Source organism: Acomys minous (assembly GCF_964271855.1).
Source record: "Acomys minous genome assembly, chromosome: 20".
NCBI lineage: Eukaryota > Metazoa > Chordata > Mammalia > Rodentia > Muridae > Acomys > Acomys minous.
Window position 1 is genome coordinate 11094938 of NC_140502.1, and position 268826 is coordinate 11363763.

Below are 268826 nucleotides of genomic sequence, written 5' to 3' on the forward strand. Positions count from 1 at the left end.
GATAAATGGATTGAGGTAGAAATGATCATAATGAGTGAGTTAACCCAGAAGCAGAAAGACTCAAATGGTATATACTCACTTATATCTGCATATTAGCCCAAGGGGCATGTCCCATGAAAGCATTCACTTACCAGTTTGATTTTCTTTTTGAGGCTATTGTTACAACTGGTTGGAATAATCATTTTCTCAAGATTGGGCTGGATATTGAATCAGGTCCTCTACAACAGTAAGACATACTATTAACTAGTAAGTCATCAATCCATCTTGTATAACTTTTTTATTTGGTAATTAAATTACTCTCTCTTTTAGGTTATATTCCTTTAGCTCATATAAGACTAATAGGAGCATTTTACCTTCCCCCTGAAAGGGGAACATCGTTTCAACTTCATCTGTAAACAAAAGTTCACTCTGTAAATCTCCTTGTATATTCTTCTCACCATTGAACTGTCATAAAAGTATTTCATTCATCCAAGTTTAAAGGTTACTTTGAATTTACTGAGAACATTTTCTATGTTAGATCAGAATAAAATATTTTCACACTCTACACATGCCAAAAAGCTCAGTTTCATAAAAAGAGGTTTATCACATGATTATATGAAAAAAGTAGATAACATTAGTAAATTTTATACTGACTAGCATCACCATTAGAAAGAAGTGTGAGAGTCATTCTAAAAACGTATAGATACAGCACTGCCAAATCTATTTGGTTGTTGTGCCGTGCCATTGTTTGTCAGTTGTAGTTTGTATGAATTTAGGACTAGGATTTCTTCCTAATTTTTTGGATAGAATTTCTTTCTGATCTTAACAAAATTATGTAGAATTTAGGAACAAAGATGCATCCAAGCATCCCTGCACTGGAAGCCAAGATGGAGAAGATCTCCACAGCAACCATGACCTTGCCCTTGGTGCTATGATATACAGGGATGAAGCTGACCCAGACACTGCAGAACACCAGCATGCTGAATGTCAGGTACTTGGCTTCATTGAAGGTGTCAGGCAGGTTTCTTGCCAGGAAAGCCACAGTGAAGCTTCCCATGGCCAGGCAGGCCAAGTATCCCAGTACAGAGTAGAATGCAGTCACTGAGCCCTTGTTGCACACAATAATTATATGGCCATGCTCAGAGTGTGCATCCATATCAACAAAAGGAGGAGAAGATCCTAGCCAAATTGCACACAGAATTACTTGGAATAGGGAGCAGATGGGAATGATGTAGTTAGGTACCCCCGATATTAGAATATACTTCATCCTTCTTCTGGGGCCTGTGAGATTGAAAGCCAGAACTACAGTGATTGTTTTGGCCAGAACTGTGGAAACAGCCACAGTGAATACAATTCCAAATGTGATCTGCTGCAGGATGCAGGTGGCTGTGTTTGGACGCCCAAGGAAGAGCAAGGAGCAGAGGAAACAGGACATGAGAGATATAAGTAAGAGGTAGCTGAGGGTTTTGTTATTGGCCTTTACAATAAGAGTGTCATGGTGCTTCATGAAGACCCCAAGACCCAGAGCAGTGAATGCAGTGAAGAACAGGGCTATTAAGGCAAGAGCCATACCCAATGGATCTTCATAGCTCAGAAAGACCACCGCTTTGTCTTTACAGTGGTTCTGCTCTGGGTTGGCATACTGCTCCTTTGGACACATCACACATTGATCCACATCTGATGGAGAAAGGGAGACTTTATTAGTGCTGCTTCAGCATTTTATTGATAGCATATTAGAGAAGCATGGCGATATGCACATTTTAATACTGATTATGCAATTTAAGGTCATCGTTGCACCACAATGATTTTAATTGCCATACTCACTCTCTTTAAATTAAAACCAATCATATTTGTGTTTATTGAATTTTGTTGATGATATATCATATAAAATGTTGTCTTTACATACAATTTCATTACATCAATTTTAGTGACAAACTAAAATGACTTAGACTCTTGAGTTCAGGAAAGGGAAATTCATTAATGATGGTATACTTGAGTGTGTTTTGAAATCCTTAATTCTGTACTTTCATTGCCTCTTGAGGTCATCGACTGTTTTATCACTGTTGCCTTTCTGACAGAATGGGAATCTGCCTTCTATTGGGACCAAAACTGTTGCATATTTTTGAGTTTCAATTCACTAGCCCAAGAACACTAACCTGAATGGAATGAGAAGCTTGTGTGTGTGGTTTATAGTTTTGTGTAGGAATGTAGAAGTCATAACAAAGCTTATGAATCTGAGTTTATTGGAGTTATAAAGAGGATGTAGTAGAGTGTGAGTGTTGAATGACATATGAATATAAAAGTAGTGATTGAAAACTGCAAAAACCTTAAATAACCATTTTTTCAGTTGTATGAGTATATAGCCCTGATACTTCTTAATGGGAAACACCTACATTAAACTGAAAGTAGAAAACTCTGTACTTACTGAGCACTAAAACCTTTCATCTTGATTTTGTGTGGGATCATTCACCCATTCCTCCTCCCTTATTTTCACCTCTGTGAGACCCAGACTCTGTGAGTGGACCAAAGGGTGAAATAAACATGAGTAAACAACATGAGCAAGATGACACAAGGATTCCAATAGTGGTACCCAAGATAGTGTATACTTTACTATAGTACTCCATTCATAAGTTGCAAGATCCAGAATGGCAACTGTAATATATGTGTGTGAAATTCCACCCAGTCATTGGATAATTGCAGAGAGTGATGATGTGCTTCTAGCTATTTCATTATTTTTATCTAGAAGAATGCATTTATGTATAGATATAATTAGTTAATGTTTTTGTACACCTTGGCTAGTTGGCCCAACTGTAAAGAGAATATAAATGTTTCTCAGAAAACCAGAGTTCAATTCCAGTGCTTTTGTCAGCTGTCTCAAAACTGCATGTAACTCAGTCTACATGTTTTAGTAGCCCCTCACCTGCATCTGCATTTGTTACATGTATCCACCTTCCCTCAAAACGTAACCCTAATTAAAGTAATAAAAATAATTTTTGTAACTTTGTGGTATTTGTTAATATTAATAGCCTCTATTATTACTTGCTTTTACATTTAAAACAATTTCATTATGCTTACTTTATTTGTGAGAATGTTGTATGTTGGAATGCATGTATGTAAGATGCCATCTTCTAGGAGTTAGTTGCCTATGCCTTCTACATGGATCCTGGGCATGAATTCAGTTCGTCACCCTCAGTGTCAAGAGATTCAGATTCTGGGTCATCTCTATTGCCACTACTGTCTTTTAAGAACTTTCATTTAATTATATAGGATGACAGGTGAAATACTTGAAAAATTTTCCATTGTTTATTTACATTTAGTCATCTCTAAATAAATAATCATGTGGCTAATACGTTCTGTGAAGGTGGCAATAATATTTTAATTCTTGAACTGAATTCTTTCTGTATAAATTATTCTAAGCTACAACAGTATTATATTATTACATTATTAATTGGACATTATATATAATATATTGATTACAAGTATCCTCATATTTCCTCCATCATGTCTGAAGACTCAGGCCCACCATACGTAGCATTATGTAACATCAGACATTTGAAAATTGGTCTTTGGATATTACAAAATATCTTCCATCTCATACTAGATCAATAATAAGAGAAATATTTTCCCTCTATATTAATATAACAGAGAACTTGTATTTGGTACCCAGCAGTGACTTGGCAGGATCTAGCATGTCTCATGCCCTAATCTGTACTGCACAGACATATGTGGTGTGCACAAATCATGTAGGGGCACATATATACTTGCAAAGAGAATAAATAAAAAATTTTAATGATCTAATCTACATAGAGTTTTAGAAGAGACAAACCATTAAGAAAATCTATAAAATTCATGAAAACTGAGGCTTCATTATCAAAATCTTTCTTTGAGAAAATGTGACCCTCTGTTAATTGAAAATGAGTCACAGTGTCTATAATGACAGGAGGGTTAATTGTTTGCTGTTATTCAGGAAATTGTTAATATTTGTAGTTCTCCAAAGACCTACTTAGGACAGTTATATGTATTATTTATTCAGTTGTTATTGTTGTTGTTGTTGTTTGACAAGTTAAGTATCTCAAAGTGGTTAGGAGATGATGATAAATGTGAAGGTTTCTGCACAGCACCAACACTCACTTGTCTCATTAGAAATTTCATTTCCTGGGCATGGGCTGCATTCAAAACAACAGGAGGCCATTCCCTCTTTCCAGAATTTTCTGAATCCAGGACCACAGTCAGCACTACACACAGAGGGCAATATCTAAGAAAAATTAGACACATGCTGATATCAGATTTTTTTTACCTACTTCTTCTGTATATATTATATTAGCTTGTTGAGTTATGAATGACCTTATTCTATAAACATGAACTGATGGAGCACATGTCCCTTAGCACATTGTATAGTGTCAAGCATAGAAATGTATGGAAAGAAATTGATGAAAAATTGAGTTGCTTCCCAACTCCTAGAAATGTAGGAACAAGAATTGATGGTGTGCTGTATGCAAGCACTATAGAACTTCAGCTGCAGTTTTCTAGTTAATGAATGTTAACTTGACCCCAAGTACAGTAAGAAGACCGAGAAGAATTACTTGAGAAATTATACCTATTAGACTGGACTTTTCCTATATTTGTGAGGCATTTCATTCCATGTTAATTCCGTTTGAGTGACCATCCCACTATGGGAGGTGCTCTTGCCAGGCAGGAATCTATGAGAAATGTAGCAGAACAAGCCAGTATGCAGAGCTTTTTCAGGGTCTAAATTTAGTTCCAATCCACAGATTTCTGTCTTGTCTTCCCTTGACTGTCATGGGTGAGCCCAATCAACTTTCCTCACTTTGCTTCTGGTCAGTATTTAATCACAGCAACAGATTAGCAATGTAAGACTAAAAGACTCATGCACCCAGGGAAATTTCTCCAGAAACTCAGATACCAGACATGCCTACCAATAAATTGACTGTATACTTTGACAAACTGAATGTAAAGAGAAAATAGGTGAGTGGACAAATCCTGGTTTATTTGTTTTGAGAAAGTACTTAATTTCTTTGTATTGAGCTGGAGGGAAGAGTGTTTCCTGAGGGGAACAGGCTCCACAAGGGCTGGAAATGTTGGGAACACTCATATAAAGATTGTTTAATTTAAATCGAAAAGATTTTAAGTTAAAATAAAATATTGAACGTGAAGGTCATTTGCATGACAATAAACATCGAAATTGCGGACTGCATGGACAATTGATCCATTCCTGCCTTCCCAGTTTGAATCCTTTGTTCATTATTGTAGATAAAATTGTGATTCTATAATTGGGTTGAATTATGTGATGGATCAATGCTAACTGATACATGTATGTTGAGCTGTGCTTTCATATCGGGAATCAAGTCATGTTCTGCTAAGAGAGTGATCTTTCTCTTTTGTTGTTGAGTTCTCTTGGTAGGTGTTTAGTCAAGAATTATTCCATACATATCCACCTTAGAGATAATTGTCTAATATTTTCTATTACACCTCAGTACAATGCATTTCCACTATTCTCATAGAACAGCTCTCTTCATGTATGTGTTGAGTTTCTGACTTTCCCATGGAGGCATCAAACCTGTCTTTCTCATAAGCAGTTCTTATTGCCTTTGTCTTTCAATTAGAAAATGTGACTACTACAATTCTGTTATCATTTATAATTATTATTTAATTATTTCTGCATGTTGTTACTGCAATATTGATTCCTTTCTAATAGATGATTTTCTTTCTGTTGTTCTACTGTTGTCTTTATGTAGCAATGGCAACTTTTGTTCAACTTACTTATAATTATGAAAGAATTCTTAAAGTATCATTTGTAGTGCTGTCTCAGTGCACATGAATTTCTATAATTGTGTTCATTATTGAACTTTGGTCTATTTGCTTCTATTATGAGATATCAATATACTGTGTATAGTAGCTAGCCTTGACAGTTATGTTTCTAAATGTTTGACACACATAACAGTTACGCTCTACCTTTAAGAGCCTTCGTATTGGAATCTGCTATTCTTCATGTGCTGCTAGTCTATGAACGGGATTTTTATACAGAAGCATTCTATATCCTCTTCGTGGTACAAAGCAAATTTAAATAATGTATATCAAGGTCTGGCTCATTTTTTGTGATGATGTGTGCCTTTAATCCTAGCACTCAGGGAGGTAGATGCAGGGCAATTGCTGTGATTCTGAGACCAGGGTGCTCTACTAAGTGATCCCTGGATTGCCATGGCTACACCAAGAAACCCTATCTAGAAAAAGAAAACGAAGCAAAACAAAACAAAGAATCAAGCAAACAACATCTCAAAACAAAGTTGGATCATTTCTGATGTTGAGAGTTTAGTACATAATTAAGTGCTCTCTCTGTATCACCACTGATCATATTTTATTTAAGAAATTTAAAGCTACATTTTACTGGATATAATGTAGGTGCCTTCAGTCTGTCCTTTTTATCCTATTGTTCCCATGGTTTGTAAATTTGTTCTGTTCATCGTATGCCCTTTGTATCCTCCGTATTGCATTCTTCTTTATTGTTTTTTTGTTCATCACACTTTGAGCATTCTAACTCATATGTCTTGTCTTCAAGTCTTTGCATCCAGTCTTCAACTTGAAATGTTCTCTTGATGAGAATACTGATGTTTTTATTTGATTTATTATGTTGTTCCCTTACATTTTAGTTGATTATTTAACAATATTTTGTATCTTCATTACATTCTTGTTTCAACTCTTCACTCAGTGTCTTATTGTATACAAATATTCAAGGTGTCACTGTATACTCACAAAGGTGATTTGTGCTCTTGATTCTTTGGGAACTCTCTTATAATTTTTATTATTTCCATTGCATCATTTAAATTTTATTTCATGGTTATCGTAAAAGGACTCAATATAGCATGTTGTCTTGCCCAAAAACTAAGTAAAAATAAACTGATGCCCAAGGAATTCATGATTTAAAGACATATATCTTTCCAGTGGTACAGATGTAGTTAAAATATATCTCAGTGTAGGATGAAGCTCAGTTATGAGCACTCATGCAATTAGGTGTGTCGTTAATGCCAGCTGTAAAATAATTATGCTTTTTTTTCAAATTTGACATCATTAATTTAGATCACATGCTGAATTTTACTACTTACTTGTATCTTCATGTTCCCATGCTTTCATCCAGGTTCCTTCTTCTCCTTCCTCTGTGTGCCCAAGGGCCTCCCAAGGGGAAGTGATCGAATATGGGTAAGTATAGTTCATGTCAGAGGCAGAGTCTGCTGTACACAACTGTGGAGAATGAGCTGTCCACTCTCCCCATTCTTCCATACCACTCTCTGCACTTCACCAGGTGTCCAGCAGCTAGTCCCAGCATCTGTGCTAATCTACTGCTTGGTGAAGCCTCACATAGGACAACAATTTTGAGCTGATATATTCTTGTAAGTGAATATATCCCATGCATGAATTTCTGGGTCTCTGTAGCCTCACTTTGGATGATCATTTTAGTTTCATACATTTGTCTGCAAATTTCAAGATTTAATTGTTTTTAAAACCTGAGTGGGATTCCAGTGTGTAAATGTACCTCAGTTTCTTTATCCATTCTTTGGTTGAGGGGCATCTAGGTTGTTTCCAGATTCGGGTTGTGGTGAACATAACTGAGCAAATTTATTTGTTGTATGGTTGACTGTCTTTTCTGTATATGCCCAGGAGTGGTATAGCTGTGTATTTAAGTATCATTATTCCTAATTTTCTGAAAAAATACCAGATTGATTTCTGTAGTGGTTGTACAAGTTTACACATCCACCAGAAATGGAAGAGTGTTCACCATTCCCCACATCCTTGGCAGCATTTTCTGCCACTTGAGTTTTTTATTTTGGGATCATGATGGGTGTAGGATGGAATGTCAGATGTGATTTCATTTACCTCTCCCTAATGACCAGGAACATTGAGCATTTTAAAGTGTTTCTCAGTTTTTCCCATGGAAAAACAAAAAACCCAGAATACCTAAAACACTCCTATACAATAAAAGATCTTCTGGATCAATCTCCATACCTGATCTCAAACTGTACTATAGAACAACAATAATTAAAACACCATGGTATCAGCATAGCAATGGGATGGTTGATCAATGGAATCAAATTGAAGACCCAGAAATAAATCTATGCACATATGGACACTTGATATTTGACAAAGAAGCCAAATTTATTCAATGGAAAAAGGATAGCATCTTCAATAAATGGTGCCAGTCTAACTGGATGTCTAGATGTAGAAACATGTAGTAGACCCATAGTTATCATTATGCAAAACCTCAAGTCCAAGTACATAAAAGAGTTCAACATAAAACCAGAGTCAGTAAATCTGTTAGAAGAAAATGTAGGAAAGAGCCTGGGACTCATTGGCACAAGAGACACTTCCTGAACAGAATTCTAACTGCCCAGGCCTTAAGGTCAACAATTAATAAATGTGATCTGAAGAGGCTGAGAAGCTTCTTTAAGCAGAAGACAATGTCAACAGAACAAAGTGACATCCTACAGACATCTGACAATGGCTTAATATCCAAAATTTATAAAGAGCACAAGAAATTAAACACCACCAAACCAAATAACCAAATTAAGAAATGGGTCTCAGAATTCAATATAGAATTCTCAACTCGAATTGCTGAGAAACACTTAAAGAAATATTCAACATCCTTAGTCATCAGAGAAACGCAAATCAAAAATACCCTGCGATTTCATCTTACACCCGTCTATATGGCCAAGATCAAAAACTCAAATGACCACACATGCTGGCGAGGATGTGGAGAAAGGGGAACACTCCTTCATTGCTGGTAGGAGTGGAAACTTGTACAACCACTTTGGAAATCAATCTGTCACTTTCTAAGAATACTGGGAATAGTGCAACCTCAAAATCCAGGTATTCCCCTCTTGGAATATACCCAGAAAATGCTCCACCACACAACATGGACACATGCTCAACCATGTTCATAGCAGCCTTATTCATAATAGCGAGAACCTGGAAACATCCTAAATGTCCCTCAGTCAAAGAATGGGTAAAGAAACTGAGGTACATTTACACTACGGAATACTACTCAGCTATTAAAAACAAGGAAATCTTGAAGTTTGCAGACAAATGGATGGAAATAGAAATGATCTTATTGAGTATGTTGACCCAGACCCAACAAGACACACATGACATATATTCACTAATAATTATGCAGTGGCCCAACAGTGATGTCCCATGAAAGTCTTCAAATACCAGGAGTTTGGGTTAGATGTGGGGACCTCTTATTTGGACTCTAGGTGAGAGAAGTATGGGAGAATCGAGAAATAGAAGGATCCAGAAGGTCCTAGAAACCTACAAGAAGAACATCATGATTGGTAGATCTGGAGCCAGGGGGCTCTGCTCAAGCTACTGTACCAACCAAAGACAACACATGCAGTAAATATTGAACCCCTATTCAGATCTAGCCAAGGGACTGGGCATTATCCACAGTCATGTGAAGACTGGGGATTGACTCTGACATGAACTCTGGAGCCCCATATTTGACCACTTCCCCTTGGTGGGGAGGCCTGGTATCACTCAGAGAAAGAATAGAAAGGCTGCCAAGATGAGACTTGATGGGCTGTGACCATATGGTGAAGGAGGAGGGTCTCCTTCTGTCACAATCCTAGGGGATGGGAATAGGGTGAAAGAGGGAGGGAGAGTGGAATGGGAGGAGACAAACAAGGGAACAAAAATTGAGAAGTAATCTGAACAAAATAATAATAATAATAATAATTAATAATAATAATAATAATAAAATAATAATAATAATAATAATAATAATAATAATAATAATGATAATAATAATAAAGATTTTCATGACCAGTGATTGTTAGGCCATTTTCTTTGTTTCAGTTGTCTTAGAGGTTTCAGGGCTTATTGCTTTTGGATAACTGGGTTTTGGAGATGCCATATTATTTTGATGCTTATCATTTGTTTTGGCCCGTTGGCCTTTAGTCATCTTGCTGTCTCTGATGCGTGGTGGTAGTTTCTATTGTCCTTTTCTGACCATCGAGAGCAGGTCATAGGTGAGTGGCTTTATTTGGAGACCTCTCACTAGTAGGTATCAGGGAACCATTTCCTGAGTCATGCAGGTGACCTAGGTTCAGATCTGGGAACTCTCCATGGATTGGCAGGTGCAACTTTGAAAAGATCCACTTGTGTCCACAATGTGAGTTTTCCTTTGGTTACGAAGGCCCAACAACTGGTACCTTGCATCCCACTGCTTGACCAAACACAGAGAGCTAGGGTGCTGTCCACTTATAGCCATGTGGCTAATGTTTAGGGACCCTTCCTTTGTTTGTGCCTGCTTTGACCTGGGAACTCTCCTTGCATTAGGCTGTTGAATTGAGGACAGATCAACTGGTGGTACACACCTTCATGTCTCTCCTCAGCTATCAGACCTAGACTCTGGTACCTATAGCCCACTGTTCAGTTTGAGATTGTGTGGCTATGCAGAGTCCAGGCCTAAGTGTAGGTGGGCTCCCCCATATACATATCTCAATGAAGAAAAATAAACATAAAAATGAAGACCTGTGGCACACCTGTGCCTGGGATATTTCTTTGTATTAGTCAGGGAATGTGAGGTCAGATCTTCCTGCGCTCCAAATCCTGCAGTTTCACTTGAACCTCAATAAACAGACTCTGGTGCCCTCCAGCTCATTGTTCACTCCCAGATACAAAGTCTGAGATGTAAAGTGCAGATGCAGATCTCAGGCAGACATCCAGACCTTGGGTCCTAAGGTTATGCCCACAGTTAAACAGTCATGTCTCTGTGGACCAGTTTATATGGTCTGGTGCCAGACCCACCCATGTTCCAGACACTGTGGACCCCTCTCACTCAGGGTACTCCAGCTCTGGTGTTCTGAATCTCTCAGCCCAGTCCCATTGACTCAGTCTCTCTGATTAGACAGCCATCTGTCTGTGCTGCTATCCTGAATTCTCTTACAATTATTATTAATTTTTAGCTTAATATGTCATTGAACATTTTTTTATTTAATTCTATAACATTGGAGTCATGTTCTTTCTTTCCATATCTTCATATTTATGTTTATTTTTTCTGCCTTTGGATATGTATATGGGGGCAGTGCATTGTTTATATTATTTTGCATTCTGTATACACTTCCAGTGGTTGTTCATGTAATATTCTCCTTAGATGTGGTTATAACAAACATGAGTTTTCATTTCTTACTGTAGAATTCACATGTATTTCAGTAGCTACACGTTTAGCTCACATTTTCTTTTCTTAGATAGACATTTCTCATCGCACTGAAGAGAATATTTACTATCAGTTTTATATATTCTGAGCAATATGACATATAACTCTATATGAAAATTGAAGACATTCTTGGAGTTGAATCATTTAAAATTCAATGAACTTTGAAACTGGGTAATGTGAGGTAAATACCTTAACATCATCCACATCAGAACTCATACCTATACTATTCAGAGATATACCATGTGAAATTTCTTTTCTTAAAGTCAAATTTGTATTACTAACAATCCACATAATACAGGGAATTGAAAATGAAATCCCATTATTGATTAGAATTCACTATACCATAATTGAGGGAGTTAAACAAGATTCTTCTGGTGAAAAATTTCATCTCTAGGGCCGGAGAGACTGTACATTGTCACTAATAATTCTTGCTCATGAAGAGGACCCAAGTTTGACTTTGAAAACCCATTTCCTGTCAAAAGTCCATCTTAAGTTCCCAAGAATATGAATCACTTCTTGGAATCCATACACATTACATGTGCCAGTATTGCATGGACACATAAACAGATAAACAATTCATAAACATGTTAAAGAAATAATTAATAAATAAAAACCTAGGTTATAAATCTTATAAAGCCTAACATGGTTCATGAAAATTTAAACTTATATATAGAAGCCTTTAGAATTTAGAAGCTCAATGTAAAAATAATTGAACAGTATTACATAATAAAATGAACGATTTATATATTTTCCCTTACTCCATCCTTACAATAATCTCAATATCTTAGACATCTGTGCCAGATGTCCAACAGAAATGTAAAAATCACTGTGTTGTAATAAGACTGGAGTCAAGAACCTATTGCTCACTTTAGAGCAAGTAATATAACACAGTAATAAAAGACAGTATTATAGTTATATTAAAAGCCAGAAACAGCACTGATATTAGAAATGTAACTGTATGGAATTATATAATGTTCAAAGAGTTAATAAATATATCACATCAAAAGCAAAAATAACAAACATAGTATAAGAGGACACTTTTTGATCCCTTATCTGACAATCTATTTTATTTCACTAATTTAGAATGTACACACATGACAGTGTTTACTGGCCAGTCAGATAAATCAGTACAATCAGTTCAAACCTACCTTTGTACTTCCTGTGGCCCACTCCATCATCTTTGCAGATATACGGAGCTGTTGATCATGTGGAAAATAGGGGCTGAAACTTCCAATCTTCACCTTAATTTCAAGACCTTGTTGCAAATTGGAAATATAGAAAATGTCAAATTCCTCCTGCAATTTTTCTCTTTGGTTCATATTCACTCTGTCACCAACTGGATTTGTGAAGTGGATATTCCTCAGAATGTCATAAAGCTGAAATAGAAATAGCATACTGTAGTGCATAATTCTTTTCTTGAAGCCAGACAGTGTAATCTGACTTTATCCTAATGAGAAATTTAATGAACGTATCCAGGAGCAAAATATCAATTAAAGCAACTGGATGAATAAAATTAACATCTCTGTGACCATCTGGAGAACTAAGACATGGTAGGCTTCTGGGAGGGTATAGGAGTGAGTCTATGTGAGACTCCAAGTAGCAATGGTCATGTAGACTGGACAGGACACTTTGTGGAGGGAGAGGAACATCAGGTCACCCAACTACATTTCAGCCCAAAATTTACCCTGCCTACGGAGAATGCAAGGATAAAGATAGCAGTGAGATTGATGGGATATCCAACAATGCCTGGACCAACAGCCGAACATGCTTTGGGGAAAAGCCAGACTCTGACACTACTAATGACAATCTTCTATGCTTGCACATGGGAGCCTAGCAAAGCTGTTCTCTGAGACCCTACACCAAGAAGTGATGGAAACAGATTCTGAGATTCACAGCCAAACACAGGGTGAAGGGTATGAAATTTAGTGGACAAGTTGGGAGGAAAGGAAGAAGTATCTGGGAGTAACAGAGCTCTACAAGTAGGCCAAAACAGCTAACTAACCAGGGCCCAGAGGGGCTTGTGGAGATTGAAATACACACTAATGATCATGCATAGATTGGGTCTAGGACCCCTACACATATAACGCCAATGGGCACCTCAGGCTTCATGTGTGCCCAATAATTATGAGAGAGCAGGAGTCAGATTAGGATTCAGTTGACATCTCTATGATCACTACAACCTGATGGAGATGCCTCGCATAGCCATGTGGAAGAAGAAATGCTCAGCCCTGATGCCACTTGAAGAGCTTGGGTGAGTGAGGAATTCACTTTTTGAGGAGTAGGTAGTGGGGATGGATGTAAAGTGTGACTCGGAGTATCTGATAAAAGAGCTTACCCTCAGGATATAAAGGGAATAAATAATTTAGTTTAATTTTTAAAATACCATATTGTTCCTAGAATTTTGTAGCTCATACTTGCAGAACAAAACCAGATGTACAGTACGACACACACACAGACACACTGGCACACACACACATTATCACACACACACACACATTCCTACACATAGGGAGGTTCCTTAATCATACAGAATGTACGTACAATACAGGAACACAATTATTTACACAAGAAATATGTATACATGCCCCCATACTTAAAAAATACAAGCGCACACAGGTACAGAAACATACAGATGTAGAAGAGTACAAAACACATTCATAGGCACTCACACACATTCCCTGACAGGTACTCAGGAGAAAAAGAGATTAAAACAACCATATAGCGTGACACTGACAGAAAGATAAATTTATGGTCCCATCCAACATACACCGAGAGGCAGGTATAAAGCCATACATACATAAAGTCAGACACACACACACACACACACACACACACACAGAGACACACACACACAGAGACACACACCACATATACAAAACAACACAGATATACCTACATGCATGCACATTGACCAAAACATAAAAAATACACACCCAGTAACCTCACAACATGTTCACTGACAAATCCTCATGGAAAGATACAGACAGACAGCAACACACATACTAAAGACAGTGCTACCTACAAAAATTTATTTTAACTTCCAGAGATAATTGGAAAGATAGGCAGGTGGAATAGAAACATCTATACACAGCAACAGCAACACAAATATGTAAAGCAATGCAAAACAACAGGAAGAACATAAACATATAGAAAATGATAATTATAAATTTTCACTTATGAACAGACATGTATGTAGTGAATTGAATTCCAGCACTATTTCTTATGTACTTACTCTCACAAACCCAAGTAATCATCCTAATACCTACACTGGGTGTTGAATCAGTTGAAAAAACTTGAGAAAACAATCCATAAAGTCATGACCACATATTTGACAATTTATGAACAAGGGCTTATCCTGTCATCATGGAGAGGATTAACTGGCAAACACTGATTATACTTCCAGTTTTGACCAGTGTGATGATATTAAGGTTGTTTGTATCAAAGTCAGTAGGCATCATAAACAAAATTCCCTACCACACTAATACCTTTGTATTTTGCATTTATACTGGTATTTCTTTTCTTTTTTCTTTAAATAATTTATTAATATTAATTCCAATTGCTATCCCCTCACTTGTATATTCCCATTACCCCCTCTCTCCCTCTTTTACCCTATCAAGCTTTATATTTCTTTTCTAATAAAATCTAATAAACTCAGATTGTGTCTGTGAGAGCCTTGTAAAAGTATGTCTTTCATGACATTAAACATTTTCCAATATAATAAACAGTACCTTCAAACAGATAAGATTGATGTTCCTCAGTGTGCCTATTTCCTGATGAACTAGATATTGAAATGTCCACTCATGAATGGCATGGGCTGAGGCATACACAGCATTGTATATGGCATAACTGCTATCACTAAAGGCCATGTCAAAAGTCTGTTCCATTAGCCATTCCAATATGGCATTGGTTGAACAGTTCTTCAGTGAATTAAATTTAGATGCCAAGGCTTCACAGTTAAAGTTCATCCACTCCTGGCTTGCAAGATATTTGTTAGAGTATTTGATAGCATCCAACGCTTGGACAAACTTTTTGAAACCTGAAATATCTGGACGATGGTGTTCAAAGGTAAGAGTCCCATGAAATGAGTGCAGTGTGTAGTCCCTCTTACTTATAGTGTCATCCCACTGGGAGGTTGTGATCCATATTCTCTTTATACCTAGAGATGCCCATTTCCTTAAGCTCAAAGCTAGTGTATACTCTATGTCACCATAAATGATGACAACATTTGTGGAAGATGTCATGATTTGGTTGTAATACACTTCTGCTTTTGACATGTATAACTGCATGTTGACTGGGATCATGTTCACAAAGGCAAAGCAGACTGTGTTTTTTTCCATCTCTCTCCTCAAATAAGAGAGAAATTGGATGCCCTGATGATTGTCTGAGATGACTAGCCCGACCCAATTCCATCTGAAATAAAGTATGAAGGAGACCATGGCATGGGCTAAAGATATGTCCTTAGGGCCGATCTGATATAGATGGGGAAACTGTTCATGATAACTTAGGACAGGATGGAAAGGCCCAAATGAAAGCTGAAATACCTAGGACACAGGTAGCAGCATGAGGCAGCAGGAATATTTAAGAACTTGTAAACACATTTCTCTTCAGAGAGTTCTAGAAAAATCAATTAGCTGTTACATCTTCCCTCATCTCTATTTCAAAGAAGGACATGTAGAAGACCTATCATGTCTCTAATTACTAAGGCCCTTGAACAAATAGATCGATATAATTATGAGGTCATTATCCTTCTTAAACTCTTCTTGGAATCTCTGAATGGTACCAAAAGAGACATGATATCAAAATTCCCACTCCAAAAACTCTCACCTTATGAGTCGTGAAGAATTCCAATAATATCTGCATAGTTGCAGTTGTTTCCCAGTTTGGTCCTGTAAGTGACACTGCACACTTTGGATGTCCTGAACAGTCATAATTAAGGATAACATTGTTTATGATCATATGATTATGGGTTGTGAATTGCGACAGTGTTTTACAACCAAACATCATGTTGTCAAACAGAGAGATATTTGGTAAAAGAACAGGGTTCCTGTTGACTTCATCCATGGAAAAAGCCAATGCAAAAGCAAATCGCTGGCTCTTTGGTGTTGTGCTGTAAAAAGATACAGTGTTTATTATGGACAGTGATATACAGGTAATCATTTGTCATAAATAAAAGAAATATCCTTTATCAAACAGTATATCCTCCCACCTCCAAATCGACACAGATGTCCTGTGTGGCGAGATTATATTGACATAAGAAGCTAGAAATTACAAAAATTTTAAACACTCCTGAGAGTGTGTCTCCCATATACAATATGTGATACTGACATCTTCCACAGAGAGTGTTTCTATGTCTTGTTTTTGAATTCTGTCTCAGATGGTAAAGACATGATTCACTCAGAATTAAATACAATCAGTTTCCATTTAGAAATTGTATCTCTGTGGTGTTTTTATTTATAAAAGTAGGCTCTATTAGAATATTCTTTACCTATGCACAGGACATTTATAATTGAGAATTTCATTAATAGAAAAAGCATTTCATATTCAGGCCTGTGCTTTCAATAATTATATCTTACAAGAAATGTTGGGAACCATCAATTATTTATGATGTACCAGTGGCCTAGTTGTCCAATGTTCTGTGTTTGAAAACATCTCTGAGAAATTTAGAAACTTTGTATGATTCCCATAATTCTAAGACATTCAGCTATGCAAAGCAAAATTACTGAAAAAGAAATGAAAGTGATAAATATGACTTAAGTCTCAGTAAATAAATATTTCAGACATAAAGGGAGAAGATGTATGGCTATTAAATAATGGCAAAATTGAATTAGTAAGTAGCTTCTCTGTCTGTTCTCAAGTGTTGCCACCTATCATATGACACAACTACCACTCAGGCAACCAAAAAAGGGATATAAGCTGTCACCAGGATGGGTGAAAGCCTCACTTTTCAAATAATCCAAACATATCCTTTACAGTCCAAGAGTGTGAAGAACTTGCCTTGGTTGTATATAAAAACTAGTATTCGTACAACTATACAAGTAAAGTATGGAGCAACAGGAACATAGTTCCCATTAACCTGATGTCTTCCTTCCAGTCTCAATCCATCTTCAGAAACCACAGTGTGACCAAATGCCATGCATTAGAATGAGTGTCTTTGTATCTATGTGTAAGCTCTCAAGAGCTATGTGTACCACAAACACTACTAACACAAACACTACAAACACTACATGCACCAGGAGATACAGTAGAGTGTATAACCATTTACTGTAATATACATAGTATAAAACTTTTTGAAACATACGGGATTGCTTTCAGTCAAACATCACTGGGTTTGGTAAAATGGAAACTATGATTAGGAGGGCTATATATGTTGGGTCACTGTGAGGGATGTTTTTAATCATCCTAAAGCATTAAATGATGTTCCTAACAGAAATGAAACCAGAACACCCATGAAAAGAATTAAAAGTAGAAAAAGCCAGGTGTCTGTAAAGAAGTAGTGGTTCACTCTTGGTATGTGAGAACAGGACAGAAGACTCAAAGTATTGCTATGATCCTCATCAAATACCTCATAAAATATGTGTCATGGTATTTACATGGAAGATTTTAAAAGCACTTACTATGTATTCAGATATTTCTCCCAGTGCTCTCTTTTTATTATCTCAAAGGTTGGTTTAATGAAGAAGATACAATTTGTCTCCAAGTCCAATTCTTTATCTTCCTTCAACTTCATTCTCCAATAGCACCTAGGATGAGTTAAACTGTCCAGGAGAAGGGGGATGTTCAATAGCAAGAAATGGAAAATCCAAGCACACATACTTGTCCTGCCTTAAACCTGGGCAATGTGGTATCTGAACTGCCATCAGCATATCTCAAATGAGCACCTATGGTTTTTGACCTGCTTTTATTTCTCTGGCCAAAGAGACTCTAGCTGTATGTTCTTGTTCACTTGTTTTTCACACTGATTCCGATTACTGGATGAATGTTTAACACCCTCTTCCCTGGGGTTATGCACCTGATGTCCACAGTCCATAGGAAAAGCATGGGTAGGTAAATAAATATGTGAATAGTTCAGTCCCAGGGTCCGTGAGTGAAATCACTCATGTTTTAAAATTTAAAGCCCCTTGGAGAAAAGTCTTTTGTTCAGAATTGTTCTTGGAATGTCCTAACAAAATTACTGTGTGAGTAAAATTATAAATGATCTCAGTGTATTGTGTCAAATGATCAACAGTGAGACGTGCAGACATGGTTAAGGAAGGACTCACTACACTCCAATATGGGGACACAGTGGGAATTGTATTGTAAAATCTAATTCAGAGAGAGACTGTACACATTTAGAGCAATTGAGACTCAAACAGCAATCATACTGGGGACAATGCTACATTTTGCACTGGTACAGATTATCCAAACAAATTCTTTGCTTCCATTGCCTTGAAAATCATTATACATGTCAAATATAGAGATCTATTCAGTACTACTGTATCCAAAAATATCTATCTTGTTTACCAACTAAAGGTTGATATTTAAAGGTTCAGCAAGATCTATAGAGAATATCAGCTTTGTGTACCTTTTTTCAAATCCTAATAAATACCAATCAGTCCTACACCCAACCTATCCCTGTTCATGAGAATGTAAGCTGAATATTTGACTTTTAAATCATTATCTCCCTCCCACATACTCCATTTTGAAATTCAATACTGCGTGCTACCCATTTCTTTTACTTTTTTTGATTTACTAAATTGCTTTTTCTCATTTTACATTCCAGTCATGGCTGTGAAAAGTATTGTCTTGAGTATCTCAGAAGCAAATAACAACTGGAAAGCAGTACATTGTTTAATCTGTAAACACTTACGTGATTTTTCTATTCATCTACTGATGAATTCATGCTCATGAGCTTCTTGAAGTGCACATGGACTGCAAGAAAAGCAGCACAAGTGCAGAAAATTGTCGGGTTTGTGTGCTGATATAGAATATTTAGCATTTGAGATGAGAGTACAAGGTCTGTATTTTCCTCTGTGTCTTGTTGTATAGTTAAGAAACATCATTTAACTTATACATGACCTATTGTTCTGTGATGAGCTCTCCTGGAGTGCTAAGACATGGATAGAAAGGAAAGTCATCAGGGAAGGCTTTCCTAGGCAGACAGAAAAAAATAATCTTTAAGCTGGCAAGTGAATTTTCCACTATGTAACGTGGAGCATGGTATACAGTTTGAGTGTGTAACAATTATTATTTATTTAAAAATTTATACAATGTACTGGGGTTCCTTATAGAACAGTTACTCACACATGTCAGGTACCTAAGAAACATTTGTCTCTCTGTCATCCATATCTGGTACTAATCTTCCTACTGATTTCATTCCTCAGTTCAAAATCCTCCTTTTGATTCTATGTCAATTTTGAGTTTGTGCTTGCTCAATTTGTGAATTAACTGTGGTATTTTCTTCTGTAGTTTTTCAAATACTGGCTTCACCTGTCACCCACATTTCAATATCTTCAGCCATTTTCAGGCATAAGTACAGTCCATACATGGCCCCTGGTTGATGTTTCACTTTCATCAAGCACCGTTTGGCACATATTTTTGGCCGTTTTGGTCTTGTGGAGGTAGTGTTCCCTCCAATGCTTCCTTTGCTTCCAGTTTTCCACAAATTGTGTGCTCTGCCACATGTTTCAATGTGAGTCTCAGCATTGATTTCAATTGATTTCTTGGTTGAGCCTCTTGACGGAGGGCTATGGTAGGCTCCTGTCCATGAGTATAGCAGAGCATTGTTAATAGTGTCAGAGGTTGGCTCTCTTGCATGGTGTTGCTATGAATTACTTTGACATTCCCTCAATTTCTGCTCACTCTTTATCCCCTCACATCTTGCAGGCAGGGAAAATTTCGGTTCAAAGTATTTTTGGGTTTGTTTCTGTTCCCCTCTCAGTACTAAGAATGCAGTCTAAATAGAGGTTGGCCTCTTCACTCTACATGTGCCCTGCTGGTAGGTTGTCTTAGCTAACGTCACCATGATACCATTTTCCTCTGACTTGGTATTGAGCTGATGATTGAAGAAGAAACTTCTTAATTATACTCACCTCTCCTCTGCACTTCTCTGTGTCTCTGGACTGCAGCTGAATTCCAGGGTGCTAGGCATCTGCACAGCATCACTTATTGGTGATGCCCCTTCGTATGTAAATACTCCCTGTTTCTTCTGAATCTAATCAGGTTTTTCTTAAAGATTTATTTATTTATTTTATTTATTTATTTTTTACACTGGCTTTTTTCTTTTTTTATTATTAATTTATTCATATTACATCTCAATTGTTAGCCCATCCCTTGTATCCTCCCATTCCTCCCTCCCTCCCGGTTCCCCCATACTCTCCTCACCTATGCCTGTGACTGAGGTGGACCTCCACCCCCTATATATGCTCTTAGGGTATCTAATCTTTTCTTGGTAACTTGCTATCCTTCCTCTGAGTTCCACCAGGCTTCCCCATCCAGGGGACGTGGTCAGAGATGGGGCAACAGAGTTTGTATGAAAGTCAGATCTCCTTCTCCACCCAACGGTGGAGAATGTCCTGTCCATTGGCTAGTCTCGGTAGGGGTTCAAAGTTTACTGCCTATATTTTCCTTGGTTGGTGCCCTAATTTCAGGAGGCCCCCAAAACCCTGATCTGCCTGTCATAAAGTTCTTCTTGTAGGTTTCCAGGACCCTCTGGGTCCTTCTATTTCCTCATTCTTCCAGGCTTCTCTCAGTTAAAGTCTCAATAGGATGTCCTCCCCTCTGACCCACTTTCCTGGTAAGTAAAGTTTTTCATGGGACATGCCCCTTGTACTAGTGTCCCGATATAAGTGAGTATATACCATTTAACTCTTTTTTGCTTCTGGGTGACTGAATTGAAATTTTGATCCATATTTGCCTGCGTGTTTTAAATTCTTTTTTCTTTACTCAATCTCTTATGTATGGGCTCATCCCATAGTCTCCACGAATACACTTAACCACAACCTATCATTTGTTGTTTTTGTCTGTGACACATGTTACACAGTGTAGTGTAGGTAGCCTTAAAATTTGTAATTTAGACTAGGGCACTTTTACCCTTATTTTTGGCATAATGCTTTAAAATTTTTATCTTTAAACTTGGTGAGAATTTAAGATCTATTTTGAAGAAGAGTGTAGTAAATGCACAATGTTTTCCAATCCATGATCATTTCTTTAAGGCAGTGTATCCACATGAGCCCTGACTGGCTTAGAATCAATATGTAGCACAGACTGGTGCATAAGAAAGGAGACTTTCTTTATTTTAATGTAGCCACCCTCCTTTATACTTTCCCTCTTTCTCCCTTCCTCCCTTCATAATCCTCAGAAAGGACAGCACTTGTCCCCCAACATCTGCTCTCAGGGTATGAAGTCTCACCTGGCCTACCAGTATCCTATTCCTGGCAATGTCATGAAGCCAGGGGGAAGTGATCAATGTGTGTGGCCACAGTCCATGTCACTAGCATGGCAGCATGTCAAATTATGGAATGCACAAGGAGACTGTGCTGCTTATCTACTACATCTCAGAAGACTGTCTTAGTCCTCACCATTATGGTCTTTGTTTGATGCATCAGTCTCTTCAGCACCCTTTTCCTCCACTCAGATTTGTGTGCTCCATTGGGCTCCTTGTGGTGTTTCTGACCCCTCCAGGCCCTTGTATTCCATAACTCTTCTATAAGATTCTTTGTGCTCCAACAAAATATTTGATTGTGTGCCTCAGCTTCTGCAATCATTCAAAGGACCTCTATTAGGATACCTATCATTTTCTTCACTTGCTTTATGTGTCTATTCTATTTGTCTTTCTGAATTAGAGTTAAACATTCTTCCTAGGGCCCTCTTTGTCATTTAGTTTCTTTAGGTATCTGCATTGTTGTGTGGTTATAATCTATTAATTGGCTAATATACACTTATAAGTGGGTACATGCCACATGTATCTTTCTGGGTCTGGGTTACATCACTCATGATGATTGTTTCTAGTTTCATCCATTTGCCTGCAAATATCAAGAAGTCCTTGTTTTTAAAATCTGACTGAAATGTACAACAGTTTCTCTTTCCATTCTTCAGTTGAGGGAAAGGTAGGTTGTTTCATGATTCTGGTTATTACAAATAAAAACTGCTGTGAACGTACTTGAGCAAAATGTACTTGTATAGTGGAGCATCTTTCAGGTATATGTCCAGGAACTGGGACATGTAGTAGCTATATTCCCAGTTGTCTGTGAAATCAACAGATTGAATTCCAAAGTGGTTGTACAAGTTTGCATTCTTGCCAGCAATTCAGGAGTGTTCCTCTTTCTCCTCATCCTTTCCAGCAGGTGCTATCACTCGATATTTTTACCTTAGCCATTCTGAGAGGTGTAAGATTGAATCTCAGAGTGGTTCTGATTTGAATTTTCCTGATAACTAGGGACTTTAAGGAATTGTTTAAATGTTTCTTAGCCACTCAATATTCCTCATTTGAGAATTCTTTATTTATTTCGGCACCTCATTTTTCGCTATCCTTTTTGTTTTGGTGGCACTTGATTTATTGATTTACTTACGCATTTTGGAAATTAGCCCTTGATCATATGTAGGTTTTGTGAAAATGTTTTCTTCATCTGTATACTGTCATTTTGCTCTATTAAAAGTGTCCCTTGTCTTACAGAAGTTGTCAGTTACGTGATGCCCCATTTATCAATGGCTGAACTTGCAGCATTCTATTGGCATTCTCTTCAGGAAGTTATCTCCTGTGTCAATGAGTTCAAGACTCTTCCAGAATTTTTTCTAACATATTTAGAGTGTCTGGTTTTATGTTGAAGTCTTGAATCCACGTGTGAAGGAGAGATAAGGACATTTTTCTTTAGATCACAAGTCGGGGATGAGAAAAGACTTGTGAGAGAGCAGGTGATGTTTATCCCCTTAGAAGTTGAACAACCATGTGGGGGAGATTGGTTACTAACCACCTGGAAAACATCCTTGAACAAATTCTGAGAGGAGATATAAAAATGAGCCAAAAACAAAAGGTGAGGCCTTAAGAGATTTGGGATAGTTTTGGCTGTTTATCATTCAACTTCAAGATGATCCTAGAGAGAACCACTTGTGGGAAGGCTTTGGGGCTCCAGGCTCCGTGTTCTGGGTTCTGATGGCTCCAGGATCCAGCAGAAGCAGTCCTGCTGTTTATGTGAGGAGAATTTTTCAGCAGAACTGAAATCTTTATGGTTTCGTTATTGTAGTCTTTAATCTTCTTTTTTTATTGTTTACGTTTGTCGGGTTATAAGTGAGGTACTCTCAGTTAATAAGTTTGCAATAAAATATATTTGTGATGAAAATTGAGTCTACACACTTGCACTTTAGTTTTTTACAGTGTGAAAATTTGGATCTAGTTCCATTTTTATACATGTAGACATCCACTTAGAAGAACACGATGCATTGAAGATGATGTCTTTTTTCCATTGTATGGTTTTGGTTTTATTGTCAAATATGAAATGGTCATAGGTGTGTTCATTTATTTCATAGCCTTTAATTTGGTTTTATTGATCAACTGGTACATGCAGTTTTTATTAGTGTTGCTCCATAGTACAGCCTGAGATCAGGAATGGAGTTAACTTCAGAAGATCTTTAATGTCTAGGATGGTTTTTTGCTATTTGGGTTTTTTTCTGTGTTTCCAAATGAATTTGAGAATTGTTCTTTCAAGTTCTAAAAAGAATTGTGTTTGTATTTTGATGGGAATTTCAGTGAAAGTGTATATTGCTTTTGGTTAGATGTCCATTTTTTATTAAGTTAATCCTACCAATCCATGAACATTGGGGATCTTACCATCTTTTGATAACTTCTTCAATTTCTTTCTTCACAGACTTGAAATTTTATTCATACAGGCATTTCACTTGCTTGGCTAGAGTTATTTTATGTATTTTTGTGGCTATTGTGAAAGGTGTTGTTTCCCTAATTTCTTTCTCAGCTTGTTAGCCTTTTACATAAAGAATGGATACTGGGTTTTAAATTGATTTTGTATCTAGCCACTCTGCTGAAGGTGTTTTTCAGCTAAAAGAGTTCCTTGGTAGAATGTTTGGGATCACTTATGTTTACTCTCGCATTATGTACCAATAGTGATACTTGGAATACTCCATTAATAAATGAGAATACTTTCTTCTTTTGTGGTCTTATTGCTCCAGCTAGGAATTCAAGCACTATTTTCAAGAGATACAGAGAGTAGATAGCCCTTTCTTGTCCCTGATTTCAGTGGAATTGATTTAATTTCTCTCTATTTAGTTTGATGTTGACTATTGGCTTGCTTTATATTGCCTTTGCTATATCTAGGTATTTGCTTGTATTTCTGATCTTTCCAAGATGTGTATGTAAAAAAGAAATATAACTTTAAAATTAAAAACTGAAAAACAAATCTTAGTGAAGATTTTTAAATATATTACTACTTTTAAAAAATGATGCGTTTTGAATTGTGTGCATGTGTGTACATGTATGTGTTTAATTGTGTGTCTTAGAATAGTTTTGTGTACATCTATGAGTTCATATAACCATGGTGTCCAAAAGAAGGCATCAGTTGCATTTTCTATTTGAAGCTATTGTACAGGTGGTTGGAATAATCATTTTCTCAAGACTGGACTGGATATTGAATCAGGTCCTCTACAAGAGAAAGGCAAACTATTAACTAGTAAGTTATCAAACCATCTTTTGTAACTTTTTTATTTGTTACTTAAGACATTACTCTCTATTTTAGGTAATATTCCTTTAACTCACATAATACCATTAGAATATTTTTAAATGCCCCTGTAAGAGGGACATTGTTTCAATTTCATCTGTAAACAACTGTTCACTCTCTGAAATCTCCTTGTATTTTACTCTCACTATTGAACTGTCAAAAAGTCATTCATTCATCTAAGTGTTAAAGAATACTTTGAGTTTATTTTGAAGTTTTTTATATTAGAGCAGAAAAGAACATTTCCACACTGTATACATGCCAAAAAGATAAGTCTCATGAGAAGAAAGGTTTAGCACAAGATTATATGGAAAAGGTAGATAACATTAGTAGATATGATACTGACTAGCATCACCATTAGAAAAAAGTGTGAGAGTCATTCTAAAAACAAATAGATACTGTACTGCAACCTTATATTTGGTGGCTGTGTAGACCCATTATTTGTAAGTTACAGTTCATATAATATGATTTTAGGACTAAGATTTCCTCCTGATCTTTTGGATAGAATTTCTTTCTGGTCTTAACAAAATTATGCAGAACTTAGGAACAAAGATGCATCCAAGCATGCTGGCAGTGGAAGCCAAGATGGAGAAGATCTCCACAGCAACCATGACCATGCCCTTGGTGCTATGATATACAGGGATGAAGCTGACCCAGACACTGCAGAACACAAGCATGCTGAATGTCAGATACTTGGCTTCGTTGAAGGTGTCAGGCAGGTTTCTCACCAGAAAAGCCATTGTGAAGCTTCCCATGGCCAGGCAGGCCAAATATCCCAGGACACAGTAGAATGCAGTAACTGAGCCCTTGTTGCACACAATGATAATATGGCCATGCTCAGAGTGTGCATCAATATCCACAAATGGAGGAGAAGATCCTAGCCAGATTGCACATAGAATTACTTGGAATAGGGAGCAGATGGGAATGATGTAGTTAGGTACCCCTGATATTAGGATATACTTCATCCTTCTTCTGGGGCCTGTGAGATTGAAAGCCAGAACTACAGTGATTGTTTTTGCCAGAACTGTGGAAATAGCGACAGTGAATACAATTCCAAATGTGATCTGCTGCAGGATGCAGGTGGCTGTGTTTGGACGCCCAAGGAAGAGCAAAGAGCAGAGGAAACAGGACATGAGAGATATAAGTAAGAGGTAGCTGAGGGTTTTGTTATTGGCTTTTACAATAGGAGTGTCATGGTGCTTCATGAAGACCCCAAGAACCACAGCAGTGAATGCAGTGAAGAAGAGGGCTATTAAGGCAAGAGCCATACCTAATGGATCTTCATAGCTCAGAAAGACCACAGCTTTGTCTATACAGTGGTTCTGCTCTGGGTTGGCATACTGCTCCTCTGGACACATCACACATTGATCCACATCTGATGGAGAAAGGGGTGTTTTTATTAGTGCTGCTTCAGCAGTTTATTGATCGGACATTAGAGAAGGATGGCAGTATGCACCTTTTCATACTGATTATTTAATTTCATGTCATTTTGCACAGCAATGATTTTATTTGGTCATACTCACTCTCTTTAAAGAAAAAGCAATCATTTTCACATTTATTCAATTTTGTTTATAATGTTGTCTGTAAGTACAGTTTTTTTTTTACATCATTCTTCATGTTTTACTGAAATTACTTAGACTCCTGAGTTCAGGAGAGGTAAATTCATTAATGATGTTGCATCTGAGTGTATTTGAAAATCACTAATTTTTTTCATTGATTGTCTCCTGAGGATGTTGTCTGTTTTATCACTGTTGCCTCTGTGACAGAGGGAGACTCTGTCTTCTATTAGGACAAGACCTGTTGTAAATATTTGAGTTTCAATTCACTAGCCCAAACACATTCACATAAATGGAATGAGCAGGCTATGTGTGTGGTTTGTGTGTGTGTGTGTGTGTGTGTGTGTGTGTGTGTGTGTGTGTGTGTGTGTGAATGTAGAAGTAACAAGAAATCTCATGAATCTGAATTTTCTTGTACTTATAAAGAGGATGTAGTATGTGAGAGTGAGATTTGAATGACATATGAATATAATGTTAATGACTGAAAACTGCAAAAGTATTAAATAACACTATTCTCATTTGCATGTGTATCTATCCATAGAGACCAGGACTCCTGATAACTGTTAATGGGAAGCACCAACATTAACAGTGAAAGTAGAAAACTCTGAACTTCCTGAGCATTAAAACGTTCGTTTTGATTCCATTTTGTTTGGAATCATTCAGCCCATTCCTCCTCCCTTCTTTTAAACTCTATTAGACCCAGACTCTGTGAGTGGACTCAAGGACGTATGCAAAAACAACATGAGCAAGATAACAAAAGGATTCCAATAGTGGTAACCAAGATTGTTTACATTATATTTATTGTACCCCATTCATAAATTGCAAGATTCAGATGGCAACTGTAATATATGTGTGGGAAATTCCACCCAATCATTGGATAATTGCAGAGAGTGATGATGTGCTTCTAGCTATTTCTTTATTTTTATCTAGAAGAATGCATTTATGGATAGATATAATTAGTGAATGTTTTTATATACCTTGGCTAGTTGGCTAAACTGTAAAGGGAATACAAATATTTCTCAGAAAACCAGAGTTCCAATTCCAGTACTTATGTCCGGTGTTTCAAAACTGCATGTAACTCTATCTGCATGTGTTTTGTAGCCTCTCACCTGCATCTGCACTTGTGACATGCATCCACCATCCCCTAAAACATAAACCTTATTAAAGTGATGAAAATAATTTTCTGTAAATTTTGTGATATTTGTTAATAAATATGTAAAAAGCCTCTATTATTACTTGCTTTCATTTAAAACAATTTTATTTTATGTAGTTTATTATAGACAATGTTGTATGTTGGAGTGAAGAGCCATCTTGTAGGAGTTAGTTACCTACTCCTTCTACATGGATCCTGGCCATGAATTCAGTTTTTCAGCCTTAGTGTCAAAAGATTTATATTCTGGGTCATCTCAATTGCCACTAGTGCCTTTGGTACACACCTTTAGTCTCAGAATTCAGGAGGCAGATGAAGGTGGATCATTGTGTATTCGAAGTGAGCCTGGTCTACAAAGTGAGTCCAAGATGGCCTAGGTAATAGAGAAACCCAGTCTCAAAACAACAACTACAACTACAACAACTACAACAAGAACAAAACACACACAAAAAGCAAAAGAAAAAGAACTTTCATTTAATTATATAGGATGACAGGCAAAATATTGAAAAATTGTCCATTGGCTATTTGCATTTAGTCAGCTCTAAATAAACAATCATTTGACTAATACATTCTGTGTAGGTGGGACTAACATTTTAAGATTTTGAACTAAATTCTTTCCATAAAAATTATTCTAAGCTACAATATTATTTCATTATTAATCGGATACTGTATATAAAATATTGATTACAAGAATCCTCATATTTCCTCCATCATGTCTGAAGACACATTCCATGCATACCTAGAATCATATAACCTCAGACATTTAAAAATTGGTCTTTGGATATTACAAAGTATCTTCCCTCTCATTCTTAGATTCTCACAATCAGAAGAGAAATATTTTCCCTCCATATTAAAATAACAGAAAACCTATAATCAGTATGCAACAGTGACATGACAGGATCTAGTTTGTCTGAGGCCCTGTTTTGTTCTGCATGGAATCCTGTACTTATGCAATGTGCACAAATCATGTAGGGACACACATATATATGCTAAGAGAATACATAAATATTTTTAAAATTCTGAGACAAGAATCTAATCTATATAGAGTTTTAAAAGAGATAAATCATTATGAAAGTCTATAAAATGCATGCAAATTAAGGTTTGATTATCAAAATCTTTCTTTGAGAAAATGTGATTTTCTGTCAATTGAAAATGAGTCACAGCATCCATAAACACATGAGGGCTTATTGTTTGCTGTTGTTCAGGAAATTGTTAATATTTGCATTTTACAAAGACCTTATTAGAACAGTTATATGTAATATTTGTTCAGTTTTTTTTGACAACTTGAGTATCTCAAAGTGGGTAGGAGATGATGATAAATGTGAAGGTTTCTATACAGCAGCAACACTCACTTGTCGCATTAGAAATTTCATTTTCTGGGCATGGGCTGCATTCAAAACAACAGGTGGCTGCTCCGTCTTTCCAGAATTTTCTGAATCCAGGACCACAGTCAGCACTACACACAGAGGGCAAGATCTGAGAAAAATTAGACACATGCTGATATCAGATTTTTACCTACTTCTTTCATATATATTATATTAGTTTGTTGAGTTATGAATAACTTTATTCAATAAACATGAACTGATGGAGAACATGTCATTTAGTACATAGTATAGTGTCAGGCACATAAATATATGGAAATAAATTGATGAAAAATTGAGTTGCTTCCCAACTCCTAGAAATATAGGAACAAGAATTTATAGTGTGCTGTATGCAAACACTATAGAGACTTCAGCTGGATTTTTCTAGTTAATGATTGTCAAGTTGACACTAAGCACAGTAAAAATACAGAGAAAAATTACTTGAGAAATTATGTCCATCACTCTAGGCATTGCCTACATTTGTGAGGCATTTCATTCAGTGGTAATTTATGTATGAGTGACCATCCCATTGTGGGAGGTGCTCTTGTTAGGCAGGGATCTATGTGAAATCTAACAGAACAAGACAGTAGCAGAGCTTTTTGAGGGTCTAGATTTAGTTCCAAATGCAGAGGTTCCTGCCTTGTCTTCCCTTGACTGTATTTTCTCTGACCCACATCAACTTTTCCTTATTTTGCTTAGGGTCAGTATTTAAACACAGCAACAGATTAGGAATATAAGACTACAAGGCTCTTGCATCAGGGAAATTTGTCCTAGAATCTCAGATACCAAACATGACTTCCAATAAATTGGCAGTTTAAACTTTGACAAGTGTGTGTAAAGAGAAACAAAGGTGAGTGGGTAAATCCTGGTTTATTATTAGCATAAGTACTGAATTTCTGTGTATTGAGCTGAAGGGTGGAGTATTTCCTGAGGTGAACAGGCTCAATAGGGGCTGAGAAATACAGGGAACTCTTGAATAAAGATTGTTTAATTTAAATTGAAAAAATTTTTTTTGGTTTTTTGAGACAGGATTTCTCTGTGTAGCCTTGACTCTCCTGGATTCATTTGTAGACAAGGCTGGCATGGAACTCACGAAAAGTTTTTCAGTTAAAATAAAATATTGAACTTGAAGATCATTTGTATGACAATGAACATTGAAATTGGGGACTGCATGGAAAATTGATCTGTTTCTGCCTTCCCAGTTTGAATCGTTTGTTCTTTGTTGTGGATAAAAATGTGATTCTATAATTGAATTGAATTATGTGATGGATCAACCCTAATTGATTTATGGATGTTGAGCCATGCTTTCATTCTGGGAGTGAAATCATGTTATGCTAAGACAGTCATCTTTCTCTTTTGCTGCTGTGTTTTTTTAGTACATATTTAGTCAAGAATTATTCCATACATATCCAAATTATAGATTACTTTCCAATATTTTCTATTACACTTCATTACAATGCATATCTCCTTTACTTTAGAACAGCTCTCTTCATGTATGTGAATGAGCTTTGACTTTTCGATGGAGGCAACAAACGTGTCTTTCTCATAAGCAATTCTCATTTCCTTTGTGTTTCAATTAGAAAATGTGACTACTACAATTCAGTCATTTAGAATTATTTGTTTTACTTTCTGCATGTTGTTACTGCAATATTGATTCCTTTCTAACTGATGTTCTTCTTTCTGCCATCCTAGTGTTGTCTTTACATAGCTTTGGAAACCTGTTCATTTTACTTATAATTATGAAAGAATTCTTAAAGTATCATTTGTAGTGTTGTTTCAGCGCATATGAATTTCTGTAATTGTGTTCATTATTGAACCTTGTTCCGTTTCCTTCTATTATGAGATATCAATACACTGTGTATAGTAACTAGCCTTGGATGTTATGTGTCTAATTTTTTGACACACATCATTGTTACTCTCCACCTTTAAAGGCCTCCATGGTAAAATCTGCAATTCTCCATGTGTTGCTATTTTATGAATGGGGCTTCTATTTAGTGGCATTCCAAAGCTTCTTCTTGGTACAAAGCAAATTTGAGTAATATATATCAAGTCTTGGCTTATTTTTGTGGTGGTGTATGCCTTTATTCCTAGCACTAAGGGAGGCAATTGCTGTGATTCTGAGACAAGCCTGATTTACTAAATGAGCCCTGGGTATCAAGGCTGCACAGAGAAACCCTATCTAGAGAAACCAAAAAAAGAAACAAGCAAACAGCAACTAAAACAAAGTTAGATAATTTCTGTTGTGGAGAGTTTAGGTAGTACTTAAATAAATGCTCTCTCTGTATAGCCACAGATCATGTTTTATTTAAGAAATTTAAAGTTAAATTTTACTGAATATAATGTATATACCTTTAGTTTCTCCTTTTTCTCCTATTGTGTCCCTGGTTTGTCAATTTGTTCTGTTCGTCACATGCCCTTTGTATCCTCTGTATTTCATTCTTCTTTATTGTTTATCTTCATCTTTGAGCATTCTAACTCATCTGTCTTGTTTTCAAGTCTTTACATCCTGTCTTCAACTTGAAATATTCTCTTGGTAAGAATACTGATGTTTTTATTTGATTTATTTTGTAGTTTCCTTACATATTTTAGTTTGATTATTTAACATTTTTTGCATCTTCCTTGCATTCTTGTTTCAACTCTTCACTCAGTGCCTTATAGTATCCAAGTTTTCAAGATCTCATTGTATGTTCGCAGAGGTGATTTGTCTTCTTGATTAGTTGGAAACTCTCTTAAAATTATTATTTTTTTCCATTACATAATTTAAAATTTATCTCACGGTTATCTTAGAAGGAGTCAATATAGCATGTTATCTTGCCCAAATCTAATTAAAAATAAACTGATGCCCAAGGAATTAATGATTCAAATACATATATCTCACCAGTGGTACTGATGGAGTTAAAAAATATATATATTAATGTAAGATAAAGGTCAGTTATGAGCACTCAGGCAATTAGGAGTTGTCTTTAATGCCCGGTTACAAAACATTAAATATTGTTTTTTCAAATTTGACATTATTTATTCAAATTACATCCTGAATGTTACTACTCACTTGTATCTTCATCTTCTCATGCTCTTTAACCCACCATTTTAATCTCCCCTAGACCTCTGACAATAGGGGACTTTCTACCCCACTATATGGCCACAGCATACCAGGTCTCATCCTGATACCTTCTTCTCCCTTTCTGTGTGTCCAAGGGCCTCCTACCAAGGAGAAGTGATCAGACATAGGGAAATATAGTTCATATCAGAGGCAGAGTGTGCTGTACACACAACTCTGGAGAATGAGCTGTCTAATCTCTCATTCTTCAATACCATCTCTGCACTCCATCAGATGTCCAGTGGCAAGTGCCAGCATTTGTGCTAATCCACCGCTGAGGAAAGCCTCTCATAGGACATCAATTTTGAGTTGATATCTTATTAGTGAATGTATACCATCCATGAATTTCTAGGTCTCTGTTACCTCACATTGGATGAACATTTTTAGTTCCATACATTTGCATGAAATTTTGAAGATGTCCTTGTTCTGAAAATCTGAGTAGGATTCCAGGGAGCAAATGTACCCTAGTTTCTTTATACATTCTTTGGTTGAGAGGCCTCTAGATTGTTTCCAGATTCTGGTTGTTTTGCAAATAGTTGAGCAAATGTATTTGTTGTATGGTTGAGCATCTCTTTTGTATATTCCCAGGAGTGGTATATCAGGGTCCTTAATTATCAGTATTCTCAATTTTCTAAGAAAGCACCAGATTGATTTCTTTAGTGGATGTACAAGTTTACACTTCCCTCACTAATGGAAGAGTGTTTCCTTTTCCCCAAATTCTTGACAGCATTTATTGTCACATGAGTCTTTTTTTTAATTTTAGCCATGGTGATGGGTGTAAGATGGAGTGACAGATGTGGTTTCATTAATTCTCCCTAATGATGTAGAACGTTGAACAGTTTTCAGTGTGTCTCACTGTTTCATGTGGAAACACAAAAAACCAGAGTACCTAAAAGAATCCTGTACAATGAAAGATCCTCCAGAGGAATCTCCATACCTGATCTCAAGCTGTACTATACAGTAACAGGAATTAAACAGCATAGTCATGGCATAGCAATAGGGTAGTTGATCTATGGAATCAAATCAAAGACTCCAAAAAAACTCCAGACACATATGGAAACTTGATTTTTTAAAAAGAAGCCAAATTTATTCAACGGCAAAAAGAAAGCATCTTCAACGAGTGGTGCTGGTCTCACTGGATGTAGAAAAAATACAGTAGACCCATATTTTTACCATGCACAAAAATCAAGTCCCAGTGCATTAAAGACCTCAACATAAAACAGAGTCACTAAATCTGTTAGAAGAAAAGGCAGGAAAGAGCCTGGAACTCATTTGCACAGGAGACACTTCCTGACAGAACTCCAACAGCTCAGGCCTAAAGGTCAACGACTAACAAATTGGACCTCATGAGGCTGAGAAGTATCTTTAAGGCAACAGACACTGTCATCAGAACAAAGTGATAGCATACAGACTGGGAACATCTTCACCCATCCTACATCCGACAAAGGTCCAATATCCAAAATACATAAAGAGATCAAGAAAATAAACACCATCAAACCAAATAACCCAATTAAGAAATGGGGCTTAGAATTAAACAGTATTCTCAGCAGAGGAATATTGAACGGTTAAAAAACACTTAAAGAAATGCTCAACATCCATAGTCATAAGGAAAATTCAAATCAAAATTACCGTTAGATTCCATTTTACACCCATCTGAGTGGCCAAGTTAAAAATTAAAGTGACATCACAAGCTGGTGAGGATGTGGAGAAAGGGGGACACTCCTTCATTGCTGGTGAGAGTGCAAACTTGTACAACGACTTTGGAAATCAATCTGGTGTTTTTTCAGAAGACTTAGAATAGGCCTACCTCAAGATTCAGCTATTCCACTCTTTGGAAAACACTCACAGTGTGCTCCTCCATAAAACAAGGTCATACTCTCAGCCATGTTCATAGCAGCCTTATTCGTAATAGCCAGCATGTTGAAACAATCTAAATGTCCCTCAGTCAAAGAATGGATAAAGAAACTGTGATACATTTACACTATAAAATAGTACTCAACTTTTAAAAGAAAAGAAATCCTGGTATTTGTGGACAAATGGATGGAACTATAAATGATCATATTGAGTGAGTTAATGCAGACTCAGAAAGACTCACATGGTATATACTCACATATAATTGAACACTATCCCTACAGGGATGTCCCCTGAATATTTTCACTTACTAAGAGATTTGCATAGATGCGGGACCCCCTGTTAGGACTCTAGGTCAGTGAAGTACATGAAAATAGAGAAATAGAATTTTTCAGAGGGTCCTAGAAACCTACAAAAAGAACATCATGATGGGCAGATCTGGACCTAGGAGGTCTTTTCAAGCTACTGCACTAACCAAAGACAATTACAGTAAATATTGAATCCATACTCTGATCTAGCCAAGGGACAGGACGTTATCCACAGTCATATGAAGTGCAGGGACTGAATCTGACATGAACTCTGGTGCCCCATATTTGCCAAATACCCCTTGATGGGAAGGCCCTGTAGCACTCAGAGAAAGAATAGGAAGGCTACGAAGATGAGACCTGATAGACTGTGACCATATGTTAGTGGCAGATTTCCTTTTTTGTAGCAGAGATATGGCATGGGAGTAGGGTGAAAGAGGGCAGAAAGGTGGAGCAGGAAGGAACAAGAAAGAGGGTAAACATTTAGATGTAATCTGAATAAATTAATAATAATAAAAAGAAAAATATTTTCATGACCGGTGGACGTTAGGTTCTATTATTTTGATGTTGTTTGTGGTAGTGTGTTCATCTGATTTTGTTTTGCTAAAGTGAAGTAATCTAATTCCAGTGTTTTTTTGGTTTAGGTAGGCTCTTTGGTTTGGAGTTTTCCTCTTATCATCTTCTATAGGCCTGGATTTTTAAACATTTTTAAAATTAATTTATTCTTGTTATATCTCAATGGTTATCCCATCTCTTGTATCCTCCCATTCTTCCCTCCCTCCCATTTTCCCCTTATTCCCCACCCCTATGATTGTTCCTGAGGGGGATTTCTTCTCCCAGTATATGCTCATAGGGTATCAAGTCTCTTTTGGTAACCTGTTGTCCTTCCTCTGAGTGCCACCTGGTCTCCCCTTTCAGGGCTGAATTTTTTGATAGGTACTGTTTTAATTTAGTTTTTCATGGAATATCTAATTTTCTTCATCTATGGTTAGTGAACTTTTTATTGGGTATAGTAATATAGATTATCATCTCAAGACTATTAGGATTGTAATACCTCTGCCCAGGCCCCTCTGGCTTTCTTGGCTTCTGCTGAAAACTCAAATGTGATTCTGGTATGTTTGGAATTGTAAGTTACTTGGCCATTTTCTTTTGATGCTTTTAATGCTTTTTCTTTGTTCTGTGCATTTTGTGTTTTGGTTATTATGTGGCAACATGACTTTCTTTTATAGTCTACTCTACATGGTGGACTGTAGGTCTCGTATATGCCTATAAGCATCTCTTTGTTCAAATTGCAGAAGTTTTCTTCTATTATTTTGTTGCAAATATTATCCTGGGTTTGGATCCTGGCATCTTCTCTTTCCTCAAATCCTATTATTCTTAGGTCTCATCTTTCAGTGCTCTCCTTGATTCCTTGGAAGTTTTATGTCAGGAAATTTTAAACATTTTCTTTGATGGTTTCATCAAATTATTCCATTGTATCTTCTCCACCTGAGATTCTTACTTCCCTTTCCTGTATTTTGTGGGGCTGCTTCTCTCTACAGGTTCTGTTTTCATTTCTAAAATATCTTTGTAGGTCCTATAACCCACAATTCAGTTTGAGATTGTGTGGCAATGCACAGGGCTGCGTTGAGTGTGTGTGTGTGGCTTTGGAGACCAGGCCAGTGCATTCCTGTGCCTGGGATATTTCTGTGGATTAGCAAGGGGTCTGAGGTCAGATTTTCCTGTGCTCCAAAGCCTGGAATTTGAGTTGACCCTGAAGAACCAGACTCTCGTGCCCTGCAGCTCACTGTTTACTCCCTGACACGGAGTCTGAGATGTAAAGTGTAGATCCAGCTCTTATACAGACATCCAGTCTCTGGGGCCTGGGCACATGCCCACAGGGAAACACTAATGTCTTTGTGGACCCATTTATGTGGCTTGAGGTCAGACCCATCTTTCAGACGGTGTGGACTGCTCTAACCCAGAGTGTTCCAGTTCTTGCTATGAATTTTTCAACCCAGTCCCTTGGTTCAGACAGAGTACATTATCTTTGCTGCCATCTTGGATCCTCTTATAATTATTATTAATTGGTTGTTTAATATGTCATTGAACATTCTTTCAGTTAAGTCTAAAATATTGGAGTTATGTTCGATCTTTCCATATCTTCATATTGATGCTTATTTTTTCTGTATTTTGATATGTACATGGGGGATCAGAGCATTGTTTATATTGTTTGACTTCTGTGTACTCACCCAGTGTTTGCTTATGTAATATTCTACTTAGATGTGGTTATAACAAATATGAGTTTTCATTTCTTACTACAGAATTGATATGTATTTCAGTAGCTACACCTGAAATTCACATGTTTTCCCCTTAGATCATATTTTCTCACCACACTGAAGAGAATAAACATTTATAAAAAAGTGAAAGAAAAATTAATTTGATAAAAACTAAGTTTACAAATCTTAGAAAATCTAACATGGTTCATGAAAGTTTTATATATATACATATATAAACATTTAAACTTTAGAAGCTCAATGTAAAAATAATTAAGCAGTATTACATAGTAAAATGAATGATTTATATATTTTTCCTTACTCCATGCTGAAACAACCTCAATATCTTTGACATTTGTGCCGGAGGCCCAACAGAAATGGAAAAATCACTGTTTTGTAATAAAACTGGAACCAAGAAATTATTGCTCATTTTAGAGCAAGTAATATTGAACAGTAGTAATAGACAATGTTATAGTCCTACTAAAAACCAGAAAGACCTCTGATATGATAAATGTAACTGTATGGAAATAGAATGTTCAAAGGAGGAATAAATATATCACATCAAAAAGCGAAAATAAGAAACATAATATAATAGGACAACTTTTGATTCCATACATGACTATCTATTTTATATCACTAATTTAGAATGTGCACACATGTGAGTGTTTACTGGTGAGTCAGGTAAATCAGTACAATAAATCAAGACTTACCTTTGTACTTCCTGTGGCCCATTCCATCATCTCTGCAGATAAATGGAGCTGTTGACTGTGTGGAAAATATGGGCTGATACTTCCAATCTTCACCTTAATTTCAAGACCTTGTTGCCAATTGGATAAGTAGAAAATGTCATATTCCTCCTGCAGTTGGTTTATATTTACTCTGTCACCAACTGGATTTGTGAAGTGGATATTCCTCAGAATGTCATAAAGCTGAAATAAATATAGCATACTGTAGTGCACAATCCCTTTCTTGAATCCAGACAGTGAAATCTGACTTTATCCCAAAGGCAAATTTAATGAACCTATCCAGGAGCAAAAATTCAATTAAAGCAACTGGATAAATAAAATTAACATCTCTGTGATGATCTGGATACCTAAGACACGGTGGGCTTCTATGAGGCTATGGGAGTGAGTGTAGGTGAGACTCCAAGTAGCAAGGGTCATGGAGACTACACAGGACACTTTGGGGAGGGAGAGGAACACCAAGCAACCCAACAAAACTTCAGCCCAAAATTTACCCTGCCTATGGGAAATGCAAGGATATAGATAGCGGTGAGATTGAGGAGATGTTCAAACAATGCCTGCATCAACAGGAGACCCCACCCCATGGAAGAATGGTGGATGCTGACACTATTAACGACATTCTGCTATTCCTTAACATGGGAGCCTAGCAAAGCTGTTCTCTGAGAACCTACACCCAGAAGTAGATGGAAGCAGATGCTGAGATTCACAGCCAAATACACAGTAAAATGTATGAAGTCTAGATAAAAAGTTGGGAGGAAAGGAAGAAGAATCTGGGAGTAACAGATCTCCACAAGTAGGCCAGAATTTCTAGCTAACCATGGCCCAGAGCACCTTGTGTAGTTTGAAACACACTCTAAGAATCATGCATAGACTGGACCTAGGACCCCTAAACATATAAAGCACCTCAGGCTTCATGTGTGCCCTATAATGAGGATCAATCAGGATGTCTCAGATTAAGACACATTTGCAATCTGTATGATCACTACAACCTGGTAGAGATTCCTCCCCTGGCCACAGGGAAGAGGAAATGCTCAGCCTTGACTCACTTGATGAGATTCGGTGAGTTATTAAGAGGGATCCTCTTTTCTGAGGAGTAGGGTAGTGGGGATGGATGTAAAGTGCAACCAGGAGAATCTGAGAGAAGAGCCGACCATCAGGATATAAGAGAATAGATAAATTAACTAAAATTAAAAATTACCATAATGTCCCTGGGATTTTATAGATTTCAAAATTATACTGCCAAAACCAGAAACATATTTGCAGAACCAAATGAGATATGCAGTATGAACACACATACACACACACTGACACACACATAGACACTAACAGACACACATACACATGTTACTACACATAGAAAGGTTCCTTAATCATACAGAAGATACACACAATACAGGAACACAATTATTTACACACAAATACACACACATGTCGCCAAACTTATACGCATACAAGCACTCCCAGGTAGAGAAACATACAGATGTAGAAGAATAAAAAGCATATTCACACACATAGCCTGACAAGTACTCAGGAGAAAAACAGATAAAAACAACCATGTAGAATGACACAGACAGATAAATTGGTGGTCACATCCAACATATACAGATAGGCAGGAATAAAGCCAGGCATACATAAAGTCACACACACACACACACACACACACACACACACACACACACACACCCAGCAATGCAGATATACCTATATGCAAGCACATTGACCAAAACATAAAAAATACAGACTTATTCACCTCACAACAAGTTCAATGACAAATATACACAAAAAGATATAGACAGGCGCAAACACACATACAGAAAGACATTGCTACATACAAAAATGTATGTTCACATCCACAGATAAATGGGAAGATAGGCAGATAGAATAGAAACATCTATACACAGCAACAGCAACAAATATATGCAAAGAGATGCAAAACAACAGGAAAAACATACAGAGATACAAAGTGATAAGTATAATTTCTCACATATGAACAAACATTTATATATGTAATTGAATTCCAGCACATAGGAAACTATGTAGTTACTTTCACCAACTGAAGTAAGGATCCTCATACTTACAGTGGGTGCTGAATCAGTTTAAAAACCTTGGGAAAACCGTCCATACAAGTATTACAACTTATTTGACAATTAATGAACAAGGGCTTATCCTTATATTATGGAGAGGATTAATTTGCAAACACTGATTATGCTTCCAGTTTTGAACAGGTGTGTGGATATTAAGGTTCTGTGTATCAAAGTCAATAACCACTATAAATAAAATTCCCTACCACACTAGAACCTTTATATATTGCATTTTTACTTGTATTTCTTTTCTTTTTCCCTTAAATAATTCATTCAGATTACATCCCAATTGTTATCCCCTCACTTGGATCTTCCCATTAACCCCTCTCTCTCTCACTTTCACCCTATAAAGCTTTATATTTCATTTTTACTACACTGAGATGACACCTGTGAGAGCCTTATAAAAGTATGTCTTTGATGACACCAAATATTATACAACAGAAGAAACAGTACCTTAAAGCACTGATGATTGTAGTTGTTCCATGTGCTTATTTCTTGTTGAAGTATGTAGTGAAATAACCACTCATGCTTGGCATGGGCAAAGGAATATACAGCATTGTATATGTCATAACTGCTACCACTAAAGGCCATGTCAAAAGTGTGTTCCATTAGCCACTGTAATGTGGCATTGGATGAGCAGTTCTTCATTGTGTTACAGTTAGATGCCAAGTAATCACAGCTAAAGTCCATCCACTCCAGGCTTGCCAGATATTTGTCAGAGTATTTGATAGGATTCAATGTCTGGACAAAATTTTTGAAACCTGAAATGTCTGGATGATGGTGTGTAAAAGTAAGAGTCCCATGAAATGAGTCCAGTGTGTAGTCCCTCTTACTTATAGCATCACCCCACTGAGAGGTTGTGATCCATATTCTCTTTATACCTAGAGATTCCCACCTTCTTACACTCAAAGCTAGTGTATACTCTATGTCACCATAAACGATGACAACATTTGTGGAAGATGTCATGATTTGGTTGTAATACACTTCTGCTCTTGACATGTATAGCTCCATGTTGACTGGGATCATGTTCACAAAGGCAAAGCAGACTGTGTTTATTTCCATCTCTCTCCTCAAATATGAGAGAAATTGTATGCCCTGATCATTGTCTGAGATGACTAGCCCAACCCAGTTCCATCTGAAATAAATTATGAAGGAGACCATGGCCAGGGCCAGAGATATGTCCTTAGGGCCCATCTGATATAGAAAAGGATATTGTTCATGATCACTTAGGACAGGTTGGAAAGGTCCAAATGTAAGCAGAACGACCTAGGACACAGGTAGCAGCATGAGGCAGCATGAATATGTAAGAACTTGTAAACACATTTCTCTTCAGAGATTTCTAGAGAAACCAATTAGCTCTTATGTCTTCCCTCATCTGTATTTCAAAGAAGGACATGTGGGTGGAAGACCTATCATGTCTCTAAATAGTAAGGCCCTTGAACATAGATTGATATGATCATGAGGTCACTCTCCTCCTTAAACTTATCTTAGAATCTCAGAACCATACCAAAAGAGACATAATATCAAAAGTCCCACTCCATAAACTCTCACCTTGTAACTTACGAACAGGTTCATGAATGTCTGTATTGTTGCAGTTGTTTTCCAGCTTGTTCCTGTAAGTAACACTCCACATAGTGGCTTTCTTATACAGTCATAATTAGGTAGAACATCGTTTATGGCCATACGCATATGACTGGTCAATTGTGACTGTGTCTTACAACCAAATCCAATGTAGTCAAGCACAGAGATATTTGGTAAAAGAACAAGGTTCCTGCTGACTTTATCCATGGAAAAAGCCAATGCAAAAGCAAATCGCTGGCTTTTTGGTGTTGTGCTGCAAAAGGGTACAGTGTTTATTATGGGCAGAGATATACAGCTAATCATTTGGGGGTTTTTTTGGCATTTCTCTGTATTTATTAAACAGTACAGAAAGCGTCACATGGAGAAAGAATAAGGGATACTTTACAAAAATACTTAAGAGTTTTACAAGGAATTAATCACTAACTCCAACTAACCCCAATGGCCTCAGATAATAAACATTATTACAAGTATCATCAGCTAATCATTTGTAATGAATACAAGAAATATCCTTTATTCAACAGTATTTCCTCCCACCTCCAAAGACTGAAAGAGCTGTCCTGTGTTGTGGGATTATAATGACATGAGAAGCTGGAAATTACAAAAGCTTTAAACACTCCTGAGAGTGTGTCTCCCACATGTTCTATGTGATATTGACATCTTCCACAGAGACTGTTTTTATGTCTTATTTTGGATGCTGTCTCAGAAGGTAAGGACATGAGCATAGGATTGACGAAAGAGAATTTCTAAAGAAATCTTAAATTTGAAAATTTTGAGCAATATAAAATATATGTGATTGTGAGATGCCTTAGGTTTTAATCATGAAATGGATGAAATTAGCTAAGGCAGTTAAAGGAAGAATTATGAGTGCACAGTTGCCCTTATAATGGGCTAGATTTGGCTCCTGTACTTAAATTTATTTATAATTAGAGGCAATATATTTAACAAATCACCTCATATCCATCTCTATCTCCTGTGTTTTTTCTTCCAGTTTGACTACTAGAGAAATAAAATCCTTTTGTAAATTTTGTTGTTATCCAAATTCTTATATCTAAAAAATAATTGATAAAAATATGTATGCACATGTTTGTGTGGACAATAATTTTTTAGTCCACAATATGATAATAAAATCCACGGCTTTTAAAATTCTGGCTCAAATGTACAGACACACACCTGCTTCTTTTCCTGAGATCAGAGATTAAGGTCACAAACCACCACCCAATTATGATTCATCTATTTTTGTTTACACACACATGTGATGTACTCACACTGTGCATATCCTGGTAACATATTTTTTCTTAGAGAAGACATCCTTAGCTAGATGTGGTGGTACATGCCTTGAAATGCCAGCACTCAGGAAGGCAGATGCAGTCAGATTACTGTTAGATTGGAGACATCATTTTCTATCAAATGAGTCCATAATAACCAAGACATTACAAAAAAAGTCTCAAAAACATTATTTTGCCTAACTTTCTGGTAACACTAACATAACTGTAGCTCTCTACTGAGAACAAGAAACATACAGAACTTCCAGTAGCTTTGTAAATGCCATAATTTATGTTTATAAAATAGAATACAAAGATGTGTGAGAATGTCAGTTTTTAAATAAAAACAATCAACGCATCAATTGGCATAAAACCATAGCATATTGTAGTTTTGTTTATGAGAAAAATAATTCATCTCTCTTCCATGTCAAGTGTTATCTGTCCAATGTACATCAAACATATTACATGATTCTGAATGATTCACTCAGAATTATGTAGTTTCCATTTAAAAATTGTATCTCTGTGGTGTTTTTATTTTTAAAAATAGTCTCTATTAGAATATTCTTTACCTATACAGAACATGTATCATTGAGAATTTCAGGAACAGAAAAAGGAATTCAGATTTGGGACTTGTGCTTTCAATAACTATATCCTACAACAAATGTTGGGAAACATCAATTATTTAAGTTGTATGCGTAGCCTAGTTGTCCAATGTTCTGTTTTTGAAACAACTGGGAAAGTCAGAAAATTTGTATGAATCCTATATTCCTAAAACATTCAGCTATATATAGAAAAATTACTGAAAGAGAAATGAAAGAGGTAATTATGTCTAAAGTCTCAGAAAATAAAGAATTCATACATAAAGGGAGAAGATGTATGGCTGTTAAATAATGGCAAAATTTAGTTAGTAAGTAACTCCTCTGTTCTCAAGTGTTGCCACCTATCACATAATACAACGGCCACTCAGGCAAGCAAAAAAGGGATCTAAAATGTAAACAGTGTGAGTGATAACCTCACTTTTAAAAAAATCCAAACATATTCATTACAGTCCAAGAGTGTGAAGAACTCACCTTGGTTGTATATAAAAGCTAGTCTTTGTACACCTATACAAGTAATTATGGAACAACAGGAACATAGTTCCCAGTAACCTGATCTCTTACTTCCATTCTCAGTGGAGCCTCAGAAACCATAGTGTGACCACACACAAGGAATTGGAGAGAGTGTTTTGTATCTATGTGGAAGCTCTAAAGAGCCACGTGTAGCACAAACACTACTAACACAAACAGAACAAACACTACATGCACAAGGAGATACAGCAGACTGTACAGTCATTTACTGTAATGTACTTAGGATAAAACTTGTTGAAATACATGGGATTGCTTTCAGTCACACATCACTGGCTATGGTATAATGGAAACTATGATTAGGAGGACTATATATGTTGGGTCACTGTGAGAGATGTATTTTTCAGTCAGCCTACTGCTTTCAATGAGGTGCCTAACAGAGATAAAATCAGAAAATTCCTGAAGATTATTATAAGTAGAAAAAAGCAATGTGTCTGTAAAGAAGTAATAGTTCACTCTTGTTATACAGGCGGTGGGAACAGGGCAACAGACTCAAAGTATTGCTATGATCCTCATCAAATACCCCACGAAATATGTGTCAGGATATTTACATGGAAGATATTTAAAAGCACTTACAATTTATTCAGATATTTGTTCCAATGCTCTCTGCCTAGTTTCTCAGGGTCTATTCCAAGGAAGAAGACACAATTTGGCCCCAAGTCCAGTTCTTTATCTTCCTTCAACTTCATTCTCCAATAGCACCGGGGATGAATGAAACTGGCCAGGAGAAGGGGGACGTTCAGTAGCAAGAAATGGAAAATCCAAGCACACATACTTGTCCTGCCTTAAACCTGGGCAATGTGGAATCTGAACTGCCATCCACACATGAAATGAGCACCTATGTTTTTTGACCTGCTTTTATTTCTCTCGTCAAAGAGACTCTAGCTGTATGTCCTTGTTTCATTGTTTTCCACATTGATGCTGATTGCTGGAGGAATTTTTAACACTCTCTTCCCTGGGGTGCAACCGATATCCAGAGTCGAGGAAAAGCATGGGTAGGTAAATAAATATGTGAATAGTTCAGGTAAATGTTCAATGAACTCACATATGTTTTAAAATTTAAAGCCCCTGGGAGAAAATTCTTTTGTTCAAATTTGTTCCTTTGAATGTCCAAACAAAATGATTATGTGAGGAAAATAAAAATGATCTCAGTGTATTCTCTCAGATGATCAACATGGAAACATACAGAAATGGTTAAGGAAGGACTCACAACACTCCAATTTATGGGGACACATTGGGAATTGCATTGTAAAACCCAAGGCAGAGAGAGATTTACACATTTAAAGCAATTGAGACTCGAAAAGCAAGCATATGGGGACCATTCTAAACTTTTTACTGATACAGATTATCCAAACAAAGCTTTTGCTTCCATTGACTTGAAAATCAATAAACAGGTCCAATACAGAAATCTACTTAGTATTGCTATATCCAAAATCATCTATCTTGTTTACAAATTAAAGGTTGATATTTAAAGGTTCAGCAAGATCTAGAGAGAACATCAGATCTGTGTACCTTGTTTTAAATCCTAATAAATAGCAAGCAGTCCTACACCCAACCAATCCTTCTTCATGAGAATGTAAGCCAAATATTTGAGTTTAAATCACTGTCTCCCTCCCAGATTCTCCATTTTCTAATTCAATACTGTGGGCTGAACCATTTCTTCTACTTTTTTTTGATTCCCTAAACTCCATTTTTCATTTTACATGTCATGGCAGTGAAGAAGTATTGTCTTGAGTGTCTCAGAGCAAATAACAATTAGGAAGCAACATTTTATTTAATCTGTCAACTCTTCTGTAATTTTTCTATTCATCTACTGATGAATTTATGCTCATGGGCTTCTTGAAATGCATATGGAGTTCAAGAAAAGCAGGACTCATGCAGAAAATTGTCAGGTTTGTCTGTTGATATAGATTATTTAGCATTCAAGATGAGAAGACAAGGTTTGTTTTTTTTTCTGTGTCTTGTATAGTTAAGAAACATCATTTAACTTATACAAGACCTGTGGTTCTGTGATAAGCTCTCCTGGAGTGCTAGAACACGAATAGAAAGGAAAGTCACCAGAGAAGGCTTTCCTAGACAGACAGAAAAAATCATCTTTAAGCAGGCAAGTGAAATCTCCACTACGTGATGTGGAGCATGGTATCTAGTTTTAGTGTGTAAGACTAATTATTTATTTAAAAATTCTTACAATGTAGTCGGATACCTTACAGTCACTCACACATGTCAGGTACCTAACAAGCATTTATCTGTCTGTCATCCATATCTAGTTTTAATCTTACTACTGATTTCATTCCTCAGTTCAAAATCTTCGTTTTGAATCTATGTCATTTGTTAGTGTGTGTTTGCTCAATTTGTGAAATAACTGTGGTATTTTCTTCTGTATTATTCTAAATAGTGGCCTTTTAAAAGTTTTTTTTTGGAGACATAATTTGTCTATGTGTATCCCTTGATGTCCTTTGTAGACCAGGCTGGCCTCGAAATCACTGAGATCTGCATGGATCTGCCTCCCAATTGCTGGGATTAAAGGCGTGTGCCACCACAACCTGGCTATCACCCATATCCCAATACCTTCAGGCATTTTCAAGCTTAAACTCAGTCCCTACATGGCCTCTGGTTGATATTTCAGTCTCATCAAACCCACTTTGGCACATACCATTTGGCGTTGTTGGTCTTCTTCTGGAGCTAGTGTTCCCTCCAAGGCCTTCTCTCCTTCCACTTTTCCACAAACTGTGTGCTCTGCCACATTTCAATGTATTCTCAACATTCATTTCAATTCATTTTTTTCGTTGAGCCTCTAAAAACACAACTATTGATAATAGTGTCAGAGGTTGGCTCTCTTGCATGGTGTTGATATGAATTACTTGGACATTCCCTCAATTTCTGTTCACTCTGTAACACCTCACATCTTGAAGCCAGGGTAAATTTTGGTTCAAAGTATTTTGGGGTTTGTTTCTGTTCCCCACTCACTACTAAGAATCTAGTCTATACAGAGGTTTTCCTCTTCTGTCAACATGTCCCCTGTTGGTAGGTTGTCTTAGTTTGAGTCACCATGATGTCATTTTCCTCTGACTTGGCATTGAGCGATAAGTGAAGAAGAAATTTCCTAATTTTACTCACCTCCCCTCTGTAATCCTTTGTGTCTTCTGGACTCCAGGTGAAATCCAGAGTGATAGCCATCTCCACAGATATTTATTGGTGATGTCCCTTTAAACCAAATCCCACCTGTCTCTTCTAAATATAATCAGATTTTCTTGAAGAGTTGTTTATTTATTATGTATACAATGTACTCCTTACATGCCTGCCTGCAGACAAGAAGAGGGCACCAGGATCTCATTGCAGATGGTTGTAAGCCACCATGCACTTGGTAGAAATTGACCTCAGGACCTATAGAAGTCCTCTCAGTGCTCTTATAAAGTGTGCCATCTTCTCATCCCCATCTAACCATATTTATATTTCAAATCTGGGTTAAGTAAAGAATTTATACAATGAAATACATTGTTCTTCAAATTGTTGAGTTTTATTCTCTCATTTTTAGATGATGGATGGATGATTAGAATTTGAGGATATGCAAACAAAACTAAGAGATGAAGGTGACTAATGAGAGAGGTGAAAGAGGGTAAGATTACATTCAGTTGTTCATTTAATCATCTTTAGAACAATCATTTGCTTGTGTTTGCTCAACACTTAATAATACAAATATTTTACATTTATTTATTTATTTATTTATTTATTTATGTAGTGTGTATGCATGTTTGCTTCTTCATGGACTTAGTTAAGTAGTCCTCTCTTTGTGCAGTATGAGTCCTGGGATGGAAGTCAGGGAGTTAGGCTTTGCCACCCCTCTAGTGGAATCTGAGTGACAAATACCATGCAGGGCTGATGCTAAGACCCCCGAAAATGCAAGAAGCTCCTGGACTAGGGTTGATTTTCTGCTGGGAGTAAAGCTGCTGTTAAATTTCTTTCATTGTGTTTTGATATATTCTTTATTCTTTAGTTTTAACTACATTTCACTCCCAAAGTAGGAATCTCAGACATAACCATGGTCACTAGGAGATGACCCTGAACTGTCCAAGTCCAGAGTAGTCCTGCTTTACTTCCACTTTTAAAAGAAACATGGCTAGAAATTAATCATTATTTAATAAGTTATGCTATGGTCTACAAAGAAGTGGAGTATTTCAAAAGATTCCAGGTAGTGGTACTCAGATATCAGAAGAGGGAACTAATAGAAAAGGAAAAACAGTCTTGGCACACTGGTGCTGGGCACAAGTTTTGTAAGGGAGAGAACACTGACCCTGGAATAAGGGAACACATACATATTGATATCAAGCCAATAACTTAGAAATGATGACGTCTGTTGCTGTGTGTTCTGTACCTGGTACTGTTTCATTCAACTTTGCAATTCCAAATATGACAACACAATAACTTTGCATTCTGTACCTGAACTGTGTATACTTGAATCTGCTCTGTGGGAAAATGTAACCACACTCTCCTCACTTTTGAAATGTATGTTTAACAGCTTAGACTGCGAGCTGCAAAGTACTCTCAGATGCAAAACTCATCTGTATGTGTGTGTCTGTTTGCCACACCTAACTCTGTTCACCGATGCTTCTAGAACCCCCATTCCCAGGGACCTACCCCTGATTGAGCCTGTCCACGGCAGGTGGTGCCCGATTTGAAGGGCTTGGAGCAAGGTTATCTCTCCTCTTTTTACATATTTTTTCAAACAGATATAAAGACCTCCCCATAGAGTGCTGCAGACTCCTCAGCAAAGGACAGGCTGAGCCAACAGGGCAAGTAGGTAAGAACCATAGGGCGATCTCAGTCCTAGAAGAGAGTTATGTTCTTGGCAGTTTTAAGTCATATGTCTGAAGGTAGAGGAATAAAAACCACAAAAAAAGAAGTTGTCATAATATTATGACTTTTTGTTAGAAGTGAGCTCCTCATTCCCGTGGGAAGAAAGCCCGCCTTTAGAGAACTGAAAAAGAGTAAGAAAATAATGGAGGAGATACTATGAAGCTCATGGTGCAAGTCAGAGACCAGCACAGACATTTTCCTTGTGGGTAAATATTAGAGATCTGTTATTAGACAAACATGAAATGCAGTTCTTTGTAGAGGAAGCATCCTCTGAGGAGGAGGCTGCTCCACTAAGAGCCAGGCTAGAAGAGATGCTACAAAGTTTTTTTCCTCCCTCTGAGAGACCAGATAATATTAAAACAACTTACATGAAAAATGCCTATACTCTCTGCCAGGAACTAATTAGAAAAACAGGGAGTGTGAATTCCTCAGCCAGCGCTAGGTCCAGGGGATAGCCTACAGTGTAGGTTTATAATGGAAACATTTTTGTGCCATCAAAACCTACAAGGAGGTAACAACTAGAAAATTTCATTTTTTTTTTCTTGTGGTCTTGTGGTTACTGGTGACTGCTACAAGGAAAACAGACCTTCAAAAGATGAATAAGTCTCCAGGGTTATGTCCTTAGTGTAAGGAAGGAAAGCATTGGAAATATGAGTGTAAATCAAAGTTTCACAACGAAGGGACACCACTTACAGATGGGGAAGCAAAAAAACGGGATGAAGGGCCAGCTCCTAGCCTCTAATTAGAAAGAGAGCACAAAGAGGAGAAACAAAGTAGCTCGGATACTTTGGCCCTTGAATTGAACATCTTAGTCTTGCAAAGAGCAACATCAGGAAGTGCAGGATTAGATCTTACAGTAGATAAGGATTATCTGCTTTCTCTTTATGGGGGATATAGTTAATAGGGACAAGATTTACTGGGCAATTACCTTTAGGTACCTTTGGCCTTATAACTGCAAGAAGTTCAAATTATAAAAAAAAGAATTGAAGTGTTCCCAGAAGTAATTGACTCTGACTTCCAGGGAGAAATAAAGATTTTGATTAGGTCTTTAAAGGAGACTGTACAATTGCACAAGAATCAGCGGGTGGCTCAGCTTCTGTGGCTTCCCTTTGTTCAGCTGCCTAATCCAATTTTAAAGGAAGATAGAGGCAAAGAGGGATTTGGTTTCATGGAAGTAATACCTTGGTCTCAGGAGATACCTAAGTAGAGACCTCTAAAAACCATAAAATTAAGAAGGGAATGATGTTTAAGGAATACTAGATACTGGAGCAGACAAATCAGGGAGATGGAGATTTTTTATAAGATTTAAGAACTGTAGATAGCCTGCTACCCTTCCTCTGAGTGCCAAGAAGAGACTTGATACCCTATGAGGATATAAAGGGGGAGAAGTCTCCCTCAGTCACAGTCACAGGGGAGGGGAGTAAGGAGAAAATGGGACGAGTGAGGAATGGAACGATACAAGGGATGGGATAACCATTGAGATGTAATATGAATAAATTAATTAAAAAATTAAAAAAAAAGAACTGTAAATAGGAATATGCCTCATATGGGGGCCGTTCAAGCTGGTCTTCTTTCTCCTGTTGCTAGTCCCAAAGACTATTGTATTATTTTTATAAATCTAGAACATTGTGTTCTCACTATTGAATTGCATCCTGAAGATTCTCAGACATTTGTATTTAGCATACCTTCAGTTACCTTTCAGAGACATTATCAAAGTATCAGTGGAACGTTTTGCCACAGGGAATGAAAAATAATCCCACTCTTTGTCAGAAATTTGTAGATCAGGTAAGTTATGTAAAGGTGTATTTGTTTTAATCTCAAGTTTAAGGTCTTAGTATGGGATTTAGTTTGTCCATAGGTGATGATTGCCTTCTGTAGGACATGGTCTTTGTCATGTGCAGTTAGTTGAATTCTGAGGACTATGAGAAGTACAAATAGGGGAAAGAGAGAGAGCAAGAGAAAGAGAGAGAGAGAGAGAGAGAGAGGGATTGGAGAGGATTGAGAGGGAAAATGTGTGGCAGTTTAAAGAAAATCGACCAATGGAGAAATGATGGCATCTTGAAGCTGACATAGAGCAAGAGGACTCAAAGAGGAGTCCTTGGAGGATGGTGCTCCCAGAGAGAAAGCAAGATGCTTCCATCAACTTTAAACCAGGAAGAGAAGCAGACAGGTTTACATACATTTCTCCAATAAATTTCTTTCTCTCGTATGTATTTTTGGCATGTCACCAGTGTTTGAAGTGGAGAAGGGAGGTAGAGGCAGTAAATACCAAAAAGAAATCAAGTTTAAAATAAATGTCAATGGACATAAGAATAAACATGCAGAAGGCTGAACGACTGCCTGTCCATTTGTCAGTAGATTAGTGGAAATTCTTCCCTTGAGCTTGTGACCTCACAAGCCATACATGTTTTGACCAGGTTTTTATAACGTGTGTATGTACTTTCATGGAGCAGGCATAAAATCTTATCAGAGATGGTTGATTGCCACCCAAACATCCATTCCACTTCTTCCCTTTCATGTCACTGCTGTACCTACATCTGGATAACTAGATGGATGACCTTTCTTCTCCATCAGCCATAAACATAAACCAGTATGGAGGAATCTTCCAGATCAGTTCCAGCTTAATTTCTGTGTCTTTATTCATGAGGACTTCAGCCATAGGGGCTCATCATATGTTTCTAATGGGTGACTAAGAACAGTGGTAATATACTTTTCTTTTGGAAGGTTGTGAGGGTTCCCTGTCTATCAAGTCAAATTAAGGTTGACATTGCGGTTTTTACTTAGATGCCTGTTTTTAAATTACAATTTACAAAACCTTCCGTTAGGTTTTTTTCTTAGAAACCTATGGCTTCTTGGATCAACATTACTCACCTATGGTGCAAAACTTAGTTAAAACATTTGAACTAAAGCCAGTCGTGGTGGCACATGCCTTTAATCCCAGCACTCAGGAGGCACAGGCAGGTGGAACGCTGTGAGATCGTGGCCAGCCTGGTCTACAAAGTGAGTCCAAGATGGTCAAGGCTACAGAGAGAAACCCTGTCTCGAAAAACAAAAAAACAAAAAACAAAACAAAAAAAATATTTGAATTTTAGCTTATCTGAGTGTGAGTTAACTTACCCATATAAATATTTCCAGATCAAATCATTTTTACAAAAATTAGTTTTTATTAGTATTACACAGATTCCCATTGTGTTTGTATATGGCGTATTTTCATTATCTATCCATCCATTCAACAGTGACACACATTGACACCGAGTCAACTTCTTAGAAAATACAACAGTGATGTGTTGGTGTCTGTCATAGCATACAGAGTTATTTGGGCACATGCTAGATCCTATAGCAGTTTCACTTTTAGCCTTTTGAGAATTCTATAAACTTATTTCCAGAGGGTGTTGGTCACACTGTTACTTAGACTGAATAAAAGGTCCTCTTTCACCATTTTGCCCCAATGACCTAACTCATGTTGTGGGCTTTAAGTACAAACAAAAGCTGGATGATTACTCCCATAGCATTCATGTTACTCTTGCAGCAGTGAGCATCTCTTGCCAGGCCAGACATTATGATGGATCACAGGTTATCACCTGGGTGAAATTATTGTACACCTTTTCTCTCCCACATGTATACCTTCTGGCACCGTGTATGTTTTCCAAGAATGCTGAGCTCCCAGGCCAGCACTAATTTGATTTCTTTCTCCATTTACTCAAGAGATAAGAGTCTCAATTTCAAATTCTGAGTGGAAATCAAGAGCAATGGCAATAGGTATAACATTTAGGTAAGCCCATGAGATCCCATGGACCAACACCACAAAAAATAATCTTTACCTGTCACTGACCTCTTGTGTGGAAGAGCCATTGTGTCCCTTACCATTTCGTGTAACTCCATTTAAGCTACTTTTTACTTAGTAATATGAATATAAACATATTTATACTATTATTTTCTGTGTATATATGTGTGCCTCAGTGTATCCATATGTAACACATGTATTCATGTATCTGTGGAGTCCAGAAGAGGGTATTAGATGTCTTGGAAGTGGAATTGCAAGTGGTTATGAGCCACTTGATGTAGGTTCAGGTAAATGAGTTGGGCCATCTGCAAGACTGTCAAGTGCTCTTAGCCAACAAGCCATAACTATAGTAAAAATATAAATATATCTTAGAATCCTTTTGCAATAGTAGGTTACATAACATTGCCCCAGGGATACTGATACAAAAAGCCCATCATGGTAGTTTCTAGTGTAATAACAAAATATTGAGATCATGTGAAAAATGCATGAAATTTGAAGGTCAGTGCATCTACAATTTGCACATACTATAAGAGATCATTTAAACAAGCTATTCTTCTTGTGTAAATGTTTTACTGGGTCTCTCATAAATGTAATGGTGAATGTTTTTGTATCAGATGTATGAAGAGAGATCCAGTCATCTTTTCTCACATCTCATCCTTCGTTTGTAGGTCTTATAATCCTGAAAAGCAAACTCCTAGTACAGAGCCTTTGTAATATCATTTTATCTTTTAAATAATTATGTAATTTTACGTGTGTGTGTGTGTGTGTGTATTTGTGTTTTTGCATGGACATGTGAGTTCAGGGCATCTCATGTGCTTTGGAGCTACTGTTACAGGAGGTTGGGAGTATCAGTTTTAAAGCTTACACTGGAAATTTAATTAGGTCCTCTCGAAGCACAAGGCATACTAATAAGGACAGTGTCATCAATACCTCTTTTTAAATATTCTATCTGTCTCTTTTCACAATATTTCTCTCACTTCTATGTTACATTTCTCTAATTCCTAGAATAACATTAAGGTGTCTTTCCTTCCCACAGCAAGGAAAACATTTTATTAACTTCATCTTCAAACTACAGTTCACTTTAGTAAAGTATGATGTGTTTTATTCTGACCACTGAATTGTCACAAAAGTCATGGTTATTCATCAAAATACTAAAGCTAGAACTTTTACTTAATGTTTAATTTTATTGTATTTTAAAGCAGTAAATTATAGTTGCACACTGAATTTTTTCCCCAAAATTGTGAAATAGGGGAAGGATCCAAGTTTATATGGAAAATATAAACAATAGCAGAAAGAGTAAACATCATGATACTGCTATCCAATATCTTTATGGGAAACAGTGAGAGTCATTCTAAAAGCAGGTAGATCTTGTATTTCATTCACCCCAGTATTTGGTGGTTATGCAGAAACATTACATTGAAACTCATGAACCATTTGTTTACGAATAAGATTTCTCCCTGATCTTTCGAACAGAATTTCTGTGTGGTCTTAACAAAATTATGTAGACCTTAGGAACAAAGATGCATCCAAGCATCCCTGCACTGGAAGCCAAGATGGAGAAGATCTCCATAGCAACCATGACCTTGCCCTTGGTGCTGTGATATACAGGGATGAAGGTGACCCAAACACTGCAGAACACCAGCATGCTGAATGTCAAGTACTTGGCTTCATTGAATGTGTCAGGTAGGTTTCTGGCCAAGAAAGCCACAGTGAAGCTTCCTAGAGCCAGGCAGGACAAGTATCCCAGGACACAGTAGAATGCAGTCACTGAGCCCTTGTTGCACACAATGATGATATGGCCATGCTCAGAGTGTGCATCAATATCCACAAATGGAGGGGAAGATCCTAGCCAAATTGCACACAGAATTACTTGGAATAGGGAGCAGATGGGAATGATGTAGTTAGGTACCCCTGATATTAGGACATACTTCATCCTTCTTCTGGGGACTGTGAGTTTAAAAGCCAGAACTACAGTGATTGTTTTAGCTAGAACTGTGGAAATGGCCACGGTGAATGCAATACCAAATGTGATTTGCTGCAGGATGCAGGTGGCTGAGTTCGGATGGCCCAGGAAGAGCAAGGAACAGAGGAAACAGAACAGGAGTGACATAAGTAAGAGGTAGCTGAGGGTTCTGTTATTGGCCTTCACAACCGGAGTGCCATGGTGCTTCACAAAGACTCCAAAGACCACAGCAGTTAATGTAGAGAAGCACAAGGCTATTAAGGCAAGAGCCATACCTAATGGATCTTCATAGCTTAGAAAGACCACCACTTTGTGCCTACAGTGGTTTTGCTCTGGGTTGGCATACTGGTCCTCTGGGCACTTCACACACTTATCCACATCTGATTGAGAAAGGAATGTTTTGTTAGTGATGTGGTCGTATTTTATTGAGAGTTTATTAGAACAGCATTGCAATACCTATATTTATGCTGAGAATATAATGAAGAAAATTGCTACACTATTATGCTTCCATTTTATAATGCTCATTTTCTTTATGGGATACAAAGTCAGAGAATCATTTCTCTGTCCCTCATTTTCGGTGATATGATGAAACAACTTATGCTGTTGAATTCCAGAAGGAAAATTCATTAACCACACTGTAGCTGATTTTGTTTTAAAATCACCAATCTCATATATTTAGTGCCTCCTGAGGTGGTTTATTGTTTTAGGAATGCTGCCTCTATGACATAAGGAAACCTCTGTGCTTGGTGTTAGATATTCAGTTCACCAGCACCAACACAACACATAGAAGCAACATTAGATGGAAGTAGTAGGTTGTATGCATGGTTGTGTGTATGTGTTTGTGTGTGTGTTTGTGTGTGTGCATGTGTGTGTAAGTACATATAACATTAACAAATGGAAACAACCTAAATGTCCCTCAGTTGAAGAATAGATGAGGAAACTGGTACATTTATACATTTACACTATGGAATACTACTCAGCTATTACAAACAAGGAAACCATGAAATCTGTGGACAAATGGATGGCATACTGAGTGAGTTAACCAAGAAGCAGAAAGACTCACATGGTATATACTCACTTATAATTGGACACTAGCTCAAAAGGCATGTCCCATGATAGTCTTCACTTACCAGGAGACTGAGACAGATGCGAGGACATTAGGACAGACAGATCTGGTCCCAGGGCTTCTGCTCAAACTATTGCAACAACCAAGGCAATACATGAAATAAACATAGAAACTCTACTCAGATCTAGCTAATGAACAAGACATTCTCCACAGTTGAGTGGAACGATGGGACTGACACTTCCATGAACTGTGGTGTCCCATATTGACCACTTCCCCATGGTGGGGAGGCCTGGTGGCACTTAGAGAAAGGATGAGCAGACTACCAAGATGAGACTTCATAGCCTATGACCATATAGTGGGGGAGGAGGTCCCTCTCACTCACAGACATAGGGGAGGGAACTAGGATGAAAGCAGGAGGGAAGGAGGAACATAGGATACAAGGGGTGGGATGACAATTTAGATACAACCTGAATAAATTAATTAAAGAAATTAAAAAAATAAAAATTCACCAATCCCATACATTCAGTGCCTCCTGAGGTGGTCGACTGTTTTAGAAATGCTATCTCTGTGACAGAGGGAAAGTCTGTCTTCTACTGGGACCAGACCTATTATAGATGTAATAGTTTCAGCTCACCATCCCAAACAGATTGACATAAAAACAGTATTAGATCGAAGTAATAGGGTGTGTGTGTGGTTGTGGGTGTATGTGTTTTGTGTGTGTTTGTGTGTGTGTATGTGTGTGTGTGTGTGTGTGTGAGTACATCTAAAAGTAACCAAATAGTTTATGAGTTTGATATTAACTTGAGTTATATTGGGTAAATAGGAGGGCCAAAGTGAGTGGTAAAACATATATGAATATAATGTTAATGTTTGAAAATTGTAGACAATTACATAAATATTCTCTCACATGTGTGCTCCTCTGTCACTAGGGACACAGAAATCATGATACTTGTTCATGAGAAGCACTAACATTAACACTGTAAGTAGAAACCTGATCACACTGAGCACTGAACAGCCCTTCTTCTTGATTCTGTTTTGTTTGGAATCATTCAGCCCCTTCCTCCTTCCCTAGTTTCAACTTCCATGAGACCCAGACTCTGAGTGAACTCAAGGGTGAAATAGATTTTTTTAAAGTATAAGCAGGATAACACAAGAATCCTCAAGTGTGGTAACAAAGATTAATGGTGTAAACTATAGTGCTGCACTCATAAGCTGTCGTTCCTACCATGGCAACTGTGGTAAATGTGATTGCAATTGCATGGAATCACTGGACAACTGCAGAGAGGATCATATGCTTCTAGGGAGTTTATTCTATTCATGTACAGCAATTCATATATGAACAGTTGCAATTAGATAATTTGTATGAAATCCTAGGTGCTTTGCTCAGCTGTTAAGAGAATGTACTGGTTTTCAGAGAACACGAGTGCACATCTCCACAGGGGTATTCGTTTCCTCCCACCTGAATTAACACTCGTGTACATGTATGCAGCCACCCAACATATATAACATAATTAAAATAAAAATAATATTTGTGTACCTTTTATGTTTTCATTTATGTAAATACCCTTTAATCTTTTTTACGTTCACATAGATAACAATGTCATTACAATTAGTTTAATTATATTGGAGGATAACGTATGGAGCAATGCATGGATGTCAGAAGACATCTTCTAGGAGCTGTTAATCTATTTTTTTATACATGAGTCCTGGGGATGAAATCAGGTCATCAGTCTTAGTAGCAAGAGATTTAACTGCTAAATCATCTCAATGGCCATATATATCCTTAGAGAAATTGAAATTCATTACATAGAGGAAAATATCTATTGGTCATTTGCATTTTCCAACCCTAAATAAATAATCATTTGAATAATAGGAGCTGAGTAGGAGGAATGCCATTTTAATATCTTTTAGTACTTGATTTCAGTACAAAACCACTCTAACCTTTTAAATTATATGATTAGTAGATGAGTGATATATATATAATTAAAAGGTTTATCATATTTGCCTCATGATGAATGACCACTTAGCCCCATGTTCTTAGATATGAGTTACATTGAACATATGAAAATAGACCCTTGGATATTACACAAAATCTTCTGTCTTATACTTAGCAGTTTCTTAAATTTTACAAATGAAAATTTCCCTCTTTATTAATATTACAGAGTACTTGGATTTGGTTACCAACTCTAGAATGACATAGCTCATCGGGTCTGATGTCCTCTTTTGTTCTCCATGGCCTCCTGTACATAAATGGTGTGCACAAAGTCACATAGGGATGCATACATACATGCAAAGAGAACATAATATTTTCAATGATATGATTGGAATTTAATCTACATGACTTCTTAGATGAGATTAGTTATTAAGAAAATAGTGTGTATAAAATTCACTCACACTGCAGTTTAATTATCAAAACTCTTTCTTAGAAAAAATGTGATCCTCCATGAATTCATAAGATTCAGTGAGGATAAAGTCATAAGAGTTGGTTGTTGTTGAAGAAATATTAATAATTGTATTCCTGGAAAGACAAACTTAGAAAAATGACCCATTTTATTTGTGCAGTTGCTTTTTAGACAGCTCTGTAATGTCAGTGAGCTTGGGAGAGGATAATGCACATAAAGAATTTAGCACAATAGCAAATGCTCACTTGTCTCATTAGAAATTTCATTCTCTGGGCATGGGATGCATTCAAAACAGCAGGCTGCCATTCCTTCCTTTGAGAATTTTCTGAATCCAGGACCACAGTTATCACTGCACACAGAAGGAAGCATCTGAGAAAAGTAGACACAGACTGACATCAGAAGTTTTACTGAATCTTTCCTATACATTATGTTATTGTGATATGAATAAGCTTATTTTATATACAAGAACTGAGGTGGCACATGTCCCTTAGTGCTTAGTATACTTAATGCAAAGTATATTAAAAGATGAAAACTAATTGATGAAGTAGTGAATTGATTCTTTTTAAAAACAATTTTATTCAATATTTTACATATACAGGTGGGCATGAATTTCTGTAACTGTTTATTATTGAATTTTGGTCTGGTTCATTCTTTTATGGGGGATAAATATACTGGATAGATTAACCGGGGTTGGCAGCTATGTCTCTAAGTTTTTCATATACACCACTGTTACTCTCCTCTAAGAATGTCCATAGTGGAATCGGCTGATATCCATAAGGGACCTTTATATTAATGGAGCTTCTCTCTTTAAGCTTGTATTTCTCTGCTCTGTTACAAAACAAATGTAAACAAAATATGCCAAGGCTAGTTGGTTTTGGTTTTTTTTTTTTGATGATCGGACTTTGGTATTTAAATGAATATTGTATGTAGATGACCACAAAAACTGTTGTACTTTGGGAATGCAAAGCACATTTTACTGGATACAATGTAGATCCCTTTAGTGTTTCCTTTCTCTCCTCTTGTGCTAATGGTATATTAATTTGAGCTTGTCATCATATCCCTTTGATCTCCTATCATTTTTATTCTCCTTGTTGGTTTATCTTCGTCATACTTTGAATTTTCAAAATTTTATGCCTGGTCTTCAAGAATTGACAAGCTATATTCATTATGAAGTATTCTCTTTGTGTGGCCTTATACTGTTGTTTTAATTTTATTTATTTTGATTTTCTGTATCTATTTTAGTTAGATTTTATTTTTTATCTTTATTGAAGTCCTTTGTCCCATAGTCACTCAGTGGCTTATTGTATGCAAGTTTTAATATCTCATTGTATGTTCCCAGAGGTCATATCTGTCTTTCTTCATTTTTTCAGAATACTCTTATAATCATATTTTAGTTTGTTAACAATTTGTCATGGAACACACTCTCATTTACATGTATAACTCTAACATTTGGAGTCATGTTTATTCAATATCGTTATGATTATGTTTGTTTGTTTCTTCAATGAAATATGCAAAATTAGAAGCAGAACACTGCTTGTATTATTTCACTCCTGCGTACTCCTCCAGTGGATGCTCATGTAAGGTTGAGCTGACGTGTAGTTAAGAAATATGAAACTTCACTTCTTCCCACTGAATGGATATGTAGTTCAGTAGCTACACCTTCAGCTTACATGTTCTTTTCCCTTAGAAAGCCTTTTATCATCACTCTTAGAAGAATCATTTACTATACATTTTATTTTATCTTATCAACCTGATATATAACTTCAGATAAAACTTGTAATTATCTTTCCTGTAGTTATCTTTTTTAAAATGGAATGAAATTTGCAACTAAGATCCCTGAAACCACCCATATAAGAGCCATAACAAGAAATTTCTTTTATGAAAGCCAAATTTTTATTACTATCAATCCTTCCCCTGCATAGAAGAAAAATAGACAGCCTTTTATTAGTTAAAAAGAACTATGCCATAGTTAAGTGTAACAAGCATGGTTCATCAATTGAGCAATTTCTTGTAAATGCATCATCGAAGGATTAAAACATGAACCATTTTCAATAATATTTATTGCTCACTAGCAATATCCAAATTTGATTTTTAGAACCCAAAGTCCTGACTATCAACTGTTTTAAGCTTCGAAGGATCTGCATCTCTTTTTGGCATCCATCTGCACCACTTGTGCCAGTGTTGCACAAATATCTATGAAGGTAGCACACATAAAATGACATAAAAGTAAAAGAGAAAGAAAGGAAAAACAATGTTATAATTTATAGAATATCTACAGGGTTCCTGAAAATGTTAATTCATGATTAGGAGTTTTTAAATTTTAGGACTTTTGTAAAAAAGTTAGACAGTATAACAATGAAATTTAATGATTTGGCCTGGAGAGATGGCTCAGAGTTTAAGAGCATTGCCTGCTCTTCCAAAGGCCCTGAGTTCAATTCCCAGCAACCATATGGTTGTTCACAACCATCTGTAGAACAACATCTGGTGCCTGGTTCTTGGGAGCAAGTGTACATGTCACCAAAACACTGTATACCTAAATAACAAAGTATTTAAAAATTAATTATTTGCATATGTTTATTTTACTCATTTTTTACAATTAGCCTCTGTCATTTCAACATTTGTGCCAGAGTTCAAATATCCGAGAAGAAATCCGCTGTGTGGTAAGAAGAATGTTATCAAAACAATTTTGCTTACTTTATTGGAAATAATATCAAATAGAGGTGATGAACTGTTTCATATTAGTACTAAAATCAGACACAGGCTCTGATATGACTACAGTACATAGTGCACATGTCTGAATTTGTCAAGGATTAATAAAACTGTCACCTTAATAACTGAGAAAAAGAAAAATAATATAGGTCCCCCCAATTGTTTTCTTGTTTCACAATCTATTTCATTTCACTGTTACAATGTGCACACTTAACAGTGTTTAGTGCTGTTGGAGCTAAATCAGCACAGTCAGTTCAACCCAACTTTTTATCTCCTGTGGCCCACTCCATTGCAGCTACTGATAAATGGAGCTGTTGACCATGTGGAAAGTATGGGCTAAAGCTTCCCATCTTCACTTTAAGTCGAAGACTGTGTTGCAATTTTGAAATATGGAAAATGTCATATTCCTCTCCCAGTTTTTCTCTCTGGTTCACATTCACTCTGTCACCAACAGGATTAGTGAAGTGGCTCTTCCTCACTAAAGAGGGCAGCTGAAAGTCAGGCAGCACACTATAATGTGTATTTCCTTACTTGAAGTCGGAAAATATATTCTGATTTCTTCCAAAAGGAAATTTTAGTAAAAATGCCCAGGGGTGAAATGTCAATGAAAGCAACTTGATAAATAAAATTATTGTATTATTCCCAGAATTTTATTTCTTTTAGAGTCTACCAAGCAATTAGACATACTTGTAAAACAAAACATAGATATACAACACACACGAGCAAACATCTAAACCCAAAAATGTTCACAAAGATTCAGGGATATACACATAATACAGTGGCACACTCTTTTGCACAAACATACAAACAAATTCCCAGACACACAAATAAACATACCATGATACACAGACAGACAGACATTAGCAGTAGGGCCTTCGCACTGACACACAGATGTAGAAACATGCAAAACACATACACAAGCACTCACATGCATTGCCTGACATGTACACAAGCAAGCTATACACAAATAAAGACAATTTCACTGAGTGACACTGAAATACTGATAAATTCATATTTACATACAAAGGCACATGGAAAGGCAGATAGAATAACAACACCAAACACACAGAGATACACATAGACTGGAACACAGATGCACATTCATGCAGGCAAATAAAGGGAAACACAACACATCCATGCACACACACACACCCAAACACACATGCACACACACACACACACACACACACACACACACACACACACACACACACCAGAGGCACCTGTAAACATATTAACTTGACAAATACATACAGGATGATACATACAGACACAATCACCTATACAAAAAGACGTTGATAAACAGACAAACATATGCTCATTTCCACCAAGAAATGAAAAGACAGGGAGGCTGACATAAAAACATACATACACAGCCACACAATTATACAAACTGATGCAAAGCAATGCAAACACATTCAGATAAGTGATAAATATACATTCGCACAACTGAACACAGATGTATGTATTAAACTGAATTCCAGATTTCATTCCTGTGTAATTAATCTCACAAACACAAGTAAGGACACAAGTGTCTATAGCGGGTGGCAGAATCAGTAGAGAAAATTTGTAATACTCTGCAATTATGGCAACATATTTGACAAGTAATGAACAAGGAATCATCTTCTCATAAAGGAGAGGATTGATTAAAGAAGCATTGATTATATTTCCAGTGTTAGAGCAAGCGTGATACTATTCAGGTTCTCTGTATCAAAATCCATGATCTTCATTGAAAAATGTGCCCTCATCTCAAGTGACTTCACATTCTGCATATACACTATCCTCTAGATTTCATTCCTTAGCTAGAAACTGTACATAAATCTTCCTAATTTAAAAAGATTTCCTATTCCACCCAGATTTGGCCTGTGAGAGACTCTAAAAGAGTATGATATTGATGAGACCAAATACATTTCAAGAGAAGTAACAGTACCTTAGTGCAATTAATGTTGAGATGGTTGTGATAGATCATTGGCCGATCATCTGCCTGTAGAAATGCTATCTCATGGAGTGCATGGGCCACAGCATACACAGCATTGTATATGTGATAACTGCCATCAATAAAAGCCATGTCAAAAGTCTGTTCCGTTAGCCAATCCAATGAGGTATTGGATGAGCAGTTCTTCCGTGTTTTTAATTTAGATGAGAAGACATCACAGGTAAAGTACATCCATTCTAGGCTTGCCAGATATTTGTCTGAGTATTTGAATGGGTTCAATGATCGCAAAAAACTTTTTAAACCTAAAATATCAGCATGGTGGTGTGCAAAAACAAAAGTTAAATGCAATGAGTCAAGGGGAAAGTCCCTCTTATTTATACTGACATCCCACTGTGAGGTGGCGATCCATATTCTCTGCGTACTTAGAGAGTCCCACATTCTTGAGCTCATAGCTAGAGTAGTATCTATGTCACCATAAAGGATAACAACATTTGTGGATGATGTCACCATTTGGTTGTAATACACATCAGCTCTTGACATGTATAATTGCATGTTGACTGGGATCATGTTCACAAAGGCAAGGCAGACTGTATTTTTTTCCATCTCTCGTCTCAAATACCAGAGAAATTCGATACCGACATCATTGTCTGAGATGACTAGACCAATCCAGTTCCAGCTGAAGTAAAGTATAAAGGAGACCATGGCCATGGCAAGTGATATGTCCTTGGGGGCCATCTGAATCAGATATGGAAATTGTTCACGATCATCCAGGACTGGCTGGAAAGGTCCATAGGTGAGGTGAAGCCTCTAGGACATGGGAAGCAGCATGAGTCAGCATATATTTCTAAGAACTTTCATACACATTTTTTCTGCACAATGCTCTAGAGATACCCATTAGTTGTTACTTATTCACTCCTCTCTATTTGAAACGAGGAACTGACAAAGCCCTATCATATCTCTATAGAAGAAGTACCCTTAAACAGGTAGATTGACATAATCATGAGGCCAGGCTCCTCCTTAAACTCTTCTAACATCTCTGAATTGATCCAAAGGAGACATGATTTCAAATTTTCCCACCTAACAAAATCTCACCTCCTGAGGTTGTAACAAGTATGTCTGATATGCTGCTGATGTTTTTTTCCAGTTTGGACCAGTAAGCAACACACTACACGAAGGTTCCATGTCACAGAGGTAATTAGGTAAAAGGTCAACAAACACATTTTCTAATTCGGCTCTCAACCATTTATATATTTCTGATAGAGTCATACATCCGTTTGCTAGGTCTATAAATTGTAGAGAAATATTTGGCAAAAGATGAGAGTTCCTGTTAACTTCATCCAAGGAAAAGGCCAATGCCAAATCAAATGGGTATTTTTTAGTTGTTTTGCTATAAAAGGACAGAGTGTTTATTATGAACATAGATCTACAGATAATCATTTGTAGTCAATACAAGGCATATCCTGTACTAGACAGTATTGCATTTTATTCCCAAGTAGTGAAACAAATGTCTTGTGTTGTGAGATTGTGATGACATCTGAAGCTGGAGACTTGTGAAAGATTTAAACAGTCATAAGAGTGTTTCTTCCATATATAACATGTGTTACTGACATCTACCACAGAAAATGTTTCCATCTCTGTTTTCTTGTGCTCTGTTAGTAAGTAAAGCAGGACCAATGGCTTGACAAAAAAAATATTTCTGATCAAGTGTGTAACGTGGAATTATTGAGCAATATAAACAATACATGTGTTGTGCAAGTCATTGGGTGGACAGTGTATTCTCTTAAAATTAACAACATTGGATAAGGTGGTAAGGAAACGATTTATAGGGGTACAGTGTACTTTCGCGAGGGTGGCATTTGGCTCCTATACTTACAATACATTTTTATTATTGGTCAATGTAGTTTACATATCCCTTTCTAGAAATCGTACTCTTCTTTGTCTTTTCTTTGAGTTCATCTATTGCAGGAGGAGAATCTTTTCGTAAAGATTTATATTTAAATAATTTCATATAAGAGAAACACATTTGGTAAAAGATGTATGTACTCATGTGTAGGAATGGCCATGAACAATGATTATTTGGGCCACAAAGGGACAATAGAATCCTTGGTTTCAAATCATACTTTGCTGTAATCTAGTCTGACCTTACATGTACACGGATATACTTGCTTCCAGTGTGTCTACAAGAGATTTACAGACCGGAGCGCAGAGATAAAGATCAGACATCACATTCCCAGTATCATTCATCAGCTTTCTGCTTACACGCATATGTGATTTAGTCACACAGCTTATACCTAATAACAACATTTTCTTCTAGAAAATGTCTTTTGACTACCCTTATGGTAACAGTAACAACACTGGAATCCTACTGAGAGGTAGAACATTCACAAATTGCAGTGAAATGTCAACATGCCAATATTAAATGTTGAAACAGCAGTATACAGAATAAAATATCTGGACAAAGTTTGTGCTTTTTCTCATTTATGACTTGGTCATACATATAAACCATTGTTTTAAAAAGGTATACAAATGAATTAGGGAGCCACAGGAACCTACAGAAAGTTTCTTGTGGACAGATCTGCTCTTTTCATTCTCAACACAGCTTCAGAAGGCATAGAGTGACCACATGCAAGGATTTGGATAGAGTACTGTGTGTCTAGATAAATGGTCTCAGCTGCTTTGTGTGTCACAAACACCACTGGTCCCAGACTATGCACCAGGAACCACACACCGATGAATGGTCTATCAGCATAGTCTATGGCCATTACTTGCACGTATATATGCTATAACTAATTGAACTAGCATGGGACTTCTTTTAGAAATAAATCACTGGCTATTGTGCAGCTGGAAACTATGAATAAGAGGAATATATTTGCGGGATCAAGGTTCAGTCCCTTTTTTGTTCAGCATCCACTCTTTAAGTGGGAGACTAAGTGGAAACAAACTGATCACTCTCTGATTGAAGGAAAAGTGGAAATATCACAATAGGTCTTTCAAAGATTTAAAGTTCTTTCTTGGTTTGCATGCTGTGAGAACATGACTAAAAACTCAGAGCACTGTGTTGATCTACATCCTAATATACTTCCAGAAATATTTATTATGATATTATCTGGAAAAATATGAACGCACTTACTACGTATTCAGAAGCTTGTTCCAATCATCTAGGTGCATGGGCCTCTGTACTGGTTCCAAAGTAAAAGGACAACTTAACAAAAAATTCCTTTCTTTATCTTCATTCTGCCTCAGTCTCCAAAAGCATCCGGAATGAATGAAACTGACCATGAGAATTGGAATGTTCAGGAGCAAGAAAAGGAAAGTCAAAGTGAACATATTTCTTCTGCCTCAACCCTGGACGATGTAGAATGTGAAGTGCCATGCAAATCAGCATATCAGATGGGCACTTATGTATTTTCATCTTTCTCCTCTAATCAAAGGATGAGCTGCTTGAGTATTCATGATCCCTCCTCCTGACCCCTGCAGGAATTTTGAAAACTCTATATCCTGGGTCTTGACATCTGATGTCCACAGCCCCCAGTTTAGGTGATAAACATGGTAGGTAAATACATATGAAGATAATTCAGTCTTTATTCCCATGACATCACTCATATTTGTGAACTTTAAAATCCCTAGGAGGAAGCCATTTAGTTTAAATTTAGTCCCTGAAATGTCTTATCAAGCTGATTACTTGAACACAAATAGCAATGATGTCAGTGGATTGAGTCCAAAGATCCACAGTGAGTCTTGCAGTAATGGTTTAGGTAGGACTCACAATGCTCCAGGTCATGGGGACACAGTGGGAATTGTATTGCGAATTCTAAGTCAGAGGGAGGCCATTCAGGTTTAGAACAAAGGAAGCCCACAGACTGTACACTGTGGGGACTATGCTACACCTGTGACATGTATATGATGTCCTAACAAAACCTTTCCACCTATTGTCTTGAAAATTCATAAGCAGGCCCAATACAGAAATATACTGATTCTTGTTGTATCCAAAATCATCGACTTAGTCACAGACCCACATTTTATTTACACATTCGAGTTTGATATTTAAATGTTCAACAGGATCTAGAGAGCAACATCAGACCTGTGTTCCTAATTTCAAATAAAGAGAAAGACATATCAGCCTTACAAGCAACCAATAATTTTTGAGTTCTAAATAATGATTTCCCTGGCAGATACTCAGTTTTCAAAGATCAGTAACTTCTTCTGTACAATTTCTTCCTCATTAGTTTTGATTTTCTAAATGGATATTTATCATTTTACTTTCCAGTAGTTTCAATAAAAAAGTCTTGTGTTAAGTATCTCAGAATAAGGGTTTAATATGTAAACGTACATAACAATTCCCAGTCACATACTGGTGATTGTGTGCTAATGGTCTTCTTGCAATGAAAGAGACCACTGGAAAAGCATCACAAATGAGACAAGTCTTTGGTGTGAGTGGTGACATGCCTTATTTAGCATTTGAGATGAGGCAATTAAGAAATATACTCTCCTCTGTAATTGTTGTAAGTTCCAAAACCATCATTTAACCTGTGGTTCTGTGATGAGCTGTCCTGGAGGGCTAAGATGTGAATCTAGAATAATGTGATTGGAGAAGTCCTTCAAGAAGACAGAACAAATTCCTCTTTCAAAACGACAAACGAAATTTCCAGTGCATGAGATTGACCATGATATCCAGTTTAATCTTGTGTAATAATAATTATTTGTTTTTAAATTAATTTACAATGTAATAGATTTTATTATGGTACAGTCACATACGTGTAGTATATATTTAGGTGGCATTTCAAACTCTGCCAACCATATCTCTTATGAATCTTACTATTGAATAGATTCAAAGAACAATAACGTATTTTTAACTTCATGACTTTTGTGTGGCCATATCCAAGTCACGAAAGAACTATGATAGTAACCTGGTAAAAACGGGCATTACACTTGATCTTACCAAGTTTGAGTGAAAGGTCAGGTAGGATAGTTAGATAATGTCTTCAAAAACCTCAGAGATAAACAAAGTCAGGCGTTTGAAAATGTTTTTATTATTTAAAACATTCATTGACAATGAGACAAGTTAACTCCTGTGAACATCCAGCCTACATAAAAGAGAATGATGAGCATCAAAGAACTTCCTTATGGAAATGGCTTAAAATATGGTAAAGAAGCCACTGGGCAAATTTTATAATTTCTACCACAGACAGAATTCTGCCTAAAAAGTGGCAAGCTTGGATGCAGGCAGAGTCAATGGCCAAACTCTGCCCAGATAGAGTAAGCAAGTCCTCAGTAGTTCTTGCCTCACAAATATGTCTGTCATATATATTGGGCCAGAAGGCTGAAGAAGATGATCCAACATAATAAAGAGTTTTAGGTGACTTCTCAGGTAACAAACTGTCTTTGTCATCTTCTCATTTGGAAAGCTACTAACTTGCACTCCTGGCATACTCAGATAATCAAGTTTATTCCTTCTCAAGTCTCTGAAAGAGTTGAGGACTAGGTAGCTTAGTTTTACAGGGAAGCTTAGTTGTTTAAAAGGTAAGATTTTTCTTTTATTAATGTATTCATATTACATTTAAATGTTTATCCCATCCCTTGTATCCCCCCATTCCTCTCTCCGTCCCATTTTTCCCTTACTCCCATCCCCTCTGACTGTGACTGAGAGGGACTTCCTCCCCCTGTATATGCTTATAGGGTATCATGTCTCTTCTTGATAGCCTGCTATCCTTTCTCTGAGTGCCACCAGGTCTCCCTATTCCAAAGGATGTGGTCAAATATGGGGAACCAGAGTTCCTGTGAAAGTCAGACCCCACTTTCCACTCAACTTTGGAGCATCCTGTCCATTGGCTAGATCTGGGTAGGGGTTTGAAGTTTACTGCACGTCTTGTCTTTGGCTGGTATCATAGTTTGAGCAGGACCACTGGGCCCAGATCCTCCCATCATAATGTTCTTCTTGTAAGTTTCTAGGATCCTCTGGATCCTTCTATTTCCCCATTCTCCCTTGATTCTCTCACCTAAAGTCCCAATAGAATGCCCTCCCTTCTGTCCCACTTTCCTGGCAAATGAAGACTTTCATGGGACATGCCCTTTGGGCTAGTGTGCAGATGTAAGTGAGTGTATACCGTTTGACTCTTTCTGCTTCTTGGTTAACTCATTCATTATAGAGGTTAAGAAGTTTTTAAGTCTAGATAGATGTTTTAAATTGATAATGGCAAGATGTGATAGAGACTGATTTACATTCAGAAATTTAGGCACACCAAGATTGGAAAGCGGATTTCTTCAAGGCTGTCAAACACAAATAGTCAAGACACTAAGAATGCAACATTTGTGTAATTCCTGATTGTGTCATGGTTCTCACTGCTTTACGTAGTTTATTGTATATACACATAATAATTTAAATGTATATGTAAAAAGTAAAAATGTTTAATTAAAGAAAAGAAAACTATGATATATTCCTCTGTATTATTCTACATACTGCCTTCACATAACACCTGTATCTTTAATTCCTACAGTTATTTTGAGTTCTCATAGGTCTTCTAATGTTTTATACAAAAATTAGTGCACATAAGCACACACACACACACACACACACACACACACACACACACACATCACAGATCACAGATCACATTGTTATTACAAGACTCTTTGAAAAGTCTGAAAATTTCACGATATTCTGGTCATTATTATTTGATCCCCTGCTCTCCCCTCAATTCCTGCTAATTACACCATAACCTTTGAAACTGAAGTCTATATAAACCTTGTGTGTCCTTCAATGGAATTCCAATATATTTAAGAAAACATTGGATCTAGTAATCATATAGAGAATGGTTATTAATATTTAATATTAATATATCAGTTTAGTAAAATCAGTGGTTACTCTTTAACCAGCTATATACCCTAATACCTGCACAGAGGGACTAGGATATATTTAGTTAGTCTTGAGCCCAAAACTGAGCAGTAATTACTCCATCCTAAATCTCCAAGCGAATGTAGCTTCCTCTGATTCAAATTTCCCACGTTGTGCTTGCTTTTTCCTCATCACCTAGGTCAAGGTCATTCTTCCACATGCTTCCTGGTCCTCTCCACTTGCATCCCTTTTGTTCTTCCTCTTCTTTCTTCTTCCTTCACTGCACCAGGATGGCCCACTCTATTCTATGTCATTTCTCAGCATTGGCTAGTTGGGTTTTATTGACCATGCAGAGAACAAATGGTGACATGCTTACACAAAATTAAGAAAGGAGATATTTAGTTTAAACAACACAAAGAAATGTCTGGTTTGAAATTAGATAGTGGGGTAGGATATCAGTACTTGAATAAACATTGGTCAACTGTACAATCTACCCAAAGACATAATTACAACATTTCCCCCTAAAGTCCAATAAAAGGCTCATTTTCTTTATATAACAAATTAATATACAATAATAATCATGGAACACTTATGAAAGAATTAGGTAAGATTTACATTTTCAATGTCCAGTCCATATGTATTTGGGAATTGAAGGAGACAATATTATCTATCCTATCTATGAGAGTCTAAAACTTGGTATCTAAATAATTTTCTATCAACCTTTCATCTAAAATATATATCTCAATTTTAAAAGGTATTTTTAATTCCTAAACAACAAGGTTTAATTGTAAAACTAAAATAATCTAGCCATTAACCCAACCAGAGACTTGAGAAGGAATAAAGGTAATTATTTGAGTAAATAAGGAGTGCAGGTTATCAGCTTCCAAAATGAAAACAAAGACAGAGGCAGTTTGTTTCCTGGACAACCGTGCCAAACCTACTGTATTGTTGGAGCATCATCTTGAACATTCTGGTCCATTATATTTGTGAAACAGGAACAATTAAGGCCTTGGTTACCCTGTCTTGGCAGAGTTTGTCAGTCCACTCAACCTCATTCCAATGTTTCCAGTTCCATACAGAATCTGTCTGTAGCAGAAACTAGGTCAGTTTTCCTCACTGGATGCTTTGTCATATTTGCAGCTATCCCTATATGAAGGTTGTTTGATGTTGATCTTCTTTGAGGTACACACGGTGCTGCCTAGAACTGATCTGTCTTGTTGTCAAAGAATCCTTAAAATACTGAAAACATTTTTAAATGTCATATTCTGTAGGTCTCTGAAATTTCTGAGGACCTTATCTATTTATTTTAATATAATATGTCTATCAGTGGAATCATATCTACTTCTTGAGCCTAGGATGTATATACCTGTGCTAAATTGCACTAGTATTTGACATGACCATGAATCTGATTGACTACTCCTTAATTTGTATATAAGGCCTTCTGTTCAAGAAAGATGTGAAGGTCAGCCAGGGCTCAGCTGGGGTTGAGACAAAGAAAATCCACATCCCTCCCAGAAGGGCAAGGGTGCCTCTGGTTTGTGAAAGGCCAGATAAGCAACTGTACCTGAATAAAATAAAGGCAGTCAAGAGTCAAAGAACTAGATTTTAATTCACTAAGCTTAATGATAAAAGAAACATAAGGGCCTATGAAGGGAGAAGTGGGGACTGTAATCCCCCAACCTTCCAACCCCTGGGTTTTTAAACTGAGGGTAACTGAAAGCAGGAGACACTCCCAGGACACTTCCCAGGACTTGTCTCCAGTCCACCTTTGGCATGTTTTTCTTCAAAGATCCAGCTTTTGACACCTTTTGTGTGTGTTTTAAGGTCTGCAAGGAACTAGCCTTTAACACATTTGGGAGTGGTGGGTTGTTATCAGATGGGGGTCTGCTTACCTATGTCCAAGCATGCAGCTTACCAGGAGGGAGTGTCTCCTCTGCCTGCATACAAGGACCCACACCTGTTGTGCTGTGGAGCCTGGCTAAGCTGGGTTAGATCTGCCCAATTGTGCACGCATGACCCACTGTAGCCAGTAGGTAGGTTCCTTTCCAGACCCATTAGGATCATGCAACTGTGGTGGTTCAGTCCTTCTACTGACCACATACACATACTGTGAGGAAAAATTTCAATAAAAAGAGAAAATTGAAAGAAGGAAAATACAACTAAGTATTATGGTACTGTACACACGAGATTTTTAAAAGTAATTATTAAGCATTACAACAGCAATTATATTGATAAAAATGTCCTGTCTAAATAGTCATTTCCTTTTGCATAAATTGTTTGTCTACATTTATATGTGTGTGACACATGGAGTCATTGTGCTGATGCAGATCAAATGTTTTAGTACTGCTGATAGAATCCATTGTGATACGTGATATGATTACTGCAAATCAAACCTAGATCCCCGACAGGAGCAGTCTATGTTCTTAAACATTAAGCCAACACACTATTTCCATGTTAACAGTTTGAAATATTCAGAATCTGAATAAAATTTGACAATACTTGAATGCCTACATGTGGGAAGAGAAAATTAGTGCAAGGGACTCAGCATGACTCCAGTAGACAAATGTTTAAGGGCAATTGGTATATAATCAAGAAAACCCAAGAGCACTGCCTGTTTATTGAGAAATCTGCCGTTACCTCAAACAACCAAACGGCAGCTATCAATCATCTTGAAGATAGTTCTTGATATTCAAAACTGTATTCTTGTCTCTGTACGTATTGTATTCATATTATTAAACACTCTTATACAGAAAATTAAAAGAGAAATAAAATATTTTAGAAAATAAATATAACCCATGGAACATGGGACAAGGAATATTTATATAAACAAACAAAGAAACAAAACAAGCTTGTCTTGGTACGTTCTACTGTAATGCAGATATATTAAGATCCACATTTTCTTTCAATAGCAATGTGACAAATGTAGAGAATTTGATGGTCAGAGTCATAAAATCTTCACAGATGCTACAGGACATCATTTATACATGCTGATTCCCTGCGTCAATTTTTGACTATGACTCTTGTGTTACACTTAAATCTGATATTTCTAACGTGACACACATGAACAGAGATCCAGTCATTTCTTCACTAAACCACATCCTTCCACTGAAGGCTCTCATAATTATGACATCTAAAGCATCCATTGAAAAACAAACCCTAGTGCAGATTCTTATTCTTATTTTTCTATCTTTGAAAATGATGTAATTTGATTGTTTGTTTGTTTGTTTGTTTGTCTTAGTATATATTTTTTGTGCATACATGAGTTCAGGGAAACCAGGATGGCAGAAAAGGGCATCATTTATCTCTTGTTTTGTTTTCTTGTAGTGATTTTGGTTTTTATTTTGTGGGTTTTTTCCTACTCCTACAGGTGTTTGGGAATCAGAATAGAATATTTCCACACTCTACACATGCCAAAAAGCCCAGTTTCATAATAAGAGGTTTATCACATGATTATATGAAAAAGGTGGATAACATTAGTAGATATACTGAATAGCACCACCATTAGAAAAAAGTGTGAGAGTCATTTTAAAAACCTATACATACTGCACTGCAAAATCTATTTGGTGGTTGTGCTGTGCCGTTGTATGTCAGTTGTAGTTCATATGAGTTTAGGACTAGGATTTCTTCCTGATATTTTGGATAGAATTTCTTTCTGGTCTTAACAAAATGACGTAGAACTTAGGAACAAAGATGCATCCAAGCATCCCTGCACTGGAAGCCAAGATGGAGAAGATTTCCACAGCAACCATGACCATGCCCTTGGTGCTATGATACACAGGGATGAAGCTGACCCAGACACTGCAGAACACCAGCATGCTGAATGTCAGGTACTTGGCTTCATTGAAGGTGTCAGGCAGATTTCTTGCCAGGAAAGCCACAGTGAAGCTTCCCATGGCCAGGCAGGCCAAGTATCCCAGGACACAGTAGAAAACAATAACGGAGCCCTTGTTGCACACAATGTTGATATGGCCATTCTCAGAGTGTGCATCAATATCCACAAATGGAGGAGAAGATCCTAGCCAGATTGCACACAGAATTACTTGAAATAGGGAGCAGATGGGAATGATGTAGTTAGGTACCTCTGATATTAGGATATACTTCATCCTTATTCCAGGGACTGTGAGTTTAAAAGCGAGAACTACAGTGATTGTTTTGGCCAGAACTGTGGAAACAGCCACAGTGAATACAATTCCAAATGTAATCTGCTGCAAGATGCAGGTGGCTGTGTTTGGACGCCCAAGGAAGAGCAAGGAGCAGAGGAAACAGAACATGAGTGACATAAGTAAGAGGTAGCTGAGGGTTTTGTTATTGGCCTTTACAATAGGAGTGTCATGGTGCTTCATGAAGACCCCAAGAACCACAGCAGTGAATGCAGTGAAGAACAAGGCTACTAAAGCAAGAGCCATACCTAATGGATCTTCATAACTCAGAAAAACCACAACTTTGTCTATACAGTGGCTCTGCTCTCGGTTGGCATACTGCTCCTCTGGACACATCACACATTGATCCACATCTGATGGAGAAAGGGGGGATATTATTAGTGCTGCTTTATCAGTTTATTGATAGGACATTAGAGAAGCATGGCGGTATGCACCTTTTCATACTGATTATGTAATTTCATGTCATTGTTGTACAGCAATGATTTTTATTTGATCATACTCTCTTTAAAAAAAGTAATAATTTCTGTGTTTATTGAATTTTGTTGATGATATCATTTATAATTTTTTCTGTAAGTACAGTTTTCTTATATTGTTCTTCATGTTATGCTGAAATGACTTAGACTCTTGAGCTCAGGAGAGGTAAATTCATTAATGATGGTGTACCTGAGTGTATTCTAAAATCACTAATTGTGTATATTCATTATCTCCTGAGGTCATTGTCTATTTTATCCCTGTTGCTTCTATGACAGAGGGACACTCTGGCTTCTTTTGGGACAATACATGTTGTAAATTTTTGAGTTTCAATTCACTAGCCCAAACACACTAACATAAATGGAATAGTAGGTTGTATGCGTGGTTTATATTTGTGTGTATGTGAATGTAGAAGTAATAAGAAAGCTCATGAATCAGAGTTTTATTGGAATCATAAGGACCATGTAATAGGGTGAGAGTGACAGTTGAATGACAAATGAATAGAAAGTTAATGATTGAAAACTGCAAAAGTATTAAATAAAGATTTTTTTTTCAGTTTTTTGGTTATCTGGCCGTAGGCACCAGGACTCCTGATACTTGTTAATGAGAAGCACCAACATTAACATTGAAAGTAGAAAACCCTGTAGTTAATGAGCTCTAAAACCTTTCACCTTGATTCCCTTTATTAAATCATTGAGCCCATACTTCCTCCCTTCTTTTGAACTCCGGGAGACCCAGACTCTGTGAGTGGACTGAAGGGTGAAATACATATGGATAAACAACATGAGTAAGATAACACAAGGATTCCAATAGTGGTACCCAAGATTATTTATATTATCCTATAGTACTCCTCTCATAAGTTGCCGGATCCAGAATGGCAACTGTAACATAAGTGTGTGTTTGAAATTTCACCCAGTCATTGGATAATTGCAAAAAGTGATGATGTGCTTCAAGCCATTTCATTATTTTTATCTAAATGAATGCATTTATGGATAGACATAATGAGTTAATGTATTTCCACACCTTGGCTAGTTCACTCAACTGTAAAGAGAATATAAATGTTTTTCAGAAAACCAGAGTTCCAATTCCAGTACTTATGTCAGGTGTCTCAAAACTGCATGTAACTCTATCTACATGTGTTTTTGTAGCCTCTCACCTGCATCTGTACTTTTTACATGTATGCAACATCCCCCAATGCCTAAACCTAATTAAAGTGATGAAAATAAATTTTGTAACTTTTGTAGTAATCATCAATGTAAATAGCCTCTACTATTACTTGTTTTTACATTTAGAACAATTTCATTACATGTAGTTTATTATAGAGGATGTTGTATGTTGGAATGCATATATGTAAGAAGCCATCTTCTAGGAGTTAGTTACCTACTATTTCTACATGGATCCTGGGCATGTATTCAGTTCATCAGCCTTAGTGTCAAGAGACTTAAATTCTGCATCAACTCAATTGCTACTAGTGCCATTTAAGGAAGTTCACTTAATTGTATAGGATGACAGGCAAAATACTTAAAAAATTATCCATTATCTACTTGCATTTAGTCACCTCTAAATAATCATTTGACTAATACATTCTGTGTAGGTGGCAATAACACTTTAATATCTTGAACTGAATTATTTTTGTATGAATTCTTCTAAGCTACAACACTATTACATTATTGATTGGATGATGTATATAAAATAAGGATCATAATAATCTTCATGTTTCCTACATCATGTCTGAAGCTTCATCAACTACCCTTACTGAGTATTATATAACATCAGATATTTGAAAATTAGTCTTTGGATATTACCAAATATCTTCCATCTCATTCTTAGATTCTCATACCTATAAGAGAAATATTTCCCTGCATATTAATATAACAGAGAATTTTTATTTGGTACTCAACAGTAACATGATGGGATGTAGCATGTGTGATGCCGTATTCTGTTCTGTATGGAATCCTGTATGTATGTAGTGTGCACAAATCATGTAGCGACACATATATACATGCAAAGAGAATCAATAAATGTTTTAAAGATACATGACTAGAATCTAATCGAGTAGAATTTTAGAAGAGATGAATCATGAAGAAAATCTATAAAATTCACTCAAAATGAAGTTTGATTAACAAAATTGTTACTTTAGAAAATGTGATCCTGTCAATTGAAAATGAGTCACAGCGTCCATAAACACATAAGGGATTACTGTTTACAATTGTTCAGGAAATTGTTGATATTTGTATTTCTATCCAACACCTACTTATGAAAGTTATATGTATTATTTTTTCAGTTGGTTTTTTGACAAGTTAAGTATCTCAGAGTGGGTAGGAGATGATGATAAACATGAAGGTTTCTGTACAGCACCAACACTCACTTGTCTCATTAGAAATTTCATTTTCTGGGCATGGGTTGCATTCAAAGCAGCAGGTGGCCATTCCCTCCTTCCAGAACTTTCTGAATCCAAGACCACAGTCAGCACTACACACAGAGGGTAATATCTGAGAAAAATTAGACACATCCTGATATCAGTATTTTTACCTACTTCTTCCATATATTATATTAGTTTGTTGAGTTATGAATAATATATTCTATAAGCAAGAACTGATGGAGGACATGTCACTTAGTACATTGTTTAGTGTCAAGCATATAAACATATGGAAAGACACTGATGAAAAATTGAGTGGCTTCCCAACTCCTAGAAATGTAGTAACAAGAACTGATGGTGTGCTGTATGTAAACACTACAGAACTTAAGCCGTTTGTTTCTAGTTAAAGGTTGTCAACTTGATACGAAGTATAGTAAAAAGACAGAAAAATTACTTTAGAAATTATGTCTAGCAGACTAGACTGTTCCTATATTTGTGAGGCATTTCATTCAGTGGTAATTGATGCGTGAGTGACCATCGCACTGTGGGAGGTGCTCTTGCTCAGCAGGGTTCTATGAGAAATCTCACAGAACAAGTCAGTATGCAGAGCTTTTACAGGGTCTTGATTTAGTTCCAATCCACAGATTCTTGCCTTCTCCTCCCTTGACAGTCATTTGGTGAGCCTAATCAACTTTTCCTCACTTTGCTTAGGGTCAGTATTTAATCATAGCATCAATTAGCAGTGTAAGACTAAAAGACTCATGCACCCAAGGAAATTTGTCCTAGAATCTCAGATACCGAACATGACCTCCAGCAAATTGTGAGTGTAAACTTTGACAAGCTGAATGTAAAGAGAAAGATATGTGAGTGGGCAAATCCTGGTTCATTTGTGGTGAGAAAGTGCTGAAATTCTGTGTATTGAGATGGAGGGCGGAATGTTTCCAGAAGCAAACAGGTTCCACAGGGGCTGGAAATACAGGTAAACTTGAGTAAAGATTCGTTAAATTAAATCGAGAAAAACTTTAAGTTAAAATAAAATATTTAACTTGAAAGTCATTTGCATGACAATAAACATTGAAAGTGGAGACTGCATGGACAACTGATCCATATCTGCCTTCCCAGTGTGAGTCCTTTGTTCTTTATTGTGGATAAAAATGTGATTCTATACTTGAGTTGAATTTTGTGATGTGATATATGTATATTGTGGCATGCTTTCATTCCAAGATTGAATTCATGCTCTGCTTAGAGGGTGATCTTTCTCTTTTGTTGCTGAGTTTTTTGGTAGGTATCTAGTCAAGAATCATTCCATACATATTCATCGTAGAGAAAATTTTCAAATATTTTCCATTACACATCATTACAATGCACTTCCACTATTCTTATGTAACACCTCTCTTCATGTATGTGATGAGTTTCTGACTTCCCCATGGAGGCAAAAAGCTGCCTTTCTCATAAGCAAGTCTTATTGCCTTTGTGTGTCAATTAGAGAATGTGACAACTCCAATTTAGTCATTAGTCATAAATATTTCTTCATTAATTTTTCATGTTGTTACTGCAATATTGATTCCTTTACCATAGATGTTTTCTTTCTGCCATTCTAATATTGTCTCTATGTAGCAACAGCAACTTTTGTTCATCTTATTTATAATTATGAAGGAGTTCTTAAAATATCATTTATAGTGCTGTTTCAGTTCACACGAATTTCTGTCATTGTGTTCATTATTGAACTTTGGTCTATTTCTTCTGAGATATCAATATACTATGTGTAGTAACTAGCCATGACAATTATGTGTCTAAAGGATTGACACACATCACTGTTACTCTCCACTTTTAAAAGCCTCCCTAGTGGAATCTGCAATTCTTCATGTGCTGCATTTCTATAATTTGAGCTTCTATATAGAAGCATTCGATATCCTCTTCTTGGTACTAAGCAAATTTAAATCATATATATCAGGTCTGGCTCATTTCTGTGGTGGTGTATGCCTTTAATCCTAGCACTCAGGGAGGCAGAGAATGGCAGTTTCTCGGGTTCTGAGACCAGTCTCCTCTATTAAGTGAGCCTTGGATTGCCAAGGCTACACAGAGAAACCCTATCTAGAAAAACAGAACAAAACAAAACAGAGAAACAAACAAACAACAACCAAAACCAAAATGGAATCATTTCTGATGTTGAGAGTTTAGTTTATTAGTTAAATAAGTGCCCTGTCTGTATGGCCACAGATCATGTTTTATTTAAGAAATTTAAAGCTACATTTTACTGGATATAGTGTAGATGCCTTTAGTCTGTCCTTTTTGTCCTATTGTGCCCCTGGTTTGTAAATTTGTTCTGTTCGTCATATGCCCTTTTTATCCTCTATATTTCATTCTTCTTCATTGCTTTATCTTCATCATACTTTGTGCATTCTAATTCATATGTCTGATTTTCAAGTCTTTGCATCTAGTATTCACCTTGACATATTCTCTTGGTGAGAATACTGATTTTTATTTGATTTATTTTCTTATTCCCTTACATATTTTAGTTTTATTATTTAATGATATTTTGTGTCTTCACTGCATTTTTCTTTCAACTCTTCACTCAGTGACTTATTGTATCCAAGTTTTCAAGATCTCATTGTATGCCCCCAGAGATGATTTGTGTTCTTGGTTCTTAGGGAACTCTCTTATAATTCTTATTTTTTCCATTACATATTATAAACTTTAGTCCATGCTTATCTAGAAGGATTATATATAGCATGTTATCTTGCCTAAAACCTAATTAAAAAATAAACTGTTACCCAAGGAATTAATGATAAAAAGACATCCATCTCTCCAGTAGTACAGATGTACATAAAAATATATCTCAATGTAACTCAATGTAAGATGATTCTCAAATGTGAGCACTCATGAAATTAGATGCTGCCTTTAATGCCCAGGAACAAAAAAACTTTGGTTTATTTCTAATTTGAGATCATTTATTCATACCATATCCTGAATGTTACTACTCAGTTACATCTTCATGTTCCCATGCTCTTTCTTCCTCCCTATATCTCTTCTCTAGACTTCTGACAACAGGGGACTTCCTCCCTGACCATATAGCCACAGCACATCAGGTCTCATCCAGGTTCTTTCTTCTCCTTTCTCTGTGTGCCCAAGGGCCTCCCACCAAGGGGAAGTGCTGAAATATGGAGAACTATAGTTCATGTCAGAGGCAGAGTCTGCTATACACATAACTGTGGGGAGTGATCTGTCCATCCTCCTCATTCTTAGATGGCACTCTCTGCACTCCACCAGGAGTTCAAGCAGCAAGTCCCAGCATCTATCTAATCCACTGCTGGGTGGAGCCTCTCATGGGACATCAATTTTGAGCTGATATCTTCTTATACGTGAATATATAGCCTGCTGTATTTTTTGGGTCTCTGTTACTTCACTTTGGATGGTCATTTTTACTTCCATACAGTTGCCTGCAAATTTCAAGATTTCCTTGTTTTTAAAAGATGAGTAGGATTCCAGTGTGTAATTGTACCTTATGTTTTTTATACATTTTTTGGCTGAGTGGCATCTAGGTTGTTTTCAGATTCTGGTTGTTTTTAACATATCTGAGCACAATGTATTTGTTATATGGTTGAGCATGTTTTCCCTATATGCCCAGGAGTAGTAGAGCAGGGTGTTTAAGCATCACTATTCTCAAATTTCTGAGAAAGTTCCAGATTGGTTTCTATAGCAGTTGTACAAGTTCCTACTACCACTGGTACTGGAAGATTATTTCACTTTCCTCAAATCCTTGACAGCATTTGTTCCCACTTGTGTTTTTGTTTTAACATAGTGATGGGTGCAACATGCAATGTCATATTTGATTTCATTTACCTCTCGCTGGTGACCAAACCATGATCATTTTAAGGGTTTTTCATTGTTTCATGGGGTAAAACAAAAAAGCCCAGAGTACATAAAACAATCCTGAACCATAAACGATCCTCTGGAGGAGTCTACATTCCTGATCTCAAGTTGTACTATAGAGCAACAGTAACTAAAACAGCCTGTTACTGGCATAGCAATAGGATGGTGGATCAGTGGTATTGAATAGAAGACACAGAAATAAACCCACACACTTTTGGACACTTGGTTTTTGACAATGAAGCCAAATCTGTTCAATAAAAAGTATAGCATCTTTAACAAATGATGCTGGTATACTGGGTGTCTACAGGTAGAAAAATGCAGTAGCCCTATATTTATCACCATGCACAAAACTCAAAGCAAAGTGGATTAAACACATCAAAATAAAACGACTAACACTAAATCTATTAGAGGAAAAAGTATGGAAGAGCCTGGGACTCATTAGCACAGGAGATAATGTCCTGAACAGAACTCCAACAGCCCTGGCTTTTAGGTCAATGATTAATAAATGGAACCTAATGAGGAAAGGAAGCTTCTGTAAGGCAGAAGACACTTTCAATAGAACAAACCGACAGCCTCCAGCCTGGGAAAAGATCTTCACCAACCTTATTTCTGACAAAGGACTAATATCCAAAATATATAAAGAGCTCCAGAAATGAAACGCCACCAAACTAAATACCCAAAACTAATCAGAGAATTCTCAAATCAGGAATATTGACTGGATGAGATACAATTAAAGAAATGCTCAACATCCTTAGTTATTTGAGAATTGCAAATCAAAACTACCCTGAAATTCCATCTTACACTCATCACTATGGCCAAGATCAAAAATCCAAGTGACAGCTCATGCAGGTGATGATGTAGAGAAAGTGAACACTCCTTTATTGCTGGTGGGAGTGCAAATCTGTACACAAATTTGGAAATCAATCTGGCACTTTATCAGAATACTGGGAATAGAGCTAGTTCAAGAACCGCTCTTCCACTCCTTTGAATATACCCAGCATTGCTCCACCACACAATGAGGAAATATGCTCAATGATGTTTATAACAGCCTTATTCATAATAGCCAGAACCTTAAAACAATGGAGATGTCCCTCAGTCAAAGAATGGATACAGAAACTGTGTTACATTTACACTATGGAATACTACCCAGTTATTAAAAACATGAAAAACATGAAATTTGTGGGCAGATAGATAGACCTAGAAATGATCATATTGAGTGAGTTAACACAGACTTAAAAAGACTCACATGGTATATACTCATTTATAATTTGACACTAGCCAAACAGGGATCTCCCCTCAACATCTTTCCTTACTAGGAGATTGGCATAAATGCAGAGACCTCCTACTCCCACTCTAGGAGAGAGATATATGGGAGAATAGGGAAATAGAAGGATCCAGAGGGTCCTAGAAATCTACAAGAACATCACAATGAGCAGATCTGAACCCAGAGTGTCTGCTCAAGCTACTGCACCAACCAAAGACAACACACGCAGTAAGCATTGAACCCCTACTCAGATCTAGCCAAGAGACAGGACATTATCCACAGCAGTGTGGAAAGTGGGGACTGACTCTGACATGAACTCTGATGCCCCATATTTGACCATTTCCCCTTGATGGAGAGGCATGGCAGCACTCAGAGAAAGAATAGGAAGGCTACCAAGATGAGACTTGATAGGATGTGACCATATAGTGGGGGAAAAGGTCTTTTGCCACAGACCTATGGGATTGGAATAGGTTGAAAGAGGGATGAAGGGATGAACAGGATGAGACAGGCAAAGAAAAAAATTGAGATTTAATCTGATTAAATTAATAATAATTAAAAAGAAAAAATATTTTCATGACCAGTGAATATTTTTTTTAATTTTTTACTTTTTAATGTGCATTGATGTTTTGCCTGCATGTATTTGTGTGAGGTTGTCAGATCTTGGAATTACAGACAGTTGTGAGCTGCCATGTGGGTGTTGGGAATTGAACCTTGATCCTCTGGAAGAGCAGCCAGTTCCCTTAACCTCTGAGCCATCTCTCCAACCCCTGACCAGTGAATATTAAGTCCTTTTATTATTTATGTTTGTTCTGGTAGGGTGTTTGTCTGCTTTTGCTTTTGTTTTGCTAAAGAGAAATTATACATTTCCTGTCTTTTCCTTGGTTTACTTAGGCTCTTTGGTTGGGAAATTTCTTCTTATCTTCTTTACGACTAAATTTTTGGATAGGTACTGTTTAAGTCTATTTTTCATGGATTATTTAATTTTCTTCATCTATGGTTATTGAAAATTTTGCTGGGATATATAGTAATCTGGATTGTCACCTCTAGACTATGAGAGTTTGCAAAATCTCTGCCCTGGTCTTTCTGGCTTTCATGGCCTCTGCTGAAAACTAAGATGTGATTCTGGTGAGTTTGCAATTTTAGGTTACAAGGCCTTTTTCTCTTGGTGCTTTTAATGTTTTTTTTTTGTTCTGTGCATTTTGTGTTTTGATTATTATATGGCAGCAGGATTTTTAATAGTCTACCCTATATGGTGCACTGCAGGTCTTTTGTATGCTTATAAGCATCTCTTTCTTCAAATTGCAGGAGTTTTCTTCTATTATTTTGTTGAAAATATTATCCTGGGTTTGGATCCTGGCATCTTCTCATTCCTCAATATCTATTATTCTTAGATTTCATCTTTTCGTGCTCTCCTTAATTCATAGGATGTTTTATGTCAGGAACTTTAAAACATTTTCTTTGAAGATTTCATAAAATTATTCCATTGTGTCCTCTACACCTGAGATTTTTACCTACCTCCCCTGTACTGTGTTGGGGCTGCTTATCTCTGCAGGATCTGTTTTCCCTTATAAATCCTCTTTCCCATCTTTCTTCAATTTGTGCTTTTATTATTGTTTCCATTTTCATCTTCAGGGCCTGAACTGTTTTGTTGATATCCTTCACCTTATTGTTTGTATTTTCTTCCAGTGATTTCTTACCTTACTCACTATTGGCCTCTGTCATGGCCTCTCTGAGTTCCTCAATTTGTTTGGCTCTATCTTACTGTTATTTTCATTAATTATATTTCTTTCTGCCAGTATTATCTTCATATGAAGGATTAGAGGTCATTTTATTTGCTTCTGTTTTCTTAGAGTTTTCAGAGCTGATTGCTTTTAGATAACCAAGTTTTGGCGATGCCATATTATTTTGGCTTTTATCATTTGTTCTGTACTACTGGCCTTTAGTTATCTTTGTGTCTTTGATGTGTGATTGTATTTTCTTTTGTCCTTTTCTGACCGTTGACCTCAGGTCATAGGTGAGTGGTTATATTGGGAGACCCCTCACCAGCAAGTATCAAGGAGACATTTCCTGGATCAATCAGGTGACCTAGATTCAGATCTGAGAACTCTCCGTGGATTGACAGGCAGAACATTGGAATGATCCACTTGTGTTTACCTTGAGATTTCCTTTGGTTATGGTGGCCGAGAAACTGGTACCCAGCAGCCCGTTGTTTCATTAAAGACAAAGGCTAGGGTGCTGTCTCACTAATGCCTTGTGGCTGAGATTTAGTGGCCCTTCCTTTGTCTGTGCCTGCTTGGACCTTGGAATTCTCTTTGGATTAACTTGTTGAATTGCAGACAAATCAACCTGTGCTCCACATTTTGGTGTCTCTCATCAGATAACAGACCTAGACACTGGTGCCCTACAGCCTTCAGTTCAATTTGAGATGGTGTGGCAAAGCAGAGTGCTGATCTGAGTGTAGGTGTCTTTGGAGACCAGGCCAGTGCACACCAGTACCTGGGGGTACTTCTGTGGATTAGCCAGGGAATCTGAGGTCAGATCTTCCTATGCTCCAAACCCTAGAGTTTCACTTGAGCCTGAAGAACCTGACTCTGGTTCCCTGCTGATCACTGTTCACTCCCAGATGCTGAGTCTGAGATATAAAGTGTACATGCAGCTCTCAGGCAAACATCCAGGCTCTGGGGCCTGGGCACACACACCACAGGGAAATAGCAATGATTTTATGGACCAGTTTATGTGGCCTGAGGACAGACCTACCCAGGTTCCAGACAGGGTGGACTCTTCTCACCCAGGGTAGTCAGCTGTGGTGTTCTGAATCTCTCAACGCAGTCTTTGGCTCAGTCTCTCTGATCAGATAGAGTACATGATCTGTGCTGCCATCCTGGATCTTTTTATAATAATTATTAATTTGTTGCTTAATATGTCATTGAACATTCTTTCCTTTAAGTTTATAATATTGTGTTCATGTTCTTTCTACCATATATTCATATTTATGCTTATTTTTCTGCAGTGAGATATGTATATGAGGGAGCAGAGCAGTGTTTATATTGTTTTGACTTCTGTGTACTCTTCCAGTGGTTCTACTGACATGTGTTTACAACAAACATGAGTTTTCATTTCTTCCCACAGAACTTATATTTCTTTCAGCAGCTACAACATCAGCTCATATGTTTTCCCATCAGATAGACTTTTCTCATCACACTGAAGAGAATAATTTGCTATAAGTTTTATATTTTCTGAGCAGTATGACATATCACTTGGTATCAAAATTGTAGACAGTCCCTAACTTAAATTTCTTAAAATTCGTTGAACTTTGAAACAGGGTATTTGAAGTAAATATCTTAACATCATCCACGTTAGAATTCATGCCTATAATGTACAAAGCATATATCATGTGAAATCACTTTACTTAAAGCCACACACCCCAGATAGTAAATTAAAAATGAAATCTCATTATTGGTTAGAATGAACTATACCAACATTCAGGGCATTAAAAAGATACTTCTGGTAATAAATTTCTTCTCCAGTGTATCACTCCAGGCTGGAGACAAGCACATTGTCAGTAATAATTATTGCTCATGGAGAGGACTCAAGTTTGACTTTGAAAACCTCTTTTCTATCAAAAATCCATCTTAAGTTCCAAGGAATCTAAATAACTTCTTGGAATTCATATGTATCACATGTGTAGTATTGCACAGACATACATACAGATAAACCATTCATAAATGTGTTTAAAAATTAATTGAATAAAAACTAAGGTTGTAAATCTTAGGAAATCTAATATGGTTCATGAAACTTTAAATTTATATATAGAATCATTTAGAATTTAGAAGCTCAATGTAAAAAGACTTAAACAGTATTACACAATACCATGAATGATGTATATATTTTTCTTTACTCCATGCTTACAGTAACCTCAACAACTTTGACATGGCTGCCAGAGGTCTAACAGAAATGAAAAAAATCACTGTTTTGTATAATACTGGAATGAAGAAACTATTGCTCACGTTAAAGCAAATATTATAAAACAGTTATAAAAGAAAGTGTTATATTAAAAAGCAGAAAGAGTTCTGATGTGATAAATGTAACTGTAGGGTATTATGGAATACTAACAGAGTTAATAAATATATCACATCAAAAAGCAAAAATAAGAAATATAGTATAAGAGGACACCTTTTTATTCCATATCAGACATTCTATTTTATTTCGCTAATTTAGAATGTACACACATTTCAATGTTTACTGGTGTGTCAGGTTAATCAGTAAAATAAGTTCAAACCTACCTTTGTACTTCCTGTGGCCCATTCCATCATCTCTGCAGATAAAAGGAGTTGTTGACGATATGGAAAGTATGGTCTGAAACTTCCAATCCTCACCTTGATTCTAAGACCTTGTTGGAAACTGGAAATATAGAAAATGTCATATTCTTCCTGCAGCTTTTCTCTTTGGTTCAAATTCACTCTGTCCCCAACTGGATTTGTGAAGTGGATATTTCTCAGAATGTCATAAAGCTGAAATAGAAATAGCATACTGTAGTGCACAATCAGAATGTCATAAAGCTGAAATAGAAATAGCATACTAAAGTGCACAATCCCATTCTCGAAGCCAAACAGAATAATCTGACTTTATCTTAAAGGCCAATTTAATTTATTTATCTAGCAACAAAATATCAATTAAAGCAACTGGATAAATAAAATTAACATCTCTGTGACAATCTGGAGACTTAAGACATTGTTGGCTTAGGAGCAGATATGGGAGTGAGTCTAGGTAAGACTCCTGGTAGCACAGTTCAGGGAGATTAGACAGAACTATTTGTGGAGGGAGAGGAACACCAACCCACCCAACTAAACTTCAGCTCCAAATTGAGCCTCCCTATGGGGACTGTGATGATAAAGATAGCAGTGAGATTGAGGGGATGTCCAAACCATGCCTGGACCAATGGGAGACCCACCACATAAGAGAAAGCCAGATTCTGCCACTATTAATTACATTCTGCCATGCTTGCACATGGGAGCCTAGCAAAGCTGTTCTCTGAGACCCTACACCCAGGAGTGGATGGAAACACAGGCTGAGATTCACAGCTGAACCCAAGGTGAAAAGTATGAAGTCTAGTGGAAAAGTTGGGAGGAAACAAAGAAGTATCTGGGAGTAACAGAGCTCCACAAGTAGGCCAAAATAGCTAGTTAACCAGGGCCCAGAGTGGCTTGTGGAGATTGAAACACACACTAAGGATCAAACATAGACTCGGCCTAGAGCTCCTATGCAGATAAAGGCAATGGATAGCTCAGGCTTCATGTGAGCACCACAGTAAGGAAAGAGCAGGGTGTCTCAGATTAGGACTCAGTTGTCATCACTACAACCTAGAGGAGTTGCCTTACCTAGCCACAAGGAAGTGGAAACGCTCAGCCCTGATGCAACTTGATAAGCTTGGGTGAGTGGATAAGGGAGATCCTCTTTTCTGAGGAGTATTGTAGTGTGAATGGATGTAAAGTCTGACTAGGAGGATCTGATAAAAAGAGCCTGCCCTCAGTATATACACAGAAGAAATCAATTAATGAAAATTTAAAATCACCATAATGTTCCAAGAATTTTATAGCTCTCAAGAGTATACTACCAAACACAGACACAGACTTGCAGAACAAATGAGATATGCATTATGAACACACACAAAAACACACTGACACACATATACACACTATCACACACACTACTACACATGGACAGGTTTGTTAATCATACAGAATATACACACATTACAGGAACACAATTATTTATACACAAATACACATACATGCCCCCAAACTTACAAAAATATAAGCACATACAGGTAGAGAAACATACAGAAATCTAGCAGAATACGAACAAGATTCATAGGCACTCACACACATGCCCTGACAAGTACTTAGAAGAAAAACAGATAAAAACAACCACATAGAGTGACAATGAAAGACAAAAACATGTATGGTCACATCCAACATACACAGACAGGCAGGTATAAAGCCGCACATACATAATCACACACACAAATACACAGAAACACAGATATACCTATACAAGCACATTGACCAAAACACAAAAATACACACTCAGTCACCTCACAACACATTCACCGACAAATACACACATAACGATGAAGATAAACCCATACTACAGAAGTTGCTATATTAAAAAATGTTTACTTCCACAGATAATTGGAGAGATAGGCAGGTGGAACAGAAACATCTATACAGAGCAACAGTAACATAAATATGCAAAGAGATGCACAGCAGCAGGAAAACACATACACATATACAAAGTGAAAAGTATATTTTCTCACATAGAAATAAACATGCTTGTACTGAATTGAATTGCAGCACTATTTCCTATGTAGTTACTCTCACAAATACAAGAGGGATATTAGTGCCCACAGTGGGTGCTGAGTCTGTTTTAAAATTTGGTAAAGCCATCCATAGAGTTATTAAAACATATTTGATAATTAATCACCAAGGACTTATCCTCTCATGATGGAGAGGATTAATTTGCAAACACTGATTATACATCCAGTTTTGAACCAGTGTGATGATATTAAGGTTCTCTGTATCAAAGTCAATAGCCATCATAAACAACATTCCCTCCCACACTAGTGCCTTTACATTTTGCATTTTTGCTTGTGTTTCTTTTCTTTTTCTTTAAATAATTTATTCAGATTACATCCCAATTTTTATCTCCTCACTTGTATCTTCCTATTACCCCTTTCTCCCACTTTCACCCTATCAGCGTTTATATTTCATTTCTACTACACTCAGAATGCGCCTCTGAGAGCCTTATGAAAGTATGCCTTGATGACTTCAAATACTATCAAACAGAAAAAAGAGTACCTTAAGGCACACAGGATTGTAGTTGTTCAATGTGCCTGTTTCACGATGAACTAGATATTGAAATAACCACTCATGAATGGCATGGGCTGAGGCATACACAGCATTGTATATGTCATAACTGCTACCACTAAAGGCCATGTCAAAAGTGTGTTCCATTAGCCATTGCCATGTGGCATTGGATGAGCAGTTCTTCATTGTGTTACAGTTAGATTCCAAATCATCACAATTAAAGTCCATCCACTCCAGGCTTGCCAGGTATTTGTCAGTGTATTTGATAGGGTTCAATGTCTGGACAAAAGCTTTGAAACCTGAAATATTTGGATGATGGTGTTCAAAAGTAAAAATCCCATGAAAAGAGTCCAGTGTGTAGTCCCTCTTACTTATAGTGGCATCCCACTGAGAGGTTGTGATCCATATTCTCTTTATACCTAGAGATTCCCACCTTCTTACACTCAAGGCCAGTGTATACTCTATGTCACTATAAACGATGACAACATTTGTGGAAGATGTCATGATTTGGTTGTAATACACTTCTGCTCTCGAAATGTATAACTCTGTGTTGACTGGGATCATGTTCACAAAGGCAAAGCAGACTGTGTTTTTTTCCATCTCTCTCCTCAAATACGAGAGAAATTGTATGCCCTGATCATTGTCTGAGATGACTAGCCCAACCCAGTTCCATCTGAAATAAAGTATGAAGGAGACCATGGCCAGGGATATAGATATGTCTTTAGGGCCCATCTGATATAGATGTGGAAATTGTTCACGATCACTTAGGACAGGATAGAAAGGTCCAAATGTAAGCTGAACGATCTAGGACACAGGTAGCAGCATGAATCAGCATACATACCTAAGAACTTGTTAACACATTTTTCTTCAGAGAGTTCTAGAGAAACAAATTAGATGATATGTCTTTCCTCATGTATATTTCAAAGAAAAGAAAGATGTGTGGAGGACCTATCATTGCTCTAAATATTGAGGTCCTTGAACAAATAGATTGATATAATCATAAGGGGATCGTCATTCTTAAACTCTTCTTAGAATCTCTGAATGGTACCAAAAGAGACATGGTATCTAAATTCCCTCTCTAAAAACTCTCACCTGATAACTTAAGTAGAGCTTGATGAATGTCTGTATTGTTGCAGTTGTTTTCCAGCTTGTTCCTGTAAGTAACACTGAACACATTGGCTCTATTATACATTCATAATTAGGTTGGGCACTTTTTATGATCATATGCATATGACTGCTGAATTGTGACAATGTCTTACAACCAAGTACAGTGTTTTCAAACAGAGAGATATTTGGTAAAAGATCAGGGTTCCTGTTGACTTCATCCATGGCAAAAGCCAATGCAAAAGCAAATCTCTGGCTTGTTGGTGTTGTGCTGTAAAAGAATACAATATATATTATGGAGAGAGATATGCAGCTAATAATTCGCAATGAATACATGCAATATCCTTTATTGCACATTACTGCCTCCCTCCTCCAAATATTGAAACAGATGTCCTGTGTTGTGAGATTATACTGGCATAAGAAATTGAATATTATAAAATCTTTAAACATTTCTGAGAATGTGTCTCCTATGTATAATGTGTGATATTGACAACTTTCACAGAGACTATTTCCATGTCTTGATTTCAAGAAATTTTATTTTGAAATTATTGAACAATATAAAAATTATACCTGATTGTGAGATGTCTTAGGTTTTTAATCATGAAGTTAATGGAATTAGCAAAGGCAGGGAAAAGGAGAATTATGAATGCTGAATAGCCCTTCTCAGAGGCTACATTTGACTCCTGGTCTTAAATTTACTTATAATTAGTGGTAATATATTTAACACTTCACCTCATATCAATACACACCTCCTCCATTTTTTATTCTATTTTGACTACTAGAGATATAAATCCTTTTTGTCATATTTTCTTTTGTAAAACTTAGGGTTATTCAAGAATAATTGGTTATATATATATATATATATATATATATATATATATATATATATATATACACATGTTTTTGTGGACAGAAGGGATGAATTTTTAGTCAATGATTGGATAATACAATCCATGGGTTTTAAAAGTTATACATTGTTCTAGACTATTCTGACTCAAATGCACATTCACACATTTCATTCAGGTATTGAGATCAGAGATTAAGATCACAAACAATAACCCCATTATGATTCATTTATTTTTTGTTTACACACACATGTGATGTATTCACACTGAGCATATCCTAGTAACATAAACTTTCTCCGAGAATACATCCTTAGCTAGATGTGGTGGTACATGCCTTGTAATGGCAGCACTCAGAGAGGAAGATGCAGTCAGATTAATGTTAGATTGAAGACAGCATTTTCTATGAAATGAGTCCAGAACAGCCAAGACATTACCAAAAAAAGTCTCAAAAAACACTAGTTTGACCAACTCTCTGGTAACACTAGCATAACTCTAGCTCTCTACTGAGAACAAGGAACATTCAGAAATTTCAGTGATCTTTGTAAATGACAAAATTTATTTTTATAAAATAGAATACAAAAATGTGTGAAAATGTTAAAATTATTAAATAAAAACTGGCAACACATCAGTTGGTATAAAATAATAGCATGTTGTGTTTATGTTTATGAGAAAAATATTCCTGTATCTTCCATGTCAAGTCCAATATATCTGACAAATATATATCAAAGATACTACAACATTCTGAACGATTTACTCAGAAATAAATACTATTAGTTTCCATTTAGATATTGTACATCTGTGGTGTTTTTATTTATAAAAATAGGATATATTAGAATATTATTTATCTATACACAGATCATTTAAAATTGAGAATTTCAGAAACAGAAAAAGGAGTTTGAATCAGGACTTGTGCTTGTAATTACTATATCTTAGAACAAATGTTAGGAAACATATCAATTATTTAAGTTGTATGAGTGGCCTAGTTGTCCAATGTTCTGTGTTTGAAAACAACTGAAAATTCAGAAATTTGGTATGAATTTCATATTTCTAAAAGTTCAGCTACGCTTAGCAAAGTTAATGAAAGAGAAATGAAGGAGATAAATATGACTTAAGTCTCAGTAAATAAACATTTCATACATAAAGGAAGAAGATGTATGGCTATTAAATAATGGAAAATTGAATAAGTAGGGAGCTTCACTGTCTGTTCTCAAGTGTTGCCACCTAACACAAGACACAACTGCCACTCAGTCAAGCAAAAAATACTATGTCCATTTAGCATAAAATAAGAGCATCTTTTCAGACCTGGAGTTTATGCTAGCCCTCATCATGGTTCTTGGCAAAATTTTCAATAACAAGAGTGAGTTATATTATATGGAATTGGTCTTGTATCTCATCGGTATATGGCTATCCTTATATCAACTATGCCACTTTTACACAAAAGACTTATGTTGCTAACTTGGTTGTCATAGTAACATGTAGGGTTCAAGCACCTGGCAGTTTTCTCTCTCAGAGATCTGCATAACACTCTCTTGCAATAGAAACATCTCTGATTATATCAAGAAGTTTCCATGTGGAAGTCTTATGCTTTTTCATTAGATCTGCACACTTGTGTTTCATTTATTATGTTATTGTAATTTCAACAATAATTTGTTTCCATTATGATTGATGAAATTTCTATTTTAAGGTTTATTTTATTCTTATTTCTGTGTGTATACCTGTGTACATGTAGGTGCCTATGAGTGATGCCTACAGAAGGTAGAAAAAGATATTGCATTTTATGGGGCCAAATGCATAAGCAGCCGTGAGACACTCCATATGGGTGCTGGAAACTGAACCCAGATCTTTTGCAATGGCAGCAAACACTTTTAATAGCAAGTGATCCCTCCAGGTCCTAAAGTAGATTTTCTTTTATACTGAAAATAATAAAGCTATGTTGCTGATAAAACTTTTAAAAAAAGGGATGTAAGCTGTCACCAGGATGAGTGATAGCCTCACTTTTCAAAGAATCCAAACGTATCCTTTACAGTCCAAGAGTGTGAAGAACTCACCTTGGTTATACATAAAAGCTAGTCTTTGTACAACTATACAAGCAAGTATGGAGCAACAGGAACATAGTTCCCAGTAACCTGATCTCTTACTTCCATCTCAATGGAGCTTCAGAAAACATAGTATGACCACACCCAAGGAATTGGAGAGAGTGTCTTTGTGTCTATGTGGAAGCTCTCAAGAGCTATGTGTAGCACAACACGACTTACATAAACACTTCAAACACTACATACACAAGGAGATACAGCAGACTGAATAGCCATTTACTAGAATGTACTTAGGGTAAAATTTGTTGTACTATATGGGGTTTCTCAGTCATACATCACTGGCAATAGTACAGTGGAAACTATGATTAGGAAGTCTGTATTTGTTGGGTCGCTGTGAGAGATATTTTTTCAATAAGCCTATAGTTTTAAATAAGGTGCCTAACAGAAATAAAAGCAGAGCACTCCTGAAAATAATTTCAAGTAGAAAAAAGCAAACTGTCTGTAAAGAAGTAAAGGTTCGCTCATGGTATGCAGACTGTGAGAACAGGACAGAAGATTCACAATATTGCTATGATCCTCATCAAATACCTCATGAAATCTGTGTCAGGATATTTATATGGGAGATTTTAAAAGCACTTACAATATATTCAGATATTTGCTCCAATGCTCTCTGTCAACTCCAAAGGTTGGTTCAACAAAGAAGACACAATTTGTCTCCAAGTCCTGGTCTTTATCTTCCTTCAACTTCATTCTCCAATAGCACCTAGGATGAATTAAACTGTCCAGGAGAAGGGGGACGTTCAGTAGCAAGTAATGGAAAATCCAAGCACACATGCTTGTCCTGCCTTAAACCCGGGCAATGTGGAATCTGAACTGCCATCAGCACATGAAATGAGCACCTATGTTTTTTGACCTGCTTTTATTTCTCTGGTCAAAGAGACTCTAGCTGTATGTTCTTGTTTCCTTGTTTTCCACATTGATCTTGATTCCTGAAGGAGTTTATAGCACCCTCTTTCCTGGGGTTAAGCACCTGATGTCCACAGTCCATAGGAAAAGCACAGGTAGGTACATAAATATGTGAATAGTTCAGTGCCAGGTTCCATATAATGGCTCATGTTTGGAAATTTAAATCGCCTGGGGAAAAAGTCTTGTTTCAAATTTGTTCCCTGGAATGTCCTAACAAAATGGTTATGTGAATACAATTGTAAATTACCTAGTGTATTGCATCACATGATCAACAGTGAGACATGCAGAAATGGTTATGGAAGGACTCACAACATTCTAATTTATTAGGACACATAGGGAATTGTATTGTAAATCCAATTCAGAGAGAGTCTGTACACAATTAGAGCAATTGAGAATCAAAAAGCAAGCATATTGGGGACCATGCCAGACTTTGCACTGGTACAGATTATCCAAACAATGCCTTTGCTTCCATTGTCTTGAAAATCAATAAACAGGTCCAATATAGAAATCTACTCAGTATTGCTATATCCAAAATTATCTAGGTCATCACAGAACCGGATTTTTTTTTAAGACTTAAAGGGTGATATTTAAAAGTTCGGCAAGTTCTAGAGAGAACATCAGATCTGTGTACCTTGTTTCAACTACTAATAAATACCAAGCAGTCCTACAACCAACCAATCATTGTCCTTGAGAATGTAAGCTGAATTTTTGAGTTTTGAATCATTATGTCCCTCTCAGATTCTCCATTTTTAAATTCAATACTGTGTGCTGACCCATTTCTTCCACAGCATTTTTTATTTACTAAATTGCTTTTTCTCATTTTACATTCGAATCATGGCTGTGAAGAAGTATTGTCTTGTGAAGGAGTATCTGAGAAGCAAATAACAACTGGGAAGCAACACATTGTTTAATCTGTAAACACTTAAATATTTTTTCTATTCATCTATTGATGATTGCATGCCCATGAGCTTCTTGAAATGCACATGGCCTGAAAGAAAAGCAGACAAGTGTAAAAACAGTCGGCTTTGTGTGCTGATATAGCATATTTAGCTTTTGAGATGAGAACACAAAGGTCCTATTTTTCTATCTGTCTTTTTGTATAATGTAGAAACATTATTTACCATATACATGATCAGTGGTTCTGTGATGCGCTCTCTTGGAGTGCTAACACATGGTGAGAAAGGAAGGTGACCAAAGAAGGCGTTTGTAGTATGACAGAAAAAAATCATATTTTAAGCTTGCAAGTGAAATTTCCACTATGTAATGTGGAGCATGGTATCCAGTTTTAATGTGTAATAACTATTATTTATTTAAAAATTCATACAATTTTGTGGGATACCTTGTAGAACAGTCACTCACATGTGTCAGGTACCTAACAAGCATTTATCTGTCTGTCATCCATATCTAGTATTAATGTTACTACTGATTTCATTCCTCAGCTCAAAATCCTTTTTTTGATTCTGTCATTCATGAGTTTGTGCTTGCTCAATTTGCAAAATAACTGTGGTATTTTCTTCTGTATTATTCTAAATAGTGGCCTTTAAAAGTTTTTTTGAGACAGAATTTGTCTGTGTGTATCCCTTGTTGTCCTTTGTAGGCCAGGCTGGCCTCGAATTCACTGAGATCCGCATGGATCTGTATCCCAAGTGCTGGGATTCAAGGTGTGTGCCACCACAACCTGGCTATCACCCATATCCCAATACCTTCAGGCATTTTCAGGCATAAGTTCAGTCCCTACATGGCCTCTGGTTGACATTTCAGTCTCATCAAACCATCTTTGGCACATATTATTTGGCGCTGTTGGTCTTCTTGTGGAGCTAGTGTACCCTACAAGGCCTTCTCTCCTTCCCCTTTTCCACAAACTGTGTGCTCTGCCACATTTCAATGTATTCTCAGCATTCATTTCAATTGATTTTTTATTGAGCCTCTTAAAACACAGCTATTGTATACTTCTGTCTGCGAGTATAACAGAGCATGGTTAATAGTGTCAGAGGTTGGCTCTCTTGCATGGTGTTGATATGAATTAGTTGGACATTCCCTCAAATTCTGCTCACTCTGTAACACCTCACATCTTGAAGCCAGGGTAAATTTTGGTTCAAAGTATTTTGGGGTTTGTTTCCGTTCCCCTACTCACTACTAAGAATCTAGTCTATTTAGAGATTTTCATCTTTTAGTGCTCTCATTGGTTCCTTGGATGTTTTATGTCAGGAAATTTAAAACATTTTCTTTGATGGTTTCATCAAAGTATTCCATTGTATCTTCTACACCTGAGATTCTTACCTCCCTCTCTTGTATTATGTTGGGGATGTTTATCTCTACTGGTTGTGTTTTTCTCTCTAAACTCTCCTTCTAGGTCCTATAGCCCACAATTCAGTTTGAGATTGTGTGGCAATGCACAGGGCTGGGCTGAGTGTGTGTGACTTTGGAGACCAGGGCAGTGCATACCTGTGCCTGGGATATTTCTGTGGATTAGCCAGTGGATCTGAGGTTAGATCTTCCTGTGCTCCAAAGCCTGGAATTTCAGTTGAGCCTGAAGAACCAGATCTAGTGCCCTGCAGCTCATTTTTTTTTTTACTCCCAGACACAGACTCTTAAATGTAAAGTGTAGATCCAGATCTCATACAGACATCCAGTCTCTGGGGCCTGGGCACATGCCCAGTGGTAAAAGGTGATGTCTTTGTGGACCAATTTATGCAGCCTCATTTCTTTTCCTACTCTTTTCCAGTTCTGTGAAGACAGGTTTCCTTCCTCTGGGAACCAGGGACTCACCTTTAACAAAAAGTCATAAAGTTATGCCAACTTCTTTTTTGAGGTTTTTATTCCTCTATCTTCAGACATATGACTTAAAACTGCCAAGAATGTGACTCTGTTCTTGGATTGAGATCGCCCCATGATTCTTACCTACTTGCCCTCTTGGCTCAGCCTGTCCTTTGCTGAGGAGTCTGTAGCTCTCTATGGCAAGGTCTTTATCTCTGTATGAAAAAGTATGTAAAAAGAAGAGAGATAATCTTGTTCCAAGCCCTTTGGATTGGGCACTGCCTACCATGGACAGGCTCAATCAGGGGTAAGTCCCTGGGAACGGGGTTTCTAGAAGTGTTGGTGAACAGAGATTAGGTGTGGCAAACAGACACACCCACACAGATGAGTTTTGCATCCTAAGGTACATTGCAGCTACCAGTCTAAGTTTTGTAAACATACATTTCAATAGTTGGGGGGGTATTGTAGTTACATTTTGCCACAGAGCAGATACAAAGAAGTCAGTGGGCAATCAAGCATACACAGTTCAGGTACAGAATGCAAAGTTATTATGTTGTCATATTTGGAATTGCAAATTTGAAACAGTATCAGTTACAGAACACACAGCAAAAGACATCATCATTTCTAAGTTACTGGCTTGGCATCAATATGTATGTGTTCCCTTATTCCAGGGTCAGTGTTCTCTCCCTTACAAAACTTGTGCCCAGCACCAGTGTGCCAAGACTGGTTTTCCTTTTCTATTAGTTCTTTCTTCTGATATCTGAATGCCACTACCTGGAGTCTTTTGAAATACTCCACTTCTTTGTAGACCATAGCATAACTTATTAAATAATGATTAATTTCTAGCCATGTTTCTTTTAAAACTGGAAGTAAAGCAGGACTACTCTGGACCTGGACAGTTCCTAGCTGCAGTCCCAAGTCAGGATAATCTCCTAGTGACCATGGTTATGTCTGAGATTCCTACTTTAAGAGTGAAATGCAGTTAAAACTAAAGAATAAAGAATATATCAAAACACGATGAAAGATTTAAGAGCAGCTTTTCTCCCACCAGATAATAAACCCCAGTCCAGGAGATTCTTGCCTTTTTAGCATCAGCCCTGAATGGTATTTGTCACACAGATTCCACTGGAGGGGTGGCAAAGCCTGACTCCCTGACTTCCATCCCAGGACTCACACTGCACAAAGAAAGGACCATTTAACTAAGTCCGTGAAGAAGCACACATGCACACACACTACATAAATAAATAAATAAATAAATAAATGTAAATATGATGTAAATAATTGTATTTGTTTTTAAGTGTTCAGCACACACAAGCAAGTGGTTATTGTAAAGATGATTAAATGAACAACTGAATGTAATTTAAACCTCTTCCACCTCTCTCATTAGTCATCTCCATCTCTTAGTTTTGTTTCTTATCCTCAAATTCTAATTATCCATCCATCATCTAAAAATGAGAGAATAAAACGGAACATTTTGAAGAACAATGTATTTCATTGTATAAATACTTTACTTAACCAGATTTTAAATATAAATATGCTTAGAATGGGATGAGGAGATGGCACACTGGGTAAAAGCACTGGGATGACTTCTATAGGTCCTGAGTAAAATTCCTAGCAAGTGCATGGTGGCTTATAACCATCTGCAATGAGATCCTGGTGCCCTCTTCTTGCCAGTAGACATGCATGTAGGTAGAACATTGTATACATAATAAATAAATAAATCTTTAAGAAAAATCAGATTAGATTTAGAAGAGACAGGTGGGATTTAGATATGAAGAGGCATCGCCAATAAATACCTGTGGAGATGGCCATCACTCAGGATTTCACCTGGAGTCCAGAAGACACAGAGGAGTACAGAGGAGAGGTGAGTAAAATTAGGAAATTTCCTCTTCACTTATCGCTCAGTGCCAAGTCAGAGGAAAATAATATCATGGTGACTCAAACTAAGACAACCTACCAAAAGGGACATGTAGACTGAAGAGGAAAACCTCTATATAGACTAGATTCTTAGTAGTGAGTGGGGAACAGAAACAAACACCCAAATTCTTTGAATCGAAATTTACCCTGCCTTCAAGATGTGAGGTGTTACAGAGTGAGCAGAAATTGAGGGAACGTTCAAGTTATTCATATCAACACCATGCAAGAGAGCCATCCTCTGACACCGTTAACAATACTCTGTTATACTCACAGACAGGAGCCTACAATAGCTGTCCTTTAAGAAGCTCAACATAGAAATCAATTGAAATGAATGCCGAGAATATGTTGAAATGTGGCAGAGCACACAGTTTATGGAAATGTGGAAGGAGAGAAGGCCTTGGAGGGAACACTAGCTCCACAAGAAGACCAACAGCGCCAAATAATATGTGCCAAAAGGGGTTTGATGAGACTGAAATATCAACAGGGGACCATGTAGGGACTGTACTTATGCCTGAAGGTATTGGGATATGGGTGACAACTGGGTTGTGGTGGCACATGCCTTTAATCCCAGCAATTGGGAGGCAGCTCCATGCAGATCTCAGTGATTTCAAGGCCAGCCTGGTCTACAGAGGACCCGCAAACGATACAGACCGATAAATTCTTTCTTTAAAAAACCTTTTAAAAGGCCATGATTTAGAATAATACAGAAGAAAATACCACAGTTATTTCACAAATTGAGCAAGTACAAACTCACAAATGACATAGAACCAAAAGAAGGATTTTGAACTGATGAATGAAATCAGTAGTAAGATTAATACTAGATATGGATGACAGACAGATAAATGCTTGCTAGGTACCTGACACGTATGAGTGACTGTTCCACAAGGTATCCCACTAAATTATATGAATTTTTAAATAAATAATAGTTATTATACATTAAAACTAAATACCATGCTCCACATTACATAGTGGAAATTTCACTTGCCATCTTAAAAGATGGTTTTTTCTCTCTTACTAGGAAAGCCATCTTTAATCACCTCCTTTCTCTCCGTGTGTTAGCACTCCAAGAGAGCTCATCAAAGAACCACAGGTCATGTATAAGGTATATAATGTTTCTTCACTATACAAAGACACAGAGAAAAGTAGAAACTTTCTGTTCTCATCTCAAATGCTAGATATGCTATATCAGCACAAAAACTCGACCTTTTTTGCATTTCTCCTGTTTTTCTTTCAGTCCATGTGCATTTCAAGAAGCTCATGGACATGCAATCATTGATAGATGAATAGAAAAAATATTTAAGTGTTTACAGATTAAGTAATGTGTTGCTTCCCAGTTGTTATTTGCTTCTAAGATACTCCTTCACAAGACAATACTTCTTCACAGCCATGATTCGAATGTAAAATGAGAAAAAGCAATTTACTAAATAAAAAATGTTGGGGAAGAAATGGGTCAGCACACAGTATTGAATTTAAAAATGGAGAATCTGAGAGGGACATAATGATTCAAAACTCAGAAATTCAGCTTACATTCTCATGAACAATGATTGGTTGGTTGTAGGACAGCTTGGTATTTATTAGGAGTTGAAACAAGGTACAGAGATCTCATGTTCTCTCTAGATAGTGCTGAACCTTTAAATATCAACCTTTAAGTCTTAAACAAACTCTGGTTCTGTGATGACCTAGATAATTTTGGATATAGCAATACTGAGTAGATTTCTATATTGGACCTGTTTATTGATTTTCAAGACAATGGAAGCAAAGGCTTTGTTTGGATAATCTGTACCAGTGCAAAATCTAGCATGGTCCCCAATATGCTTGCTTTTTGATTCTCAATTGCTCTAATTGTGTACTGCCTCTCTCTGAATTGGATTTTACAATACAATTCCCTATGTGTCCTGATAAATTGGAATGTTGTGAGTCCTTCCATAACCATTTCTGCATGTCTCACTGTTGATCATGTGATGCAATACACTAGGTAATTTACAATTGTATTCACATAACCATTTTGTTAGGACATTCCAGGGAACAAATTTGAAACAAGACTTTTTCCCCAGGCGATTTAAATTTCCAAACATGAGCCATTATATGGAACCTGGCACTGAACTATTCACATATTTATGTACCTACCTGTGCTTTTCCTATGGACTGTGGACATCAGGTGCTTAACCCCAGGAAAGAGGGTGCTAAAAACTCCTTCAGGAATCAAGATCAATGTGGAAAACAAGGAAACAAGAACATACAGCTAGAGTCTTTTTGACCAGAGAAATAAAAGCAGGTCAAAAAACATAGGTGCTCATTTCATGTGCTGATGGCAGTTCAGATACCACATTGCCCCGGTTTAAGGCAGGACAAGCATGTGTGCCTGGATTTTCCATTACTTGCTACTGAACGTCCCCCTTCTCCTGGACAGTTTGGTTCATCCTAGGTGCTATTGGAGAATGAAGTTGAAGGAAGATAAAGACCAGGACTTGGAGACAAATTGTGTCTTCTTTGTTGAACCAACCTTTGGAGTTGACAGAGAGCATTGGAGCAAATATCTGAATATATTGTAAGTGCTTTTAAAATCTTCCACATAAATATCCTGACACAGATTTCATGAGGTATTTGATGAGGATCATAGCAATACTGTGAATCTTCTGTCCGGTTCTCACAGTCTGCATACCATGAGCGAACCTTTACTTCTTTACAGACATCTTGCTTATTTCTATTTTAAATTATTTTCAGGAGCGCTCTGATTTGATTTCTGTGAAGCACCTTATTTAAAGTTATAGGCTCATTGAAAAAATATCTCTCACAGTGACCCAACAAATACAGTCCTCTTAATCATAGTTTCCACTGTACTATTGCCAGTGATGTATGGCTGAGAAACCCCGTATAGTACAACAAGTTTTACCCTAAGTACATTTCAGTAAATGGCTATACAGTCTTCTGTGTCTCCTAGTGCATGTAGTGTTTGACGTGTTTGTATTATTAGTGTTTGTGCTACACATAGCTCTTGAAAGCTTCCACATAGACACAAAGACACTCTCCAATTCCTTGGGTGTGGTCACACTATGTTTTCTGAAGCTCCATTGAGATCAGGTTACTGGGAACTATGTTCCTGTTGCTCCATACTTACTTGTATAGTTGTACAAAGACTAGCTTTTATGTATAACCAAGGTGAGTTCTTCACACTCTTGGACTGTAAAGGATACGTCTGGATTCTTTGAAAAGTGAGGCTATCACTCATCCTGATGACAGCTTACTCCCTTTTTTTGCTTGACTGAGTGGCATTTGTGTCTTGTTTTAAGTGGCAATACTTGAGAACAGACAGAGAAGCTCCCTACTTATTCAATTTTGCTGTTACTTAATAGCCATACATCTTCTTCCTTTATGTATGAAATGTTTATTTACTGAGACTTAAATCATATTTTTCTCCTTCATTTCTCTTTCATTAACTTTGCTAAGCATAGCTGAACTTTTAGAAATATGAAATTCATACCAAATTTCTGAATTTTCAGTTGTTTTCAAACACAGAACATTGGACAACTAGGCCACTCATACAACTTAAATAATTGATATGTTTCCTAACATTTGTTCTAAGATATAGTAATTACAAGCACAAGTCCTGATTCAAATTCCTTTTTCTGTTTCTGAAATTCTCAATTTTAAATGATCTGTGTATAGATAAATAATATTCTAATATATCCTATTTTTATAAATAAAAACACCACAGAGATACAATATCTAAATGAAAACTAATAGTATTTAATTCTGAGTAAATCATTCAGAATGTTGTAGTATCTTTGGTATATATTTGTCAGATATATTGGACTTGACATGGAAGATACAGGAATATTTTTCTCATAAACATAAACACAACATGCTATTATTTTATACCAACTGATGTGTTGCCAGTTTTTATTTTAAAATTTAACATTTTCACATATTTTTGTATTCTATTTTATGAAAATGAATTTTGTCATTTACAAAGCTCACTGCAATTTCTGAATGTTCCTTGTTTTCAGTACGGAGCTAGAGTTATACTAGTGTTACCAGAGATTTGGTCAAACTAGTATTTCTTGAGACCTTTCTTTGGTAATGTCTTGGCTGTTCTGGACTCATTTTATAGAAAATTCTGTCTTCAATCTAACATTAATCTGACTGCATCTTCCTCTCTGAGTGCTGCCATTACAAGGGAATGTACCACCACATCTAGCTAAGGATATATTCTAGGAGAAAGTTTATGTTACCAGGATATGCTCAGTGTGAATACATCATATGTGTGAGTATACAAAAATAAGTGAATCATAATGGAGTTATTGTTTGTGATCTTAATCTCTGATCTCAGTACCTGAACGAAATGTATGAATGTACATTTGAGTCAGGATAGTCTAAAGCAATGTATAATTTTTAAAACCCATGGATTGTATTATCCAATCATTGCTTAAAAATTCATGCCTCCTGTACACATAAACATGTGCATACATATATATTTTTACCAAGAATTATTGCATAACCATAAGTTTTACAAAACAAAAAATGACAAAAAGGATTTATATATCTAGTAGTCAAAATGGAAGAAAAGATGGAGGAGGTGTATATTGATATGAGATGAAGTATTAAATATATTGCCACTAGTTATAAATAAATTTAAATTTAAGTCCAGGAGCCAAATGTAGCCACTGAAAAGGGCTACTCTACATTCATAATTCCCCCTTTCACTGCCTCAGCTAATTCCATTAATTTCATGATTGAAAACCTAAGACATCTCACAATCACATATAATTTTTATATTGCTCAATAATTTCAAATTAAAATTTCTTGAAAATAAGACATGGAAATAGTCTCTGTGAAAGATGTCAAGGTCACACATTATGTATGGGAGACACTCTCAGGAGTGTTCAAACATTTTATAATATGCAACTTCTTATGTCATTATAATCTCACAACACAGGCCATCTGTTTCAATGTTTGGAGGTGGGAGACAGTAATGTGCTATAAAGGATATTGCATGTATTCATTATAAATGATTAGCTGCATATCTCTGTCCATAATAAACACTATTTCCTTTTACAGCACAAAACCAACAAGCCAGAGATTTGCTTTTGCATTGGCTTTTGCCATGGATGAAGTAAACAGGAACTCTGGTCTTTTACCAAATATCTCTCTGTTTGAAAACACTATACTTGGTTGTAAGACATTGTCACAATTCAGCAGTCATATGCATATGATCATAAAAAGTGCCCAACCTAATTATGACTGCACAAGAAAGCCAATGTGTGGAGTATTACTTACAGGAACAAGCTGGAAAACAACTGCAACAATACAGACATTCATCAAGCTCTACTTAAGTTATCAGGTGAGAGTTTTTAGAGTTGAAATTTAGATACCATGTCTCTTTTGGTACCATTCAGAGATTCTAAGAAGAGTTTAAGAATGACGATCACCTCATGATTATATCAATCTATTTGGTCAAGGACCTTAATATTTAGAGCAATGATAGGTCCTCCACATGTCTTTCTTTGAAATATACATGAGGAAAGAAATATCATCTAATTGGTTTCTCTAGAACTCTCTGAAGAGAATGTGTTAACAAGTTCTTATGTATGTATCCTGATTCATGCTGCTACCTGTGCCCTAGGTCCTTCACCTTACATTTGGGCCTTTCCATCCTGTCCTAAGTGATCATGAACAATTTCCACATCTATATCAGATGGCCCCTAAGGACATACCTCTAGCCCTGGCCATGGTCTCCTTCATACTTTATTTCAGATGGAACTGGGTTGGGCTAGTCATCTCAGACAATGATCAGGGCATACAATTTCTCTCGTACTTGAGGAGAGAGATGGAAAAAAACACAGTCTGCTTTGCCTTTGTGAACATGATCCCAGTCAACATGGAGTTATACATGTCAAGAGCAGAAGTGTATTACAACCAAATCATGACATCTTCCACAAATGTTGTCATCATTTATGGTGACATAGAGTATACACTAGCTTTGAGTGTAAGAAGGTGGGAATCTCTAGGTATAAAGAGAATATGGATCACAACCTCACAGTGGGATGACGCTATAAGTAAGAGGGACTACACACTGGACTCATTTCATGGGACTCTTACTTTTGCACATCATCGTCTAAATATTTCAGGTTTCAAAAATTTCATCCAGACATTGAACCCTATCAAATACACTGACAAATATCTGGCAAGCCTGGAGTGGATGGACTTGAACTGTGAAGCTTTGACATCTCACCGTAACATGATGAAGAACTGCTCATCCAACGCCACATTGCAATGGCTAATGGAACACACTTTTGACATGGCCTTTAGTGGTAGCAGTTATGACATATACAATGCTGTGTATTCCTCAGCCTATGTCATTCATGAGTGGTTATTTCAATATCTACTTCATCGTGAAACAGGCACATTGAACAACTCCAATCCTGTGTGCCTTAAGGTACTCTTTTTTCTGTTTGATAGTATTTGATGTCTTCAAAGACACACTTTCATAAGGCTCTCAGAGGCGCATTCTGAGTGTAGTAGAAATGAAATATAAAGGTTGATAGGGTGAAAGAGGGAGAAAGGGGTAATAGGAAGATACAAGTGAGGAGATAACAATTGGGATGTAATCTGAATATATTATTTAAAGAAAAAAGAAAAGAAACACAAGCAGAAATGCAAAATGTGAAGGCACTAGTGTGGTAGAGAATTTTGTTTATGATGGCTATATACTTTGATACAGAGAACCTTAATATCATCACACTGTTTCAAAACTGGAAGTATAATCAGTGTTTGCAAATTACTCCTTTCCATCATGAGAGATAAGTCCTTGTTGATTAATTATCAAATATGTTGTAATAACTGTATGTATATTTTTTTTAACTTTTAAAACTGATTCAGCACCCACTGAGGGCACTAATATCCCTCTTGCATTTGTAAGAGTAACCCATGAACTCTGGTGCCTCATATTTGACCATGTCCCCTGGAGGGGGAGACCTGGTGGCACTCAGAGGAAGGACAGCAGGTTACCAAGAAGAGACTTGATACCCTATGAGCATATACAGGGGGAGGAAATTCCCCTCAGCAACAGTCATAGGGGAGGGGAATAAGGTGAAAAGGGGAAGGAGGGAAGAATGGGAGGATACAAGGGATGGGATAACCATTGAGATGTAACAAGAATAAATTAATAAAAAATTTTAAAAAGAGAGTAACTACCTAGGAAATAGTGGTGCAATTCTATTCAGTACATGCATGTTTCTTCCTATGTGAGAAATTATACTTATCCCTTTGTATATGTGTATGTATTTCCTGTTGCTATACATCTCTTTGCATATTTCTCTTACTGTTGCTATGTATAGATGTTTCTATTCCAACTGCCTATCTCTCCAATTATCTGTGGAAGTAAACAGAGTTTTTAATGTAGCAATGTCTGTAGTATGGGCTTATCTTCATCATTATGTGTGTATTTGTCAGTGAATGTGTTGTGAGGTGACTGTGTATTTTTGTGTTTTGGTCAATGTGCTTGTATAGGTATACCTGTATTGCTGTGTGTGTGTGTGTGTGTGTGTGTGTGTGTGTGTGTGTGTGTGTGTGTTTGTGTGGCTTTATGCATGTGTGGCTTTATACCTTCCTGTCTCTGTATGTTGGATGTGACCATACATTTTTTTGTCGGTCAGTGTCACTCTATGTGGTTGTTTTTATCTGTTTTTCTCCTAAGTACTGTTAGGGCATGTGTGTGAGTGCCTATGAATGTTTTTTATATTCTGCTAGAGATCTGTATATTTCTCTACGTGTGTGTGTGTGCTTGTATTTTTATAAGTTTGGGGGCATTTATGTGTATTTGTGTATAAGTAATTGTGTTCCTGTAATGTGTGTATATTCTGTATGATTAAGGAACCTGTCCATGTGTAGTAGTGTGTGTGTTTGTGTGTATATGTGTGTCAGTGTGTTTGTGTGTGTGTTCATACTGCATATCTCATTTGTTCTGCAAGTCTGTGTCTGTATATGGTAGTATACTCTTGAGAGCTATAAAATTCGAGGAACATTATGGCAATTTTTAAACTTAATTAATTGATTTATTCTGTGTATATACTGAGGATAGGCTCTTCTATCAGATTCTCCTAGTCAGACTTTACATCCATTCACTCTACAACACTCCTCAGAAAAGAGGATCCCACTTATCCACTCACCCAAGCTTATCAAGTTGCATCAGGGCTGAGCATTTCCACTTCCTTGTGGCCAGGTAAGGCATCTCCACCAGTTTGTAGTGATCATAGAGATGACAACTGAGTCCTAATCTGAGACACCCTGCTCTTTCCTTACTGTGGGGCACACATGAAGCCTGAGCTACCCATTGCCTTTATCTGCAGAGGGGCCCTAGGCCCAGTCTATGCTTGATGCTTAGTGTGTGTTTCAGTCTCCACAAGCCACTCTGGGCCCTGGTTAACTACCTATTTTGGCCTACTTGTGGAGCTCTGTTACTCCCAGATACCTCTTTCCTCCCAACTTTTCCACTAGACTTCATACTTTTCACCCTGTGTTCAGCTGTGAATCTCAGCATGTGTTTCCATCTACTCCTGGGTGTAGGGTCTCAGAGAACAGCATTGCTAGGCTCCCATGGGCAAGCACAACAGAATGTCATTAATAATTTCAGAGTCTGTCTTTCTCCTATGGGGTGGGTCTCGCATTGGTCCAGGCATGGTTTGGACATCCGCTCAATCTCACTGCTATCTTTATCATCACAGTCCCCATAGGGAGGCTCAATTTGGAGCTGAAGTTTAGTTGGGTGGGTTGGTGTTCCTCTCCCTCCACAAATAGTTCTTTCTAATCCCCCTGAACCTTGCTACCAGGAGTCTTACCTAGACTCACTCCCATATCTGCTCCTAAGCCAACAATGTCTTAAGTCCCCAGATTGTCACAGAGATGTTAATTTTATTTATCCAGTTGCTTTAATTGATATTTTGTTGCTAGATAAATAAATTAAATTGGCCTTTAAGATAAAGTCAGATTATGCTGTTTGGCTTGGAGAAAGGGATTGTGCACTATAGTATGCTATTTTTATTTCAGCTTTATGACATTCTGAAGAGTATCCACCTCACAAATCCAGTTGGGGACAGAGTGAATTTGAACCAAAGAGAAAAACTGCAGGAGGAATGTGACATTTTCTATATTTCCAATTTGCAACAAGGTCTTAGAATTAAGGTGAAGATTGGAAGTTTCAGCCCATATTTTCCACATCGTCAACAACTCCATTTATCTGCAGAGATGATGGAGTGGGCCACAGGAAATACAAAGGTAGGTTTGAACTTATTTTACTGATTTACCAGAAACACCAGTAAACATTGAAATGTGTGTACATTCTAAATTAGCGAAATAAAATAGAATGTCTGATATGGAATAAAAAGGTGTCCTTTTATACCATATTTCTTATTTTTGCTATTTGATGTGATATATTTATTAGTTCTGTTAACATTCCATAATACCCTACAGTTACATTTATCACATCGGAGCTCTTTCTGCTTTTTAATATAACACTTTCTTTTATAACTGTTTTATAATACTTGCTTTAATGTGAGCAATAGTTTCTTCGTTCCAGTATTATACAAAACAGTGATTTTTTTTTCTTTTCTGTTAGACCTCTGGCAGACTTGTCAAAGTTGTTGTGTTTACTGTAAGCATGGAGTAAAGAAAAATATAGAAATTATTCATGGTATTGTGTAATATTGTTTAAGTCTTTTTACATTGAGCTTCTAAATTCTAAATGGTTCTATATATAAATTTGAAGTTTCATGAACCATGTTAGATTTCCTAAGATTTACAACCTCAATTAATTTTTTTCTTAACACATTTATGAATGGTTTATCTGTATGTATGTCTGTGCAATACTGACACATGTGATGCATATGAATTCCAAGAAGCAATTCAGACTCCTGGGAACTTAAGATGGATTTTTGATAGAAAACAGGTTTTCAAAGTCAAACTTGGGTCCTTTCCATGAACAATAATTATTTCTGACAATGTGCATGTCTCTAGCCCCGAGTGATACACTGGAGAAGAAATTTATTACCAGAAGTATCTTTTTAATGCCCTGAATGTTGGTATAGTTTATTCTAACCAATAATGAGATTTCATTTTTCATTCACTATCTGGGGTGGACTGATACTAATACAAATGTGAGTTTGAGAAAAGAGATTTCACATGATGTATGCTTTGTACATTATGAGCATGAATTCTAACATGGATGATGTTAAGGTATTTACTTTAAATACCCTGTTTCAAAGTTCAATGAATTTTAAGAGATTTAAGTTAGTGACTGTCTACAATTTTGATATCAAGTGATATGTCATACTGCTTAGAAAATATAAAACTTGTAGTAAATTATTCTCTTTGGTGTGATGAGAAAAGTCTACCTTAGGGGAAAACATATGAGCTTAAGTTGTAGCTACTGAAAGAAATATAAGTTCTGTGGGAAGAAATGAAAACTCATGTTTGTTATAAACACATGTCAGTAGAACCACTGGAAGAGTACACAGAAGTCAAAACAATATAAACACTGCTCTGCTCCCTCATATACATATCTCACTGCAGAAAAATAAGCATAAATATGAATATATGGTAGAAACAACATGAACACAATACTATAAACTTAAAGGAAAAAATGTTTAATGACATTTTAAGCAACAAATTAATAATTATTATAAAAGGATCCAGGATGGCAGCACAGATCACGTACTCTATCTGATCAGAGAGACTGAGCCAGGGGACTGGGTTGAGAGATTCAAAACCCCACAGCTGACTACCCGGGGTGAGAAGAGTCCACACTGTCTGGAACATGGGTAGGTCTGTCCTCAGGCCACATAAACTGGTCCATGAAATTATTGCTATTTTCCTGTGGTGTGTGTGCCATTGCCCCAGAGCCTGGATGTTTGTCTGAGAGCCAAATGTACACTTTATATCTCAGCCTCTGTGTCTGGGAGCGAACAGTGATCAGCAGGGCACCAGAGTCAGGTTCTTCAGGCTCAAGTGAAACTCTAGGGTTTGGAGAACAGGAAGATCTGACCTCAGATTCCCTGGCTAATCCACAGAAATACCCCAGGTACTGGTGTGCACTGGCCTTGTCTCCAAAGACACCTACAATCAGATCAGTACTCTGCATTCCCACACCATCTCAAATTGAACTGCGGGCTGTAGGGCACCAGTGTCTAGGTCTGTTATCTGAGGAGAGACACCAAAATGTGGAGCACCGGTTGATTTGTCCACAATTCAACAGGTTAATCCAAGGAGAATTCCCAGGTCCAAGCAGGCACAGACAAAGGAAGGGCCACAAAACCTCAGACACAAGGCTGTAGGTAGACAGCATCCTAGCTCTCTCTCTTTGATGCAACAGCAGGCTGCAGGGTACCAGTTTCTCGGCCTTCATAACCAAAGGAAAACTCAAGGTAAACACAAGTGAATCATTCTAATGTTCTGCCTGCCAATCCACAGAGAGTTCTCAGATCTGAATCTAGATCACCTGATTGATCCAGGAAATGGCTCCTTGATACTTACTGGTGAGGAGTCTCCCAATATAACCACTCACCTATGACCTGAGGCAACGGTCAAAAAAGGACAACAGAATCTACAATCACACATCAGAGACACAAAGATAACTGAAGGCCAGTGGTACAGAACAAATGATAAAAGCCAAAATAATATGGCATCGCCAAAACCCAGTTATCTAAAAGCAATCAGCCCTGAAAACTCTAAGACAACTGAAACAAAGAAAATGACCTCTAATCCTTTATATGAAGATAATACTGGTAGAAAAAATATAATTAATGAAAAAACTGTAAGATAGAGCCAAACAAATTGAGGAACTCAGAGAGGCCAAGACAGTGGCCAATAGAGAGTAAGGTAAGAAGTCACTGGAAGAAAATGAAGAAAATGCAAACAATAAGGTGAAAGATATCAACAAAACAGTTCAGGCCCTGAAGATGAAAATGGAAACAATAATAAAAGCACAAATTGAATAAAGATGGGAAAGAGGATTTATAAGGGAAAACAGATCCTGCAGAGATAAGCAGCCCCAACACAATAAAGGAGAGGGAAGTAAGAATCTCAGGTGTAGAGGACACAATGGAATAATTTTATGAAATCTTCAAAGAAAATGTTTTAAAATTCTTGACATAAAACATCCTATGAATCAAGGAGCGCACGAAAAGATGAAATCTAAGAATAATAGATATCGAAGAAAGAGAAGATGCCAGGATCCAAACCCAGGATAATATTTTCAACAAAATAATAAAAGAAAACTTTGGCAATATGAAGAAAGAGATGTTTATAAGCATACAAGAGACCTACAGTGCACCATATCAGGTAGACTATAAAAAAAATCCTGTTGCCATATAATATTCAAAACACAAAATGCACAAAACAAAGAAAAACATTAAAAGCACCAAGAGAAGAAGGCCTAGTAACCTAAAATGGCAACCTTACCTGAATCACATCTTAGTTTTCAGCAGAGGTCAGGAAAGCCAGAAAGACCAGGGTAGAGATTTTGCAAACCCTCATAGTCTAGAGGTAACCGTCCAGATTACTATATATCCCAGAAAAATGTTCAATAACCGTAGATGAAGAAAATTAGATACTCCATGAAAAATAGACTTAAACAGTACCTATCCAAAAATTCAGTCCTAAAGAAGATAAGAAGATATTTCCAAACCAAAGAGCCTAACTAAACCAAAGAAAACTCAGGAAATGTATAATTTCTCTTTAGCAAAACAAAAGCAAAAGCAGACAAATACCCTACCAGAACAAACATAAATAATAAAAGGACTTAATATTCACTGCTATTGGAAATATTTTCCTTTTTAATTATTATTAATTTAATCAGATTACATCTCAATTTTATTTCTTTGCCTGTCTCATCCTGTTCGTCCCTTCATCCCTCTCTCAACCTATTCCAATCTCATAGGTCTGTGGCAGAAGATGACCTTTTCCCCCACTATATGGTCACATCCTATCAAGTCTCATCTTGGTAGCCTTCCTATTCTTCCTCTGAGTGCTGCCATGCCTCTCCATCATGGCAAAATGGTCAAATATGGGGCAGCAGAGTTCATGTCAGAGTCAGTCCCCAGTTTCCACACTACTGTGGATAATGTCCTGTCTCTTGGCTAGATCTGAGTAGGGGTTCAATGCTTACTGCGTGTGTTGTCTTGGTTGGTGCAGTAGCTTGAGCAGACACCCTGGGTTCAGATCAGCTCATTATGATGTTCTTCTTGTAGGTTTCTAGTACCCTCTGGATTCTTCTATTTCCCTGTTCTCCCATATGTCTCTCCCGTAGAGTCTGAGTAGGAGGTCTCTACGTCTATCCCAATCTCCTAGTAAGGGAAGACATTCAGGGGACATCCCTGTTTGGCTAGTGTCGAATTATAAATGAGTATATACCATGTGAGTCTTTTTAAGTCTGCATTAACTCACTCAATATGATCATTTCTAGGTCTATCTATCTGCCACAAATTCCATGAGTAGTATTCCATAGTGTAAATGTACTACAGTTTCTGTATCCATTCTTTGACTGAGGGACATCTCCATTGTTTTCCGGTTCTGGCTATTATGAATAAGGCTGTGATAAACATGGTTGAGCATATGTCCTCATTGTGTGGTAGAGCTCCTACTGGGAATATTCAAAAGAGTGGAAGAGTGGGTTCTTGAGCTAGCTCTATTCCCAATATTCTGAGAAAGTGCCAGATTGATTTCCAAATTTGTGTACAGATTTGCACTCCCAGCAGCAATAAAGGAGTGTTCACTTTCTCTACATCCTTGCATGCATGAGCTGTCACTTGGATTTTTGATCTTGGCCATTCTGATGAGTGTAAGATGGAATTTCAGGGTAGTTTTAATTTGCAATTCTCAAATAACTAAAAATGTTGAGCATTTCTTTAATTGTATCTCATCCAGTCAATATTCCTGTTTTGAGAATTCTCTGATTAGTTTTGGGTATTTAGTTTGGTGGCGTTTCATTTTTGGAGCTCTTTTTATATTTTGGATATTAGTCCTTTGTCAGAAATAAGGTTGGTGAAGATCTTTTCCCAGGCTGGAGGCTGTCGGTTTGTTCTATTGAAAGTGTCTTCTGCCTTACAGAAGCTTCCTTTCCTCATTAGGTTCCATTTATTAATCATTGACCTAAAAGCCAGGGCTGTTGGAGTTCTGTTCAGGACATTATCTCCTGTGCTAATGAGTCCTAGGCTCTTCCATACTTTTTCTTCTAATAGATTTAGTGTCTGTCTTTTTATTTTGATGTGTTTAATCCACTTTGCTTTGAGTTTTGTGCATGGTGATAAATATAGGGCTACTGCATTTTTCTACATGTAGACACCCAGTATACCAGCATCATTTGTTAAAGATGCTATACTTTTTTTAAAACAGATTTGGCTTCATTGTCAAAAACCAGGTGTCCAAATGTGTGTGGGTTTATTTCTGTGTCTTCTATTCAATAACACTGATCCACCATCCTATTGCTATGCCAGTAACAGGCTGTTTTAGTTACTGTTGCTCTATAGTACAACTTGAGATCAGGAATGTAGACTCCTCCAGAGGATCGTTTATGGTTCAGGATTGTTTTATGTACTCTGGGCTTTTTTGTTTTTCCCCATGAAACAATGAAAAACCCTTAAAATGATCATGGTTTGGTCACCAGCGAGAGGTAAATGAAATCAAATCTGACATTGCATGTTGCACCCATCACTATGTTAAAACAAAAACACAAGTGGGAACAAATGTTGTCAAGGATTTGAGGAAAGTGAAATAATCTTCCAGTTCCAGTGGTAGTAGGAACTTGTACAACTGCTATAGAAACCAATCTGGAACTTTCTCAGAAATTTGAGAATAGTGATGCTTAAACACCCTGCTCTACTACTCCTGGGCATATAGGGAAAACATGCTCAACCATATAACAAATACAATTTGCTCAGATATGTTAAAAACAACCAGAATCTGGAAACAACCTAGATGCCACTCAGCCAAAAAATGTATAAAGGACATCAGGTACAATTACACACTGGAAACCTACTCAACTTTTTAAAACAAGGAAATCTGGAAATTTGCAGGCAGATGTATGGAAGTAAAAATGACCATCCAAAGTGTAGTAGCAGAGACCCAAAAAATACAGCAGGCTATATATTCACGTATAAGAAGATATCAGCTCAAAATTGATGTCCTATGAGAGGCTCCACCCAGCAATGGATTAGATAGAGCTGGGACTTGCTGCTGGAACTCCTGGTGGAGTGCAGAGGGTGCCATGTAAGAATGGGGAGGTTGGACAGATCACTCCCCACAGTTATGTGTATAGCAGACTCTGCCTCTGACATGAACTATAGTTCTCCATATTTCAGCACTTCCCCTTGGTGGGAGGCCCTTATGCACACAGATGAAGGAGGAGAAAGAACCTGGATGAGACCTGATGTGCTGTGACTATATGCTTGGGGAGGAAGTCCCCTGTTGTCAGAAGTCTAGAGAAGAGATATAGGGAGGAAGAAAGAGCATGGGAACATCAAGATGTAACTGAGTAGTAACATTCAGGATATGATATGAATAAATGATCTCAAATTAGAAATAAACCAAAGTTTTTTTGTGGCTGGGCATTGAAGGCAGCATCTAATTTCATGAGTGCTCACATTTGAGAATCATCTTACATTGAGTTACATTGAGATATATTTTTACGTACATCTGTACTACTAGTGAGATGTATGTCTTTTTATCATTAATTCCTTGGGTACCAGTTTATTTTTAATTAGGTTTTGGGCAAGATAACATGCTATATATATATTCCTTCTAGATAAGCATGAACTAAAGTTTAAACTATGTAATGGAAAAAAATAATAATTATAAGAGAGTTCCCAAAGAAACAAAAACACAAATCATCTCTGGGGGCATGCAACGAGATCTTGAAAACTTGGATACAATAAGACACTGAGTGAAAAGTTGAAAGAAAAATGCAGTGAAGAAACAAAATATCGTTAAATAATCAAACTAAAATATGTAAGGGAATAAGAAAATAAATCAAATAAAAATCAGTATTCTCACCAAGAGAATATGTCAAGGTAAAGAGTGGATGCAAAGACTTGAAAACAAGGCATATGAATTAGAATGCACAAAGTATGATGAAGATAAAGCAATGAAGAAGAATGAAATATAGAGGATAAAAAGGGCATATGACGAACAGAACAAATTTACAAACCAGGGGCACAATAGGACAAAAAGGACAGACTAAAGGCATCTACACTGTATCCAGTAAAATGTAGCTTTAAATTTCTTAAATAAAACATGATCTGTGGCCATACAGACAGGGCACTTATTTAAGTAATAAACTAAACTCTCAACATCAGAAATGATTCCATTTTGGTTTTGGTTGTTGTTTGTTTGTTTCTCTGTTTTGTTTTGTTCTGTTTTTCTAGATAGGGTTTCTCTGTTTAGACTTGGCAATCCAGGGCTCACTTAATAGAGGAGACTGGTCTCAGAACCCGAGAAACTGCCATTCTCTGCCTCCCTGAGTGCTAGGATTAAAGGCATACATCACCACAGAAATGAGCCAGACCTGATATATATGATTTAAATTTGCTTAGTACCAAGAAGAGGATATCAAATGCTTCTATATAGAAGCCCAAATCATAGAAATACAGCACATGAAGAATTGCAGATTCCACTAGGGAGGCTTTTAAAAGTGGAGAGTAACAGTGATGTGTGTCAATCCTTTAGACACATAATTGTCATGGCTAGTTACTACACATAGTATATTGATATCTCAGAAGAAATAGACCAAAGTTCAATAATGAACACAATGACAGAAATTTATGTGAACTGAAACAGCACTATAAATGATATTTTAAGAACTCCTTCATAATTATAAGTAAGATGAACAAAAGTTGCCGTTGCTACATAAAGACAATATTAGAATGGCAGAAAGAAAACATCTATGGTAAAGGAATCAATATTGCAGTAAAAACATGAAAAATTAATGAAGAAATATTTATGACTAATGACTGAATTGGAGTTGTCACATTCTCTAATTGACACACAAAGGCAATAAGACTTGCTTATGAGAAAGGCAAGCTTGTTGCCTCCATGGGGAAGTCAGAAACTCATCACATACATGAAGAGAGGTGTTACATAAGAATAGTGGAAGTGCATTGTAATGATGTGTAATGGAAAATATTTGAAAATTTTCTCTACGATGAATATGTATGGAATGATTCTTGACTAGATACCTACCAAAAAACTCAGCAACAAAAGAGAAAGATCACCCTCTAAGCAGAGCATGAATTCAATCTTGGAATGTAAGCATGCCACAATATACATATATCACATCACAAAATTCAACTCAAGTATAGAATCACATTTTTATCCACAATAAAGAGCAAAGGACTCACACTGGGAAGGCAGATATGGATCAGTTGTCCATGCAGTCTCCACTTTCAATGTTTATTGTCATGCAAATGACTTTCAAGTTAAATATTTTATTTTAACTTAAAGTTTTTCTCGATTTAATTTAACGAATCTTTACTCAAGTTTACCTGTATTTCCAGCCCCTGTGGAACCTGTTTGCTTCTGGAAACATTCTGCCCTCCATCTCAATACACAGAATTTCAGCACTTTCTCACCACAAATGAACCAGGATTTGCCCACTCACATATCTTTCTCTTTACATTCAGCTTGTCAAAGTTTACACTCACAATTTGCTGGAAGTCATGTTTGGTATCTGAGATTCTAGGACAAATTTCCTTGGGTGCATGAGTCTTTTAGTCTTACACTGCTAATTGATGATATGATTAAATACTGACCCTAAGCAAAGTGAGGAAAAGTTGATTAGGCTCACCAAATGACTGTCAAGGGAGGAGAAGGCAAGAATCTGTGGATTGGAACTAAATCAAGACCCTGTAAAAGCTCTGCATACTGACTTGTTCTGTGAGATTTCTCATAGAACCCTGCTGAGCAAGAGCACCTCCCACAGTGCGATGGTCACTCACGCATCAATTACCACTGAATGAAATGCCTCACAAATATAGGAACAGACTAGTTTGCTAGACATAATTTCTAAAGTAATTTTTCTGTCTTTTTACTATACTTCGTATCAAGTTGACAACCTTTAACTAGAAACAAACGGCTTAAGTTCTGTAGTGTTTACATACAGCACACCATCAGTTCTTGTTACTACATTTCTAGGAGTTGGGAAGCCACTCAATTTTTCATCAGTGTCTTTCCATATGTTTATATGCTTGACACTAAACAATGTACTAAGTGACATGTCCTCCATCAGTTCTTGCTTATAGAATATATTATTCATAACTCAACAAACTAATATAATATATATGGAAGAAGTAGGTAAAAATACTGATATCAGGATGTGTCTAATTTTTCTCAGATATTACCCTCTGTGTGCAGTGCTGACTGTGGTCCTGGATTCAGAAAGTTCTGGAAGGAGGGAATGGCCACCTGCTGCTTTGAATGCAACCCATGCCCAGAAAATGAAATTTCTAATGAGACAAGTGAGTGTTGGTGCTGTACAGAAACCTTCATGTTTATCATCATCTCCTACCCACTCTGAGATACTTAACTTGTCAAAAAAACAACTGAAAAAATAATACATATAACTTTCATAAGTAGGTGTTGGATAGAAATACAAATATCAACAATTTCCTGAACAATTGTAAACAGTAATCCCTTATGTGTTTATGGACACTGTGACTCATTTTCAATTGACAGGATCACATTTTCTAAAGTAACAATTTTGTTAATCAAACTTCATATTGCATGAATTTTACAGATTTTCTTCATGATTCATCTGTTCTAAAATTCTACATAGATTAGATTCTAGTCATGTATCTTTAAAACATTTATTGATTCTCTTTGCATATATATATATATATATATATGTCGCTACATGATTTGTGCACACTACATACATACAGGATTCCATACAGAACAGAATATGGCATCACACATGCTACATCCCGTCATGTTACTGTTGAGTACCAAATAAAAATTCTATTATATTAATATGCAGGGAAATATTTCTCTTATAGGTATGAGAATCTAAGAATGAGATGGAAGATATTTGGTAATATCCAAAGACTAATTTTCAAATATCTGATGTTATATAATACTCAGTAAGGGTAGTTGATGAAGCTTCAGACATGATGTAGGAAACATGAAGATTATTATAATCCTTATTTTATATACATCATCCAATCAATAATGTAATAGTGTAGCTTAGAAGAATTCATACAAAAATAATTCAGTTCAAGATATTAAAGTGTTATTGCCACCTACACAGAATGTATTAGTCAAATGATTATTTAGAGGTGACTAAATGCAAGTAGATAATGGATATTTTTTAAAGTATTTTGCCTGTCATCCTATATAATTAAGTGTACTTCCTTAAAGGGCACTAGTAGCAATTGAGTTGATGCAGAATTTAAGTCTCTTGACACTAAGGCTGATGAACTGAATACATGCCCAGGATCCATGTAGAAATAGTAGGTATCTAACTCCTAGAAGATGGCTTCTTACATATATGCATTCCAACATACAACATTCTCTATAATAAACTACATGTAATGAAATTGTTCTAAATGTAAAAACAAGTAATAGTAGAGGCTATTTACATTGATGATTACTACAAAAGTTACAAAATTTATTTTCATCACTTTAATTAGGTTTAGGCATTGGGGGATGTTGCATACATGTAACAAGTACAGATGCAGGTGAGAGGCTACATAAACACATGTAGATAGAGTTACATGCAGTTTTGAGACACCTGACATAAGTACTGGAATTGGAACTCTGGTTTTCTGAAAAACATTTATATTCTCTTTACAGTTGAGTAAACTAGCCAAGGTGTGGAAATACATTAACTCATTATGTCTATCCTTAAATGCATTCATTTAGATAAAAATAATGAAATGGCTTGAAGCACATCATCACTTTTTGCAATTATCCAATGACTGGGTGAAATTTCACACACACACACATATGTTACAGTTGCCATTCTGGATCCGGCAACTTATGAGAGGAGTACTATAGGATAATATAAATAATCTTGGGTACCACTATTGGAACCCTTGTGTTATCTTACTCATGTTGTTTATCCATATGTATTTCACCCTTCAGTCCACTCACAGAGTCTGGGTCTCACGGAGTTCAAAAGAAGGGGGGAAGTATGGGCTCAATGATTTAATAAAAGGAATCAAGGTGAAAGGTTTTAGAGCTCATTAACTACAGGGTTTTCTACTTTCAATGTTAATGTTGGTGCTTCTCATTAACAAGTATCAGGAGTCCTGGTGCCTATGGCCAGATAACCAAAAAACTGAAAAAAAATCTTTATTTAATACTTTTGCAGCTTTCAATCATTAATTTTCTATTCATTTGTCATTCAACTGTCACTCTCACCCTATTACATGGTCCTTATGATTCCAATAAAACTCTGATTCATGAGCTTTCTTATTACTTCTACATTCACATACACACAAATATAAACCACGCATACAACCTACTATTCCATTTATGTTAGTGTGTTTGGGCTAGTGAATTGAAACTCAAAAATTTACAACATGTCTTGTCCCAAAAGAAGCCAGAGTGTCCCTCTATCATAGAAGCAACAGGGATAAAACAGACAATGACCTCAGGAGATAATGAATATACACAATTAGTGATTTTAGAATACACTCAGGTACACCATCATTAATGAATTTACCTCTCCTGAGCTCAAGAGTCTAAGTCATTTCAGTATAACATGAAGAACAACATAAGAAAACTGTACTTACAGAAAACATTATAAATGATATCATCAACAAAATTCAATAAACACAGAAATTATTACTTTTTTTTAAAGAGAGTGTGATCAAATAAAAATCATTGCTGTACAACAATGACATGAAATTACATAATCAGTATGAAAAGGTGCATACCGCCATGCTTCTCTAATGTCCTATCAATAAACTGATGAAGCAGCACTAATAAAATCCCCCTTTTCTCCATCAGATGTGGATCAATGTGTGATGTGTCCAGAGGAGCAGTATGCCAACCGAGACCAGAGCCATTGTATAGACAAAGTTGTGGTCTTTCTGAGTTATGAAGATCCATTAGGTATGGCTCTTGCTTTAGTAGCCTTGTTCTTCACTGCATTCACTGCTGTGGTTCTTGGGGTCTTCATGAAGCACCATGACACTCCTATTGTAAAGGCCAATAACAAAACCCTCAGCTACCTCTTACTTATGTCACTCATGTTCTGTTTCCTCTGCTCCTTGCTCTTCCTTGGGCGTCCAAACACAGCCACCTGCATCTTGCAGCAGATCACATTTGGAATTGTATTCACTGTGGCTGTTTCCACAGTTCTGGCAAAAACAATCACTGTAGTTCTGGCTTTTAAACTCACAGTCCCTGGAAGAAGGATGAAGTATATCCTAATATCAGGGGTACCTAACTACATCATTCCCATCTGCTCCCTATTTCAAGTAATTCTGTGTGCAATCTGGCTAGGATCTTCTCCTCCATTTGTGGATATTGATGCACACTCTGAGTATGGCCATATCAACATTGTGTGCAACAAGGGCTCCGTTATTGTTTTCTACTGTGTCCTGGGATACTTGGCCTGCCTGGCCATGGGAAGCTTCACTGTGGCTTTCCTGGCAAGAAATCTGCCTGACACCTTCAATGAAGCCAAGTACCTGACATTCAGCATGCTGGTGTTCTGCAGTGTCTGGGTCAGCTTCATCCCTGTGTATCATAGCACCAAGGGCATGGTCATGGTTGCTGTGGAAATCTTCTCCATCTTGGCTTCCAGTGCAGGGATGCTTGGATGCATCTTTGTTCCTAAGTTCTACATCATTTTGTTAAGACCAGAAAGAATTTCTATCCAAAAGAGCAGGAAGAAATCCTAGTCCTAAACTCATATGAACTACAACTGACATACAATGGCACGGCACAACCACCAAATAGATTTTGCAGTGCAGTATGTATAGGTTTTTAGGATGACTCTCACACTTTTTTCTAATGGTGATGCTACTCAGTATATCTACTAATGTTATCCACCTTTTCCATATAATCATGTGATAAACCTCTTATTATGAAACTGGGCTTTTTGGCTTGTGTAGAGTGTGGAAATATTCTATTCTGATTCCCAAACACCTGTAGGAGAAGGAAAAAACCCACAAAACAAAAACCAAAATCACTACAAGAAAACAAAACAAGAGATAAATGATGCCCTTTCCTGCCATCCTGGTTTCCCTGAACTCATGTATGCACAAAAAATATATACTAAGACAAACAAACAAACAAACAATCAAATTACATCATTTTCAAAGATAGAAAAATAAGAATAAGAATCTGCACTAGGGTTTGTTTTTCAATGGATGCTTTAGATGTCATAATTATGAGAGCCTTCAGTGGAAGGATGTGGTTTAGTGAAGAAATGACTGGATCTCTGTTCATGTGTGTCACGTTAGAAATATCAGATTTAAGTGTAACACAAGAGTCATAGTCAAAAATTGACGCAGGGAATCAGCATGTATAAATGATGTCCTGTAGCATCTGTGAAGATTTTATGACTCTGACCATCAAATTCTCTACATTTGTCACATTGCTATTGAAAGAAAATGTGGATCTTAATATATCTGCATTACAGTAGAACGTACCAAGACAAGCTTGTTTTGTTTCTTTGTTTGTTTATATAAATATTCCTTGTCCCATGTTCCATGGGTTATATTTATTTTCTAAAATATTTTATTTCTCTTTTAATTTTCTGTATAAGAGTGTTTAATAATATGAATACAATACGTACAGAGACAAGAATACAGTTTTGAATATCAAGATCTATCTTCAAGATGATTGATAGCTGCCGTTTGGTTGTTTGAGGTAACGGCAGATTTCTCAATAAACCGGCAGTGCTCTTGGGTTTTCTTGATTATATACCAATTGCCCTTAAACATTTGTCTACTGGAGTCATGCTGAGTCCCTTGCACTAATTTTCTCTTCCCACATGTAGGCATTCAAGTATTGTCAAATTTTATTCAGATTCTGAATATTTCAAACTGTTAACATGGAATTAGTGTGTTGGCTTAATGTTTAAGAACATAGACTGCTCCTGTCGGGGATCTAGGTTTGATTTGCAGTAATCATATCACGTCTCACAATGGATTCTATCACCAGTACTAAAACATTTGATCTGCATCAGCACAATGACTCCATGTGTCACACACATATAAATGTAGACAAACAATTTATGCAAAATGAAATGAATATTTAGGCAGGATATTTTTATCAATATAATTGCTGTTGTAATGCTTAATAAATACTTTTAAAAATCTCTTGTGTACAGTACCATAATACTTAGTTGTATTTTCCTTCTTTCAATTTTCTCTTTTTATTGAATTTTTTTCTCACAATATGTGTATGTGGTCAGTAGAAGGACTGAATTACCACAGTTGCATGATCCTAATGGGTCTGGAAATGAACCTACCTACTGGCTACAGTGGGTCATGCGTGCACAATCAGGCAGATCTAACCCAGCTTAGCCAGGCTCCACAGCACAACAGGTGTGGGTCCTTGTATGCAGGCAGAGGAGACACTCCCTCCTGGTAAGCTTCATGCTTGGACATAGGTAAGCAGACCCCCATCTGATAACAACCCACCACTCCCAAATGTGTTAAAGGCTAGTTCCTTGCAGACCTTAAAACACACACAAAAGGTGTCAAAAGCTGGATCTTTGAAGAAAAACATGCCAAAGGTGTACTGGAGACAAGTCCTGGGAAGTGTTCTGGGAGAGTCTCCTGCTTTCAGTTAACCTCGGTTTAAAAACCCAGAGGTTGGAAGGTTGGGGGATTACAGTCCCCACTGCTCCCTTCATAGGCCCTTATGTTTCTTTTATCATTAAGCTTAGTGAATTAAAATCTAGTTCTTTGACTCTTGGCTGCCTTTATTTTATTCAGGTACAGTTGCTTATCTGGCCTTTCACAAACCAGAGGCACTCTTGCCCTTCTGGGAGGGATGTGGATTTTCTTTGTCTCAACCCCAGCTGAGTCCTGGCTGACCTTCACATCTTTCCTGAACAGAAGGCCTTATATACAAATTAATGAGTAGTCAATCAGATTCATGGTCATGTTAAATACTAGTACAATTTAGCACAGGTATATACATCCTAGGCTTAAGAAGTAGATATGATTCCATTGATAGACATTTTATATTAAAATAAATAGATAAGGTCCTCCAAAATTTCAGAGACCTACAGAATATGACATTTAAAAATGTTTTCAGTATTTTAAGGATTCTTCTACAACAAGACAGGTTTATATAGACATCAGTTTCAAAGAATTAGATGACATAATTAGCAGGAATTGAGGGTGGAGCAGGGAATCAAACAATAATAAACAGAATGACCTGAAAATTTCAGACTTTTCCAAGAGTCTTGTAATAACAGTGTGATCTGTGATGTGTGTGTGCATATGTGCACTAATTTTTGTATAAAACATTAGGAGACATATGAGAACTAAAAATAACTGTAGGAATTAAAAATACAGGTGTTATGTGAATGCAATATGTAGAAAAACACAGAAGAATATATCACAGTTTTCTTTTCTTTAATTAAACATTTTTACTTTTTACATATACATTTAAATTATTACATGTATATACAATAAACTACCTAAAGCACTGAGAACCATGACACAATCAGGAATTACACAAATGGTACATTCTTAGTGTTTTCACTATTTGTGTTTGACAGCCTTGAAGAAAATATCTTTCCGATCTTGGTGTGCCTAAATTTCTGAATGTAAATCAGTCTCTATCACATCTTGTCATTATCAATTTAAAACATCTATCTGGACTTAATAACATCTTAACCTCTATCATGAGTGAGTTAACCAAGAAGCAGAAAGAGTCACATGGTATACACTCACTTATATCTGCACATTAGCCCAAAGGGCATGTCCCATGAAAGTCTTCATTTGCCAGGAAAGTGGGTCAGAAGAGAGGACATCCTATTGGGACTCGGGGTGAGAGAATTAAGGGAGAACGGGGAAATAGAAGGAATAAGAGGATCCTAGAGACCTACAAGAAGAACATTATGATGGGAGGATCTGGGCCCAGGGGTCCTGCTCAAACTATGGCACTAGCCAAAGACATTACATGCAGTAAACTTCAAACCACTACCCAGATCCAGCCAATGGACAGGATATTCTCCACAGTTGAGTGGAAAGTGGGGTCTGACTTTCACAGGAACTCTGGTTCCCCATATTTGACCACATCCCTTGGAATGGGGAGACCAGGTGGCACTCAGAGAAAGGATAGCAGGCTATCAAGAAGAGACATGATACCCTATAAGCATATACAAGAGGAGGAAGCCTCCCTTAGTCACAGTCATAGGGGAAGGGAGTAAGGGAAAAACGAGAGGGAGGGAGGAATGGGGGGATACAAGGGATGGGATAATCATTGAGATGTAATATGAATAAATTAATAAAAACATCTTACCCTCTAACCAACTAAGCTTCCCTGTAAAATTAAGCTACCTAGTCTTCAACTCTATCAGAGACTTGAGAAGGAATAAACTTGATTATCTGAGTATGCCAGGAGTGCAAGTTACTAGCTTTCCAAATAAGAAGATGACAAAGACAGTTTGTTACGTGAGAAGTCACCTAAAACTCTTTATTATGTTGGAGCAACTTCTTCGGCCTTCCGGCCCAATATATATGACAGACATATTTGTGAGGCAGTGACTACTGAGGACTTGCTTACTCTGTCAGGGCAGAGTTTGGCCACTGACTCTGCCTGCATCCAAGCTTGCCACTTTTTAGGCAGAATTCTGTCTGTGGTAGAAATTATAAAATTTGCCCAGTGGCTTCTTTGCCATGTTTTAAGCCATCTCTATAAGAAAGTTCTTTGATGTTCATCATTCTCTTTTATGTAGGCTGGATGTTCGCAGGAGTTAAATCGTCTCATTGTCAGTGAATCTTTAAAATAATAAAAAAAATTTTTTTCAAATTGTTTATCTCTGAGGGTTTTGAAGACATTATCTAACTATCCTACCTCACCTTTCACTCAGCCTTGGTACGATCAAGTGTAATACCTGTTTTTACCAGGTTACTATCATAGTTCTTTTATGAATTGGATATAGCCACACAAAAGTCATGAAGTTAAAAATATGTTGTTTGAAATGAGGAATTGATTCAGTAGTAAGATTCATAAAAGTTATGGTTGACAGAGGTTTAAATGCCACCTAAGTATATGCTACATTTATGTGAATGTACTACAATGAAATCCACTAAATTGTATATAATTTTAAGAAACAAATAATTATTATTACACAAGAGTAAACTGTATATCATGGTCAATCTCATGCATGGGAAATTTCATTTGTCACTTTGAAAGAGGAATTTCTTCTGTCTTCTTACTAAGGTCTTCAATCACATTATTCTAGATTCACATCTTAGCTCTCCAGGACAGCTCATCACATAACCACAGGTCATGCATGTGTTAAATGATGGTTTTGAAATGTACAACAAGTTACAGAGGAGAGTATAAATCTTAATTGCATCATCTCAAATGCTAAATAAGGCGTGTCACCACTCACACCAAAGACTTGTCTCATTTGTGATGCTTTTCCAGTGGTCTCTTTCATTGCAAGAAGACCATGAACACACAATCACCAATGTGTGACCAGGAAAATTCTTATATAAGTTTCCATATTAAACACTGATTCTGAGATACTTAAGACAAGACTTCGTTATTGCAACTACTGGAAAGTAAAATGATAAAAATCCATTTAGAATTTCAAAGATAATGAGGAAGAAAATGACACAGAAGAAGATATTGATCTGTGAAAACTGAGTATATGGAAGGGAGATCATTATTTAGAACTCAAATATTATTGGTTGCTTGTAGGGCTGATATGCCTTTCTCATTATTTGAAATTAGGAGCACAGGTCTGATGTTTCTCTCTAGTTCCTGTTGAACCTTTAAATATCAAGCTCGATTGTGTAAATAAAATGTAGGTCTGTGGCTAAGTCGATGATTTTGGATACAACAAGATTCAGTATATTTCTGGATTGGGCCTGCTTATGGATTTTCAAGACAATAGATGGAAAGGTTTTGTTAAGATATCATATACATGTCACAGGTGTAGCATAGTCCCCACTGTGCATGCTCTGTGGGTTTCCTTTGCCCTAAATTGAATTGCCTCCCTCTGACTTAGACTTGGCACTACAATTCCCACCGTGTCCCCATGACCTGGAGCATTGTGAGTCCTACCTAAACCATTACTGCAAGACTCCCAGTGGATCTTTGGACTCAATCCACTGACATCATTGATAATTGTGTTCTAGAAATCAGCTTGATAAGACATTTCAGGGGCTAAATTTAATCTAAATGGCTTCCTCCTAGGGACTTTAAAGGTCACAAATATGAGTGATGTCATGGAACCTAAGACTGAATTATCTTCATATGCATTAACCTACCATGTTTATCACCTGAACTGTGGATATCAGATGCCAAGCCCCAGGATATAGAGTCTTCACAATGCCTGCAGTGTCCAGGAGTAGGGATCATGAATACTCAAGCAGCTCATCCTTTGATTAGAGGAGAAAGATGAAAATACATAAGTGCCCATCTGATATGCTGATTTGCATGGCACTTCACATTCTACATCGTCAAGGGTTGAGGCAGAAGAAATATGTTCACTTTGACTTTCCTCTTCTTGCTCCTGAACATTCCAATTCTCATGGTCAGTTTCATTCATTCCGGATGCTTTTGGAGACTGAGGCAGAATGAAGATAAAGAAAGGAATTTTTTGTTAAGTTGTCCTTTTACTTTTGAACCAGTACAGAGGCCCATGCACCTAGAGGATTGGAACAAACTTCTGAATACTTAGTAAGTGCGTTCATATTTTTCCAGGAAAATATCATAATAAATATTTCTGGAAGTATATTAGGATGTAGATCAACACAGTGCTCTGAGTTTTTAGTCATGTTCTCACAGCATGCAAACCAAGAAAGAACTTTAAATCTTTGAAAGACCTATTGTGATATTTCCCCTTTTACATCAATCAGAGAGTGATCAGTATGTTTCCACTTAGTCTCCCACTTAAAGAGTGGATGCTAAACAAAAAAGGGACTGAACCTTGATCCCACAAATATATCCCTCTTATTCATAGTTTCCAGCTACACAATAGCCAGTGATTTATTTCTAAAAGGAGTCCCATGCTAGTTCAATTAGTTATAGCATATATACGTGCAAGTAATGGCCATAGACTATGCTGATAGACCATTCATCGGTGTGTGGTTCCTGGTGCATAGTCTGGGACCAGTGGTGTTTGTGACACACAAAGCAGCTGAGACCATTTATCTAGACACACAGTTACTCTATCCAAATCCTTGCATGTGGTCACTCTATGCCTTCTGAAGCTGTGTTGAGAATGAAAAGAGCAGATCTGTCCACAAGAAACTTTCTGTAGGTTCCTGTGGCTCCCTAATTCATTTGTATACCTTTTTAAAACAATGGCTTATATGTATGACCAAGTCATAAATGAGAAAAAGCACAAACTTTGTCCAGATATTTTATTCTGTATACTGCTGTTTCAACATTTCATATTGGCATGTTGAAATTTCACTGCAATTTATGAATGTTCTACCTCTCAGTAGGATTCCAGTGTTGTTACTGTAAACATAAGGGTAGTCAAAAGACATTTTCTAGAAGAAAATGTTGTTATTAGGTATAAGCTGTGTGAGTAAATCACATCTGTGTGTAAGCAGAAAGCAGATGAATAATACTGGGATTGTGATGTCTCATCTTTATCTCCGCACTCCGGTCTGTAAATCTCTTGAAGACACACTGGAAGCAAGTATATCCCTGTGCATGTAAGGTCAGACTAGATTACAGCAAAGTATGATTTGAAACCGAGGATTCTATTGTTCCTTTGTGGCCCAAATAATCATTTCTCATGGCCATTCCTACACATGAATACATACATCTTTTACCAAATGTATTTCTCTTATATGAAATTATTTAAATATAAATCTTTAGGAAATGATTCTCCTCCTGCAATAGATGAACTCAAAGAAAAGACAAAGATAATTACGATTGCTAGAAAGGGATATGTTAACTACATTGACCAATAATAAAAAAGTATTGTAACTATAGGAGCCAAATGCCACCCTCGCCAAAGTCCGCTGTATACCTATAAATCATTTCCTTACTGCCTTATCCAATGTTGTTAATTTTAAGAGAATACACTATCCACCCAATGACTTGCACAACACATGTATTGTTTATATTGCTCAATAATTCCATGTTACACACTTGATCAAAAATATTCCTTTATCAAGCCATTGGTCCTGCCTTTACTTACTAACAGAGCACAAGAAAACAGAGATGGAAACATTTTCTGTGGTAGATGTCAATAACACATTTTATATATGGAAGACACACTCTTATGACTGTTTAAATCTTTCACAAGTTTCCAGCTTCAGATGTCATCAAAATCTCACGACACAAGACATTTGTTTCAATACTTGGGGGTAAAATGCAATACTGTCTAGTACAGGATATGCCTTGTATTGACTACAAATGATTATCTGTAGATCTATGTTCGTGATAAACACTCTGTTCTTTTATAGCAAATCAACTAAAAAGTACCCGTTTGATCTGGCATTGGCCTTTTCCTTGGATGAAGTTAACAGGAACTCTCATCTTTTGCCAAATATTTCTCTAAAATTTAGAGGCCTAACAGCCAGTTGTATGACTCTGTCAGAATTATATGAATTGTTGAGAGCCTATTTAGAAAATGAGTTTTTTGCACCTTTACCTAATTACCTCTGTGACATGGATCCTTCATGTAAGGTGTTGCTTACTGGTCCAAACTGGGAAACATCAGCAGCATATCACACATACATGTTACAACCTCAGGAGGTGAGATTTTGTTAGGTGGGAAAACTTGAATTCATGTCTCCTTTGGATCAATTCAGAGATGTTAAAAGAGTTTAAGGAGGAGCCTGGCCTCATGATTATGTCAATCTATTTGTTTAAGGGTACTTCTTCTACAGAGATATGATAAGGCTTTGTCAGTTTCTCATTTCAAATAGAGAGGAGTGAATAAGTAACTACTGATGGGTATCTCTACAGCATTTGCAGAAAAAAAATGTGTATAAAATTTCTTAGAAATATATGCTGACTCATGCTGCTTCCCATGCCCTAGAGGCTTCACCTCACCTATGGACCTTTCCAGCCAGTCCTGGATGATCGTGAACAATTTCCGTATCTGATTCAGATGGCCCCCAAGTACATATCACTTGCCATGGCCATGGTCTCCTTCATACTTTACTTCAGCTGGAACTGGATTGGTCTAGTCATCTCAGACAATGATGTTGGTATCGAATTTCTCTGGTATTTGAGACGAGAGATGGAAAAAAATACAGTCTGCCTTGCCTTTGTGAACATGATCCCAGTCAACATGCAATTATACATGTCAAGAGCTGATGTGTATTACAACCAAATGGTGACATCATCCACAAATGTTGTTATCCTTTATGGTGACATAGATACTACTCTAGCTATGAGCTCAAGAATGTGGGACTCTCTAAGTACGCAGAGAATATGGATCACCACCTCACAGTGGGATGTCAGTATAAATAAGAGGGACTTTACCTTTGACTCATTGCATTTAACTTTTGTTTTTGCACACCACCATGCTGATATTTTAGGTTTTAAAAGTTTTTTGCGATCATTGAACCCATTCAAATACTCAGACAAATATCTGGCAAGCCTAGAGTGGATGTACTTTAACTGTGATGTCTTGCCATCTAAATTAAAAACACTGAAGAACTGCTCATCCAATACCTCATTGGATTGGCTAATGGAACAGACTTTTGACATGGCTTTTATTGATGGCAGTTATCACATATACAATGCTGTGTATGCTGTGGCCCATGCACTCCATGAGATAGCTTTTCTACAGGCAGATCATCGGCCAATGATCTATCACAATGATCTCAACATTAATTGCACTAAGGTACCGTTACTTCCCTTGGAATGTATTTGGTCTCATCAATATCATACTCTTTTAGAGTCTCTCACAGGCCAAATCTGGGTGGAATAGGAAAACTTTTAAATTAGGAAGATTTATGTAGTTTCTAGCTAAGGAATGAAATCTAGAGGATAGTGTATATGCAGACTGTGAAGTCACTTGAGATGAGGGCACATTTTTCAGTGAAGATCATGGATTTTGATACAGAGAACCTGAATAGTATCACACTTGTTCTAAGACTGGAAATATAATCAATGCTTCTTAATCAATTCTCTCCTTTATGAGAAAATGATTTCTTGTTCATTACTTGTCAAATATGTTGCCATAATTGCTGGGTATTACAAATTTTCTCTACTCATTCTGCACCCCCCCACAATAGACACTAGTGTCCTTACTTGTGTTTGTGAGATTAATTACACAGGAATCAAATCTATAATTCAGTTTAATACATACATCTGTGTTCAGTTGTTTGAATGTATAATTATCTGAATGTGTTTGCGTTGCTTTGCCTCTGTTTGTATAATTGTGTGGCTGTGTACGTATGTTTTTATGTCAACCTTCCTTTCTTCTCATTTCTTGGTGGAAGTGAGCATATGTTTATCTGTTTATCAACGTTTTATTGTATAGGTGATTGTGTCTGTATGTATCATCCTGTATGTTTTTGTCAAGTTAATATGTTTATAGGAGCCTCTGGTGTGTGTGTGTGTGTGTGTGTGTGTGTGTGTGTGTGTGTGTGTGTGTGTGCATGTGTGCATGTGTGTGTGCACGTGTGCATGTTCACGTGCATGTCCATATGTGTTGTGTGTGAGTGCTCATGTGTGTTTGTATGTGTGTGTGTGCATGTGTGTTTGTGTGTGTGTGCATGCATGTGTTGTGTTTCTCTGTATTTGCCTGCATGAATGTGCATCTGTATTCCAGTCTAAGTGTATCTCTGTGTGTTTGGTGTTGTTATTCTATCTGCCTTTCCATGTGCCTTTGGATGTAAATACGAATTTATCAGTATTTCAGAGCCACTCAGTGAAAATGTCTTTATTTTTGTATAGCTTGCTTGTGTACATGTCAGGCAATGCATGTGAGTGCTTGTGTATGTGTTTTGCGTGTTTCTACATCTGTGTGTCAGTGCGAAGGCCCTACTGCTAATGTCTGTCTATCTGTGTATCATTGTATGTTTATTTGTGTGTCTGGGTATTTGTGTGTATGTTTGTGCAAAAGAGTGTGCCACTGTATTATGTGTATATCCCTGAATCTTTGTGAATATTTTTGGGTTTACATGTTTGCTTGTGTGTGTTGTATATCTATGTTTTGTTTTACAAGTATGTCTAATTGCTTGGTAGACTCTAAAAGAAATAAAATTCTGGGAATAATACAATAATTTTGTTTATCCAGTTGCTTTTATTGATATTTCACCCCTGGGCATTTTTACTAAAATTTCCTTTTGGAAGAAATCAGAATATATTTTCTGACTTCAAGTAAGGAAATACACATTATAGTGTGCTGCCTGTCTTTCAGCTGCACTCTTTTGTGAGGAAGAGCCACTTCACTAATCCTGTTGGTGACAGAGTGAATGTGAACCAGAGAGAAAAACTGGGAGAGGAATATGACATTTTCCATATTTCAAAATTGCAACACAGTCTTCGACTTAAGGTGAAGATGGGAAGCTTTAGCCCATACTTTCCACATGGTCAACAGCTCCATTTATCAGTATCTGCGATGGAGTGGGCCACAGGAGATAAAAAGGTGGGTTGAACTGACTGTGCTGATTTAGCTCCAACAGCACTAAACACTGTTAAGTGTGCACATTGTAAGTTAGTGAAAAAAGAAAGCAATTGGGGGAACCTATATTACTTTTCTTCTTCTCAGTTATTAAGGTGACAGTTTTATTAATCCAGGACAAATTCAGACATGTGCACTATGTACTGTAGTCATATCAAAGCCTGTTTCTGAGTTTTAGTATTAATATGAAACAGTTCGTCACCTCTATTTGATATTATTTCCAATAAAGTAAGCAAAATTGTTTTGATAACAATCTTCTTACCACACAGCGATTTCTTCCTGGATATTTGAACTCTGGCACAAATGTTGAAATGACAGAGGCTAATTGTAAAAAAGGAGTAAGATAAACATATGCAAATAATTAATTTTTAAATACTTTGTTATTTAGGTATACAGTGTTTTGGTGACATGTACACTTGCTCCCAAGAAGCAGGCACCAGATGTTGTTCTACAGATGGTTGTGAACCACCATATGGTTGCTGGAAATTGAACTCAGGGCCTTTGGAAGAGCAGGCAATGCTCTTAAACTCTGAGCCATCTCTACAGGCCAAATCATTAAATTTCATTGTTATACTGTCTAACTTTTTTACAAAAGTCCTAAAATTTAAAAACTCCTAATCATGAATTAACATTTTCAGGAACCTTGTAGATATTCTATAAATTATAACATTGCTTTTCCTTTTCTTCTTTTTTACTTTTATGTCATTATATGTGTGCTACCTGCATAGATATTTGTGAAACACTGGCACAAGTGGTGCAGATGGATGCCAAAAAGTGATGCAGATTCTTAGAAGCTTAAAACAGTTGATAGTCAGACTATGGGTTCTAAAAATCAAATTTGGATATTGCTAGTGAGCAACAAATATTATTGAAAATGGTTCATGTTTTCATCCTTCGATGATGCCATGTACAAGAAATTGCTCAATTGATGAACGTTACTTGTTACACTTAACTATGGCATAGTTCTTTTTAACTAATAAAAGCCTGTCTACTTTTCTTCTATGCATGGGGAGGAATTGATAGTAATAAAAATTTGGCTTTCATAAAAGAAATGTTATGGCTCTTATATGGGTGGTTTAAGGTATCTTAGTTGCAAATTTCATTCCATTTTTAAAAAGATAATTACAGGAAAGTCTTCAAGTTTTATCTGAAGTTATATATCAGGTTGGTAAGATAAAATAAAATGTATGGTAAATGATTCTTCTAAGAGTGATGATAAAAGGCTTTCTAAGGGAAAAGAACATGTAAGTTGAAGGTGTAGCTACTGAACTACATATCCATTCAGTGGGAAGAAGTGAAGTCTCATATTTCTTAACTACACATCAGTTCAACCTTACATGAGCATCCACTGGAGGTGGACGCAGGAGTGAAATAATACAAGCAGTGTTCTGCTTCTAATTTTGCATATCCCATTGAAGAAGCAAACAAACATAATCATAACGATATTGAATAAACATGACTCCAAATGTTAGAGTTATACATGTAAATGTGAGTGTGTTCCATGACAAATTGTTAACAAACTTAAATATGATTATGTGAGTATTCTGAAAAAATGAAGAAAGTCAGATATGTTCTTTAGGAACATACAATGAGATATTAAAACTTGCATACAATAAGCCACTGAGTGACTATGGGACAAAGGACTTCAATAAAGATAAAAAATAAAATCTAACTAAAATAGATACAGAAAATCAAAAAATAAAATTAAAACAGCAGTATAAGGCCACACAAAGAGAATACTTCATAATGAATATAGCATGTCAATTCTTGAAGACCATGCTTAAAATTTAGAAAATTCAAAGTATGATGAAGGTAAAACAACAAGGAGAATAAAAATGATAGGAGATCAAAGGGATATCATGACAATCTCAAATTAATAAACCATGAGCACAAGAGGAGAGGAAGGAAACACTAAAGGGGTCTATATTGTATCCAGTAAAATGTGCTATGCATCCCCAAAGTACAACAGTGTTTGTGGTCATCTAGATACAATATTCATTTAAATACCAAAGTCTGATCATCAAAAAAAAAAAGAACTATCCCTTGGCATATTTTATTTACATTTGTTTTGTAACAAAGCAGAGAAATACAAGCTTAAAGAGAGAAGCTCCATTAATATAAAGGTCCCATATTGATATCAGCCGATTCCACTATGGACATTCTTAGAGGAGAGTAACAGTGGTGTATATGAAAAACTTAGAGACATAGCTGCCAACCCCGGTTACTCTACCCAGTATATTTATCCCCCATAAAAGAATGAAACAGATCAAAATTCAATAATAAACAGTTACAAAAATTCATACCCACATGTATATGTAAAATATTGAATAAAATTGTTTTTAAAAAGAATCAATTCACTACTTCATCAATTCATTTTCATTTTTTAATATACTTTGCATTAAGTATATTAAGCACTAAGGGACATGTGCCCCCTCAGTTCTTTTATATAAAATAAGCTTATTCATATCACAATAACATAATGTATAGGAGAGATAACAGTAAAACTTCTGATTTCGGTCTGTGTCTACTTTTCTCAGATGCTTCCTTCTGTGTGCAGTGATGACTGTGGTCCTGGATTCAGAAAATTCTCAAGGGAAGGAATGGCAGTCTGCTGTTTTGAATGCATCCCATGCCCAGAGAAGGAAATTTCTAATGAGACAAGTGAGCATTTGCTATTGTGCTAAATTCTTTATGTGGATTATCCTCTCCCAAGCTCACCGACATTACAGAGCTGTCTGAAAAGCAACTGCACAAATAAAATGGGTCATTTTTCTAAGTTTATCTTTCCAGGAATACAATTACTAATATTTCTTCAACAACAACAAACTCTTTTTTTTTCATTTTTTTTTCTTTATTAATTTATTCTTGTTACATCTCAATGTTTATCCCATTCCTTGTATCCTCCCATTCTTCCCTCCCTCCCATTTTTCCCTTATTCCTCTCCCCTATAACTGTTCCTGAGGGGGATTACCTCCCCCTGTATATGTTCATAGGGTATCACGTCTCTTCTTGGTAACCTGCTGTCCTTCCTCTGAGTGCCACCAGGTCTCCCCCTCCAGGGGACATGGTCAAAGGTGAGGCACCAGAGTATGTGAGAAAGTAATATCCCACTCTCCACTCTACTGTGGAGAGTGTTCTGTCCATTGGCTAGATCTGGGTAGGGGTTTAAGGTGTACCGCCTGTATTGTCCTTGGCTGGTGTCTTAGTTTGAGCGGGACCCCTGTGCCCAAATCTGCCTATCATAATGTTCTACTTGTAAGCTTCTAGGACCCTCTGGATCCTTCTACTTTGAACAACAAACTCTTATGACTTTATCCTCACTGACTCTTATGAATTCATGGAGGATCACATTTTTTTTCGAAGCAAGAGTTTTGATAGTCAAACTGCAAAGTGAGTGAATTTTATACTCACTTGTTTCTTAATAATTAATCTCATCTGAGAAGTCATGTAGATTAAATTCCAATCATATCATTGATAATATTATGTTCTCTTTGCATGTATGTATGCATCCCTATGTGACTTTGTGCACCCCATTTATGTACAGGAGGCCACGTAGAACAAAACAGGACATCAGACCCGATGAGCTATGTCATTCTAGAGTTGGTAACCAAATCCAAGTACTCTGTAATACTAATATAGATTTCATGGTTTCCTTGTTTGTAATAGCTGAGTAGTATTCCATAGTGTAAATGTGTAAATGTACCACAGTTCCTTCATTGATTCTTCAACTGAGGGACATTTAGGTTGTTTCCATTTGTTAATGTTATATGTTCTTACACACACACATGCACAAACACAATCAAACACACATACACACAACCACGCATATGACCTACTACTTCCATCTAATGTTGCTTCTATGTCATTGTGTTGGTGCTGGTGAACTGAATATCTAACACCAATCACAGTTCTGATCCCAGTAGAAGACAGAGGCTTCCTTATGTCATAGAGACAGCATTCCTAAAACAATAAACCACCTCAGGAAACAATGAATATATGGGATTGGTGATTTCAAAACACAATCAGCTACATTGTGGTTAATGAATTTTCCTTCTGGAATTCAAAAGCATAAGTTGTTTCATAATGTCACCAAAATTGATGGACGAAGAAATAATTCTGTAACTTTGTATCCCATAAAGAAAATGAGCATTATAAAAAGGAAGCATCACAGTGTAGCGATTTCCTTCGATTATATTCTCAGTATAAATACAGATGTTGCAATGCTGTTCTAATAAACTCTCAATAAAATGAGACAGCAGCACTAACAAAACTTTCCTTTCTCAATCAGATGTGGATAAGTGTGTGAAGTGCCCAGAGGACCAGTATGCCAACCCAGAGCAAAACCACTGTAGGCACAAAGTGGTGGTCTTTCTGAGCTATGAAGATCCATTAGGTATGGCTCTTACCTTAATGGCCTTGTGCTTCTCTACATTAACTGCTGTGGTCTTTGGAGTTTTTGTGAAGCACCATGGCACTCCGGTTGTGAAGGCCAATAACAGAACCCTCAGCTACCTCTTACTTATGTCACTCCTATTCTGTTTCCTCTGCTCCTTGCTTTTCCTTGGCCATCCGAACTCAGCCACCTGTATCCTGCAGCAAATCACATTTGCAATTGCATTCACCGTGGCCATTTCCACAGTTCTATCCAAAACAATCACTGTAGTTCTGGCTTTCAAAGTCACAGCCAGAAGACAGATGAAGTACATCCTAGTATCAGGGGCTCCTAACTACATCATTCCCATCTGCTCCCTATCTCAATGTATTCTGTGTGCAATCTGGCTAGCATCTTCCCCTCCATTTGTTGATATAGATGCACACTCTGAGCATGGCCATATCATCATTGTGTGCAACAAGGGCTCAGTGACTGCATTCTACTGTGTCCTGGGATACTTGGCCTGCCTGGCCATGGGAAGTTTCACTGTGGCTTTCCTGGCAAGAAACCTGCCTGACACCTTCAATGAAGCCAAGTACCTGACATTCAGCATGCTTGTGTTCTGCAGTGTCTGGGTCACATTCATCCCTGTATATCACAGCACCAAGGGCAAGGTCATGGTTGCTATGGAGATCTTCTCCATCTTGGCTTCCAGTGCAGGGATGCTTGGATGCATCTTTGTTCCTAAGGTCTATATAATTTTGTTAAGACCACACAGAAATTCTGTTCAAAAGATCAGGAGAAATATTATTCATAAACAAATAGTTCATGAGTTTCAATGTAATGTTTCTGCATAACCACCAAATACTGGGGTGAAATACAAGATCTACCTGCTTTTAGAATGACTCTCACTGTTTCCTATAAAGATATTGGATATCAGTATCGTGATGTCTACTCTTTCTGCTATTGTTTACACTTTCCATATAAACTTGGATCCTTCCCCTATTTTACAAGACCTAGCTATTTAAAAAAAGTTTAGTGCGGAACTGTAATTTACTGCTATAAAATACAAAAAAAATAACCATTAAGAAAAAGTTCTAGCTTTAATATTTTGGTGAATAATCATGACTTTTGTGACAACTCAGTGGTGGGGGTAAAATACCTGATATTTTAATAGAGAGAACTGTAGTTTGAAGATAAAGTTAATACAATGTATTCCTTGCTGTGGGAAGGAAAGATACCTTAATGTTATTCTAGGAATTAGAGTAATGTAGCATAGAATTGAGAGAAATATTGTGATGAAGAGACAGAATATTTTAAAAGATATATTGATGACATTGTCGTTATTAGTATGCCTTGTGCTTTGAGAGGACCTGATTAAATTTCCATTGTAGTCTTGAAAATTGATGCTCCCAACCTCCTGTAACAGTAGCTCCAAAACCCATGAGATGCCCTGGACCTACATGTCTATACAAAAATACAATCACACACACACACACACACACACACACACACACACACACACACACACACACTTAAAATTACATTTTATTCAAAGTGGACCAGGAGTTTGCTTTTCAGGATTATAAGATCTACAATGGAAGGATGAGATGTGAGAAAAGATGACTGGGTCTCTCTTTGTACATCTCATATGAAAACACTCAATTTACATTTAAGAGAGACCCAGTAAAACATTTACACAAGAAGAATAGCTTGTTTAAATGATCTCTTATACTACATGTGAATTGTAGATACACTGACCTTCAAATTTTATGCATATGTCACATCATCTCAATATTTTGTTATTACACTAGAAACTACCATGATGGGCTTTTTTGCATCAATATCCCTGGGACAATATTATGTAACCTACTACTGCAAAAGGATTCTGAGATATATTAATTCTTTACTATAGTTATGGCTTGTTGGCTAAGAGCACTTGACAGTCTTGCAGATGGCCCAATACATTTATCAGAACCTACATCAGGTGGCTCATAACCACTTGCAATTCCACTTCCAAGATCTAATACCATCTTCTGGTCTCCACATACACATGAATACACGTGTTACATATGAATACACTGAGGCACACAGATATACACAGAAAATAATAGTATAAATATGCTTATATGCATATTACTAAGCAAAAAGAAGCTTAAATGGAGTTACACGAAAAGGTAAGGAACACAATGGCTCTTCCTCACAATAGGTCAGTGACAGGTATAGGTTATTTTTTGTGGCGTTGGTCCATGGGATCTCATGGGCTTACCTAAATGTGATAACCTATTGCCATTGCTCTTGAGTTCCACTCAGAATATGAAATTAAGACTCTTATCACTGTAATTAGTAACAAATAATAAATAGTCTAAAATCTAAGCTGAGATATTTCGGGGAGTATTTTGAACACAATATTAGTTATTTCTTTTTTTAAAATTTCATACAGGTATATATGGTATTTTTTTCCTCCTTTATTAATTTATTCTTGTTACATCTCAATGGTTATCCCATCCCTTGTATCCTCCCATTCTTCCCTCCCTCCCAATTTCCCCTTATTCCCCTCCCCTATGACTGTTACTGAGGGGGATTTCCTCCCCCTCTATATGATCATAGGGTATCAAGTCTCTTCTGGGTAAATTGCTGTCCTTCCTCTGAGTGCCACCAGGTCTCCCCGTCCAGGGGACATGGTCAAAGGTGAGGCACCAGAGTATGTGAGAAAGTAATATCCCACTCTCCACTCTACTGTGGGGAGTGTTCTGTCCATTGGCTAGATCTGGGTAGGGGCTTAAGGTTTACCGCCGGTATTGTCCTAGGCTGGTGCCTTAGTTTGAGTGGGACCCCTGGGCCCAAATCTGCCTATCATAATGTTCTACTTGTAGGCTTCTAGGACCCTCTGGGTCCTTCTACTTTGCCTTTCTCCCAAGATTCTCTAATCTAGAGTCCCACTAGAATGTCCTCTCCTCTGTCTCAGTTTCCTGGTAAGTGAAGGCTTTCATAGGACATGCCCCTTGGGCTAATATGCAGATATAAGTGAGTATATACCATTTGAGTCTTTCTTCTTCTGGGTTAACTCACTCATTATGATCATTTCTAGCTCAATCCATTTATCCACAAATTTTGGGAAGTCCTTGTTTTTAATAGTTGAATAGTATTCCATAGTGTATATGTACCACAGTTTCTTTATCCATTCTTCTATTGAGGGAGACTTAGGCTGTTTCCATGTTCTGGCTATTATGAATAAGGCTGCTATGAACATGGTTGAGCAAATTTTCCTGCTGTGTGCTAGAGCATCTTCTGGGTATATTCCAAGGAGTGGAATAGCTGGGTCTTGAGGAAGCCCTATTCCCATTTTTCTGAGATAGCACCAGATAGATTTCCAAAGTGGTTGTACTTGTTTGCATTCCCACCAGCAATGAAGGAGTGTTTCTCTCTCCCCACATCCTCGCCAGCATGTGGTGTCGCTTGAATTTGTGATCTTAGCCATCCTGATGGGTGTAAGATGGAATCTCAGCGTTGTTTTGATTTGCATTTCCCTGATGATTAAGGAGGTTGAGCATTTCTTTAAGTGTTTCTCAGACATTTGATATTCCTCTGTTGAGAATTCTCTGTTGAGAGTTCCATGCCCCATTTCTCGATTGGGTTATTTGGTTTGGTGGTATTTAATTTCTTGAGTTCTTTATATATTTTGGATATTAGACCTTTGTCAGATGTGGGGTTGGTGAAGATCTTTTCCTAGTCTGTAGGCTGTCGCTTTGTTCTCTTTACCGTGTCACCTGCCTTACAGAAGCTTCTCAGCCTCATGAGGTCCCATTTATTAATTGTTGACATTAATGCCTGGGCTGTTGGTGTTCTGTTCAGGAAGTTGTCTCCTGTGCCAATATGTTCCAGGCTCTTCCCCACTTTTTCTTCTAAGTGATTTAGTGTCTCTGGTTTTATGTTGAGGTCTTTAATCCACTTGGATTTGAGTTTTGTACAAGGTGACAAATATGGGTCCAGTTGCATTTTTTTACACATAGACATCCAGTTAGTACAGTGTTTTTACTGTACATGTAAAATTTCCTACATTTATAAAAATCCTAATAGTTTAATCACTGAAAACAAAGACACTCAGAATTATCCAATCTAGCTACATTCCTCAACATTTAACTTTCAAACTACTGCATCTTTGAGTTATATTGTATCAGAATGCTTAACAGTTAAAATTGTTGTTTGAATTGATGACTTGTGTTTCGTTTCTATTAAAAGAAATTTGGCTTGAAATTTGAACAGAATTTCCAACAATTTCTGAAGTGGCCTAGACATAGACATAGTTATTTTCTATTTATATGAAGCAGTGTTCTCAGCATTAATGATTATAAAATCAAAATATTGATTAATACTGAAAGATGTTGAAAATCTGTGCATCCTAGAGTATAAAATATCCAGCCAACATTTCAATCTTTATGGAAAAACTAAAACTATACCCCTTTCAATAGCATGCAAATTTGATCTTGCCTTTAATAATGCTGTAACAGACCCCAGACCTCAACACAACTGATGCCGTGTTAAAGGTACCAAGGCAGCATTCTGACCTAATAGCCTAGCATGTAGACCCTAAGACCTGCCGAATGGGAAAAAACGATCTAAGCCATACACCCCATAATTCTAAGAGAGTGTTTAAATGTACTAGCCATGTGTTTTTGGCTTCTGTATCTCCACGTATTGCTAAGTGTTCTTGTTCATTGAAGAGTGTCAAACCAGGATGTGATTTTTATACATAAAAACCCCAAAATGGCGAAGCCTCAGGGTGGCATGGTTTGGGTGAGCTCCACATGTCATGGCCAGCCAATGAGACTAAAGTCTCTCTGGCTTTGAGCATGTCAGTCTGCTCTCTGGCTGAGTTAACTCACAACAATGATGAAGTTATATACATACCAAAGAATTTTTAAAATAAATTTATGATTTATGATTATATCACTAAAAAAAAGACTCTTATCACTTGAGTTAATGGAGAGAGAAATCAAATTAGTGCTGGCCTGGGAGCTCAGCATTTTTGGAAAACATTCACAGTGCCAGAAGATATACATGTGGTAGGGAAAAGGTGTACAACAATTTCACCCAGGTGATAACCCTGTGATCCATCATAATATCTGGCCTGGCAAGAGATGTTCACTGGTGCAAGAGTAACATGAATGCTATTGGAGTAATCAACCAGCTTTTGTTTGTACTTAAAGCCCACAACATGAGTTAGGTCATTGGGGCAAAATGGTGAAAGAGGACCCTTTATTCAGTCTAAGTGACAGTGTGACCAACACATTTTGGAAATAAGTTTATAGAATTCTCAAAAGGCTAAAATTGAAACGGCTACAGGATCTAGTATGTGCCCAAATAACTCTGTATGCTATGACAGACACCAAAGCATTCCTGTTATATTATCTAAGAAGTTGATTCAGTGTCAATGTTTGTCACTGTTGAATGGATGGATGGATGGATAATGAAAATGCACCATATACAAACAGAATGGAAATCTGTATAATACTAATAAAAACTAATTTTTGTAAAATTGAATTGATCTGGAAGTATTTATACGGGTAAGTTAACTCATGCTCAGATAAGCTAAAGTTCAAATGTTTTAACTAACTTTTGCAGCATAGATGAATAATGTTGATCCAAGAAGCCATAGGTTTCTAAGCAAAATAAAAAAAACCAAATGGAAGGTTTTGTAAAATTTAATTAAAAAACAGGAATCTAAGTTAAAACCCCAATGTCAACCTTAATTTCTCTTGATGGACAGGGATCCCTCAGAACCTTCCAAAAGAAAGAATATTACCAACCGGGCATGGTGGCGCACGCCTTTAATCCCAGCACTTGGGAGGCAGAGGCGGGCGAATCGCTGTGAGTTCAAGGCCAGCCTGGTCTACAAAGTGAGTCCAGGACAGCCAAGGCTGCACAGAGACACCCTGTCTCGAAAATTAAAAAAAAGAAAGAAAGAAAGAAAGAATATTACCATTGTTCTTAGTCACCCATTAGAAACAAATGATGAGCGCCTATGGCTGAAGTCCTCATGAATAAAGACGCAGAAATTAAGCTGCAACTGATCTGGAAGATTCCTCCATACTGCTTTATGTTTTTAGTGCAGGAAAGCTGATGGAGAAGAAAGGTCATCCATCTAGTTACCCAGATGTAGGTACAGCACTGACGTAAAAGTTAAGAAGTGGAATGGATGTTTGGGTGGCAATCAACCATCTCTCATAAGATTTTATGCCTGCTCCATGAAAGTACGTACACACATGTTATATAAACCTTGTCAAAAACATGTATGATTTGTGAGGTCACAAGATCAAGGGAAGAATTTCTACTAATCTACTGACAAATGGACAGGCAGTCGTTCAGCCTTCGGCATGTTTATTCTTATGTCCATTGACACTTATTTTAAACTTGATTTATTTTTGGTATTTACTGCCTCTACCTCCCTTCTCCACTTCAAACACTTCTGACATGCCAAAAATACATATGAGAGAAAGAAGTTTATTGGAGAAATGTGTGTAAACCTGCCTGCTTCTCCTCGTGGTTTAAACTTGTGGAAGCATCTTGCTTTCTCTCTGGGAGCACCATCCTCCAAGGACTCCTATTTGAGTCCTCTTGCTCTCTGTCAGCTTCAAGATGCCATCATTTCTCCATTGGTCCATTTCTTTAAACTGCGACACATTTTCCCTCTCAATCCTCTCCAATACCTCTCTCTCTCTCTCTCTCTCTCTCTCTCTCTCTCTCTCTCTCTCTCTTTCTCTTGCTCTCTCTCGTTCCCCTATTTATACTTCTCATAGTCCTCAGAATTCAACTAACTGCACCTGACAAAGACCATTTCCAACACAAGGCAATCATCACCTATGGACAAACTAAATCCCATACTAAGACCTTAAACTTGAGAATAAAACAGATACACCTTTACATAACTTACCTGATCTACAAATTTCTGACAAAGAGTGGGATTATTTTTCATAACCTGTGGCAAAATGCTCCACTGATACTTTGACAATGTCTCTGAAAGTTAACTGAAGGTATGCTAAATGCAAATGTATGAGAATCTTCAGGATGCAATTCAATAGTGAGGACACAATGTTTTAGATTTATAACAATAATACAATAGTCTTTGCGACTAGCAACAGGAGAAAGAAGACCAGCTTGAACGGCCCCCATATGAGGCATATTCCTATTTACAGTTCTTTTTTAAAATCTTTTAATTAATTTATTCATATTACATCTCAATGGTTATCCCATCCCTTGTATATTTCTGTTCCTAACTCATCCGATTTTCTCCTTACTCCCCTCCCCTGTGACTGTGACTGAGGGAGACTTCTCCCCCTTTATATCCCATAGGGTATCAAGTCTCTTCTTGGCACTCAGAGGAAGGGTAGCAGGCTATCTACAGTTCTTAAATCTTATAAAAAATTTCCATCTCCCTGATTTGTCTGCTCCAGTATCTAGTATTCCTTAAACATCATTCCCTTCTTAATTTTATGGTTTTTAGAGGTCTCTATTTAGGTATCTCCTGAGACCGATGTATTACTTCCATGAAACCAAATCCCTCTTTGCCTCTATCTTCCTTTAAAATTGCATTAGGCAGCTAAACAAAGGGAAGCTACCCGCTGATTCTTGTGCAATTGTACAGTCTCCTTTAAAGAACTAATAATAATCTTTATTTCTCCCTGGAAGTCAGAGTCAATTACTTCTGGGGGCACTTCAATTTTTTTCTTATAATTTGAACTTCTTGCAGTTATAAGGCAAAAGTTACCTAAAGGAAATGGCCCATTAAATCTTGTCCCTATTAACTATCTCCCTCGTAAAGGGAAAGCAGATAATTCTTATCTACTGTAAGATCTAATCCTGCACTTCCTGATGTTGCTCTTTGCAGGTCTAAGATGTTCAATTCATGGGCCAAACTATCCGAGCTACTTTGTTCCTCCTCTTTGTGCTCTCTTTCTAATTAGGGGCTAAGGGCTGGCCCTTTATCCCGTTTTTTGTTTCCCCATCTGTAAGTGAGGTCCCTTCATTGTGAAACTTTGATTTACACTCATATTTCCAATGCTTTCCTTCCTTACACTGAGGCCACAACCCTGGAGACTTGTTCATCTTTTGAAGGTCTGCTTTTCCTTGTAGCAGTCACCAGTAATATGACTCTCCTGACCACAAGGAAAAATATGAAATTTTCTAGTGGTTACCTCCTTGCAGGTTTTGACGGCATAAAAATGTTTCCATTATAAACCTATACTGTAGGCTATCCACTGGAACTAGCTCTGTCTGCGGCATTCACACTCCCTGTTTTTCTAATTAGATCCTGGCAGAGAGTATAGGCATTTTTCATGTAAGTTGTTTTAATAATATCTGATCTCTCAGAGGGAGGAACAAACCTTTGTAGCATCTCTTCTAGCCTGGCTCTTAATGGAGCAACCTCCTCCTCAGTGGATGCTTCCTCTACAAAGAACTGCATTCCACATTTGTCTAATAGCAGATCTCTAATATTTACCCACAAGGAAAATGTCTGTGCTGGTCTCTGACTTGGACCATGAGCTTCATAGTATCTCCTCATTTCTTCTCCTATTCTTTTTCAGTTCTCTAAAGGCGGGCTTCCTTCCAGTGGGAACGAGGGACTCACTTTTAACAAAAAGTCATAAAATTATGACAACTTCTTTTTTGAGGTTTTTATTCCTCTGTCTTCAGACATATGACTTACAACTGCCAAGAGCATAACTCTCTTCTAGGACTGAGATCGCCCCATGGTTCTTATCTACTTGCCCTGTTGGCTCAGCCTGTCCTTTGCTGAGGAGTCTGCAGCACTCTATGGCGAGGTCTTTATCTCTGTTTGAAAAAGTATGTAAAAAGAGGAGAGATAAACTTGCTCCCAGCAAGCCCTGTGGATCGAGCACCACCTGCCGTGGACAGGCTCAATCAGGGGTAGGTCCCTGGGAATGGGGGTTCTAGAAGAGTCAGTGAACAGAGATTAGGTGTGGCAAACAGACACACCCACTCAGATGAGTTTTGCATCTGAGGGTACTTTGCAGCTAGCAGTCTAAGTTTTTAAACATACATTTCAAAAGTGGGGGGAGTGTGCTTACATTTTCCCACAGAGCAGATTCAAGCATACACAGTTCAGGTACAGAATGCAAAGTTATTGTGTTGTCGTATTTGGAATTGCAAATTTGAATGAAACAGTACCAGGTACAGAACACACAGCAAAAGACGTCATCATTTCTAAGTTACTGGCTTGGTATCAATATGTATGTGTTCCTTTTTCCAGGGTCAATGTTCTCTCCCTAACAAAATTTGTGCCCAGCACCAGTGTGCCAAGACTGTTTTTCCTTTTCTATCAGTTCCCTCTTCTGATATCTGAGTACCACTACCTGGAATCTTTTGAAATACTCCACTTCTTTATAGACCATAGCATAACTTATTAAATAATGGTTAATTTCTAGTCATGTTTCTTTTAAAAGTTGAATTGAAGCAGGACTACTCTGGACCTGGACAGTTCCTGGCTGCAGTCCCAAGTCAGGGTCATCTCGTAGTGACCATGTTTATGTCTGAGATTCCTACTTTGGGAGTGAAATGCAGCTAAAACTAAAGAATGAAGATATATCAAAACACAATGAAAGAAATTTAACAGCAGCTTTTCTCCCAGCAGAAAATCAACCCCAGTCGAGGAGATACTTGCCTTTTCGGGGGTCTTAGCATCAGCCCTGTGTAGTATTTGTCACACAGATTCCACTGGAGGGGTGACAAAGCCTGACTCCCTGACTTCCATCCCAGGACTAATACTGCACAAAGAGAACCATTTAACTAAGTCCGTGAAGAAGCACACATGCATACACACTACATAAGTAAATAAATAAATAAATAAATGTAAAATACTATGTAAAATATTTGTATTATTAAGTGTTCAACACACACAAGCAAGTGATTATTGTAAAGATGATTAAATGAACAACTGAATGTAATCTTAGCCTCTTTCACCTCTCTCATTAGTCACCTTCATCTCTTAGTTTTGTTTGCGTATCCTCAAATTCTAATCATCCATCCGTCATCTAAAAATGAGGGAATAAAACTCAACAATTCGAAGAACAATGTATTTCATTGTATAAATTCTTTACTTAACCCAGATTTAAAATATAAATATGGTTAGATGGGGATGAGGAGATGGCACACTGGATAAGAGCACTGAGAGGACTTCTATAGGTCCTGAGGCCAATTTCTACCAAGTGCATGGTGGCAAGACAATACTTCTTCACTGCCATGACTGGAATGTAAAATGAAAAAAAGGAGTTTAGGGAATCAAAAAAAAGTAGAAGAAATGGTTCAGCCCACAGTATTGAATTAGAAAATTGAGAATCTGGGAGAAAGACAGTGATTTAAACTCAAATATTCGGCTTACATTCTCATGAACAAGGATTGGTTGGGTGTAGGACTGCTTGCTATTTATTAGGATTTGAAACAAGGAACACAGATCTGATGTTCTCTCTAGATCTTGCTGAACCTTTAAATATCAACCTTTAATTTGTAAACAAGATAGATGATTTTGGATATAGCAATACTAAGTAGATTTCTGTATTGGACCTGTTTATTGATATTCAAGTCAATGGAAGCAAAAGCTTTGTTTGGATAATCTGTATCAGTAAAAAGTTTAGAATGGTCCCCATATGCTTGCTTTTCGAGTCTCAATTGCTTTAAATGTGTAAATCTCTCTCTGCCTTGGGTTTTACAATGCAATTCCCAATGTGTCCCCATAAATTGGAGTGTTGTGAGTCCTTCCTTAACCATTTCTGTATGTTTCCATGTTGATCATCTAACAGAATACACTGAGATCATTTTTATTTTCCTCACATAATCATTTTGTTTGGACATTCAAAGGAACACATTTGAACAAAAGAATTTTCTCCCAGGGGCTTTAAATTTTAAAACATATGTGAGTTCATTGAACCTTTACCTGAACTATTCACATATTTATTTACCTACCCATGCTTTTCCTATAGACTCTGGATATCGGTTGCACCCCAGGGAAGAGAGTGTTAAAAATTCCTCCAGCAATCAGCATCAATGTGGAAAACAAGGAAACAAGAACATACAGCTAGAGTCTCTTTGACCAGAGAAATAAAAGCAGGTCAAAAAACATAGGTGCTCATTTCATGTGTGGATAGCAGTTCAGATTCCACATTGCCCAGGTTTAAGGCAGGACAAGTATGTGTGCTTGGATTTTCCATTTCTTGCTACTGAACATGTCCCTTCTCCTGGCCAGTTTCATTCATCCTAGGTGTTATTGGAGAATGAAGTTGAAGGAAGATAAAGTACTGGACTTGGGGCCAAATTGTGTCTTCTTCCTTGGAATCGACCCTGAGAAACTAGGCAGAGAGCATTGGAACAAATATCTGAATAAATTGTAAGTGCTTTTTAAATATCTTCCATTTAAATATCCTGACACATATTTCGTGGGGTATTTGATGAGGATCATAGCAATACTTTGAGTCTGTTACCCTGTTCCCATCGCCTGTATAACAAGAGTGAACTATTACTTCTTTACAGACACATTGCTTTTTTCTACTTATAATGATCTTCAGGAATTTTCTGATTTTATTTCTGTTAGGCACCTCATTGAAAGCAGTAGGCTGACTGAAAAACAACATCTCTCATACTGACCCAGCATATATAGTCCTCCTAATCATAGTTTCCATTATACCATAGCGAGTGATGTATGACTGAAAACAATCCCATGTATTTCAACAAGTTTTATCCTAAGTACATTACAGTAAATGACTGTACAGTCTGCTGTATCTCCTTGTGCATGTAGTGTTTGTTCTGTTTGTGTTAGTAGTGTTTGTGCTACACGTGGCTCTTTAGAGCTTCCACATAGATACAAAGACACTCTCTCCAATTCCTTGTGTGTGGTCACACTATGGTTTCTGAGGCTCCACTGAGAATGGAAGTAAGAGATCAGGTTACTGGGAACTATGTTCCTGTTGTTCCATAATTACTTGTATAGGTGTACAAAGACTAGCTTTTATATACAACCAAGGTGAGTTCTTCACACTCTTGGACTGTAATGAATATGTTTGGATTTTTTTAAAAGTGAGGTTATCACTCACACTGTTTACATTTTAGATCCCTTTTTTGCTTGCCTTAGTGGCAGTTGTATTATGTGATAGGTGGCAACACTTGAGAACAGAGGAGTTACTTACTAACTAAATTTTGCCATTATTTAACAGCCATACATCTTCTCCCTTTATGTATGAATTCTTTATTTTCTGAGACTTTAGACATAATTACCTCTTTCATTTCTCTTTCAGTAATTTTTCTATACATAGCTGAATGTTTTAGGAATATAGGATTCATACAAATTTTCTGACTTTCCCAGTTGTTTCAAACACAGAACATTGGACAACTAGGCTACGCATACAACTTAAATAATTGATGTTTCCCAACATTTGTTGTAGGATATAGTTATTGAAAGCACAAGTCCCAAATCTGAATTCCTTTTTCTGTTTCTGAAATTCTCAATGATACATGTTCTGTATAGGTAAAGAATATTCGAATAGAGACTATTTTTAAAAATAAAAACAACATAGAGATACAATTTTTAAATGGAAACTACATAATTCTGAGTGAATCATTCAGAATCATGTAATATGTTTGATGTACATGGGACAGATAGCACTTGACATGGAAGAGAGATGAATTATTTTTTCTCATAAACAAAACTACAATATGCTATGGTTTTATGCCAATTGATGCGTTGATTTTTTTTATTTAAAAACTAACATTCTCACACATCTTTGTATTCTATTTTATAAACATAAATTATGGCATTTACAAAGCTACTGGAAGTTCTGAATGTTTCTTGTTCTCAGTAGAGAGCTACAGTTATGTTAGTGTTACCAGAAAGTTAGGCAAAATAATGTTTTTTGAGACATTTTTTTGTAATGTCTTGGTTATTATGGACTCATTTGATAGAAAATGATGTCTCCAATCTAACAGTAATCTGACTGCATCTGCCTTCCTGAGTGCTGGCATTTCAAGGCATGTACCACCACATCTAGCTAAGGATGTCTTCTCTAAGAAAAAATATGTTACCAGGATATGCACAGTGTGAGTACATCACATGTGTGTGTAAACAAAAATAGATGAATCAAAATTGGGTGGTGGTTTGTGACCTTAATCTCTGATCTCAGGAAAAGAAGCAGGTGTGTGTCTGTACATTTGAGTCAGAATTTTAAAAGCCGTGGATTTTATTATCATATTGTGGCCTAAAAAATTATTGTCCACACAAACATGTGCATACATATTTTTATCAATTATTTTTTAGATATAAGAATTTGGATAACAACAAAATTTACAAAAGGTTTTTATTTCTCTAGTAGTCAAACTGGAAGCAAAAACGCAGGAGATAGAGATGGATATGAGGTGATTTGTTAAATATATTGCTTCTAATTATAAATAAATTTAAGTACAGTAGCCAAATCTAGCCCATTATAATGGCAACTGTGCACTCCTAATACTTTCTTTAACTGCCTTAGCTAATTTCATTAATTTCATGATTAAAACCTAAGGCATCTCACAATCACATATATTTTTATATTGCTCAAAAATTTCAAATTAAAGATTTCTTTAGAAATTCTCTTTGGTCAAACCTATGCTCGTGTCCTTACCTTCTGAGACAGCATCCAAAACAAGACATAAAAACAGTCTCTGTGGAAGATGTCAATATCACATAGTACATGTGGGAGACACACTCTCAGGAGTGTTTAAAGCTTTTGTAATTTCCAGCTTCTCATGTCATTATAATCCCACAACACAGGACAGCTCTTTCAGTCTTTGGAGGTGGGAGGAAATACTGTTCAATAAAGGATATTTCTTGTATTCATTACAAATGATTAGCTGAAGATACTTGTAATAATGTTTATTATCTGAGGCCGTTGGGGTCACTTGGAGTTAGTGATTAATTCCTTGTAAAACTCTTAAGTATTTTTGTAAAGTATCCCTTATTCTTTCTCCATGTGACGCTTTCTGTACTGTTTAATAAATACAGAGAAATGCCAAAAAAAAAAAAACCCCAAATGATTAGCTGTATAACTCTGCCCATAATAAACACTGTATCCTTTTGCAGCACAACACCAAAAAGCCAGCGATTTGCTTTTGCATTGGCTTTTTCCATGGATGAAGTCAGCAGGAACCCTGTTATTTTACCAAATATCTCTGTGCTTGACTACATTGGATTTGGTTGTAAGACACTGTCACAATTGACCAGTCATATGCATATGGCCATAAACAATGTTCTACCTAATTATGACTGTACAAGAAATCCAACGTGTAGAGTGTTACTTACAGGAACAAGCTGGGAAACAACAGCAACAATACAGACATTCATGAACCTGTTCTTAAGTTACAAGGTGAGAGTTTATGGAGTGGGACTTTTGATATTATGTCTCTTTTGGTATGGTTCTGAGATTCTAAGAAGAGTTTAAGGAGGAGAATGACCTCATGATCATATCAATCTATGTTCAAGGGCCTTACTATTTACAGACATGATAGGTCTTCCACACACATGTCCTTCTTTGAAATACAGATGAGGGAAGACATAAGAGCTAATTGGTTTCTCTAGAACTCTCTGAAGAGAAATGTGTTTACAGGTTCTTACATATTCATGCTGCCTCATGCTGCTACCTGTGTCCTAGGTCGTTCTGCTTACATTTGGACCTTTCCATCCCGTCCTAAGTAATCATGAACAATATCCTTTTCTATATCAGATGGGCCCTAAGGACATATCTCTGGCCCTGGCCATGGTCTCCTTCATAATTTATTTCAGATGGAACTGGGTTAAGCTAGTCATCTCAGACAATGATCAGGGCATACAATTTCTCTCATATTTGAGGAGAGAGATGGAAATAAACACAGTCTGCTTTGCCTTTGTGAACATGATCCCAGTCAACATGGAGCTATACATGTCAAGAGCAGAAGTGTATTACAACCAAATCATGACATCTTCCACAAATGTTGTCATCGTTTATGGTGACATAGAGTGTACACTAGCTTTGAGTGTAAGAAGGTGGGAATCTCTAGGTATAAAGAGAATATGGATCACAACCTCTCAGTGGGATGATGCTATAAGTAAGAGGGACTACACACTGGACTCATTTCATGGGACTCTTACTTTTACACACCATCATCCAGACATTTCAGGTTTCAAGAATTTTGTCCAGACATTGAATCCTATCAAATACTCTGACAAATATCTGGCAAGCCTGGAGTGGATGAACTTTAGCTGTGATTACTTGGCATCTAACTGTAACACAATGAAGAACTGCTCATCCAATGCCACATTACAGTGGCTAATGGAAAATTCTTTTGACATGGCCTTTAGTGGTAGCAGTTATGACATATACAATGCTGTGTATGCCTATGCCAATGCCAATCATGAGTGGTTATTTCACTACATACTTCAACAAGAAATAAGCACATGGAACAACTACAATCATCAGTGCTTTAAGGTACTGTTTCTTCTGTTGTATAATATTTGGTGTCATCAAAGACATACTTTTATAAGGCTCTCACAGGTGCCATCTCAGTGTAGTAAAAATGAAAGATAAAGCTTGATAGGGTGAAAGTGAGAGAGAGGGGTTAATGGGAAGATCCAAGTGAGGGGATAACAATTGGGATGTAATCTGAATGAATTATTTAAGGGAAAAAGAAAAGAAATACAAGTAAAAATGCAATATATAAAGGTTCTAGTGTGGTAGGGAATTTTGTTTATGGTGGTTATTGACTTTGATACACAGAACCTTAATATGCACACACCGGTTCAAAACTGGAAGCATAATCAGTGTTTGCAAATTAATCCTCTCCATAATATAAGGATAAGCCCTTGTTCATTAATTGTCATATAAGTTGTAATACTTGTATGGACGGTTTTCCCAAGGTTTTTAAACTGATTCAGCACCCACTGTAAGTATGAGGATCCTTACTTCAGTTGGTGAAAGTAACTACATAGGAAATAGTGCTGGAATTCAATTACATATATAAATGTTTGCTCATATGTGAGAAATTATACTTATCACTTTGTATCTCTGTATGTTTTTCCTGTTGTTGTGCATCTCATTGCATATATTTGTTGCTGTTGCTGTGTATAGATGTTTCTATTCTATCTGCGATCTTCCCATTTATCTGTGGATGTGAACATACATTTTTGTATGTAGCAATGTTTTTCTGTATGTGTGTTTGTGCCTGTTTATATCTTTTTGAGTATATTTGTCATTGAACTTGTTGTGAGGTGAATAAGTCTGTATTTTTTTATGTTTCGGTCAATGTGCTTGCATATAGGTATATCTGCATTGCTGTGTGTGTGTGTGTGTGTGTGTGTGTGTGTGTGTGTGTGTGTGTGACTTTATGTATGCCTGGCTTTATTCCTGCCTATCTGTATATGTTGGATGTGACCACCAATTTATCTGTCTTTGTCATTCTACGTGGTTTTTTTATCTGTTTTTCTCCTGAGTACTTGTCAGGCTATGTGTGTGAATATGCTTTTTATTCTTCTACATCTGTATGTTTCTCTACCTGGGAGTGCTTGTATGCATATAAGTTTGGCGACATGTGTGTGTATTTGTGTGTAAATAATTGTGTTCCTGTATTGTGTGTATCTTCTGTATGATTAAGGAACCTTTCTATGTGTAGTAACATGTGTATGTGTGTCTGTTAGTGTCTATGTGTGTGTCAGTGTGTGTGTCTGTGTGTTCATACTGCATATCTCATTTGGTTCTGGAAATATGTTTCTGGTTTTGACAGTATAATCTTGAAATCTATAAAATCCCAGGGACATTATGGTAATTTTTAATTTTAGTTAATTTATCTATTCTCTTATAATCTGATGGTCGGCTCTTCTCTCAGATTCTCCTGGTTGCACTTTACATCCATCCCCACTACCCTACTCCTCAGAAAAGAGGATCCCTCTTAACAACTCACCGAATCTCATCAAGTGAGTCAAGGCTGAGCATTTCCTCTTCCCTGTGGCCAGGGGAAGAATCTCTACCAGGTTGTAGTGATCATACAGATTGCAAATGTGTCTTAATCTGAGACATCCTGATTGATCCTCATTATAGGGCACACATGAAACCTGAGGTGTTTATATGTTTAGGGGTCCTAGGTCCAGTCTATGCATGATTCTTAGTGTGTGTTTCAAACTACACAAGCTGCTCTGGGCCATGGTTAGCTAGAAATTCTGGCCTACTTGTGGAGATCTGTTACTCCCAGATTCTTTTTCCTTTCCTCCCAACTTTTTATCTAGACTTCATACATTTTACTGTGTATTTGGCTGTGAATCTCAGCATCTGCTTCCATCTACTTCTGGGTGTAGGTTCTCAGAGAACAGCTTTGCTAGGCTCCCATGTTCAAGCATAGCAGAATGTCGTTAATAGTGTCAGCGTCCACCATTCTTCCATGGGGTAGGTCTCCTGTTGATGCAGGCATTGTTTGGACATCTCCTCAATCTTAACGCTATATATATCCTTGCATTTCCCATAGGCAGGGTAAATTTTGGGCTGAAGTTTTGTTGGGTTGCTTGGTGTTCCTCTCCCTTCCCAAAGTGTCCTGTGTAGTCTCCATGACCCTTGTTACTTGGAGTCTCACCTAGACTCTCCCCCATATCCTCGTAGAAGCCCACCATGTCTTAGGTATCCAGATCATCACAGAGATGTTAATTTTGTTTATCCAGTTGCTTTAATTGAATTTTTGCTCCTGGGTAGGTTCATTAAATTTGCCTTTGGGATAAAGTCAGATTTCACTGTCTGGATTCAAGAAAGGGATTATGCACTACAGTATGCTATTTCTATTTCAGTTTTATGACATTCTGAGGAATATCCACTTCACAAATCCAGTTGGTGACAGAGTAAATATGAACCAACTGCAGGAGGAATATGACATTTTCTACTTATCCAATTGGCAACAAGGTCTTGAAATTAAGGTGAAGATTGGAAGTTTCAGCCCATATTTTCCACACGGTCAACAGCTCTATTTATCTGCAGAGATGATGGAATGGGCCACAGGAATTACAAAGGTAGGTCTTGATTTATTGTACTGATTTACCTGACTCACCAGTAAACACTCACATGTGTGCACATTCTAAATTAGTGATATAAAATAGATAGTCATGTATGGAATCAAAAGTTTTCCTATTATACTATGTTTCTTATTTTCGCTTTTTGATGTGATATATTTATTCCTCCTTTGAACATTCTATTTCCATACAGTTACATTTATCATATCAGAGGTCTTTCTGGTTTTTAATAGGACTATAACATTGTCTATTACTACTGTTCAATATTACTTGCTCTAAAATGAGCAATAATTTCTTGGTTCCAGTTTTATTACAAAACAGTGATTTTTCCATTTCTGTTGGGCCTCCGGCACAAATGTCAAATATATTGAGGTTGTTTCAGCATGGAGTAAGGAAAAATATATAAATCATTCATTTTACTATGTAATACTGCTTAATTATTTTTACATTGAGCTTCTAAAGTTTAAATGTTTATATATGTATATATATAAAACTTTCATGAACCATGTTAGATTTTCTAAGATTTGTAAACTTAGTTTTTATCAAATTAATTTTTCTTTCACTTTTTTATAAATGTTTTATCTGTACGTATGTCTATGAAATACTAGCACATGTAATGCATATAGATGCCAAGAAGTGGTTCAGATTCCTGGAAACTTAAGACAGATTTTTGACAAAAAAATACGTTTTTATAGTCTCAGTTCGGTCTGCTTCATGATCAATAATTATTAATGACAATATGCCATCTCCCAAGCCCTGAGTGATACACTAGAGAAGAAATTTTTCAAGGATATAATCTTGTTTAATGCCCTGAATTATGGTAAGGTTATTGGTATAACCAATAATGGGATTGCATTTTTAATTCTATAAATGAGGTGGATTGATAGTAATACAAATGTGGCTTTAACAAAAGAAATTTCACATGCTATATGCTGTGTATATTATTCGTATGAATTCTGATGTGGGTGGTGTTAAGGTATTTACTTCAAATTACCCAATTCAAACTTCATCGAATTTTAAAGATTTAAATTCAGGAGTGTCTTTAATTTTTATTTCAAGTGATATGTCATATTCCTCAGAAAATATAAAATTTAAAGTAAATTATTCTCTTCAGTGTGGTGAGAAAAGAGTATCTAAGGGGAAAACATGTGAATTTCAGGTGTAGCTACTGAAATACATATCAATTCTGTAGTAAGAAATGATAACTCGTATTTGTTATAACCACATCTAAGTAGAATATTACATAAGCAAACACGGGATGAGTATACAGAAGTCAAACAATATAAACAATGCTCTGATCCCCCATGTACATATCACAATACAAAAAAAAATAAGCATCAATATGAAGATATGGAAAGATCGAACATAACTCCAATATTTTAGACTTAAATGAAAGAATGTTCAATGACATATTAAACAACCAATTAATAATAATTATAAGAGGATCCAAGATGGGAGCAAAGATAATGTACTCTGTCTTATCAGAGAGACTGAACCAAGGGACTGGGTTGAAAAATTAATAGCAAGAACTGGAACACCCTGGGTTAGAGCAGTCCACACCGTCTGAAAGATGGGTGGGTCTGACCTCAAGCCACATAAATGGGTCCACAAAGACATTTGTGTTTCTCTGTGGGCATGTACCCAGGCCCCAGAGACTGGATGTCTGTATAAGAGCAGGATCTACACTTTACATCTCAGACTCCGTGTCAGGGAGTAAACAGTGAGCTGCAGGGCACTAGAGTCTGGTTCTTCAGGCTCAACTGAAATTCCAGGCTTTGGAGCACAGGAAAATCTGACCTCAGATCCCCTTGCTAATCCACAGAAATATCCCAGGCACAGGAATGCACTGGCCTGGTCTCCAAAGCCACACACACACTCAACCCAGCCCTGTGCATTGCCACACAATCTCAAACTGAATTGTGGGTTATAGGACCTAAAAAGAAATTTTAGAAATGAAAACAGAACCTGTAGAGAGAAGCAGCCCCATCAAAATACAGGAAAGGGAAGTAAGAATCTCAGGTGTAGAAGATACAATGGAATAATTTGATGAGACCATCAAAGAAAATGTTTACAAATTCCTGACATAAAACATCCAAGGAATCAAGGAGAGCACTAAAAGATGAGACCTAAGAATAATAGGATTTGAGGAAAGAGAAGATGCCAGGATCCAAACCCAGGATAATATTTGCAACAAAATAATAGAAGAAAACTTCTGCAATTTGAAGAAAGAGATGCTTATAGGCATATACGACACCTACAGTCCACCATGTAGAGTAGACTATAAAAAAAAATCATGTTGCCACATAATAACCAAAACACAAAATGCACAGAACAAAGAAAAAGCATTAAAAGCATCAAGAGAAAATGGCCAAGTAACTTACAATTCCAAACATACCAGAATCACATTTGAGTTTTCAGCAGAAGCCATGAAAGCCAGAGGGGCCTGGGCAGAGGTATTACAATCTTAATAGTCTTGAGATGACAATCTATATTACTATACCCAATAAAAAGTTCACTAACCATAGATGAAGAAAATTAGATATTCCATGAAAAACTAAATTAAAACAGTACCTATCAAAAAATTCAGCCCTGGAAGGGGAGACCTGGTGGCACTCAGAGGATGGACAACAGGTTACCAAAAGAGACTTGATACCCTATGAGCATATACAGGGGGATGAAATCCCCCTCAGGAACAATCATAGGGGTGGGGAATAAGGGGGAAATGGGAGGGAGGGAAGAATGGGAGGATACAAGGGATGGGATAACCATTGAGATGTAACAAGAATAAATTAATTTTAAAAATGTTTAAAAATCCAGCCCTATAGAAGATGATAAGAGGAAAACTCCAAACCAAAGAGCCTAACTAAACCAAAAAAACACTGGAATTAGATTACTTCACTTTAGCAAAACAAAATCAGATAAACACACTACCACAAACGACATCAAAATAAAAGAACCTAACGTCCACCGGTCATGAAAATATTTTTCTTTTTTATTATTATTAATTTATTCAGATTACATCTAAATGTTTACCCTCTTTCTTGTTCCATCCTGCTCCACCTTTCTGCCCTCTTTCACCCTACACCCATGCCATATCTCTGCTACAAAAAAGGAAATCTGCCACTAACATATGGTCACAGCCTATCAGGTCTCATCTTCGTAGCCTTCCTATTCTTTCTCTGAGTGCTACCGGGCCTTCCCATCAAGGGGTATTTGGCAAATATGGGGCACCAGAGTTCATGTCAGAGTCAGTCCCTGCACTTCATATGACTGTGGATAACGTCCTGTCCCTTGGCTAGATCAGAGTAAGGGTTCAATATTTACTGTATTTGTCTTTGGTTGGTGCAGTAGCTTGAAAAGACCTCCTAGGTCCAGATCTGCCCATCATGATGTTCTTTTTGTAGGTTTCTAGGACCCTCTGAAAAATTCTATTTCTCTATTCTCATGTACTTCACTGACCTAGAGTCCTAATAGGGGCTCCCGCATCTATGCAAATCTCTTGGTAAGTGAAAATATTCAGGGGACATCCCAGTAGGGATAGTGTCCAGTTATATGTGAGTATATACCATGTGAGTCTTTCTGAGTCTGCATTAACTCACTCAATATGATCATTTCTAGTTCCATCCATTTGTCCACAAATTCCAGGATTTCTTTTCTTTTAAGAGCTGAGTACTATTTTATAGTGTAAATGTATCACAGTTTCTTTATCCATTCTTTGACTGAGGGACATTTAGGTTGTTTCAACATGCTGGCTATTACGAATAAGGCTGCTATGAATATGGCTGAGAGTATGACCTTGTTTTATGGAGGAGCACGTTCTGTGTGTTTTCCAAAGAGTGGAATAGCTGGATCTTGAGGTAGGCCTATTCTAAGTCTTCTGAAAAAACACCAGATTGATTTCCAAAGTGGTTGTACAAGTTTGCACTCTCACCAGCAATGAAGGAGTGTCCCCCTTTCTAAACATCCTCACCAGCTTGTGATGTCACTTTAATTTTTAACTTGGCCATTCAGATGGGTGTAAAATGGAATCTAAGGGTAATTTTGATTTGAATTTTCCTTATGACTATGGATGTTGAGCATTTCTTTAAGTGTTTTTCAAACATTCAATATTCCTCTGCTGAGAATACTGTTTAATTCTAAGCCCCATTTCCTAATTGGGTTATTTGGTTTGATGGTGTTTATTTTCTTGAGCTCTTTATGTATTTTGGATATTGGACCTTTGTTGGATGTGGGATGGGTGAAGATTTTCCCAGTCTGTATGCTGTCACTTTGTTCTGATGACAGTGTCTGTTGCCTTAAAGATGCTTCTCAGCCTCATGAGGTCCAATTTATTAGTCGTCGACCTTAAGGCCTGAGCTGTTGGAGTTCTGTCAGGAAGTGTCTCCTGTGCAAATGAGTTCCAGGCTCTTTCCTGCCTTTTCTTCTAACAGATTTAGTGACTCTGTTTTATGTTGAGGTCTTTAATGCACTGGGACTTGATTTTTGTGCATGGTAAAAATATGGGTCTACTGTATTTTTCTACATCCAGTTAGACCAGCACCACTTGTTGAAGATGCTATCTTTTTTCTGTTGAATAAATTTGGCTTCTTTTTAAAAAATCAAGTTTCCATATGTGTGTGGAGATTTTTTGGAGTCTTTGATTTGATTCCATAGATCAACTACCCTATTGCTATGCCATGACTATGCTGTTTAATTCCTGTTACTGTATAGTACAGCTTGAGATCAGATATGAAGATTCCTCTGGAGGATCTTTCATTGTACAGGATTCTTTTAGGTACTCTGGTTTTTTGTGTTTCCACATGAAACAGTGAGACACACTGAAAACTGTTCAACGTTCTACATCATTAGGGAGAATTTATGAAACCACATCTGTCACTCCATCTTACACCCATCACCATGGCTAAAATAAAAAAAACAGACTCAAGTGACAGTAAATGCTGTCAAGAATTTGGGGAAAAGGGAACACTCTTCCATTAGTGAGGGAAGTGTAAACTTGTACATCCACTAAAGAAATCAATCTGGTGCTTTCTTAGAAAATTGAGAATACTGATAATTAAGGACCCTGATATACCACTCCTGGGAATATACAAAAGAGATGCTCAACCATACAACAAATACATTTGCTCCACTATTTGCAAAACAACCAGAATCTGGAAACAATCTAGAAGCCTCTCACCCAAAGAATGTATAAAGAAACTAGGGTACATTTACACCCTGGAATCCTACTCAGCTTTTAAAAACAAGGACATCTTCAAAATTTCAGGCAAATGTATGGAACTAAAAATGTTCATCCAATGTGAGGTAACAGAGACCTAGAAATTCATGGATGGTATACATTCACTAATAAGATATCAACTCAAAATTGATGCCCTATGAGAGGCTTTCCTCAGCGATGGATTAGCACAAATGCTGGCACTTGCCACTGGACACCTGGTGGAGTGCAGAGAATGGTATTGAAGAATGAGAGATTGGACAGCTCATTCTCCACAGTTGTGTGTACAGCGGACTCTGCCTCTGATATGAACTATATTTCCATATGTCTGATCACTTCTCCTTCATAGGAGGCCCTTGGACACACAGAAAGGGAGAGGAAGGTATCAGGATGAAACCTGGTATGCTGTGGCCATATAGTGGGATAGAAAGTCCCCTATTGTCAGAGGTCTAGGGGAGACTAAAATGGTGGGTTAAAGAGCATGAGAAGATGAAGATACAAGTGAGTAGTAACATTCAGGATGTAATTTGAATAAATAATGTCAAATTTGAAAAAACAATATTTAATGTTTTGTAACCGGGCATTAAAGACAACTCCTAATTTCGTGAGGGCTCACAACTGACCTTTATCTTACATTGATATATATTTTTTTTAACTACATCAGTACCACTGGTGAGATATATGTATTTGAATCATTAATTCCTTGGGCATCAGTTTATTTTTAATTAGATTTGGGCAAGATAACATGCTATATTGACTCCTTCTAAGATAACAGTGAGATAAATTTTAAATTATGTAATGGAAAAAAAATAATAATTTTAAGAGAGTTTCCAACTAATCAAGAAGACAAATCACCTCTGTGAACATACAATGAGATCTTGAAAACTTGGATACTATAAGGCACTGAGTGAAGAGTTGAAACAAGAATGCAAGGAAGATGCAAAAAAATGTTAAATAATCAAACTAAAATATGTAAGGAAACTACAAAATAAATCAAATAAAAACATCAGTATTCTTACCAAGAGAATATTTCAAGTTGAAGACAGGATGTAAAGACTTGAAAACAAGACATATGAGTTAGAATGCTCAAAGATGAAGATAAACACTAAAGAAGAATGAAATACAGAGGATACAAAAGGTAATCGATATTTTATATACGGTATCCAATTAATAATGCAATAATATTGTAGCTTAGAATAATTTATATGGAAAGAATTTAGTTCAAAATCTTAAAATGTTATTCCCACCTACACAGAATGTATTAGTCAAATGATTATTTATTTAGAGCTGACTAAATGCAAATAGCCAATGGACAATTTTTCAATATTTTGCCTGTCATCCTATATAATTAAAGGAAAGTTCTTTTTCTTTTGCTTTTTGTGTGTGTTTTGTTGTTGTTGTAGTTGTTGTAGTTGTAGTTGTTGTTTTGAGACTGGGTTTCTCTATTACCTAGGTCATCTTGGACTCACTTTGTAGACCAGGCTCACTTCGAATGCACAATGATCCACCTTCACCTGCCTCCTGAATTCTGAGACTAAAGGTGTGTACCAAAGGCACTAGTGGCAATTGAGATGACCCAGAATATAAACCTTTTGACACTAAGGCTGACAAACTGAATTCATGGCCAGGATCCATGTAGAAGGAGTAGGTAACTAACTCCTAGAAGATGGCTCTTCACTCCAACATACAACATTGTCTATAATAAACTACATAAAATAAAATTATTTTAAATGTAAAAGCAAGTAATAATAGAGGCTTTTTACATATTTATTAACAAATATCACAAAATTTACAGAAAATTATTTTCATCACTTTAATTAGGTTTATGTTTTAGGGGATGGTGGATGCATGTCACAAGTGCAGATGCAGGTGAGAGGCTACAAAACACATGTAGATAGAGTTACATGCAGTTTTGAAACACCGGACATAAGTACTGGAATTGGAACTCTGCTTTTCTGAGAAATATTTGTATTCCCTTTACAGTTGAGCCAACTAGCCAAGGTATATAAAAACATTCACTAATTATATCTATCTATAAATGCATTCTTCTAGATAAAAATAAAGAAATAGCTAGAAGCACATCATCACTCTCTGCAATTATCCAATGATTGGGTGGAATTTCCCACACATATATTACAGTTGCCATCTGAATCTTGCAATTTATGAATGGGGTACAATAAATATAATGTAAACAATCTTGGTTACCACTATTGGAATCCTTTTGTTATCTTGCTCATGTTGTTTTTGCATATGTCCTTGAGTCCACTCACAGAGTCTGGGTCTAATAGAGTTTAAAAGAAGGGAGGAGGAATGGGCTGAATGATTCCAAACAAAATGGAATCAAAACGAACGTTTTAGTGCTCAGGAAGTTCAGAGTTTTCTACTTTCACTGTTAATGTTGCTGCTTCCCATTAACAGTTATCAGGAGTCCTGGTCTCTATGGATAGATACACATACAAATAAGAAAAGTGTTATTTAATACTTTTGCAGTTTTCAGTCATTAACATTATATTCATATGTCATTCAAATCTCACTCTCACATACTACATCCTCTTTATAAGTACAAGAAAATTCAAATTCACGAGATTTCTTGTTACTTCTACATTCACACACACACACACACACACACACACACACACACACACACACACACACACACACAAACCACACACATAGCCTGCTCATTCCATTTATGTGAATGTGTTTGGGCTAGTGAATTGAAACTCAAATATTTACAACAGGTCTTGTCCTAATAGAAGACAGAGTCTCCCTCTGTCACAGAGGCAACAGTGATAAAACAGACAACAACCTCAGGAGACAATCAATGAAAAAAATTAGTGATTTTCAAATACACTCAGATGCAACATCATTAATGAATTTACCTCTCCTGAACTCAGGAGTCTAAGTAATTTCAGTAAAACATGAAGAATGATGTAAAAAAAAAACTGTACTTACAGACAACATTATAAACAAAATTGAATAAATGTGAAAATGATTGCTTTTTCTTTAAAGAGAGTGAGTATGACCAAATAAAATCATTCCTGTGCAAAATGACATGAAATTCCATAATCAGTATGAAAAGGTGCATACCGCCATCCTTCTCTAATGTCCGATCAATAAACTGCTGAAGCTGCACTAATAAAAACCCCCCTTTCTCCATCAGATGTGGATCAATGTGTGATGTGTCCAGAGGACCAGTATGCCAACCCAGAGCAGAACCACTGTATAGACAAAGCTGTGGTCTTTCTGAGCTATGAAGATCCATTAGGTATGGCTCTTGCCTTAACAGCCTTGTGCTTCACTGCATTCACAGCTGTGGTTCTTAGGGTCTTCATGAAGCACCATGACACTCCTATTGTAAAGGCCAATAACAAAACCCTCAGCTACCTCTTACTTACATCACTCATGTCCTGTTTCCTCTGCTCCTTGCTCTTCCTTGGGCGTCCAAACACAGCCACCTGCATCCTGCAGCAGATCACATTTGGAATTGTATTCACTGTGGCTATTTCCACAGTTCTGGCCCAAACAATCACTGTAGTTCTGGCTTTCAAACTCACAGGTACCAGAAGAAGGATGAAGGATATCCTAATATCAGGGGTACCTAACTACATCATTCCCATCTGCTCCCTATTCCAAGTAATTCTGTGTGCAATCTGGCTAGGATCTTCTCCTCCATTTGTGGATATTGATGCACACTCTGAGCATGGCCATATCATCATTGTGTGCAACAAGGGCTCAGTTACTGCATTCTACTGTGTCCTGTGATATTTGGCCTGCCTGGCCATGGGAAGCTTCACTGTGGCTTTTCTGGTGAGAAACCTGCCTGACACCTTCAATGAAGCCAAGTATCTGACATTCAGCATGCTTGTGTTCTGCAGTGTCTGGGTCAGCTTCATCCCTGTATATCATAGCACCAAGGGCATGGTCATGGTTGCTGTGAAGATCTTCTCCATCTTGGCTTCCACTGCCGGCATGCTTGGATGCATCTTTGTTCCTAAGGTCTGCATAATTTTGTTAAGACCTGAAAGAAATTCTATCCAAAAGATCAGGAGGAAATCCTAGTCCTAAAATCATATTATATGAACTGTAACTTACAAATAATAGGTCTACACAGCCACCAAATATAAGGTTGAAGTACAGTATCTATTTGTTTTTAGAATGACTCTCACACTTTTTTCTAATGGTGATGCTAGTCAGTATCATATCTACTAATGTTATCTACCTTTTCCATATAATCTTGTGCTAAACCTTTCTTCTCATGAGACTTATCTTTTTGGCATGTGTACAGTGTGGAAATGTTCTTTTCTGCTCTAATATAAAAAACTTCAAAATAAACTCAAAGTATTCTTTAACACTTGGATGAATGAATGACTTTTTGACAGTTCAATAGTGAGTGTAAAATACAAGGAGATTTCAGAGAGTGAACAGTTGTTTACAGATGAAATTGAAACAATGTCCCTCTTACAGGGGCATTTAAAAATATTCTAATGGTATTATGTGAGTTAAAGGAATATTACCTAAAATTGAGAGTAATGTCTTAATTAACAAATAAAAAAGTTACAAAAGATGGTTTGATAACTTACTAGTTAATAGTTTGCCTTTCTGTTGTAGAGGACCTGATTCAATATCCAGTCCAGTCTTGAGAAAATGATTATTCCAACCACCTGTACAATAGCTCCAAATAGAAAATGCAACTGATGCCTTCTTTTGGACACCATGGTTATATGAACTCATAGATATACACAAAAATATTCTAAGACACACAATTAAACACATACATGTACACACATGCACACAATTCAAAACGCATCATTTTTTAAAAGTAGTAATATATTTAAAAATCTTCACTAAGATTTGTTTTTCAGTTTTTAATATTTACGTTATATTTCTTTTTTACATACACATCTTGGAAAGATCAGAAATACAAGCAAATACCTAGATATAGCAAAGGCAATATAAAGCAAGCCAATAGTCAACATCAAACTAAATGGAGAGAAATTAAATCAATTCCACTGAAATCAGGGACAAGAAAGGGCTATCTACTCTCTGTATCTCTTGAAAATAGTACTTGAATTCCTAGCTGGAGCAATAAGACCACAAAAGAAGAAAGTATTCTGATTTAGTAAGGGAGTATTCCAAGTATCACTATTGGTACATAATGCGAGAGTAAACATAAGTGATCCCAAACATTCTACCAAGGAACTCTTTTAGCTGAAAAACACCTTCAGCAGAGTGGCTAGATACAAAATCAATTTAAAACCCAGTATCCATACTTATTGTAAAAGGCTAACAAGCTGAGAAAGAAATTAGGGAAACAACACCTTTCACAATAGCCACAAAAATACATAAAATAACTCTAGCCAAGCAAGTGAAATGCCTGTATGAATAAAATTTCAAGTCTGTGAAGAAAGAAATTGAAGAAGTTATCAAAAGATGGTAAGATCCCCAATGTTAATGGATTGGTAGGATTAACTTAATAAAAAATGGACATCTAACCAAAAGCAATATACACTTTCACTGAAATTCCCATCAAAATACAAACACAATTCTTTTTAGAGCTTGAAAGAACAATTCTCAAATTCATTTGGAAACACAGAAAAAAAAAAACCCAAATGGCAAAAAACCATCCTAGACATTAAAGATCTTCTGAAGCTAACTCCATTCCTGATCTCAGGCTGTACTATGGAGCAACACTAATAAAAACTGCATGTACCAGTTGATCAATGGAACCAAATTAAAGGCTATGAAATAAATGAACACACCTATGACCATTTCATATTTGACAATAAAACCAAAACCATACAATGGAAAAAAGACATCATCTTCAATGCATCGTGTTCTTCTAAGTGGATGTCTACATGTATAAAAATGGAACTAGATCCAAATTTTCACACTGTAAAAAACTAAAGTGCAAGTGTGTAGACTCAACTTTCATCACAAATATATTTTATTGCAAACTTATTAACTGAGAGTACCTCACTTATAACCCGACAAACGTAAACAATAAAAAAAGAAGATTAAAGACTACAATAACGAAACCATAAAGATTTCAGTTCTGCTGAATAATTCTCCTCACATAAACAGCAGGATTTCTTCTGCTGGATCCTGGAGCCATCAGAACCCAGAACACGGAGCCTGGAGCCCCAAAGGCTTCCCACAAGTGGTTCTCTCTAGGAGCATCTTGAAGTTGAATGATGAACAGCCAAAACTATCCCAAATCTCTTAAGGCCTCACCTTTTGTTTTTGGCTCATTTTTATATCTCCTCTCAGAATTTGTTCAAGGATGTTTTCCAGGTGGTTAGTAACCAATCTCCCCCACATGGTTGTTCAACTTCTAAGGGGATAAACATCACCTGCTCTCTCACAAGTCTTTTCTCATCCCCGACTTGTGATCTAAAGAAAAATGTCCTTATCTCTCCTTCAAACGTGGATTCAAGACTTCAACATAAAACCAGACACTCTAAATATGTTAGAAAAAATTCTGGAAGAGTCTTGAACTCATTGACACAGGAGATAACTTCCTGAAGAGAATGCCAATAGAATGCTGCAAGTTCAGCCATTGATAAATGGGACATCATGTAACTGACAACTTCTGTAAAACAAGGGACACTTTTAATAGAGCAAAATAACAGTATACAGATGAAGAAAACATTTTCACAAAACCTACATATGATCAAGGGCTAATTTCCAAAATATGTAAGTAAATCAATAAATCAAGTGCCACCAAAACAAAAAGGATAGCGAAAAATGAGGTGCCGAAATAAATAAAGAATTCTCAAATGAGGAATATTGAATGGCTGAGAAACATTTAAACAACTAGTTAAAGTCCCTAGTTATCAGGAAAATTCAAATCAGAACCATTCTGAGATTCAATCTTACACCTCTCAGAATAGCTAAGGTAAAAATATCCAGTGATAGCACCTGCTGGAAAGAATGAGGAGAAAGAGGAACACTCCTAAATTGCTGGCAGGAATGCAAACTTGTACAACCACTTTGGAATTCAATCTGTTGATTTCACAGACAACTGGGAATATAGCTACTACATGTCCCAGTTCCTGGACATATACCTGAAAGATGCTCCACTATACAAGTACATTTTGCTCAAATATGTTCACAGCAGTTTTTATTTGTAATAACCAGAATCATGAAACAACCTACCTTTCCCTCAACTGAAGAATGGAAAGAGAAACTGTTGTACATTTCAGTCAGATTTTAAAAACAAGGACATCTTTGTATTTGCAAGCAAATGGATGAAACTAGAAACAATTATCATGAGTGATGTAACCCAGACCCAGAAAGATACATGTGGCATGTACTCACTTATAAGTGTATATTAGCCAATTAATAGATTATAACCACACAATAATGCAGATACCTAAAGAAACTAAATGACAAGGAGGGCCCTAGGAAGAATGTTTAACTCTCATTCAGAAGGACAAATAGAATAGACACATAAAACAAGTGAAGAAAATGATAGGTATCCTAACAAAGGTCCTTTGAATGATTGCAGAAGCTGAGGCACACAATCAAATATTTTGTTGGAGCACAAAGAATCTTATAGAAGAGTTATGGAATACAAGGGCCTGGAGGGGTCAGAAACACCACAAGGAGCCCAATGGAGCACACAAATCTGAGTGGAGAAAAGGGTGCTGAAGAGACTGATGCATCACCCAAGACCACAATGGTGAGGACTAAGACAGTCTTCTGAGATGTAGTAGATAGGCAGCACATTCTCCTTGTGGGTTCCATAATTTGACATGCTGCCATGCTAGTGACATGGACTGTGGCCACACACATTGATCACTTCCCCCTTGCTTCATGACATTGCCAGGAATAGGATACTGGTAGGCCAGGTGAGACTTCACACCCTGAGAGCAGATGTTGGGGGACAAGTGGTGCCCTTACTGAGGATTATGAAGGGAGGAAGAGAGAAAGGGAGGAAAGTATAAAGGAGGGGGGCTACAATCAGGATGTAAAGTGAACATTAAAAAAAGAAAGTCTTCTTTTGCATCAAGTCTGTGCTACATATTGACTCTAAGCCAACCAGGGTTCATGTGGATACACTGCCTTAAAGAAATGACCATGGATTGGAAAACATTGTGCATTTACTACACTCTTCTTCAAAATAGATCTAAAATTCTCACCAAGTTTAAAAATAAAAAATTTAAAGCATTATATCAAAAATAAGGGTAAAAGTGCCCTAGTCTAAATTACAAATTTTAAGGTTACCTACACTACACTGTGTAACATGTGTCACAAACAAAAACAACAAATGATAGGTTGTGGTTAAGTGTATTCGTGGAGACTATGGGATGAGCCTATACATAAGCGATAGAGGAATGAAAAAATAATTTAAAACACGCAGGCAAATATGGATCAAATTTTCAATTCAGTCACCCAGAAGCAAAAAGAGTTAAATGGTATATACTCATTTATATCGAGACACTAGTACAAGGGGCATGTCCCATGAAAAACTTTACTTACCAGGAAAGTGGGTCAGAGGGGAGGACATCCTATTGAGACTTTAAGTGAGAGAAGCCTGGAAGAATGAGGAAATAGAAGGATCCAGAGGGTCCTGGAAACCTACAAGAGGAACTTTATGACAGGCGGATCAGGGTCCTGGGGTCCTCCTGAAATTATCGCACCAACCAATGAAAATATAGGCACTAAACTTCGAACCCCTACCCAGATCTAGCCAATGGACAGGACATTCTCCACCATTGAGTGGAGAAGGAGAACTGACTTTCACACAAACTCTGTTGCCCCATATCTGACCATGTCCCCTGGATGGGGAGGTCTGGCCGCACTCAGAGGAAGGATAGCAAGTTATCAAGAAGAGACTAGGTACCCTAAGAGCATATATAGGGGGTGGAGGTCCCCCTCAGTCACAGGCATAAGGGAGGGGAGTAGGGGGGAAGCGGGAGGGAGGGAGGAATGGGAGGATACAAAGGATGGGCTAACAACTGAGATGTAATATGAATAAATTAATAATAAAAAAAGAAAAAAGCCAGTGTAAAATAAATAAATAAATAAAATATATAAATAAATAAATCTTTAAGAAAAATCTGATTAGAATCAGAAGAAACAGGGGGGGATTTAGATATGAAGGGGCATCACCAATAAATACCTGTGCAGATGCCTAGCACCCTGGAATTCAGCTGCAGTCCAGAGACACAGAGAATTGCAGAGGAGATGTGAGTATAATTAAGAAGTTTCTTCTTCAATCATCAGCTCAATACCAAGTCAGAGGAAAATGGTATCATGGTGACGTTAGCTAAGACAACCTACCAGCAAGGCACATGTAGAGTGAAGAGGCCAACTTCTATTTAGACTGCATTCTTAGTACTGAGTGGGGAACAGAAACAAACCCAAAAATACTTTGAACCGAAATTTTCCCTGGATGCAAGATGTGTGGGGATAAAGAGTGAGCAGAAATTGAGGGAATGGCAAAGTAATTCATAGCAACACCACGCAAGAGAGCCAACCTCGGACACTATTAACAATGCTTTGCTATACTCACGGACAGGAGCCTACCATAGCCCTCCGTCAAGAGGCTCAACCAAGTAATCAATTGAAATGAATGCTGAGACTAACACTGAAGCATGTGGCAGAGCACACAATTTGTGGAAAACTGGAAGCAAAGGAGGCATTGGAGGGAACACTACCTCCACAAGACCAAAACGGCCAAAAATATGTGCTAAACGGCGCTTGATGAAAGTGAAACATCAACCAGGGGCCATGTATGGACTGTACTTATGCCTGAAAATGGCTGAAAAGATTGAGATGTGGGTGACAGGTGAAGCCGGTATTTGAAAAACTACAGAAGAAAATACCACAGTTAATTCACAAATTGAGCAAGCATAGACTCAAAATTGACATAGAATCAAAAGGAGGATTTTGAACTGAGGAATGAAATCAGTAGGAAGATTAGTAGCAGATATGGATGACAGAGAGACAAATGTTCTTAGGTCCCTGACACGTGTGAGTAACTGTTCTATAAGGAATCCCAGTACATTGTATAAATTTTTAAATAAATAATAATTATTACACACTCAAACTGGATACCATGCTCCACGTTACATAGTGGAAAATTCACTTGCCAGCTTAAAGATTATTTTTTTTCTGTCTGCCTAGAAAAGCCTTCCCTGATGACTTTCCTTTCTATCCATGTCTTAGCACTCCAGGAGAGCTCATCACAGGACAATAGGTCATGTATAAGTTAAATGATGTTTCTTAACTATACAACAAGACACAGAGTAAAATACAATCCTTGAACTCTCATCTCAAATGCTAAATATTCTATATTAGCACACAAACCCGACAATTTTCTGCACTTGTCCTGCTTTTCTTGCAGTCCATGTGCATTTCAAGAAGCTCATGAGCATGAATTCATCAGTAGATGAATAGAAAAATCAAATAAGTGTTTACAGATTAAACAATGTATTGCTTTCCAATTGTTATTTGCTTCTGAGATACTCAAGACAATACTTTTTCACAGCCATGACTGGAATGTAAAATGAGAAAAAGCAATTTAGTAAATCAAAAAAGTAGAAGAAATGGGTCAGCACACAGTATTGAATTTCAAAATGGAGTATGTGGGAGGGAGATAATGATTTAGAAGTCAAATATTCAGCTTACATTCTCATGAACAAGGATTGGTTGGGTGTAGGACTGCTTGGTATTTTTTAGGATTTGAAACAAGGTACACAAGTCTGATGTTCTCTATAGATCTTGCTGAACCTTTAAATATCAACCTTTAATTGGTAAACAAGATAGATATTTTTGGATACAGTAGTACTGAGTAGATCTCTATATTGGACATGTATAATGATATTCAAGGCAATGGAAGCAAAGAATTTGTTTGGATAATCTGTACCAGTGCAAAATGTAGCATTGTCCCCAGTATGATTGCTATTTGAGTCTCAATTGCTCTAAATGTATACAGTCTTTCTCTGAATTGGATTTTATAATACAATTCCCACTGTGTCCCCATATTGGAGTGTAGTGAGTCCTTCCTTAACCATTTCTGCACGTCTCACTGTTGATCATTTGACACAGTACACTGAGATCATTTATAATTTTACTCACACAGTAGTTTTGTTAGGACATTCCAGGGAACAATTTTGAAAAAAAGATTTTTCTCCAAGGGGCTTTCAATTTTAAAACATGAGTTATTTCACTCATGGACGCTGGGACTGAACTATTCACATATTTATTTACCTACCCATGCTTTTCCCATGGACTGTGGACATCAGGTGCATAACCCCAGGGAAGAGGGTGTTAAACATTCATCCAGTAATCGGAATCAGTGTGAAAAACAAGTAAACAAGAACATACAGCTAGAGTCTCTTTGGCCAGAGAAATAAAAGCAGGTCAAAAACCATAGGTGCTCATTTGAGATGTGCTGATGGCAGTTCAGATACTACATTGCCCAGGTTTAAGGCAGGACAAGTATGTGTGCTTGGATTTTCCATTTCTTGCTACTGAACATCCCCCTTCTCCTGGACAGTTTAATTCATCCTAGGTGCTATTGGAGAATGAAGTTGAAGGAAGATAAAGACCTGGACTTGGGGGCAAATTGTGTCTTCTTCATTAAACCAACCTCTGAGATAATAAACAGAGAGCACTGGGAGAAATATCTGAATACATGGTAAGTGCTTTTAAAATCTTCCATGTAAATATCGTGACACATATTTTATGAGGTATCTGATGAGGATCATAGCAATACTTTGAGTCTTCTGTCCTGTTCTCACATGCCAAGGGTGAACCACTACTTCTTTACAGATACCTGGCTTTTTCTACTTTTAATCCTTTTCATTAGTGTACTGGTTTCATTTCTGTTAGGCATATCATTTAAAGCTTTATGATGATTAAAAACATCCCTCACAGTGACCCAACAGATATAGCCCTCCCAAACATAGTTTCCATTTTGCCATACCCAGTGATGTTTGACTGAAAGCAATCCCATATGTTTCAACAAGTTTTATCCTATGTATATTACAGTAAATGGTTATACACTCTACTGTATCTCCTAGTGCATGTAATATTTGTAGTGTTTGTGTTAGTAGTGTTTGTGGTACACATAGCTCTTGAGACCTTACACATACATACAAGGACACTCATTCTAATGCATTGCACTTGGTCACACTGTGGTTTCTGAAGATGGATTGAGACTGGAAGGAAGAAATCAGGTCAGTGGGAACTATGTTCCTGTTGCTCCATACTTTACTTGTATAGTTGTACACACACTAGTTTTTATGTACAACCAAGGCAAGTTCTCCACACTCTTGGACTGTAAAGGATATGTTTGGATTATTTGAAAAGTGAGGCTTTCACCCATCCTGGTGACAGCTTGCATCCCGTTTTTGCTTGCCTGAGTGACAGTTGTGTCGTGTGATAGGTGGCAACACTTGAGAACAGACAGAGAAGCTACTTACTAATACAATTTTGCCATTATTTAATAGCCATACATCTTCTCCCTTTATGTCTGAAATATTTATTTACTGAGACTTAAGTCATATTTATCACTTTCATTTCTCTCTCAGTAATTTTGTTTGCATAGCTGAATGTCTTAGAATTATGGGACTCATACAAAGTTTCTAAATTTCTCAGAGATGTTTTCAAACACAGAACATTGGACAACTAGGCTATTGGTACATCTTAAATAATTGATGTTTCCCAACATTTCTTGTAAGATATAATTATTGAAAGCACAAGGCCTGAATATGAAATCCTTTTTCTATTAATGAAATTCTCAATTATAAATGTCCTGTGCATAGGTAAAGAATATTCTAATAGAGCCTATTATTATAAATAAAAACACCACAGAGATACAATTTTTAAATGGAAACTGATTGTATTTAATTCTGAGTGGATCATGTCTTTACCACCTGAGACCGAATTCAAAAACAAGACATAAAACACTCTCTGTGGAAGATGTCAATATCACATATTATATATGGGAGACACACTCTCAGGAGTGTTTAAAATTTTTATAATTTATAGCTTCTTATGTCAATATAATCTCACAACACAGGACATCTGTGTCAATTTGGAGGTGGGAGGATATACTGTTCGATAAAGGATATTTCTTTTATTTATGACAAATGATTACCTGTATATCACTGTCCATAATAAACACTGTATCTTTTTACAGCACAACACCAAAGAGCCAGCGATTTGCTTTTGCATTGGCTTTTTCCATGGATGAAATCAGCAGGAACCCTGCTCTTTTACCAAATATCTCTCTGTTTGACTACATCATGTTTGGTTGTAAAACACTGTCACAATTCACCACCCATAATCATATGATCATAAACAATGTTAGCCTTAATTATGACTGTTCAGGACATCCAAAGTGTGCAGTGTCACTTACAGGACCAGGCTGGGAAACAACGGCAACTATGCGGATATTATTGGAATTCTTCACGACTCATAAGGTGAGACTTTTTGGAGTGGGAATTTTGATATCATGTCTCTTTTGGTACAATTCAGAGATTCCAAGAAGAGTTTAAGAAGGATAATTACCTCATGATTATATTGATCTATTTGTTCAAGGGCCTGAGTATTTAGAGACATGATAGGTCTTCCACATGTCCTTCTTTGAAATAGAGATGAGGAACACATAACAGCTAATAGGTTTTGCTAGAACTCTCTGAAGTAAAATGTGTTTACAAGTTCTTACATATTCATGCTGCCTCATGCTGCTACCTGTGTCCTAGGTCCTTCAGCTTTCATTTGGACCTTTCCATCCTGTCCTAAATGATCATGAACAATTTCCTCTTCTATATCAGATGGGCCATAAGGACATATCTCTGGCCCTGGCCATGGTCTCCTTCATACTTTATTTCAGATGGAACTGGGTTGGGCTAGTCATCTCAGACAATGATCAGGGCATACAATTTCTCTCTTATTTGAGGAGAGAGATGGAAAAAAACACAGTCTGTTTTGCCTTTGTGAGCATGATTCCAGTCAACATGCAGTTATACATGTCAAGAGCAGAAGTGTATTACAACCGAATCATGACATCTTCCACAAATGTTGTCATCATTTATGGTGAAATAGAGGATACACTAGCTTTGAGCTTAAGAAAATGGGAATCTCTAGGTATAAAGAGAATATGGATCACAACCTCCCAGGGGGATAACAATATAAGTAAGAGAGACTACACACTTGATTCATTTCATGGGACTCTTACTTTTGCACACCATCATCCAGATATTTCAGGTTTCAAAAAGTTTGTCCAAGCATTGGATGCTATCAAATACTCTAACAAATATCTTGCAAGCCAGGAGTGGATGAACTTTAACTGTGAAGCCTTGGCATATAAATTTAATTCACTGAAGAACTGTTCAACCAATGCCACATTGGAATGGCTAATGGAACACACTTTTGACATGGCCTTTAGTGATAGCAGTTATGCCATATACAATGCTGTGTATGCCTCATCCCATGCCATTCATGAATGGATATTTCAATATCTAGTTCATCAGGAAATAGGCACACTGAACAACATCAATATTATCTGTTTGAAGGTACTGTTTCTTCTATTGGAAAATGTTTAATGTCATGAAAGACATACTTTTAGAAGGCTCTCACAGACACAATCTGAGTTTATTAGAAAAGAAATATAAAGCTTGATAGGGTGAAAGAGTGAGAGAGGGGTTAATGGGGAGATACAAGTGAGGGGATAGCAATTGGAATTAATATTAATAAATTATTTAAAGAAAAACGAAAAGAAATACCAGTAAAAATGCAAAATACAAAGGTATTAGTGTGGTAGGGAATTTTGTTTATGATGCCTACTGACTTTGATACAAACAACCTTAATATCATCACACTGATCAAAACTGGAAGTATAATCAGTGTTTGCCAATTAATCCCCTCTATTATGATAGGATAAGCCCGTGTTCAAAAATTGTCTAATATGTTGTCAGAAATTTATGGATTGTTTTCTCAAGTTTTTTAAACTGATTCAACACCCAGTGTAGGTATTAGGATGATTACTTGGGTTTGTGAGAGTAAGTACATAAGAAATAGTGCTGGAATTCAATTCACTACATACATGTTTGTTCATAAGTGAAAAGGTATACTTATCATTTTCTATATGTTTATGTTCTTCCTGTTGTTTTGCATTGCTTTACATATTTGTGTTGCTGTTGCTGTGTATAGATGTTTCTATTCCACCTGCCCATCTTTCCAATTATTTCTGAAAGTTAACATAAATTTTTGTATGTAGCACTGTCTTTAGTATGTGTGTTGCTATTTGCCTGTATCTTTCCATGAGGATTTGTCAGTGAACATGTTGTGAGGTGACTGAGTTTGTATTTTTTATGTTTTGGTCAATGTGCTTGCATGTAGGAATATCTGTGTTGCTTTGTATATGTGGTGTGTGTGTGTGTGTGTGTGTCTGTGTGTGTGTGTGTGTGTGTGTGTGTGTGTGTGTGTGAGTGTGTGACTTTATGTATGTATGGCTTTATACCTGCCTCTCTGTGTATGTTGGATGGGACCATAAATTTATCTTTCTGTCAGTGTCACGCTATGTGGTTGTTTTAATCTTTTTCTCCTGAGTACAAGTCAATGAATGTGTGTGAGTGCCTATGAATGTGTTTTGTACTCTTCTACATCTGTATGTTTCTGTACCTGTGTGCGCTCATATTTTGTAAGTTTGAGGGCATGTATACATATTTCCTGTGTAAATAATTGTGTTCCTGTGTTGTACGTACATTCTGTATGATTAAGGAACCTCCCTATGTGTAGAAATGTGTGTATGTGTATGTGATAATGTGTGTGTGTGCCAGTGTGTCTGTGTGTGTTCATACTGTATATCTGGTTTTGTTCTGCAAGTATGAGCTACAAAATTCTAGGAACATTATGGTATTTTAAAAATTAAACTAAATTATTTATTCCCTTTATATCCTGAGGTTAAGCTCTTCTATCAGATACTCCAAGTCACATTTTACATCCATCCCCACTACCTACTCCTCAAAAAGTGAATTCCTCACTCACCCAAGCTCTTCAAGTTGCAGCAGGGCTTAGCATTTCTTCTTCCCCATGGCCATGCGAGGCATCGCCATCAGGTTGTAGTGATCATAGAGATGTCAACTGAGTCCTAATCTGACTCCTGCTCTCTCATAATTATTGGTCACACATGAAGCCTGATGTGCCCATTGGCTTTATATGTGTAGGGGTCCTAGACCCAATTTATGCATGATCATTACTGTGTATTTCAATCTCCACAAGCCCCTCTGGGCCCTGGTTAGTTAGCTGTTTTGGCCTACTTGTAGAGCTCTTGTTACTCCCAGATACTTCTTCCTTTCCTCCCAACTTGTCCACGAAATTTCATACCTTTCACCCTGTGTTTGGCTGTGAATCTCAGCATCTGTTTCCATCAGTTGTAGGATCTCAGAGAACAGCTTTGCTAGGCTCCCATGTGCAAGCATAGAAGATTGTCATTAATAGTGTCAGGGTCTGGCTTTTCCCAAAGGCATGTTCAGCTGTTGGTCCAGGCATTGTTGGATATCCCATCAATCTCACTGCTATCTTTATCCTTGCATTCTCCGTAGGCAGGGTAAATTTTGGGCTAAAATTTAGTTGGGTGAGTTGATGTTCCTCTCTCTCCAGAAAGTGTCCTGTCCAGTCTACATGACCCTTGCTACTTGGAGTCTCACATAGACTCACTCTCATACCCTCCCAGAAGCCCACCATGTCTTAGTTCTCCAGATGGTCACAGAGATGTTAATTTTATTCATCCAGTTGCTTTAATTGATATTTTGCTCCTGGATACGTTCATTAAACTTCTGTTTAGGATAAGGTCAGATTACGCTGTCTGGCTTCAAGAAAAGAATTATGCACTACAGTATGCTATTTCTATTTCAGCTTTATGACATTCTGAGGAATATCCACTTCACAAATCCAGTTGGTGACAGAGTGAATATGAACCAAAGAGAAAAATTGCAGGAGGAATGTGACATTTTCTATACTTCCAATTTGCAACAAGGTCTTGAAATTAAGGTGAAGATTGGAAGTTTCAGCCCCTATTTTTCACATGATCAACAGCTCCATTTATCTGCAGAGATGATGGAGTGGGCCACAGGAAGTACAAAGGTAGGTTTGAACTGATTGTACTGATTATCTGACTGGCCAGTAAACACTGTCATGTGTGTACATTCTAAATTACTGAAATAAAATAGATTGTCAGATAAGGGATGAAAAAGTGTCCTCTTATACTATGTTTGTTATTTTTGCTTTTGATGTGATATATTTATTAACTCTTTGAACATTCCATAATTCCATACAGTTACATTTCTAATATCAGTGCTGTTTCTGGTTTTTAATATAACTATAATACTGTCTTTTATTACTGTGTTATATTACTTGTTCTAAAGTGAGCAATAGGTTCTTGACTCCAGTCTTATTACAACACAGTGATTTTTAAATTTCTGTTGGATATCTGGCACAGATGTCTAAGATATTGAGATTATTGTAAGGATGGAGTAAGGAAAAATAGATAAATCATTCATTTTATTATGTAATACTGTTTCATTATTTTTACATTGGGCTTCTAAATTCTAAATGCTTCTATATATAAATTTATTTTCATGAACCATGTTAGGTTTTCTAATATTTATAACCTTGGTTTTTATTCAATTAATTATTTCATTAACATGTTTATGAGCGGTTTATTTGTATATATGTCTTTGCAATACTGGCACAAGTAATACACATGGATTCCAAGAAGGGATTCATATTCCTGGGAACATAAGATGAACTTTTGACAGAAAATGTGTTTTCAAAGTCAAACTTGGGTCCTCTTCATGAGCAATAATTATTAGTGACAATGTACAATCTCTCCGGCCCTAGAGAAGAAATTTTTCACCAGAAAAATCTTGTTTAACTCCCTGAATTATGGTATAATGAATTCTAATCAATAATGGGATTTCATTTTGAATTCTCTGTATTATGTGGATTGTTAGTAATACAAATTTGACTTTAAGAAAAGAAATTCCACATGGTATATCTCTCAATATTATAGGTATGAGTTCTGATGTGGATGATGTTAAGGTATTTACCTCATATTACCCAGTTTCAAAGTTCATTGAATTTTAAATGATTCAACTCCAAGAATGTCTTCCATTTTCATATAGAGTTATATGTCATATTGCTCAGAATATATAAAACTGATAGTAAATTATTCTCTTCAGTGTGATGAGAAATGTCTATCTAAGAAAAGAAAATGTGAGCTAAATGTGTAGCTACTGAAATACATGTGAATTCTACGGTAAGAAATGAAAACTCGTTTGTTATAACCACATCTAAGGAGAATATTACATGAACAACCACTGGAAGTGTATACAGAATGCAAAATAATATAAACAATGCCTTGCCCCATATACATATCTAAAGGCAGAAAAAATAAACACAAATGTGAAGATATGGAAAGAAAGAACATGACTCCAATATTATAGAATTAAATAAAAGAATGTTCAATGACATATTAAGCTAAAAATTAATAATAATTGTAAGAGGATTCAGGATAGCAGCACAGACAGATGGCTGTCTGATCAGAGAGACTGAGTCAATGGGACTGGGCTGAGAGATTCAGAACACCAGAGCTGGAGTACCCTGGGTGAGAGGGGTCCACACTGTCTGGAACATGGGTGGGTCTGGCATCAGACCATATAAACTGGTCCACAGAGACATCACTGTTTAACTGTGGGCATAACCCTAGGACCAAGGGTCTGGATGTCTGCCTGAGATCTGCATCTGCACTTTACATCTCTGACTTTGTATCTGGGAGTGAACAGTGAGCTGGAGGGCCCCAGAGTCTGTTTACTCAGGTTCACGTGAAACTGCAAGGTTTGGAGCACAGAAAGATCTGAACTCACATTCCCTGAGTAATACAAAGAAATATCCCAGGCACAGGTGTGCCACAGGTGTGGGCTCCTCTCACCCAGGGTACTCCAGCTCTGGTGTTCTGAATCTCTCAGCTCAGTCCCTTGGCTCAGTCTCTCTGATCAGACAGCCATCTGTCTGTGCTGCTATCTTGAATCCTCTTACAATTATTAATTTTTTGCTTAATGTGTCATTGAACATTCTTCTATTTAAGTCTACATCATTGTAGTGATGTTCTTTCTTTCCATGTCTTCATTTTTATGTTTATTTTTTCTTCATTGAGATATGTATATGGGGGAGCCCACCTGCATAGCCTGAACTCTGCATAGCCACACAATCTCAAACTGAACTGTGGGCTATAGGTACCAGAGTCTAGGTCTGATAGCTGAGGAGAGGCATGAAGGTGTGTACCACCAGTTGATCTATCCTCAATTAAACAGCCTAATGCAAGGAGAGTTCCCAGGTCAAAGCAGGTGCAAACAAAGGAAGGGTCCCTAAACATTAGCCACAAAGCTATAAGTGGACAGCACCCTAGCTCTCTGTGTTTGGTCAAGCAGTGGGATGCAAGGTACCAGTTGCTGGGCCTTCGTAACCAAAGGAAAACTCACATTGAGGACACAAGTGGATCTTTTCAAAGTTCTACCACCTGCCAATCCATGGAGAGTTCCCAGATCTGAACCTAGGTCACCTGCATGACTCAGGAAATGGTTCCCTGATACCTACTAGTGAGAGGTCTCCAAATAAAGCCATTCACCTATGACCAGCTCTCGATGGTCAGAAAAGGACAATGGAAACTACAACCACACATCAGAGACAGCAAGATGACTAAAGGCCAACGGGCCAAAACAAACGATAAGCATCAAAATAATATGGCATCTCCAAAACCCAGTTATCCAAAAGCAATAAGCCCTGAAACCTCTAAGACAACTGAAACAAAGAAAATGGCCTAACAATCACTGTTCATGAAAATCTTTATTATTATTATTATTATTATTATTATTATTATTATTATTATTATTATGTTCAGATTACTTCTCAATTTTTGTTCACTTGTTTGTCTCCTCCCATTCCACTCTCCCTCCCTCTTTCACCCTATTCCCATCCCCTAAGATTGTGACAGAAGGAGACCCTCCTCCTTCACCATATGGTCACAGCCCATCAAGTCTCATCTTGGCAGCCATTCTATTCTTTCTCTGAGTGATACCAGGCCTCCCTACCAAGGGGAAGTGGTCAAATATGGGGCTCCAGAGTTCATTTCACAGTCAATCCCCACTCTCCACATGACTGTGGATAATGCCCAGTCTCTTGGCTAGATCTGAATAGGGGTTCAATATTTACTGCATGTGTTGTCTTTGGTTGGTACAGTAGCTTGAGCAGAGCCCTCTGGGTCCAGATCTACCAATCATGATGTTCTTCTTGTAGGTTTCTAGGACCCTCTGGATCCTTCTATTTCTCTATTCTCCCATACTTCTCTCACCTAGAGTCCAAACAAGAGGTCCCCACATCTGACCCAAACTCCTGGTATTTGAAGACTTTCATGGGACATCACTGTTGGGCCACTGCATAATTATTAGTGAATATATGTCATGTGTGTCTTGTTGGGTCTCAGTCAACATACTCAATAAGATCATTTCTATTTCCATCCATTTGTCTGCAAACTTCAAGACTTCCTTGTTTTTAAAAGCTGAGTAGTATTCCGTAGTGTAAATGTACCTCAGTTTCTTTACCCAGTCTTTGACTGAGGGACATTTAGGATGTTTCCAGGTTCTGGCTATTATGAAGAAGGTTGCTATGAACATCGGTGAACATGTGTCCATTTTGTGTGGTGGAGGATTTTCTGGGTATATTCCAAGAGGGGAATACCTTGATTTTGAGGTTCCACTATTCCCAGTATTCTTAGAATGTGACAGATGGATTTCCAAAGTGGTTGTACAAGTTTCCACTCCTACCAGCAATGAAGGAGTGTTCCCCTTTCTCCACATCCTCGCCAGCATGTGCGGTCCTTTGAGTTTGTGATCTTGCCATATAGATGGGTGTAAGATGAAATCGCAGAGTATTTTTGATTTGCATTTCTCTGATGACTAAGGATGTTGAATATTTCTTTAAGTGTTTCTCAGCAATTCGAGTTGAGAATTCTATATTGAATTCTGAGACCCATTTCTTAATTTGGTTATTTGGTTTGGTGGGTGTTTAATTTCTTGTGCTCTTTATAAATTTTGGATATTAAGCCATTGTCAGATGTCTGTAGGATGTCACTTTGTTCTGTTGACATTGTCTTCTGCTTAAAGAAGCTTCTCAGCCTCTTCAGATCACATTTATTAATTGTTGACCTTAAGGCCTTGGCAGTTAGAATTCTGTTCAGGACGTGTCTCTTGTGTCAATGAGTCCCAGGCTCTTTCCTACATTTTCTTCTAACAGATTTACTGACTCTGGGTTTATGTTGAACTTTTTAATGTACTTGGACTTGAGGTTTTGCATGATGATAACTATGGGTCTACTACATGTTTCTACATCTAGACATCCAGTTAGACTGGCACCATTTATTGAACATGCTATCCTTTTTCCATTGAATAAATATGGCTTCTTTGTCAAATATCAAGTGTCCATATGTGCATAGATTTATTTCTGGGTCTTCAATTTGATTCCATTGATCCACAATCCCATTGCTATACTGATACCAAGGTGTTTGAATAATTGTTGCTCTATAGTACAGTTTGAGATCAGGTATGGAGATTGATCCAGATCTTTTATTGTATAGGATTGTTTTAGGTATTCTGGGTTTTTGATTTTTCATGGGAAACACTGAGAAACACTTTAAAATGCTCAATATTCCTGGTCATCAGGGAAAGGTAAATGAAATCACATCTGACATTCCATCCTACAACCATCATGATGCCAAAATAAAAAAACTCAAGTGGCAGAAAATGCTGTCAAGGATGTGGGGAATGGTGAACACTCTTCCATTGCTGGTGGATGTGTAAACTTGTACAACCACTACAGAAATCAATCTGGTACTTTTTCAGAAAATTGAGAATAATGATACTTAAATACACTGCTATACCACTCCTGGGCATATACAGAAAAGACATTCAACCATACAACAAATAAATTTTTCTCAATTATGTTCACCACAACCCAAATCTGGAAACAACCTAGATGCCCCTCAACCAAAGAATGTATAAAGAAAGTGAGGTACATTTACACACTGGAATCCCACTCAGCTTTTAAAAACAATTAAATCTTGAAATTTGCAGACAAATGTATAAAACTAAAATGATCATCCAAAGTGAGGCTACAAAGACCCAGAAATTCATGCATGGAATATATTCACTTACAAGAATATATCAGCTCAAAATTGTTGTCCTATGAGAGCTTTCACCAAGCAGTAGATTAGCACAGATGCTGGGACTAGCTGCTGGACACCTGGTGAAGTGCAGAATGTGGTATGGAAGAATGAGGAGAGTGGACAACTCATTCTCCACAGTTGTGTACAGCAGGCTCTGCCTCTGACATGACCTATACTTACCCATATTCGATCACTTCCCCTTGGGAGGCCCTTGGGCACACAGAGAAAGGAGAAGAAGGAACCTGGATGAAAGCATGGGAACATGAAGATACAAGTAAGTAGTAAAATTCAGCATGTGATCTGAATTAATAATGTCAAATTTGAAAAAAACAAAATGTAATTATTTTGTAGCTTGCATTAACGACACACCTAATTGCATGAGTGCTCATAACTGAGCTTCATCCTACATTGAGATATATATTTTTAACTACATCTGTACCACTGGAAAGATATATGTCTTTGAATCATGAATTCCTTGGGCATCAGTTTATTTTTATTTAGTTTTTGGGCGAGACAACATGCTATATTGAGTCCTTTTAAGATAACCATGAAATAAAATTTAAATGATGCAATGGAAAAAATAAAAATTATAAGAGAGTTCCCAAAGAATCAAGAGCACAAATCACCTCTGGGAGTATACAGTGAAACCTTGATTATTTGTATACAATGAGACACTGAGTGAGGAGTTGAAACAAGAATGTAATGAAGATACAAAATATTGTTAAATAGTCAACTAACTAAGCCGAGAAATAACATCATTAACCAATGCCATGGGTCAAATGGATCTAACAGATATCTATAGAACGTTTCACCCAAACAAGAAAGAATATACCTTCTTCTCTGCACCCCATGGAACCTTCTCCAAAATTGATCACATCGTAGTTCACAAAGAAAGCCCCAACAGATACAAGAGGATTGAAATAATACCTTGTATCCTATCAGATAATCATGGGCTTAGACTGCAATTCAACAACAACGGAAATAACAAAAAGCCTACACGTATGTGGAAACTAAACAACTCTCTGCTAAATGACACCTGGGTCAGGGAAGAAATAAAGAAAGAAATCAAGGAGTTTCTGAAATTCAATGAAAATGAAGGAACAACATACCCAAATTTGTGGGATACATTGAAAGCTAGCACTAAGTGCCTTTAAATAGAAATTGGAAGCATCGCACATAAACACCTTAATGACACAACTGGAAGCCCTAGAAAAAAAAGAATCAGAAACACCCAAAAGGAGTAGACGTCTGGAAATAATCAAACTCAGGGGTGAAATTAACAAAATAGAAACTAAGAAAACAGTCCAAAGAATCAACAAAACCAAGAGCTGGTTCTTTGAGAAAGTCAACAAGATAGACAGACCATTAGCCAAACTAACTAAAAGGCAGAGAGACAGTATGGAAATCAACAAAATCAGAAATGAAAAGGGAGACATAACAACAGACACTGAAAAAATACAAAGAATCATAAGATCCTACTTTGAAGGCATATATGCCACAAAATTTGAAAATCTAAGGGAAATGGATGATTTTCTTGATCAATTTCACTTGCCAAAGTTGAGTGAAGAACAGATAAACAAGCTAAATAGTCCCATTTCCCCTACAGAAATTGAAGTAATCATTGATAGTCTCCCAACCAAAAAAAGCCCAGGGCCAGATGGCTTCAGTGCAGAATTCTACCAGACCTTCAAAGGCGAGCTAATACCGATACTCTTCAAGCTACTCCAAAAGATAGAAAGGGATGGAACATTACCAAACTCGTTTTATGAGGCCATAGTCTCATTGATACCTAAACCACACAAAGACTCAACAAAGAAAGAGAATTTCAGACCAATTTCTCTGATGAACATCGATGCAAAAACACTAAATAAAATACTAGCAAAACGAATACAAGAGCACATCAGAGATATCATTCATCATGACCAAGTAGGCTTCATTCCAGGCATGCAGGGATGGTTTAATATACGGAAATCCATCAATGTAATCCACCACATAAACAAACTGAAAACAAAAAACCACATGATCATCTCTTTGGATGCAGAGAAAGCATTTGATAAAATCCAAAACCCATTCATGTTTAAAGTTTTAGAGAGATCGGGAATAAAAGGCACTTTCCTCAACACAATAAAGGCTATATATAGGAAGCCAATAGCCAAAATCAAAGTAAATGGTGAGATACTCAAGGAAATTCCTCTAAAATCAGGAGAAAGGCAAGGCTGCCCACTCTCTCCATATCTCTTCAATATAGTACTCGAAGTTCTAGCCAGAGCAATAAGACAACTTAAAGAGATCAAGGGTATTCAAATGGGAAAGGAGGAAGTCAAATTATCCCTATTTGCAGATGATATGATAGTCTACATAAGTGACCCTCAAAATTCCACCAGAGAACTCCTACAGCTGATAAACACCTTCAGCAAATTGGCTGGATACAAAATTAACTCAAAAAAGTCTGTAGTCTTCCTATACACAAATGACAAGCTTGCAGAGGAAGAAATTAGGAAAACTACACCCTTCACATTAGCCACAAGCAATATAAAGTACTTAGGAGTTACTCTTACTTAGCAAGTGAAGGACCTGTTTGAAAAAAATTTCATAACTCTAAAGAAAGAGATTGAAGATGACATGAGAAGATGGAAGGATCTACCTTGCTCATGGATAGGGAGAATTAACATAATAAAAATGGCCATCCTACCAAAAGCAATCTACAGATTCAATGCAATCCCTATCAAATTACCTACACAATTTTTTAAAGACATTGAAAGTTCAATTCTGAACTTCATATGGAAAAACAAAAAACCCAGAATAGCTAAAACAATCTTGTACAATAAAAGGTGCTCTGGAGGAGTCTCCATACCTGATCTCAAACTGTACTATAAAGCAATAGTAATTAAAACAGCATGGTACTGGCACAGCAACAGGCTGGTTGGTCAGTGGATCGAATCGAAGACCCAGATATGAATCCACACACATATGGTCATTTGATTTTTGACAAAGAAGCCAAATCCATTCGATGGAAAAGGGATAGCATCTTCAACAAATGGTGCTGGTCTAACTGGATGTCTATGTGTAAAAAAATGCAACTGGAACCATAATTGTCACCTTGTACAAAACTCAAATCCAAGTGGATTAAAGACCTCAAATAAAACCAGAGACACTAAATCACTTAGAAGAAAAATTGCGAAAGAGCCTAGAACATATTGCAACAGGAGACAACTTCCTGAACAGAACACCAACAGCCCAGGCATTAATGTCAACAATTAATAAATGGGACCTCATGAGGCTGAGAAGCTTCTTCTGTAAGGCAGGAGACACTGTCAAGAGAACAAAGCAACAGCCTACAGACTGGGAAAAGATCTTCACCAACCCCACATCTGACAAAGGTCTAATATCCAAAATATATAAAGAACTCAAGAAATTAAATACCACCAAACCAAATAATCCAATTGAGAAATGGGGCATGGAACTAAACAGAGAATTCTCAACAGAGGAATATCAAATGGCTGAGAAACACTCAAAGAAATGCTCAACCTCCTTAATCATCAGGGAAATGCAAATCAAAACAACGCTGAGATTCCATCTTACACCCATCATGATGGCTAAGATCAAAAATTCAAGCGACACCACATGCTGGCAAGGATGTGGGGAGAGAGGAACACTCCTTCATTGCTGGTGGGAATGCAAACTAGTACAACCACTTTGGAAATCTATCTGGTGCTATCTCAGAAAAATGGGAATAGGGCTTCCTCAAGACCCAGCTATTCCACTCCTTGGAATATACCCAGAAGATGCTCCAGCACACAGCAAGAAAATTTGCTCAACCATGTTCATAGCAGCCTTATTCATAATAGCCAGAACATGGAAACAGCCTAAGTCTCCCTCAATAGAAGAATGGATAAAGAAACTGTGGTACATATACACTATGGAGTACTATTCAGCTATTAAAAACAAGGAATTCCCGAAATTTGTGGATAAATGGATTGGGCTAGAAATGATCATAATGAATGAGTTAACCCAGAAGCAGAAAGACTCAAATGGTATATACTCACTTATATCTGCATATTAGCCCAAGGGGCAGGTCCCATGAAAGACTTCACTTACCAGGAAACTGAGACAGAGGGGAGGACATTCTAGTGGGACTCTAGATGAGAGAATCATGGGAGAAAGGCAAAGTAGAAGGACCCAGAGGGTCTTAGAAGCCTACAAGTAAAACATTATGATAGGCAGATTTGGGCACAGGGGGCCCGCTCTAACTAAGGCACCAGCCAAGGACAATACAGGCGGTAAACCTTAAGCCCCTACTTAGATCTAGCCAATGGACAGAACACTCTCCACAGTAGGGTGGAGAGTGGGATATGACTTTCTCACATACTCTGGTGCCTCACCTTTGAACATGTCCCTTGGATGGAGAGACCTGGTGGCAATCAGAGGAAGGACAGCAGGTTACCAAGAAGAGACTTCATACCCTATGATCATATAGAGGGGGAGTTAATCCCCCTCAGGAACAGTCATAGGGGAGGGGAATAAGGGGAAATTGGGAGGGAGGGACGAATGGGAGGATACAAGGGATGGGATAACCATTGAGATGTAACAAGAATAAATTAATAAAGGAGGAAAAAAAACTTTTCTGCTTAAAATAAAAAAAATAATCAACTAAAATGTAAGGGAACAACATAATAAATCAAATAAAAACATCAGTATTCTCATCAAGAGAACATTTCAAGTTGAAGACTGGATGCAAAGACTTGAAGACAAGACATATGAGTTAGAATGCTCAAAGTGTGATGAACAAAAAAACAATAAAGAAGAATGCAATACGGAGGATACAAAGGGCATACGATGAACAGAACAAATTTACAAACCATGGGAACAATAGCATAAAAAGGACAGACTAAAGGCACCTACATTATATCCAGTAAATGTAGCTTTAAATTTCTTAAATAAAACATGATCAGTGGCGATACAGAGAGAGCACTTATTTATGTACTAAACTCTCAACATCAGAAATGATCCAACTTTGTTTTTGGATGTTGTTTGCTTGATTCTTTGTTTTGTTTTGCTTCGTTTTCTTTTTCTAGATAGGGTTTTTGGTGTAGCCTTGGCAATCCAGGGATCACTTAGTAGAGCACCCTGGTCTCAGAATCACAGCAATTGCCCTGCATCTACCTTGCTCTGTGCCAGGATTAAAGGCACACATCATCACAAAAAATGAGCCAGACATTGATATACATTATTTAAATTTGCTTTGTACCAAGAAGAGGATATAGAATGCTTCTATATAGAAATCCCATTCATAGAATGGCAGCACATGAAGAATAGCAGATTCCACTATGAAGGCTCTTAAAGTTAGAGTATAACTGTTATGTGTGTCAATCATTTAGAAACATAACTGTCAAGGCTAGCTACTAAACACACTATATTGATATCTCATAATAGAAGCAAATAGACCAAAGTTCAATAATGAACACAATTATAGAAATTCATGTGCACTGAGACAGCACTACAAATGATACTTTAAGAATTCTTTCATAATTATAAGTAAGTTCAACAAAAGTTGCCATTGCTACATAAAGACAACAGTAGAACAACAGAAAGAAAATCATCTATTAGAAAGGAATCAATATTGCAGTAACAACATGCAGAAATAATTAAATAATAATTATAAATGATAACAGAATTGCAGTAGTCACATTTTCTAATTGAAAGACAATGGCAATAAGAACTGCTTATAAGAAAGACACGTTTGATGACTCCATGGGAAAGTCAGAAACTCATCACATACATGAAGAGAGCTGTTCTATGAGAATAGTGGAAATGCATTGTACTGAGGTGTAATAGAAAATATTAGACAATTATCTCTAAGGTGGATATGTATGGAATAATTCTTGACTAAACACCTACCAAGAGAACTCAGCAACAAAAGAGAAAGATCACTCTCTTAGCAGAACATGACTTGATTCCCGATATGAAAGCACACCTAAACATACATATATCAGTTAGCATTGATCCATCACATAATTCAACCCAATTATAGAATCACAATTTTATCTATAACAAAGAACAAAGGATTCAAACTGGGAAGGCAGGAATGGATCAATTGTCCATGCAGTCCGCAATTTCGATGTTTATTGTCATGCAAATGACCTTCACGTTCAATATTTTATTTTAACTTAAAATCTTTTCGATTTAAATTAAACAATCTTTATACGAGTGTTTCTCAAAACAAATAAACCAGGATTTGTCCACTCACCTATTTTCTCTTTACATTCAGTTTGTCAAAGTATACACTGTCAATTTATTAGTAGTCATGTCTGGTATCTGAGTTTCTGGAGAAATTTCCCTGGGTGCATGAGTCTTTTAGTCTTACATTGCTAATCTGTTGCTGTGATTAAATACTGACCAGAAGCAAAATGAGGAAAGTTGATTTGCCTCACCCATGACAGTCAGGGGAAGACAAGACAGAAATCTGTGGATTGGAACTAAATCTAGACCCTGAAAAAGCTCTGCATACTGGCTTGTTCTGCTAGATTTCTCATAGATTCCTGCCTGGCAAGAGCACCTCCCACAGTGGGATGGTCACTCATACGGAATTAACATGGAATGAAATGCCTCACAAATATAGGAAAAGTCCAGTCTAATGGATATAATTTCTCAAGTAATTCTTCTCTGTCTTCTTACTGTACTTGGTGTCAAGTTAACATTCATTAACTAGAAAACTGCGGCTGAAGTTCTATAGTGCTTGCATACAGCACACCATCAATTCTTGTTCCTACATTTCTAGGAGTTGGGAAGCCACTCAATTTTTCATCAATTCCTTTCCATACATTTCTATGCTTGACACTATACAATGTGCTAAGTGACATGTGCTCCATCAGTTCATATTTATAGAATAAGGTCATTCATAACTCAACATGCTAATATAATATGTATGGAAGAAGTAGGTAAAAAATCTGATATCAGCATGTGTCTTATTTTTCTCAGATGTTGCCCTCTGTGTGTAGTGCTGACTGTGGTCCTGGATTCAGAAAATTCTGGAAAGAGGGAATGGCCTCCTGTTGTTTTGAATGCAACCCATGCCCAGAAAATGAAATTTCTAATGAGACAAGTAAGTGTTGGTGCTGTGCAGAAACCTTCACATTTATCATCATCTCCTACCCACTTTGAGATACTTAACTTGTCAAACAACAACAACAACAACTGAATAAATAATACATATAACTGTCCTAAGTAGGTCTTTGGAGAAATACAAATATTAACAATTTCCTGAATAACAGCAAACAATAAACCCTCATGTCTTTATAGACACTGTGACTCATTTTCAATTAACAGAGGGTCACATTTTCTCAAAGAAAGATTTTGATAATGAAGCCTCAGTGTTCATGAATTTTATAGATTTTCTTAATGATTTATCTCTTCTAAAACTCTATGTAGATTAGTTCATTAAAAAATTTTTATTTATTCTCTTTGCAAGTATATATGGGCCCCTACATGATTTTTGCACACCACATATGTACAGGAGTCTGTGCAGTACAGATTAGGGCATGAGACATGCTAGATCCTGCCATGTCACTGCTGGGTACCAAATACAAGTTCTCTGTTATATTAATATAGAGGGAAAATATTTCTCCTATTATTGTGAGAATCTAAGAATGAGATGGAAGATATTTTGTAATATCCAAAGACCAATTTTCAAATGTCTGATGTTACATAATGCTAAGTATGGTGGGCCTGAGTCTTCAGACATGATGGAGGAAATATGAGGATTCTTGTAATCAATATATTATATATAGTATCCAATTCATAATGTAATAATATAATACTGTTGTAGCTTAGAATAATTTATACGGAAAGAATTCAGTTCAAGTATTAAAATATTATTACCACCTACACAGAACATATTAGCCACATGATTATTTATTTAGAGATGACTAAATGTAATTAAGCAATGGAAAATTTTTCAAGTATTTCGCCTGTAATCCTATATAATTAAATGAAAGTTCTTAAATGACAGTAGTGGCAATAGAGATGACCCAGAATCTAAATCTCTTGACACTGAGGGTGACGAACTGAATTCATACCCAGGATCCATGTAGAAGGGATAGGCGACTAACTCCTAGAAGATGGCTTCTTACATACATGCATTCCAACATACAACATTCTCTCAAATAAAGTAAGCATAATGAAATTGTTTTAAATGTAAAATCAAGTAATAATAGAGGCTATTAATATTAAAAAATACCACAAAGTTACAAAAATTATTTTTATTACTTTAATTAGGGTTACGTTTTGAGGGAAGGTGGATACATGTAACAAATGCAGATGCAGGTGAGGGGCTACTAAAACATATGTAGACTGAGTTACATGCCGTTTTGAGACAGCTGATAAAAGTACTGGAATTGAACTCTGGTTTTCTGAGAAACATTTAGATTCTCTTTACAGTTGGCCCAACTAGCCAAGGTATATAAAAACATTCAGTAATTATATCTATCCATAAATGCATTCCTCTAGATAAAAATAATGAAATACCTAGAAGTACATCATCACTCTCTGCAATTATCCAATGACTGGGTGGAATTTGACACACATATATTACAGTTGCCATTCTGGATCTTGCAACTTGTGAATGGAGTACTATAGGAAAGTATAAACTGTCTTGGGTACTACTATTGGAATCCTTGTGTCATTTTGCTCATGTTGTTTACTCATGTTTATTTCACCCTTGGGTCCACTCACACAGTCTGGGTCTCATAGAGGTGAAAATAAGGGAGGAGGAATGGGGTGAATGATTCCACACAAAATCAGGATGAAAGGTTTTAGTGCTCAGTAAGTACAGAGTTTTCTACTTTCAGTTTAATGTAGGTGTTTCCCATTAAGAAGTATAGGGCTATATACTCATACAACTGAAAAAATTGTTATTTAAGGTTTTTGCAGTTTTCAATTACTACGTTTATATTCATATGTCATTCAACTCTCATACTCTACTACATCCTCTTTATAACTCCAATAAAACTCAGATTCATAAGCTTTGTTATTACTTCTACATTCCTACACAAAACTATAAACCACACATACAAGCTTCTCATTCCATTCAGGTTAGTGTTCTTGGGATAGTGAATTGAAACTCAAAAATTTGCAACAGTTTTGGTCCCAATAGAGGACAGATTCCCATTCTGTCAGAGAGGCAACAGTGACAAAACAGTCAATGACCTCAGGAGGCAATGAAAGTACAGAATTAAGGATTTCAAAACACACTCAGGTATACCATCATTAATGAATTTCCCTTTCCTGAACTCAAGAGTCTAAGTCATTTTAGTTTGGCACTGAAATTGATGTAATGAAATTGTACGTACAGACAACATTATATATGATATATCATCAACAAAATTCAATAAACACAAATATGATTGGTTTTAATTTAAAGAGAGTGAGTATGGCAATTAAAATCATTGTTGTGCAACAATGACCTTAAATTGCATAATCAGTATTAAAATGTGCATATCGCCATGCTTCTCTAATATGCTATCAATAAATTGCTGAAGCAGCACTAATAAAGTCTCCCTTTCTCCATCAGATGTGGATCAATGTGTGATGTGTCCAGAGGAGCAGTATGCCAACCCAGAGCAGAACCACTGTATAGACAAAGCTGTGGTCTTTCTCAGCTATGAAGATCCATTGGGTATGGCTCTTGCCTTAATAGCCCTGTTCTTCACTGCATTCACTGCTGTGGTTCTTGGGGTCTTCATGAAGCACCATGACACTCCTATTGTAAAGGCCAATAACAAAACCCTCAGCTACCTCTTACTTATATCTCTCATGTCCTGTTTCCTCTGCTCCTTGCTCTTCCTTGGGCGTCCAAACACAGCCACCTGCATCCTGCAGCAGATCACATTTGGAATTGTATTCACTGTGGCTGTTTCTACAGTTCTGGCCAAAACAATCACTGTAGTTCTGGCTTTCAAACTCACAGGTACCAGAAGAAGGATGAAGGATATCCTAATATCAGGGGTACCTAACTACATCATTCCCATCTGCTCCCTATTCCAAGTAATTCTGTGTGCAATCTGGCTAGGATCTTCTCCTCCATTTGTGGATATTGATGCACACTCTGAGCATGGCCATATCATCATTGTGTGCAACAAGGGCTCAGTTACTGCATTCTACTCTGTCCTGGGATACTTGGCCTGCCTGGCCATGGGAAGCTTCACTGTGGCTTTCCTGGCAAGAAACCTGCCTGACACCTTCAATGAAGCCAAGTACCTGACCTTCAGCATGCTGGTGTTCTGCAGTGTCTGGATCAGCTTCATCCCTGTATATCATAGCACCAAGGGCATGGGCATGGTTGCTGTGGAAATCTTCTCCATCTTGGCTTCCAGTGCAGGGATGCTTGGATGCATCTTTGTTCCTAAATTCTACATAATTTTGTTAAGACCAGAAAGAAATTCTATCCAAAAAATTAGGAAGAAATCCTAGTCCTAAATTCATACAAACTACAACTGACAAACAATGGCACAGCACAACCACCAACTAGAGTTGGCAGTGCTGTATATATATGTTTTTAGAATGACTCTCACACTTTTTTCTAATGGTGATGCTAGTCTGTATAAAATTTACTAATGTTATCTACTTTTTTCATATAATCTTGTGATAAACCTCTTTTTATGAAACTGAGCTTTTTGGCATGTGTGGGTGTGGAAATATTCTATTCTGATCTAACATAGAAAATGTTCTCAGTAAATTCAAAGTAACCTTTAAACTTGGATGAATGAAAGACTTTTATGACAGTTCAATGGTGAGAAGAATATACAAGGAGATTAATAGAGTGAACTTTTCTTTACAGATGAAGTTGAAACGATGTTCCCCTTTCAGGGGGAAGGTAAAATGCTCCTATTAGTGTTATATGAGCTAAAGGAATATAACCTAAAAGAGAGAGTAATTTAATTACCAAATAAAAAAGTTACACAAGATGGATTGATGACTTACTAGTAAACAGTATGTCTTACTGTTGTAGAGGACCTGATTCAATATCCAGCCCAATCTTGAGAAAATGATTATTCCAACCAGTTGTAACAATAGCCTCAAAAAGAAAATCAAACTGGTAAGTGAAGGCTTTCGTGGGACATGCCCCTTGGGCTAATATGCAGATACAAGTGAGTATATACCATTTGAGTCTTTCTGCTTCTGGGTTAACTCACTCATTATGATCATTTCTAGCTCAATCCATTTATCCACAAATTTCGGGAATTCCTTGTTTTTAGTAGTTGAGTAGTATTCCATAGTGTATATGTACTACAGTTTCTTTATCCATTCTTCTAAGACAGAGGGGAGGACATTCTAGTGGGACTCTAGATGAGAGAAGCATGGGAGAATAGCAAAGGAGAAGGATCCAGAGGGTCCTAGAAGCCTACAAGTAGAACATTATGATAGGCAGATTTGGGCACAGGGGTCCCGCTCAAACTATGGCACCAGCCAAGGACAATACAGGCGGTAAACCTTAAACCCCTACCCAGATCTAGCCAATGGACAGAACACTCTCCACAGTAGAGTGGAGAGTGGGATATGACTTTCTCACATACTCTGGTGCCTCACCTTTGACCATGTCCCCTGGAGGGAGAGACCTGGTGGCACTCAGAGGAAGGGCAGCAGGTTACCAAGAAGAGACTTGATACCCTATGAACATATACAGGGGGAGGTAATACCCCTCAGGAAAAGTCATAGGGGAGGGGAATAAGAGGAAAATGGGAGGGAGGGACGAATGGGAGGATACAAGGGACGGGATAACCATTGAGATGTAACAAGAATAAATTAATAAAGGAAAAAAATCAAACTGATGTCCTCTTTTGGACACCATGGTTATGTCAATTCATAGGTGTACACAACAATATACTAAGGCACACTAAAACACACACATGTACACACTCACGCACAATTCAAATTACATCATTTTTTTCAATTAATAATACATTGCAAAAATTCTTTACTAAGATTAGTTTTTTGCTTTTTACTTTTTAATTATTTTTCTTCTTTTGCATAAACATTTATATTATTACACATAGGTAAAATAAAGTACATTCATCAAGAAGAACCACAGAACAATAAGAACTATATAAGTGTTACATTGATGGTTTTTGGCTACTTGTATTTGGAAATCTTGACGAAATCATCTTTCCTATATTGATACATCTAAAATTTTCATGAAAATTAATATTTTTCATTTCTCCTTTCTACCAACTTAAAGCACCTATATAGACTGAAAAACATCTTAACCCCTAAACAAGTAAGATTAAAAGGAAGACTAAACTATCTGGTCTCAACCTTATCAGAGACTTGAGGAGGAATAAAACTTAATTACCTCCATAAACCAGAAGTGTAAGTTATCAGGCTCCAAAATGAAAAAGTGATTGAGACAGTCTGCTTCTTGGACAGTCATCCAAAACTCTCTATACCATTGGATTATCATCTTCATCCTTCTGCCCCAATATATCTCTCAGATATATTTGTGGGTCAGGAACTGCTGAGGACTTGCTTACCCTGTCTTGGCAAACTAAGCCATCAACTCTGCCTCTATCCAGCCTTACCAATTTTCGGGCAGAATTTTGTTTTTGGCAGAAATAAGGACATTTTGCACAGTGGCCGGCTTGCTGCACGTGAAACCATCTCCATAAGGGGGTTCTTTGGTGCTCATCATCTTCATTGAGGTAGGCTGGGAGTTGCAAGTGGGGAATCTGTCTTGTCAAATAATCTTTAAAGTAATGAAAATATCTTTAAATGTCATATTTTGTTGATCTCTGAGGCTACTGAAGACCTTATCTAATGATATTACCTGATACAAGTGGAGAGGACAAGGAAGCATCTGGAAGAATGACCTGGACCCAGGGATGAGGAAAAAGCAAGTACAATGTGGGAAACATGAATAGGAGGAAGCTATTCTAGCTTGGAGGTTTAGGATGGAGTAATTATTGCTCAGTTTTGGGCTCAAGACTAATTAAATATATCCTAGTCTCTCTGTGTGTATTTGGGTATATAGCTGGTTAAAGAGTAACCACTGATTTTATTAAAGTGATATATTAATATTAAATATTAATAACCATTCTCTATATAATTACTGGGTCCAACGTTTTCTTAAATATATTGGAATTCAAGTGAAGGACACACAAGGTTTATATAGACATCAGTTTCAAAGGATAAGAGAATGTAATTAGCAGGAATTGAGGGGAGAGCAGGGGATCAAATAAAAATGAACAGAATATCCTGAAAATTTGAGATTTTTCAAAGAGTCTTGTAATAACAGTTTGGTCTGTGACGTGATGTGTGTGTGTGTGTGTGTGTGTGTGTGTGTGTGTGTGTGTGTGTGTGTGCCTATGTGCACAATTTTTTATACAAAACATTAGGAGACATACTATATGAGAACAAAAAATAACTGTAGGTATTAAAGATACAGGTGTTATGTGAAGGCAGTATGTAGAAAACTACGGAAGAATATATCATAGTTTTATTTTCTTTAAACATTTTTACTTTTTACATATACATTTAAATTATTACATGTATATACAGTAAACTATCAAAAGCAGTGAGAACCATGACACAATCAGAAATTACACAAATGGTACATTTTTAGAGTTTTGACTATTTGTGTTTGACAGCCTTGAAGAAAATGGCTTTCCAATCTTGGTGTGCCTAAATTTCTGAATGTAAATAAGTCTCTATCACATCTTGGCATTGTCAATTTAAAACATCTATCTAGATTTAAAAACATCTTAACCTCTATAATGAGTGAGTTAACCAAGAAGCAGAGAGAGTCACTTATATCTACACAATAGCCCAAAGGGCATGTCCTATGAAAGTCTTCATTTGCAAGGAAAGTGGGCAGAGGGGAGGATATCCTATTGGGACTATAGGCAAGAAAAGCATGGGAGAATGGGGAAATAAAAGCATCCGAGGGTCCTAGAAACCTATAAGAAGAACATTATGATGGGAGGATCTGGGCCCAGGGGTCCTGCTCAAACTATGGCACCAGCCAAAGACAATATGTTCAGTAAACTTCAAACCCCTACCCAGGTCTAGTCAATGGACAGGATATTCTCTACAGTTGAGTGGAAAGTGGGGTATGACTTTCACAGGAACTCTACTGTCCTGTATTTGACCACATTCCTTGGGATGGGGAGACCTGGTGGAACTCAGAGGAATGATAGCAGGCTACCAAGAAGAGACATGATACCCTAGGAGCATATACAAGGGGAGGAGGTCCCCCTCAGTCACAGTCATAGGGGAAGGGAGTAAGGGGAAAACGGGAGGGAGGGAGGGAGGAATGGAGAGATACAAGGGATGGGATAATCATTGAGATGTAATATGAATAAAATAATAAAAAACATCTTACCCTCTCAACAACTAAGCTTCCGTGTAAAACTAAGCTGCCTAGTCTTCAACTCTATCAGAGACTTGAGAAGGAATAAACTTGATTATCTGAGTATGCCAGGAGTGCAAGTTAGTAGCTTTCCAAATGAGAAAATGACAAAGTTTGTTACCTGAGAAGTCATCTAAAACTCTTTATTGTGTTAGAGCATCTTCTTCGGCCTTCTGGCCCAATATATATGACAGACATATTTGTGAGGCAGGAACTACTGAGGACTTGCTTACTCTGTCTGGGCAGAGTTTGGCCATTGACTCTGCCTGCATCCAAGCTTGCCACTTTTTAGGCAGAATTCTGTCTGTGGTAGAAATTATAAAATTTGCCCACTGGCTTCTTTGCGATATTTTAAGCCATCTTCTTAAGTAAGTTCTTGGATGCTCATCATTCTCTTTTTTGTAGGCTGGATGTTCGCAGGAGTTAACTTGTCTCATTGTCAGTGAATCTTTAAAATAATAAAAATATTTTCAAATGCCTGACTTCGTTTATCTCTGAGGGTTTTGAAGACCTTATCTAACTATCCTACCTCACCTTTCACTCAGCCTTGGTAAGATCAAGTGTAATACCCGCTTTTACCAGGTTACTATCATAGTTCTTTCGTGAATTGGATATAGCCACACAAAAGTCATGAAGTTAAAATTATGTTGTTTGAAATGAGGAATTGATTCAGTAGTAAGATTCATAACAGATATGGTTGACAGAGGTTTAAATGCCACCTAAGTATATGCTACATTTATGTGAATGTACCACAATGAAATCCACTAAATTGTATATTAATTTAAGAAACAAATAATTATTATTACACAAGAGTAAACTGTATATTGTGGTCAGTCTCATGCACGGGAAATTTCATTCGTCACTTTGAAAGAGGAATTTCTTCTGTCTTCTTTCTAAGGTCTTCTCCAATCACATTATTCTAGATTCACATCTTAGCCCTCCAGGACAGCTCATCACATAACCACAGGTCATGCATGTGTTAAATGATGGTTTTGAAATGTACAGCAAGTTACAGAGGAGAGTATAATTCTTAATTGCCTCATCTCAAATGCTATATAAGGCATGTCACCACTCACACCAAAGACTTGTCTCATTTGTGATGCTTTTCCAGTGGTCTCTTTCATTGTAAGAAGACCATGAGCACACAATCACCAGTGTGTGACCAGGAAAATTCTTATATAAGTTTCCATATTAAACACTGATTCTGAGATACTTAAGGCAAGACTTCTTTATAGCAACTACTGGAAAGTAAAATGATAAAAATCCATTTAGAATTTCAAAGATAATGAGGAAGAAAATGACACAGAAGAAGTTATTGATCTGTGAAAACTGAGTATATGGAAGGGAGATCAATATTTAGAACTCAAAAATTATTGGTTGCTTGTAGGGCTGATATGCCTTTCTCATTATTTGAAATTAGGAGCACAGGTCTGATGTTTCTCTCTAGTTCCTGTTGAACCTTTAAATATCAAGCTCGATTGTGTAAATAAAATGTAGGTCTGTGGCTAAGTCGATGATTTTGGATACAACAAGATTCAGTATATTTCTGGATTGGGCCTGCTTATGGATTTTCAAGACAATAGATGGAAAGGTTTTGCTAAGATATCATATACATGTCACAGGTGTAGCATAGTCCCCACTGTGCATGCTCTGTGGGTTTCCTTTGCTCTAAAATTGAATTGCCTCCCTCTGACTTAGACTTGGCAATACAATTCCCACTGTGTCCCCATGACTTGGAACATTGTGAGTCCTACCTAAACCATTACTGCCAGACTCCCAGTGGATCTTTGGACTCAATCCACTGACATCATTGCTAATTGTGTTCAAGTAATCAGCTTGATAAGACATTTCAGGAGCTAAATTTAAACTAAATGGCTTCCTCCTAGGGACTTTAAAGGTCACAAATATGAGTGATGTCATGGAACCTAAGACTGAATTATCTTCATATGTATTAACCTACCAGGTTTATCACCTGAACTGTGGACATCAGAGCCAAGCCCCAGGATATAGAGTCTTCACAATGCCTGCAGTGGCCAGGAGTAGGGATCATGAAAACTCAAGCAGCTCATCCTTTGATTAGAGGAGAAAGATGAAAATACATAAGTGACCATCTGATATGCTGATTTGCATGGCACTTCACATTCTACATCGTCCAGGGTTGAGGCAGAAAAAATATGTTCACTTTGACTTTCTTCTTCTTGCTCCTGAACATTCCAATTCTCATGGTCAGTTTCATTCATTCCAGATGCTTTTGGAGACTGAGGCAGAATGAAGATAAAGAAAGGAATTTTTTGTTAAGTTGTCCTTTTACTTTTGAACCAGTACAGAGGCCCATGCACCTAGAGGATTGGAACAAACTTCTGAATACTTAGTAAGTGCGTTCATATTTTTCCAGGAAAATATCATAATAAATATTTCAGGAAGTATCTTAGGATGTAGATCAACACAGTGCTCTGAGTTTTTAGTCATGTTCTCACAGCATGCAAACCAAGAAAGAACTTTAAATCTTTGAAAGACCTATTGTGATATTTCCCCTTTTACATCAATCAGAGAGTGATCAGTATGTTTCCACTTAGTCTCCCACTTAAAGAGTGGATGCTAAACAAAAAAGGGACTGAACCTTGATCCCACAAATATATCCCTCTTATTCATAGTTTCCAGCTACACAATAGCCAGTGATTTATTTCTAAAAGGAGTCCCATGCTAGTTCAATTAGTTATAGCATATATACGTGCAAGTAATGGCCATAGACTATGCTGATAGACCATTCATCGGTGTGTGGTTCCTGGTGCATAGTCTGGGACCAGTGGTGTTTGTGACACACAAAGCAGCTGAGACCATTTATCTAGACACACAGTTACTCTATCCAAATCCTTGCATGTGGTCACTCTATGCCTTCTGAAGCTGTGTTGAGAATGAAAAGAGCAGATCTGTCCACAAGAAACTTTCTGTAGGTTCCTGTGGCTCCCTAATTCATTCGTATACCTTTTTCAAACAATGGTTTATATGTATGACCAAGTCATAAATGAGAAAAAGCACAAACTTTGTCCAGATATTTTATTCTGTATACTGCTGTTTCAACATTTAATATTGGCATGTTGAAATTTCACTGCAATTTATGAATGTTCTACCTCTCAGTAGGATTCCAGTGTTGTTACTGTTAACATAAGCGTAGTCAAAAGACATTTTCTAGAAGAAAATGTTGTTATTAGGTATAAGCTGTGTGAGTAAATCACATCTGTGTGTAAGCAGAAAGCAGATAAATGATACTGGGATTGTGATGTCTCATCTTTATCTCCGCACTCCGGTCTGTAAATCTCTTGAAGACACACTGGAAGCAAGTATATCCCTGTGCATGTAAGGTCAGACTAGATTACAGCAAAGTATGATTTGAAACCGAGGATTCTATTGTTCCTTTGTGGCCCAAATAATCATTTCTCATGGCCATTCCTACAAATGAATACATACATATTTTACCAAATGTGTTTCTGTTATATGAAATCATTTAAATATAAATCTTTAGGAAATGATTCTCCTCCTGCAATAGATGAACTCAAAGAAAAGACAAAGAAGATTACGATTGCCAGAAAGGGATATGTTAACTACATTGACCAATAATAAAAAAGTATTGTAAGTATAGGAGCCAAATGCCACCCTCGACAAAGTCCGCTGTATACCTATAAATCATTTCCTTACTGCCTTATCCAATGTTGTTAATTTTAAGAGAATACACTATCCACGCAATGACTTGCACAACACATGTATTGTTTATATTGCTCAATAATTCCATGTTACACACTTGATCAAAAATATTCCTTTATCAAGCCATTGGTCCTGCCTTTACTTACTAACAGAGCACAAGAAAACAGAGATGGAAACATTTTCTGTGGTAGATGTCAATAACACATTTTATATATGGAAGACACACTCTTATGACTGTTTAAATCTTTCACAAGTCTCCAGCTTCAGATGTCATCACAATCTCACAACACAAGACATTTGTTTCAATACTTGGGGGTAAAATGCAATACTGTCTAGTACAGGATATGCCTTGTATTGACTACAAATGATTATCTGTAGATCTATGTTCATGATAAACACTCTGTTCTTTTATAGCAAATCAACTAAAAAGTACCCGTTTGATCTGGCATTGGCCTTTTCCTTGGATGAAGTTAACAGGAACTCTCATCTTTTGCCAAATATTTCTCTAAAATTTAGAGGCCTAACAGCCGGTTGTATGACTCTGTCAGAATTATATGAATTGTTGAGAGCCTATTTAGAAAATGAGTTTTTTGCACCTTTACCTAATTACCTCTGTGACATGGATCCTTCATGTAAGGTGTTGCTTACTGGTCCAAACTGGGAAACATCAGCAGCATATGACACATACATGTTACAACCTCAGGAGGTGAGATTTTGTTAGGTGGGAATACTTGAACTCATGTCTCCTTTGGATCAATTCAGAGATGTTAAAAGAGTTTAAGGAGGAGCCTGGCCTCATGATTATGTCAATCTATTTGTTTAAGGGTACTTCTTCTACAGAGATATGATAAGGCTTTGTCAGTTTCTCATTTCAAATAGAGAGGAGTGAATAAGTAACTACTAATGGGTATCTCTACAGCATTTGCAGAAAAAAAATGTGTATAAAATTTCTTAGAAATATATGCTGACTCATGCTGCTTCCCATGCCCTAGAGGCTTCACCTCACCTATGGACCTTTCCAGCCAGTCCTGGATGATCGTGAACAATTTCCGTATCTGATTCAGATGGCCCCCAAGGACATATCACTTGCCATGGCCATGGTCTCCTTCATACTTTACTTCAGCTGGAACTGGATTGGTCTAGTCATCTCAGACAATGATGTCGGTATCGAATTTCTCTGGTATTTGAGACGAGAGATGGAAAAAAATACAGTCTGCCTTGCCTTTGTGAACATGATCCCAGTCAACATGCAATTATACATGTCAAGAGCTGATGTGTATTACAACCAAATGGTGACATCATCCACAAATGTTGTTATCCTTTATGGTGACATAGATACTACTCTAGCTATGAGCTCAAGAATGTGGGACTCTCTAAGTATGCAGAGAATATGGATCACCACCTCACAGTGGGATGTCAGTATAAATAAGAGGGACTTTATCTTTGACTCATTGCATTTAACTTTTGTTTTTGCACACCACCATGCTGATATTTTAGGTTTTAAAAGTTTTTTGCGATCATTGAACCCATTCAAATACTCAGACAAATATCTGGCAAGCCTAGAGTGGATGTACTTTAACTGTGATGTCTTGTCATCTAAATTAAAAACACTGAAGAACTGCTCATCCAATACCTCATTGGATTGGCTAACGGAACAGACTTTTGACATGGCTTTTATTGATGGCAGTTATCACATATACAATGCTGTGTATGCTGTGGCCCATGCACTCCATGAGATAGCTTTTCTACAGGCAGATCATCGGCCAATGATCTATCACAATGATCTCAACATTAATTGCACTAAGGTACCGTTACTTCCCTTGGAATGTATTTGGTCTCATCAATATCATACTCTTTTAGAGTCTCTCACAGGCCAAATCTGGGTGGAATAGGAAAACTTTTTAAATTAGGAAGATTTATGTACAGTTTCTAGCTAAGGAATGAAATCTAGAGGATAGTGTATATGCAGAATGTGAAGTCACTTGAGATGAGGGCACATTTTTCAGTGAAGATCATGGATTTTGATACAGAGAACCTGAATAGTATCACACTTGTTCTAAGACTGGAAATATAATCAATGCTTCTTAATCAATTCTCTCCTTTATGAGAAAATGATTTCTTGTTCATTACTTGTCAAATATGTTGCCATAATTGCTGGGTATTACAAATTTTCTCTACTCATTCTGCACCCCCTCACAATAGACATTAGTGTCCCTACTTGTGTTTGTGAGATTAATTACACAGGAATCAAATCTAGAATTCAGTTTAATACATACATCTGTGTTCAGTTGTTTGAATGTATAATTATCTGAATGTGTTTGCGTTGCTTTGCCTCTGTTTGTATAATTGTGTGGCTGTGTACGTATGTTTTTATGTCAACCTTCCTATCTTCTCATTTCTTGGTGGAAGTGAGCATATGCTTGTCTGTTTATCAACGTTTTATTGTATAGGTGATTGTGTCTGTATCATCCTGTATGTTTTTGTCAAGTTAATATGTTTACAGGAGCCTCTGGTGTGTGTGTGTGTGTGTGTGTGTGTGTGTGTGTGTGTATGTGTGTGTGTGTGTGCATGTGTGTGTGTGCGCGTGTGCATGTTCATGTGCATGTCCATGTGTGTTTGTGTGTGAGTGCTCATGTGTGTTTGTATGTGTGTGTGTGCATGTGTGTTTGTGTGTGTGTGTGTGCATGCATGTGTTGTGTTTCTCTGTATTTGCCTGCATGAATGTGCATCTGTATTCCAGTCGAAGTGTATCTCTGTGTGTTTGGTGTTGTTATTCTATCTGCCTTTCCATGTGCCTTTGGATGTAAATACGAATTTATCAGTATTTCAGAGTCACTCAGTGAAAATGTCTTTATTTTTGTATAGCTTGCTTGTGTACATGTCAGGCAATGCATGTGAGTGCTTGTGTATGTGTTTTGCGTGTTTCTACATCTGTGTGTCAGTGCGAAGGCCCTACTACTAATGTCTGTCTGTCTGTGTATCATTGTATGTTTATTTGTGTGTCTGGGTATTTGTGTGTATGTTTGTGCAAAAGAGTGTGCCACTGTATTATGTGTATATCCCTGAATCTTTGTGAATATTTTTGGGTTTACATGTTTGCTTGTGTGTGTTGTATATCTATGTTTTGTTTTACAAGTATGTCTAATTGCTTGGTAGACTCTAAAAGAAATAAAATTCTGGGAATAATACAATAATTTTGTTTATCCAGTTGCTTTTATTGATAGTTCACCCCTGGGCATTTTTACTAAAATTTCCTTTTGGAAGAAATCAGATTATATTTTCTGACTTCAAGTAAGGAAATACGCATTATAGTGTGCTGCCTGTCTTTCAGCTGCACTCTTTTGTGAGGAAGAGCCACTTCACTAATCCTGTTGGTGACAGAGTGAATGTGAACCAGAGAGAAAAACTGGGAGAGGAATATGACATTTTCCATATTTCAAAATTGCAACACAGTCTTCGACTTAAGGTGAAGATGGGAAGCTTTAGCCCATACTTTCCACATGGTCAACAGCTCCATTTATCAGTATCTGCGATGGAGTGGGCCACAGGAGATAAAAAGGTGGGTTGAACTGACTGTGCTGATTTAGCTCCAACAGCACTAAACACTGTTAAGTGTGCACATTGTAACTTAGTGAAAAAAATTGTGAAACAAGAAAGCAATTGGGGGAACGTATATTACTTTTCTTCTTCTCAGTTATTAAGGTGACAGTTTTATTAATCCAGGACAAATTCAGACATGTGCACTATGTACTGTAGTCATATCAAAGCCTGTTTCTGAGTTTTAGTATTAATATGAAACAGTTCATCACCTCTATTTGATATTATTTCCAATAAAGTAAGCAAAATTGTTTTGATAACAATCTTCTTACCACACAGCGATTTCTTCCCGGATTTTTGAACTCTGGCGCAAATGTTGAAATGACAGAGGCTAATTGTAAAAAATGAGTTAAATAAACATATGCAAATAATTAATTTTTAAATACTTTGTTATTTAGGTATACAGTGTTTTGGTGACATGTACACTTGCTCCCAAGAACCAGGCACCAGATGTTGTTCTACAGATGGTTGTGAACCACCATATGGTTGCTGGAAATTGAACTCAGGGCCTTTGGAAGAGCAGGCAATGCCCTTAAACTGTGAGCCATCTCTCCAGGCGAAATCATTAAATTTCATTATGTTATACTGTCTAACTGTTTTACAAAAGTCCTAAAATTTTAAAACTCCTAATCATGAATTAACATTTTCAGGAACCATGTAGATATTCTATAAATTATAACATTGTTTTTCCTTTTCTTCTTTTTTACTTTTATTTCATTATATGTGTGCTACCTGCATAGATATTTGTGAAACACTGGCACAAGTGGTGCAGATGGATGCCAAAAAGTGATACAGATTCTTAGAAGCTTAAAACAGTTGATAGTCAGACTATGGGTTCTAAAAATCAAATTTGGATATTGCTAGTGAGCAACAAATATTATTGAAAATGGTTCATGTTTTCATCCTTCGATGATGCCATGTACAAGAAATTGCTCAATTGATGAACGTTGCTTGTTACACTTAACTATGGCATAGTTCTTTTTAACTAATAAAAGCCTGTCTACTTTTCTTCTATGCATGGGGAAGGATTGATAGTAATAAAAATTTGGCTTTCATAAAAGAAATGTTATGGCTCTTATATGGGTGGTTTAAGGTATCTTAGTTGCAAATTTCATTCCATTTTTAAAAAGATAATTACAGGAAAGTCTTCAAGTTTTATCTGAAGTTATATATCAGGTTGGTAAGATAAAATAAAATGTATAGTAAATGATTCTTCTAAGAGTGATGATAAAAGGCTTTCTAAGGGAAAAGGACATGTAAGCTGAAGGTGTAGCTACTGAACTACATATCCATTCAGTGGGAAGAAGTGAAGTCTCATATTTCTTAACTACACATCAGTTCAACCTTACATGAGCATCCACTGGATGTGTACGCAGGAGTGAAATAATACAAGCAGTGTTCTGCTTCTAATTTTGCATATCCCATTGAAGAAACAAACAAACATAATCATAACGATATTGAATAAACATGACTCCAAATGTTAGAGTTATACATGTAAATGTGAGTGTGTTTCATGACAAATTGTTAACAAACTAAAATATGATTATATGAGTATTCTGAAAAAATGAAGAAAGTCAGATATGTTCTTTAGGAACATACAATGAGATATTAAAACTTGCATACAATAAGCCACTGAGTGACTATGGGACAAAGGACTTCAATAAAGATAAAAAATAAAATCTAAATAAAATATACAGAAAATCAAAAAATAAAATTAAAACAGCAGTATAAGGCCACACAAAGAGAATACTTCATAATCAATCTAGCATGTCAATTCTTGAAGACCATGCTTAAAATTTAGAAAATTCAAAGTATGATGAAGGTAAAACAACAAGGAGATTAAAAATCATAGGAGATCAAAGGGATATGATGACAATCTCAAATTAATAAACCATGAGCACAAGAGGAGAGGAAGGAAACACTAAAGGGGTCTATATTGTATCCAGTAAAATGTGCTATGCATCCCCAAAGTACACCAGTGTTTGTGGTCATCTAGATACAATATTCATTTAAATACCAAAGTCTGATCATCAAAAAAAAAAGAACTAGCCCTTGGCATATTTTATTTACATTTGTTTTGTAACAGAGCAGAGAAATACAAGCTTAAAGAGAGAAGCTCCATTAATATAAAGGTCCCATATTGATATCAGCCTATTCCGCTATGGACATTCTTAGAGGAGAGTAACAGTGGTGTATATGAAAAACTTAGAGACATAGCTGCCAACCCCGGTTACTCTACCCAGTATACTTATCCCCCATAAAAGAATGAAACAGATCAAAATTCAATAATAAACAGTTACAAAAATTCATACCCACATGTATATGTAAAATATTGAATAAAATTGTTTTTAAAAAGAATCAATTCACTACTTCATCAATTCATTTTCATATTTTAATATACTTTGTATTAAGTATATTAAGCACTAAGTGACATGTGCCCCCTCAGTTCTTGTATATAAAATAAGCTTATTCATATCACAATAACATAATGTATAGGAGAGATAACAGTAAAACTTCTGATTTCGGTCTGTGTCTACTTTTCTCAGATGCTTCCTTCTGTGTGCAGTGATGACTGTGGTCCTGGATTCAGAAAATTCTCAAGGGAAGGCATGGCAGTCTGCTGTTTTGAATGCATCCCATGCCCAGAGAAGGAAATTTCTAATGAGACAAGTGAGCATTTGCTATTGTGCTAAATTCTTTATGTGGATTTTCCTCTCCCAAGCTCACCGACATTACAGAGCTGTCTGAAAAGCAACTGCACAAATAAAATGGGTCATTTCTCTAAGTTTATCTTTCCAGGAATACAACTACTAATATTTCTTCAACAACAACAAACTCTTTTTTTTCATGTTTTTCTTCTTTATTAATTTATTCTTGTTACATCTCAATGGTTATCCCATCCCTTGTATCCTCCCATTCTTCCCTCCCTCCCATTTTTCCCTTATTCCTCTCCCCTATGACTGTTCCTGAGGGGGATTACCTCCCCCTGTATATGTTCATAGGGTATCAAGTCTCTTCTTGGTAACCTGCTGTCCTTCCTCTGAGTGCCACCAGGTCTCCCCCTCCAGGGGACATGGTCAAAGGTGAGGCACCAGAGTATGTGAGAAAGTAATATCCCACTCTCCACTCAACTGTGGAGAGTGTTCTGTCCATTGGCTAGATCTGGGTAGGGGTTTAAGGTGTACCGCCTGTATTGTCCTTGGCTGGTGTCTTAGTTTGAGCGGGACCCCTGTGCCCAAATCTGCCTATCATAATGTTCTACTTGTAGGCTTCTAGGAGCCTCTGGATCCTTCTACTTTGAACAACAAACTCTTATGAGTTTATCCTCACTGACTCTTATAAATTCATGGAGGATCACATTTTTTTTCTAAGAAAGAGTTTTGATAGTCAAACTGCAAAGTGAGTGAATTTTATACTCACTAGTTTCTTAATAATTAATCTCATCTGAGAAGTCGTGTAGATTAAATTCCAATCATATCATTGATAATATTATGTTCTCTTTGCATGTATGTATGCATCCCTATGTGACTTTGTGCACCCCATTTATGAACAGGAGGCCATGTAGAACAAAACAGGACATCATACCCGATGAGCTATGTCATTCTAGAGTTGGTAACCAAATCCAAGTACTCTGTAATACTAATATAGATTTCATGGTTTCCTTGTTTGTAATAGCTGAGTAGTATTCCATAGTGTAAATGTGTAAATGTACCACAGTTTCTTCATCGATTCTTCAACTGAGGGACATTTAGGTTGTTTCCATTTGTTAATGTTATATGTTCTTACACACACACATGCACAAACACAATCAAACACACATACACACAACCACGCATACGACCTACTACTTCCATCTAATGTTGCTTCTATGTCATTGTGTTGGTGCTGGTGAACTGAATATCTAACACCAATCACAGGTCTGATCCCAGTAGAAGACAGAGGCTTCCTTATGTCATAGAGACAGCATTCCTAAAACAATAAACCACCTCAGGAAACAATGAATATATGGGATTGGTGATTTCAAAACACAATCAGCTACATTGTGGTTAATGAATTTTCCTTCTGGAATTCAAAAGCATAAGTTGTTTCATAATGTCACCAAAATTGATGGACAAAGAAATGATTCTGTAACTTTCTATCCCATAAAGAAAATGAGCATTATAAAATGGAAGCATCACAGTGTAGCGATTTCCTTCGATAATATTCTCAGTATAAATACAGATGTTGCAATGCTGTTCTAATAAACTCTCAATAAAATGCGACAGCAGCACTAACAAAACTTTCCTTTCTCAATCAGATGTGGATAAGTGTGTGAAGTGCCCAGAGGACCAGTATGCCAACCCAGAGCAAAACCACTGTAGGCACAAAGTGGTGGTCTTTCTGAGCTATGAAGATCCATTAGGTATGGCTCTTACCTTAATAGCCTTGTGCTTCTCTACATTAACTGCTGTGGTCTTTGCAGTCTTTGTGAAGCACCATGGCACTCCGCTTGTGAAGGCCAATAACAGAACCCTCAGCTACCTCTTACTTATGTCACTCCTATTCTGTTTCCTCTGCTCCTTGTTTTTCCTTGGCCATCCGAACTCAGCCACCTGTATCCTGCAGCAAATCACATTTGCAATTGCATTCACCATGGCCATTTCCACAGTTCTATCCAAAACAATCACTGTAGTTCTGGCTTTCAAAGTCACAGCCAGAAGACAGATGAAGTACATCCTAGTATCAGGGGCTCCTAACTACATCATTCCCATCTGTTCCCTATCTCAATGTATTTTGTGTGCAATCTGGCTAGCATCTTCCCCTCCATTTGTTGATATGGATGCACACTCTGAGCATGGCCGTATCATCATTGTGTGCAACAAGGGCTCAGTTACTGCATTCTACTGTGTCCTGGGATACTTGGCCTGCCTGGCCATGGGAAGTTTCACTGTGGCTTTCCTGGCAAGAAACCTGCCTGACACCTTCAATGAAGCCAAGTACCTGACATTCAGCATGCTTGTGTTCTGCAGTGTCTGGGTCACCTTCATCCCTGTATATCACAGCACCAAGGGCAAGGTCATGGTTGCTATGGAGATCTTCTCCATCTTGGCTTCCAGTGCAGGGATGCTTGGATGCATCTTTGTTCCTAAGGTCTACATAATTTTGTTAAGACCACACAGAAATTCTGTTCGAAAGATCAGGGAGAAATCTTATTCGTAAACAAATAGTTCATGAGTTTCAATGTAATGTTTCTGCATAACCACCAAATACTGGGGTGAAATACAAGATCTACCTGCTTTTAGAATGACTCTCACTGTTTCCTATAAAGATATTGGATAGCAGTATCGTGATGTCTACTCTTTCTGCTATTGTTTACACTTTCCATAAAAACTTGGATCCTTCCCCTATTTCACAAGACCTAGCTATTTAAAAAAAAGTTTAGTGTGGAACTGTACTTTACTGCTGTAAAATACAAAAAAAAATAACCATTAAGAAAAAGTTCTAGCTTTAATATTTTGGTGAATAATCATGACTTTTGTGACAATTCAGTGGTCGGTGTAAAATACCTGATATTTTAATAGAGAGAACTGTAGTTTGAAGATGAAGTTATTACAATGTTTTCCTTGCTGTGGGAAGGAAAGAAACCTTAATGTTATTCTAGGAATTAGAGTAATGTAATATAGAACTGAGAGAAATATTGTGATAAAGAGACAGACAGCATATTTTAAAAGATGTATTGATGAGACTGTCGTAATTAGTATGCCTTGTGCGTTGATAGGACCTGATTGAATTTCCATTGTAGTCTTGAAAATTGATGCTCCCAACCTCCTGTAACAGTAGCTCCAAAACACATGAGATGCCCTGGACCTACATGTCTATACAAAAATACAATCACACACACACACACACACACACACACACACACACACACACACACACTTAAAATTACATTTTATTCAAAGTGGACCAGGAGTTTGCTTTTCAGGATTATAAGACCTACAATGGAAGGATGAGATGTGAGAAAAGATGACTGGGTCTCTCTTTGTACATCTCATATGAAAACACTCAATTTACATTTAAGAGAGACCCAGTAAAACATTTACACAAGAAGAATAGCTTGTTTAAATGATCTCTTATAATACATGTGAATTGTAGATACACTGACCTTCAAATTTTATGCATATGTCACATCATCTCAATATTTTGTTATTACACTAGAAACTACCATGATGGGCTTTTTTGCATCAATATCCCTGGGGCAATATTATGTAACCTACTACTGCAAAAGGATTCTGAGATATATTAATTCTTTACTATAGTTATGGCTTGTTGGCTAAGAGCACTTGACAGTCTTACAGATGGCCCAATACATTTATCAGAACCTATATCAGGTGGCTCATAACCACTTGCAATTCCACTTCCAAGATCTAATACCATCTTCTGGTCTCCACATATACATGAATACACGTGTTACATATGAATACACTGAGGCACACAGATATACACAGAAAATAATAGTATAAATATGCTTATATGCATATTACTAAGCAAAAAGAAGCTTAAATGGAGTTACACGAAAAGGTAAGGAACACAATGGCTCTTCCTCACAATAGGTCAGTGACAGGTATAGGTTATTTTTTGTGGCGTTGGTCCATGGGATCTCATGGGCTTACCTAAATGTGATAACCTATTGCCATTGCTCTTGAGTTCCACTCAGAATATGAAATTTAGACTCTTATCTCTTGAGTTAATGGAGAGAGAAATCAAATTAGTGGTGGTCTGGGAGGTCAGCATTTTTGGAAAACATTCACAGTGCCAGAAGATATACATGTGGTAGGGAAAAGGTGTACAATTTCACCCAGGTGATAACCCTGTGATCCATCATAATATCTGGCCTGGCAAGAGATGCTCACTGGTGCAAGAGTAACATGAATGCTATGGGAGTAATCAACCAGCTTTTGTTTGTACTTAAAGCCCACAACAAGAGTTAGATCATTGGGGCAAAATGGTGAAAGAGGACCCTTTATTCAGTCTAAGTGACAGTGTGACCAACACATTTTGGAAATAAGTTTATAGAATTCTCAAAAGGTTAAAATTGAAACTGCTACAGGATCTAGTATGTGCCCAAATAACTCTGTATGCTATGACAGACACCAAAACATTCCTGTTATATTATCTAAGAAGTTGATTCAGTGTCAATGTTTGTCACTGTTGAATGGAAGGATGGATGGATAATGAAAATGCACCATATACAAACAGAATGGAAATCTGTATAATACTAATAAAAACTAATTTTTGTAAAATTGAATTGATCTGGAAGTATTTATATGGGTAAGTTAACTCATGCTCAGATAAGCTAAAGTTCAAATGTTTTAACTAACTTTTGCAGCATAGATGAATAATGTTGATCCAAGAAGCCATAGGTTTCTAAGCAAAATAAAAAAAACCAAATGGAAGGTTTTGTAAAATTTAATTAAAAAACAGGTATCTAAGTAAAAACCCCAATGTCAACCTTAATTTCTCTTGATGGACAGGGATCCCTCAGAACCTTCCAAAAGAAAGAATATTACCAACCGGGCATGGTGGTGCACGCCTTTAATCCCTGCACTTGGGAGGAAGAGGCGGGCGAATCGCTGTGAGTTCAAGGCCAGCCTGGTCTACAAAGTGAGTCCAGGACAGCCAAGGCTGCACAGAGACACCCTGTCTCGAAAACCAAAAAAAGAAAGAAAGAAAGAAAGAAAGAATATTACCATTGTTCTTAGTCACCCATTAGAAACAAATGATGAGCCCCTATGGCTGAAGTCCTCATGAATAAAGACCCAGAAATTAAGCTGGAACTGATCTGGAAGATTCCTCCATACTGCTGTATGTTTTTAGTGCAGGAAAGCTGATGGAGAAGAAAGGTCATCCATCTAGTTACCCAGATGTAGGTACAGCACTGACGTAAAAGTTAAGAAGTGGAATGGATGTTTGGGTGGCAATCAACCATCTCTCATAAGATTTTATGCCTGCCCCATGAAAGTACGTACACACATGTTATATAAACCTTGTCAAAAACATGTATGATTTGTGAGGTCACAAGATCAAGGGAAGAATTTCTACTAATCTACTGACAAATGGACAGGCAGTCGTTCAGCCTTCGGCATGTTTATTCTTATGTCCATTGACACTTATTTTAAACTTGATTTATTTTTGGTATTTACTGCCTCTACCTCCCTTCTCCACTTCAAACACTTCTGACATGCCAAAAATACATACAAGAGAAAGAAGTTTATTGGAGAAATGTGTGTAAACCTGCCTGCTTCTCCTCGTGGTTTAAACTTGATGGAAGCATCTTGCTTTCTCTCTGGGAGCACCATCCTCCAAGGACTCCTCTTTGAGCCCTCTTGCACTCTGTCAGCTTCAAGATGCCATCATTTCTCCATTGGTCTATTTTCTTTAAACTGCCACACATTTTCCCTCTCAATCCTCTCCAATGCCTCTCTCTCTCTCTCTCTATCTATCTATCTATCTATCTATCTATCTATCTATCTCTCTTTCTCTTGCTCTCTCTCTTTCCCCTATTTATACTTCTCATAGTCCTCAGAATTCAACTAACTGCACCTGACAAAGACCATTTCCAACACAAGGCAATCATCACCTATGGACAAACTAAATCCCATACTAAGACCTTAAACTTGAGAATAAAACAGATACACCTTTACATAACTTACCTGATCTACAAATTTCTGACAAAGAGTGGGATTATTTTTCATTCCCTGTGGCAAAATGCTCCACTGATACTTTGACAATGTCTCTGAAAGTTAACTGAAGGTATGCTAAATGCAAATGTATGAGAATCTTCAGGATGCAATTCAATAGTGAGAACACAATGTTTTAGATTTATAACAATAATACAATAGTCTTTGCGACTAGCAACAGGAGAAAGAAGACCAGCTTGAACGGCCCCCATATGAGGCATATTCCTATTTACAGTTCTTTTTTAAAATCTTTTAATTAATTTATTCATATTACATCTCAATGGTTATTCCATCCCTTGTATATTTCTGTTCCTAACTCATCCGATTTTCTCCTTACTCCCCTCCCCTGTGACTGTGACTGAGGGAGACTTCTCCCCCTTTATATCCCATAGGGTATCAAGTCTCTTCTTGGCACTCAGAGGAAGGGTAGCAGGCTATCTACAGTTCTTAAATCTTATAAAAAATTTCCATCTCCCTGATTTGTCTGCTCCAGTATCTAGTATCCCTTAAACATCATTCCCTTCTTAATTTTATGGTTTTTAGAGGTCTCTATTTAGGTATCTCCTCAGACCAATGTATTACTTCCATGAAACCAAATCCCTCTTTGCCTCTATCTTTCTTTAAAATTGCATTAGGCAGCTAAACAAAGGGAAGCTACCCGCTGATTCTTGTGCAATTGTACAGTCTCCTTTAAAGAACTAATAATAATCTTTATTTCTCCCTGGAAGTCAGAGTCAATTACTTCTGGGGGCACTTCAATTTTTTTCTTATAATTTGAACTTCTTGCAGTTATAAGGCAAAAGGTACCTAAAGGAAATGGCCCATTAAATCTTGTCCCTATTAACTATCTCCCTTGTAAAGGGAAAGCAGATAATTCTTATCTACTGTAAGATCTAATCCTGCACTTCCTGATGTTGCTCTTTGCAGGTCTAAGATGTTCAATTCATGGGCCAAACTATCCGAGCTACTTTGTTCCTCCTCTTTGTGCTCTCTTTCTAATTAGGGGCTAAGGGCTGGCCCTTTATCCCGTTTTTTGTTTCCCCATCTGTAAGTGAGGTCCCTTCATTGTGAAACTTTGATTTACACTCATATTTCCAATGCTTTCCTTCCTTACACTGAGGACACAACCCTGGAGACTTGTTCATCTTTTGAAGGTCTGCTTTTCCTTGTAGCAGTCACCAGTAATATGACTCTCCTGACCACAAGGAAAAATATGAAATTTTCTAGTGGTTACCTCCTTGTAGGTTTTGACGGCACAAAAATGTTTCCATTATAAACCTATACTGTAGGCTATCCACTGGACCTAGCTCTGTCTGCGGCATTCACACTCCCTGTTTTTCTAATTAGATCCTGGCAGGGAGTATAGGCATTTTTCATGTAAGTTGTTTTAATAATATCTGATCTCTCAGAGGGAGGAACAAACCTTTGTAGCATCTCTTCTAGCCTGGCTCTTAATGGAGCAACCTCCTCCTCAGTGGATGCTTCCTCTACAAAGAACTGCATTCCACGTTTGTCTAATAACAGATCTCTAATATTTACCCACAAGGAAAATGTCTGTGCTGGTCTCTGACTTGGACCATGAGCTTCATAGTATCTCCTCATTTCTTCTCCTATTCTTTTTCAGTTCTCTAAAGGTGGGCTTCCTTCCAGCGGGAACGAGGGACTCACTTTTAACAAAAAGTCATAAAATTATGACAACTTCTTTTTTGAGGTTTTTATTCCTCTATCTTCAGACATATGACTTACAACTGCCAAGAACATAACTCTCTTCTAGGACTGAGATCGCCCCATGGTTCTTATCTACTTGCCCTGTTGGCTCAGCCTGTCCTTTGCTGAGGAGTCTGCAGCATTCTATGGCGAGGTCTTTATCTCTGTTTGAAAAAGTATGTAAAAAGAGGAGAGATAAACTTGCTCCCAGCAAGCCCTGCGGATCCAGCACCACCTGCCGTGGACAGGCTCAATCAGGGGTAGGTCCCTGGGAATGGGGGTTCTAGAAGAGTCAGTGAACAGAGATTAAGTGTGGCAAACAGACACACCCACTCAGATGAGTTTTGCATCTGAGGGTACTTTGCAGCTAGCAGTCTAAGTTTTTAAACATACATTTCAAAAGTGGGGAGAGTGTGCTTACATTTTCCCACAGAGCAGATTCAAGCATACACAGTTCAGGTACAGAATGCAAAGTTATTGTGTTGTCGTATTTGGAATTGCAAATTTGAATGAAACAGTACCAGGTACAGAACACACAGCAAAAGACGTCATCATTTCTAAGTTACTGGCTTGGTATCAATATGTATGTGTTCCTTTTTCCAGGGTCAATGTTCTCTCCCTAACAAAACTTGTGCCCAGCACCAGTGTGCCAAGACTGTTTTTCCTTTTCTATTAGTTCCCTCTTCTAATATCTGAGTACCACTACCTGGAATCTTTTGAAATACTCCATTTCTTTGTAGACCATAGCATAACTTATTAAATAATGGTTAATTTCTAGTCATGTTTCTTTTAAAAGTTGAATTGAAGCAGGACTACTCTGGACCTGGACAGTTCCTGGCTGCAGTCCCAAGTCAGGGTCATCTCCTAGTGACCATGTTTATGTCTGAGATTCCTAATTTGGGAGTGAAATGCAGCTGAAACTAAAGAATGAAGATATATCAAAACACAATGAAAGAAATTTAACAGTAGCTTTTCTCCCAGCAGAAAATGAACCCCAGTCGAGGAGATACTTGCCTTTTCGGGGGTCTTAGCATCAGCCCTGTGTAGTATTTGTCACACAGATTCCACTGGAGGGGTGACAAGGCTGGCTCCCTGACTTCCATCCCAGGACTCATATTGCACAAAGAGAACCATTTAACTAAGTCCGTGAAGAAGCACACATGCATACACACTACATAAGTAAATAAATAAATGTAAAATACTATGAAAAGTATTTGTATTATTAAGTGTTCAACACACACAAGCAAGTGATTATTGTAAAGATGATTAAATGAACAACTGAATGTAATCTTAGCCTCTTTCACCTCTCTCATTAGTCACCTTCATCTCTTAGTTTTGTTTGCGTATCCTCAAATTCTAATCATCCATCCGTCATCTAAAAATGAGGGAATAAAACTCAACAATTCAAAGAACAATGTATTTCATTGTATAAATTCTTTACTTAACCCAGATTTGAAATATAAATATGGTTAGATGGGGATGAGGAGATGGCACACTGGGTAAGAGCACTGAGAGGACTTCTATAGGTCCTGAGGCCAATTTCTACCAAGTGCATGTTGGCAAGACAATACTTCTTCACTGCCAGGACTGGAATGTAAAATGAAAAAAAGGAGTTTAGGGAATCAAAAAAAGTAGAAGAAATGGTTCAGCCCACAGTTTTGAATTAGAAAATGGAGAATCTGGGAGGGAGACAGTGATTTAAACTCAAATATTCGGCTTACATTCTCATGAACAAGGATTGGTTGGGTGTAGGACTGCTTGCTATTTATTAGGATTTGAAACAAGGAACACAGATCTGATGTTCTCTCTAGATCTTGCTGAACCTTTAAATATCAACCTTTAATTTGTAAACAAGATAGATGATTTTGGATATAGCAATACTAAGTAGATTTCTGTATTGGACCTGTTTATTGATATTCAAGTCAATGGAAGCAAAAGCTTTGTTTGGATAATCTGTATCAGTAAAAAGTTTAGAATGGTCCCCATATGCTTGCTTTTTGAGTCTCAATTGCTTTAAATGTGTAAATCTCTCTCTGCCTTGGGTTTTACAATGCAATTCCCAATGTGTCCCCATAAATTGGAGTGTTGTGAGTCCTTCCTTAACCATTTCTGTATGTTTCCATGTTGATCATCTAACAGAATACACTGAGATCATTTTTATTTTCCTCACATAATCATTTTGTTTGGACATTCAAAGGAACAAATTTGAACAAAAGAATTTTCTCCCAGGGGCTTTAAATATTAAAACATATGTGAGTTCATTGAACCTTTACCTGAACTATTCACATATTTATTTACCTACCCATGCTTTTCCTATAGACTCTGGATATCGGTTGCACCCCAGGGAAGAGAGTGTTAAAAATTCCTCCAGCAATCAGCATCAATGTGGAAAACAAGGAAACAAGAACATACAGCTAGAGTCTCTTTGACCAGAGAAATAAAAGCAGGTCAAAAAACATAGGTGCTCATTTCATGTGTGGATAGCAGTACAGATTCCACATTGCCCAGGTTTAAGGCAGGACAAGTATGTGTGCTTGGATTTTCCATTTCTTGCTACTGAACATGCCCCTTCTCCTGGCCAGTTTCATTCATCCTAGGTGTTATTGGAGAATGAAGTTGAAGGAAGATAAAGAACTGGACTTGGGGCCAAATTGTGTCTTCTTCCTTGGAATCGACCCTGAGAAACTAGGCAGAGAGCATTGGAACAAATATCTGAATAAATTGTAAGTGCTTTTAAATATCTTCCATTTAAATATCCTGACACATATTTCGTGGGGTATTTGATGAGGATCATAGCAATACTTTGAGTCTGTTACCCTGTTCCCACCGCCTGTACAACAAGAGTGAACTATTACTTCTTTACAGACACATTGCTTTTTTCTACTTATAATGATCTTCAGGAATTTTCTGATTTTATTTCTGTTAGGCACCTCATTGAAAGCAGTAGGTTGACTGAAAAACAACATCTCTCATACTGACCCAGCATATATAGTCCTCCTAATCATAGTTTGCATTATACCATAGCCAGGGATGTATGACTGAAAGCAATCCCATGTATTTCAACAAGTTTTATCCTAAGTACATTACAGTAAATGACTGTACAGTCTGCTGTATCTCCTTGTGCATGTAGTGTTTGTTCTGTTTGTGTTAGTAGTGTTTGTGCTACACGTGGCTCTTTAGAGCTTCCACATAGATACAAAGACACTCTCTCCAATTCCTTCTGTGTGGTCACACTATGGTTTCTTAGGCTCCACTGAGAATGGAAGTAAGAGATCAGGTTACTGGGAACTATGTTCCTGTTGTTCCATAATTACTTGTATAGGTGTACAAAGACTAGCTTTTATATACAACCAAGGTGAGTTCTTCAAACTCTTGGACTGTAATGAATATGTTTGGATTTTTTTAAAAGTGAGGTTATCACTCACACTGTTTACATTTTAGATCCCCTTTTTGCTTGCCTTAGTGGCAGTTGTATTATGTGATAGGTGGCAACACTTGAGAACAGAGGAGTTACTTACTAACTAAATTTTGCCATTATTTAACAGCCATACATCTTCTCCCTTTATGTATGAATTCTTTATTTAAAAACTAACATTCTCACACATCATTGTATTCTATTTTATAAACATAAATTATGGCATTTACAAAGCTACTGGAAGTTCTGAATGTTTCTTGTTCTCAGTAGAGAGCTACAGTTATGTTAGTGTTACCAGAAAGTTAGGCAAAATAATGTTTTTTGAGACATTTTTTTGTAATGTCTTGGTTATTATGGACTCATTTGATAGAAAATGATGTCTCCAATCTAACAGTAATCTGACTGCATCTGCCTTCCTGAGTGCTGGCATTTCAAGGCATGTACCACCACATCTAGCTAAGGATGTCTTCTCTAAGAAAAAATATGTTACCAGGATATGCACAGTGTGAGTACATCACATGTGTGTGTAAACAAAAATAGATGAATCAAAATTGGGTGGTGGTTTGTGACCTTAATCTCTGATCTCAGGAAAAGAAGCAGGTGTGTGTCTGTACATTTGAGTCAGAATTTTAAAAGCCGTGGATTTTATTATCATATTGTGGCCTAAAAAATTATTGTCCACACAAACATGTGCATACATATTTTTATCAATTATTTTTTAGATATAAGAATTTGGATAACAACAAAATTTACAAATGGTTTTTATTTCTCTAGTAGTCAAACTGGAAGAAAAAACACAGGAGATAGAGATGGATATGAGGTGATTTGTTAAATATATTGCCTCTAATTATAAATAAATTTAAGTACAGGAGCCAAATCTAGCCCATTATAAGGGCAACTGTGCACTCCTAATACTTTCTTTAACTGCCTTAGCTAATTTCATTAATTTCATGATTAAAACCTAAGCCATCTCACAATCACATATATTTTTATATTGCTCAAAAATTTCAAATTAAAGATTTCTTTAGAAATTCTCTTTGGTCATACCTATGCTCGTGTCCTTACCTTCTGAGACAGCATCCAAAACAAGACATAAAAACAGTCTCTGTGGAAGATGTCAATATCACATAGTACATGTGGGAGACACACTCTCAGGAGTGTTTAAAGCTTTTGTAATTTCCAGCTTCTCATGTCATTATAATCCCACAACACAGGACAGCTCTTTCAGTCTTTAGAGGTGGGAGGAAATACTGTTGAATAAAGGATATTTCTTGTATTCATTACAAATGATTAGCTGATGATACTTGTAATAATGTTTATTATCTGAGGCCGTTGGGGTCACTTGGAGTTAGTGATTAATTCCTTGTAAAACTCTTAAGTATTTTTGTAAAGTATCCCTTATTCTTTCTCCATGTGACGCTTTCTGTACTGTTTAATAAATACAGAGAAATGCCAAAAAAAAACCCCAAATGATTAGCTGTATATCTCTGCCCATAATAAACACTGTATCCTTTTGCAGCACAACACCAAAAAGCCAGCGATTTGCTTTTGCATTGGCTTTTTCCATGGATGAAGTCAGCAGGAACCCTGTTCTTTTACCAAATATCTCTGTGCTTGACTACATTGGATTTGGTTGTAAGACACTGTCACAATTGACTAGTCATATGCGTATGGCCATAAACAATGTTCTACCTAATTATGACTGTACAAGAAATCCAACGTGTGGAGTGTTACTTACAGGAACAAGCTGGGAAACAACAGCAACAATACAGACATTCATGAACCTGTTCGTAAGTTACAAGGTGAGAGTTTATGGAGTGGGACTTTTGATATTATGTCTCTTTTGGTATGGTTCAGAGATTCTAAGAAGAGTTTAAGGAGGAGAATGACCTCATGATCATATCAATCTATGTTCAAGGGCCTTACTATTTACAGACATGATAGGTCTTCCACCCACATGTCCTTCTTTGAAATACAGATGAGGAAAGACATAAGAGCTAATTGGTTTCTCTAGAACTCTCTGAAGAGAAATGTGTTTACAGGTTCTTACATATTCATGCTGCCTCATGCTGCTACCTGTGTCCTAGGTCGTTCTGCTTACATTTGGACCTTTCCAACCTGTTTTAAGTGATCATGAACAATATCCTTTTCTATATCAGATGGGCCCTAAGGACATATCTCTGGCCCTGGCCATGGCCTCCTTCATAATTTATTTCAGATGGAACTGGATTGGACTAGTCATCTCAGACAATGATCAGGGCATACAATTTCTCTCATATTTGAGGAGAGAGATGGAAATAAACACAGTCTGCTTTGCCTTTGTGAACATGATCCCAGTCAACATGGAGCTATACATGTCAAGAGCAGAAGTGTATTACAACCAAATCATGACATCTTCCACAAATGTTGTCATCGCTTATGGTGACATAGAGTATACACTAGCTTTGAGTGTAAGAAGGTGGGAATCTCTAGGTATAAAGAGAATATGGATCACAACCTCTCAGTGGGATGATGCTATAAGTAAGAGGGACTACACACTGGACTCATTTCATGGGACTCTTACTTTTACACACCATCATCCAGACATTTCAGGTTTCAAAAATTTTGTCCAGACATTGAATCCTATCAAATACTCTGACAAATATCTGGCAAGCCTGGAGTGGATGAACTTTAGCTGTGATTACTTGGCATCTAACTGTAACACAATGAAGAACTGCTCATCCAATGCCACATTACAGTGGCTAATGGAAAATTCTTTTGACATGGCCTTTAGTGGTAGCAGTTATGACATATACAATGCTGTGTATGCCTATGCCAATGCCAATCATGAGTGGTTATTTCACTACATACTTCAACAAGAAATAAGCACATGGAACAACTACAATCATCAGTGCTTTAAGGTACTGTTTCTTCTGTTGTATAATATTTGGTGTCATCAAAGACATACTTTTATAAGGCTCTCACAGGTGCCATCTCAGTGTAGTAAAGATGAAATATAAAGCTTGATAGGGTGAAAGTGAGAGAGAGGGGTTAATGGGAAGATCCAAGTGAGGGGATAACAATTGGGATGTAATCTGAATTAATTATTTAAGTGAAAAAGAAAAGAAATACAAGTAAAAATGCAATATATAAAGGTTCTAGTGTGGTAGGGAATTTTGTTTATGGTGGTTATTGACTTTGATACACAGAACCTTAATATCCACACACCGGTTCAAAACTGGAAGCATAATCAGTGTTTGCAAATTAATCCTCTCCATAATATAAGGATAAGCCCTTGTTCATTAATTGTCAAATAAGTTGTAATACTTGTATGGATGGTTTTCCCAAGGTTTTTAAACTGATTCAGCACCCACTGTAAGTATGCGGATCCTTACTTCAGTTGGTGAAAGTAACTACATAGGAAATAGTGCTGGAATGCAATTACATATATAAATGTTTGTTCATATGTGAGAAATTATACTTATCACTTTGTATCTCTGTATGTTTTTCCTGTTGTTGTGCATCTCATTACATATATTTGTTGCTGTTGCTGTGTATAGATGTTTCTATTCTATCTGCGATCTTCCCATTTATCTGTGGATGTGAACATACATTTTTGTATGTAGCAATGTTTTTCTGTATGTGTGTTTGTGCCTGTCTATATCTTTTTGTGTATATTTGTCATTGAACTTGTTGTGAGGTGAATAAGTCTGTATTTTTTTATGTTTCGGTCAATGTGCTTGCATATAGGTATATCTGCATTGCTGTATGTGTGTGTGTGTGTGTGTGTGTGTGTGTGTGTGTGTGTGTGACTTTATGTATGCCTGGCTTTATTCCTGCCTATCTGTATATGTTGGATGTGACCACCAATTTATCTGTCTGTGTCATTCTACGTGGTTGTTTTTATCTGTTTTTCTCCTGAGTACTTGTCAGGCTATGTGTGTGAATATGCTTTTTATTCTTCTACATCTGTATGTTTCTCTACCTGGGAGTGCTTGTATGCGTATAAGTTTGGCGACATGTGTGTGTATTTGTGTGTAAATAATTGTCTTCCTGTATTGTGTGTATCTTCTGTATGATTAAGGAACCTTTCTATGTGTAGTAACATGTGTATGTGTGTCTGTTAGTGTCTATGTGTGTGTCAGTGTGTGTGTCTGTGTGTTCATACTGCATATCTCATTTGGTTCTGCAAATATGTTTCTGGTTTTGGCAGTATAATCTTGAAATCTATAAAATCCCAGGGACATTATGGTAATTTTTAATTTTAGTTAATTTATCTATTCTCTTATAATCTGATGGTCGGCTCTTCTCTCAGATTCTCCTGGTTGCACTTTACATCCATCCCCACTACCCTACTCCTCAGAAAAGAGGATCCCTCTTAACAACTCACTGAATCTCATCAAGTGAGTCAAGGCTGAGCATTTCCTCTTCCCTGTGGCCAGAGGAGGAATCTCCACCAGGTTGTAGTGATCATACAGATTGCAAATGTGTCTTAATCTGAGACATCCTGATTGATCTTCATTATAGGGCACACATGAAGCCTGAGGTGCTTTATATGTTTAGGGGTCCTAGGTCCAGTCTATGCATGATTCTTAGTGTGTGTTTCAAACTACACAAGCTGCTCTGGGCCATGGTTAGCTAGAAATTCTGGTCTACTTGTGGAGATCTGTTACTCCCAGATTCTTCTTCCTTTCCTCCCAACTTTTTATCTAGACTTCATACATTTTACGGTGTATTTGGCTGTGAATCTCAGCATCTGCTTCCATCTACTTCTGGGTGTAGGTTCTCAGAGAACAACTTTGCTAGGCTCCCATGTTCAAGCATAGCAGAATGTCGTTAATAGTGTCAGCGTCCACCATTCTTCCATGGGGTAGGTTTCCTGTTGATGCAGGCATTGTTTGGACATCTCCTCAATCTTAACGATATCTATATCCTTGCATTTCCCATAGGCAGGGTAAATTTTGGACTGAAGTTTTGTTGGGTTGCTTGGTGTTCCTCTCCCTTCCCAAAGTGTCCTGTGTAGTCTCCATGACCCTTGCTACTTGGAGTCTCACCTAGACTCACCCCCATATCCTCGTAGAAGCCCACCATGTCTTAGGTATCCAGATCATCACAGAGATGTTAATTTTGTTTATCCAGTTGCTTTAACTGAATTTTTGCTCCTGGATTGGTTCATTAAATTTGCCTTTGGGATAAAGTCAGATTTCACTGTCTGGATTCAAGAAAGGGATTGTGCACTACAGTATGCTATTTCTATTTCAGCTTTATGACATTCTGAGGAATATCCACTTCACAAATCCAGTTGGTGACAGAGTAAATATGAACCAACTGCAGGAGGAATATGACATTTTCTACTTATCCAATTGGCAACAAGGTCTTGAAATTAAGGTGAAGATTGGAAGTATCAGCCCATATTTTCCACACAGTCAACAGCTCCATTTATCTGCAGAGATGATGGAATGGGCCACAGGAACTACAAAGGTAGGTCTTGACCTATTGTACTGATTTACCTGACTCAACAGTAAACACTGTCATGTGTGCACATTCTAAATTAGTGATATAAAATAGATAGTCATGTATGGAATCAAAAGTTGTCCTATTATACTATGTTTCTTACTTTCACTTTTTGATGTGATATATTTATTCCTCCTTTGAACATTCTATTTCCATACAGTTACATTTATCATATCAGAGCTCTTTCTGGTTTTTAATAGGACTATAACATTGTCTATTACTACTGTTCAATATTACTTGCTCTAAAATGAGCAATAATTTCTTGGTTCCAGTTTTATTACAAAACAGTGATTTTTCCATTTCTGTTGGGCCTCCGGCACAAAAGTCAAATATATTGAGGTTGTTTCAGCATGGAGTAAGGAAAAATATATAAATCATTCGTTTTACTATGTAATACTGCTTAATTATTTTTACATTGAGCTTCTAAAGTTTAAATGTTTATATATGTATATATATAAAACTTTCATGAACCATGTTAGATTTTCTAAGATTTGTAAACTTAGTTTTTATCAAATTAATTTTTCTTTCACTTTTTTATAAATGTTTTATCTGTACGTATGTCTATGAAATACTAGCACATGTAATGCATATAGATGCCAAGAAGTGGTTCAGATTCCTGGAAACTTAATACAGATTTTTGACAAAAAAATACGTTTTCATAGTCTCAGTTCGGTCTGCTTCATGATCAATAATTATTAATGACAATATGCCATCTCCCCAGCCCTGAGTGATACACTAGAGAAGAAATTTTTCAAGGGTATAATCTTGTTTAATTCCCTGAATTATGGTAAGGTTATTGGTATAACCAATAATGGGATTGCATTTTTAATTCTCTAAATGAGGTGGATTGATAGTAATACAAATGTGGCTTTAACAAAAGAAATTTCACATGCCAAATGCTGTGTATATTATTCGTATGAATTCTGATGTGGGTGGTGTTAAGGTATTTACTTCAAATTACCCAATTCAAACTTCATCGAATTTTAAAGATTTAAATTCAGGAGTGTCTTTAATTTTTATATCAAGTGATACGTCATATTCCTCAGAAAATATAAAATTTAAAGTAAATTATTCTCTTCAGTGTGGTGAGAAAAGAGTATCTAAGGGGAAAACATGTGAATTTAAGGTGTAGCTACTGAAATACATATCAATTCTGTAGTAAGAAATGATAACTCATATTTGTTATAACCACATCTAAGTAGAATATTACATAAGCAAACACAGGATGAGTATACAGAAGTCAAACAATATAAACAATGCTCTGATCCCCCATATACATATCACAATACAGAAAAAATAAGCATCAATATGAAGATATGGAAAGATCGAACATAACTCCAATATTTTAGACTTAAATGAAAGAATGTTCAATGACATATTAAACAACCAATTAATAATAATTATAAGAGGATCCAAGATGGGAGCAATGATAATGTACTCTGTCTTATCAGAGAGACTGAACCAAGGGACTGGGTTGAAAAATTCATAGCAAGAACTGGAACACCCTGGGTTAGAGCAGTCCACACCGTCTGAAAGATGAGTGGGTTTGACGTCAAGCCACATAAATGGGTCCACAAAGACATTTGTGTTTCCCTGTGGGCATGTGCACAGGCCCCAGAGACTGGATGTCTGTATAAGAGCTGGATCTACACTTTACATCTCAGACTCCGTGTCAGGGAGTAAACAGTGAGCTGCAGGGCACTAGAATCTGGTTCTTCAGGCTCAACTGAAATTCCAGGCTTTGGAGCACAGGAAAATCTGACCTCGGATCCCCTTGCTAATCCACAGAAATATCCCAGGCACAGGAATGCACTGGCCTGGTCTCCAAAGCCACACACACACTCAACCCAGCCCTGTGCATTGCCACACAATCTCAAACTGAATTGTAGGTTATAGGACCTAAAGAGAGATTTTAGAAATGAAAACAGAACCTGTAGAGATAATCAGCCCCATCAAAATACAGGAAAGGGAAGTAAGAATCTCAGGTGTAGACGATCCAATGGAATAATTTGATGAGACCATCAAAGAAAATGTTTACAAATTCCTGACATAAAACATCCAAGGAATCAAGGAGAGCACTGAAAGATGAGACCTAAGAATAATAGGATTTGAGGAAAGAGAAGATGCCAGGATCCAAACCCAGGATAATATTTGCAACAAAATAATAGAAGAAAACTTCTGCAATTTGAAGAAAGAGATGCTTATAGGGATATACGAGACCTACAGTCCACCATGTAGAGTAGACTATAAAAGAAAATCATGTTGCCACATAATAACCAAAACACAAAATGCACAGAACAAAGAAAAAGCATTAAAAGCATCAAGAGAAAATGGCCAAGTAACTTACAATTCCAAACATACCAGAATCACATTTGAGTTTTCAGCAGAAGCCATGAAAGCCAGAGGGGCCTGGGCAGAGGTATTACAATCTTAATAGTCTTGAGATGGCAATCTATATTACTATACCCAATAAAAAGTTCACTAATCATAGATGAAGAAAATTAGATATGCCATGAAAAACTAAATTAAAACAGTACCTATCAAAAAATTCAGCCCGGGAAGGGCAGACCTGGTGGCACTCAGAGGAAGGACAACAGGTTACCAAAAGAGACTTGATACCCTATGAGCATATACAGGGGGAAGAAATCCCCCTCAGGAACAATCATAGGGGTGGGGAATAAGAGGGAAATGGGAGGGAGGGAAGAATGGGAGGATACAAGGGATGGGATAACCATTGAGATGTAACAAGAATAAATTAATTTAAAAAATGTTTAAAAATCCAGCCCTATAGAAGATGATAAGAGGAAAACTCCAAACCAAAGAGCCTAACTAAACCAAAAAAACACTGGAATTAGATTACTTCACTTTAGCAAAACAAAATCAGATAAACACACTACCACAAACAACATCAAAATAAAAGAACCTAACGTCCACTGGTCATGAAAATATTTTTCTTTTTTATTATTATTAATTTATTCAGATTACATCTAAATGTTTACCCTCTTTCTTGTTCCATCCTGCTCCACCTTTCTGCCCTCTTTCACCCTACACCCATGCCATATCTCTGCTACAAAAAAGGAAATCTGCCACTAACATATGGTCACAGCCTATCAGGTCTCATCTTCGTAGCCTTCCTATTCTTTCTCTGAGTGCTACAGGGCCTTCCCATCAAGGGGTATTTGGCAAATATGGGGCACCAGAGTTCATGTCAGAGTCAGTCCCTGCACTTCATATGACTGTGGATAACATCCTGTCCCTTGGCTAGATCAGAGTAAGGGTTCAATATTTACTGTATTTGTCTTTGGTTGGTGCAGTAGCTTGAAAAGACCTCCTAGGTCCAGATCTGCCCATCATGATGTTCTTTTTGTAGGTTTCTAGGACCCTCTGAAAAATTCTATTTCTCTATTCTCATGTACTTCACTGACCTAGAGTCCTAATAGGGGGTCCCGCATCTATGCAAATCTCTTGGTAAGTGAAAATATTCAGGGGACATCCCGGTAGGGATAGTGTCCAATTATATGTGAGTATATACCATGTGAGTCTTTCTGAGTCTGCATTAACTCACTCAATATGATCATTTCTAGTTCCATCCATTTGTCCACAAATTCCAGGATTTCTTTTCTTTTAAGAGCTGAGTACTATTTTATAGTGTAAATGTATCACAGTTTCTTTATCCATTCTTTGACTGAGGGACATTTAGGTTGTTTCAACATGCTGGCTATTACGAATAAGGCTGCTATAAACATGGCTGAGAGTATGACCTTGTTTTATGGAGGAGCACGTTCTGTGTGTTTTCCAAAGAGTGGAATAGCTGTACCTTGAGGTAGGCCTATTCTAAGTCTTCTGAAAAAACACCAGATTGATTTCCAAAGTCGTTGTACAAGTTTGCAATCTCACCAGCAATAAAGGAGTGTCCCCCTTTCTCCACATCCTCACCAGCTTGTGATGTCACTTTAATTTTTAACTTGGCCATTCAGATGGGTGTAAAATGGAATCTAAGGGTAATTTTGATTTGAATTTTCCTTATGACTATGGATGTTGAGCATTTCTTTAAGTGTTTTTCAAACATTCAATATTCCTCTGCTGAGAATACTGTTTAATTCTAAGCCCCATTTCTTAATTGGGTTATTTGGTTTGATGGTGTTTATTTTCTTGAGCTCTTTATGTATTTTGGATATTGGACCTTTGTTGGATGTGGGATGGGTGAAGATTTTCCCAGTCTGTAGGCTGTCACTTTGTTCTGATGACAGTGTCTGTTGCCTTAAAGATGCTTCTCAGCCTCATGAGGTCCAATTTATTAGTCGTCGACCTTAAGGCCTGAGCTGTTGGAGTTCTGTCAGGAAGTGTCTCCTGTGCAAATGAGTTCCAGGCTCTTTCCTGCCTTTTCTTCTAACAGATTTAGTGACTCTGTTTTATGTTGAGGTCTTTAATGCACTGGGACTTGATTTTTGTGCATGGTAAAAATATGGGTCTACTGTATTTTTTCTACATCCAGTTAGACCAGCACCACTTGTTGAAGATGCTATCTTTTTTCCGTTGAATAAATTTGGCTTCTTTTTAAAAAATCAAGTTTCCATATGTGTGTGGAGTTTTTTCGGGGTCTTTGATTTGATTCCATAGATCAACTACCCTATTGCTATGCCATGACTATGCTGTTTAATTCCTGTTACTGTATAGTACAGCTTGAGATCAGGTATGAAGATTCCTCTGGAGGATCTTTCATTGTACAGGATTCTTTTAGGTACTCTGGTTTTTTGTGTTTCCACATGAAACAGTGAGACACACTGAAAACTGTTCAACGTTCTACATCATTAGGGAGAATTAATGAAACCACATCTGTCACTCCATCTTACACCCATCACCATGGCTAAAATAAAAAAAAGACTCAAGTGACAGTAAATGCTGTCAAGAATTTGGGGAAAAGGGAACACTCTTCCATTAGTGAGGGAAGTGTAAACTTGTACATCCACTAAAGAAATCAATCTGGTGCTTTCTTAGAAAATTGAGAATACTGATAATTAAGGACCCTGATATACCACTCCTGGGAATATACAAAAGAGATGCTCAACCATACAACGAATACATTTGCTCAACTATTTGCAAAAAAACCAGAATCTGGAAACAATCTAGAAGCCTCTCAACCAAAGAATGTATAAAGAAACTAGGGTACATTTACACCCTGGAATCCTACTCAGCTTTTAAAAACAAGGACATCTTCAAAATTTCAGGCAAATGTATGGAACTAAAAATGTTCATCCAATGTGAGGTAACAGAGACCTAGAAATTCATGGATGGTATACATTCACTAATAAGATATCAACTCAAAATTGATGCCCTATGAGAGGCTTTCCTCAGCGATGGATTAGCACAAATGCTGGCACTTGCCACTGGACACCTGGTGGAGTGCAGAGAATGGTATTGAAGAATGAGAGATTGGACAGCTCATTCTCCACAGTTGTGTGTACAGCGGACTCTGCCTCTGATATGAACTATATTTCCCTATGTCTGATCACTTCTCCTTGGTAGGAGGCCCTTGGACACACAGAAAGGGAGAGGAAGGTATCAGGATGAAACCTGGTATGCTGTGGCCATATAGTGGCGTAGAAAGTCCCCTATTGTCAGAGGTCTAGGGGAGACTAAAATGGTGGGTTAAAGAGCATGAGAAGATGAAGATACAAGTGAGTAGTAACATTCAGGATGTAATTTGAATAAATAATGTCAAATTTGAAAAAACAATATTTAATGTTTTGTAACCAGGCATTAAAGACAACTCCTAATTGCCTGAGTGCTCATAACTGACCTTTATCTTACATTGATATATATTTTTTTTAACTACATCAGTACCACTGGTGAGATATATGTATTTGAATCATTAATTCCTTGGGCATCAGTTTATTTTTAATTAGATTTGGGCAAGATAACATGCTATATTGACTCCTTCTAAGATAACCGTGAGATAAATTTAAAATATGTAATGGAAAAAAATAATAATTTTAAGAGAGTTTCCAACTAATCAAGAAGACAAATCACCTCTGCGAACATACAATGAGATCTTGAAAACTTGGATACTATAAGGCACTGAGTGAAGAGTTGAAACAAGAATGCAAGGAAGATGCAAAAAAATGTTAAATAATCAAACTAAAATATGTAAGGAAACTACAAAATAAATCAAATAAAAACATCAGTATTCTTACCAAGAGAATATTTCAAGTGGAAGACAGGATGTAAAGACTTGAAAACAAGACATATGAGTTAGAATGCTCAAAGATGAAGATAAACACTAAAGAAGAATGAAATACAGAGGATACAAAAGGCATGTGATGAACAGAACAAATTGACAAACCAGGGACACAATAGGAGAAAAAGCAGAAACTAAAGGTATATACATTATATTCAGTAAAATTTAAATTTAAATTTCTTAAATAAAACATGATCTGTGGCTATACAGAGAGAGCATTTATTTAAGTACTACCTAAACTCTCCACAACAGAAATTATCTAACTTTGTTTTAGTTGCTGTTTGCTTGTTTCTTTCTTTGGTTTCTCTAGATAGGGTTTCTCTGTGCAGCCTTGGTACCCAGAGCTCATTTAGTAAATCAGGCTTGTCTCAGAATCACAGCAATTGCCTCCCTTAGTGCTAGGAATAAAGGCATACACCACCACAAAAATAAGCCAAGGCTTGATATATATTACTTAAATTTGCTTTGTACCAAGAAGAAGCTTTGGAATGCCACTAAATAGAAGCCCCATTCATAAAATAGCAACACATGGAGAATTGCAGATTTTACCATGGAGGCCTTTAAAGGTGGAGAGTAACAATGATGTGTGTCAAAAAATTAGACACATAACTGCCAAGGCTAGTTACTATACACAGTGTATTGATATCTCATAATAGAAGGACACAGAACAAGGTTCAATAATGAACACAATTACAGAAATTCATATGTGCTGAAACAACACTACAAATGATACTTTAAGAATTCTTTCATAATTATAAGTAAAATGAACAGGTTTCCAAAGCTATGTAAAGACAACGCTAGGATGGCAGAAAGAAGAACATCCATTAGAAAGGAATCAATATTGCAGTAACAACATGCAGAAAGTAAAACAAATAATTCTAAATGACTGAATTGTAGTAGTCACATTTTGTAACTGAAACACAAAGGAAATGAGAATTGCTTATGAGAAAGACACGTTTGCTGCCTCCATGGAAAAGTCAAAGCTCATTCACATACATGAAGAGAGCTGTTCTAAAGTATAGGAGATATCCATTGTAATAAAGTGTAATAGAAAATATTGAAAAGTAATCTATAATTTGGATATGTATGGAATAATTCTTGACTAAATATGTACTAAAAAACACAGCAACAAAAGAGAAAGATGACTGTCTTAGCATAACATGATTTCACTCCCAGAATGAAAGCATGGCTCAACATCCATAAATCAAATAGGGTTGATCCATCACATAATTCAATTCAATTATAGAATCACATTTTTATCCACAACAAAGAACAAATGATTCAAACTGGGAAGGCAGAAACAGATCAATTTTCCATGCAGTCCCCAATTTCAATGTTCATTGTCATACAAATGATCTTCAAGTTCAATATTTTATTTTAACTGAAAAACTTTTCTTGAGTTCAATGCCAGCCTTGTCTACAAATGAATCCAGGAGAGTCAAGGCTACACAGAGAAATCCTGTCTCAAAAAACCAAAGAAATTTTTTTTCAATTTAAATTAAACAATCTTTATTCAAGAGTTCCCTGTATTTCTCACCCCTATTGAGCCTGTTCACCTCAGGAAATACTCCACCCTTCAGCCCAATACACAGAAATTCAGTACTTATGCTAATAATAAACCAGGATTTACCCACTCACCTTTGTTTCTCTTTACACACACTTGTCAAAGTTTAAACTGCCAATTTATTCGAAGTCATGTTTGGTATCTGAGATTCAAGGACTACTTTCCCTGATGCAAGAGCCTTGTAGTCTTATATTCCTAATCTGTTGCTGTGATTAAATACTGACCCTAAGCAAAATAAGGAAAAAGTTGATGTGGGTCAGAGAAAATACTGTCAAGGGAAGACAAGGCAGGAACCTCTGCATTTGGAACTAAATCTAGACCCTCAAAAAGCTCTGCTACTGGCTTGTTCTGTTAGATTTCACATAGATCCCTGCCTAACAAGAGCACCTCCCACAGTGGGATGGTCACTCATACATCAATTACCACTGAATGAAATGCCTCACAAATATAGGCAATGCCTAGAGTGATGGACATAATTTCTCAAGTAATTTTTCTCTGTATTTTTACTGTGCTTAGGGTCAACTTGACAATCATTAACTAGAAAAATCCAGCTGAAGTCTCTATAGTGTTTGCATACAGCACACTATAAATTCTTGTTCCTACATTTCTAGGAGTTTAAGAGCAACTCAATTTTTCATCAATTTATTTCCATATATTTATGTGCCTGACACTATACTATGAATTAAATGACATGTTCTCCATCAGTTCATGTTTATTGAATAAAGTTATTCATAACTCAACCAACTAATATAATATATATGGAAGAAGTAGGTAAAAATCTGATATCAGTATGTGTCTAATTTATCTCAGATCTTGCCCTCTGTGTGTAGTGCTGACTGTGGTCCTGGATTCAGAAAATTATGGAAAGATGGGGCAGCCACCTGTTGTTTTGAATGCAGCCCATGCCCAGAAAATGAAATTTCTAATGCGACAAGTGAGTGTTGCTGCTGTATAGAAACCTTCACATTTATCATCATCTCCTACCCACTTTGAGATACTCAAGTTGTCAAAAAAAAACTGAACAAATATTACATATAACTGTCCTAATAAGGTCTTTGTAAAATGCAAATATTAACAATTTCCTGAACAACAGCAAACAATAAGCCCTCATGTGTTTATGGATGCTGTGACTCATTTTCTTTTTTTCTTTTTTTTTTTTTTTTCCTTTTATTTTATTTTATTTTTTTTATTTTTTTATTTTTTGGTTTTTCGAGACAGGGTCTCTCTGTGTAGCCTTGGCCGTCCTGGACTCACTTTGTAGACCAGGCTGGCCTCGAACTCACAGCGATCCGCCTACCTCTGCCTCCCGAGTGCTGGGATTATTTATTTATTTATTTTTTATTATTAATTTATTCTTGTTACATCTCAATGGTTATCCCGTCCCTTGTATCCTCCCATTCTTCCCTCCCTCCCATTTTCCCCTTATTCCCCTCCCCTATGACAGTTCCTGAGGGGGATTACCTCCCCCTCTATATGATCATAGGGTATCAAGTCTCTTCTTGGTAACCTGCTGTCCTTCCTCTGAGTGCCATCAGGTCTCCCCATCCAGGGGACATGGTCAGAGGTGTGGCACCAGAGTGTGTGAGAACGTAATATCCCACTCTCCACTTTACTGTGGAGAGTGTTCTGTCCATTGTCTAGATCTGGGTAGGGGTTTAAGGTTTACCGCCTGTATTGTCCTTGTCTGGTGCCTAGTTTGAGTGGGACCCCTGTGCCCAAATCTGCCTATCATAATGTTCTACTTGTAGGCTCCTAGGACCCTCTGGGTCCTTCTGCTTTGCCTTTCTCTCATGAATCTCACATCTAGAGTCCCACTAGAATGTCCTCTCCTCTGTCTCTGTTTCCTGGTAAGTGAAGGCTTTCGTGGGACATGCCCGTTGGGCTAATATGCAGATATAAGTGAGTATATACCATTTGAGTCTTTCTGCTTCTGAGTTAACTCACTCATTATGATCATTTCTAGCTCAATCCATTTATCCACAAATTTTGGGAATTCCTTGTTTTTAATAGCTGAATAGTATTCCATAGTGTATATGTACCACAGTTTCTTTATCCATTCTTCTACTGAGGGACACTTAGGCTGTTTCCATGTTCTGGCTATTATGAATAGGGCTGCTATGAACATGGTTGAGCAAATTTTCTTGCTGTGTGCTGGAGCATCTTCTGGGTATATTCCAAGGAGTGGAATAGCTGGGTCTTGAGGAAGCCCTATTCCCATTTTTCTGAGATAGCACCAGATAGATTTCCAAAGTGGTTGTACTAGTTTGCATTCCCACCAGCAATGAAGGAGTGTTCCTCTCTCCCCACATCCTCGCCAGCATGTGGTGTCGCTTGAATTTTTGATCTTAGCCATTCTGATGGGTGTAAGATGGAATCTCAGCGTTGTTTTGATTTGCATTTCCCTGATGATTAAGGAGGTTGAGCATTTCTTTAATTGTTTCTCAGCCATTTGATATTCCTCTGTTGAGAATTCTCTGTTTAGTTCCATGCCCCATTTCTCGATTGGGTTATTTGGTTTGGTGGTATTTAATTTCTTGAGTTCTTTATATATTTTGGATATTAGACCTTTGTCAGATGTGGGGTTAGTGAAGATCTTTTCCCAGTCTGTAGACTGTCGCTTTGTACTCTTTACGGTGTCATCTGCCTTACAGAAGCTTTTCAGCCTCATGAGGTCCCATTTATTAATTGTTGACATTAATGCCTGGGCTGTTGGTGTTCTGTTCAGGAAGTTGTCTCCTGTGCCAATATGTTCCAGGCTCTTCCCCACTTTTTCTTCTAAGTGATTTAGTGTCTCTGGTTTTATGTTGAGGTCTTTAATCCACTTAGATTTGAGTTTTGTACAAGGTGACAGATAGGGGTCCAGGTGCATTTTTTTACACATAGACATCCAGTTAGACCAGCACCATTTGTTGAAGATGCTATCCCTTTTCCATCGAATGGATTTGGCTTCTTTGTCAAAAATCAAATGACCATATGTGTGTGGATTCATATCTGGGTCTTCGATTCGATTCCACTGATCAACCAGCCTGTTGCTGTGCCAGTACCATGCAGTTTTAATTACTATTGCTTTATAGTACAATTTGAGATCAGGTATGGAGATTCCTCCAGAGAACCTTTTATTGTACAGGATTGTTTTAGCTATTCTGGGTTTTTTGTTTTTCCATATGAAGTTCAGAATTGAACTTTCAATGTCTTTAAAAAATTGTGTAGGTATTTTGATAGGGATTGCATTGAATCTGTAGATTGCTTTTGGTAGGATGGCCATTTTTATTATGTTAATTCTCCCTATCCATGAGCAAGGTAGATCCTTCCATCTTCTCATGTCATCTTCAATCTCTTTCTTTAGGGATTTGAAATTTTTTTCAAACAGGTCCTTCACTTGTTTAGTAAGAGTAACTCCTAAGTACTTTATATTACTTGTGGCTAATGAGAAGGGTGTAGTTTTCCTAATTTCTTCCTCTGCAAGCTTGTCATTTGTGTATAGGAAGGCTACAGACTTTTTTGAGTTAATTTTGTATCCAGCCAATTTGCTGAAGGTGTTTATCAGCTGTAGGAGTTCTCTGGTGGAATTTTGAGGGTCACTTATGTAGACTATCATATCATCTGCAAATAGGGATAATTTGACTTCCTCCTTTCCCATTTGAATACCCTTGATCTCCTTATGTTGTCTTATTGCTCTGGCTAGAACTTCGAGTACTATATTGAAGAGATATGGAGAGAGTGGGCAGCCTTGCCTTGTTCCTGATTTTAGAGGAATTTCCTTGAGTATCTCACCATTTACTTTGATTTTGGCTATTGGCTTCCTATATATAGCCTTTATTATGTTGAGGAAAGTGCCTTGTATTCCCGATCTCTCTAAAACTTTAAACATGAATGGGTGTTGGATTTTATCAAATGCTTTCTCTGCATCCAAAGAGATGATCATGTGGTTTTTTGTTTTCAGTTTGTTTATGTGGTGGATTACATTGATGGATTTCCGTATATTAAACCATCCCTGCATGCCTGGAATGAAGCCTACTTGGTCATGATGAATGATATCTCTGATGTGCTCTTGTATTCGTTTTGCAAGTATTTTATTTAGTATTTTTGCATCGATGTTCATCAGAGAAATTGGTCTGAAATTCTCTTTCTTTGTTGAGTCTTTGTGAGGTTTAGGTATCAATGAGACTATGGCCTCATAGAATGAGTTTGGTAATGTTCCATCCCTTTCTATCTTTTGGAGTAGTTTGAAGAGTATCGGTATTAACTCGCCCTTGAAGGTCTGGTAGAATTCAGCACTGAAGCCATCTGGCCCTGGGCTTTTTTTGGTTGGGAGACTATCAATGATTACTTCAATTTCTGTAGGGGAAATGGGACTATTTAGCTTGTTTATCTGTTCTTCATTCAACTTTGGCAAGTGAAATTGATCAAGAAAATCGTCCATTTCCCTTAGATTTTCAAATTTTGTGGCATATATGCCTTCAAAGTAGGATCTTATGATTCTTTGTATTTCTTCAGTGTCTGTTGTTATGTCTCCCTTTTCATTCCTGATTTTGTTGATTTCAATACTGTCTCTCTGCCTTTTAGTTAGTTTGGCTAAAGGTCTGTCTATCTTGTTGACTTTCTCAAAGAACCAGCTCTTGGTTTTGTTGATTCTTTGGACTGTTTTTTTAGTTTCTAATTTGTTAATTTCACCCCTGAGTTTGATTATTTCCAGGCGTCTACTCCTTTTGGGTGTTTCTGCTTCTTTTTTTTCTAGGGCTTCCAGTTGTGTCATTAAGGTGTTTATGTGCGATGCTTCCAATTTCTTTTTAAAGGCACTTAGTGCTATGAATTTTCCTCTTAGCACTGCTTTCAGTGTATCCCACAGATTTGGGTATGTTGTTCCTTCATTTTCATTGAATTTCAGAAACTCCTTGATTTCTTTCTTTATTTCTTCCCTGACCCAGGTGTCATTTAGCAGAGAGTTGTTTAGTTTCCACATACGTGTAGGCTTTTTGTTATTTCTGTTGTTGTTGAATTGCAACCTAAGCCCATGATGATCTGATAGGATACAAGGTATGATTTCAATCCTCTTGTATCTGTTGAGGCTTTCTTTGTGAACTACGATGTGATCAATTTTGGAGAAGGTTCCATGGGGTGCAGAGAAGAAGGTGTATTCTTTCTTGTTTGGGTGCAAGGTTCTATAGATATCTGTTAGGTCCATTTGACCCATGGCATTGGTTAGTGATGTTATTTCTTGGCTTAGTTTCTGTTTTGATGACTTGTCCTTCAGTGAGAGTGGGGTGTTGAAATCTCCCACTATTATTGTGTGGGGCTTGATGTGTGGTGTAAGCCTTTTTAACAGATCTTTTACAAATGTGGGTGCCCTTGTATTGGGAGCATAGATGTTCAGAATTGTGATGTCATCTTGGTTTACTTTACCTTTGATGAGTAAGAAGTGTCCATTCTCATCCCTTTTGATTAATCTTGGTTGAAAATCTATTTTGTTCGATATTAAAATGGCTACGCCTGCTTGCTTCTTGTGTCCATTTGCTTGGAATATTTTTTTCCAACCTTTTATCCTGAGGTGATGCCTATCATTATGGGTGAGATGTGTTTCTTGGATGCATAAGAATGTTGGATCCTGTTTATGCACCCATTCAGTTAGTCTGTGTCTTTTTATTGGAGAATTGAGACCATTGATGTTGAGAGATATTAACGACCAGTTACTATTAAGAGTCTTAATTTTGATGTTGTTTTCAGTTGAGCGTTTGTGTAGTTGTCTTTTTGCCATGGTATAGTTATCTATTTCCTGAGTAGTTTTGGTTGTAGCTTGACCCTTTGGGATGGAGTTTTCCTTCTAGTACCTTCTGTAAAGCTGGATTTGTGGATAGGTACTGTTTGAATTTGGTTTTGTCATGGAATATTTTGTTTTCTCCATCAATGGTTATTGATAGTTTTGCTGGGTAAAGTAGTCTGGCCTGGCATCTGTGGTCTCTTAGGGTTTGCAGGATCTCTGTCCAGGCCCTTCTGGCTTTGATGGTCTCTGCTGAGAAGTCGGGTGTAATTCTGATAGGTTTGCCATTAAATGTTATTTGGCCCTTTTCCCTTGCAGCTTTTAATATTTTTTCTTTGTTCTGTATGTTTTGTGTTTTGATTATTATGTGACGGGCAGTTTTTCTTTTCTGGTCAATTCTATTAGGTGTTCTGTATGCCTCTTGTATGTTTATAGGCACCTCTTTCTTTAGATTGGGGAAATTTTCTTCTATGATTTTGCTGAGAAGAGTTTCTGGGCCTTGGAGTCTGATATCTTCTCTTTCTTCAATGCCTATTATCCTCAGATTTCTTCTTTTCATGGTGTCCTTAATTTCTTGGATGTTTTGTGTCAGGAGTTTTCCAGATTTGGCATTTTCTTTATTGGTTGCTTCAAGATCTGTGATTGTATCTTCTAGACTTGAGATTCGCTCTTCCATCTCTTGGATTCTATTAGAAAAGCTCAGCACTGAGTCATTCACCTTCTTCTCTGAGGCCTCACGTTCTCGTTTTTCTTCTGTCTGTGTGTTTATCATTGAATCCATTTTCATCTTCATATCTTGAACAGATTTTTTAATTTCTTTCATCTGGTTGCTTATGTTTTCCTGAAAAATTTCCAGTTCTACTCTATGTGCTTCTTTTATGTCTCGCACCTGCTTCGCTGCTTCTTCGTGCATCTGATTTCTAATTCTATTTGTTTCCTCCGATACCATCCTCATTACCAAGGCTTTGAGGTCATTTTCTTGTGTTTCCATTGTATGTGAGTTCTCCGTGTTGTTTTCTTTGGGATAGCTGGGAGCTGGAGACTCCATGTTGTTTTGGGGTTTTTTGCGAATGCTTTTACGCTGTCCCTTAGACATCTTGCCGTCTCTGTTTTTGTTGGGTAACTTCCAGAGTTGAGTGGATGGAGTCTGATGATAGATTCACTTGTTTTCTCACGATTTCCGTAGGCTGGAAGCCCTGATACTTCACTGGTGTGGATGGCAGGAGGTTAGCCCTGTAGTTTTGGGCTCTCACCACCAGTGATCCTCAGCTCCCCTTTGCTGTGGATCCTGCAATCTTTCTGGGTCTCTGAGTGATCGTTGGGTCAGGCCAAGGTAATCACAACCTTTTGGGTCCCTTGCCAAGTCCCGCCAGAGATACTGGGCCCGAGCCACGTGGCGAGCTCAGCTAGTTTCTCAGGGCCTGAACCGTCTGTCACAGCAGGAGAACTGCGATTGCACTGAGCAATCACCCCGGGTGGAAGTGAGTGCTCCACCCACCCCGTGTCTCCGCAGGAAAACCAAGGCTGCTTGAGCAAGCACCCCGGGTATAACTGAGTGCCCCGCCCAGCCCGCGTCACAGCAGGAAAACTGTGGCAGTGCTGCGCACTCACCTAGGGTAGAAGTGAGCGCTTCTCCAGGCTTGTGTCACAGCAGGGAAACTGGGACCTTGATGAGCAAGCACCCAGGGTAGAAGGGAGCGCTCCACCCAGCTTGCGTGGTAGTAGAAAAACCAATGCTGGGCTGGGCAAGCACCCAAAGTATTACTGAGCGCTCCGCCCTGCACGTGTCACAGCAGGATAATTAGGTCTGCGCTGAGCCGGAGCGCAGGATGGAAGCCGGCTCACCGCCCAGCTTGCGTCACAGCAGAAAAACCCAGGCTGCCTGAGCAAGCACCCAGGGTATAACTGAGTGCTCCGCCCCGCTCGTGTCCCAGCAGGAAAGCTGAGCTTGCGCTGAGCCGGAGCCCAGGGTGGAAGCCGGCTCACCTCCCAGCTTGCGTCACAGCCGAAAAACCAAGGCTGCTTGAGCAAGCTCCCCGGGTATAACTGAGCGCTCTGCCCCGCTCGCGTCACAGCAGGAAAACCACGTCTGCGCGGAGCCGGAGCTCAGGGTGGAAGCCGGCTCTCTGCCCCGCCTGCGTCACAGCAGGGGAGCTGCGCCTCGGGCAGCCGAGCCAGCCTCTCCACAGCCCAGCTCACTGAGCCCACCCAGGATTCTGGGGCCGAACCGTCCGCTGAGTCCAGCCTGGGTCTCAAGGCACCACGCGACCCAAATCCTGTCCAGAGTCCCCTCTCCCGCAGCAACTCCCACTGTCCACCGCACTAATCGCCTCCACTGGAAGGCTCTGAGCTGCAAACCTCAGCCACCGCCTCTGGCGCTGCCGGAGCCGCTGTGGGCACTGTTGTTCTCACCGCCGCCGCTCTGATCCGAGAAAGTCCTCGCTCCTCCTGTGTGCAGGGGCCGGCAGGTCCTCCGCACCCTGGTCCCTCCGGACCGTGGAGCACTTCTGCTGCCGTGGTGTGGGGACCTTGGTGTTCCTGGCTCAGAAATCTGTGCAATTCCCTGAATTGTTCGCTGGAGCTTTCAAACACGGTCCACACTGCTCGCCGCCATCTTGGATCCCCCCTGTGACTCATTTTCAATTGACAGAAAATCACATTTTCTCAAAGATAGATTTTGATAATCAAACCTTAATTTGCATGCATTTTATAGACTTTCGTAATGATTTATCTCTTCTAAAACTCTATATAGATTAGATTCTTGTCTAAGAATTTTAAAAATATTTATGTATTCTCTTAGCATATATATGTGTGTCCCTACATGATTTGTGCACATTGCATAAGTACAGGATTCCATGCAGAACAAAACAGGGCCTCAGACAAACTAGATCCTGTCATGTCACTGTTGCATACTGATTATAGGTTTTCTGTTATTTTAATATGGAGGGAAAATAATTCTCTCATGATTGTGAGAATCTAAGAATGAGAGGTAAGATACTTTGTAATATACAAAGACCAATTTTTAAATGTCTGAGGTTATATGATTCTAGGTATGCGTGGAATGTGTCTACAGACATGATGGAGGAAATATGAGGATTCTTGTAATCGATATTTTATATACAGTATCCAATTAATAAAGCAATAATATTGTAGCTTAGAATAATTTATATGGAAAGAATTTAGTTCAAAATCTTTAAATGTTATTCCCACCTACACAGAATGTATTAGTCAAATGATTATTTATTTAGAGCTGACTAAATGCAAATAGCCAATGGACAATTTTTCAATATTTTGCCTGTCATCCTATATAATTAAAGGAAAGTTCTTTTTCTTTTGCTTTTTGTGTGTGTTTTGTTGTTGTTGTAGTTGTTGTAGTTGTAGTTGTTGTTTTGAGACTGGGTTTCTCTATTACCTAGGCCATCTTGGACTCCCTTTGTAGACCAGGCTCACTTCGAATGCACAATGATCCACCTTCATCTGCCTCCTGAATTCTGAGACTAAAGGTGTGTACCAAAGGCACTAGTGGCAATTGAGATGACCCAGAATATAAATCTTTTGACACTAAGGCTGACAAACTGAATTCATGGCCAGGATCCATGTAGCAGGAGTAGGTAACTAACTCCTAGAAGATGGCTCTTCACTCCAACATACAACATTGTCTATAATAAACTACATATAATAAAATTGTTTTAAATGTAAAAGCAAGTAATAATAGAGGCTTTTACACATTTATTAACAAATATCACAAAATTTACAGAAAATTATTTTCATCACTTTAATTAGGTTTATGTTTTAGGGGATGGTGGATGCATGTCACAAGTGCAGATGCAGGTGAGAGGCTACAAAACACATGCAGATAGAGTTACATGCAGTTTTGAAACACCGGACATAAGTACTGGAATTGGAACTCTGGTTTTCTGAGAAATATTTGTATTCCCTTTACAGTTGAGCCAACTAGCCAAGGTATATAAAAACATTCACTAATTATATCTATCCATAAATGCATTCTTCTAGATAAAAATAAAGAAATAGCTAGAAGCACATCATCACTCTCTGCAATTATCCAATGATTGGGTGGAATTTCCCACACATATATTACAGTTGCCATCTGAATCTTGCAATTTATGAATGGGGTACAATAAATATAATGTAAACAATCTTGGTTACCACTATTGGAATCCTTTTGTTATCTTGCTCATGTTGTTTTTGCATATGTCCTTGTGTCCACTCACAGAGTCTGGGTCTAATAGAGTTAAAAAGAAGGGAGGAGGAATGGGCTGAATGATTCCAAACAAAATGGAATCAAAACGAACGTTTTAGTGCTCAGGAAGTTCAGAGTTTTCTACTTTCACTGTTAATGTTGGTGCTTCCCTATAACAGTTATCAGGAGTCCTGGTCTCTATGGATAGATACACATACAAATGAGAAAAGTGTTATTTAATACTTTTGCAGTTTTCAGTCATTAACATTATATTCATATATCATTCAAATCTCACTCTCACATACTACATCCTCTTTATAAGTACAAGAAAATTCAGATTCATGAGATTTCTTGTTACTTCTACATTCACACACACACACACACACACACACACACACACACACAAACCACACACATAGCCTGCTCATTCCATTTATGTGAATGTGTTTGGGCTAGTGAATTGAAACTCAAATATTTACAACAGGTCTTGTCCTAATAGAAGACAGAGTCTCCCTCTGTCACAGAGGCAACAGTGATAAAACAGACAACAATCTCAGGAGACAATCAATGAAAAAAATTAGTGATTTTCAAATACACTCAGATGCAACATCATTAATGAATTTACCTCTCCTGAACTCAGGAGTCTAAGTAATTTCAGTAAAACATGAAGAATGATGTAAAAAAAAACTGTACTTACAAACATTATAAACAAAATTGAATAAATGTGAAAATGATTGCTTTTTCTTTAAAGAGAGTGAGTATGACCAAATAAAATCATTGCTGTGCAAAATGACATGAAATTACATAATCAGTATGAAAAGGTGCATACCGCCATCCTTCTCTAATGTCCGATCAATAAACTGCTGAAGCAGCACTAATAAAAACCCCCCTTTCTCCATCAGATGTGGATCAATGTGTGATGTGTCCAGAGGAGCAGTATGCCAACCCAGAGCAGAACCACTGTATAGACAAAGCTGTGGTCTTCCTGAGCTATGGAGATCCATTAGGTATGGCTCTTGCCTTAATAGCCCTGTGCTTCACTGCATGCACTGCTGTGGTTCTTGGGGTCTTCATGAAGCACCATGACACTCCTATTGTAAAGGCCAATAACAAAATCCTCAGCTACCTCTTACTTATATCACTCATGTTCTGTTTCCTCTGCTCCTTGCTCTTCCTTGGGCGTCCAAACACAGCCACCTGCATCCTGCAGCAGATCACATTTGGAATTGTATTCACTGTGGCTATTTCCACAGTTCTGGCCAAAACAATCACTGTAGTTCTGGCTTTCAAACTCACAGGTACCAGAAGAAGGATGAAGTATATCCTAATATCAGGGGTACCTAACTACATCATTCCCATCTGCTCCCTATTCCAAATAATTCTGTGTGCAATTTGGCTAGGATCTTCTCCTCCATTTGTGGATATTGATGCACACTCTGAGCATGGCCATATCATCATTGTGTGCAACAAGGGCTCAGTGACTGCATTCTACTGTGTTCTGGGATATTTGGCCTGCCTGGCCATGGGAAGCTTCACTATGGCTTTTCTGGTGAGAAACCTGCCTGACACCTTCAATGAAGCCAAGTACCTGACCTTCAGCATGCTGGTGTTCTGCAGTGTCTGGATCAGCTTCATCCCTGTATATCATAGCACCAAGGGCATGGTCATGGTTGCTGTGGAGATCTTCTCCATCTTGGCTTCCACTGCCGGGATGCTTGGATGCATCTTTGTTCCTAAATTCTACATAATTTTGTTAAGACCTGAAAGAAATTCTATCCAAAAGATCAGGAGGAAATTCTAGTCCTAAACTCATATTGTATGAACTACAACTTACAAATAATGGGTCTACACAGCCCCCAAATATAAGGATGCAGTACAGTATCTCGTTGCTAAGTGACTCTCACACTTTTTTCTAATGGTGATGCTAGTCAGTTTCTTATCTACTAATGCTATCTACCTTTTCCATATAATCATATGCTAAACCTTTCTTTTCATGAGACTTATCTTTTTGGCATGTGTATGGAAATGTTCTTTCCTCTCTCACATAAAAAACTTCAAAATAAACTCAAAGTATTCTTTAACACTTGGATGAATGAATGACTTTTTGACAGCTCAATAGTGAGAGTAAAATACAAGGAGATTTCAGAGAGTGAACAGTTGTTTACAGATGAAATTGAAACAATGTCCCTCTTGGAGGGGCATTTTAAAATACCCTAATAGTATTATGTGAATTAAATGAATATTACCTAGAATAGAGAGTAATGTCTTAATTAACAAATAAAAAAGTTACAAAAGATGGCTTGATAACTTTCTAGTTAATAGTATGCCTTTCTGTTGTAGAGGACCTGATTCAATAACCAGTCCAGTCTTGAGAAAATGATTATTCCAACCACCTGTACAATAGCTCCAAATAGAAAATGCAACTGATGCCTTCTTTTGGACACCATGGTTATGTGAACTCATAGGTGTACACAAAACATACTAAGACACACACTTAAACACATACATGTACACACATGCACACAATTCAAAATGCAACATTTTTAAAAGTAGTAATATATTTAAAAATCTTCACTAAGATTTGCTTTTCAGTTTTTAATTTTTAAGTTACATTTCTTTTTTACATACACATATTATTACACATAAATAAAATAAACTACCTACAGCAGGAAGAACCACAGAACAATCAAGACTTATAAAAATGGTACATTCATACTGTTTGGCTACTTGTATTTGGCAATCTTGAAGAAATTATATTTCCTATAATGGTGCATCTAAAATTCTGAATGCAAATTAATATCTTTCATATCTCCTCTTGAATAACTTAAAGCATCTATATAGACTGAAAACCATCTTAACAGCTAAACAACTAAGTTTAGTTGGAAAATTAAACTATCTTGTCTCAACTACATCAGAGACTTGAGCAAGAATAAAACTTAATTATCTATGTAGACCAGAACTGTAGGTTAGCAGCTTCCAAAATGAAAAAGAGACTGAGACAGTTTGCTTCTTGAACAGTCATCCAAAGCTCTCATGCAGGTATAATTCAACATACAGAAATCCTCCAGTGTAATCCTTCATATAAACAAACTTTTAAAGAAAGAACCACATGAAAATCTCCTTAGATGCCAGAAAATTATTTTAAAAATCCGGCACCATTAATGCTTAAATCTTGGAAAGTTCAGGAATACAAGCAAATACCTAGATATAGCAAAGGCAATATAAAGCAAGCCAATAGTCAACATCAAACTAAATGGAGAGAAATTAAATCAATTCCACTGAAATCAGGGACAAGAAAGGGCTATCTACTCTCTGTATCTCTTGAAAATAGTACTTGAATTCCTAGCTGGAGCAATAAGGCCACAAAAGAAGAAGAAAGTATTCTGATTTAGTAAGGGAGTAGTCCAAGTATCACTATTGGCACATAATGTGATAATAAACATAAGTGATCCCAAACATTCTACCAAGGAACTCTTTTAGCTGAAAAACACCTTCAGCAGAGTGGCTAGATACAAAATCAATTTAAAACCCAGTATCCATACTTTATATAAAAGACAAACAAGCTGAGAAAGAAATTAGGGAAAAAACACCTTTCACAATAGCCACAAAAATACATAAAATAACTCTAGCCAAGCAAGTGAAATGCCTGTATGAATAAAATTTCAAGTCTGTGAAGAAAGAAATTGAAGAGGTTATCAAAAGATGGAAAGATCTCCAATGCTCATGGATTGGTAGGATTAACTTAATAAAAAATGGACATCTAACCAAAAGCAATATACACTTTCAGTGAAATTCCCATCAAAATACAAACACAATTCTTTTTAGAACTTGAAAGAACAATTCTCAAATTCATTTAAAAAACACACAAAAAAAACCCAAATAGCAAAAAACCATCCTAGACAATTAAAGATCTTCTGAAGGTAACTCCATCCCTGATCTCAGGCTGTACTATGGAGCAACATTAACAAAATCTGCATGTGCCAGCTGATCAATGGAACCAATTTAAGGCTATGAAATAAATGAACACACCTATGACCATTTGATATTTGACAGTAAAACCAAAACCATACAATGGAAAAAAGACATCATCTTCAACACATCATGTTCATCTAAGTGGATGTCTACATGTAAAAAATGGAACTAGATCCATATTTATCAAACTGTAAAAAACTAAAGTGCAAATGTGTAACTCAATTTTCATAACAAATATATTTTATTGCAAACTTATTAACTGAGAGTACCTCACTTATTAACATGGTTGAGCATATGTCCCTGTTGTGTGGTAGTGCATCTTCTGGGTATATTCCAAGGAGTGGAATAGCTGAGTCTTGAGGAAGTCCTATCCCCATTTTTCTGAGAAAGCACCAGATATATTTCCAAAGTGGTTGTACTAGTGTGCATTCCCACCAGCAATGAAGAGTGTACCTCTTTCTCCACACCCTCACCAGCATGTGGTGTTAGTTGAGTTATTGATCTTAGCCGTTCTGATTGGTGTAAGATGGAATCTCAGTGTCATTTTGATTTTGCAAATGACTAAGGAGGTCGAGCATTTCTTTAAGTGTTTGTCAGCAATTTGACATGCTCAACCATGTTCATAGCTGCCTTATTCATAATAGCCAGAACATGGAAACAACCTAGGTTTCCCTCAGTAGAAGAATGGATAAACGAACTGTGGTACATCTACACTATGGAATACTACTCAGCTATTAAAAACAAGAAATTTCCAAAATTTGTGGACAAATGCATTGAACTAGAAATTGTCATAATGAGTGAGTTCACACAGAAGCAAAAAGAGCTAAATGGTATATACTCACTTATACTGAGACACTAGTCCAAGGTGTACGTCCCCATGAAAAACTGTACCTACCAGGAAAGTGGGTAAGAGGGGAGGACATCCTATTGAGACTTTAGGTGGGAGAAGCATGGGAGAATGAGAAAATAGAAGGATCCAGCGGGTCCTGGAAAACTACAGGCGAGTCTGAGCCCTGGGGTCCTCTGCAAACTATGGCAACAGCCAAGGAAAATATAGGCAGTAAACCGCGAACCCTTACCCACACTAGCCGATGGACAGGACATTCTCTACTGTTGAGTGGAGAAGGAGATCTGACTTTCACACAAAATCTGGTGCCCCATATTTGACCATGTCCCTTGGATGGAGATGCCTGGTGGCACTCAGAAGAAGGATAATAGGTCACCAAGGAGAGACTTGATACCCTATGAGCATATACAGGGGGAGGAGGTACCCCTCAGACACAGACAGAGGGGAGAGGAGTAGGCGGGAAGTGGGAGGAAGGAAGGAATGGGAGGAGACAAGGTATTGGCTAACAACTGAGATGTAATATGAATAAATTAATTTTAAAAACTTAAAAAAAGGAGAGAGTACCTCACTTATAACCCAACTAATGCAAACAATAGGAAAAGAAGATTAAAGACTACAATAACAAGTCAGAGGAAAATGGTGTCATGGTGACGTTAGCTAAGACAACCTACCAGCAGGGCACATGTAGAGTGAAGAGGCCAACTTCTATTTGGACTGCATTCTTAGTACTGAGAGGGGAACAGAAACAAACAGAAAAAATACTTTGAACCAAAATTTTCCCTGCATGCAAGATGTGAGGGGATAAAGAGTGAGCAGAAATTGAGGGAATGTCAAAGTAATTCATAGCAACACCATGCAAGAGAGCCAACCTCTGACACTATTAACAATGCTCTGCTATACTCACGGACAAGAGCCTACCATAGCCCTCCGTCAAGAGGCTCAACCAAGTAATCAATTGAAATGAATGCTGAGACTCACATTAAAACACCTGGCAGAGCACACAATTTGTGGAAAACTGGAAGCAAAGGAGGCATTGGAGGGAACACTACCTCCACAAGACCAAAACGGCCAAAAAATATGTGCCAAACAGCACTTGATGAAAGTGAAACATCAACCAGGGGCCATGTATGGACTGTACTTATGCCTGAAAATGGCTGAAGATATTGAGATGTGGGTGACAGGTGGAGCCGGTATTTGAAAAACTACAGAAGAAAATACCACAGTTAATTCACAAATTGAGCAAGCACAAACTCAAAATTGACATAGAATCAAAAGGAGGATTTTGAACTGAGGAAGGAAATCAGTAGGAAGATTAGTACCAGATATGGATGACAGAGAGACAAATGTTTCTTAGGTACCTGACACATGTGAGTAACTGTTCTATAAGGAATCCCAGTACATTGTATAAATTTTTAAATAAATAATAATTATTACACACTCAATCTGGATACCATGCTCCACGTTACATAGTGGAAAATTCACTTGCCAGCTTAAAGATTATTTTTTTCTGTCTGCCTAGGAAAGCCTTCCCTGATGACTTTCCTTTCTATCCATGTCTTAGCACTCCAGGAGAGCTCATCACAGAACAATAGGTCATGTAGAAGTTAAATGATGTTTCTTAACTTTACAAGACACAGAGGAAAATACAAACCTTGTACTCTCATCTCAAGTGCTAAGTATTCTATATCAGCACACAAACCCGACAATTTTCTGCACTTGTCCTGCTTTTCTTGCAGTCCATGTGCATTTAAAGAAGCTCATGAGCATGAATCCATCAGAAGATGAATAGAAAAATCACATAAGTGTTTACAGATTAAACAATGTACTGCTTTCCAGTTGTTATTTGCTTCTGAGATACTCAAGACAATACTTTTTTACAGCCATGACTGGAATGTAAAATGAGAAAAAGCAATTTAGTAAATCAAAAAAGTAGAAGAAATGGGTCAGCACGCAGTATTGAATTTCAAAATGGAGTATGTGTGAGGGAGATAATGATTTAGAAGTCAAATATTCAGCTTACATTCTCATGAACAAGGATAGGTTGGGTGTAGGACTGCTTGGTATTTATTAGGATTTGAAACAAGGTACACAAATCTGATGTTCTCTATAGATCTTGCTGAACCTTTAAATATCAACCTTTAGTTGGTAAACAAGATAGATATTTTTGGATACAGTAGTACTGAATAGATCTCTATATTTGACATGTATAATGATTTTCAAGGCAATGGAAGCAAAGAATTTGTTTGGATAACCTGTACCAGTGCAAAATGTAGCATTGTCCCCAGTATGATTGCTGTTTGAGACTCAATTGCTCTAAATGTGTACAGTCTCTCTCTGAATTGGGTTTTACAATACAATTCCCACTGTGTCCCCATATTGGAGTGTAGTGAGTCCTTCCTTAACCATTTCTGCACGTCTCACTGTTGATCATTTGACACAATACACTGAGATCATTTATAATTTTACTCACACAGTAATTTTGTTAGGACATTCCAGGGAACAATTTTGAACAAAAGATTTTTCTCCAAGGGGCTTTAAATTTTAAAACATGAGTGATTTCACTCACGGACCCTGGGACTGAACTATTCACATATTTATTTATCTACCCATGCTTTTCCCATGGACTGTGGACATCAGGTGCATAACCCCAGGGAAGAGGGTGTTATACATTCATCCAGTAATCGGAATCAGTGTGAAAAACAAGTGAACAAGAACATACAGCTAGAGTCTCTGGCCAGAGAAATTAAAGCAGGTCAAAAACCATAGGTGCTCATTTGAGATATGCTGATGGCAGTTCAGATACCACATTGCCCAGGTTTAAGGCAGGACAAGTATGTGTGCTTGGATTTTCCATTTCTTGCTATTGAACTTCCCCCTTCTCCTGGACAGTTTAACTCATCCTAGGTGCTTTTGGAGAATGAAGTTGAAGGAAGATAAAGAATTGGACTTGGAGACAAATTGTTTCTTCTTCATTAAACCAACCTTTGAGATAATAAACAGAGAGCACTGGGAGAAATATCTGAATACATAGTAAGTGCTTTTAAAATCTTCCATGTAAATACCGTGACACATATTTTATGAGGTATTTGATGAGGATCATAGCAATACTTTGAGTCTTCTGTCCTGTTCTCACATACCAAGAGTGAACCACTACTTCTTTACAGACACCTGGCTTTTTCTACTTTTAATTCTTTTCATGAGTGTTCTGGTTTCATTTCTGTTAGGAACATCATTTAAAGCTTTAGGATGATTAAAAACATCCCTCACAGTGACCCAACATATATAGCCCTCCTAATCATAGTTTACATTTTACCATACCCAGTGATGTTTGACTGAAATCAATCCCGTATGTTTCAACAAGTTTTATCCTATGTATATTACAGAAAATGGTTATACCCTCTACTGTATCTCCTAGTGCATGTAGTGTTTGTAGTGTTTGTGTTAGTAGTGTTTGTGGTACACATAGCTCTTGAGAGCTGACACATACATACAAAGACATTCATTCTAATGCATTGCATGTGGACACACTGTGGTTTCTGAAGCAGGATTGAGACTGGAAGGAAGAAATCAGGTTAAGGGGAACTATGTTCCTGTTGCTCCATACTTACTTGTATAGTTGTACAAACATTAGTTTTCATAGACAATCAAGTCAAGATCTTCACACTCTTGGACTGTAAAGGATATGTTTGGATTATTTGAAAAGTGAGGCTTTCACCCATCCTGGTGACAGCTTACATCCCTTTTTTGTTTGCCTGAGTGACAGTTGTGTCGTGTGATAGTTGGCAACACTTGAGAACAGACAGAGAAGCTACTTACCAATTCAATTTTGCCATTATTTAATAGCCATACATCTTCTCCCTTCATGTCTGAAATATTTATTTACTGAGACTTAAGTCATATTTATCACTTTCATTTCTCTTTCAGTAATTTTGCTTTGCATAGCTGAATGTCTTAGAATTATGGGATTCATACAAAGTTTCTAAATTTCTCAGAGATGTTTTCAAACACAGAACATTGGACAACTAGGCCACTGGTACATCTTAAATAATTGATGTTTCCCAACATTTCTTGTAAGATATAACTATTGAAAGCACAAGGCCTGAATATGAAATCCTTTTTCTATTAATAAAATTCTCAATTATAAATGTCCTGTGCATAGGTAAAGAATATTCTAATAGAGCCTATTATTATAAATAAAAACACCACAGAGATACAATTTCTAAATGGAAACTGATTGTATTTAATTCTGAGTGAAACATGTCTTTACCATCTGAGACAGAATTCAAAAACAAGACATAGAAACACTCTCTGTGGAAGATGTCAGTATCACATATTATATATGGGAGACACACTCTCAGGAATGTTTAAAATTTTCGTAATTTCTAGCTTCTTATGTCAATATAATTTCGCAACACAGGACACCTGTGTCAATTTGGAGGTGGGAGGATATGCTGTTCAATAAAGAATATTTCTTTTATTTATGACAAGTGATTGCCTGTATATCACTGTCCATAATAAACACTGTATCTTTTTATAGCACAACACCAAAGAGCCAGCGATTTGCTTTTGCATTGGCTTTTTCCATGGATGAAGTCAACAGGAACCCTGTTCTTTTACCAAATATCTCTCTGTTTGACTACATGATGTTTGGTTGTAAAGCACTGTCACAATTCACCACCCATAATCATATGATCATAAACAATGTTAGCCTTAATTATGACTGTTCAGGACATCCAAAGTGTACAGTGTCACTTACAGGACCAAACTGGGAAACAACTGCAACTATGCAGATATTATTGGAGTTCTTCACGACTCATAAGGTGAGAGTTTTTGGAGTGGGAATTTTGATATCATGTCTCTTTTGGTACAATTCAGAGATTCCAAGAAGAGATTAAGAAGGATAATTACCTCATAATTATATTGATCTATTTGTTCAAGGGCCTGAGTATTTAGAGACATGATAGGTCTTCTACATGTCCTTCTTTGAAATAGAGATGAGGAACACATAACAGCTAATAGGTTTAGCTAGAACTCTCTGAAGTAAACTGTGTTTACAAGTTCTTACATATTCATGCTGCTTCATGCTGCTACCTGTGTCCTAGGTCCTTCAGCTTTCATTTGGACCTTTCCATCCTGTCCTAAATGATCATGAACAATTTCCTCTTCTATATCAGATGACCCCTAAGGACATATCTTTAACCTTGGCCATAGTATCCTTCCTACTTTATTTCAGATGGAACTGGGTCGGGCTAGTCATCTCAGACAATCATCAGGGCATCCAATTTCTCTCTTATTTGATAAGAGAGATGGAAAAAAACACAGTCTGCTTTGCCTTTGTGAACATGATCCCAGTCAACATGGAGTCATACATGTCGAGAGCAGAAGTGTATTACAACCAAATCATGACATCTTCCACAAATGTTGTCATCATTTATGGTGACATAGAGTATACACTAGCTTTGAGCTTAAGAGAGTGGGAATCTCTAGGTATAAAGAGAATATGGATCACAACCTCCCAGTGGGATGACAGTATAAGTAAGAGAGACTACACACTTGATTCATTTCATGGGACTCTTACTTTTGCACACCATCGTCCAGATATTTCAGGATTCAAAAAGTTTGTCCAAGCGTTGGATGCTATCAAATACTCTAACAAATATCTTGCAAGCCAGGAGTAGATGAACTTTAACTGTGAAGCCTTGGCATCTAAATTTAATTCACTGAAGAACTGTTCAACCAATGTCACATTGGAATGGCTAATGGAACAGACTTTTGACATGGCCTTTAGTGATAGCACTTATGCCATATACAATGCTGTGTATGCCTCAGCCCATGCCTTCCATGAATTGATATTTCAATATATAGTTCATCAGGAAATAGGCACACTGAACAACATCAATATGATCTGTTTGAAGGTACTGTTTCTTCTATTGGAAAATGTTTAATGTCATGAAAGACATACTTTTAGAAGGCTCTCACAGACAGAAACTGAGTTTATTAGAATAGAAATATAAAGCTTGATAGGGTGAAAGATTTAGAGAGGGGGTAATGGGACAATACAAGTGAGGGGATAGCAACTGGAATAAATATTAATAAATTATTTAAAGAAAAGAGAAAAGAAAGACCAGTAAAAATGCAAAATACAAAGGTATTAGTGTGGTAGGGAATTTTGTTTATGATGCCTACTGACTTTGATACAAACAACCTTAATATCATCACACTGGTCAAAACTGGAAGTATAATCAGTGTTTGCCAATTAATCCTCTCCATGATGACAGGATAAGCCCTTGTTCATAAATTGTCAAATATGTTGTCATGACTTTACGGACTGTTTTCTCAAGTTTTTTAAACTGATGCAACACCCAGTGTAGGTATTAGGATGATTACTTGGGTTTGTGAGAGTAAGTACATAAGAAATAGTGCTGGAATTCAAATCACTACATACATGTTTGTTCATAAGTGAAAAGTTATACTTATCATTTTCTATATGTTTATGTTCTTCTTGTTGTTTTGCATTGCTTTACATATTTGTGTTGCTGTTGCTGTGTATAGATGTTTCTATTCCACCTGCCTATCTTTCCAATTATCTCTGGAAGTTAACATAAATTTTTGTAGGTAGCACTGTCTTTAGTATGTGTGTTGCTGTCTGTCTGTATCTTTCCATGAGGATTTGTCAGTGAACATGTTGTGAGGTGACTGAGTTTGTATTTTTTATGTTTTGGTCAATGTGCTTGCATGTAGGTATATCTGTGTTGCTTTGTATATGTGGGGTGTGTGTGTGTGTGTGTGTGTGTGTGTGTGTGTGTGTGTGTGTGTGTGACTTTATGTATGTATGGCTTTATACCTGCTTCTCTGTGTATGTTGGATGGGACCATAAATTTATCTTTCTGTCAGTGTCACGCTATGTGGTTGTTTTAATCTCTTTTTCTCCTGAGTACCTGTCAGGGAATGTGTGTGAGTGCCTATGAATGTGTTTTGTACTCTTCTACATCTGTATGTTTCTGTACCTGTGTGCGCTTGTATTTTTTAAGTTTGGGGGCTTGTATACATATTTCTTGTGTAAATAATTGTGTTCCTGTATTGTACGTACATTCTGTATGATTAAGGAACCTCCCTATGTGTAGGAATGTGTGTATGTGTGTGTGATAATGTGTATGTGTATGCCAGTGTGTCTGTGTATGTTCGTACTGTACATCTGGTTTTGTTCTGCAAGTATGAGCTACAAAATTCTAGGAACATTATGGTATTTTAAAAATTAAACTAAATTATTTATTCCCTTTATATCCTGAGGTTAAGCTCTTCTATCAGACACTCCGAGTCACACTTTACATCCATCCCCACTACCTACTCCTCAAAAAGTGAATTCCTCACTCACCCAAGCTCTTCAAGTTGCATCAGGGCTGAGCATTTCTTCTTCCCCATGGCCATGCGAGGCATCTCCATCAGGTTGTAGTGATCATAGAGATGTCAACTGAATCCTAATCTGACTCCTGCTCTCTCATAATTATTGGGCACACATGAAGCCTGAGGTGAACATAGGCTTTATATGTGTAGGGGTCCTAGACCCAATCTATGCATGATCATCAGTGTGTGTTTCAATCTCCACAAGCCCCTCTGGGCCCTGGTTAGTTAGCTGTTTTGACCTACTTGTAGAGCTCTGTTACTCCCAGATACTTCTTCCTTTCCTCCCAACTTGTCCACTAAATATCATACCCTTCACCCTGCGTTTGACTGTGAATCTCAGCATCTGTTTCCATCACTTCTTGGTGCAGGGTCTCAGAGAACAGCTTTGCTAGGCTCCCATGTGCAAGCATAGAAGATTGTCATTAATAGTGTCAGGGTCTCCCTTTTTCCCAAGGCATGTTCAGCTATTGGTCCAGGCATTGTTTTGATATCCCATCAATCTCACTGCTATCTTTATCCTTGCATTCTCCGTAGGCAGGGTAAATTTTGGGCTGAAATTTAGTTGGGTGAGTTGATGTTCCTCTCCCTCCACAGAGTGTCCTGTCCAGTCTACATGACCATTGCTACTATGAGTCTCACATAGACTCACTCCTATACCCTCCCAGAAGCCCACCATGTCTTAGTTCTCCAGATGGTCACAGAGATGTTAATTTTATTTATCTAGTTGCTTTAATTGATATTTTGCTCCTGGATACGTTCATTAAATTTCTCTTTAGGATAAAGTCAGATTACACTGTCTGGCTTCAAGAAAAGAATTATGCACTACAGTATGCTATTTCTATTTCAGCTTTATGACATTCTGAGGAATATCCACTTCACAAATCCAGTTGGTGACCAAGTGAATATGAACCAAAAAGAAAAATTGCGGGAGGAATGTGACATTTTCTAAATTTCCAATTTGCAACAAGGTCTTGAAATTAAGGTGAAAATTGGAAGTTTCAGCCCCTATTTTCCACATGATCAACAGCTCCATTTATCTACAGACATGATGGAGTGGGCCACAGGAAGTACAAAGGTAGGTTTGAACTGATTGTACTGATTTATCTGACTGGCCAGTAAACACTGTCATGTGTGTACATTCTAAATTAGTGAAATAAAATAGATTGTCAGATAAGGGATCAAAAAGTGTCCTCTTATACTATGTTTGTTATTTTTGCTTTTGATGTGATATATTTATTAACTCTTTGAACATTCCATAATTCCATACAGTTACATTTCTAATATCAGTGCTGTTTCTGGTTTTTAACATAACTATAATACTGTCTTTTATTACTGTGTTATATTACTGGCTCTAATGTGAGCTATAGGTTCTTTACTCCAGTCTTATTACAACACAGTGATTTTTACATTTCTGTTGGACATCTGGCACAGATGTCTAAGATATTGAGATTATTGTAAGGATGGAGTAAGGAAAATATATAAATCATTCATTTTATTATGTAATACTATTTAATTATTTTTACATTGAGCTTCTAAATTCTAAAGGCTTCTATATATAAATTTATTTTCATGAACCATGTTAGGTTTTCTAATATTTATAACCTGGTTTTTTATTCAATTAATTATATCTTTAACATGTTTATGAGCGGTTTATCTGTATATGTGTCTCTGCAGTACATGCACATATAATACACCTGGATTCCGAGAAGTGATTCATATTCCTAGGAACTTAAGATGGACTTTTGACAGAAAATGTGTTTTCAAAGTCAAACTTGGGTCCTCTTCATGAGCAATAACTATTGGTGACAATGTACAATCTCTCTGGCCCTAGAGAAGAAATTTTTCATCAGAAGAATCTTGTTTAACTCCCTGAATTATGGTATAGTGAATTCTAATCAATAATAGGATTTCATTTTTAATTCTCTGTATTATGTGGATTGTTAGTAATACAAATTTGACTTTAAGAAAAGAAATTTCACATGGTATATCTCTCAATATTATAGGTATGATTTCTGATATGGATGATGTTAAGGTATTTACCTCACATTACCCAGTTTCAAAGTTCATTGAATTTTAAATGATTCAACTCCAAGAATGTCTTCAATTTTCACATAGAGTTATATGTCATATTGCTCAGAATATATAAAACTGATAGTAAATTATCCTCTTCAGTGTGATGAGAAATGTCTATCTAAGAAAAGAAAATGTGAGCTAAACGTGTAGCTACTGAAATACATGTGAATTCTGGGGTAAGAAATGAAAACTCATGTTTGTTATAGCCACATCTAAGGAGAATATTACATGAACAACCACTGGAAGTGTATACAGAAGGCAAAACAATATAAACAATGCCCTGCCCCATATACATATCCAAAGGCAGAAAAAATAAACATAAATATGAAGATATGGAAAGAAAGAACATGACTCCAATGTTATAGAATTAAATAAAAGAATGATCAATGACATATTAAGCTAAAAATTTATAATAATTGTAAGAGGATTCAGGATAGCAGCACAGACAGATGGCTGTCTGATCAGAGAGACTGAGTCAATGGGACTGGGCTGAGAGATTCAGAACACCAGAGCTGGAGTACCCTGGGTGAGAGGGGTCCACAGTGTCTGTAACATGGGTGGGTCTGGCACCAGACCATATAAACTGGTCCACAGAGACCTCACTGTTTAACTGTGGGTATAACCCTAGGACGCAGGGTCTAGATGTCTGCCTGAGATCTGCATCTGCACTTTACATCTCAGACTTTGTATCTGGGAGTGAACAGTGAGCTGGAGGGCACCAGAGTCTGTTTATTCAGGTTCAAGTGAAACTGCAGGGTTTGGAGCGCAGGAAGATCGGACCTCACATTCCCTGACTAATACAAAGAAATATCCCAGGCACAGGTGTGCCACAGGTGTGGGCTCCTCTCACCCAAGGTACTCCAGCTCTGGTGTTCTGAATCTCTCAGCCCAGTCCCTTGGCTCAGTCTCTCTGATCAGACAGCCATCTGTCTGTGCTGCTATATTGGATCCTCTTACAATTATTAATTTTTTGCTTAATGTGTCATTGAGCATTCTTCTATTTAAGTTTATAACATTGGACTCATGTTCTTTCTTTCCATGTCTTCATTTTTATGTTTATTTTTTCTTCATTGAGATATGTATATGGGGGAGCCCACCTACACTTAGGCCTGCACTCTGCATAGCCACACAATCTCAAACTGAACTGTGGGCTATAGGTACCAGAGTCTAGGTCTGATAGCTGAGGAGAGGCATGAAGGTGGGTACCACCAGTTGATCTGTCCTCAATTCAACAGCAAAATGCAAGGAGAGTTCCCAGGTCAAAGCAGGCGCAAACAAAGGAAGGGTCCCTAAACATTAGCCACAAAGCTATAAGTGGACAGCACCCTAGCTCTCTGTGTTTGGTCAAGCAGTGGGATGCAAGGTACCAGTTGCTGGGCCTTCGTAACCAAAGGAAAACTCACATTGGGGACACAAGTGCATCTTTTCAAAGTTCCACCTGCCAATCCATGGAGAGTTCCCAGATCTGACCCTAGGTCACCTGCATGACTCAGGAAATGGTTCCCTGATACCTACTAGTGAGAGGTCTCCAAATAAAGCCATTCACCTATGACCACCTCTCGATGGTCAGAAAAGGACAATGGAAACTACAACCACACATCAGAGACAGCAAGATGACTAAAGGCCAAAGGGCCAAAACAAATGATAAGCATCAAAATAATATGACATCTCCAAAACCCAGTTATCCAAAACCAATAAGCCTTGAAACCTCTAAGACAACTGTAACAAAGAAAATGGCATAACAATCACTGGTCATGAAAATCTTTATTATTTTTTTGTTGTTGTTGTTCAGATTACTTCTCAATTTTTGTTCCCTAGCTTGCCTCCTCCCATTCCAACTTGCCTCTCTCTTTCACCCTATTCCCATCCCCTAGGATTGTGACAGAAGGAGACCCTCCTCCTTCACCATATGGTCACAGCCCATCAAGTCTAATCTTGGCAGCCTTTCTATGCTTTCTCTGAGTGATACCAGGCCTCCCTACCAAGGGGAAGTGGTCAAATATGGGGATCCAGAGTTCATGTCAGAGTCAATCCCCACTTTCCACATGACTGTGGATAATGCCCAGTTCCTTGGCTAGATCTGAATAGGGGTTCAATATTTACTGCATGTGTTGACTTTGGTTGGTACAGTAGCTTGAGCAGAGCCCCCTGGGTCCAGATCTACCAATCATGATGTTCTTCTTGTAGGTTTCTAGGACCCTCTGGATCCTTCTATTTCTCTATTCTCCCATACTTCTCTCACCTAGAGTCCAAATAAGAGGTCCCTACATCTAAGGCAAACTCCTGGTATTTGAAGATTTTCATGGGACATCACTGTTGGGCCACTGCATAATTATTAGTGAATATATGTCATGTGTGTCTTGTTGGGTCTGGGTCAACATAATCAATAAGATCATTTATATTTCCATCCATTTGTCTGCAAACTTCAAGGTTTCCTTGTTTTTAATAGCTGAGTAGTATTCCATAGTGTAAATGTACCTCAGTTTCTTTGCCCATTCTTCGACTGAGGGACATTTAGGATGTTTCCAGGTTCTGGCTATTATGAATAAGGCTGCTATGAACATGGTTGAACATATGTCCATGTTGTGTGGTGGAGCATTTTCTGGGTATATTCCAAGAGGGGAATACCTGGATTTTGAGGTTGCACTACTCCCAGTATTCTTAGAGACTGACAGATTGATTTCCAAAGTGGTTGTACAAGTTTCCACTCCTACCAGAAATGAAGGAGTGTTTGTGCGGTCATTTGAGTTTTTGATCTTGGCCATATACACGTGTGTAAGATGAAATAGCAGGATATTTTTAATTTGCATTTCTCTGATGACTAAGGATGTTGAATATTTCTTTAAGTGTTTCTCAGCATTTTGAGTTGAGAATTCTATATTGAATTCTGAGACCCATTTCTTAATTTGGTTATTTGGTTTGGTGGTGTTTAATTTCTTGTGCTCTTTATAAATTTTGGATATTAAGCCATTGTCAGATGTCTGTAGGATGTCACTTTGTTTGGTTGACATTGTCTTCTGCTTAAAGAAGCTTCTCAGCCTCTTCAGATCACATTTATTAATTGTTGACCTTAAGGCCTGGGCAGTTAGAATTCTGTTCAGGAAATGTCTCCTGTGCCAATGAGTCCCAGGCTCTTTCCTACATTTTCTTCTAACAGATTTATTGACTCTGGTTTTATGTTGATCTCTTAATGTACTTGGACTTGAGGTTTTGCATGATGATAACTATGGGTCTACTACGTGTTTCTACATCTAGACATCCAGTTAGACTGGCACCATTTATTGAAGATGCTATCCTCTTTCCATTGAATAAATTTGACCTCTTTGTCAAACATCAAGAGTCCATTTGTGCATAGATTTATTTCTGGGTCTTCAATTTGATTCCATTGATCAACCATCCCATTGCTATGCTGATACCATTGTGTTTTAATTATTGTTGCTCTATAGTACATTTGAGATCAGGTATGGAGATTGATCCAGAAGATCTTTTATTGAATAGGATTGTTTTAGGTATTCTGGGTTTTTTGTTTTTCCATGGGAAACACTGAGAAACACTTTAAAATGCTCAATATTCCTGATCATTAGGGAGAGGTAAATGAAATCACATCTGACATTCCATCCTACACCCATCATGATGCCAAAATAAAAAAACTCAAGTAGCAGAAAATGCTGTCAAGGATGTGAGGAATGGTGAACACTCTTCCATTCCTGGTGGATGTGTAAACTTGTACAACCACTACAGAAATCAATCTGGTACTTTTTCAGAAAATTGAGAATAATGATACTTAAATACACTGCTATACCACTCCTGGGCATATACAGAAAAGACGTTCAACCATACAACAAATAAATTTGCTCAATTATGTTCACCACAACCAGAATCTGCAAACAATCTAGATGCCCCTCAACCAAAGAATGTATAAAGAAACTGAGGTACATTTACACACTGGGATCCCACTCAGCTTTTAAAAACAATTAAATCTTGAAATCTGCAGACAAATTTATGAAACTAAAATGATCATCCAAAGTGAGGCTACACAGACCCAGAAATTCATGCATGGGATATATTCACTTACAAGAATCTATCAGCTCAAAATTGGTGTGCTGTGAGAGGTTTCACCAAGCAGTAGATTAGCACAGATGCTGGGACTAGCTGCTGGACACCCGGTGAAGTGCAGAGTGTGGTATGGAAGAATGGAGAGAGTGGACAGCTCATTCTCCACAGTTGTGTACAGCAGACTCTGCCTCTGACATGAACTATACTTACCCATATTTGATCACTTCCCCTTGGGAGGCCCTTGGGCACACAGAGGAAGGAGAAGAAGGAACCTGGATGAAAGCATGGGAACATGAAGATACAAGTAAGTAGTAAAATTCAGCATGTGATCTGAATTAATGATGTCAAATTGGAAAAAAACAAAATGTAATTATTTTGTAGCTTGCATTAACGACACACGTAATTGCATGAGTGCTCATAACTGAGCTTCATCCTACATTGAGATATATATTTTTAACTACATCTGTACCACTGGAAAGATATATGTCTTTGAATCATGAATTCCTTGGGCATCAGTATATTTTTACTTGGTTTTTGGGCAAGACAACATGCTATACTGAGTCCTTTTAAGATAACCATGAAATAAAATTTAAATGATGCAATGGAGAAAATAAAAATTATAAGAGAGTTCCCAAAGAATCAAGAGCACAAATCACCTCTGGGCGTATACAGTGACACCTTGAATATTTGTATACAATAAGACACTGAGTGAAGAGTTGAAACAAGAATGTAATGAAGATACAAAATATTGTTAAATAATCAACTAAAATGTAAGGGAACAACAAAATGAATCAATTAAAAACATCGGTATTCTCATCAAGAGAACATTTCAAGTTGAAGACTGGATGCAAAGACTTGAAGACAAGACATATGAGTTAGAATGCTCAAAATGTGATGAACAAAAAACAATAAAGAAGAATGCAATACAGGGGATACAAAGGGCATATGATGAACAGAACAAATTTACAAACCATGAGAACAATAGGAGAAAAATGACAGACTAACGGCACCTACATTATATCCAGTAAAATGTAGCTTTAAATTTCTTAAATAAAACATGATCAGTGGTGATACAGAGAGAGCACTTATTTATGTACTAAACTCTCAACATCAGAAATGATTCAACTTTGTTTTTGGATGTTGTTTGCTTGATTCTTTGCTTTGTTTTGCTTTGTTTTCTTTTTCTAGATAGGATTTCTTGGTGTAGCCTTGGCACTCCAGGGATCACTTAGTAGAGCAACCTGGTCTCAGAATCACAGCAATTGCCCTGCATCTACCTCCCTGAGTGCTAGGATTAAAGGCACACACCATCACAAAAAATGAGCCAGACACTGATATATATTATTTAAATTTGCTTTGTACCAAGAAGAGGATACAGAATGCTTCTATATAAAAATCCCGTTCATAGAATAGCAGCACATGAAGAATAGCAGATTCCACTATGGAGGCTCTTAAAGGTAGAGCGTAACTGTTATGTGTGTCAAACATTTAGAAACATAACTGTCAAGGCTAGCCACTACACACAGTATATTGATATCTCATAATAGAAGCAAATAGACCAAAGTTCAATAATGAACACAATTATAGAAATTCATGTGCACTGAGACAGCACTACAAATGATACTTTAAGAATTCTTTCATAATTATAAGTAAGTTGAACAAAAGTTGCCATTGCTACATAAAGACAACAGTAGAACAACAGAAAGAAAATCATCTATTAAAAAGGAATCAATATTCCAGTAACAACATGCAGAAATAATTAGATAATAATTATAACTGATAACAGAATTGTAGTAGTCACATTTTCTAATTGAAACACAAAGGCAATAAGAATTGCTTATGAGAAAGACAGGTTTGATGCCTCCATGGGAAAGTCAGAAACTCATCACATACATGAAGAGAGCTGTTCTATGAGAATAGTGGAAATGCACTGTACTGAGGTGTAATAGAAAATATTAGACAATTATCTCTAAGGTGGATATGTATGGAATAATTCTTGCCTAAACACCTACCAAGAGAACTTAGCAACAAAAGAGAAAGATCACTCTCTTAGCTGAACATGACTTGATTCCCGATATGAAAGCACACCTCAACATACATATATCAATTAGCATTGATCCATCACATAATTCAACCCAATTATAGAATCACAATTTCATCCCCAATAAAGAACAAAGGATTCAAACTGGGAAGGCAGAAATGGATCAATTGTCCATGCAGTCCCCAATTTCGATGTTCATTGTCATGCAAATGACCTTCACGTTCAATATTTTATTTTAACTTAAAATCTTTTCGATTTAAATTAAACAATCTTTATAAGAGTGCTCCCAACATTTCCAGCCCTTGTGGAGCCTGTTCACCTCAGGATACACTCTTCCCTTCAGCTCAATACAAAGAAATTCAGTACTTTCTCAAAACAAATAAACCAGGATTTGCCCACTCACCTGTTTTTCTCTTTATATTCAGTTTGTCAAAGTATACACTGTCAATTTATTCGTAGTCATGTCTGGTATCTGAGTTTCTGGAGAAGTTTCCCTGGGTGCATGAGTCTTTTAGTCTTACATTGCTAATCTGTTGCTATGATTAAATACTGATCAGAAGCAAAGTCAGGAAAGTTGATTTGGCTCACCAATGACCGTCAAGGGAAGACAAGACAGAAATTTGTGGATCGGAAGTAAATCTAGAGTCTGAAAAAGCTCTGCATACTGGCTTGTTCTGCTAGATTTTTCATAGATTCCTGCCTGGCAAGAGCACCTCCCACAGTGGGATGGTCACTCACACATAAATTACCACTGAATGAAATGCCTCACAAATATAGGAACAGTCTAGTCTGCTGGACATAATTTCTCAAGTAATTTTCCTGTCTTTTTACTATACTTGGTATCAAGTTGACAATCTTTAACTAGAAACAAAAGGCTTAACTTCTGTAGTGTTTACATACAGCACACCATCAGTTCTTATTTCTATATTTCTAGGAGTTGGGAAGCCACTCAATTTTTCATCAGTGTCTTTCCATATGTTTATATGCTTGACACTAAACAATGTACTAAGTGACATGTCCTCCATCAGTTCTTGCTTATAGAATATATTATTCATAACTCAACAAACTAATATAATATATATGGAAGAAGTAGGTAAAAATACTGATATCAGGGTGTGTCTAATTTTTCTCAGATATTGCCCTCTGTGTACAGTGCTGACTGTGGTCCTGGATTCAGAAAATTCTGGACGGAGGGAATGGCCACCTGCTGTTTTGAATGCAACCCATGCCCAGAAAATGAAATTTCTAATGAGACCAGTGAGTGTTGGTGCTGTGCAGAAACCTTCATGTTTATCATCATTTCCTACCCACTCTGAGAAACTTACGTTGTCAAAAAAACCAACTGAAAAAATAATACATATAACTTTCATAAGTAGGTGTTGGATAAAAATACAAATGTCAACAATTTCCTGAACAATAGTAAACCGTAACCCCTTATGTGTTTATGGACACTGTGACTCATTTTCCATTGACAGGATCATATTTCCTTAGGTAGCAATTTTGATAATTAAACTTCATTTTGCATGAATTTTATAGATTTTCTTCATGATTTATCTCTTCTAAAATTCTACATAGATTAGATCCTAGTCATATATCTTTAAAACATTTATTGATTCTCCTTGCATGTATATATGTGTTGCTACATGATTTGTGCACACCACATACATACAGGATTCCATGCAAAACAGAATACAGCATCCCACATGATACATCCTTTCATGTTACTGTTGAGTACCAAGTAAAAATTCTCTGTTATATTAATATGCAGGGAAATATTTCTCTTATACTTATGAGAATCTAAGAATGAGATGGAAGATATTTTGTAATATCCAAAGACCAATTTTCAAATATCTGATGTTATATAATACTCAGTAAGGGGAGTTGATGAAGCTTCAGACATGATGTAGGAAACATAAAGATTATTATAATCCTTATTTTATATACATCATCCGATCAATAATGTAATAATATTGTAGCTTAGAAGAAGTCATACAAAAATAATTGAGTTCAAAATATTAAAGTGTTATTGCCACCTACACAGAATGTATTAGTCAAATGATTATTTAGAGGTGACTAAATGCAAGTAGCTAATGGATAATTTTTTTACGTATTTTGCCTGTCATCCTATATAATTAAATGAACTTTCTTAAAGCGTACTAGTAGCAACTGAGTTGATGCAGAATTGAAGTCTCTTGACACTAAGGCTGATGAACTGAATACCTACCAAAGATCCATGTAGAAATAGTAGGTATCTAACTCCTAGAAGATGGCTTCTTACATAAATGCATTCCAACATACAACATTCTGTATAATAAACTACATGTAATGAAATTGTATTAAATGTAAAAATAATTAATAATAGATGCTATTTACATTAATGATTACTACAGAAGTTATAAAAATTATTTTCATCACTTTAATTAGGTTTATGTTAGGGGGGATGGTGCATACATGTAACAAGTACAGATACAGGTGAGAGGCTACAAAAACACATGTAGATAGAGTTACATGCACTTTTGAGGCACCTGACATAAGTACTGGAATTTGATCTCTGGTTTTCTGAAAAACATTTATATTCTCTTTACAGTTGAGTAAACAAGACAAGGTGTAGAAATACATTAACTCATTATATCTATGCATAAATGCATTCCTTTAGATAAAAATAATGAAATGGCTTGAAGCATATCATCACATTTGCAATTATCCAAAGATTGGGTGAAATTTCACACACACATATATTACAGTTGCCATTCTGGATCCTGCAACTTATGAAAGGAGTACTATACGATAATATAAATAATCTTGGGTACCACTATTGGAATCCTTGTGTTATCTTACTCATGTTGTTCATCCATATGTACTTCACCCTTCAGTCCACTCACAGAGTCTGGGTCTCAGAGAGTTTAAAAGAAGGGAGGAAGTATGGGCTCAATGATTTAATAAAAGGAATCAAGGTGAAAGGTTTTAGTGCTCATTAACTACAGGGTTTTCTACTTTCAATGTTAATGTTGGTGCTTCTCATTAACAATTATCAGGAGTCCTGGTGCCTATGGCCAGATAACCAAAAAAACTGAGAAAAAAATCTTTATTTAATACTTTTGCAGTTTTCAATCATTAACTTTCTATTCATTTGTCATTCAACTGTCACTCTCACCCTATTACATGGTCCTAATAACTCCAATAAAACTCAGATTCATGAGCTTTCTTATCACTTCTACATTCACATACACACAAATATAAACCACGCATACAACCCACTCATTCCATTTATGTTAGTGTGTTTGGGCTAGTGAATTGAAATTCAAATTTTTACAGCATGTCTTGTCCCAACAGAAGCCAGAGTGTCCCTCTGTCATAGAAGCAACAGGGATAAAACAGACAGTGACCTCAGGAGATAATGAATATACACAATTATTGATTTTAAAATACACTCAGGTACACCATCATTAATGAAATTACCTCTCCTGAGCTCAAGAGTCTAAGTGATTTCAGTAAAACATGAAGAACAATGTAAGAAAACTGTACTGACAGACAACATTATAAATGATATTGTCAACAAAATTCAATAAACACATAAATCATTGCTTTTTCTTTAAAGAGAGTGAGTATGATCAAATAAAATCATTGCTGTGCAACAATGACATGAAATTACATAATCAGTATGAAAAGGTGCATACCGCCATGCTTCTCTAATGTCCTATCAATAAACTGCTGAAGCAGCAGTAATAACAACCCCCCTTTCTCCATCAGATGTGGATCAATGTGTGATGTGTCCAGAAGAACAGTATGCCAACGGAAAGCAGAGCCACTGTATAGACAAAGTTGTGGTCTTTCTGAGCTATGAAGATCCATTAGGTATGGCTCTTGCCTTAATAGCCCTCTTCTTCACTGCATTCACTGCTGTGATTCTTGGGGTCCTCATGAAGCATCATGACACTCCTATTGTAAAAGCCAATAACAAAACCCTCAGCTACCTCTTACTTATATCACTCATGTTCTGTTTCCTCTGCTCCTTGCTCTTCCTTCGGCGTCCAAACACGGCCACATGCATCCTGCAGCAGATCACATTTGGAGTTGTATTCACTGTGGCTGTTTCCACAGTTCTGGCCAAAACAATCACTGTAGTTCTGGCTTTTAATCTCACAGGCCCTAGAAGAAGGATGAAGTATATCCTAATATCAGGGGTACCTAACTACATCACTCCCATCTGCTCCCTGTTCCAAGTGATTCTGTGTGCAATTTGGCTAGGATCTTCTCCTGCATTTGTGGATATTGATGCACACTCTGAGCATGGCCATATCAACATTGTGTGCTACAAGGGCTCAGTTATTTTTTTCTACTGTGTCCTGGGATACTTGGCCTGCACGGCCATGGGAAGTTTCACTGTGGTTTTCCTGGCAAGAAATCTGCCTGACACCTTCAATGAGGCCAAGTACCTGACATTCAGCATGCTGGTGTTCTGCAGTGTCTGGGTCAGCTTCATCCCTGTGTATCATAGCAGCAAGGGCATGGTCATGGTTGCTGTGGGGATCTTCTCAATCTTGGCTTCCAGTGCAGGGATGCTTGGATGCATCTTTGTTCCTAAGTTCTACATCATTTTGTTAAGACCAGAGAAGAAATTCTATCCAAAAGATCAGGAAGAAATCCTAGTCCTAAACTCATACGAACTACAACTGACAAACAATGGCACGGCACAACAACAAAATAGAGTTTGCAGTGCTGTATCTATATGCTTTTCGAATGACTCTCACACTTTTTTCTAATGGTGATGCTAGTCAGTATAAAATTTATTAATGTTATCCACCTTTTCCATTTAATCATGTGATAAACCTCTTTTTATGGTCATGTCAAATACTAGTGCAATTTAGTACAGGTATATACATCCTAGGCTTAAGAAGTAGATATGATTCCACTGATAGACATATTATATTAAAATAAATAGATAAGGTCCTCAGAAATTTCAGAGACCTACAGAATATGACATTTAAAAATGTTTTCAGTATTTTAAGGATTCTTTGACAACAAGACAGATCAGTTCTAGGCAGCACCATGTGTACCTCAAAGAAGATCAACATCAAACAACCTTCATATAGGGATGGCTGCAAATATAACAAAGCAGCCAGTGAGCAAAACTGACCTTGATTCTGCTACAGACAGATTCTTTATGGAATGGGAAACATTGGAATGAGGTTGAGTTGACTGACAATCTCGGCCAAGATAGTGTAAGTAAGGCCTTAATTGTTCCTGCTTCACAAATATAATGGACCAGAATGTTCAAGATGATGCTCCAACAATACAGTAGGTTTGGCATGGTTGTCCAGGAAACAAACTGTCTCTGTCTTTGTTTTCATTTTGGAAGCTGATAACCTGCACTCCTTATTTACTCAAATAATTACCTTTATTCCTTTTCAAGTCTCTGGTTGGGTTAATGGCTAGATTATTTTAGTTTTACAATTAAAACTTGTTGTTTAGGAATTAAAAATATCTTTTAAAATTGAGATATATATTTTAGATTAAAAGTTGATTGAAAATTACTTAGATACAAAGTTTTACACTCTCATAGATAGGATAGAAAATATTTTCTCCTTCAATTGCCAAATACATATGAACTGGACATTGAAAATGTAAATCTTACCTAATACTTTCGTAAGTGTTTCATGACTATTATTGTATACTAATTTGTTATATAAAGAAAATGAGCCTTTTATTGGACTTTAGGGGGAAATGTTGTAATTATGTCTTTGGGTAGATTGTACAGTTGACCAATGTTTATTCAAGTACTGATATCCTACCCCACTATCTAATTTCAAACCAGACATCGCTTTGTGTTGTTTAAACTAAGTATCTCCTTTCTTAATTTTGTGTAAGCATGTCACTATTTGTTCTCTGCATGGTCAATAGAACCCAACTAGCCAATGCTGAGAAATGACATAGAATAGAGTGGGCCATCCTGGTGCAGTGGAGGAAGAAGAAAGAAGAGGAAGAACAAAAGGGATGCAAGGGGAGAGGACCAGGAAGCATGTGGAAGAATGACCTTGACCTAGGTGATGAGGAAAAAGCAAGCACAATGTGGGAAATTTGAATGGGAGGAAGCTATAGTAGCTTGGAGATTTAAGATGGAATAATTATTGCTCAGTTTTGGGCTCAAGACTAACTAAATATATGCTAGTCCCTCTGTGCGGGTATTAGAGTATATAGCTGGTTAAAGAGTAACCACTGATTTTACTAAAGTGATATATTAATATTAAATATTAATAACCATTCTCTATATGATTACTGGATACAATGTTGTCTTAAATATATTGGAATTCCATTGAAGGACACACAAGGTTTATATAGACTTCAGTTTCAAAGGTTATGGTGTAATTAGCGGGAATTGAGGGGAGAGCAGGGGATCAAATAATAATGACCAGAATATCGTGAAATTTTCAGACTTTTCAAAGAGTCTTGTAATAACAATGTGATCTGTGATGTGTGTGTGTGTGTGTATATGTGCATTAATTTTTGCATAAAACATTAGGAGACCTATGAGAAATAAAAATAACTGTAGAAATTAAAGATACAGGTGTTATGTGAAGGCAGTATGTAGAAAAATACAGGAGAATATATTATAGTTTTCTTTTCTTTAATTAAATATTTTTATTTTTTACATATACATTTAAATTAATACATGTATATACAATAAACTACATAAAGCAGTGAGAACCATGACACAATCAGGAATTACACAAATGTTACATTCTTAGTGTTTTGACTATTTGTGTTTGACAGCCTTGAAGAAATCCGCTTTCCAATCTTGGTGTGCCTAAATTTCTGAATGTAAATCAGTCTCTATCACATCTTGCCATTATCAATTTAAAACATCTATCTAGACTTAAAAACATCTTAACCTCTATAATGTATGAGATAATCAAGAAGCAGAAAGAGTCAAACGGTATACACTCCCTTACATCTGCACACTAGCCCAAAGGGCATGTCCCATGAAAGTCTTCATTTGCCAGGAAAGTGGGACAGAAGGGAGGACATTCAATTGGGACTTTAGGTGAGAAAATCAAGGGAGAATGGGGAAATAGAAGGATCCAGAGGATCCTAGAAACCTACAAGAAGAACATTATGATGGGAGGATCTGAGCCCAGGGGTCCTGCTCAAACTATGGCACCAGCCAAACACAATATGTTCAGGAAACTTCAAACCCCTACCCAGATCTAGCCAATGGACAGGATGTTCTCTAAAGTTGAGTGGGATGTGGGGTCTGACTTTCACAGTAACTCTGGTTCCCCATATTTGACCACATCCTTTGGAATAGGGAGACCTGGTGGCACTCAGAGAAAGGATAGCAGGCTATCAAGAAGAGACATGATACCCTATAAGCATACACAGGGGGAGGAAGTCCCCCTCAGTCACAGTCAGAGGGGAAGGGAGTAAGGGAAAAAAGGGAGGGAGAGAGGAATGGGGGGATACAAGGGATGGGATAAACATTGAAATGTAATATGAATACATTAATAAAAAACATCTTACCCTCTAAACAACTAAACTTCCCTGTAAAACTAAGCTACCTAGTCCTCAACTCTATCAGAGACTTGAGAAGGAATAAACTTGATTATCTGAGTATGCCAGGAGTGCAAATTAGTAGCTTTCCTAATGAGAAGATGACAAAGACATTTTGTTACCTGAGAAGTTACCTAAAACTCTTTATTATGTTGGAGCATCTTCTTCAGCCTTCTGGCCCAATATATATGACAGACATATTTGTGAGTCAAGGACTACTGAGGACTTGCTTACTCTGTCTGGGTAGAGTTTGGCCACTGACTCTGCCTGCATCCAAGCTTGCCACTTTTTAGGCAGAATTCTGTCTGTGGTAGAAATTATAAAATTTGCCCAGTGGCTTCTTTGCCATATTTTAAGCCATCTCCATAAGGAAGTTTTTGATGCTCATCATTCTCTTTTATGTAGGCTGGATGTTCACAGGAGTTATCTTGTCTCATTGTCAATGAATCTTTAAAATAATAAAATCATTTTCAAATGCCTGACTTTGTTTATCTCTGAGGTTTTTGAAGACATTATCTAACTATCCTACCTGACCTTTCACTCAGCCTTGGTAAGATCAAGTGTAATGCCCGTTTTTACCAGGTTACTATCATAGTTCTTTTGTGACTTGGATATGGCTACACAAAAGTCATGAAGTTAAAAATATGTTATTGTTCTGTGAATCTATTCAATAGTAAGATTCATAAGAGATATGGTTATCAGAGTTTGAAATGCCACCTAAATATATACTACATGTATGTGACTGTACCATAATGAAATCTATTAAATTGTAAATTAATTTAAAAACAAATAATTATTATTACACAAGATTAAACTGGATATCATGGTCAATCTCATATACTGGAAATTTCGTTTGTCGTTTTTAAAGAGGAATTTCTTCTGTCTTCCTGAAGGGCTTCTCCAATCACATTATTCTAGATTCACATCTTAGCCCTCCAGGACAGCTCATCACAGAACCACAGGTTAAATGATGGTTTTGGAATTTACAACAATTACAGAGGAGAGTATATTTCTTAATTGCCTCATCTCAAATGCTAATTAAGGCATGTCACCACTCACACCAAAGACTTGTCTCATTTAGGATGCTTTTCCACTGGTCTCTTTCATTACAAGAAGACCATAAGCACACAATCACCAGTATGTGACTGGGAATTTTTATGTACGTTTACATATTAAACACTTATTCTGAGATACGTAACACAAGACTTTTTTATTGAAACTACTGGAAAGTAAAATGATAAATATCCATTTAGAAAATCAAAGATAATGAGGAAGAAATTGCACAGAAGAAGTTACTGATCTTTGAAAACTGAGTATCTGCCAGGGAAATCATTATTTAGAACTCAAAAATTATTGGTTGCTTGTAAGGCTGATATGTCTTTCTCTTTATTTGAAATTAGGAACACAGGTCTGATGTTGCTCTCTAGATCCTGTTGAACATTTAAATATCAAACTCGAATGTATAAATAAAATGTGGGTCTGTGACTAAGTCGATGATTTTGGATACAACAAGATTCAGTATATTTCTGGATTGGGCCTGCTTATGGATTTTCAAGACAATAGGTGGAAAGGTTTTGTTAGGACATCATATACATGTCACAGGTGTAGCATAGTCCCCACGGTGCATGGTCTGTGAGCTTCTTTTGTTCTAAACCTGAATGGCCTCCCTCTGACTTAGACTTGGCAATACAATTCCCACTCTGTCCCCATGACCTGGAGCATTGTGAGTCCTACCTAAACCATTACTGTGGATCTTTGGACTCAATCCACTGACATCATTGCTATTTGTGTTCAAGTAATCAGCTTGATAAGACATTTCAGGGACTAAATTTAAACTAAATGGCTTCCTCCTAGGGACTTTAAAGTTCACAAATGAGTGATGTCATGGAAACTAAGACTGAATTATCTTCATATGTATTTACCTACCATGTTTATCAACTAAACTGGGGGCTGGGGACATCAGATATCAAGACCCAG

General features: G+C 37.1%; 8 protein-coding genes across 8 annotated transcripts; 4 read left to right on the forward strand and 4 right to left on the reverse strand.

Annotated features, from left to right (window-relative positions):
• Positions 1 to 757: 757 nt before the first annotated feature.
• On the reverse strand, positions 758 to 15507 carry LOC311590912 (vomeronasal type-2 receptor 116-like; the record flags this gene model as incomplete). Its single annotated transcript, XM_084770205.1, has 4 exons — positions 758 to 1656; positions 4111 to 4234; positions 12355 to 12582; positions 14935 to 15507. 4 exons carry the CDS (start codon positions 15505 to 15507, stop codon positions 758 to 760), a joined length of 1824 nt encoding a protein of 607 aa, XP_084626331.1.
• A 9875-nt stretch (positions 15508 to 25382) lies between these two features.
• On the reverse strand, positions 25383 to 43961 carry LOC311590913 (vomeronasal type-2 receptor 116-like; the record flags this gene model as incomplete). The annotated part of the gene is made up of 6 exons (XM_084770206.1): positions 25383 to 26281; positions 28965 to 29088; positions 37192 to 37410; positions 39759 to 40571; positions 40857 to 41139; positions 43849 to 43961. 6 exons carry the CDS (start codon positions 43959 to 43961, stop codon positions 25383 to 25385), a joined length of 2451 nt encoding a protein of 816 aa, XP_084626332.1.
• Positions 43962 to 53348: 9387 nt separating this feature from the next.
• LOC311590914 (vomeronasal type-2 receptor 116-like) lies at positions 53349 to 63252 on the reverse strand (the record flags this gene model as incomplete). Its single annotated transcript, XM_084770207.1, has 6 exons — positions 53349 to 54253; positions 57587 to 57710; positions 60407 to 60541; positions 61981 to 62288; positions 62622 to 62793; positions 63079 to 63252. 6 exons carry the CDS (start codon positions 63250 to 63252, stop codon positions 53349 to 53351), a joined length of 1818 nt encoding a protein of 605 aa, XP_084626333.1.
• A 9180-nt stretch (positions 63253 to 72432) lies between these two features.
• On the reverse strand, positions 72433 to 89140 carry LOC311590915 (vomeronasal type-2 receptor 116-like; the record flags this gene model as incomplete). Its single annotated transcript, XM_084770208.1, has 5 exons — positions 72433 to 73331; positions 75818 to 75941; positions 85229 to 85456; positions 87803 to 88615; positions 88904 to 89140. The coding sequence occupies 5 exons, from the start codon at positions 89138 to 89140 to the stop codon at positions 72433 to 72435; spliced, it is 2301 nt and encodes a 766-aa protein (XP_084626334.1).
• Positions 89141 to 97320: 8180 nt separating this feature from the next.
• LOC311590916 (vomeronasal type-2 receptor 116-like) lies at positions 97321 to 119326 on the forward strand (the record flags this gene model as incomplete). The annotated part of the gene is made up of 5 exons (XM_084770209.1): positions 97321 to 97380; positions 103057 to 103869; positions 106479 to 106706; positions 115810 to 115933; positions 118428 to 119326. 5 exons carry the CDS (start codon positions 97321 to 97323, stop codon positions 119324 to 119326), a joined length of 2124 nt encoding a protein of 707 aa, XP_084626335.1.
• Positions 119327 to 119359: 33 nt separating this feature from the next.
• LOC311590917 (uncharacterized protein) lies at positions 119360 to 190608 on the forward strand (the record flags this gene model as incomplete). Its single annotated transcript, XM_084770210.1, has 17 exons — positions 119360 to 119397; positions 127052 to 127343; positions 127630 to 127801; positions 128135 to 128442; positions 129967 to 130194; positions 132768 to 132891; positions 134519 to 135162; positions 147055 to 147137; positions 148725 to 149007; positions 149944 to 150105; positions 152445 to 152663; positions 159710 to 159744; positions 171032 to 171314; positions 171597 to 172409; positions 174754 to 174981; positions 187094 to 187217; positions 189684 to 190608. The coding sequence occupies 17 exons, from the start codon at positions 119360 to 119362 to the stop codon at positions 190580 to 190582; spliced, it is 4935 nt and encodes a 1644-aa protein (XP_084626336.1). The 3' UTR covers positions 190583 to 190608.
• A 7185-nt stretch (positions 190609 to 197793) lies between these two features.
• On the forward strand, positions 197794 to 207011 carry LOC311590918 (vomeronasal type-2 receptor 116-like; the record flags this gene model as incomplete). Its single annotated transcript, XM_084770211.1, has 7 exons — positions 197794 to 197870; positions 198630 to 198921; positions 199208 to 199379; positions 199713 to 200020; positions 201547 to 201774; positions 204359 to 204482; positions 206110 to 207011. The coding sequence occupies 7 exons, from the start codon at positions 197794 to 197796 to the stop codon at positions 207009 to 207011; spliced, it is 2103 nt and encodes a 700-aa protein (XP_084626337.1).
• A 7838-nt stretch (positions 207012 to 214849) lies between these two features.
• On the forward strand, positions 214850 to 240709 carry LOC311590919 (vomeronasal type-2 receptor 116-like; the record flags this gene model as incomplete). The annotated part of the gene is made up of 6 exons (XM_084770212.1): positions 214850 to 214962; positions 217174 to 217456; positions 217742 to 218554; positions 220896 to 221114; positions 229760 to 229883; positions 239811 to 240709. 6 exons carry the CDS (start codon positions 214850 to 214852, stop codon positions 240707 to 240709), a joined length of 2451 nt encoding a protein of 816 aa, XP_084626338.1.
• Between the last annotated feature and the right edge of the window lie 28117 nt (positions 240710 to 268826).